This window comes from Drosophila yakuba, chromosome 2L (assembly GCF_016746365.2).
Source record: "Drosophila yakuba strain Tai18E2 chromosome 2L, Prin_Dyak_Tai18E2_2.1, whole genome shotgun sequence".
NCBI lineage: Eukaryota > Metazoa > Arthropoda > Insecta > Diptera > Drosophilidae > Drosophila > Drosophila yakuba.
Genome location: NC_052527.2, coordinates 22,590,270 through 22,873,216, shown reverse-complemented (window position 1 = coordinate 22,873,216; position 282,947 = coordinate 22,590,270). Strand labels below are relative to the sequence as shown.

Genomic DNA, 282,947 nt, shown 5'->3' with positions numbered 1-282,947 from the left:
CCTGGAATTCAAACAGGCCTCACTCTTCGCCAAGCGGGAAGTCAGTTCCTCGAACGTGTACTTCCCAGCGGCTGTGTGCTTGAAGCTCTTCACACCCACCTCCCAAAGCCCTCCCAAATGAGGTGCGCCACGAGGGTTGAAATGCTAGGACACATTCTGAAGACTGTGCTGGGATAAAACAAATGTTCTGGTAGCTTCAATGAAATCCTTTGATAAGGACGTGGAGGCTCCGACAAACGTTTTCCCGTTGTCAGAGTAGACAACCGTATGGGTGAATGGTCTGGAGAACGTGGACCTCGCACGGCACAAATTCCCCATCAACTGCGTCTGCAGTCTCTTCTTGTGGATGACACACACTCGGCACGAGTGTATTGTTCGTTTCATCAACATTTTAATCTTGGGAATCCAGAATTTGGCGCGAATCAGTCGGATCATTAATTGATTCCCCCCATGCAAGGATATGCGATGGATAAACAGGACTTGAAGTTCGGCGAACCTACACCGTGCAGGAAGGATGATCGGATGTTTCTCATCATAACTAAGCATTTCAGATGCTTGTAACCTGCCGCTTACTCTCAAGACACCATTCCCGTCGAGAAAGGGGTCTATGTTAGAAATTGCGCTTGCGGGTGGAACTGGTTGCTTGTTGCTCAAAGCCTTATATTCGGCGGGAAACTCATTCTTCTGAGTGAGAACAATTAATCGCTCTTGCATATCCGACACTTTCGCCGCAATGAGTTCTACCAATGAGGCTTTCCTCCGGCAACTTTTCACAAAACGAAACACATAAGCAAGAACCCGCAGAGCTCGGTCAAAGACTGAGAACCTCACCACAGTGCGCTGTCCTTAACTCTTAGGGTGAGACGCCACGGCTTGCCAGATCAGCTGGATTGTCTTCGGATCGTACATGTCCCCACTTGCTTCCGTCGGTACACTGTTCGATTTTTGCGACCCTGTTGGCCACGAATGTCGTCCAGGTGCACACTGGCTTACTCAGCCATGCAAGAACGATCGTAGAGTCGGTCCAGTAAAAGGTCTCATAGACATGAGGAGGCATTTCAAAAATTACTAGAGCTGCCAGCTCCGTGAGCAGCACTGCTCCGCACAATTCAAAGCGTGTTATGAGATGGATCTGACGGGAGCGACTCGGGTTTTGGATGTAAGTAGATGCGTACAGCAGCCTTTCTTCGTTTCGATTCGGACGAAAATAGCAGCCCCATAGGCGTCCTGTGACGCGTTGCAAAACGCATGGTATTAAAGTTTCGCAGCTGGTTGGAAACCTAGCCATCTCGGGATACGAATTTCCTTCAGGGCAGGATACCTTTATAGAAACTCTCTCCACTGGTTCACGAGATCCATGGGGAGTGGCTGAACATCTTGGCTCGGACTACGAAAGGTGATAGCCATCCTGCTGGGTCGAAAAGTTTGGCTATCTGAGATAAAACCTCTCGTTTTGTATAAGCATTTTGGAGGTGGATCTCCATTGGAATAAAAAAGAAACTATCAGAGTTTTCGCCGTACTAGCCTCTTCAAGCTCAAGAAAGTCTGCATTAATCAAGTGCTCCTTTGAAACCGCTTGTAGGAGTTTTCTCTCCACTTCCGTAATGTGAAACCAGCACTCTCAAGATCCAGTCGAAGCTCCTTGATGGCTAAAACTGCCGAATGCTTAGTGTGAGTGCCTGCGAGCACATCTTCGACGTACATGAAGCTCGAGATGATATCACTTGCCAAAGGATATTGGCCTCAGATATCCTAAACCAACTGTTTTAGTACGCGGATGGCTAGGAAAGGCGCACAGTTTACGCCGAAGGTGACTGTATCGAGTTCATAGTCACAGAGCTCTCCGTCCTTATTGCGGAAGAGGATTCTCTGAAAGCCCGTATGGGCAGAATTTACCCGAATTTGCCTGTACATCTTTGTGATGTCAGCATTGAAAAGGATAGTCAGATCGGACTGCAGTACGGGCCCCGCATGAAGGATATGATTGGGGCTGTTCCCGTTTGATGAAGGATTGGAAGCATTAAACACAACGCGAACCTTTGTTGTGGTGCTGTCTGGTTTGAAGACAGCGTGATGGGGCAATTAAAAATTAATAGAGTCGTTCGGAGAGACCTGGTGCATATGACCTAAATCTAAATACTTTTGAATGACTGAGTCGTACTGCTTTTTTGACGGAACGTTTTTATTCAGTCGAATCTCGTTTCGGAGGAACTGACCCAGTGCGATCGACCTGGAGTGCCCAAGATTGATATTGTTAGGCTCTTTAAAGGGCAACGAAACCACATACCTCCCATCCTCGTTCCTTTTGGTAGATTTGGTTTTCCTCGCAGAACATCCTCCACCTCCCAAAACTTTGTGAGAATGTTGTCTAGTCTGGACTCGGTGACAGCTAGTCGGGACGAAAATGAGCATATTCTGCGTGTGGGATTCATTGCGATTGGACCGCAAAGAATCCATCCGAATATGGTGTCCTGGCCAAGAAGCGTGCCACAGATATTGGAATGGGAACCGCTGAGAATGATCGATGGCAGGATATCGGCACCAACGTCGATCTGCGAGCTCCGGTAGAAATTTGGGTCTACTAGTTGCAAAGGCGGCAGATGCTTCAAAGCTCGGGTAAAGTACAGGATGGGAGATTCCCGACCAGTTGTGGTAGTACATATGCAGAAGTTTTAATTTGATGTGGGGCTTGACGGGAGAACCTATGCTGAGTTAACAGCGGTTACGGGGCCGAGCCGCAAAAGTGAGGTTGAGCCCTGAAACTTGAGCATAGATGGATTCATAGAACCCTAAGAATAACGGACATACTCGGATAGAATGGTTTTCTTGCGAACAAAGTTTACAGGATTGTGGAGTTACCGTCACTCTATTCTCAAAGGTCTGGATCGCCCGCGAGCTATTGTCAGTCCGCAGTGCTCTGGATTGAGCGTTTGGCTTAAAATCTTCAATCGCCTCGAGCGATCGATGACGATTTTGTAAGAAAGCCTGGAATTCAGCCCGGAGTGGAATATCTATCTTACTCATAAGGGATTGTTCCCATAGAGACAGCGTTAGCTTTGGCAACTTGGCAGAGCACAGAAACACGAGCAGGCAATCCCAGTTAGAGGTATCGATTTTTGCTATTTTCAAAGCTGTTAAACAACCTTGAATTGTGCTCTCTAACTGTTTGAAGGATTTCCCGCATTCAAGGGCAACAGAAGGTAAATTAAACAAAATCTTAAGCTGACTTTTGACCAGCAGCCTCTTGTTTTCGAAACGATTCGGCAGGTTTCTCCATGGTGATTCGAACCCATCATTGGTTAGGGCGATAAGGCCACACTGGATTTAGCCTCATCACTAGTTTTAGCATTGAGATGGAACAATTTCTCAACTTCTGACAGCCGAAGGTTGTGTATGTAGATGGCTGCGAAGAGGTCCCAGTGAACATAGTCCCCACTGAAAAGTCCCCTACCTGAGGAGGTGACGGAAAGGAGGCCTGAGCGGACTGTTGCGAGCGTGAACCTTCTTCAATGATCTCGTTGAGGCTCGCTGCGCACCGCTCGTAAACGGCATAACAGTAGTCATACTTGGACTGCATGACTGTTATTGTGTCTGTGGAGCTCAGACCGGACAGAACTGCGGAGCACGCCTCGTATTCCTTCTCCACCTTGTCCCATAGGGCTCTGATCTGCTCGAGTCGCACCCTACTTGTGTGGATTGACGGACTTGTGTCTGCTGGGGTGTTGACTCTAGCCTCGAACTGACCTACTCTATCGGTTATGGTCATGAAACCGTGCGGAGGCGAAACAGTCTGTCCACTTGGACAAATGCGGGGACGCTGGATAAAGCGTGCAACCAATTTGATCGATTTAACTTATTGTATTTGGGACGCTGGATAAAGCATGCAACCAAGATCGATACATCTTATATATTGGGACGCTGGATAAAGCGTGCAACCAAGATCGAAACAACTTATATATTGGGACGCTGGATATGCGTGCAACCAATTGAACGATCGAGTTAACTTATATATTTGGGACGCTGGATAAAGCGTGCCACCAATTGAAAAAAAGGAAACAACTTATATATTGGGACGCTGGATAAGCGTGCAACCAAGCTCGAAACAACTTATATATTGGGACGCTGGATAAAGCGTGCAACCAAAAAAGTATTAAAGAGAAAAAAAAAACACACATTGACACTTTCTATTGGAAACTACAAAAAAAAGTAGTGCCAGTGAGAACGGTTCCTTATTGGAAAATGCAGTGTACGGCTCTAGAGTTGCTACCTTGACGTCTAATATATATGCATACATATGCTGGTACATATATATGTGTATGCAATATTTAAATATTATATGAGCCCCGATGGTTGCTTTTAAATTTGTTTGTTTTATTTTTTCAAACCTTACTGCGCTGGAGGTTGTGTTTGTCGCTAGTGTTGGCTGCAGCCGGTTCTCATCTGCCGGTCTAGCAAATCGTCTGTGCTTTGTCGTGTGTGTGGGAGCTTTCTTGCATGTGAAAATAAACAATAATATTAATATATATATGCACATATGTTGGATGATATTAATGTCTGATCCTTTTTCACTTTGCCAATTAAATGTTTAGGCGATTAATGAAACACCCTATGACCATGCAGATGTACGACATTGCGTATATGCCATGTACGCAATGTATGCAAAAGCAATGGACATATGTATGTTCATAGATCGGCCACCATACATGAAATGTCTGTATGTTTATATGTATGTGACTGTATGGGTGGCGGATCTGAATTAGTTGTTTTTATTGGAAAGTTGAGTTGGTTGGCTGAAACATAAAAGGGAGTGGATGTATACAGCATAGGCCACTAGTTGATAGTGAGCAATAGATTTGATCGCAGCAATATATATGCGTATGTATATACATATATGGTGGGGATTCTGGCACCGTACTTATCTCGGCAAAAGCGCTGGAAGATCTCGGGTGAAGGACCAAAATGTTAACGTCGGGGGGCGGAAAGCTGCGGTTCCAAAGTATTCCCAAAAGTAATTGGAGAGAGGTGTTGGAGTCGAACGTCTTTCTGGTTTGGGGATTATTTTCATAATGTCTTTTTATACATAATTATGGCGGCTTCGTGCCCCACTTCGGAATCGTGTCACAGATACATTCCGCCAACAGCGATGCTCTGCTGGCGGAATACCTGACTCAACTGTTCGGCATGAACACTAAGTTAGATTTAAAGAATGGATTCTACCACGTTTTTATGCATGAGGAATCAGTAAAGTTAACTTCTTTTACGACACCTCTTGGCCAATTCGAATTCGTAAGGATGTCTTTCGGGCTGAAAAACGCGCCGTCTACTTTTCAGACTAGTCTGGATCGAAGAAATCATGAAGGACAACTTTCCAATGAGCCTGATAGACGATGTTCTGGATAAATTTGAAGGGTCGAAAATCTTTACCACTCTCGACATGATGAACGGATTGCCGATCGACAAAGATTCAATGAAGTTCACAGCATTCGTGACTCACAATGTTCATTTGGCATCTTAAATTCCCCGGCTGTCATTATATATTTGAGCAGACTTGCGAGAACTCATTCAAAATCAGACAATCGCAGTATAATGGACGATATGATCGTACCAAGCAAGGACGAGAACGATGGAATCAAGGCTTTGGAAATCGTATTGAGTGCAGCGTCGAAGGAAGGTTTGCGAATTAAGTGGGAGAAAGCACAGATTTTGAAAAGCAGATTACATTTCCTAGGCTATTCGATTGAGAATGAAACCATGTCTTCAACTGACGATAAAATTAAAGCTGTTCTTAACTTTCCAATCCCTCAAAGCAGGCAAGCTTTGCAGAGGTGCGTGGGTTTACTTTGGCTTTTTCAAAGACTATGCCTTGGCAGCAAAGCCTTTGAGTGACATGCTTCGAAGGGAAGGCAATCAGAAGAACGATAGGAACCTCGTGATGACTGAGTTGGGTACCGCTTCCTTCAATCACTAAAAACAACTATTGGTACCACCAGTACTCAAATTGTTTGACCCTTTAGATTTTACAGAAGTACACACATATGCGAGTAAATACGGCTTTGGTGGCGTTTTGATGCAGAAGGACCCAGATGATCAGCAATTTCACCCAATTGAATTTATAAGCCGCAAAAGAAACACTTGTGAGGAGAAATACAGTTCCTATGAGCTCAAGGCTTTTGCCATTGTGAATGCATTGAAAATATGGAGAGTGTACCTGTTGGGAAAGCCAATTGGTCACAGACTGCAACGCTTTTGCAATGACCATGGAACAAGACGATCTGCCTCCTTGAGTTGCAAGATGGGCAATGTCATTGCAGGAATTCGAGTTTGAAGTGGAGCACCGCGTCGGAACGAAGATGAGACACGTAGATGCACTTAGCCGTTTGTCGTGCTTTCTTATCGCGGATTCCACAAAATCACGCTTGATCGAAGCGCAGAACAGGGACAACTGGAAAAAAGCTGTCAAAGTTATATTGGCAAGTAATAAGGAGCAGGAAGATTTTTATATAAAACATAATATCCTTTGCAAGGATCCAGTAAATGATCTGATAGTTGTTCCCGACTCGACGGTAGATGAAATCAGCACACAAAGAGGGTCACTTCGGAATTAAAAAACCAAAGATATTTTGGAGAAGTCCCATTACATTTCAGGAATTCTGCCTAAGGTATAAAGAGTGGTTAGAGAATGTGTAGAGTGCCTTATCATTGACTCTAAGCGCGGAAAAAAGAAGGGATTACTATCGCCGATCGACAAGGCTCAAGAACCGCTCGGAACGTACAACAGACCACGTTGGCCAACTTACCGATCCAAAGAAGAAGTATAACCACATACTAGCAGTCGTGAATGGATTTTCTAAATTTGTTTGGCTTTTTATCCAACAAAATCAACAGCAACAGATGAGGTTATAGAAAAACTTCAGAAGCAGGTTGTGGGAACAATCGCAGAATAGTAGAATTTAGGATGCTTCACCGAATTGCAATATCGCGAAGGCATTGAACTATTCCACATTGCGACAGGTATGCCCAGAGGCAATGGACAAGTCGAACGAATACAACAAATTGTCATCCCGATGCTCGGCAAAATGTGTTAAGAAAACACAGTAAATTGGTATCGCCACTTAGACAGAGTTCAACAAATTATAAACAGTACTCCACCTCGAGCCACTAAGTATAGTCCATTTAGAATTTTGACAGAATTGAATATGAGACTTAAGCTGAATGATATAAAGGACCTACTAGATGACTTAGTTCTAAGAAGAATAGACCAATGAGAGGGAAGAGATTCGAAAGAGAAAGCACAGGAAAACATAGAGAAAATGCAGCAAGAGAATAGAAAAAACCTTAATAAGAAAAGCAAGGTTGAAAATGAATAAGAAAAAGAAGATTTGGTAACCATTAAGAGAACCCAGTATTGTTGGGTCATGAAGCCGCCAAAACTTGGCAGTAGACTAATCTCATACTCTTAATATTGTAAGCCGAAGTAGTCAGTGGTAGCAGTTGCGATGCCCATAGTGCAAACCGCTGTTCTCGCACGCATTTATCTGTACGGCGCTCATTCCCTGTTCTCTTTGTTATCTATCTACGTTAAGCTTGGGCGCTGCATTTCGGCTGTCTGTCCCGCCAATTGTCACTTCTTCGTTTTTCGGCAGAGACTCAACTTGTGCATTCGATATAGCTCTTTGTCAGCCCTAGCTGCCGTAAACAATTCGCAAAATAAACAGTATCGGAAAATAAACAAACTTTCTTCGGCTATTTATTATTCGCAACAGCTATTGAAAAAGCTCAATAGCTAAACATTGGTGACCCCGACGTGATAGTGTTAATTTGTATGCATTAATTAATGCACTTATCCCGTTTATAAATAAATATAAATACACAAAATCGCAATAGGTTGGACAAGTGAGTGATGATTTCGGTGATAGTGGCTGCGTTTAAGCGAGCTAGCATTACATATATACATACATACATTGCTACATATATATCTCTACGTGCATTGACTCCGCTTGCATTTTTGGCATTTATTTTGTGCTCATCTTCCCGCTGAACCGAATTAAAAGCGATTTGTTGCTATGCCCGCTGACAAAAACAGGGTGACCTTTTTAAAGCGCAAAGCCAATGCGGTGTTCAGCAGGTTGCAGAGGCTACAAACGTCGCTGTCTAATGAGACGTTAAGCGGATACGACGAACCCACTCTTACGGTGAGGCTGGAGCAGATTGATGAGCTGCAAAGTGCCTTCAATGTTCTGCATACAGAACTTGAGGAATTGGATTTCGACGAAATTGGCAGTGAAATGAGCGAGAGTGTCGATGAATTCATCGTTGAATTCAAGGCTAGTGTGCGCGCGGAAATAGCCAAACGCAATGTGCATTTCGCGCCGCACTCAACGCTTGCGGAAGGTGTTGTGCCCCACCAGTGTAGTGGTCCTCAAACGCAGGCGCGGCCGAGGCCGATGCCGTTGCCGCCTGTGCAGCTGCCAACGTTTGGCGGAGGTTACGCAAACAGGGCGGATTTTTACTCCGTGTTCACGAGCATAATCGACAGCCATCCGAACCTCTCCAACATTGAGAAATTTCAACATCTGCAGTCATGTTTGAGGGATAAAGCGCTGGAAACTATCCGATCATTGGAGATCTCAAACAGCAATTACGAAGCGGCTTTAGAGTTGCTTCAAAAAAGGTTTGATAATCGGCGTCTCGTTTTTCAGGCGCACACAACCGAGATTCTGGGTTTAAAGGTAGTATGGAATGGTTCAGTGGCATCGCTTCGGGAATTGCCGGACCAGTTTAACGCTCACATTCGTGCGTTGAAGGGTTTTGGGCACCACTGAGCAAATCGCTGGGTGCATCATAGTGCACGTGTTGCTGCAAAAGCAGGATGCGGCGAGCCAAGCTAAGTGGGAGGAGCGCTTGGAGGATCCGGTCGATCTTGGTCGATGTCGTCTGGCTCCGTCACTGGAATCGGGGATTCCAATTTCGCGACTGATGGATTCTCGGTAGCAATTGCGATGCGGTCTGTCACTTCTAATTTCTCAACGAGCATAACAGCAGTTATCGCTCCCAATATAACGGATCGCCAGCCAAGTTTTAATGTGGACATTGGGGACTGGAAGATTCCAGAAAGCCTGCAGCTCGCCGACCCGGAATTTCATAAAGCTCAGCGTGTTGACCTGTTAATAGGAGCTAGCCTGTTTTATGAGCTGCTGTGCGTAGGTCTTGCCGGGACTGCCACTGCTTAAAAAAACTCGTCTGGGCTGGGTTGTGTCTGTGTCCTTCTTCAGCCAGCAAGGAAAACAGCATTGATGTTGAACTTGATTCACTTCTGCAGCGCTTTTGGGAGGTAGAAAATTGTCCCGGCCCAACAGTTCAAGCCACTAAGGAGGAGCTAGATTGCGAGGCCCACTTTGCTAAAAATTACACCCGATTGCCAGCAGGCGATTACTCGGTACGGTTGCCGCTAAAGCTCCATTTGGACTCTTTAGGAGATTCCTATCCTCAGGCTTTGCGGAGATTCTTGTCGCTTAAAAAGAAGCTTACAAAGCACCCTGGCTTGAAGTTAAATATGCGGCGTTCATGAAGGAATATAGTGATCTGGGACATATGTCGCCTGTGCCTGCCTCCGAGATCAGCTCGTGGCAACATTTTTTACCACATCACTGCGTCATGAAGGAGGAGCACTACCACCAAGCTTCGCGTTGTCTTTGACGGATCAGCTGCCACTTTCACTGGTTACTGGCCGGCCGGTCATCCAGCACAAGCTATTTCACATCCTAATTCGATTTCGCTCACACCCAGTTGCCGTTACAGGAGACATATGTAAAATGTACCGATGTGTAAGGGTCTCGCAAGAAGATAGCTATTTGAAGTGCATTGTATGGAGGGACTCCCCGATCGATGACCTTCAAGTATACAAACTCGACACAGTTACCTACGGCACCAAACCAGCCAGGCAAGCTCAAGCTAAGGAAATGGTGCTCTAACATTCCGATTGTGCTGGAGGGTGTGCCCGCCGAGGACAAGGACTCATTCATCACCATAATGCAGCAGACGGCTGGCATTCTTGCGAAGGGCAAGCTCAAGCTAAGGAAATGGTGCTCTAACATTCCGATTGTGCTGGAGGGTGTGCCCGCCGAGAACAAGGAGTCATTCATGAAGTTTGAAGATGGTAGCGATTTTACCAAAACTTTAGGTCTCGCTTGGGATCCCGCCTCCGACCAGCTATTGTTTTCATTCTCTGCCTTTCAGTCGCCATTAAGACCCCGCAGGCACTCTGTTTTGTCTGCGATTGCTAAATTTTACGATCCTCTCGGCCTGGTCGGTCCGGTAATCACAAGGTGTAAAATCTTTTTGCAGCAGCTCTGCAAGGAAAAGCTGTCCTGGGATGAAAGCCTCCCAGAAACTCATAACACGAAATGGCTTGATATATGTCGCAGTTTTTAAATAATAAGTCATGTTAGTTTCCCTCGGTTCGTGTTTAGCGCAGAGTCTGGTCTTGAGGTGCATGGTTTTGCTGATGCAAGCATTGATGCCTATGGAGCCTGCGTTTATGTGGTTTCTAAAGGGAATCAAAGTTTTAGCTATTTGCTTTGTTCGAAGTCGCGCATAGCTCCGTTGAAGACCATAACAGTACCAAAGCTGGAGCTTTGTGGTGCGGATCTTCTGGCTAAAATCATGAGGGAAATAGTTGGCTTGAAATTATTTAAAATTAATTATTGTTGGTGCGACTTGACGGTGGCACTCTCCTGGATCCGAGATGAGCCCGCCAGGTTCAAAATATTTTTGGCAAATAGGGTTGCTGCCATTCAGGAGCTTACAGATGTCACGGCTTGGCGTTATGTTCCAACAGCGTTAAATCCGGCTGACATCTTATCCAGAGGATCCCTGCCGTCTGAGCTTAGCGAATCGTCACTCTGGGCGCATGGACCCGCCTATCTTACGGAGCGTGAAAGAGATTGGCCAACAGATGTTTGTCCTGACAAACCGGTGCTTGAGCTTCGTGGAAGTGTGTTCATCGCCGTACGTGGATGTAATTGCTAGCTCCAAATTGGCAAATTCTTACCCCTCACTGGAACGAGTGTTTGCATACATTTACAAATTTTGTAATGGAATTCGTCATCCTGGGCTCACCGTCGCACACATTCAAGAGGTTACTCAGATGATGCTGCGGTTGGTGCAGCGCGCGCAGTTATGGGAGGACATGCAGTCCCTAGAAACGCTGGGAAGAGTTTCCTCGTCTAGAGTCATATCTTCGCTTTCGTCGTTCCTGGATCAATTTGGACTTCTTAGAGTAGGCGGTCGCCTCCGGAATTCGTCATTGGACTTTGATGGCCGCCACCCGAAAATCCTTCCAAGGTCCCATACGGTGACTCTGGCAATTATTTCGCATTACCATGAAAGCAGTCTTCATGCCGGACCTCGAGCACTTCTGGGTGCAATTCGATCCCAATATTGGCCTATTGGGGGGAGGAAGACGGTTACCAAGGCCGTGAACAGATGCATCAGATATTTTTGAATTAAGCCGCGGCTGATAGAGCACATAATGGCGGACCTTCCCAAGGAGCGCTTGGAAGGATCTCACGCTTTTGAGGTTGCTGGTATAGACTTCTGTGGACCCTTCTTTTACATGTCGGATACTCACAACAAGCCAGCGGTTAAATGCTACGTCTGCGTATTTATATGCTTTGCAACCAAGGCAGTGCACTTGGAGCTGATCAAGGATCTCTCGACAGTTGCGTTTCAGTGCGGACTCAAGATGTTCATATGCACCCGGCGGAAGCCGAAGCAAATTTGGTCAGACAACGCCCCCAACTTTGTCGGCGCCAAAAATGAACTTCTGGAACTTCGAAGGTTATTTCTCAGCAGCGAGCATCAAGGCTCCGTTCAGAATTTTTGCCTTTCGGAGACGATAGACTGGCGGTTTATCCCTACACGGTCGCCCCATTTCGGTGGAAAGCAGCGGTGAAAACGGCCAAATATCATTTCTACAGCGCTGTGGGTACGGCGGTTCTGACCTTCGACGAGCTGAGGACGCTGGTGTGCCACATCTCGGCAGTTACTAACTCAAGACCTTTAGTTCCCATTTCAGAGAACCCTGCCGATCTGGACGTCCTCACTCCGGCGCATTTTCTCAATGGTGGTCCGCCTTCGTCGTTTGACGAGCCAGATATAACGGGCCTAACCTTTTATAAAGCTGAGGTGCTGTAATTGTTTTCTCCAATGTTGACAACAACTAGAAATAAAACAGTGTTGACAACAACTAGAAATAAAACGCCCGTTACTCAGCTAGTGGAAGTGCGAAGGAGAGTCTTCAACACTGACAGTTATTGGCCGTTTGTGGGCTTTAGAGTGGGCGTGGCAACATGAATCGACAAACTTGCGCTGCTTCTATGTCTCTGGAGTCTGTATCCTGAATCTCAATTTTCAATCTCAATCTCAATACGTGCCTCAGGCTTGTAAAAAAAAATGGTCGGTGCCATTGACTTCAAACGCATGAGATCCATCAAGGCCCTCTTTTGGCAGATCCGCCATTATGTGCTCAACTTGGCGAGGTTTCGTTCGAAAACACCTGACGCACTTCTTTACTGCCCTGTTTACGGTTCTCCTCCCCCCAATGGCAAATATTGGGATCGAATTAAGCTCAGGAGAGCGCGAGGACCAGTATGTAAGTTGCGCTTATGAACGTGATCCTTTGGTAGGATAATTGGGTAGCGGATTTGAGCGTCGGTAAAATGTCAAATGCGGTTGCAAAACTTATGGATGTATCCAAACGTACGCTGCAGAGCATCAAATGTTTTCGAGTTAGGATTTTCAAAGGGAAGATTGTCCCCTAGACAATACATATTCTCAGGCTTTTATGCCATATCTTGCCATTCTAAATCTTTTGTCAAACGAAGGCTTTCGTCCCAGGACAACTTTTCCTTGAACAGTAGCTGAAGAAAAATCTTGGACTTTGTGATTACTGGGCCAACCAAACCAAGAGGATCGTAGAATCGAAAGATTGCGGATCATACTGAACGTCGGCAAGGCCTTAAAGTTGATTGAAGAGTGAAAATGAAAACAAAAGCTGATCAGACACCGGATCCCAGGCGAGGCCCAGCGTCAAATGACTTCATCTTCCGAAACTCCTTCTAAAACAGCCAGTACATTTGAACACCACTTCCTTAGTTTAAAATTGCCTCTGGACAAGAACGCGGACGTCTGCTGCAATATGTTGATGGTTTCTTCTTTGGAGATGGCACCAGATATCAAATCATCAACATAGAAGTCACGGCGAAGAAGTCAGCACCCACTGGAAATGTCGCCTCCTCATCCATAGACAATGTATGCATCGACTTCACAGCTAGCTAAGAAGCAGGCTTCGTGCCATATGTAACAGTATCCAGCTTAGACACGCACAGATCATTTTGCGGCGAATCCCTCCACACAATGCACTGGAAGTAGCTATCCTCAGGCGAAACTCTGACACACCGGTATATTTTACAGATGTCTCCTGTGATTGCAACTGGATACGAGCCAAAACGAAGAAGAATCTGCAATCGTTTTGGCTAAAGTTTTGGAGTATCTTGAAGAAGTTGACGCTGATCCATCAAAAACGACGCGAAGCTTAGTGGTCCTCTTTCATGACACAATGATGAGGCAAAAAATACCGACAGGAATTGGAATCTTCTGTCGGAAAGCCTTATATTTGTCCTTGACGGCTGGACGATGCTCTAGTTCTCTCTCAAGAGATAAAAATCTTTGCATAGCTTGCTGGATGAGGCCAAATCCGCCCTCAACCGTTTCGACTATTTATTTATTTTAGATTCGGCAACAGCTGTTGGTAAACGGGTCCCAGTTAAGTTGGACAGTACTGCCAGACCGAACACATACCTTTAAAGTTTCCCGTTCCTTGGCACTCGATTTGATTTTTAAATTTATCTGGATGTTAAGGTTAAGGCTAACGGGTGTAACTTTTGTATTTTTCCTCAAAGGAAGAATTATTTGTTGTGTACCGAAGTATAACCTGAACGAAAATGAGCCTTATTTGTTTTTATCTACACATCATTGTTAAATACATTCTGTTTTCTAAGACCTTACACAAATCCTTTCTATTTTAGTATAAACTGCTATCTGCAATACATTGATCGCAGCCTAAGTGACGCATAAATTGACAGGCATAATGTACTAGTCGATAGTCAGCCGGAGTTATTTGGTGATACTGGACGACCTCGCTCTTTGCCTCCGGCATACTTCCCGATAGGTTAAGGCCGCTATTGCTCCAACTCCAGCGACCAAACAGCACCACCTCCTTACCCAGTAGAGGGCAATTTCGGTATTCGGTAATTCGGACCCTGGAACGGATCTGACATCGCCGCACAGAGCATGTGGTCCAGATTGATACCAGTGAACTGCAACGAAGGGGAGGTATTAAGGAAACACCTAAAGTTTAAAAATGAAGGGTTTTGAACCATTTTAGACTTCGAAAACTCTGTCCCAATAATTCTTCAATTTAATCTGATGTTTAGACATTGATGTAATAGAATGTCGCCTATAATGGTACGTTTAGGCGACATCTGCTAAGTTTTTTGTTCGAAATCATCTTACAATTGAAATATATTTTAAGCAATGTATCCCTCTAAATAATTAAAAATCGTTTACTTTATCTCCAATACAATTCCCCTTCCTCAAATATATAATTGTCTAGGCCGCCTGAGGGTAGCAGTACAATAATTTAATTCTACATGTATCCATGTACATGTTTCCGACCATATAAAGTATATATATTCTTGATCAGGATCAATAGCCGAGTCGATCTGGCTATGTCTGTCCGTATGAACATTGAGATCTCAGGAACTACAAAAGCTAGAAAGTTGAGACTAAGCATACAGACTCCAGGGGCATAGACGCAGTGCAAGTTTGTCAATTTATGTTTCCGCGCCCATTCTAACGCCCACAAACCGCCCTAAACTGCCACGCCCACACTTTTGAAAAATGTGTTGATATTTTTTCATTTTTGTATCCTGATCAAAAATATATATTCTAAAAGGAAATATAAATTCGAAGCGAATTCGAATTATTCGAACATGATCATCTTCTGCACGAATTATGGATTCGCCTGTAAGAAACACTTTATCAGGTATTAGTACATGCAGCAGATATAATCTATAGATAATCTAGATACATATAGTAACATATCAATTCTACACCCACACTTCCTCAACTCACACACACAACTCACACGCACACATTATTGTCTAAGTACAAAATGCCATAAAAGATCGAGAGCCCTTCGATTAGGCTTAGCGGTTACGTACGCACAGCATCATATTCCAAAATCTAGACTCTGTAGCGAGCCAGCGTGGTCCCCTAAACATTCGATCACTTGGCGAGGCCAACTGAAATAACAAATCGTATACATTTGACCACTTGGCGAGCCAACTGAAATAACAAAAACTTCCGCCCACGCAATCGTCTCAGGATTCTCCAATTACTCATATTTTTCGGGAGCTTCTCTCGCCTATTTTTCGAGAGCTTCTCTCTTCAAAATAGAATAAACATTTATAACTTAATTCTCTTAAACTTCGCTCTTAAGCTATCGCAATCTGCCTATATAAACGCAAACATGTCCTGAGTTCTGAGTAGGCTATCAATTGCGACAGCTTCGCTAAGCCCATTTCAACTTCGAAATCCATTATCCAACCTTGTGATAATCCAAAGGCTCTAGTTCTTCCTTTATTGGAATTAACAAAACGTTTGAACGTCTCGGTCTGAATTCGTAAATATATATATGTTTTATGCAGGAGTGCCACTTTATTTATATAAAATTTTTTTTATGTAAATAGACGATTAAGTGTGTTGTGTGGTATTTTTGTATCTTTTTGTTGGATGTGTTTGTTTATATACGAACGTAACTCTATAATCACGTGTTTAATTAGCTGATTTGGAGCTTTATTACTCTAGGAGCTATTATAGTAACAAAGGTTAAATCAGAATCTTCAAATATTTCTATTCAACAATTTACACTAAAACAAAATCACATTTAAACTGGAAACATGTAGCGATCGCACCTTTAATATACAAGTGTTCTAATATCAAATTTTTGACATAACATCATTTCTGCACTTGACTCACAATATATACACTATCAGGGGGGTTTTGAAATATCCTGACGTTTTACTTAAGCAATGTTCTACATGAAAAGACAGAGATTTATGCAGTTTCACAAACCACTTCATACTAAGTCAAAGTGTTTGATTAGCCAATATTTTAATTTAAAAAAATGTTTTTTATTTTGGTTATTTTATTTTTACATATTTTTAATAATGTTTCTAAGAGTTAAAACAAAAAAAAACTTGTCCGGTCTAGAGGCTGGATGTTGCTTTTGGCAACGCTTTGTTTTATTTATACACATTTTTATGCTATCGGACTCTCAGATGCTTATCTGATCCATATTTGCAAGCAGACGATACATATGTTCATTCGGTATTACAACAGAGTTTACGAGAGAACCTTCTAGAATTAGAACCTTCTTTAAATTAATTATATATAACATGAAATCTAGTTCAATTTATAACATAATGTGTTTTAATACGGTAATCACCATTACAGCAAAAAGGCTCGCAGAAATCTATGCAGAGTTTTATTAGAGATTAGTGTACAAAAACAAGTATAACATTTATATGAAAGTGTTAAAGATAATTTGACTATTTATAAAACATTAGACATAAGTAGTTGTTTAGCTATTGAGCTTTTGCGAGAAATAAGTAGCCGAAGAAATTTTTGTCTTTTGTCCGATACAGTTTTTTTTTGTAATTATACTGGCAGCTAGGGCCGACCAAGATCTATAAAAAATGCACAAGTTAAGTCTTTGCCGAAAAACGAAGAAATGACAGTTGGCGGGACAGGCAGCCGAATGCTGCGCCCAAGCTTAATGAAGGTAGCTAACAAGAGAAGAAGGAATAAGCACTGTACAGATAAATTCATGCGAGAACAGCGGTTTGCACTATGGGAATCGCAACTGCTACTACTGACTACTTCGGCTTACAATATTAAGATATTAATATTAATATTAGTCTACTGCACAGTTTTGGCGGCTGCATGACCCAACAACCTCCCCCCGTTGGAAGCTTGGTGTTCAACAGAGTCCTCAAGGGGAAGCAGATAAAGCTTGTTCACTGCCTTGTTACTCCAGACGCGGTCGTCAATTCTGCAACTCGAGCGACGTCGTCTCTGCCAGGAATCAACTGCATTACTCTCGCCAAAGGCCATCTCATTGGGGGTAAATTTTCGTCCTTAACAAGAGCCACGTTGTCCACGGCTACACCAGGCTTTGGGGTGCGCCACTTGGAGCGCTGCTGGAGCAACGTCAAGTATTCTTCCTTCCATCGCGTCCAAAAGATTTGCTCAAGAGAGGAGATGCGCTGCAAAGAGTCAAGCCGATTATAGTTAAGACCTGTTACATTTGGCTCGTCAAACGACGGCTTGTTGCGAATATCCGACTTGTATAAAAAAGGGTCCACAGAAGTCTATACCAGCAACCTCAAAAGCGTGAGATCCCTCCAAGCGCTCCTTGGGAAGGTCCGCCATTATGTGCTCTATCAGTCGCGGCCTAATCCGAAAAGATCTGATGCATCTGTTCACGGCCTTGGTAACCGTCTTCCTCCCCCCAATAGGCCAATATTGGGATCGAATTGCATCCAGAAGTGCTCGAGGTCCGGCATGAAGATTGCTTTCATAGTAATGCGAAGTAATTGCAAAAGTCACCGAATGGGACAATGGAAGGACTTTCGGGTGGCGGCCATCAAAGTCCAATGACGAATTCCGGTGGCAACCGCCTACTCTAAGAAGTCCAAATCGGTCCTAGAACGGCGAAAGCGAGGACATGGGACTAGACGAGCAAACTCTTCCCAGCGTTTTTAGGGTTTGTCTGAGCCCAGGATGACGAATTCCATTACAAAATTTGTAAATGTATGCAAACACTCGTTGCAGTGAGGGGTAAGAATTTGTAAATTTGGAGCTAGCAATTACATCCACGTACGACGACTTTACGATGAACACACTTCGACGAATTTCAAGCACCGGTTTCTCAGGACAAACAGCTGTTGGCCAATCTCTTTTAGGCTTTATAAGATAGGCGGCTCCATGCGCCCAGAGGGACGACTCGCTAAGCTCAGACGGGAGGGATCCTCTGGATAAGATTTCAGCCGGATTTAACGCTGTTGGATCATAACGCCAAGCCGTCAGCTTCTGAATGGCAGCAACCGTATTTGCCAAAAATATGTTGAACCTGGCGGGCTCATCTCGGATCCAGGAAAGTGCCACGGTCGAGTCGCGCTGTTATTTATTGAATCTTCTTGTATAAGAACTAACAATAAGTTTAAAAATCTTAACAGTTGTTTAATTTTCCAACTATTCTATGATTAGACGGCTCTGAAAATATCTTCGATGGGTTGGTAGGTCCTTTCGCCGGAGACGGGAACGCCTGCTGAGCTGGGCCCAAGAACGCTGCCTTGGGAGACTCCAGCCTCAATTTTATGATCAGTGGAAGTGGCAGTAATGCACCGTACTGCAAACTTTCTGTCATAGAGGTAAGACTTTAGAAGTTTGTGTGTGTTTTCGGGTAGGGCTGTTTTAACTTTAAACATTAGGCCGTCAAGCCAGACTCCATCGAATGCTTGGGATACGTCTAAAAATACTGTTGTACAGTATTCGTGATTTTCAAATACAGTTCTTATTTCCGTTGTTATACGATTCACCTGTTCAATGGTTCCGTGGCTTTCGCGAAATCCAAATTAAGACGGATCAGCAGGCATAGTTTAGACTATAGACTTATTGGTCTGTGGTGCTTACCAGGCTTTGGAATCATTATGATAATCGATCTCTTCCATTGTTGTGGAAAGTAACCATGTTTGGTGATGGCATTAAAGAGCTGGGTTATGTAGCGAGCTGCAGAGTGTGGCAGCTCGATGACCATTTCCGGTGTTATAAGGTCGCAACCGGGAGATTTTTTTGGGCTGAGATTGTCTTTGATTATTTTAATGACTTCTTTTGGACGAAACACAATTGAGGTCTGTTGGTGGTTGCAGTTTACGGGTGAGGACGGTAGCGCCATTGTGTTAGTAGCCTGGTTTGGCGTGAATACATTTTGTAGGTGAAAGGCAAATGTGGTGGCTCTGCCTGCATCAGCTGTCTACAGGCCCAGCCAACTGCGGAATTCCTTATCGGCGAAACGGTTTCAGTCGGTGAGCGGAGAGTTGAGTGGGCTCTCCACAGTGACTTATGTTTTGTACCTGTGATCAGACGACAGATCTGATGACAGCTTTGACCAAGCTAAATATTTCGTTGTTAAATTTTTAGGTAATGAGCTAGAAAATTGACAGCTTAATATAAACAACAACATTGTCATGACAATCCCAATCTTGGACATTCCTTATGTCCCTCTAGTCCGTCTTTTTGGCTCAGGATCAGCCTCATTTATTTTTTCGACAGAACTTATACCTTCTAAAGGAAAAATTTTTGTAATGGGTCTGGTGATAAATCCCTCCTACATTTTTACTTTAGCCCCTCGGACCTTATCATCCTTCCCTTTATGGACTTTTTCCACCATTCCTAAAGGCCATCTTGCTGGATGACAATTCTCATCCTTTAATAAAACTATTTGCCCTTCTTCTATATTAGAAATTTCTCTTTTCCATTTATTCCTTTGCAAACATTCATTCTTCCATTTTACCCAGAAATCTTTCCTCATTTTTTGGATAAGTCTCCACCTATCCAAATTTCCGATTCTTTCATCTTCCATTGGTTCGACTATTTCCTAGGGGGGGTCTTCCAATCAAAAAATGAACTGGTGTTAAAACCTTTTGTTGGTCAATCTCATTAACTATAGTGTGTAATGGTCTTGAGTTTAAACATGCTTCTATTTGACATAAAAGAGTTGACATTTCCTCGTATGTCAAAATAGTGTCGCCAATTATACGCATTAAATGGTATTTCATTGACTTAACCCCAGCTTCCCAAATACCTCCGAAGTGAGGTCCTGCCGATGGAATAAAATGCCAGTCAATTTTATCCTTCTCCATCTGCGCAGCCATTGCTAAATTTTCTTGAATTGCATAAAATAATTCTTGATCTAATTTTCTGGCAGCTCCTACAAAATTTGTTCCGTTATCTGAATAGATATTGGCACATTTCCCTCGTCTTGCAATGAACCTTCTGAGAGCAGCTGAAAATGCGTCAGACGTTAGAAAGCTTACCATTTCCAAATTAATCCATCTTTGGATTCGAATATTTTCTAAATATAATAAATTTTCCTTATATGCTTTCCAGTATTTCAAATCTTCTGCTGCTAATTCCTGATCCCATTCAATTTTGCTTATCCAAAGTTTTTGAATGAAAAGCTTTCCTAAAATAGTCACGGGAGCCAACCATCCTAAGGGATCATATATTTTAGATAATATCGATAGTACTTTCCTTTTGTTTGTAAATTTGGATGACCCGCAGCTTACTTTAAACTTGAATAAATCCTTTTGTGGTTCCCATTGAAGACCAAGTGTTTTAACACTCTCATTTTCAATAATACTAAGAACCTTGTTATCCCCAGTATCCTCTACTGTTGATATTATTTCTGAATTATTAGATATTCATTTTCTTAAATTTTGTCCTACTTTTTGTAATTCGTTTGAAACTAGTTGGACAACATTTTTGGCGTCTTCTACAGAATCGGCTCCAGTCATTAGGTCGTCCATGTAAAAATCGTTTCCTATTATTTCACTTACATTTTTATTTTGACATTTATCTGCTGTCCACCAGAACCCTAGTAGTAAAGTATGGTGCAGATGCCGTACCATAAGTGACTGTTGTTAGTTTATAATTTTTAATTTTTTCTTCTGGAGAATTTCTCCATAAAATATATTGATATTTTTGGTCATATTCATTTATTTTATTCTGACGGTACATTTTTTCAATGTCCGCAGAAACAACAAATTCCCATTTTCTACATTTAACAATAATGTCAAAAATATCCTTTTGAACTCGTGGTCCAAACCACATTATGTCGTTCAAACTTTTGTTATTAGTGGTTTTTGCTGAAGCATCAAAAACTACTCTTAATTTGGTCGTGAGGCTTGAATCTCTAATTACAGCCTAATCCGCCAGGAAATATTTGCCTTCATTATTCACCTCAACCATGTGTCCTAAATCCATGTATTCCTTCATGAATTTAGTGTAGTCAACCTTAAGTTTTTCATTTCTTTGTGGTTTTTTCTACAGATTCATGTAACGAGCTATGTATGGCTTGTCTTGTTTCATGTTTCATGTTTATGTCATGGCTTGTTTCTTTGAATCTCCTAAGGTGACATCCTCCTTGAATGGAACTGACACAATGTATCGCCCATCTGAATCCTTTTTTGTAGTTTTAATAAATTTAATTTCACAGATTTCAGACTCGATATCATTTTTCCTCTTCTTCAACTTCCCAGTAGCGATCTAAAGCTTTTAATTCTATTGTTGTAGCTACAATGGGTTCTTTTCCTTTGGATTTTTTACATCCAGAAACTATCCACCCGAAATCAGATTTTTGTCCAAGGATTTCGTCTACATTCTTAGCTCCATTTTGCAAAATGTGAGTATATACGTCTGCTCTAATGATTAGATCAATACGACCTGGTTTATTAAATTCGGGGTCGGCTTATTTAAAGCCCTTCCATTTTTTCTGATCAACATTAATTGTGTTGACTGGAAGTGCTTTCATAATCAATTTCTAAATTTTTTGAAGAATTTTTGATTGAAATAATTGCCTTGTGCCTGGAAATGCACGTTCCTGTGGAAGATACTCCACTTATTTTTGTCTGTGAACGAACTTATTTTAATTTAAGAATCTGTGCAGATTCTTCTGAAATGATTGTGCTTTTAGAACCACTATCAATCAAAGCTCTTAGTTTTTCAAAACCTCCATTCCTCGACTTCACTTGAACCAAAGCCGTATACACTTTTTCTGGATTATGACCTGCAAGGTGAAGCAACGTGTGGTGAGGTTTACGACAAGTCGAACAAAGCTGTTCGCTTGTTCATTTTTTTTTTAAAAGGATGCCTTGGATATCTCAGGCAAAACCGATTTTTTCTTACTCAGTCAGACCGTTCTGCTGGATTCATTATATTAAATTTATGGCATTGAATTAAATAATGCCCTGGTAGTCTGCAATATGCACAATTATCATTTTTATTCATGCTAGTATTACTCATTTTCTTTACAGGTTTAACTTCCTGTGAAAATGACGAAATAGAATTGAGCCTTTGCTCTAAAAAGTCCATGACATCAGAAAGTGCCTGGATTTCTTTAGTTTTTTTGACATGGCTTTCAAATAAACTGAGCGACTCCTTGTTAAATTTTCTAAGAATTATGTGAGCAAAAATTGCATCCACTTCTTCTGGCAACTGTGCCTTTAATTTGACAATGTAAATTGATTGGAAATTAATTGTGCCAATATATGTCTTAATTTGTTTATTTGATTCCAAATTTAAGCTTGGCATATCGATTAGCCTATTCATTTGCTCTGAGAAAATTTTCCTTTTATTTTCAAACCGCTTGGTCAAAAACTCCCAAGTGGCTTCGTAATTCTCTCCAGAGCCAAGCAATAAAAGAGTCACCATATTCCTGGCTTCTTCTTTTAATGCTGACTTCAGATAATTAATTGTGTCAATAAATGTCTTAATTTGTTTATTTGATTCCAAATTTAAGCTTGGCATATCGATTAGCCTATTCATGTGCTCTGAGAAAATTTTCCTTTTATTTTCAAACCGCTTGGTCAAAAACTCCCAAGTGGCTTCGTAATTCTCTCCAGAGTCAAGCAATAAATGAGTCACCATATTAAGGGCTTCTCCTTTTAATGTTGACTTCAGATAATTAAATTTGAGTGAAGGACTAAGATCCTCCCTCGTATGAATGAGCTCTGTGAAGAGCTCATTAAAAAGATCCCATTCTTTGGAATCTCCAAAGAAAGTGGGTATCTGGATTTTAGGCAGGGTTGGTAACTCCTCTGCCTTTACAACCGTCGACATTTCAGCTTTGTTGTTTGCTCCACTGAGTCGACTATTTATGGCTGTCAAAACATTCTGCCTGTCAAATTCAAGTTCGCTAATTTCTTCATCAAATAGCGAACTTTTAAAATAAGTATTAACCTGTTCTATCAGGTTATATATTTTGTTCCAAAGGAACTCTATTTTGTTTTTCCTTATTTGAAGGAAATCTGGACTACTGTCTATCATTTTTGACATACCTTCTAGGTATACCCTAAATTGACCAACGTTAGTACGAACGCCTGCTCTATTTTTAAAGTGTTTTCACTTGGCTCTTTTGTCATACCCTCTGTTTTTTGAATACCCTTCTTCTCCGGGTTTGAAATGGTGACTAGGAGCTCAACGGAACTACTACTTATTTTACTTTTTTCAGTTTTAATTTTAATTTGTGGTAAGACCATCATTATTAAGTCATACTGCTTTGAATTAAAATTTTCATGATCGACAACGCCGGTCTTTATCAAATTGCTATGATTAGCAATAAAGCATTTTTGAAGCTCCTCTAATCTTACTAAATCTAAATCTGACAATATTGGTTTTGCTTCAAACTTCCTAATTTCCAAAATAATTTCGGACTGCTTCTTTAAAAATTGTATGCTTTTTTCCTACACCATTATGAATTTTTATAAAGTTTTTTTTTTTTTAATAAGAAAAAAATTCTTAGAAGTAATAAAATAAAAATGAAAGTAATGTTGAGCTTATCTTTTTGCGTCCTTTTTGATGTTCGTGCGTTGCTCTGTTGTTGGTGCTGCCATCTTAACTGCTGCTATGGTTGTTGTTGCTGCTGTTGTTGGCGATGATCTTCTCACAGGCTCCGGGTCTTCCTTCTCGTCGATGTTTATCGATAATTTTGTTTTTGGCACTTTTTATTTTAGTAGTCCAGTCAGAAGAGGCATTTATTTAGCACTCTTTTTCTCCACTAATGCTCTAATGGCATTTACACTGCACTCAATTAATGAGCTGTTCATTTATAATGCTCTATGGCATTTATTTGGCACTTTTTCTTTTTATTTTTATGCACTTTTTATTTTCACAGTTGCCTCAAGAACGCCTTACCACAAATTATTATGGTAAACACAACAACCTTTAGTTATTAAAACACTATAAGGTGTTTGTTTTAATTTAAAACATAAAAGATTCTTTTATATTGTTTAGCTATTGGGCTTTTTCAATAGCGGTTGCTGATAACAATAAATCGAAGAAAGTCTGTTTATTTTCCGATACTGTTTATTTTGCGAATTGTTTACGGCAGCTAGGGCCGACAAAGAGCTATATCGAATGCACAAGTTGAGTCTTTCCCGAAAAACGAAGAAGTGACAATTGGCGGGACAGACAGCCAAAATGCAGCGCCCAAGCTTAACGTAGGTAGATAACAAAGAGAACAAGGAATGAGCGCCGTACAGATAAATGCGTGCGAGAACAGCGGTTTGCACTATAAGCACTGACTACTTCGGCTTACAATATTAAGAGTATGAGATTAGTCTACTGCACAGTTTTGGCGGCTGCATGACCCAACATCCTCCCCCCGTTGGAAGCTTGGCTTCCAACAGAGTCCTCAAGTGGAAGCAGACACAGCTTGTTCACTGCCCGCCTTATTAGTCCAGACAAGGTCGTCAATTCTGCAACTCGAGCGACGCCGTCTCTGCCAGGAATCAACTGCATGACTCTCGCCAAAGGCCATCTCATTGGGGGTAGATTCTCGTCCTTAACAAGAACGACGTTGTCCACGGCTACTCCAGGCTTTGGGGTGCGCCACTTGGAGCGCTGCTGATGCAACGTCAAGTACTCTTCCTTTCACCGCGACCAAAATATTTGCTGAAGAAAGGAGATGCGCTGCCAAGAGTCAAGCCGATTATAGCATAGGCCCGTTATATCTGGCTCGTCAAACGACGAAGGCGGACCACCAATGAGAAAATGCGCCGGAGTAAGGACGTCCAGATCGGCAGGGTTCTCTGAAATGGGAACTAAAGGTCTGGAGTTAATAACTGCTGAGATGTGGCACACCAGCGTCCACAGCTCGTCGAAGGAGGGATGAACCGCCAGTCAATCGTCTCCGAAAGGCAAAAATTCTGAACGGAGCCTTGATGCTCGCTGCTGAGAAATAACCTTCGAAGTTCCAGAAGTTCATTTTTGGCGCCGACAAAGTTGGTGGCGTTGTCTGACCAAATTTGCTTCGGTTCTTGAGTCCGCACAGAAACGCAACTGTCGAGAGATCCTTGATCAGCTTCAGGTGCACTGCCTTGGTTGCAAAGCATGGAAATACGCAGACGTAGCATTTAACCGCGGGCTTGTTGCGAGTATCCGACTTGTGAAAGAAGGGTCCACAGAAGTCTATACCAGAAACCTCAAAAGCGTGAGATCCTTCCAAGCGCTCCTTGGGAAGGTCCGCCATTATGTGCTCTATCAGCCGCGGCTTAATTCAAAAATATCTGATGCATCTGTTCACGGCCTTGGTAACCGTCTTCCTCCCCCCAATAGGCCAATATTGGGATCGAATTGCACCCAGAAGTGCTCGAGGTCCGGCATGAAGACTGCTTTCATGGTAATGCGAAATAATTGCCAGAGTCACCGTATGGGACCTTGGAAGGATTTTCGGGTGGCGGCCATCAAAGTCCAATGACGAATTCCGGAGGCGACCGCCTACTCTAAGAAGTCCAAATTGATCCAGGAACGACGAAAGCGAAGATATGACTCTAGACGAGGAAACTCTTCCCAGCGTTTTTAGGGACTGCATGTCCTCCCATAACTGCGCGCGCTGCACCAACCGCAGCATCATCTGAGTAACCTCTTGAATGTGTGCGACGGTGAGCCCAGGATGACGAATTCCATTACAAAATTTGTAAATGTATGCAAACACTCGTTCCAGTGAGGGGTAAGAATTTGCCAATTTGGAGCTAGCAATTACATCCACGTACGGCGATGAACACACTTCCACGAAGCTCAAGCACCGGTTTGTCAGGACAAACATCTGTTGGCCAATCTCTTTCACGCTCCGTAAGATAGGCGGGTCCATGCGCCCAGAGTGACGATTCGCTAAGCTCAGACGGCAGGGATCCTCTGGATAAGATGTCAGCCGGATTTAACGCTGTTGGAACATAACGCCAAGCCGTGACATCTGTAAGCTCCTGAATGGCAGCAACCCTATTTGCCAAAAATATTTTGAACCTGGCGGGCTCATCTCGGATCCAGGAGAGTGCCACCGTCAAGTCGCACCAACAATAATTAATTTTAAATAATTTCAAGCCAACTATTTCCCTCATGATTTTAGCCAGAAGATCCGCACCACAAAGCTCCAGCTTTGGTACTGTTATGGTCTTCAACGGAGCTATGCGCGACTTCGAACAAAGCAAATAGCTAAAACTTTGATTCCCTTTAGAAACCACATAAACGCAGGCTCCATAGGCATCAATGCTTGCATCACCAAAACCCTGCACCTCAAGACCAGACTCTGCGCTAAACACGAACCGAGGGAAACTAACATGACTTATTATTTAAAAACTGCGACATATATCAAGCCATTTCGTGTTATGAGTTTCTGGGAGGCTTTCATCCCAGGACAGCTTTTCCTTGCAGAGCTGCTGCAAAAAGATTTTACACCTTGTGATTACCGGACCGACCAGGCCGAGAGGATCGTAAAATTTAGCAATCGCAGACAAAACAGAGTGCCTGCAGGGTCTCAATGGCGACTGAAAGGCAGAGAATGAAAACAATAGCTGGTCGGAGGCGGGATCCCAAGCGAGACCTAAAGTTTTGGTAAAATCGCTACCATCTTCAAACTTCATGAATGACTCCTTGTTCTCGGCGGGCACACCCTCCAGCACAAGCGGAATGTTAGAGCACCATTTCCTTAGCTTGAGCTTGCCCTTCGCAAGAATGCCAGCCGTCTGCTGCATTATGGTGATGAATGAGTCCTTGTCCTCGGCGGGCACACCCTCCAGCACAATCGGAATGTTAGAGCACCATTTCCTTAGCTTGAGCTTGCCTGGCTGGTTTGGTGCCGTAGGTAACTGTGTCGAGTTTGTATACTTGAAGGTCATCGATCGGGGAGTCCCTCCATACAATGCACTTCAAATAGCTATCTTCTTGCGAGACCCTTACACATCGGTACATTTTACATATGTCTCCTGTAACGGCAACTGGGTGTGAGCGAAATCGAATTAGGATGTGAAATAGCTTGTGCTGGATGACCGGCCGGCCATTAACACATCGTTAAGCGAGTAACCAGGGGAAGTGGCGGCTGATCCGTCAAAGACAACGCGAAGCTTTGTGGTAGTGCTATCCTCCTTCATGACGCAGTGATGTGGTAAAAAATATAGGCACGAGCTGACCTCGGAGGCAGGCACAGGCGATAGAGCCGTGTCATCATAGAACAGTTGAAAAAATAATACAACTGTTCAAAACTTTTATATTTAAGATTTTTAAACTTATGGTTAGTTCTTATACAAGAAGATTAGGGCAAAGTATAAAAAAAAAGAATGCTAGAGTCGAGTTCCCCGATTATCTGATACTCGTTACTTAGCTAGTGGAAGTGCAAGGAGAAATTTCAGCACTGACCATATTTTGCGGTTCGTGGGTTCGTATTAGCTGTGTCAGCTAATTATACTTTAACTGAATTGGAATGCAATGCTGCCATTCTCATCATGACCGCAGGACATGGGGGGTTGGACAAATTCCTAGCCAGACTTCGGAAGTTTTATTACTGGCCTGGAATTATTACACCGTATGAGACATGCAGTGGCAACTGAAATAGTACCACAAGTTACCACAATTTATACACATTTCTTTCTAAGGTAATAAACCTTTCGACACATAAGTACTACAGTCCAACGCTTCGTCGAGAATCGATTGCAACGAATCACCGAAGTTGGGACTCTTAACTGAATACCCTTCAAAGTTGCCTAAATGACTCGATTGGCGTGGAGCGAAACTATGTGATGTTTGGAATGAGAATGACTACCCACGGGGCTGCATACCCATTTCTAACAAAACTAGGAGGCATGCAATCAGCAGAGTTACTAATTCTGCAAAAATGTAGAGAGCTTGGAGTCGAACCCAATCCCAGCAAGGAACCTTGTACATGCCGGGATTGTTCTAAAGACCCGGGCGACTGTTGCGATGTGTATACCGGGTGGCTGCCCGGAGCGTACGTGAGAACCGAAGATAAATGTTAGGGTTTTGCCCGTTGGTTGCCTGGAAGCAGCTGTTGGCGAAAACGAGGCAATCATCACCCAACGAGGGAAGGATCGGGCAGCGTACAAGTTATTCTAAGTGTACTACGACACATATTAAAAACCATTGAAACTGAAACTGCAAAGTGTTGTAAGTAACTGATAACCTGATGATAACGTTTATATACAGATCAGAAGATATGCGAAAAGCATTCCCTGAATATTACGCCAAAACGAAAATCGATCTAGGGCTCGCACAAATCTGATCATAAACTTAACGAGCCCCGAGGGCGAATTGCAAATCTGAGAATAACAGAAATGCAGGAGGGTCAACTAAGGAAATCGAGCAGAAAGAGAGAAAGCCAAGTCCAGAGAAACCCAAGCCACCCAACCGGAATGAGCAAAAACCGCCAAAAAAAATCGCAAAAGCGAAGTTTTATGCCAGAATTATTGCATGGGAGGTTAATTTTCAACAACAGACACTGGCTACAAATAACACCATGTCAAAAGCAAGGTTCGTTAGCAAAGAAACGGCGGACAAGCTGGTGAATCGAGAAACAGTTATAAAGACAAGTTTGGTTGGCAAATGGATGCTGCAGTGGGAATGCGCAGCTCAAGGTAGAAGTTGTGGATGCGTTGGTGGAATTTTCTCACGCATGTTCAAATACCGGTTAGAGCAGGCACAACGGGTACCCTTCGAAAAGTTCTCGGTCGCAGTGGTCCAAAAAGACTGCGAGAAAGACAACGTGGAAAAATGTCCGAAAACATAGGGGGTGGGCTTTTGCTCTAAGACTGGAACATCAAATGTAGCCCAGCTCAAGATATCCATGAAGGACGATAAAACGATTAAAAGAGATTTACCCCAAGAATCCCAAAATTCAAGGGGAAACCAATGTTGAAGTAAACGAACTCCTGGAAATGGGATTCACTCGAGAAGCCCATACAGCCCATACATAGTCATGTTGAAGAAGAAAACGGGCATATGAAGACTGTGTGTGGACTTCAGACAAATAAACACAAACCTATAAAGGACGCCTACCCAATGCCACGGATAAATTAAATTCTCGACCAACTATGGAAAGCGCGCTCTATCAGCAGTCTAGATCTTAGGGATGTATACTGGAAAATACTTCTAAAAAAAATGCTGCCAGAGATACTGCAACAACGGAAGACAACAGTGTGTGCCGACTTTAACGCATGGACTCCATTTGTTGTTGGTTCTGATCGACCGACTTTCTAAATGGACAGAATTGGTGCTCTTGCGAAATCGTTACAGAAAGCATTTAGAAAACGCATAGTAGCGAGGTTTAAAGTTCCAAAAGTGTTGGTTACGCGCAACGGCGAGCAGTTTCTCGTCGACATGGAAATAAAGCAGAATTTTTAACGCTGAAACGGAGAGCGATCTAAAGCTCTCAGAAAGCTTGGCAAAGTTAAAAGCAGCATGACCCGACAGTCTAGGCTTGAGCACAAATTGCATTAATTCTTATTACAAGTCTCAGCTAGGGCAGAGAGAGAAAGCCATGTCCAAGGAGACCCAAGCCCAGTCAATCGGATTACCCGAAAATGGCGACAGAGGTCAGGGAATAGTCTTTCCGCTTTGCCGGAGAAAAGTACCTTGAAATCGTGAATCAGGTGGACACCAGGGCAACAGCAAGCTCTATTATCAAATAACTGCCGGACCTACCCGAGGGTCGATTACAAGAAAAGGCTGCAAGTTTGGTTGGCAGATGGGTGCTGCAGTGAGATGTCAAACACAAAATCCGAATACCGGCTATGAACAGGCCCATCGGGTGGCTCAAGGAAGAGTTGTTAGACGCAGTGATCCAACAAGACGGCGAGAAAAACGACTTTGGAAATTCCTGAAAACGGAGTTTGCGGAATTTCGTTCTATGGCTGGAACATCAAATGCAGCCGAGCACAAAATAAGCTGTAACGAACTGATTTTGTTTGTCTGCTCGCTACGGAATACGTGCGGCTAGCTCAGTAGAGTTTGTGCGTTCGTCCCACCAAATGTATAGAATAACGTGATCACCCGGTTACCAGTAATAACACTCGCAGTTTCGTTCTCGGGTCTTTATTTGAGCTCAGTTTACAATGTACTTCAATTGTCCGGACGCCTCTGCTCTCTCGGACCTTCGCCTGGTATTGCCGCTGACGCGCGAGAAGGAAGGTCGAGGGCTTAGGGAAGCGTCACCGTTCCCAGACTAGGGTGAACAATTGGTGGGCTCTCAAAGGCATACGCCTCGCTAACCACAACCTCTTGTCCCTTGCTCTGTCCCAGCCGGCCCCGCCAGACGCTTGTTCAGTTACTTCCGACGCACCGCGCTATCTCCCGTATACGCCGCAGTCCCTGTAGCAAGGCGCCCAGTAAAAGACGAACGTTCCACCCTACCTTTACTCTTCTGCCGGTGCGGTCGGACCTGGATGTCCTGCTCGGCGGCCTAGTTCCACTGTCTTACCGCTTTCATCGTCCTGGGTGGCGCGGACCTTCGTTGTTGGGCGCTCGTCGCGTGGGCTGAGAATTGTTCACGGAAGCTCACGGCTGTGATCCCCAAGGCAAACGCCTGTGGAACAGCAACGCGTCAACCCCACGTCTGGTGCGGACTGGTGGCGCCGGTACTACGCCTCCTTGGATTGCACGGACACACCAGGCTATCGCCTGGTTCAAGCACGCGATCTCCTACACAGTCCACCGGGTCTACACCACAATCCCTGCCGCTTCCTCGGGTGCCCGCTTAGGTCTGGCCTCTCCTGTTGTTTGCCTCCTGGGGACTCGTGCTTCGTCGTTTGGACCTCAGCTACCTGCGTCTCAGTTCGGAGACCTTCTCGTCCCGAACGTCTTGACGTAGCGTTCTTGCTCCTTGGTGACTATCACGGTCGTAACTCCTCTGCTGATTTCGTTTTAACGTTGTTGACTCGTACACTTGCTTTCCTTGACTGTCGGTCTCGCTTCCAGCATTCGGCCTGTTTATATAGGCCTCCAGTCTCCGGATGCAAAGTCCATGATTTTACCGTTGGCCCGGTCCAAAGTTCGATTTGTCCCGTTATTTGCCTTTTAGCCTGCTGACTCTCCAAACTCTCTTTTCAGCAAGTCCGGAGTCTCCATCCTCTCTCTCTCCACTTCCCGAGTCTCCAAACTCTCTTCCTCTAGAGTCTCCAAACTCTCTTTCTCCGGGCTTCGCACTACCGTTACTACGCTTTGCCTTGTTGCGTAACTAGCAACGGCAGGCTCTCCTTATGCGATCACTATTCGCATTTGTGCGGAGTTTTAACTCCTCACATCTCCCCCTTTTCTTCGGGAAAATTTAAAATCCGGCCTTGCGGTTACCGCGGAACACTCTTTGGATTCCGTCGACGCTCACAGCTCCGTCTCGAGTTCCACAGCGCCGATCTCCTTTGAGTATATTCCTCGTTCTTAATTTCAAACTTTGCCGCCCATTCGTACTTCCGCGACGCTTCTTCGTTCTACGCTCTTCTTCCCGCCTTCCACATTTTGGTCTTCTCGTCATCTGGGCACACCATTCCCCGTTGATCGATTGTTACCGATAGATCCCGATAACTCCCGTTGGGGCGGCGTTGCCACTTGGTGATCCTGGTATTTCCGTAGTGTGACCCGTCATGTGCTGCTTTTTCCGATGTTTTTGCCCATCGATTGACACTATCGAGTGCCGGTCGATCGGCACTTGTGATCGAGGCGCTCCCTTCCCTAAGCTTTGATGACTATAAACAAATTTTTGGCGGTAAGTTGGAATATAAACAAAACGTTTCATCCTTGTAATCCTCGACTTTTTTTCCCTATTTGGTGTGCCTGCGCACAATCTCGAAGACCTCTCTCATCTTCTCAGCGTTTCCTTCCGGTGACTCTGGTTGCCTTCCCGTACCTAGCGTTTCTCTGTCATAGAGTGCGTTCGGTAGTCTTGGCTCGCGGCCCTGTGTCAAAAATGCCGGAGAGTATCCTGTGGAATCTGAAACACTGGAATTCACAGCCAGCATGATTTCGGGCCACCTTTCATCCCAATTCCTCTGGTTCTGTCCGGCAAACTGCGCTATCATTGTCTTCACAGTGCGGTTTGCTCTCTCTCTGTCGGATTCTCCTGTGGGGTATACGGTGCCCTAAACTGCTGCTTTATCCCCATGTCGTTGAGGAACTTCTTAAAAGCCCAGCTCGTGAACTGCACGCCGTTGTCCGTGATCACCACCTTCGGTACTCCAAATCGTAAGACTATGCGTTCCCTGAACGCCACTTCGTCCACTTCGAAAACCTGTCGATCAGTACCAACAACATACTGTTTCCGTGCTTCGATCTTGGTAGTGGTCCGACGAAATCGGCGCACACTGTCGCCCAGGGTTCCTCTGGGATCTGTGTCAACATCTTTCCCGCCGCCTGCCGCTGATTCGGTTTGAACCTTGCGCAGTCCTCGCACTTCCGAACGTAGGCCCTTGAGTCTCTCTGCATACCTGGCCAGTAGTACCGGGCTGCAAGCCGTGCAATCGTCTTCCGACTGCCTACATGACCGGCTGCTGGGGAGTCGTGGTCTTCACGCAAGACAGTTTCTCTCAGCTGCCGCGGAACACATAGCTTCCAGGTCACTAGATCTTCGTTCCCTGCTCTATACGGAATCTGCCTGTAAAGGGTGCTACCCTCCCACACGTAGTCTGGAAACTTTTGAGGCTGTGCTTTTAGTTTTTCTCGCATTTCCTTGATCCAGCTGCACTCTGATTCGGCCCGACTTGCGTGAGGAAATTCCACCCCAGCACCAACGCATCCACTATCCCTGGTAATATTAGCAGGCTCATGACGAGTCGCCTGTTGCCGAACTCCACTCCTATTTCGAGCTTTGCGTTGATTTCGCCGCACCTTCCATCTGCCAACCTAACCTGCCGTCGTATCCCTGTAATCGCTCCACGGGCAGCCAGCTTGTCCGCCATCTCTTCACTTATGAAGCTTGCTGTTGCCCCGGTGTCGATCGTGGCCTTGTACGTGTCCCCACCGATCGTTACCGCTGCGGAGAACTGCTGCTCCTCCTCGATACATTTTCCAGTTAGTTTGGAGAGGCGGCACCCTGCGAACTCTGCTCGCCTCTCTGCGGCTGAGATCGCTGCCCATTTCCCGCTCTCTGGCAGCATTCCGTACTTCGGACTCCTATTTTTCCGCACATCCAGCAGAACAGCAGCCTCTGTTGTCGGCAGCCTCTTGCCCAGTGGTCGTGTCCACCGCACCTGCGACAAGCTTCTTGTGAATTGGCCACATGGGTTGGGTGTTGACCCGAGTTGCCCGCACGAGTCGTTCCAGTGTGGGTCTGGGTGGTGACTGGCGGCCTCCATAAGGTTGTGTTATGACGCCCAGACTGACCCGGGGTATATCGTGCCCACTGTCCCTGGGACTGCGTGCCTAGCTCTCCTGCGTCCTCACACCATCTACACGTGACGTGGGCCGGGGCTTTGTTGCGGCTGTATTTGTGCTCTTCCGCAAATGCCTCCCGTTCCCTGTGCCGTTCCTCGTATTCATCTGCCAGGATCATGAGAGCCTCTAGGTCGTCCACGTGGTAGGATCTCAACGCTATTCGGAGGTCTGGCGTGCAGTTCTCCTTGATGAGCTCCAGCGTTTCTTTCTTCCCATACCCAAGGAGTCTTATCAGGGTCTGCATCTCGACCATGTAGTCCTTGAATGCCTCCCTGAACCCTTGCTTCCTTTGTCTCGCCTTGTCCGCGAGCTTCGTGAAATATCCCCTGGGCAGGAAATACGTCTGGAAACTGTCTATGAACTCGGCCCAAGTCCTCCAGTGCTTGTTGTTGGCTATGTACCACTTCAGAGCCTTTCCCTGCCTTAATTCCGGCATGGCTCGGGGGATCATGTTCAGGTCCAAACCGTACGTGTTTGCAGACCACTCCACCTGCTCCAGGAATTCGAGAGGCTTTTCTTCTCCGTCAAAACGAAAAGACCATTCTCTAACTTGTTTCGCCTCTTTTGCGTAGTCCGGCTGGCTGGGCCTGGGTCTTTCTGTACTTGGACTCCTTTCCCTGCTCGTCTCCCTCCGTTGACCTTCCCGCTGTATTTCCTCCATGCTCAGGCTTGCGATGAGGTCTTCGCCTTCGGGGTTTGTCAGCTTTACGCTTGGACCTGGTCTGTCTGGATATGCCGCCTCCAATTCTGTCCGGACTGCTGTGAGCTGTGGGTCGTTTTCCGTCTCTGCGTAGTACTCCGCTAGTTCCTTTCGCATGTCCTCTGTCCTTCCCGACAGCGATATGCGCAACCTCTGTGCGACATATGCGAAGTCTTCCTTTTTAAGACGGTAGATCCAACTTCTACCCATACTGCTTAATTTGTGTCTACTGCCGGGATAATCACGTTATTTGGGCGCCAGATGTAACGAACTGATTTTGTTTGTCTGCTCGCTACGGAATACGTGCGGCTAGCTCAGTAGAGTTTGTGCGTTCGTCCCACCAAATTTATAGAATAACGTGATCACCCGGTTACCAGTAATAACACTCGCAGTTTCGTTCTCGGGTCTTTATTTGAGCTCAATTAACAATGTACTTCAATTGTCCGGACGCCTCTGCTCTCTCGTCGTAGCGTCGGACCTTCGCCTGGTATTGCCGCTGACGCGCGAGAAGGAAGGTCGAGGGCTTAGCGTCACCGTTCCCAGACTAGGGTGAACAATTGGTGGGCTCTCAAAGGCATACGCCTCGCCACAACCTCTTGTCCCTTGCTCTGTCCAGGCCGGTCCCGCCAGACGCTTGTTCAGTTACTTCCGACGCACCGCGCTATCACCCGTATACGCCGCAGTCCCTGTAGCAAGACGCCCAGTAAAAGACGAACGTTCCACCCTACCTTTACTCTTCTGCCGGTGCGGTCGGACCTGGATGTCCTGCTCGGCGGCCTGGTTCCACTGTCTTACCGCTTTCGTCGTCCTGGGTGGCGCGGACCTTCGTTGTTGGGCGCTCGTCGTGTGGGCTGAGAATTGTTCACGGAAGCTCACGGCTGTGATCCCCAAGGCAAACGCCTGTGGAACAGCAACGCGTCAACCCCACGTCTGGTGCGGACTGGTGGCGCCGGTACTACGCCTCCTTGGATTGCACGGACACACCAGGCTATCGGCTGGTTCAAGCACGCGATCTCCTACACAGTCCACCGGGTCTACACCACAATCCCTGCCGCTTCCTCGGGTGCCCGCTTAGGTCTGGCCTCTCCTGTTGTTTGCCTCCTGGCTACTCGTGCTTCGTCGTTTGAACCTCAGCTACCTGCGTCTCAGTTCGGAGACCTTCTCGTCCCGAACGTCTTGACGTAGCGATCTTGCTCCTTGGTGACTATCACGGTCGTAGCTCCTCTGCTGACTTCGTTCTAACGTTGTTGACTCGTAAACTTGCTTTCCTTGACTGTCGGTCTCGATTACGTACGGGAAGGCCTTGTGGAACATAGTGGTTGACGCACACCAGAGAACATCCGTAGAACACAGGAGGCGGAATCGAAAACAGAATGCAGCTGGATCACAGATATGCGAGAGAAATAAAGGCACATCAACAGATATTCCCGGTAGATGTATGGGAAGGCACAACCCTGTATAAGCAGATTCCACATAAAGCAGGGAACAAACGGAGAGCAAGATGTATTGCTTATATTTCTCAATATTCCAGCACGTTGATAAGCAGTTTGTTTGCTCAAACGAGGCATTTAAACAAATTATCATTAAAAAAACTAATACTATGTATTACAAATGAAATCTATAATTCTTATATTAAAATAAGAAGCAAAAATAAAAAACCATATCAAGCAAAAGAAAACCCAGCTACAAATTTGTTACTTAACTAGCAATGCGCGCAGTAACGACAGCAGCAGGCCAAATGGCATCGACGTCAACCAAAGCAAGAACAACAATCACGACCGCAATGGAATTTTAAAATTTAATTTAAATTATGAAAATGGGTATTGAGCAGTCTAAGCTTTTCATATAAAATCACGTAAAGATTGACAAGCCCATGTTAAAAATGAGAAAAATCTTTAAAAAATCGCAGATGTTGTTATTGTCAGCTAGAGTTTTACTTAAATCTTAATAATTGAGAAAAATGGAAATTAATATCGGCTGGTGTGCACTGTGTTCTGGAATTTCCTTGTTCGCCGGACAGTCCGCAGTAGTTGCGACATTTTTTTTTCTCATTTTGGGGTGTGCCATTTTATCGCCACATCATATTTTTGTCCTTTTTCATACATTAAATACAGCCCATTTCTCGATGCTTTACTGTGCCTAATTTTCTAATTTCCGTTACGCAACGCAAGCCATTCATCCATGAGATTGGCTGTTTAAGCCAAAAGCGTCCAGGGCCTGCATCTAGTCCTGTTTAAATCTTGAACCCTTTTCTTGATTCTCAAGGGTTCATGAGAGCTTGCGGCTGGGTTACAGCCTCCGAACTTCTCCAATATGACGAAGCGCATCCGGTAATCAAACAGCTGCCAACTGTCTCGACTCCTCGTTCAATTTACTATTCGCATAACGCTGCACGGCGGTAATCAATTGCTGATCCGTCTGCTCCAAGGAAGGTAAGGAATTTGGTCGAGTCCGTTATCTATTCTATTGATCTATCTATTCACAAAAAGAAGTTGGTACTCAATTCATGGGAAGGTTACCCACGGAACGGGCGTCTTTCTCGCAGCCCTTCACCCATACCGGTATGGACTATGCCGCACCCTTCGACATTAAAAACTACACCGGACGAGCCTGCCTCATTACAAAAGGGTATGTGTTGGTAATTGTGTGCTTCTCCACCAATGGAGAGACAATGGAAAGACATTTGTGGGTACGGCTCGTGCCCATGTCCGAAGACCCCGCGGACCTGTTGGCACTTAAGGCTGGACACTATATTGTTGGAGGGCCCCTTCTTGCAATGGTTGAACCCGAGATAAAGGGGATACAAGGGTCGACTCCGCACTGCGCGGACACTCATCAAACGTCCCATAGCAAAGGTCGTCCTTCTTCCGATGACAGCAGCCAGCTGCCCTCAATAGCCAGTAGTCTGTCCACTTCAATGTTCCTCGTCACTGTGCTGTTTTGTAGCTAGTCCAAACAGTAGTTTTACCAGTACTGAGTCTTAGTCTTGAGTCTTATCAAGCACGATGTCTCCACGTCCGCGCAGCGCCACCGCACTGGAGAGCAGATATACTCGAGTTACCAACTCCTACCGTTGGCGAGTCTGCAGTGGGATCCATCCGTTACGGAAATGCCGCCGATTTCTTCGCTTGAGCGCCGAGAAGCGGCTACGGGCTGTAGGGCCAATCGGTACTGCCCCATCTGTCTGGCCCACGAGCACTCCGGTGAAGCGTGTCGGCGAGGGGACTTCTGCAAAACGTGCGGTCAGGTTTACCACACGCTGCTGCACCTCTTCGAGCGCCAGCCGCGTCAGGAGGCGCGCCGGTCGCAGAACCATAACCCGCGGAACTCTTCAGACGCTCCTCGTCCGTCACTCCACAGTGGTCCCCAGCCGCTCCTCGGCCCTCGTCCGCCGCTCCACGGCGTTCTTCAGGCGCTTGTTGGCAATCGCTCGGCGCTTCCCGACGTCTTTCAGGCGGTCGACCGCCGTCAATCTCCCGAGCCCGCTTAAGCGAAATAAAGCGAGCGGGAGCGCGGCTCTAGTTTTAAACTTAAAGTTTTAGTCTCATGTATGAATAAAGCAGAACTTTATTCCCCTATGCCCGCGCTTTTTCGTTCTTGTTCTTTGACACCTGGAAAACATAGAGATTCCTCTGTAATTGCTTGCATCCAATTTGTTACCTTTTTTATAGAGAGAGGGATAACAAAGGGCTCCTTCCCCATATTTAAGAACTGCTGAGGTTTCGGGGCCTGGCAGTGAGCTTCTGATTAGAGTGGACAAAATATAAAATTCCATTTTGACAGTTGAAGAGTAAGGCTGTTCATAATGAGGTTACGTGGAATATCTGGTTTGAAAAAACTTTGCAAATGGATCGGCTGTTGCTTGATTCCGATGTTGTAATTTCAAAAAAAAATAGCGAGGAAGGGTAAGTAATTGTTTTGCGCTTAGTGTTAACGAAATTATAAAACTGTTTCGGTTCCTGCGCGAACTGGAACTTACAACTGTTTAAGTAGGTATTGTAACATTGAGCATTAAGCACGGTAAAATTTAACCAAGTACTTAAATATTTAGAAAGGATTTACTGAAAACCGGTGTTTTTTAAATTTTATATAAAGTTCGGACTTTACATTTCTTAAGTGTATCAACTCCTTGTTAAACCAAGGAGGTTAGTTAAAGATTGATGAATAGTACATAGAAACACAAAAGTAAAAAATGATTTAATAGGGGAATAAAGCTTTTTCAATAGCTGTTGCGAATAACAAAAAGCCGAATATTTTCCGATACTGTTTATTTTGTTTATTATACTGGCAGCTAGGGCCGACCAAGAGCTATATCGAAATCACAAGTTGAGTCTCTGCCAAAAAACTAAGTGAAAATTGGCGGGAAATTGGCCGAAATGCAGCGCCCGAGCTTAAAGTAGGTAGATACCAAAGAGAGAGTAGATTACAAAGAGAGAGAGAGTGCGATGCACTATGGGCATCGCAACTGCTACTACTGACTACTTCGGCTTACAATATTACGAGTATAAGATTAGTCTACTGCACAGTTTTGGCGGCTGCATGACCCAACATTCCCCCTCCGTTGGAAGCTTGGTGTTCAACAGGGTCCTCAAGGGGAAGCAGATAAAGCTTGTTCACTGCCCGCCTTGTTACTCCAGACGCGGTCGTCAATTCTGCAACTCGAGCGACGTCGAAGAAAGGTGATGCGCTGCCAAGAGTCAAGCCGATTATAGTCTAGGCCCGTTATATCTGGCTCGTCAAATGACAATGGCGGACCACCATTGAGAAAATGCGCCGGAGTGAGGACGTCCAGATCGGCATGGTTCTCTGAAATGGGAACTAAAGGTTTGTAGTTAATAACTGCCGAGATGTGGCACACCAGCGTTCTCAGCTCGTCGAAGGTCAGAACCGCCGTACCCACAGCGCGGTAGAAATGATGCTTGGCCGTTTTCACCGCCGCTTCCCAAAATCCACCGAAATGGGGCGACCGTGGAGGGATGAACCGCCAGTCTATCGTCTTCGAAAGGCAAAAATTCTGAACGGAGCCTTGATGCTCGCTGCTGAGAAATAACCTTCGAAGTTCCAGAAGTTCATTCTTGGCGCCGACAAAATTGGTGGCGATGTCTGACCAAATTTGCTTCGGCTTCCTCCGGGTGCATATGAACCTCTTAAGTCCGCACAGAAACCCAACTGTCGAGAGATCCTTGATCAGTTCCAGGTGCACTGCCTTGGTAACAAAGCATATAAATACGCAGACGTAGCATTTAACCGCAGCCTTGTTGTGTTTATTCGACTTGTGAAAGAAGGGTACACAGAAGTGTATCCCAGCAAACTCAAAAGCGTGAGATCCTTTCAAGCGCTCCTTGGGAAGGTCCGCCATTATGTGCTCTATCAGCCGCGGCTTAATCCGAAAACATCTGATGCATCTGTTCACGGCCTTGGTTACCGTTATCCTTTCCCCATTAGGCCAATATTGGGATCGAATTGCACCCAGAAGAGCTCGAGGTCCGGCATGAAGTTTGGTTTCATGGCGAAATAATCGCCAGAGACACCGGATGGGACTTTTTCCTCGTTGGCTGAAGGAGGAACGCGTCAAGCTATTAAGGCGCTACCGCACGGGCGCGCGCAGCCTCCAGATACAACCCAGTCCAGACGAGTTTTTTGAAGCAGTGGCAGTCCTGGCAACAACTTCATCTGACCTACGCACAGCAGCTTATAAAACAGGCTAGCTCCTATTAACAGGTCAAGCTGAGCCTTATGAAATTCCGGGTCAGCGAGGTGCACGTTTTCTGGAATCTTCCAGTCTTCAATGTCCACACTTAAGCTTGGCTGGCGATCCGTGATATTGGGAGCGATAACTGCTGTTATGCTCGTTGAGAAATTAGAAGTGACAGACCGCATTGCAATTTCTACCTAGAATCCATCAGTCGCGAAATTGGAATCCCCGATTCCAGTGACGGAGCCAGACGACATCGACCTCTTAAGTTGCAGTTGATTTGCAAACCGAAAGGTGACCAAGTGCAGTTGAGAGCCGGAATCTAATAAGGCACTGCAGGGAACGAACAGTCCCGACCGATTCTGCACTAGAACTGTTGCAGTGGCTACCAGCACAAGGAGTTTAGGCAAAGTGCTAGTCTCTTTGCCTCGCGCAGACAATCTACTGGCGCTAAGTCTCTAAATTGCGGGCAATAATATATGGCATGCTCTGCACTATGGCACAGCATGCAACCAAGAGAATTTTGGGTGGTAGCAACTAGCGTCAAACGGTTTCTGCCCACCTGAACGCCTGGAGCATAGGTTGCCATGGCGCAATCCACGGCCTCCAAAGTCCTACATCGCTGCTCCAGGAATGCAGCCATCGATTCCCACGACGGAATAAGGTTGACAAGGACCGGATCCTCCAAGCGCTCCTCCCACTTAGCTTGGCTCGCCGCATCCAGCTTTTGCAGCAGCACTTGCACTATGATGCACCCAGCGATTTGCTCAGTGGTGCCCAAAACCCTTCAACGCACGAATGTGAGCGTTAAACTGGTCCGGCAATTCCCGAAGCGATGCCACTGAACCATTCCGTACTACCTTTAGACTCAGAATCTCGGTGACGTGCGCCTGAAACACGAGACGCCGATTATCAAACCTTTTTTGAAGCAACTCTAAAGCCGCTTCGTAATTACCGTTTGAGATCTCCAATGATCGGATAGTTTCCAGCGCCGAATCCCTCAAACATGACCGCAGATGAAGAAATTTTTCAATGTTGGAGAGGTCCGGATGGCTGTCGATTATGTTCGCGAACACGGAGTAAAAATCCGACCAGTTTGCGGAGCCTCCTCCAAACGTTGGCAGCTGCACAGGCGGCAACGGCATCGGCCTCGGCCGCGGCTGCGTCTGATGACCACTACACTGGTGGGACACAACAAGCGTCCAGTGCGGCGCGAAATGCACATTGCGTTTGGCTATTTCCGCGCGCACACTAGCCTTGAATTCTATGATGAATTCATCGAAAATCTCGCTGCCAATTTCGTCGAAATCTAATTTCTCTAGTTCTGTATGCAGAACATTGAAGGCACTTTGCAGCTCATCAATCTGCTGCAGCCTCACTGTAAGAGTTGGTTCGTCGTAACCGCTTAGCGTCTCATTAGAAAGCGACGTTTGTAGCCTCTGCAACCTGCTGAACAACGCATTGGCTTTGCGCTTTAAAAAGGTCAACCTGTTTTTGTCACTTTCAGCGGGCATAGCAACAAATCGCTTTAAATTCGGTTCAGCGGGAAGATGAGCACAAAATAAATGCCGAAAATGCAAGCGGAGTCAATGCACGTAACGGACCGGCTGCACTTGATATATGTAGCAATGTATGTTTATAATGCTAGCTCGCTCAAACACAGCCACTATCACATAAATCATCACTTACTTGTCCAACCGATTGCGTGTTAATACATTGATATATAATATTTATTTATAAACGGGATAAGTGCATTAATTAATGCATACAAATTAACACGATCACGTCGGGGTCACCAAATGTTTAGCTATTGAGCTTTTTCAATAGCTGTTGCGAATAACAAATAGCCGAATATTTTCCGATACTGTCTATTTTGTTTATTATACTGGCAGCTGGGGCCGGCCAAGAGCTATATCGAAATCACAAGTTGAGTCTTTGCCGAAAAACGAAGAAGTCACAATTGGCGGGACAGACAGCCGAAATGCAGCGACCGAGCTTAAAGTAGGTAGATAACAAAGAGAGAGTAGATAACAAAAAGGGAGAGAGTGCGATGCACTATGGGCATCGCAACTGCTATTAATGACTATTTCGGCTTACAATATTAAGAGTATAAAATTAGTCTACTGCACAGTTTTGGCGGCTGCATGACCCAACAGTATATATATTCTTGATCCGGATCAATAGCCGAGTCGATATGACCATGTCCGTCTGTCCGTATGAACGTCAAGATCTCAGGAACTACAAAAGCTAGAAGATTGAGATTAAGCATACAGACTCCAGAGACATAGACGCAGCGCAATTTTGTTGATTCATGTTGCCACGCCCACTCTAATGCCAATAACTGTCAGTGTTGAAGTCTCTCCTTCGCACTTCCACTTTAGCTGAGTAACGGGTATCAGACTATAGCGTTCTCAATTGTTTTTAATCTTATTTGCTAAATCCTTTACCATCATACTATCTGGCCCAAAAATCACCAGAACATATGATCAAAAATAGTTTATTATGGACAGTTATCTTGAAAGATGAAATGTCCCTAGCGCAAAAAAAGTTAAATTTTATATTTTTGACTTTTGTTTTGTCTTGTATAAAAGACAATACATCAGATGTTGTTTGATCAGGAAAAGCCAAGAAACGAAAATATGTTTCTTTAGTGGAACCACCGTGGGGATTTTGGTACATCAGATTGTATTTCTCAAGGGTCAACTTGTGCCGGTAGTCTGGCATCCTACCACCAACGGATTTTTTGCGCTTTGAAGGTTCTTTTAATAGCTTAAGGCTGTTAAACTGTTAATCTAGCGCAGAAAGGAGATCATCAGCTCTTCGAAAACTATATCTAGCGACTCCAAAACTGCTGGTCAGTCCTTTTAAGCCACTTTTAGTATGGCGCATAAACGATTTCATCTCGTTTGCAACCTCTAGACAAGCATAACAACGGTATTTTAGATTTGGTCCCTTTGCCAAGTTATCAATTGTTCGGCCGCTAAGACCGGCGCACTTAATGGTGCACCATTTTATCACACAGCCAACAAGTCAATTTTAACTGCTCAGCCTTTATTACCTGAGGGCATTTGTTTTGGAAGCAGACAACATTTATTTTTATGTTTTTAAGATAAAGACCGCTGTACAAAGACACAAAATTTAAACCCGTAAGCAAGCTGTTCAATCTACGGCAAGAGCGCACACTTAGAACTTTCGCATTTTGTGTGGGAGAGCATACATACAATAACAACACCAAACTGCACTGCAAACAAACGCACGAAAGAGAGAGTAAAGAAAAGAATAGAATAATGAGGTTTACAAAATAGAATTATAAGAATTAATTTAAAACCGCCGCTGGTTTTGATAAACGCATAATATATTCGGAGTGCAGAAAAAAATGACGACCGTTCGCCTTAAAGCTTGGACAAATTACGCATTAATGACGATAGAGCTAGAAAACTCTGGGTACCCTACGAACTACGATCTGAGCTATCTTGAAGAGCACACCATGCCATGACTGCAGGGCGGAGGGTTTACTCAAAGCCCTTACAAAATTAAATAAGTTATATTACTTGCCAGGAACGTCAGTGGATGTGTAAATGATGGTGAAATAATGCAAAGTAAGTGTCTAAAGATGTGTTTAGACATGATAAGTAGACAAACTATAAATATGTTCTATTTATGGGCTGCATGGCATGGGACAACATAAGTGGCAACTACAGATAAGTACGATTGCAGGGGTCTATTGCCGAAGTGTTAAGAGATATGATCACGCGGGAGGTGATTAGCGCGGTCATAGGTCACAAATATAGATTTAAGATAAACCTCAGCTGCATTGACCAACGCAGACTGCAGCGTCTTATAAGCGCTGCATTATATAATTAGATGATTAGAACCTATGTAAGAATGAATAAAAGGCGATGCCCTCGCAGTAGCGAGTCAGTTAGATTCAAACACCCGAATTGAACTCATTAAGTGTACGCATTAGTTTATAGTGTGAACATTTTGGTCCTTCGAGAAATTCTGTTGTTTTCCCCCACCAGTGGTAAGAAACACAGAAGAAAAAACCAGCGCCTTAAAGTAAAAATAGCAAGGTTATTCGAGTGATTCTGTTGTTTCCCCCACCAGTGGTAAGAAACACAGAATAAAAGACCACGCCTTAAAGTACTAGGACTATAAGGTGAAACATTGTGTTCTTGCTTTTCTTTGGCTGATCAATCAGCTGTGAGTCGAGGCACAGCTAGGTCAACTGGGCGACCAATCAAAAAATCCTCCAACGGATCACGCCAAAGAATACAAGCAGAAAGTACAAGTCACAGTGATTGTTTTCCCAACATGTTGTCGGAAAGATCTGTGAAATTGATGCAAGACCAAGGAGTGCTGCAGAACAAAATACTGCAAACCATCAAGGACAAGGCATCTATACCAGCAATTGAAGCATTGGTAGACCAATTTACTACTAACAACAATGCGCTGGTAAAATTGGGAGTTGGCGATCATCAATATTTTAATGACAAAATATTTATTAAAACTATGGATGCTGTCAAGGCCTACAAGGAGTCGCAATTAAAGGTAGAAACACTTGAAGAGGTAAATATACCAAGTGGATCAAAATTATCTGATTCCGCATCAGCTCGGAGCTCCAGTCCAGTTGATAATCTGGTTCAACTGGTGGACAGAAGAGCGGACAGGGTGAGGCAACAGATAAGCCTAATATACGAAACCCTGGATAGTTCAAGTGAGATTGAACTAGTCAAGCAGCTGGCAATGATGAAAAGTCATTGGTCCAACGTGACGGACACACTGAAACTGCTTGAAAACAAGTATGACAGAACTGCCTTTGATCAAGATGAGGCAGACATTCTGCAATCTGATGTTGCCGCACTAGAGATGGTACTTCAGAGGAAGTTGGAACAGTTCAAAAGTTCCAACTACGACGTGCCAGAACTCCCAAAAGTGGACCTTCCAACGTTCAATGGAAATGCGAAGGAATGGCCAACATTTTACGAGCTGTTCTCTGAACTAATAGACAGCAGGAAGGATCTCAGCAACACAAGGAAGCTGGGATATTTAAGAGCCTGCTTAAAAGGAGAAGCTCAAATGGTGGTTAGCCATTTGATAACGGGATCAGCGGCTAGCTATGCAGCAGCGTGGGAGCTTATCTGCAAACGCTATGAGAATAGCAGAAAAATATTCTCCCAACACTTCAACAAATTAATGGAACTGGAGTGCTTGCTGCCCCACGATGAGAAAAATTTAGGGAAGTTTTTGGATACTGCGACCGAGAGCATATTCATCATAAAGCAAAAAGGAAAAATAGGAAGCTCTGCTGACGTAATTTTAGCTGAAATTCTGCTGCGGAAATTTTCGCCAGAAGCCTTGCAGCTGTATGAACAGCATGTAAAAAAGGCAAGAGCTATACAGTCCTTACAAGATGTACTAGAGTTTATTGAGCAACAATACAACTCAGTAAATGCCATTACCAAAAATACCGCTCAGCTTGCTACAAGAAAAGTGCAAGTTAGAGATTTTGCTCTAAGGATGGCCACGATATGATAAAGTGTCTCAAATTCAGAGCACAATCAATCAAAAAAAGAAAAAAATTCGTTCAAAAGAACAGCATGTGCTTTAGATGCTTTGGAAAGCATAATGCTATCGATTGCAGAAAGGAAATTACATGCAATCGATGCTCCAAAAGACACAACAGCCTTCTTCATGAAGAGACAAAACGCAGTATCAACAGCAATAGCCTTAAGCAAGGGCAAGACACACTATTGGCTACAGCTGTTGTTTTAGTGAAAAACAAAGCTGGAGGTTACAACGAGTTGAGGGCGCTTATTGACGGTGGATCCCAGAAGACGCTGATTTCAAAAGAAGCAGCACAAATATTAAGGATTCCCAGAGTAAGAAGTACTATAGAGGTCGAAGGTATCTCCCAGACTACTCAATTATCAAAAAATAGTGTCCACCTGACGATCAAACCAAAAATTCCAAGCAGCTTCAAAGCATCAACGGAAGCATTGGTTTTACCAACACTCCATAGAGCCCTTCCCAGCAAAAAGTTTGATATTGATATCAACAAAGAGTGGAAGGGCTACAGGCTAGCAGATCCACGATTCAACGAGCCAAGCAGAATTGACATGGCGATAGGTGTGGATCTATTTCCCCTGATTATGATGGAAAAAATAAAAACCGTGAATGGAATCTTGGGACAAAAAACCAAATTTGGATGGATTGTGTCTGGAAATATAACTCGAGCAGCAAAGCACAAAATTATAAGTGCCACTACCACAATAAATCTAAAGGACCTGGATCGCTTTTGGGAATTGGAAGATGAAGCCGATGAGACGATTACAGACAATGCAGAATGCGAAAGAAAATTCCAAGAAACAACTGTCATCAACGAGGAAGGCAGATTTGTGGTGTCAATTCCATTCCGCCAAGAGGCAAAGCTGGGGGACTCTCGCAAACAGGCAATGGCAAGGCTCATGCAAATGGAAAAGAAGTTTCAAAGAAACCCAAAGAACTGGGCTGCATACAACGAATTCATGAAAGAATACCTTAAGATGGGACATATGGAATCTGTAAAGACAACGGGTCAAGGTAAATACTATTTACCCCATCAAGCAATCATCAGGCCTGGAAGCTTAACTACGAAGCTACGAGTAGTTTTTGACGCATCCGCAAAAACGACAAATGGACTAAGCCTTAATGACGTTATTATAGCTGGTCCTAAGATTCAAAAGGATATATTCGATATTCTAATTAAATGGCGCAAGTGGCAATATGTTATGGTAGCTGACATTGAAAAAATGTATCGCCAAATAAAGGTTGCTGAGAAAGACCAAGAATACCAATATATCCTATGGAGAGATGATCCAAAACTGCCGATCAGTGAGTTTAAGTTAACAACCGTAACGTATGGCACCTCGGCAGCACCTTTCTTAGCAGTCCGATGTCTACGAGACCTGGCAGATCGGTTTTGCCAAGAGGATAGCGTCTTAGCAGAAACAATAAGAGACGACTTTTATATGGATGACCTCATAACTGGTGGAGACACAGTCAACGAGTGCTATGAACGTCAAAGGAAATTGAGACAAGTGATGGAGAAGTCCGGCATGCATCTGCGAAAATGGGTTGCAAATGACGAACGTATTTTAGCCGACATTCAGGACGACGGAGCTACGGGGAAAATCTGCATTGAGGAGAATGAATCGATCAAAACCTTAGGACTTCAATGGGATCCGAAGAAGGATACATTTACGTTTTCGGCAGAAAGCCCAATGCTAACACGCATAACAAAGCGGTTAGTGTTATCACAGTTGTCCAGAATTTTCGACCCACTAGGATGGTTGGCACCGGTAACAATTCAAGGCAAATGTTTTATTCAGGAACTGTGGAAGTTACCGATGACTTGGGACGTTGAATTGGAATCCAACTTAGCAAACTGGTGGATGGAATATGCTAAAGGTCTATCAAATTTAGAAGAAATTAGCATTTCACGCTGGACTGGATGCTCCAAAGGTATTATGGAGCTACATGGATTCTGCGATGCATCAGAGAAAGCATATGCAGCGGCTGTGTATACAAAAGTAGGCGGCAGAGTTACCTTGCTACCAGCAAAAAGCAAAGTAAATCCTATAAAAAACAGGAAAACAATTCCAAAGTTGGAATTATGTGCTGCGCATTTACTAGCAAAGTTATTAGCGAAAGTGCAGGCTATATGGAGCAACAAGATTACAAAGCATGCATGGAGTGATTCGCAAATTACTATTGCTTGGATACAGAACAAGCGCAAAGATAAGTTTGTCAGAACTAGAGTGGAAGATATCAATAAACTAATTCCCAATGTCAAATGGAATTACGTTAAATCGGAAGAAAATCCAGCAGACGTGGCTTCAAGAGGGATATCACCGCAAGCTCTTAAAATCTGTGAAATTTGGTGGAGAGGGCCTAATTGGCTATCTATAGATGCACAACACTGGCCCACTCAAAAGGAATCAGAAATGGTTGTGGTATCCACATTGATAAAATCCGAATATCTGCAAAACCATCTTTTATCAAAGTATTCATCGATCGACAAACTTCTTAGAGTAATGGCGTATGTATTACGCTTCATAACAAAGCTGAGAGGAAAATCGCAACAGCCGTCACATCTTACGGTGGAGGAATTAAAGCTAGCGAAGATTGCTGTGGTAAAGATACAACAACAGCTAGATTTTGGACACGAAGTCAGACTACTCAAAAACAAAAGACCTTTAGAACCAAAGAGTAAGTTGCAGGCGCTAAATCCGTTTTTGGATAGTGATGGCGTACTTCGAGTTGGTGGACGACTACAAAACGCAATGATACCGTATAATGTAAAACATCCAATTATACTGGATAAGTCACATTTGACTTGGTTAATTGTAAAGGATTCTCACAAAGAAACTCTGCATGGCGGAATTAACATTATGAGAACTTATATTCAGAGGGAGTTCTGGATATTTGGCATACAAAATTCCTTAAAGAAATATTTAAGGGAATGTATTGTATGCATACAATACAAGCAAGAGATGTCCAGTCAACTGATGGGAAATCTACCAGTTTATCGAGTAACGGCTGATTACTCGTTTCAAAATACTGGAATAGACTACGCCGGACCGTTCCAGATTCGCTGCTCAAAGGGAAGAGGTCAAAAAACGTATAAAGGATACATTTGTGTATTTGTTTGTATGGCAACAAAAGCAATACATTTGGAAGCTGTTAGCGACCTTTCGTCAGACAAATTCCTGGAGGCTCTTCGACGGTTCTTTGCAAGACGAGGCAAGAGTGAGAACATATACTCAGATAATGGAACAAACTTCGTAGGAGCTTCAAGAATATTGGACAAAGAATTTGTAGCTGCCATTAAAAACAATAATGAGTTAGCACCTACACTAGAAAAAGAAGGCATCAAGTGGCACTTTATCCCCCCGGGAAGCCCCCACATGGGAGGTTTATGGGAAGCCGGTGTAAAATCAGTGAAGTATCACCTTAAACGAGTTATTGGTGAAAACAGCTTTACATATGAAGAATTTGCATCACTGCTATGTCAAATCGAAGCAGTACTAAACTCGCGCCCATTAGTCACTGTAAGGAGCGAAAACGATGGTGAGGAAATATTAACGCCGGGTCATTTTCTGGTGGGAAGACCTCTAATTGGAGCTCCTGAACATTTTGACGAAAGTAAGACAATCAGCTCTTTGGATAGATGGAAGCTTATTCAACGCATCAGAGGTGATTTTTGGAAGAAATGGAAAGATGAGTATCTGGTGTCATTGCAGCAGCGAACCAAATGGCGCCAGGTAAAGCCAAATCTGAAGGAGGGACAGTTGGTTCTTATAAAACATGAGAACACTCACCCTGCAAGATGGCCAATGGGAAGAATCATTAGTACGACTAAAGGACAAGATGATAAAGTCCAGGTAGTCACGGTTAAAACAAGCGATGGGGAAGTAAAAAAATCGATAAACAAGATCTGTCAACTTCCTGTTAGCAAAGCAAAACCAGCTGGAGCTGCAACGCCATCTATAACGGAGTCAATGCAGCTACGCAAGGACAAGAAGCAGCGAGTTCCAAAAGGCAAAAGGAATGGCACTGGAAGCATAGCTACTGTGCTATGCTGTTTATTGATGTTGCAAGCTACAACTGCGACAAAAAATTCGGAAGAAATTCCCAAAGAACTTGGAAAAATTTACGACATCGACGCAAAAGCTGCAGTTATGGTAAACAAAATTGGTAAAATTGAAGTCGCTACATCCAGTTGGCAATTACTGTTTTATTATGACATGCAAGCCTATTTTGATGTCATAAAACAATCAGAGGACTTCCTGGAAAAATCCCGCCTGGTTTGCAAAAAAATGGGAGACTTCAAGGACTACTGCGATTTCTTCGGCACGACAATACGGACAAAAATTGACAACATAAAAGAAAAAGACAAAATACTACGGCACTGTACCAACCGAAAGAAAAGGTTTATACTGTTCTTTGATATCGGAAATGCAAATAGAATACAGGAAAATATGCAAACGATCATAAAAAACGAAGAACATCTAATGGAATATGTTGACAATCAGACCTCGGTCATCAATGCCACGGAAGAATTAGTAGGAACAACTACGATAGAAGCAAACCGGAATTTGGGAAAACTGACCCAACAAGTCAATATTTTTGCAGAAACCATGAAGGAGCACTTTATGGTATATAAGGAGTCAATTAAATTCCTTATGTTATCAAATCAAGTGCGAAACTGGATTGAAGAGGCAGAAAGCCTACAAGCAACAGCGATCTCAATGGTAACGGACATTAGTGAAGGAAGAATTCATCCTACACTAATTGCGCCTAACAAAATGCTGGAGGAGCTCGAAAACGTTAAGCAAAAATTAGGACGAAAACAAATGCTACCGGGTGGAAATTCAGTTATACAATTACCACTGATCTATAAACTGATGAAGGCACAAGCTATGTTGAAGGATAATGTCCTGTTCATTGAAGCAAAATTGCCGATATACAACAATCAGGAAACGGATCTCTTTGAAGTAATCCCAATACCACTGTGGACAAACGGAACAAAGCTTATTCCGAAATTGAATTCTAAATATTTTGCGTTCAATACCGACATAAACGCATATCACCTAATGTCTGAAATGGAAATTAACCAATGCAGACAAGAGGATTCGACAACATGGCTTTGCGAAAATAATTGGGCATGGAAAAACGCGGATGATCACTCTTGCGAAATATCTCCATTGAAACCAAGCAAGGCACACTCATGCGAAATGATGGAATTCCAAGGCAATTCGTTCATCAAAGAGATAAGTGGATCCAACCGTTGGCTATTTAGACTGTTTCGGAATACAACAGCTAATATAAGATGCAACGAACAGCATCAAGTTATAAGACTGCCCAATCAAGGCATTATACAACTACCTGCAGGATGCACAGCAATATTAGGGGATACAACAATAATTACTCCTCAAAAAGTAATTTCGACAGCGTCTGAAATGTCTATCTTTCCCAGTTTACGAATTATAGATGACAAGGAGACATGGAACGTGGTCCCGCTGAAGCACTTGATTGTCAACAACACTAATGAACTACAAAATCTTCAAATGCGCATCAATACTCTGAAAAATAACAAACTACACATTGATGACTTGATTTTTCACACGGCAAGCGGACACTCGGCTCTAGCGTTGACAGCGATTATCATAATTATAATGGTCATTTATATCCGGAGGCAACGCATAAATGAGAGACAACTACTGGCCGTACACTTTTCCCCCCCGGAGAATGTCTAAAGATGTGTTTAGACATGATAAGTAGACAAACTATAAATATGTTCTATTTATGGGCTGCAATAAACATGGCATGGGATAACATAAGTGGCAACTACAGATAAGTACGATTGCAGGGGTCTATTGCCGAAGTGTTAAGAGATATGATCACGCGGGAGGTGATAAGCGCGGTCATAGGTCACAAATATAGATTTAAGATAAACCTCAGCTGCATTGACCAACGCAGACTGCAGCGTCTTACAAGCGCTGCATTATATAATTAGATGATAAGAACCTATGTAAGAATGAATAAAAGGCGATGCCCTCGCAGTAGCGAGTCAGTTAGATTCAAACACCCGAATTGAACTCATTAAGTGTACGCATTAGTTTATAGTGTGAACAGTAAGCAAGGTCAGCAAAACCACCAGCAAGAATAACCGTCCAGCTATGGCAGAACAGCGAGCCCGTATTCCCTGTCGCCTGGCCTGATGATATGGGCATATATATGGCACATGATATAGGCAAAAGTGTCGGGGTGTTCCATGCAAAAGGTTTTTATGTCATGTAATACATGTTTTAAACAAACCTTTTCCTGATGGCTCCTTATTGACAGAAGCTCAACATCCAGCATCCAACATACCAGTATAGAGGTATGGTAGGAATGTATGTTTCCGTCTTCAGACAAGTTTTGACCCGCATTACCTGCGATATCAATGCACAATAATACCCCCATCAATAGCCCGGCTAACTCAGTATATAGCACATGAGGCTCAAGACTGCAGAAGTAGGTCAAAGCCACACGTTAATCGGACGCTTGTTACAAAAGAAAGGAGGAAAAAAAAAACAAGATCAGGTGATAGATAGTCCGAATGGGGTACGCATGTTCTTTTACGAAGTCATTCCATGATAACTGCGAGCCTGTTACATGCGCCTTGTTTTAAGATCGTAAGAATTTAAAGATCCACATATCAAACAGTCAGATTCTGAAGCAGGGGAAGGGGTCAGTTTAACTATAAACGAGTGTCAAATGGCTCGTCTGCTAATTGGTAAAGTTCAACATTGACTTCCAAAATAGGGGTCATCGTGAAATATTACTCCTAGGTGGGAACAATCAACCACTGGGGTCGCCTACAAGCTCTAGTTTGGAAGAATACCTCGACTTGCTTTGAAAAAAGGATTCTATCTGGATTCCGGGAGAGAATAAGCTGGACCACTAGTCAGTCAAAAGCTAGGCCAAAGGTAGGTAGCATATAATGTATTTGGGGAAGTGCCCATTCTCAGGACAAGTAGTAAACCTACACCCCAAAGGAACAAGGCAAACCTAGCCTTAGTTTCCAAGCCGTCCCCAAGGACACCCTGCAGAGCGTCCAGTTGTTTTAAAAGGTAGTTTGCTAATTGACAAAGTTCAACTTTGACTTCCAAAATAGGGGTCATCGTGGGGGGTCGACTAAAAGCTCCAGTTCGGAAAAATACCTCGACTTGCTTTGAAACAATGATTCTTTCTGGATTCCGGGATAGGATAAGCTGGACCACTAGTCAGTCAGAAGCCAGGCCAAAGGTAGGTAGCATATTCTGTATTTGGGGAAGTGCGCATTTTTAGGACCAGTAGTAAACCTATACCCCAAAGGAACGAGGCTAACCTAGCCTTATTTTCCAAGCCGTCCCCAAGGACAACCTGCAGAGCGTCCTGTTGTTTTAAAAGGTAGTTCCCAGTAGGACTTATAACCAAGGGAGACCAATTTTCACTCATAGGTAGAATAATCCTAAAGGAAGACTTGCACCTAGAAACCAGCTTAGATAATATAAATAAATATAAGTATTTTACATGATTCAAGGTGGTTTTTACATGATAAAAAGGCACACGTAAAGTTTAAAGTTTAAATGTGGCTGAAACCCTATTGATTTACGAACAAGCAACAGATAAGATGGGGGACAGTGAGGACGGATGATCACTACATTTATAAAATTTATTCTCGTTTTATTGGAGAAGTAAGAGATCCAACGACCAAGATCACACGACTTAGCATCGGATGACTCTCCCTGGGTTCATGTCCTTTTCCAGGACAAGCAGCATTTTAAAATTAGAAAATGAAATTTCTGCCTCATGAATTAAATTATGTATTTTTTTTAAATTAACTCAATATTTTTGTCAAAGAATAACTAGTCGACCTTTCGTATTTTTGGTCGCCCCTTTTGAAAAATATTAAATACCCTTTGCAACAGTTAGTCGATTAATTAAATTATTTGCATTCAAGTGTAATCATTTATTATCATTTAATGGCTTTCAATACAAAATATCTTTTTATTTGGTGTTAATTGTAACATATGACTAATTAAATAGGATATTATAGCCAGGGATGCCATGCAGGATCCATACGACACAGATTATCAATGTTAGTTGCTGATTGAACGAGCATGGAAATCTTCTTATTTTCAATGCTATCAAAATAAGATATTTTATTAAATCGCGTCATTATGATATCCACCGCTGAATTCACAATGTTTACTGTATGCTCCATACAATTTCCTTCGGAATAGCGGTCTTCAGATGCTTCGTTTAATTTACATTCCCTGAACCCTTTTTTTTGCAGAGCTATTATTTCATCTCTTAAAATAGTTTGTAATATTGAGCATAATTTATAATTTGGTTGAATAAAACACCGAGCTGTTGCCACAATTGCTGCAGATAATGGTCCAGTTATTCCAAAGTGTGTTATAAATTCCCCAATATTCGGAGTCAGGCGAAATGGGACAGGTCTGTGATGATTAAGCTGGCACTTATCATCATTAACATCAAACTTGAAATAAGATATATTCATAAGTCCAGAGTCTTGATGAAGGTACATCATATCCGCATTCAGACGAGTAAGATTTAAAGCGTGTTCGCATAGGAATGCCAAAGCTAATTGCAAGGTAAGCTGAAAAATAATTACAACATATTATTAGTTTTTGTTGAAAAAAAAGTTTTGTTTTTTAAAAATGTATAAAAAAATTAAGTTTTTACCATAAAATTGACATACCGACGAATAAAATGTGCTAAGATAATCAAGTCAACTGGAACCGCCAGGTCGACAGAGTTTAGAAAATGATTAACAGTACTAAACATGGTACTACCAAGTATATTCACAAAGTTTGACTGGATTGAAAATATCGAAAAAGAAACGACGAGTTTTCGAAACTTTTAGAATATTTGGAGATAGAAGAGCTGAACGATAAACGTGAGAAGGTACGACAGAACGCTTAGGAATTTGTACAGTGACGAACAGAGGGGTAGAAACAGAGAAAACTATAGGGAAATTGGTTGTCACAATGGAACTGCAATCAAGCTCGTCCCTTATAAAGTAACCAAAAAACTTAAATACGGGCATTGTAGTATAAAGGAAGACGGTTATTAGAATGGAAAACAGCGGCAAAGTAAATAAAAATTCATTTGTTAATTATTCCTACGAAATTGGAGGTTATTCAGGGTAATTGAATATTCAGGATGGTCGATTGCGGAATAGGAATATTTTGAGTAATTGCCTACAATCGAATTTTGTATGGTGACACCTTGATAAGTGCAGCACAAATCTAGATCAACTTTTATCAGATATTTGTTCTTATTCCTTAATATAAAACGTGATCTTCAGCACCCCGGTAATTTGCTTAAGCCACAAAAGCCGGGTAAAGCACTGTGTTCCAAGTTCATAAGTTTAATAGTGGCATAAGCGACGTTACATAGTTTACTTTTTTATACCCGTTAAGCGTAGAGTAAAAGGCTATACTAGATTATTTGAAATGTAGGCAACAGGTAGAAGCAAATGTATTTGACCCCATAAGGTATATATATTCTTCATCAGGATCACTAGCCGACTCAATTTGGTAATGTCAGGCTATCTGTCCGTTTGTCCGTTATTATCAAACTAAATTTCAACTTACAACTTATAATTAATATAAAGTGTTTGGAACGATAACCGAGGCAATAGGTGTGAGAATTAATACCGAATATCAGTTGTAACGAGGTGGATATATAATTGGTTAAATAATTTGTTAAATAATGGTATATAAATGGGATTACTAAATCAGATTTGTATGGGTCCGAGATATACAAATACTACCTGCAATAATAAAAATTTAGGAAAAAACTAAAAGACCACTGTCTGTTAACTTTTGGAAAAAGCTCTAATTATCTTTTATACAAAAATAAAATAGCAACAGGTATAGAATAACTGACTTTGATTAAAGACTATTACCTTAACATTGCAGTCATGACAAAAATCTATTCTGAACCGAAAATATCACAAAATCCCAGAACTAACACGCCTCGATCTATCGATGCTGAACCATGAATAAATATTTTTTAATTTGCTGGTCGATGGTTTCCCTGCAGCAACAGCACTGCCGCTAGGCATGACCCAAGAGTCTCTTAACTACTCTTAGCTAATCTCTCTAACAATCTAACAATTCCAAATGTTCCGAAGTTATGCAATCCATTACATTCTAATTTCTTAACTACTACGACTCTTAATATTATTTTCTTAAGCTATACATCTTTATACTAAGTCGATGATCTATTTATCTGTCTTGCGCGGCGTTACATCCTCGGTCATCTCGAGCTTGAGCCGTTCTAGCCGTTCGAGCCGTTCTTTAAGCTAAGCTTACACTAACATAATCGACTGGACATATACTAAAATCTTTTCAAAAACATGTATTAGCAAAAATCACCAGCTGGTATAATTATATAAGTTTATATCCTTTGAGTTCTCGAAAAAGTCTTCAAATGATTAAGATTCCTGTTTTACAAATTTTTCGAACTTCGTATATACAAATAAAAAAAAGTCTTATTACCTAATATGAGACTTACAAAACAAATAGAAAGAAAGAACGCAAAAATATAGCTTAGTAACATTTCTATTAACCTTGGTAAACTTTTTGTATAGGTCTTACGAAAGACCCTTTGTATTCGAGACTTGTAAAAGTCTCATTACCTAATACGAGACTTACGAAACAAATAGAAAGAGAATACACAAAAATCTATCTTAGTAACATTACTATTTAGGTTGGTAAACTTTTTGAATACGTGCTCAGCAAATATTAAAAAATAAGGATTTCAAAGTTTGTGGTCATTATAAAAGGGTGATAGATATATAGATTTATATAAAAATTTAATATTGCTTACCATTTTTCGGAAATGCCAAAAGTCAGTAGCCACCGGAAATGTTTTCAAAGCCCAATGCTTTAGTAATGTCCTTGGGACCATAGTCCATTGTATTTCAGAAAATATTTCTCTTAATATGGTATGTGTGGTTGGAGTTCCTCTGGCCTGGACTTCAGAAAGGCGGTCATAATACTTAACTATTGCCATGTCGTAGTCAACCTGCATACTCTGACAACATTTTTTAAATATTTTTAACAATGAAATACTGTTTGGATTATCTTCTGCTAAGCGCATTTGTGGCGATATTGGGACAACCCTTGGTACCGTTATGTTTAGAAATCTTCGACTTGTCTCTTTTTGCTTTTCCAAATAGTAATTCAACATGCGTTTTAATTGCAAAACTCTTTCCTCTCGGCGAGCATCTCCTAAACCTGAATCAAGAACTACAAGGTACGGATATATTTTCCCGTTAGTTCCTCTTATATATAGCCTACGCGCTGCAGTGTTATTTTTTTGTACTATTTCCACACGCGGCATGAATCTTGCGATTCTTACATAATAATGTGATGATAAGGGAATTAACAATTCTCCAGGAAGTTCAACCTCAGCTGTCTTCTGACTAAAGTTTGATAAAAACCTACACTTGTCTTCTATCAAAAATGATGTGGGTAACTTTTTAACTTTTGTCTCCAGAACTTTTATCCATGTTTTTAATTTCGATATCAAATTGTGCAATTTCATGGCACCTGGTTTTGAAAAATCGAAGTCATTAGTGAATTGCTCCTTCATTTTTTGAAATACTGGATCTTGAAAAGTAACTTGGGCGCGTCGAGCAAGAGACTCCGAAGCTGCAGAATTCGAAATTGAGGAGGTTACTGATCCCGGAACATTTTCTATTCCAATGCCAAACGTAGAACCAAGCTTTTTAACAAAATGCAACGTGTGAGGGGTTATAGTTGAATGGATAACAGTATCCCTTTTTTCGAACGCTATGGCATAGCATTTTATTAAGCCTTGGCGTAGTTGTCGAAGAACTTCCTCTGTCCAGCTTTCTCTAAACCAAACCATTTGGTCTACAATTCCTTCCAAGGAACTTAATATTGTGGGATGTACTTCTCTCTGTAATTGCATCACCTTAGAGCAGCGCCACATGGGTGGAGTTGCTTTAATTGGATTTATTGATGAAATGTTTCCGTGACTTGATCCCTTTCCAAAACTTAACGTAGTTCCATCCATATTCTAAAAAAAAAAGTAACATTTATATAATAAATATTTAATTATCGTACGACCTAAAAAAGATCGAAAATGCGAGTTTTTAAAACATATACATATTTAACTGCTGTTAGTGAGGTCTTACAAATTTTAGTCATAATTAAATATCTGACGGTTTCCCTTTACTCAATCCCGTCTTTCTACTTGAAAATTACCCAACGATCTTCTTATACGCGTTGGTATATAAAGTAGTTGAGTCGATCTGGCCATGTCCGTCCGAATAAACGACAAGATCACAGAAATTAGAAAGCTGAGATTAAACATGCAGATTCCAGACGTTGCCAGGACCACTTACCGCCCATTATTCACTCAAAATTGTCAAGCCTACACACATTCGAAAACGGGTTTTGATATTTATCATTCTTGTAAATTTCTAAAAATTACCCAATGACTTTTTGCCACGCTCACTCTAACGACCATAAATCAGCCAAAACCGCAACCCCCTCACTTTTGAACAATATTTTCATATTTTTCAATTTTGTATTGATCATTCATATTACAATTGGTATACCAAAAATATTTTGACCACTCCCTTTTTAAACCCCACAAACCGTCCACAACTGCTACGCACACACTTTAAAAATTTGTTTGAGTTTTTTTCATTTTATTTTATTTTTATGTACTAGATTCATTGACAAGTATATAACAGGCAAGAGGAAGCGTTTCCGACCATATAAAGTATATATGTTCTTGATCAGGATATGTTTTGATATTTTTTCACTTTTTATATTAATATAGTAAATTTTTTAACGATTTGCCAAAAAAGTTTTTGTCTCGCCCACTCCAACGCACACTAGCCTCCCAAAACTGTCAAGCCCACACTTTTAAAACATTTTTAAACACTTGTCCGTCCGTAAGAACGACGAGATCTCAGAAACTATAAAAGCTAGAAAGAGATTAAGCATGTTGCCACGACCACTTTAACGCCCGCAAACCGCCCAAAATAGCCACGCGCACACTTTGGAAAAATGTTTTGTTATTTTTTCATTTATTTGTTAGACTTGTAAATTCGATCTGCAGAAAAACTAACTGTCCCTAATGAACTATTTTCGATAATGATTTTTGGCCAGATAGTATGGTGGTAAAGAAGTTAGAAGATAAGATAAAGACAAGAGAGAACGCTATAGGAGCGGTTGAATCAAGCGCTTCAAATGGACCTGCCAATCACGCCGTTCGAACCCTGCGAGGTAGCCGAAGTCATTGTGCGCCAGAGTAACAACAAAGCACCAGGACATGACGTCATCTGCAACGCCACATTGAAGGCCCTGCCCAGTCAAGCGATCCTCTACATAACGTTGGTTTTCAACGCTATTGTGAGGTTGCAATACTTCCCCTATCAGTGGAAGCTCGGGATAATCTCCATGATCCACAAACCTGGCAAGCCGGAAAGGGAGCCCGCCTCCTACCGGCCGATCAGTCTCCTCCCTTCAATTTCGAAGGTGTTTGAGAGAATGATTGCTGTCCGGATTGTAAGGATTATGGAAGCCCAGGGGATTACCCCTGAGCACCAGTTCGGTTTTCGTGCTGGCCACTGTACTGTCGAGCAGCTCCATCGGGTCGTCGAGCAAATTCTGACAGCCTACGACAGCAAGGAATATTGCAACAGCCTCTTCTTGGACATTCGAGAAGCGTTTGATCGAGTGTGGCACATTGGACTTCAGCTAAAAATCAAGAAGACGCTGCCTGCTCCATATTACGGGTTGCTAAAATCGTACCTGGAAGGTAGGAGGTTCGCTGTGCGCTTCAATTCAGCAATTTCCACCGAGCACAATGTGGCAGCTGGTGTTCCACAAGGAAGTGTCCTCGGCCCCCTGCTCTACTGCCTATATAGCCACGACATGCCGCAGCCGGATGTAAGCCTCTACGGGAATTCAATGTTGGCCACATTTGCCGATGACGTGTGCGTCACCTACAGGTCCCGATGCGAGCACGACGCAGCGGATGGTATACAGGACTTTGCAGATCGATTCTCGGAATGGGCAAGACGTTGGAACATTGGCATAAATAGCAGTAAATCCAACAACGTCTGCTATACTTTAAAGCGGAGAACGCCACCGCCCGTCTACATCGAGGCAGCCCCTGTACCACAGCCGAATGCAGCCAAATACCTTGGAGTGCTTCTGGATCGCAGACTCACATTTGCCAAGCATGTGACCGACATTAGAACGCGCCTACGTGCTAAGGTGGCGAAGCACTACTGGCTACTTTGTCCGCGCAGTAAATTGTCGCTTTCCAACAAGCTGACAATCTACAAGCAGATTTTAGCTCCAAACTGGAAGTACGGGTGCCAAATCTGGGGCTTGGCATGCGACAGCCAAATCAAAAGGATCCAGGCTATACAAAATAAGGTCGCAAGACTCATCACCGGATGCGAGTGGTTTGTGCGAAACACCACCCTGCACAGAGACCTGAAACTCGCAACGGTATTTGACGAGATAAACCAGCACTCGAGCAGATACCATGACAGGTTGGAGCGCCACAGAAATCGGCTGGCCAGTGCTCTAAATAGATCTCGCCCACTAAGAAGGCTGAATAGAAGACAACCGAGGGATCTCATATCCCGATCTCCTGTGACAAGGGTCAGCAGAAGTTGACACTTATATTAATTCCTATATATGTTATCTGTGATTGTTATGTGTAAAATAGAAAAAGGTAACTGTAGTTAGCAGGCGCGCCCAAATGGGCTGAATTAATAGAAAATAAGGACACAAAGGGGATCCAAGTTTCCCCGTATGCCTTAATAAACAAAATATAAAAAAAAAAAAAAAAAAAAAAAAATAGTCGATTTCCCCGACTATCAGATAAGCGTTACTCAGCTAGTGGAAGTGCAAAGAAAAATTTCAACACTGACCGTTTTTTGCGATTTGTAGGCGTTAAAGTGAGCGTGGCAAAAAGGCTTTTGGCAAATCGGGAGAAATTTATAAGACCAACAAATATTTGAAAAATTATCAAAATATTTTACAAATGTGGAAAATCGAGGAAAATTTATAAGATTATTTATAATAACATATATACTTTATATGGTCGGAAACTCTTCCTTCTGCTGTAATAGGCAAGGAATCTAGTATACCCCTTTACATAGAATAAAAATCTAGCTAAATAACAAAGCCATCAAATTTCTCAGTTAAATTTAGTCAAAATTCAGTTCTTCGAGCTCGTTGAGAACTTTTCTACTTGTTTACTAAAGTTCATCAATCAGCTAAAACCTCATATGGAGAACGGACTTGTCAAATTAATTAATGCAGCGCTTGATAAGGAGTCCATTAAACGTTTCACTATAAATGTCAGTCGCCCTAAAAATATCACCCTGTGCATCAGCGGTAACGTGTTCATTTTCAGCAGCCATGGCAAAAGCTTCAATAGCAAAGCGAAAGAATCAGCCGCTCTAAATTCAATTCAAGCGGTAGGATGAGCGCAAGAAGAATTAGCGCCAGCTTCAGTTCCTTGGCTATGTACGCGCAAAATATACCTCCATATGTATATGCACTTACGCAACCAACGGAATTACTTTCTAATGTTCACTGCCTTTTATCGTTTCTGGATATTGCCGACATAAATTGTTGTTCAGCCAACACACACACCAGCAACGGCAATTTAATTAAAGCTAAGGCTTTAAACAGCTTTGTATAATTTGCACTATGTATTGTTTATGCACCGGAGTCACCAATTATTGAGCTAAAAAATTTATTTTTTACGTATTTTCCAAAAAAAAAGAAGGACGAAAACAAAAACATAAAGTTAGTAACGGCTGGCGGCTGCGAAACTCGACACGCATTTTATCCAATCTTTCTTCAACGATAATACTTTGCCACTGCTCGTAAAAAAGTGCAGAAGCTGTCTTCAAGCTTCAGTTTGGGCAAAGACGCCAGTCGCCGTTGCAAGTATACGGTTAAATTCAAATTAGTTCAACGGTTTGCTACGTATTTCTATCTGGCTTCCTTTTCCTTACAGACTTTTTATTTGACGCAAAAATTGTATTTTTCACTGACTACACGGCGACGTCAATATATGGCAGACTTTTGTCTCGAATGGGGTTAAATGGCTGAATTACAAACCCATGCTATTTATGGACCACCCCTAAATATGTATGTTTTTATTATAAATAATACATACACCTAAAAATGATTCGGAGCTATCCGATTAATGTGTTATGGAGAGAGCCCATTTGGGATTTGCCTGCACTGGTTTCTCAACTAGTGATTCCACCTGTCCCGATTAGTTTACCGCCACAAATAAATATTGACTCCGAACCACCGGCACAATTTGGCTCTACAAATACACAATCTGCAGTGCAAAAACCCCTCACGGTGGTTCCACTAAATAAACAAATTTTCGTTTCTCGGCTTTCCCATGATCAAACATCATCTGATGTGCCTTATATATAAGACAAAACAAAAGCCGATATCATAAAAGTGGAAAAATGTAACTTTTCTTACGTTAGGTACATTTCATCTTTCAAGTAACTGTCCCTATTGAACTGTGTTCTTGTGGTATTTGGCCGGACAGTATTGTGGTAAAGGAGTTCGAAGCTTATATTATAAATAAGAAGTTTTTCCAAGTATGTACACAATGTACAGGTATGATCGCTCTCTAGGCGGGGAGGTGGAGTCTAAATTGCGGTTAGGTCTACCCTCACGACAGAAGAGATACTTTTTTACGAGTCCCGTTGGCCGTCAGTCGGGTAATTGGCAAGGGGAATAACATGTAGTTTCAAGCTTGCTAGAAGAACGCGCCGTAATTGTCCATACACCCGGAAGTGCGACTATACTCTCCACGCGAGGGCGGCTGGAAACAGGTCCCCTGGCAAGGTTATAGCCCTGCCAGAGGATGCTGGCAAATGGAAGTCGGGCGTCCCGGGCCGGACTAAGGTGTCATTTGACCCGTGCCGAGAGTCAGCCTGACTGAGGGCCCGGGTCACAAAATAGCTCAGTCTCAAACGGAGAGCTCAGGGTACCTGAGCCCACCTGCCTGGCTAACACCGTAGGATCGGGTTCGGGTGAACTCCGCCTCAAATCTGAGGCGACTGAGTGCAAGCCGCCCAAAGCCGTCGCCATGGGAACATCTCCAGGCCCTAGTGCCATGATGCCCCCTTCAGGCGCAGCCAAGGACGGCAAGCACTCAGTGGAAACCGGTAAAGGCAAACACATCTACGCAGAGAAACGATCTGCAGGTCAAATCCTACGCAGCCAGGAGAGATCGAAAACAGCTCCATCGGCTGAATGGATGAAGAAGGTGGAATGGGCTAGATCCGTTTTGCCAAACTTCGGCAAGGAAGCCCCTAATCACCTAAGCCCACAGAGGTCAAGTAGCGACCTCCGCCTAAGAGGGAGCGCTCCCAGGACGTTCCCTTCGACGCCTCGGCAAAGCGGCAACGCGTACAGCCAGGGCGATCCTTTGCGGAGATCGCGAAAAACCGCATTCTCCTGGGCGTGGTCGATAAAAACGACCCGAGTGGCAGGATTCCACGAAACAAATGGAAGTGGGTGGAAGCAGCCCTAGCCACACAATGCTTTGAAATTCTAGCCAAAGAACCTGGCCCCCTCCTGTCTGCAAAGACGTGGGATGGTTCCAAGGCGGCGTCAAGGTGATCGCCTGTGACGATGAACGCTCTGCGGAGCTGTACAAAGCCGCAGTAAAGGCGCTGGGGGAGGTGTATGAGGGCGCCGGACTTGTTGCGCTGAGCTGGTCCGACGTACCTTGCCCCGTACAAGAATCTGGATCCCGGCATCCATCAAGACCAAATTCTCACCATGCTGCAGCGTTGCAACCCGCACCTTCCCACCTCGGACTGGCGAGTGGTGAAGATCGACGAAATGGAAGAGCCAACAAACCAGGCCATCCTCATCCTAAACAAGGAGTCCCTAGCTCCCATTGAGGCCGCTCACGGGGAGCTAAATTCGGCTTTTCGGACCATAAAGGTCTATAAGTCGGACTCCGCCACGGAGGATCAGGACGGCAGTGGAGGAGTGATCGAGGAGATTGCCTCCGAGATCGAGGCATCGGAAACCGAGGACGGCTACTCGACCGATGCCTCAATCCTCCGCAGCCGAACATGGGTCCAATGAAGGACCTAGACACATCGGACGAGGAGGGAGCCGATACAACCGTTGTGAAGATGCCCACAGCAGATGTCCGTGGGGCTTCTGCAGATAAACTCCACCACAGTAAGGCAGCTTCCGCTGCTCTTCGAGTCCATCTGGCTGAACATGGAGTCGACAGGTTTCAGGATTAGGGACTAAGGAATATAAGCTTCTAACAGCTACCAGCGAAGGTAAAGTAAGGGCCTGCATTTTAGCCAAAAAGCACCTTAGCATTTTTCTGCTCCATAATTACAGCGATGCAGATAACGCGGCAGCCACCGTGGAGTCAGCCATCTCCGTTCCGAGTGCTGTCATCGTACATGGATTACGAAAGGCAAGAGCCGCCGGATGAGCTGGTAAGGAGACTGGTAGAAGACAGCGAAAAGCAAAACATAGGCCTACTAATAGGCTGTGATGCTAACGCCCACCATAAACAATGGGAAAGTACAGACACAAACGACCGCGATGAGTCTCTTTTTAACTTTATCTTTAGTTCAAATCTCTTCATATGTAATAAAGGTATTGACCCCACCTTTATCATTAAGAGCCGAAAAGAGGTAATAGACCTAACTCTCGTCTCTCGTCTAGTCTGATTTCACAGAAACCTGCAACTATGCACTAAAAAAGACCTGCCCCAATAGCAAACCCAAAAGAAAAAGAAAACCTCCCTGGTGGTCAGAGGAACTGTCCCCCCTCCGAATAGTCTGCAGAACCCTTTTTAACAGGGCCAAGGCAGGAAATGAGAAGGCCCTGTGGACCGCCTACAAGAGAGCCCTTGCAAACTACAAAAAAGGCATCAGGAAAGCAAAGCGATGCTCGTGGCATTGCTTCTGCTCAGAAATTGAAAAAACCACTGAAGCAGCCAGACTTAGAAAAATCCTATCCAAATCGGCCACAACCCTAGGCTACCTTTAAAGAGCAAATGGCTCCTGGATCAGCACGAGTAAGGAATCTCTGGAGATACTTCTAGATACTCACTTTTCAGGAAACAGCCAAAACGCTCTCAACCCCAAACAAACAAACGCCACACTGGCAAGTATCGAACTGTGCATAGACCCAAAGGGGACTTGCTCCACTTGAGGTAGTCGCATGTTAATTATATTTATACCCGTTACTCGTAGAGTAAAAGGGTATACTAGATTCATTGAAAAGTATGTAACAGGCAGAAGGAACCGTTTCCGGCCATATGAAGTATATATATTCTTGATCAGGATCAATTGCCGAGTCGATCTGGCCATATTCGTCTGTCCGTCCGTCTGTCTGTCCGCCTTTCCGTCTGTCTGACCGTCCGTATGAACGCTGAGATCTCAGTAACTACAAAAGCTACAAAGTTGAGATTAAGCATACAGACTCTAGAGACATGAAAGCAGCGCCAGTTTGTCGAGTCATGTTGCCACGCCCACAAACCGCCAACAACTGCCACGCCCACACTTTTGAAAAATGTGTTGATATTTTTTCATTTTTGTATTGGTTTTGTAAATTTCTATCGATTTGCCAAAAAACTTTTTGCCAGGCCCACTCTAACGCCCACAAACCGCCCAAAGCTGCCACGCCCACACTTTTGAAAAATGTTTAGATATTTTTTCATTTTTGTATTAGTTTTGCAAATTTTCATTGATTTGCAAAACACTTTTTGCCACGCCCACCCTAACACCTACAAACCGCCAAAAACTGTCAGTGTTGAAGACTCTCCTTCGCACTTCCACTAGCTGAGTAACGGGTATCAGATAGTCGGGGAACTTCTATCTTGTTTATTATATTTATTTCGGCATTTATTTTTTTTTATTAGTTTTCAAGCTGCATCAAAAACCCACTGGTGACACCGGATGTGACTCGGAGAATACAAGAAAGAGGACCAATTTAGGTGATCAACAGGGAAACCTAATAAATCAAATTTTTTTAATAAAAGTGAATGATTAACATCTAAGCACACAGCCAGAAATTCCGTCGGGACCTGGCGAATAGACAGGCTTGACTCGCTGAAGATCATAAAGCAATAAGCTTTCGTTTGGAGTGCGACAGAATTCGACTTTTATACCGCGTAAGAGTAAGGCCGTTCGGAATGAGGTAACGTAGAATATGTGGTTTGAAAAAACTTGGAAAATAGATCGGCTATTGCCTGATCCGATGTTACCGTAGTATTTTCAAAAAATAGCGAGGAAGGGGAACTGGTTGTTTTGCGCTAACGAAATTATAAAACTGTTTGGGATCCTGTGCGAACTGGAACATACAACGGTTTAAATAATTCTTATAACACTGAGCATTGGGAACAGTAAAATTTAACCGAGCATTTACATATTTAGAAAATACAGATTGAGAACAGGTATTTTTAAATTATATATAAAGTCTGGACTTAACATTTCTTAGATGTGTCAACAACCAAGGGTTTGTTAGAGATAGACGGGTAGAACATCGGAACACAAGAGTTAAAAATGAATTGCAGAAATTTTGCAAATTGCAAAAATATTTATGGCATCAGCCATTATGTTGCAAGAATAAGGATCGAACCAATTAAAGCCAGAAAGCCTTACGAAAACAAGGCACGGATCAGGAAAACCTCTAGGCTTCCGACTCAGAGGATTTGGTTGACCGATTCTTATGTATATAGATACATACATATATACATATGCCGGCTAGCCCGCGAGAACAACATGCGCTCGTTATACCAGCAGATTGCACGGATTGCCCACCACAGACGGAAGCAGCCATTCAGAGACCTAGAAGGCAACCACTTATCCAATGATGATGCACAGATCCGGAGGTGGCGCCAACACTTCATGGGAATAAGCCACACCACATCACCAAATGTGGCTACGGAGTATAGAAGCATTGCGCCACCAAGTGGGAATACCAGTATACCCTCTACACCCCCGCATATAAGAGAGATTGTTAATGCAATAAAAAAGCTAAAGCGCAACAGGGCAGCCGGCGAGGACAACATACCAGCCGAACTGCTTCAAGTTGACACTCAGCTGATGGCTGATACGCTGCATCCACATTTCGCACGCATATGGGAAGGCGAGACTGTGCCTGACTCCTGGAAAAGCGGAATCATCGTGAAGCTCCCCAAGATAGGCAGTCAGCGACTGCAACTACTGGAGAGGGATAACACTGCTCAACACCAGCTATAAAATCCTAGCTACACTGCTTAACGGACGAATCCAAGAAAAATTCGAGCCAACAATCCGAGACGAACAGGCAGGCTTCAGACCACACAGGAGTTGCGAAGATACGCATAATTACCGAGCAAGCTGTGGAATAGAGAGCCCCGCTTTACCTCCTGTTTATTGACCAGGATACTCTCTACACCCCCGCATATAAGAGAGATTGTGAATGCAATAAAAAAGCTAAAGAAGGCGTTCGACTCAGTTGAAAGGGCAGCAATGTGGCGATCACTTGCTAGGAAAGGAGTACCTGCGAACCTCATCGCTATCATCAAATCGATGTAGGACGATGCCAACTTGGCGGTACTGCACAACGGGAAAACAAGTGAACCTTACCAGACGAGCACCGGAATTCGAAAAGGATGCCCGCTATCACCTCTACTCTTCAACATCGTGGTCGACGAGTTAATGAGCGAAGCATGCTCGTCCAAGCGCGGAATTACGTGAAGCCTCACCAGACACCTTGAGGACTTGGACTATGCTGACGACATTTGTCCCGGCATAGACTCGGCGACATACAGAGGAAAAGTGATAACCTCGTCAGGATAGGCAGCAGCGTCGGACTCGAGATAAACGTAGCAAAAACAAAAGCTATGCGATTCAACCACTTCAACCAAGGAAACAGCATCATACATGGGAACCTAATCGAGTTCGTCAACAGTTTCCCATACCTTGGCACCATCATATCCAACAGTGGAGGATTGGATGATGATGTCTCGAGTTGTCTTGGCAAAGCCCGCTCAGCATTTGGGAGACTATACCGCATTTGCAGAAACAGACAAATAAGCCGACGAACAAATCTCCGGATCTACAATGCGTGTGTGAAATCCATACTGCTATATGGAAGTGAGACATGGCTCGCAACGAAAAAAATAACGCAGAAACTGCAGGTTTTCAGCAACAAATGCCTGAGAATCAAATTGGGGATATTCTGGCCAAACAGAATAGCCAACACAGAGATGTGGCGCGTTACAAGCGAGCCCCCGATACACACCCAAATAAGGAAGAAGAACTGGATGTGGATAGGGCACGCTCTCAGGAGAAACTCTAGTAGCATAGTAAGAATGGCACTGGACTGGAACCCCCAAGGAAGGTAGGAAGGCCAAGAGCAACATGGAGAAGAACCGCTCACCAAGAACTTGCCCAAATAAACATCACATGGGAAAATGCTAAACAGACAGCACAAAACAGAGTTAGATGGAAGGCTCTCGTAGAAGCCCTAAGTTTTCGAAAGAAATAAGAAGGAATTAAAAAAAAAAAATATATATATATATAGCATTAAGAATGCATTATGTGCATTTTATATAGCATTAAAAATTATACGTATCTTAAATATGAGTTCAATAAAATAAGTAAAATTATGACAGAGGTGATAAGTTAAGTGTAATGTTCTTTTCGGAAATCATTACAATTATTTTGACTCCAAGACTCCAGCGACAAGTTTGTTGACCTACGTTGCCACGCCCACTCTAACGCCAAAAACTGTCAGTGTAGAAATGTCTGCTTCGCACGGCCACTAGCTAAGTAACGGGTATCAGATAGTCGGAGAACTCGACTATAGCATTTTTCTTTTGTTGTTCTTTCGTTTTCTGAATTGTGTTTTGTAGTAGTGAGTAACTATATTTCTATTAGTCATTGGTCAGAGTCTGTCAGCTCCATATTTTTGGTTAGTTTAAATGGATTTTCTAATTTGACTTTATCTAGTGGGCCTTTTTTGTATCTAGTGTCGACTTCATATTCCGTTCTGCCGTTATTTATTTGGTTTATTATGTTTTCTATTTGGAAACAACCAGCTCAGTGTCTGATGGTCACTAGATATTTCAAAGTGTCTTCCAAGTAAGTAGTGTTGAAAAGTCTTTGTCGCCCAAACAATTGCTAAGAGATCCTTTTCAATTGTGCTGTAGTTTGTTTCATGTTCATGTTCGAGTGTCCCTCTTGTGAGAGTACTGCTTTAGGTGCATCCCTTGCGTTGGCGGTTAATGTAAATTTTTTTTGTAAAGTCAGGTACTTTAAGAATTGGATCCTCTGATATTACTTATTTTAATTTTTTGAATGGCGAGTCATATTCTGGGTAGCTGGTGTCAATTTTTTGTTCTTTTTTTAAAAAACACTTTGTCATGGGTCTGCAAAGTTTGGAATGAACTTACGGGAAAAGCCCGAGAAAAGCCTTTTTTTAGTTTAGTGGGAATCGGATATCAGTTTTTCGAAAACTAGTCCAAGCGATTGTAGGTTCTCTTCCATGAATGCCGAAAACACAATTATGACGCCCAAGTACAGGAGACAATGCTAATTTAAAAAAAAAGTCGCCAAATATGATTCATGCACCGTTGAAAGGTAGCTGGTGTGTTTTTAATCCAAATGGCATACGCAAGTAATCATATTGACCGTGCTTGGTGTAAAAGGCTGTTTTTAAAACTAAATCTGCATCCATTTCATACTGGTGGACATCCTTGGCCAGGCCTATATTTGTAAAGTAGTTGCATCTGCCTAGTTTTCCTAAAATTTCGTCAATGTTTGGGATTGGGTGTCTGTCTGTGATAAAATGTCAACTTATCACCCTCGTGGTCCTATATGTCATTGATTTTCTTTTTTATTTAGATGTTCCAATCTGTATAGGTGAGATCCTAATATGGGTGAATTATTTCTTGGTTGTCTGAGCATAGTGTCAGGTGCCATGCCTACATCTTGAAAGTAACTCAATTCTTGTGCTGTTTTGCCCTCAATTTATTTGTATTTGTTTTTGTAAAGAGTCACCAGATGATCGTGGTAGCTTATTGTTGTTTCCCTCTCCCAACATATTTCTTCTTGGTTTTCGTAGAATGGGTGCAATTAAAATTCCGTTGGTGTTGGGAACATAATCTTTGAAGGTATGGTTATACTTTTATTGACAATAAGCGGTCCATTTCTGGTATGGTATTCTGAATTGGTAGGTCAAAAATCTTTTGGTATATTAAGTTAACTGTGAGTTTTATATCAATAAGACATTTTCAATTATTTTCTTTGTATTTACCATAGTTGTTATATATTGGGTTTTTTCAAAGCTGGTGAAAGCAAGGCACGTGAGCTAGACGGCTGTACTAATCCTTTAGTGTAGGGAGGTTTTTCAAGCAAGACTGTTTGACAAAATTCTATTAATAGCTTCCCTGTTAATGTCATAGGTGGCTAATCAATTATGGGGTCCGTGACATCTGAGCAAATGCAACCTCCAGAAACAATCCAGCCTAACCGAGTCTCTTGCATTATCGCCAATCCTGGCAGACGCTTGACTTGACCGACGCACAGCAGTTCGTAAAAGAGACTTGCGCCAATCAATAAATCTATGCCTTGAGAACTATGAAAATCTGGGTCCGAAAGCTTAAGATTTTAGGGGTATATTCAAGGTGCAAATATCAATGTTAAAGTAGGGCTTACTCTGCTCAGTCCGTCTCAAACCTAGAATTGCCTATTCCGGTAACACGAGCTGATGATTTTGCAATCTTAAGTTTAAGCTGATTTGCGATCCAGAGTCAAAGATCCATGGCAACGAAAAACAATGATTCCTGAAGGAATTCTTAAAACTCTTGCAGTAATGAATTGAGTGCCCAGACGCTTTGAAAAGGTCGCAGGGTTGTGACTTGTGGCAAGAAGGGCGGACCTACCACGTATGCCACGTTGGAATTAAATTCTTTAAGACCGACACCTCCCATTCCGCCTGATTTGTCGAATCCAGCTTTTGAAGAAGTACTTGCATTCAGCGATCTGTTCCACTGAGCCCATTCCACGAAGAGCGCGAGTATGAGCGTTAAATTTATCGGACAGTTCACTAAGCATTGAAATTGAACCACTCTGCACTACCCTTAGCCACAGAATTTTTATAATGTGTGCCAGAAATCCCAAGCGACGATTAGAAAATCTGTTTTGTAATAAATCGAATGCTAAAGCATAGTTGCCATCCGATATTTCCAGTGAGCGAATGTCTTCTAGCGCAGTTTACCTTAAACGTGAACGAAGAAGCTGTAGCTTTTCTATGTTTGAGAGGCGAGGATGGCTATCTATTATCGTTGTAAACGTAGAATAAAAATCTAGCCAAATAACAAAGCCTCCATAGAATTTTAGAAGCTCAAGAGGCGGCAGCGACGGTGTCCTATGCCGGGTTGGACGCTGCTGTTGAGCGCAATCACATGGAGAAACTCCGTCAGCAAATGTTGAGCACGGATGCATTTGCGACGCGCATTTTGGGTCACTAGAATGTCATCAAACTTCTTTGATAAATTTAGTTAAAATTCAGTTATTCGAGCTCGTTGAGAACTTTTCTACTTGTTTACTGAAGCTCATCGATCAGCTAAAACCTCATATGGAGAACGGACTTGTCAAATTAATTAATGCAGCGCTTGATAAGGAGTCCATTAAACGTTTCACTATAAATGTCAGTCGCCCTAAAAATATCACCCTGTGCATCAGCGGTAACGTTTCCATTTTCAGCAGCCATGGCAAAAGCTTCAATAGCAAAGCGAAAGAATCAGCCGCTCTAAATTCAATTCAAGCGGTAGGATGAGCGCAAGAAGAATTAGCGGCAGCTTCAGTTCCTTGGCTATGTGCGCGCAAAATATACCTCCATATGTATATGCACTTACGCAACCAACGGAATTACTTTCTAATGTTCACTGCCTTTAATCGTTTCTGGATATTGCCGACATAAATTGTTGCTCAGCCAACACACACACCAGCAACGGCAATTTAATTAAAGCTAAGGCTTTAAACAGCTTTGTATAATTTGAACTATGTATTGTTTATGCACCGGAGTCACCAATTATTGAGCTAATAAATTTATTTTTTACGTATTTTCCAAAAAAAAGAAGGACGAAAACAAAAACATAAATTTAGTAACGGCTGGCGGCTGCGAAACTCGACACGCATTTTATCCAACCATTCTTCAACGATAATACTTTGCCACTGCTCGTAAAAAAGTGCAGAAGCTGTCTTCAAGCTGGCATGAATGCATACATCAATAAAGGATCGAAGACAACCATCATATCCGAGCACGTCGTACATGGCAGACTTTTGTCTCGAATGGGGTTGAATGGCTGAATTACAAACCCATGCTATTTATGAACCATCCCTAAATATGTATGTTTTTATTATAAATAAAAAAAAAACAAGAGAGAACGCTATAGTCGAGTTCCCCGACTATCTGATACCCGTTACTCAGCTAGTGAAAGTGCGAAGGACAGTTTTTGGCGGTTTGTGGGCGTTAGAGTGGGCGTGGCCAAAAGTTTTTTGGCGAATAGATAGAAATTTACAAGACTAATACAAAAATGAAAAAATATCAAAACATTTTTCAAAAGTGTGGGCGTGGCAGCTTTGGGCGGTTTGTGGGCGTTAGAGTGGGCGTGGCAAAAAGTTTTTTTGCAAATCGATAGAAATTTTCAAGACCAATACAAAAATGAAAAAATATTAAAACATTTTTCAAAAGTGTGGGCGTGGCAGTTTTGGTCGGTTTGTGGGCGTTAGAGTGGGCGTGGCAAAAAGTTTTTTTGCAAATCGATAGAAAATTACAAGACCAATACAAAAATGAAAAAATATTAAAACATTTTTCAAAAGTGTGGGCGTCGCAGCTTTGGGCGGTTTGTGGGCGTTAGAGTGGGCGTGGCAGCATGATTCGACAAACTTGCGCTGCGTCTATGTCCCTGGAGTCTGTATGCCGAATCTCAACTTTCTAGCTTTTGTAGTTCCTGAGATCTCGACGTTCATACGGACGGACAGACGGACAGACGGACAGACGGACGGACAGACGGACATGGCCAAATCGACTCGGCTATTGATCCTGATCAAGAATATATATACTTTATATGGTCGGAAACGTTTCCTTCTGCCTGTTACATACTTTTCAACGAATCTAGTATACCCTTTTACTCTACGAGTAACGGGTATAATTATTCGGAGCTATCCGATTAATGTGTTTTGGAGAGAGTCCACTTCGGGATTTGCCTGCACTGGTTTATCAAGTAGTGATTCCACCTGTCCCTATTAGTTTACCGCCACAAATAAATATTGAGTCCGGACCACCGGCACAATTTGGCTCTACAAATACACAATCTGCAGTGCAAAAACCCCTCACGGTGGTTCCACTAAATAAACAAATTTTCGTTTCTCGGCTTTCCCATGATCAAACATCATCTGATGTGCCTTATATATAAGACAAAACAAAAGCCGATATCATAAAAGTGGAAAATGTAACTTTTCTTACGCTAGGTACATTTCATCTTTCAAGTAACTGTCCCTATTGAACTATGTTCTTGTGGTATTTGGCCGGATAGTATTGTGGTAAAGGAGTTCGAAGCTTATATTATAAATAAGAAAAAGGGGCACGTGGGAATTAAACTTCCCTCACGTGTCCAGACCTCTGCACCACCCACCTTTTCTTCTTCTTTAAGAAACGAACATCTAGTCCCACTAATTCCTATCAAAATGAAACAGGCTTGCGTAACAAGATAACTTAATTATATTCTTACATTTTCTTCTTTGCAACCCTTATCATTGTGTTTACAGAGACTTGGTTAAAGCCGAAATTACTTAACTTTCCCAGGTATGTAAACAATATTCAGGCTTGATCGCCTCTCCAGACGGAAAGGTGGATTCTCAGAGTATAAAACATTTGTCTGATCAGTTTCAAATAGACTGTCCGATAGGTACCAATTGGTAGTTCTAGGTGATTTTAATATACCAGGCACTATGTGTTCCCCAGAAGAAAAATCTAATATCCTTTTCCCTATAGACACAACTTGAGTTTATTGACGGCTTGCTCGACTTATCGTTGGCGCAAGCTAATTATATTTGAAATTCTCTGGGTCGATTATTAGATCTATGTCTTGTGGCAGGTCCTGAAAGTGTTTCTGTCCAGAGTAACACCTCCTCTTACTGAACCTGAAGATCCACATCATCCTACTTTCGGGGTGACAATGGACATCGGTACCGTAATAAAAGAAAAATCAGAAGTCAACCAAGCAAATTCATTGTTTTTGGAAGTCAAACTTTCTAAGGCTCATTAATGTTCTATCTGGCTTTAATTGGTCCGGTCTTTACTCCTGCAACAAAATGACGAATGACAAAAATATTTTTTCTACCGGTATTAAATCATTTTTTTACTTTTGTTTTCCGATCATATCCTATCATCATTCAAACAAACCTTTAACAAAGAGTTGATACACTTAAGAAATGTATAGTCCAAACTTTATACAAAATTTAAAAATGCCGGTTCTCAGTCTATCCTTTCTAAATATTTTAGTGCACTAAGCGCCAAATAATTACTTACCCATCCTCGCTATTTTTTTTTTTAAATTACAACGGTAACATCGGATCAGGCAATAGGCGTTTTTTTTTGCCAAATTTTTTCAAATAACATATTTCACGTTACCTCATTCGGATCAGCCTTATTCTTAAGCGGTATCAAAATCGAATTTAATATTTTGTCTCACTCTAAGCGAAAGCTCACTGCTCTACAATCTTCAGTCTGTTCGCCAGGCCCCGAAATCTTAGCAGTTCTCCAATATATGGAAGAAGTCCTTTGTTATCCCTCTCCATAAAAAATTGGATGCAAGCAATTACAGAGGAATCTCTAAATTGTCGGCTGTCGCTACTCTTTTTAAAATCGTTAACAGTCCCCATTTGCAGCAACTTTGTAGGTCAATTATATCACCATGTCAGCATGGTCTTATAAAACGCAGATTAACAACCAGTAACCTTTTGAAGTTAACTTCCCTAAAAATCTTTAAACGTATGTCATCTACGCTGACTTCAGTAAAGCATTTGACTCGTAATCATTCTCTACTAGTATGGAAACTTGATTTATTCGGTTTCCCTGTTGATCTTCTAACATGGATTTTTAGTTATCTGAATTACAGGACGCAACGGTTTATATGTAAAAATTGTTTTCTTGTATTCTCCGAGTTATATTCAGTGTCCCACATTGGAGCCCCCTTGGTCCGCTTCATTTTAACTTAACGACCTTCCCTTAGTAATAAAACATTATCGTGTATAAGGACATTTCTTGTCATTTGGATTTGCACTCCGATCTAGATAGCTTTCAAATATGCTGCAGTGATAACGTACTAGACTAAAATGGCTTGAAATGTAAAGTTATGACCTTCTGTTGTGTCAACTCAAACACACAACTTACACTCTAATTGGGTGCTTTTTAGACAGAATAACACGGTTTAATGGTCTTGGTGTTTTTCTGAACCCCAATCTAAAATTTTCTGTCCATATTTCGTCTATAGTTAATAAGGCCAGGAGTTTTATAAAAAGGTGGTCAAAGGAATTTGATGATCCTTACATGAACAAAACCTTAGAACGATGCTTAGAACAGTCTTCATTTGTAAGCTTATTCGTGGTGAATTTGATAGTCCCGACTTGGGTAGTCGGCTGAACTTCTCTGTTTCAAGCAGATACACTAGAAACCCCCTAACCCTAAATTTGAGTTTCATGACCCCTACAGAGTATTATGACTATAATAGACTTTATCCTTAGATCTCTAATCTGGATTCTCTGCCGCTTTTAAAGCAATATATTTTTTAAAACATAATAAGATCTTACTAATAAAATTGCTAATATTTATAAATTTCCTCGTTTCTGTACTCGTTTCTATATTGCGTCAATACTCTTCCGAACCGAGCGGTGCGAAACACGGCAACGCCGGTTGGGCAGGAGTTGTGGCCGTGGGAAACAAAAAAAATACCACTACTGTGTAACGGGTATCGATAGTAAAGAATTACAGCTAGCTAATTATTACTTATTTCGTTTAAACTGCCTCCCATCTATCTTATTTCCGTTAGTTGTCAGTCTAAAAGAATTCTTTAGTAGCATAACAGCCTAAGAATAAAATAGAAAAAATTAAGCAAAATAAAAAAAAACTCCGAAGTTTGGAAATAACAGTTTTGTCTGGTTTGTAGGCGTTAAAGTAAGCGTGACATTCTGGCGTCTCTAGAATCTGCATTCTTAATCTTAAAGGTCAAGGTAGGTGCTGGTGATTTGTGCTGGTCATTCATTAAAAAAAACACATTGATCGGTCACAGGATGTCTTATGTGCAATAAAAATGGCAATGTCCTCAATGTCAATGTGCTTGGTTTCTACATTTCAAAGTGCATAAACTTTTAACATGCATATAAATAAATGAGCAAATATTAAATAATATACTTACCGAGCATGATAGTTTTCCGGCCTGTTCAGCAGTTTTATGTTTTTCGCGTTGTTCGATTTTTAAAGTTAAATATAAAGTCCGAATCGGGAAATAAACCGCTTGAGGATAAAGTCGTCCAATCTAAATTAATTACAACAATATTAAGATTATTTGTAGATATTAACAATGTATGCAGTATAAAAGAAATTTTTATTGATCCGTATTACAATTACAAGACTAATAAAATTATTTAAAAAAATACAAACAAAATCATTACGTTTTCCTAGCTGCAAAGCGAACTGTCGTGTTTTTTTCTGCGCTCCGATATCACCATATCAGCAAGGTTTTATGAACCGCAGATTAACAACCTTTTGGAGCTAACTTCCCTGATAATACAAGGCTTCAAAACCAATCTTCAAACAGATGTCATCTACACTGACTTTAGTAAAGCATTTGACTCTGGTAATCAATTTCTGCTAGTAGGTGGGTGCTCTTTTGAAAAAATAACACGGGTAAATGATTTTGGTGTTCTTCTGGACCCTAAAACAAAATTTTTAGATCATCTCTTTCTTCTATAGTTAATAAGGACAGGAGTGTGCTTGCTTTTATAAAAAGGTGGTTAAAAGAATAAGATGATCCTTACATGACCTAAACCTTATTAATTTTCATATTTATATTTATAGTCCTTCCGATCTAGTCTTAAATCATGGTAGATACATGGTACATGTTAGGGAGGTGTGGGACTCGCTCGTAAAAATAAAATTAATAGTGTGGGCGTAGCAATATTTGTCCACAATATTGCGGCGAAAAATAAAACCATTTAAGCATTGATTTTCACACGGTTATATTCATTAAGCAAATTTTAAAACAGTTTACCACTGCACATTTTACATGCAAAAAATCTCAGCAGCAAGAAAATAATAAATAACATTACCCGATTACATATAAAGAATAAAGCAAGAGAAACGGTACAGTGCGAACCAGGAGTGGTCGTGATAAAGTGGTTTTGCATATCAATAGAAACGACATGACTAAAATATCAAAACATATTCCAAAAGTGTAGCCGTGTCAGTTTTTAAGCGTTAAAGTGCGCTGCGTCTATGTCTCTGGAATTGAAAGCCTTATTTGAACTTTTTAACTTTTAAAGTTCATGAGATCTCGACGTTCATACGGACGGACAGACAGGCGGACGGACATGGCCAGACCGATCAAGATCAAGAATATATATACTTTATATGGTCGGAATTCGCTTTCTTTTACATGTTATATACTTTTTAACGAATCTAGTATATCCTTTTACTCAACGAGTAACACTCCTACTAAATTATTTTAATCTAAAATACATACATCTCTTACAAAATATAGCCTTCATAGTACATAAATCTATCTCCGACATCCGAATTTCGATCACTTCCCAAACCAACTTTACCAAAATATCCCAAAGAGCCAATACCATCAAATTTATAGATCGCTATAGAGTTCAGTCGGCGCCGAGATCTCAAGCGTGCATTCTGGCTATAATGGACTTTATCCTTTTATCTCAAATTCTGACTCTCCCCTATTAAGACGATCATTATGTCAAAAAACTGTTTTGCACACACTCTCTAACGCCTACAAACCGTCCAACTTTTATCGATATGCACAAAAACATGTTGCCACGTCTCTTCCAATGACCACAAGCCGCCCAAGACCCGCACGCTTACACATTAAACATTTACTTTTATTATTTTTTTTTTGCCATTTTCTATTGATATGCAAAAAATATTGTTGAACTTTCTCGTTCGCACGGGTAACGGGTTTCTGAGTTGCAACTCACAAACTTTTGTGGGAAAATCAATTTGAAGAGTTATTTGGAAATGCTGTTTGATAACGCTATTGTCGCTTCGTAAAAGCGCCGAACTTTTTTATCAAACAAAAGCCGACAATGTAGTTTATATTGAGATGGCTGGCGTTCCATCTGTGCAGGGACTTACAAATGTTATTTTTTATACTTACTTGGCTTAAGAGATTTAATATAACATCGCCTTCGAACTGCTCTAAGCAACAAAGCAACTGAGGAATCCATGGTAACCAATAAGAGGGTGGAATGCCGGGAACATACTTTTCTAAAGTACTTATTAGAATTTTAGTATTATTATCATAAGACATAAACCACAAGACTTTTGCAATATATTTGCGGGTTTTGCTTTCAATTTGATTTCTGCTTGCATGTAAATAACAAATTAAAGCATTGGCGGCTAATGCAATTTGCCTTTCTTTTAAAAATATTTGTTCCATATAGTCGCCCCACATCGCCCAAGCTTTGGTTAGGCCATCATGAAGCTGTGCAGCAGCACTAAACGATTTTCCAGCCTCCTCTGATCTTCCAATTTGAGCTAATAATAGCCCCTTTAGAGCATAAAATTCAGCATTCATTTCACCAGTAAAGTATTTTAAATTGGTAGACTCAATGACCTCCAGGGCTTCATTAATTTCATTTTTTCCAGATGTTGAGGGCATTTGCAGGTAGCATTTTACCTGTTGCCGAATTTTCTGCAAATTTGAGAAAAGAGTAATCCTATTAGTAAGGTATAACAAGTTGTAAAATTACTATAATCGGGTGATTCTATTACAGGATAACCGATCCTAACTTTATTAATACTAAGCCACGATAATAGGCAAGAAAAATTAAAAAAAAAAAAAACAATTTTTCTGATTTTATATATTTATGTATATATAATATATATACATATAATGTTTTTTCAAAAAGAATAGAAAAACATTCACTTCACTAAATAAAAAATTCCCTTCTAAAAAAAATATAGTAAATTACCACGGTATACACTTAAAAAACAGAACAAAACGTTATCGGAAATCAGCAAGCTTTCACACTCTGGCTCTCTCTTCGCAGTAATATTTTAGGGTTCTGATTAATAACTCATGTTTAAAAAAACACCTGCTCAAAGGAATACATCATTCTTGTTTTTTAAGGAACGATGCACTTATTCCTTAAGTGTGTCTTAATAATTATCATATAATATGTCTTAATAGTTTTAGAAAAACAAAAAACGTTTTGAAAAATTTCCAACTATTACAAAAACAAGAGACAGTCGAGTTTCCCAAATATCAGATATCCGTTACACAGCTAGTGGATGTGCAAACGAGAAATTTTTTAATTTTTCTGGTATATTAATAAAAAAATATGTTTAAGAAAGAGAATTAAGTGAAAAAAAATAAAAAGAATGGGCGTGAATATATTGGGCGGCTTGTGGGCGTGGCAAAAAGATTTTTGGCAAATCGGTAGAAATTTAAAAATATAATAAAAAACTGAAAAAATACCGAAATATTTTTTAAACGTGTAGACGTGGCAGTATTGGGCGGTTTGTCGGCATTAGAGTGGGCGTGGCAAAAAGTTTTTCGGCAAATCTATAGAAATTTACAAGACTAATTATAAAAGGATAAGAAATAAACACATTTTCCTAAAGTGTGGGTGTGGCAGTTTTGGGTGGTTTGTGTTGAAGTGGGCATGGCAACATGGGTCACAAACTTGCGCTGCGTCTCTGTAGTTTGCATGCTTAATCTGAACTTTCTAGCTTTTATAGTTCCTAAGATCTTGACATTCATACAGACGGACAGACGGAAATGGCCAGAGCGACTCCGCTTTGATCCTAAGGAATTGATATACTTTACATGGTAGGAAACGCTTCCTTCTGCCTGTTACATACTTTTCAAGGAATATAGAATACCCTTTTATTCTACGATCTTGACATTCATACGGACGGTCAGACGGACGGATAGACGGACGGACAGACGAACATGGCCAGATCGACTCGGCTATTGATCATGATCAAGAATATATATATTTTATATGGTCGGAAACGCTTCCTTCTGCCTGTTACATACTTTTCAAGGAATATTGAATACGCTATTACTCTGCGAGTAACAGTTATAATTAACTTCTTATGATAACTCTAAATCTTAATTAATACATAAGTCCCATATTGCTCGATTAAATTACCTGAAAACAATCCACAATCGGAACAGAGGGAATTGTATATATCCTCGACAATGTCTCTTGACAAACACCAGTCAAGTTGTGTTTCCGAGCTATTTTTCCAAAAGAAATTATAGCTTGTGCTGATGCGTGCACTCCTAACATTGTACTTCCTTGATCCGATTGTTGTTCTAGGTGTTGTGTTATAATTTGATAATGATGTTGTCGCCATGTAAATATGTCACTCCAATGCGATAAGTCATCAGAAATAATAGGTAAACGATTACGCCAAGTTTTTACGATTGCTTTCATATCGTGAAGTGAATTATTGCGCGATTGAGCTAGTCCCTGGTGGATTTGACTTGCTTCATGAAGCTCCATAATTTGTTGTGAGGCTTGAAGATACGGCAAATGAATATGTGAAACTATGCTAGGCAATCGACGCCACTCACGAATGCATAAGCTGGATGCAATTTCTACATAGCGTTCAATATTGCCTATTTGTCTTTCTTCTTGGTGAAGAATACTCAAATATCCTTTGTAAAGATTGATTTTAAAGCCGTAGTGTTTTAAATAGCATTGTTCTGTTTTAGCTAGCGCGGTTTTCATTAAATTCCAATCGGGTACACGCCATGAACTTTCAAGAATTAAAAACATATTTTTGTCCTTATTAGTTTGGGCGTAGTCCAGTAAAATGTCCCATTGATTCAATTCTTTAGCACACCGCATCCAGTGATTTTCCCACAACAGTAATTCACAATTAACATATGTATTAACAGCTCCATTACCTAAATCTTGTTTAAATTTGGTCATAGCTAGATCATAGGCACCTTGGGCTTCTTCAAAAAATCCCATTTGCTCATATGAAACAGCTATATTTGTTTCTGGATAGTGTGCAAATTTAAGCCATAGGCCAGCCCAAAGATCTTCCTCATGCATTGAAGAATACATTTTTGAGAGTGACTCAAATATATTATTAGACTGTTGTACATCTGAGTCAGATAAGTGAATTTCACCTCCATCAATATCCTTGGATTGCATTGATTGATTAACGACCATGTCTTCTAAAACAAGTATAGCTCTATGCCATAGGTTATGAGATTTGCCTAGGTAAGCTAATAAATTAGGTGGAATATATATGGGTGGCGCACATTTAGTTAAACTCTCTACAAAAGTATTTAATGTACTTGGATAACAGTCTTTTTGATTAACGTTAGTTCCTGATGATAAAAAAGGAACCAGTTCTTTTGTAATATTATACCTTTGATCTTCAGTGAATATACTCCAAATACGTGGAAACATAGATAGCCAAACGCTTTGCGCTAACTGTGTGTCAATATGACATAGCTGAGATGTGGCGACGAGCATCTGGTCAGTCCTAATATTTCGGTTTGCTTCTAAAAATTCAGATTGCTTGTAAACTAGTTCAATCAGATTAACACGTCGATTTGGTAGGATTTGTTGGCAATCTTCTTTGCGATCAGCATTGAACTCAAGTGTTAAATCTATATCAAACACGTCGTCCTTATCATCAACAGATTGTATATTATCAAAAGATTCCGACTGAGATGATAAAAAGGATACAAACGAATTTTCCTGTGTATCTGATGAGTGTACTGGAATGACTGAAGTAATGCTGGGTATTTTGAATTCTTCATTTGAACATTGAATTTGCATCATTGTATTGGCTGTTAAAATAAGCAATTCAATGCATTGTTTTATCCAATAATGGGAACCAATTGTGTCCCAAGCCTGGGAACAAATTATATATAACAATCGATCGTGAAGTCTGCGCCGCATTGATGAGTCTAAAATCTCAAAAAATTTCGAACGTACATTTGGATTTTGAAAACGTAATCCATTTAAAAATGCTCCCTCCAGTTTGTTTGTTAACTCTGTTTGCTTAAGGATTTCATCTCTATATATAAAATTTATGATTTCCAAGAATTGAATATTAAGTTCAATTTCATCAGTGAATTTCTTTTCAACGTTTTGCATTAACTTCACCAGCAAAGCCGACTTTTCGCGAATAGAAGGAACTTGGATCATAGCATTTGGTTCTTTCGTTTTAATCCATTCATCCAGCATTTTAATTATACATTTTATAATTTTTACATCTGAGCTCTTTTCTATTAGACTAACCAAAATTGTGCCTAAGAAAAGTTTTCTGATTTCCACACTCATTACAAAGATCCTATTTTTGATTAATTCCAAGGAGAGAACTAGGAGCTCTAGAGGTAAAGTATTTGAATCAGCAGATTGGCTTGTAACAGTATTACCGCCAATGGTGTTTATGTGATCCTTTGTAAGACGATTCAGAACCCTTATAAACTGGACTAAAATTCGATCAATATAACTTGCATTATTAGTAGTGCACGCTTTTAATATCATTAAGGTACCAAATAGCGACGAAGCATTCGGTTGCGGACTCATATCGTATAATTTTAGGTTCTCAGCAATCATTTTACTAACAGAGCTATATAATAAATCGAGATCGTCATGCTTATGTTGCGTGTCAGGTGGAAAAATTCCCATTATTCGAGTTAAAAACATATGCATCAGCCGCACAATTCTTGTATTCTGATGAATTATACATAAGGAGAGGCCTCGTTGGACCGGTCGTATAATTGACACCAACTGATCTGGATTCAGTATAGTAGTTAAAAATGTTAAGAAATCTATTCCAGTACATATGTTGTTTAAGTTGTGATGAGGAGTTTCCACTGTAGCAAGTACTTTATCAAGCCAATTAAGTTTAATATCAAATGGTTGAGGCCAGATCTCCGGACGCATCGCCATTTTTAATAGCATAACGCACCTGAAAATAAAGTTATTGGTTTTAATATTAAAACAAGTGAGAACGCTATAGTCGAGTTCCCCGACTATCTGATACCCGTTACTCAGCTAGTGAAAGTGCGAAGGAGAGTTTTTGGCGGTTTGTGGGCGTTAGAGTGGGCGTGGCAAAAAGTTGTTTGGCAAATCGATAGAAATTTACAAGACCAATACAAACATGAAAAAAATTTAAAATTATTTTTCAAAAGTGTGGGCGCGGCAGCTTCGAGCGGTTTGTGGGCGTTAGAATGGGCGTGGCAAAAATTTTTCTTGCAAATCGATAGAAATTTACAAGACCAATACAAAAATGAAAAAATATCAAATTATTTTTCAAAAGTGTGGGCGTGGCAACATGAATCGACAAACTTGCGCTGCTTCTATGTCTCTGGAGTCTGTATGCTTAATCTCAACTTTTTAGCTTTTGTAGTTCCTGAGATCTCGACGTTCATACGGACAGACAGACGGACAGACGGACAGACGGACGGACAGACGGACATGGTCATATCGACTCGGCTATTGGTCCTCTTCAAGAATATATGTATATACTTTATATGGTCGGAAACGCTTCCTTCTCCCTGTTACATACTCTTAAACTTTACTCTACGAGTAACGAGTATAATTATAAACAAAAATTGTGTGATTCAAATTCAATTAAATGAGAAATTCCGACGTACATTTTGGTTGCCCAGAGAGTTTGTATGCTTGTCAGGGCTGTTATAAGTATATATTATTATCTACATAATCTCAATTAGTTACAAAAAAAATTCAGTTCGAGTTTGACTTGACAGTGTTTATTCTCGCGTTATCTCTAATCACAGAAAAATCACTAGAAAAAATTCTCATACAGTTACGCTAACGAACCAAGGTTTCTAATTATAAAACGTAGAGACAATCAATCTATGGCAAATGTTTCACCGTTTTTTATAAAAAAAAAAAACAAATAGACTATACCTGTAATGAAAGTTATATTTTCTTAAAAAAAAACGTTGCGCAATTAGGGTCTCGGAACACTTAACGCTCAATACCACAGAAGGCGTTAAGAAGAAATCAAAAAGGAAATAAAAGCACAAAACATATGTGACGTCAAAAAAAAGGCAGAATGAAGTTCTAGTCGATACTGTATTAGTCATTCTTACTTTGGCATCTGTCTCAACTCCGGAGAATATAAAAATCGGCTACAAATCAGTTAAGGTCCGTGCCTTCCGGTTCGAACACATCTCCAACGTATGCCCCACCATCAACTGCGAATTCCACACCAATCCAGCAAATTATTAAACTTGTTTTATGTCAATATCTGCGTTAAGTGCAAAGACGCCAAGTTACCCGACAGCATCCACTCTTCAATTTACAGAGTATGCCCGAACTTTGTTAAGCAGCTAAAAATCCAAGCCATAAAAACTCTAGAAAAAGTCGACGTTAAAAAGGCTATTTTTATCTACAGCTCCAGGCACACCCTCGACCGATCAATGTACTCCAGTGTAGTTAAGATCAACCTAACAAGTAATTATAATACAAAAAGATAATCCCACTAACCACGATATGAAGCAACAATATGATTTAAGCCTATCCACATCCAAAAATGCGACAATTATTGCTGCTCGAAAACTTATCACATATTATGATATTACACCACTAAATACCACTAGCGAAATCAAGCACTCTTCCACCTTACCCTCAACTACCCCTCTCAACTCCCCCATTAAAATATTTCCCAAAAACTTATCTTAATCGTTCGAAGACCCTACTGAACGAAAGAAAAAAAACAATTAAACACTTTAAAAAAGACTTTACCTTCTGATGCACTCACAAGCTATGACAAGACGAACGATGTCAACTTCTCGGACGGTGACATGTCACCCGACCGAGGGGGAGCGTTTCTAAGGTACAGCGGTACTCACTGTAGTTGATGTCGGACAGTATAGTCCTTCAGACATCTGTATATCATCTTAACTTCATCTCTTTTAGTATTTATATAATTCCCTACCAATCTTATGTATTTAAAAATTTTACAATGGGACGTACATGGCTACGTCAATAACTACAGTGAGCTGCAAAAATTTATAAAAGAACACCCCCTACATATTTTAACTTTGCTAGACTCATCTTAGATTCAACCCAATATACCCTATCCCCACAAACTATCAGTTTCCCACTCTCAACTCATTACCTTCTTATAGCAGTGTTTGAATACTTATTCACAATACACTACAAAGAAGTTTCTCTCGCCACTGATTTCTATCAAATCTGCGGCGAGATATGCTCTCCAAAAAAAAATTAATATAATATCCTCTTATCTCCAACCAAAATCCATCTTTTATATCAAAAATTAGCAAGCAGTACTGCTCCCTGCAAACAACAAGTCAACGCTAGTTACTGAAGACTTCAACTGGTGGCATAGAAGCTGCCAACAACTAAAAAGTAGTCATCCTATAAAAAATCACCCAAAACCACTCAATGATAAATAGATAACCCAAGGGAATTCACAAACCTAACCAATACCAATAACCCATCAAATCATGGCGGACTTGTTCTGCGAAAATTTGTCATCTGAATCACTCGATCGAAATTTCTCCCAATCATTTATTGCAAACAAAAGAGCTCTCCCCATAGAGATTGACATCGAATTTATTTAATTCTTCTCTGCTCTAAACACACTGAAAGGAAAAACTCCAGGCTTTGAAAGAATTAATGTATTGCTGACAACTCTTGCTCTGTTGTTGACTTGTTGCTCTCACCCTTAGTGAAGCTACGGGATGCATAAGCTACTGGCAAATTGATACCATTATAGTTCTGGGTCAATACCGCTCCGCATGCCTCTTTGCTAGCATCAGTTATGATACAGAACTCTTTGCTGAAGTCGGGGTATTTCAGCAAAGTTGGATTCATTAGCTCTTTTTTAAGGTGTTCGAAGGCATGCTGGCAATCAGCTGTCCATTCGAACTTTACATTTTTCTTACATAATATTGTTATGTGACGGAAATAATCTGCAAAATTTTGTATAAAACGTCTATAATAGTTACCAAATGCTACGAATCTTCTGGCACTGTCTGCGTCAGTAGGAACTGGATATCTCTGTATAGCATCATATTTAGTATCGTCAGGCAATATGCCTTTATCAGTACATTTGTGTCCAAGAAAAGTGACTTCACTCATGAAAAATGAGCACTTATCTGGATGCAGTTTGAGGTTGTTTTTCCTGCATAGTTCAAAAACATTTGTAAGATTCTTGGTCATGTGTTTTTCAGAACAGCCTATGACAATTAAGTCATCCATGTACAGAAACGCTTGAGATGGTTCCAGACCTGTAAATGCCATTGTCATCATTCGTTGAAAGGAATTTGGAGCTATTTTTAATCCGTATGGTAGTCGCGTGAAGCGATAAGAGCCACTGCTCGTAGAAAAGGATGTTTTATTTCGAGAATCGTCTTCTAACTATATTTGATGGAATCCCGACATAAGATCCAGGCACGAGAAATATTTTGCTCGGCCTAATTGATCAAGTATGTCATCTATTCTTGGCAAGGGGAACTTGTCAGCTAACAACTTTTTATTTATTTGGCGATAGTCTATCACTAAACGCCATTTTTATTCTTTTGAATCCGGTAAGGATTTCTTTGGGACTAGCAATAATAGGCTATTATATTCGGATACAGCTGGTTCTACTATCTTGTCTTCTATTAATTTAGTTACCTGTCTCGATATTTCGGCTTGTTGTGAATGGGTTGTTCTATAGTTCTTAATATAGCTTGGTTCATCATCTCTAAATCTTATATTTTGTTTGTAAAAATTATTTGTAGTGATTGGCTCTGTCTCCAATCCAAAAATATCAGTATATTGTGAACACAGTTCAGTCAACATTTTCTTATGTGCAGATGGAAAGTTTTTCTTTAATCTGCTTAAAATTGATTCGGCTCTTATGGAGTCGTTTAGATCTGCTATTTTGTAGTAAGTTAATGGTTCAAAATTGATTTTGCTTCCTTTTAAAGTTTTATTGCTGTTAGTTGTGTTTAGTATTCGACGTGTTTTTTTGAATCTGATATCGAATTTCCGACAAATACACCATCTTCTATTTCTTGATTGGGTATTAGTATTAATTTGCCTGATAACCTCACAACGAGATGGTATGGTTATCTCAGTGTTATCTCTATTATGAAAAATTGGTATTTGTATTGCTTGTTTAATATTGTTTGGTCTTAGAATGAAAAAATCACTTTCTGCACTAAAATCTAATTGGCAATTAAATGTTTTTATAAAGTCGATTCCAGCTATTCCGTCACCAGGGATCGGAAAATTGTCGTCCACAACATGAAAATTGTTCGGTACTATATAGTTAGCGGTTCTCATCTCGAGAAAAGTTAAACCTATTGAATTTATTGAACCCTTTCCAGGTCCTGTAATTTGTGTTATATTATTATGATCAAGATTCAAAAGTTCATCTGAATTTTCTTTAATGACTGATATATCGGCGCCTGTGCCTACAAAAAATGTAAGTATCTTATCTGTGTGTCCATTTTGTACTTTAATGAAAATATTTAGATTAAGATTGATAGTATGATTGTTATTGTTATATTTATTGTTATAATTATTATAGTTTTTGTATTGGCCGGTGTTGTGGTTATAATTATTTCTATTATTACCACCTCGACCATTTTCTCGTCCTCGGTAGTTACCTCTGTTGTAACTTCCTTGTTCTCTCTTGTAAAACAAAACGGAACTTACACTTCCTGTCATCTCAGTGCTGCAATGGATGTATTTACTTATAGCTTCGTCCATTGTCTTAAATGTTCCTGCCTCTAGGATTGTTTTTAGTTTTCCGTGATCGCAATTCTTTGTCATTGTGTTGATTGCTTCCTTTGTGCTAAATTTGATAGCAAGTTTTGGTTGCAATCCTTCATCTATATATGAAGATTCAAGAGACCTGCGTAGGTTTTCGATTTCATTTGTAAATTGTGTGGCTGTTTTACCTTTTTGGTAAACATTTGCCATTTTTGCTCTTACTATGTCCGTTGTTTCTCCTACGACCACTTCTTCTAATTTCCTGATAATGGCATCAATTGTAACTTCATTCTGTACCCTATAGAGTGCTTTTCCGATTATTTTAGATTTAATCACTTCAATGGCAATAGCTTCATGTGATCAGGTTAGTCAGGTTAACCAACTTGATTGCCGTGATAAATCTACGCAAATTGATCTTTTTACCGTCAAATTCCGGAATCGCTGTTGAAATGTCTTTTATGTATGCCCTCTGGGCAGTTGCTTCGTCCACCATGATGACAGATTTTGTTTCTGTTTCTTCTATGTCTGACTCAGCCAATTCTTCCTCCGTCAATTCTGCTAGTGTTAATATAGCTGGAATTGTTAAGTTGTTCAAGTCTTCGTCTTCTTTTTCTGTTTCTGGTTGTTCGTCCGATTCTATTTTTATTGGCGAATTTAAAATGGTTGGTATTGATATATCCAAACCAAGTTTCAATTTTACAGATAACAAGTTCGATCCAAGTTTTATGAGAACTTTCGATACCTGAGACCAATGATCTGGATTTAGTCTTTCCTTGTTATCATACACTAGTATTCGTGCTTCGTTGAAGGAATTTACCAGAATATTTGCATGTTTCTTTATTGTCGGTCCTAGAATAGGTCTATTTTGTGACAAACATTTATGCGATTTTTTAAATTCGTTTCTTATTCTTGTTTACATAACTCGTTCCATTCCATACTATTTTAAATATTCATACTTGTTAGTTAGTATATATTTATATATTCATTCTTTTTTTTTATATATTTTTTTTTGTTAGATTTTTTTTTCAGTTTCTTTTTTTTGATAATATATATATTTTTTTTTATAGCTTATTTTTTTTTTTGTCTAGATTGATCGCCCTACTCATATATCTTCTTTTTTTTTGATAATATATATATTTTTTTTTATATTTTTTTTTTTGTCTAAACCATGTCTAGATTGTTCGCCCTACTCATATATCTTCTTTTAATATTTTGTTATGTTTTATGTACAACGTCAGAAGGAACTGGGCCACACTGGTAATTGTCAAAATTAGGAGTAAAACCCACAGTGCTTGAATATCTTCTGTGTGATCTACTATTTTGACGTTGTTCACGACTTTAGCCGTGTTGTCTTTGGTCTGACTATCGTCAGATCCGAACCAACCCATAGTTGTTAATTATTGCTATTATTTCTTCCTACACGTATGCCTGTCCAAGAAAAAGTTAGTTAGAGGGCATGTGTACGGTTTACAATGTTTTGCCCTATATAATTCAATACCGTACACATGTTTTTAGTAAAAGCCTAACAGAGATTAGTATTTTTCAAGCAGCGTTTTCACGCATCGACTTCAGGTTTTATTTTTAATATTAAGGCAGATTGGGGCATTGGTATTAAATACAGCCTCAACTGCGTTATTGCGCACCACTGCACAATTTGGCTTCAATCGCTTCCAGATTTTTGTTTTGTTTGGTTTTTTCTTCCTCCGTAGTTGCCGTCTTTATAAGGTCCTTTATTAACCTCCTTTGTTGAAGCAGCTTGCCGCTTCTATTCTTCTTTATTTTCGGTTTTGGCTGTCTTCTTGCCCTATACTCAGCTATTGTGAGTGGGCGTGGTCCATCGTTTGGGCACACCTCTAGTGCCTCTTGTAGAGTAGCTCGATAGGAGCAGACTCCTGCAGTTTGCTGCTGCTGTTGTCGTCCGGGTTTGATCAATTATGGTATTATATTTCTTCTGGTATGGTCATCGCACAAGTTTGTGTTTGTATTTTTATTATCAAACACTTCAACATTCAAAATATTTGCCGTGTATTTAACTCTTTGATAGCATTTAATGTCACAATTTTTTTTATATATTTCTTTTAAGTGTTGTTTTACAGGTTTAAGTGACCATGTCACGGTCGCCATATAATAATAGTAATGCATTTTTATGTTTTTAATATAACTTTTATTAAAAGAGAGATTCAGTTGGATATCCAGTATATTTGTAACTTCTGTTAAGACTGATTAAGATTCAATTAAGACATGTTGAAGACTCTTTGACGACTGCTTGTACTTGGTCTTGAAGAGTCCAAGCTAGCCAAATGCAATCCGTCTGCGCCGGCAGAGAGGCCGTCGGCAGAGACATTGCTTTGCTCTTATGTACTTAACTTTGGCAGCGAGAGCGCCGCTGTCTAAGAGAGTCATGTGCACATAAAGATCGAGCAGTCGCGCATGCTAATTATGCCGACTCTGCACTTCTGGTCTGAATAGCATTCTTGTGTGGTCAGATTGCTGAGCACTCAAGATATGCCTGGGAACTGAAAAGTCTTACATAAACATTGTTACAAAAGTGCTACAATGTGATTGTTCCCAATGTTGTAATTTGATACAGTGCTTATTCGATATGTGTGCACATTACAGTAGCACATTAACACTAATTTCTGTAGTGAAAACTTTAATAGTATCAAAAATTATTTTCGCTTTGCTCCTCTCTCCATAAGACAAAAGCTCGTTACCACTAATCTATTCACATGCATCAATCAAGAGAAAGGACACAGATGCGCCCATTTGTAATATTATAAAAAAAATTATGAAGCCATTAAGACGCTGAAAACTAATCGTGGTAAATTCATAATTTCTTCATCCCTGAATGATATTAAAACACCTCAAATCATTTGTATTATGTCACCGAAATTCGAAACTGACTAATTAGACACTTTCCAAAATGTACACTATTATGGATTCCCAGCCATGTTAATAACATATACGCCATCCACTCGTATACACAATTAACTCCGATTGCGAAGATACCATATTACGAAATATGTCTCTAAATATTTAAACTCCCTTTCTAATGACACCTTTTTTGGTATCTCCAAATTGGTACCAAAACATCAATAAAAATAAATTAAACATTTCCCATTTTCTAATAAAAACACAACGAATAGCTCAACAGGACGAAATAAAATTTGTTCTTAACAATATCGAGCCCGAAGCATTAAAGTGTCACCGTTCAAACTATAAACCAGTGTTGACATGCTGTGAACTGTCAACAGACCGACATTTCAGAGCTTAAGGAACAGGTTAAGCAGTCTATGATACAGGAGTTGGACGCGGAGCGTAAACAGATGCGTCAGGAGGCTACAAATAATAAAGAACCATTGCAGGTAGAGAACAGGCGAACTTTTAATCAGAAGAGAAAGGACGGAAAGCAGTACAAGGTCAATGATCTAGTTGCGATCTAGTTTTGGTCTTTATAAAGTAGTACACAAGCATGGCAGGAATCGAAAACAAGCGAGAAGAGCACGAGGCCGAGACGCAGAGTCGAAGTTTGGCAAAAAGTTTTTTGGCAAATCGTGAGATATTTACAAAGACTAACAAATAGTTGAAAAAATATGAAAACATTGTGGGCGTTAGAGTGGGCGTGGCAAAAAGTTTTTTGGCCAAATCGATAGAAATTTGTAAGACTGTAGAGCAGAATAAACCCTTTCTACATGTCCGTTGGAGGTCTTATGATATAGACAGTTGTCCCACATTTTGTGTTCAAAAAATGTAAAGTATTGATTATTGAAAGTTGCTATAAAGTTCCTTAAATTCGGGTTTTTAAATTGATTATTGAAAGTTGATATAAAGTTCGGGTTTTTAAATTCTGTTGGTTTGGTATAAATAAAAATACAAGTAATAGTGTATGAGTGTATGAATATTTGACTTTAAGTATAAAATATGTCGTTGTGTACATTTCCATAACACTAGGAGTGAGATATTTGTTTGGAATGAAACTGGTGCTCAACAATATTTATGAATAATTTTCGTTTAGTCGTCTGTAACCCTTATGGCAGCCTGAAACTTGACAGTGTTGGTCGGTATTGTTGTTACAGTAGGATCTGGCAAAAATGTTGCCGACGTATCGACGATTTGAAGCAAGCTTGCGCTTGTTTGTTTATTTGCGCATACTAGCTTCTATAGTCCCCGATGAACAATAATTGATTTATGTTTTAATATTTGCTAATAATTTTTCGACTATTCGAAAAATAAAACAAAAATAAAATTTGAACAGTGTAATGCCATAAAATTAAATTCAGGCACTTAAAGACATCATAAGCAGCCGGCAAACAAAGAATAACACAGAAAAGCAAACAATATTAAACAAAATTCAGTGATCAAGTAATTACAAAAGCAGACGGCGGTACAACAGTGCGGTGCTTCAGTAGAAAATACATACATTCCGAAAAACATATTTATACAATTTATTATATGTGTTTAATATTTATGTATATATGCATACATCCAACTTAATATCTCCCAGCACCCAGGACCCATAGCGCCAAGATCGGATGCTTCTCTCTTGGCTTAAGTCCTTTTCAGGCAATAAAATTTTAAAATTAGACTATTAGATTCTGCCTTTAAAATTAAAAGAAGTAATTTTAGTTTTTATTCACTCAATCTGTCAAAGAATTACTAATTGACCTTTCGTATTTAATACTCCACTTTTTTTGAAAAATATTAATACCTGCAACCTCAACACAAGGGGATCGTATTGCGCGGCACGCGACGAGTAACGGGTATCCGATAGTTGGGAATCTCGATTATAGCATTCCCTCTTTTTTTTGCGCTAGATAAAGTTTAGGCATTATTTATTATCTCTACATTACGGTACATCATCTTAAAGACTATATAAGCATTCCCGTTTCATAATAGTTGTTTATAGTTTATAGTTTTAGCATTGTCGCTGTTGGTGTCATTCCTAATATAAAAGTAAGAAATGCGTATAACATCAAAACATACCTTCGAGATAGACTTTCTCCGGGCGAAATAATTGGGGCTTGCGGATCATTAACCTGGCATGCTAAACGTATTAAGAAATTTAAAACCGTATCACAGTAGGATTTATCTATTGAGCGCAATATGTCATCCGGCTTAGTGTAAGATCCCACTCCTGTAAAAACAAAAAAGTATAAAAGAAAATTGTATTTTTTATTAGTAAAAGTTAAATTGTTTTGTTCTTTATTCTTTTTCATTTAGAGCCTTCTTATGTACATTTAATGGTCACCTCAAGCTTTTCTTAAATATATAATGAAATTAATATGTTTGGTAAAAACCCAATGTAAGATATTTTTATACCCGTTACTCGTAGAGTAAAAGGGTATACTAGATTCGTTGAAAAGTATGTAACAGGCAAAAGGAAGGCTTTCCGACCATATAAAGTATATATATTCTTGATCAGGATCAATAGCCGAGTCGATCTGGCCATGTCCGTCTGTCTGTCCGTCCGTATGAACGCTGTGATCTCAGGAACTTCAAAAGCTAGAAAGTTGAGATTAAGCATACAGACTCCAGAGACATAGACGCAGCGCAAGTTTGTCGATTCGTGTTGCCACGCCCACTCTAACGCCCACAAACCGCTCAAAACTGCCACGCCCACACTTTTGAAAAATGTTTTGATATTTTTTCATTTTTGTATTGGTCTTGTAAATTTCTATCGATTTGCCAAAAAGCTTTCTGCCACGCCCACTATAACGCCTACAAACCGCCAAAAACTGTGTTTAAGACTCTCCTTCTCCCTTCCACTAACTAAGTAACGGGTAACGGGTATCAGATAGTCGGGGAACTCGACTATAGCGTTCTCTCTTGTTGTATATGTATGTATGTAGGTAGGCAATTCTCTAGAGCAGTGGTGCCCAGACAAGTACAATAACAGTGACATATAAGGCTTGCGTAAAAAAAAAACAGTAAACTTCAATCTAAACTAAGTTATATATAGCCTTCTTGCGAAATATATTAATACTAATACAACTAGTTCATAAATATTATGTACATAAAAACAAAAAAGGCATTCCGCAGTTCCATCCATATTCAATGAATATTCATCCAATGAACAAAATGTATGCCCGCCAGTGCTAAGGATAAATTAATGAAAAGATATCTAAAACAAAAAATTGGCTTGACATGAATTTATAAAAATGGCAAAAATTTATCCAAATTTGTTGTTTAACATAATAATTAATGCTACGAAACTGCTTGCCGCCTACCATTAGTAGAATACCATTAACCATAATACCATAATGCGCCCCCAAACGAAGTTTCAATGATTTTTTATGTCACATGCAATGATGTTTCGCAACATAAGCGCTCCTTTATGCTCGAAAAAGTCGTTGCACAAAATTGCTTGGCATACGTAGCATAAATAGGCAAGACAAATCATTAAACGAAAACAATCCAAACACTTTCTTTTAAGGGAGGACATGGCAGTTCTGTGCGTTATGTAGACGTTCTCTAGAATCTGTGCATGTAGGAACTCCCCAGGAAGGCAATCAGTAGTTACATAAGGTAGTTGGGCATTAAAGGTACAATGATTGATTTTTTAGTTTAAGAATAGATTGTGATCATTTTTACTTTCCTTGGACCGCCGTTTCCCTTATAATATCTAATGACTTCTTTCGAGTTTCAACAAAATCGATCCCTGCTCGTTTTATTGAGCTTTCCTGTATTAGCTCCTCCTCGGCTCCATCTGTTTTAGTTTCACGATCATCCTTAATACGATGAAGCTCCCATTTAATAATAACTTCTGCTAAGTCCACAGCAAGTTTCTTATGTTCAATAGATGCAGTAGGAGGAAACCCTAGGCGCTGCATATAGTTAATCAGGTGTTGCACTAGTTGATGTCGAACCGGAAAATACACCTGAAATATAAATCATATTAAAAGATTGTTGTAATACAAATTGTTGTTCTTACTTTATAATGACGAATAATGAGTTGCAAAATATGGAACAACTGCTGCATAGCGTGACCTTCTTCAACTATAATTTTTTTTGTCCAGTGTGTTAGCATAGTATTTCCATCCTCCATTCGCAACGGCATAGCTGGTGTTAGAACATCTAGTGCTTGCTTAACAATAGATCTGGCCTCTAATGCATGTCCTTTCAGCAAAGAATGAAATACTTGTAGGACTATTTTCTTGTGAATTGCCAATCTTGCGATTATATGCGAAAGCAATAAATGACCGTGATATCGTGCAGTAGGATCCACTGAACTCTTACTAAGCAAACAAGGCCAAGCAAAGGTCATGAGACGTCTAAGCTTATTCCCTTGGCGCTTATTATTAGCATCTCCGTCATGTATGTGCTGAGATGCACGTTCTACTAATAAGCATGCTAGTTGTAACAGAGCAATTCGTACTGCATCATCATATTGTTTATCTGGGTCAAACACTTTATTAATAAAAACGGATACAATATTTTTTTCATCTTCTTGATATGGGGTCGGAGGAGCCCCGATTAGTTTATTTCCTTCACCTTTATCGAAACTTACAGCAAAACAAGGTATTATGACAGCTGTAATTATTTTCGCTTTTAGCTCTTCTGAAAGAAAGCTGTTATTAAAATTTTCAACAAAGTAAAAAAATGCGTTTCGTTTCCAATTAACTGTAAAACTTTGAGCTACTGTGTGTTGCAAGAAGTCTCGCAGAAAATAGACATCCGGTATAAATCGAAAGCATAAAGCCCTTAGTAATTGAAAAAGCAGTTCAATGTCATTTGTATTGTTAGAAAAATAATGCAAGAGTATTTTTCCTATCAAATGCCATAAATCACATAGAACGTCTTCAGAGCCTAATGTACTTAAATAATTTTGCCAACAATTTTTAAGGGCGTCAACAATATCTTGTCGTGTTGGTATCCATTGATCGTCTGATTCCATTAATGTATAAATTATTAAAACGGCTTGGTGCTGAATTTCGTATTTGGGCGCTTGTGGAAATTCTGTGTTAGAAGTCAAATAAAGTATTAAATTATTATACCGACTACTTTTAATAACTGCACGAAATGAAAGTCCCGATACATGTTTCAACAAGTATATAAAAAGCCGATTCCATTGCGGATCTATCATAAGAGATTCCGTTAAAAATAAATCCACTGTTTCTGTTGGAAATCGTTGAAGAAACTTAATTAGGGCTTCTCGGTATGGACTCGATGCCTCAATCATTAAGTTTTTTTCTGTTTTTAAGACAAGTAGGCATAACTTTTCAATGTATTTTACTGATGCTGAGATATAGAAAAACATTTCGATTAGTGTGACAATTTTTTGTTCATATTCTCCACCTTTTGAGGATGCAAAAAAATTAACGTTCGGACTTGTAGATTTAAATTCACCAACAAATATTTCCATAATTTTAGAGCAGTGCTGCAATATTTGCTCACTTAATTTCTCATTGAACATTTGAGGAAAGAGCTGAGTAAAGTAAGATAACCGTTTTATAGCTGGTATAGATAAATTTCTGTGGTCGCCCAATTTTAAAAGCAGTGGGCGCATTGCGGATTGTACCTATAAAAAACAGAAATTTATGTGAATAATTACATATAATGAATGGCTAGAAGCAAAAAAAATAAATGTTTTAGGGATTAGTGGTAATATTGTTTTATTTTTTGTAAGGCGTGACAATGAGCGCCATTAAGCGATCTGACGTTATGGACTTCATTTATTTACAATTTCTAAACTAGTGAAGTGAAATGATTTTGTTTAAAACTGAGGGCGTGGCAGTATTGTGCGGGTTGTGGGCGTTAGAGTGGGCGTGGCAATACGCGAGCTGTGTACCTTTGGTTAGACAAACATGTCAAATAATAATTTAAAGATTTTAGGTTGAAAACTCAGATGTACACTGCTCATAAAAGATCGTCCCAGATCGTAAAATATACACACATGTAAATCGTTTCCTTAAGAATCAATGCTAGTGCTCGTAATATGATAAAAACAAGTTGCTTGCGGGACGCAAGCCACTTAAGGGATAAATCCACTTATTTCACCTAGAGATATCTCAAGATGTAACGCTTGTGCTTACGCGGTAGAACAAGTTTTAAAATTCACACGTTAGCTAGAACTTAGAAAAATATTTAAACAATATATATTAATATCATGTAGTTTAGAATGCAAATAGGTATGGTAATTTACCAATGCGAAACACTAATTACCGGTTTTATATATTTCACGTTGAAAATTTTACAAACACCACTTGTCCAGTTCTACAATAGAATGCAAATGCAAAAGCAAAGGGGTGACAGAAAACGAAACCGTCTAACAGGCAAGCAGGGAATACTCGACCGTAATGATCCCGTGTAATTAGAATTACATAGGCAAATATGAGACAGCTTAATTTCTAACAAAATTTAAAATCCTTAAATCAACATATAAATATTAAATATACACTTAAGAAGAGAGAACGCTATAGTCGAGTTGCCCGACTATCTGATACCCGTTACTCAGCTAGTGGACGTGCGAAGGAGAGTCTTCCACACTGACAGTTTTTGGCGGTTTGTGAATGTTAGAGTGGGCGGTTTAAAAAGTTTTTTGGCAAATCGATAGAAATTTACAAGACTAATACAAAAATGAAAAAATGTCAAAACATTTTTCAAAAGTGTGGGCGCGGCAGCTTCAAGCGGTTTGTGGGCGATAGAGTGGGCGTGGCAAACTGTTTTTTGCAAATCGATAGAAATTTACAAGACCAATACAAAAATGAAAAAATATCAAATTATTTTTCAAAAGTGTGGGCGTGGCAACATGAATCGACAAACTTGCGCTGCTTCTATGTCTCTGGAGTCGTTATGCTTAATCTCAACTTTCTAGCTATTGTAGTTCCTGAGATCTCGACGTTCATACGGACGGACAGATGGACGGACAGGCGAACGGACGGACGGACAGACGGACGGACAGACAGACATGGCCAGATCGACTCGGCTTTTGATCCTGATTAAGAATATATATACTTTATATGGTCGGAAACGCTTCCTTCTGCCTGTTACATACTTTTCAACGAATCTAGTATACCCTTTTACTCTACGACTAACGGGAATAAAAATATAAAAAATATCCCAACATTAGAACGGTATTCAGAAGTCTATACATATCGTTTTTTCTCTACTCTGATTTTGTCTCATCTCATCTCTCATTCTCATTTTTGGTCACTGCTCTGAACTACTTCGAAAAAAAACAACAAATATGAGCTTCGAACATAGGCAGCAGCAGAGACACGACAAAATTCGGCTTAACTTTGGTGTTTGAAACTTTGCTAAAAAAGGCCTGTGAGATTTGTTTTTGTTTTACAAACTCTCGAGAGTAAAAATACGGCCGAGGAACTGAAGGGCATATTTTAAAATGATTATGTATTATTATGTACATAGATTGCGCTATTATTATTTCTATGTTGAATTTGAATAATTGTTATGTTAAGGCCATGAAATACTAGAGTTTTTACGAGGTAAAAGTTTATAAAAAATAATAAAGATTTGAAGTCTAACAACTTCTAAAATGAAGGGCATATTTTGTCATTTTTACAATGCATGTGCACAAGAGAGCTGCTGGCTCTAGAGCTCTTCGTTCTCTGTTATTCTAATGTCATTGGTAAAACCATGGACCTGAGCAGTGGAGTTGCTACGGATTAACGGAAATATCTCTACAACGATACGTTCAGCGCAAAGGAAGTCACCGAATTGAGACACATCTAGCTGATGTCCCAATAGGCAGAACGCGGTTAAGAAGAGACGCCTAAGACGCAAGCAATAATCGAAATCAGCACCTAGCGTTAACCTAGGGAGTCTAATAGTATTTAAGTAGGCGAACCCAGTTTCAACCGTGTGTGGGATGCTTAAGACCCGGGCGCCTGTCTGAGGGACTGCGGAGCCGCTCAACAAGCAATTTCGCAAGGACTCAAAATGGGTATGGCCACAGGGACACAATCAAGCCCAGAAACTATGAAATAGGTGCGATTCTAACAAAGGAAACTAAAGATGACATAAGGTTATCTAGTAGTAGTGAAGGATCACATAGCACTGAAGTGACTAAACAATATAAAAATCCCCTCAGGGAGAATTTCTAAATGAGCAATAGAACTGTAGTAGTACGACTTTGAGATTGCGTGCAGGAAGGGACAACTAAACGAGATGGCACTTTTGAGACACGCTGTCAAGGAAGATTCCACATAGACCAGAGATGTTGTGTCCTGGCAGCCGTGCGAACAAAACAACTAAGTGAAACCATCATGCGAAATAACCATGACATTGGCTGACCATTTGGGCAGCCAAAAAACGGTAATGCGTCCCAAAGCCCCAATAGTACAACTCCACGCCATCAGTTAAAAGTGGCAGTGGAGTAACTGGTATAGCTGACGTCACCAAGCAGAGGAGGACCACGCACCGAAAGTGAATCCGCCAACGCAAAAATTCATTTTTTTGTAAGTACTGTGCGTTAACTTTTCAGGCATATTAAATTTGTATCCAATTTCTTGACGTTTAAAGTTCATCATTAATGTTAATCATCATACAGATATTTAAATAAAACAAGAGAGAACGCTATAGTCGAGTTCCCCGACTATCTGATACCCGTTACTCAGCTAGTGGAAATGCGAAGGAGAGTCTTCAACACACAGTTTTTGGCGGTTTGTGGGCGTTAGAGTGGGCGTGGCAAAAAGTTGTTTGGCAAATCGATAGAAATTTACAAGACCAATACAAACATGAAAAAATATAAAATTATTTTTCAAAAGTGTGGGCGTGGCAGCTTTGGGAGGTTTGTGGGCGTTAGAGTGGGCGTGGCAAAAATTTTTCTTGCAAATCGATAGAAATTTACAAGACCAATACAAAAATGAAAAAATTTTAAAACATTTTTCAAAAGTGTGGGCGTGGCAGATTTTGGCGGTTTGTGGGCGATAGAGTGGGCGTGGCAAACTGTTTTTTGCAAATCGATAGAAATTTACAAGACCAATACAAAAATGAAAAAATATCAAATTATTTTTCAAAAGTGTGGGCGTGGCAACATGAATCGACAAACTTGCGCTGCTTCTATGTCTCTGGAGTCTGTATGCTTAATCGCTGCTTTTTAGCTTTTGTAGTTCCTGAGATCTCGACGTTCATACGGACAGACAGACGGACGGACAGACGGACATGATCATATCGACTCGGCTATTGGTCCTCTTCAAGAATATATGTATATACTTTATATGGTCGGAAACGCTTCCTTCTGCCTGTTACATACTCTTATACTTTACTCTACGAGTAACGAGTATAATTATAAACAAAAATTGTGTGATTCAAATTCAATTAAATGAGAAATTCCGACGTACATTTTGGTTGCCCAGAGAGTTTGTATGCTTGTCAGGGCTGTTATAAGTATATATTATTATCTACATAATCTCAATTAGTTACAAAAAAAATTCAGTTCGAGTTTGACTTGACAGTGTTTATTCTCGCGTTATCTCTAATCACAGAAAAATCACTAGAAAAAATTCTCATACAGTTACGCTAACGAACCAAGGTTTCTAATTATAAAACGTAGAGACAATCAATCTATGGCAAATGTTTCACCGTTTTTTATAAAAAAAAAAACAAATAGACTATACCTGTAATGAAAGTTATATTTTCTTAAAAAAAAACGTTGCGCAATTAGGGTCTCGGAACACTTAACGCTCAATACCACAGAAGGCGTTAAGAAGAAATCAAAAAGGAAATAAAAGCACAAAACATATGTGACGTCAAAAAAAAAAAAAAAAAGGCAGAATGAAGTTCTAGTCGATACTGTATTAGTCATTCTTACTTTGGCATCTGTCTCAACTCCGGAGAATATAAAAATCGGCTACAAATCAGTTAAGGTCCGTGCCTTCCGGTTCGAACACATCTCCAACGTATGCCCCACCATCAACTGCGAATTCCACACCAATCCAGAAAATTATTAAACTTGTTTTATGTCAATATCTGCGTTAAGTGCAAAGACGCCAAGTTACCCGACAGCATCCACTCTTCAATTTACAGAGTATGCCCGAACTTTGTTAAGCAGCTAAAAATCCAAGCCATAAAAACTCTAGAAAAAGTCGACGTTAAAAAGGCTATTTTTATCTACAGCTCCAGGCACACCCTCGACCGATCAATGTACTCCAGTGTAGTTAAGATCAACCTAACAAGTAATTATAATACAAAAAGATAATCCCACTAACCACGATATGAAGCAACAATATGATTTAAGCCTATCCACATCCAAAAATGCGACAATTATTGCTGCTCGAAAACTTATCACATATTATGATATTACACCACTAAATACCACTAGCGAAATCAAGCACTCTTCCACCTTACCCTCAACTACCCCTCTCAACTCCCCCATTAAAATATTTCCCAAAAACTTATCTTAATCGTTCGAAGACCCTACTGAACGAAAGAAAAAAAACAATTAAACACTTTAAAAAAGACTTTACCTTCTGATGCACTCACAAGCTATGACAAGACGAACGATGTCAACTTCTCGGACGGTGACATGTCACCCGACCGAGGGGGAGCGTTTCTAAGGTACAGCGGTACTCACTGTAGTTGATGTCGGACAGTATAGTCCTTCAGACATCTGTATATCATCTTAACTTCATCTCTTTTAGTATTTATATAATTCCCTACCAATCTTATGTATTTAAAAATTTTACAATGGGACGTACATGGCTACGTCAATAACTACAGTGAGCTGCAAAAATTTATAAAAGAACACCACCTACATATTTTAACTTTGCTAGACTCATCTTAGATTCAACCCAATATACCCTATCCCCACAAACTATCAGTTTCCCACTCTCAACTCATTACCTTCTTATAGCAGTGTTTGAATACTTATTCACAATACACTACAAAGAAGTTTCTCTCGCCACTGATTTCTATCAAATCTGCGGCGAGATATGCTCTCCAAAAAAAAATTAATATAATATCCTCTTATCTCCAACCAAAATCCATCTTTTATATCAAAAATTAGCAAGCAGTACTGCTCCCTGCAAACAACAAGTCAACGCTAGTTACTGAAGACTTCAACTGGTGGCATAGAAGCTGCCAACAACTAAAAAGTAGTCATCCTATAAAAAATCACCCAAAACCACTCAATGATAAATAGATAACCCAAGGGAATTCACAAACCTAACCAATACCAATAACCCATCTCAATCTTCGAGCTTTAGTAGTTCCTAAGATCTCAGCGTTCATACGGACGGACAGACAGACAGACGGACAGACGGACGGACAGACGGACATGGCCAGATCGACTCGGCTATTGATCCTGATCAAGAATATATATACTTTATATGGTCGGAAACGCTTCCCTCTGCCTGTTACATACTTTTTAACGCATCTAGTATACCCTTTTAATCTACGAGTAACGGGTATAAATATATTTGATTTATAAATATTTATTTTATAAAGGGATCTTAAAATTTTGTCATTTTGTCATTGAAAAATTGAACAAATATTCTGCCCGTGTTCCAAATACAGCTAGAGTTTAAATTTGCCGAGATTGGTCATAATAAATGTTGGAACTTATATTAAGCAACTCTGATTTTAAAACTTTTGCTTTAGTACGACTAACTAAATAAATAAATTCTTCCTATTAACGAAATATTTGTTTTTGTTCGCAGTAGCATTATCCAACCTTTTGAAAAAGGTATCTATTGGAATTACCTATTTCGTTGCTTAACATATTTACAAAAAAAAAACATGCCCGCGCGTTTCTTTCTCGAGAAAGATTAGTTTTACTTATTGGCTCCAGCTCCAGCTGCTTTGGGTACACGCGATGCCATCCGCAAGCGTACACCCTACTAGACGCAAATTTATTTTTTTCTGTGAAGACTTTTTGATCGTATTGTATCTCGATCCTAAATAACCAATATTTTACGCAATCTTTCCTGTCACTGAGATTGCGTACTCAGTATACCAAGTTAAGTGTTTTTAATTGGACTAATTTTGACAGGGCTGTATTTCGAAATCGGAAATATCTCGGACGAACCAATCTAGACTTAAGGCTCAACTTAGCAATAATTATTAGAAGCATACCATTTTTGCGTGAATATTTAATTACAATAAAACAAATGCACCTTTTAAAGAAATAACGAAACCTGCCTATTTGGTAAATACCATCCTTCGCTTTTATTTGAAATTTGATATGTAAATGTTAATGTAAACAGTTATACTGTTGATTGTGAAATTGGAAATAATTTGCGTGTCCTAGAAATCATACCTTCTCTTTTTCTAGAGTAACTCCAGTTATAAAATGCTTCATGCATAGGAACGCAGTTGTCTGAAGTTCTGATTTATCACTTTCCATTACTTTAAAAATTATATTTAATATTTTTTCCTTGTATCCGATATCACTTATATAGTGGCATGCTGCTAAAGCTCGCAACGCACTAGTCCTAAGTGGTATAAGATTCGGAACGTTTTTGTAACAATCCAACTTCGCTAATGTGGCATCTTCGGCTTCACTTAGTGTAAGTAACTCGTGAAAAAATAATTTGTGGTAGGTATTCGTCAAATCTGAAAGGTATAAAATAAAATAGGTGATTAGTCTGATTTTTAAACTTGGTCCCCGTATAATAAAAATAAAAATTGCAAATCTTAGTTCTGCAAACAAATAATAAAATATTGTCATGCATAATAAAAAGATGTTAAGTCAATACGATTTTTAATTAGATATTTAAAAAAAGACGACAATTGAAATTTAAGATTTTCGTAAGAATGTAGTTTATTTTAGTTGGTTAAAGCGATAATTGGCCTCAATGCGCATATGCATGGGTTAAGGATGGCAAATGAAAAGTTATACATCTTGGCGTAGCGAACAGCAGAACGCTAATCAAATAAGAACGTTTACTCCGCAGATGGCATGCAGAATGGAATTAAGTTCTTTATTGTTTATTGTTTTCACCTTAATCAGAAGCCTATACTTGGACTGGGACGGATGGACGTAGTAGGGGTAATGGAGCTTCTACCATTTCGATTTGTTGTGATGTGTTTTGATTTGGATTCTTGCTTAATTTTAATGTTGCATATAGCATTGGGGGCCTCGTTGTGTAGTAGATAGCGCAATTACCTGTTAAACACGAGGTCGTGGGTTTAAACCCCACCCATGACCCATGACGAGATCATGACCACACAAACTTTCCTCTCAAAAAGATACTTTTCTAGCTTTTAGAAAGTAATCTTCCATCCATAATGCCTAATCCAACAATCTTCGGCAGCTTACTCTTGCCCAACCGCCTCACCACCTCTCCACGCTATATCAGATGTTGAGCTAGACATATAAACATCATATAATGCTATGCCCTGACGGAAGACGCCAAGGATGACACCAAGGACGACTTCTACACTGCCCTCCCAGCAGCCCTCAGCAAGACGCGGCAAGGTGACATTAACATCCTCATGGCTGACTTTAATGCGAAAGTAGACCCTAACAACACGGGACTAAGATCTGTCATGGGCCAACATGGAAATGGGACTCGCTATGACAACGGAGAGAGATTAGTGGAACTCTGCCAGCTATTCCAACTGGTCATTCCCACACAAAGATGTCCACAAATACTCCTCGACATCTGCTAGTGGTAACACGCGCAACCAGATCGAACACATTTGCATTAGCAGGAAATGGAGACACTCACTACTGGACGTACGGAGCAAAAGAGGAGCATCTATAGACAGTGATCATGAGTTGGTCATTGGAGAACTTGAAATAAAGTTGAACCGCAACTACTCAAGGAACACTGATAACACGCGTTAACACTAACTGTAAATGATTAACTAGATACAACGGCGGAAAAATCATAAAAGATACAGCCAACAAACTTTTAAAGAATCGGAGGACAAAAACCATTGAAAAGTGTACACGAAAAATCATTTTCTAACTGAAAAAATGTTTTCCCTGTACGCGTGAGAATTCGAGAGAACGAAGGAAAAGAGGATCTTTTCTCGACAAAAAAAATTCCCCTTTGAAAGGAAATTCAAGTGACGGGTGCCACGACGACGCTAGAGCAACGGTGAGACGAGTAGAAAGCCTTTCACGTGAAAGTTCTTGAGCATTTTGAAGACGTGTCGAAACAAGAATTGTTTCGTGGTGAAACTCCGTATTAAAGAACGGATAAAGCTTGTAGAATATCACTGTTAGTATTATTCGGACCAGCTGATGGACATACGAGGTAATACCGCACGCGTTGCTTCCGGCCTTGCTCAGATTCGGGACGATGGGTGGGTTTTTCTAAGTGTATTACTCGCAGTGCTGGCGTCGTATGCAAAAAGAATTATTAAATTTCGCGTGCTTCGGGAATTATAGGAAAAGGGCACTCAGATCCGAAAAGAACAAAAAAACAAAAGGAAACATTGGGGCGATAGACAGAAAAGAATTTAGGAAACAAGGCGACTTGAAAAATTGTTGCTATGGCTGTTTTTATAGCAAATGGTATTAGCCCACCCAACCTTGACCATTTTATTCCGTACAAGAAAAAAATAAATAATTTCAAATGGTCCCTATTTTCAAGTTTACGTTTTAACATCCTATCCTCATTTCAGAGGAATGTCCTAGCTATGACCGCACCCGCGCAAAGTATTTGTACATTATTATGCGACTTTTTTTTTTTAAATCTGGGGACGGACCTTGATTACCTTTGCGCTTGCCTTTGCTTACAGTTGGGACATCCTCCAAAACCATTGCCTACTTTTAGGCCTACATTTATTTTCGCTCTTTGTATCTTTTTATCTTTGTGTATCTTTTCATCGACCAGCGCTTCTACAAGCTGGCGAAAGAAACGACGAATTTCAAAGCAGCGACAACTTGAGAGAAGCAATCGACGTAAAAGAAGTCGTGTCGAAAGAAGAATTTTTCGTGATGAAATTCCGTATTGAAGAGCGGGTAGAGCTGGCTAAAGAAACGACGAATTTAACAGCAACGACAACGACAAACCAAATATAGGAGGAAACAGTAAAAAAATAGAGGAGATCATACGACGCTAAAACAACAGAGGCATCGACGATGTGAGCAGGATCAAGCGTGCACTTGAGGACGACGAAATAAGTACAGCAGCAGTAACAAAAAGCAGGCAACGTTAGTACGACCGAGAGAGCACTCAACGTAACCAAAAAGAGACAAGACTTGGAGCTGGCAATATTGCAACAAATAATTTTGTACAGCGACAAGTATTTTGAACGAAGAGCAACAGCAGCGAAGGCTGTACCCGACGTAAGAGCAATCAAAGACGTGATCCGGATACGGAGCGAGGTTACGGCAAAAACGAATTTCGAAACGCAGAAGAACTTTAATACGACGACGTTGAAGAGACGAAAAGAGCGGTGGAAGAGTGTCGTAACCACTGATTGGGTGAGCGAGAGGTGGCTTTTTTAACAAATTGGTTTTTAAAAATTGTTTAACATTGTTTAATATTGTTTAGCTATTGAGCTTTTTCAATTGTTGTTGCAAATAATAAAAAGCCGAATATTTTCCGATACTGTTTATTTTGTTTAATTTACTGGCAGCTAGGGCCGACCAAGAGCTATATCGAATTCACAAGTTGAGTCTTTGCCGAAAAACGAAAAAGTGACAATTGGTGGGACAGACAGCCGAATGCTGCGCCCAAGCCTAATGTAGGTAGATAACAAAGAGAAGAAGGAATGAGCGCCGTACAGATAAATTCGTGCGAGAACAGCGGTTTGCACTATTAGCACTGACTACTTCGGCTTACAATATTAAGAGTATGAGATTAGTCTACTGCATAGTTTTGGCGGCTGCATGACCCAACAAATATTTTTGAGTTCATAGTTTAACATTAAAATATATGTTTAAACGGCTTACGCACTAACATGGATGCTAGACAAATTCTCGAATTGACCGTGCCTTTTTAAAAGCAAAACAAGAGAGAACGCTATAGTCGAGTTCCCCGAATATCTGATACCCGTTACTCAGCTAGTGAAAGGGAGAAGGAGAGTCTTAAACACAGTTTTTGGCGGTTTGTAGGCGTTATAGTGGGCGTGGCAGAACGTTTTTTTTGCAAATCGATAGAAATTTACAAGACCAATATAAAAATGAAAAAATATCACAACATTTTTCAAAAGTGTGGGCGTATCAGCTTTGGGCGGTTTGAGGGCGTTAGAGGGGGTGTGGCAAAAAGTGTTTTGGTAAATCGATAGAAAATTACAAGACTAATACAAAAATGAAAAAATTTCAAAACATTTTTCAAAAGTGTGGGCGTGGCAGTTTTGGGCGGTTTGTGGGCGTTAGAGTGGGCGTGGCAAAAAGTTTTTTTCTAAATAGATAGAAAATTACAGGACTAATACAAGCATGAAAAAATTTCAAAACATTTTTTAAAAGTGTGGGCGTGGCAGTTTTGGGCGGTTTGTGGGCGTGTTTGTGGGCGTGTTTGTGGGCGTGGCAACATGAACCGACAAACTTGCGCTGCTTCTATGTCCCTGGAGTTTGTATGCTTAATCTCAACTTTCTAGCTTTTGTAGTTCCTCAGATCTCGACGTTCATACGGACGGACAGACGGACAGACGGACAGACGGACGGAGAGACGGACGGACAGACGGACGGAGAGACGGACGGACAGACGGACATGGCCAGATCGACTCGGCTATTGATCCTGATCAAGAATATATATACTTTATATGGTCGGAAACGCTTCCTTCTGCCTGTTACATACTTTTCAACGAATCTAGTATACCCTTTTACTCTACGAGTAACGGGTATAATTAACGGAATTTTGTTTGGATACCAATGGGCGAAAGAGCGCTTTGCACGACAGATCATTTGAACACTCTAGCATAGATGCGGACGGTGAGGATGACGATGCAGTAAGTGTTTCGGGTTCATCTAATTATCAAAATATTAGTTAGCACGTAGGCTAGCGATTTACTCTACGCGATGTCCAAGACAGCGATTCATAATTTTCTGGCTCAGACCACGAAGACGTCAATCGTTGCAATAACCGTCTATAGTTTTCTTTTTTTTTTAATACCTTGCTATTCCTCTCGGGAACTTAGGGCTTCTACGAGAGCCTTACACCTAGTCTCACCATTTCCTATTAAAATGAAAGAGGCTTGCGTCCAAGCTAAGTAAATTGTATTCTTAAATTTTTTCCTTTGCAACCCTTATCACTGTGTTTACAGAGACTTGGTTAAAGCCGTAAGTACTAAACTCTGAAGTTGTACCAAGTATGTACACAATGTACAGGTATGATCGCTCTCTAGGCGTCTAAATTGCGGTTAGGTTTACCCTCACGTCAGAAGAGATACTTTTTTACGAGTCCCGTTCATCATGCAGGGAAGAAGCCAAGGCTGCCGAACGCGTTGTTTGCCGAACAGGACGGGCAGGATTACAGCAGCGAACGCGGTATCCTAATTGCGGTTAGGTCTACCCTCACGTCAGAAGAGGTACTTTTTAACGAGTCCCGAAACGTTGAATTCATAAAGCTAAAATTTTCCGATAGCTCTGTTTATATTACGTGCTCTTATATTCGTGCTGCTCTTATATTCAGTGCCCTGGCACTGAAGAAAAATCGAATATGCTTTTCCCTATAGCACAACATGACTTTATTGACGACTTGCTCCACTTGAGGTAGTCGCATGTTAATTATATTTATACCCGTTACTCGTAGAGTAAAAGGGTATACTAGATTCGTTGAAAAGTATGTAACAGGCAGAAGGAAGCGTTTCCGGCCATATGAAGTATATATATTCTTGATCAGGATCAATTGCCGAGTCGATCTGGCCATATCCGTCTGTCCGTCAGTCTGTCTGTCCGCCTTTCCGTCTGTCTGTCCGTCCGTATGAACGCTGAGATCTCAGTAACTACAAAAGCTACAAAGTTGAGATTAAGCATACAGACTCTAGAGACATGAAAGCAGCGCCAGTTTGTCGAGTCATGTTGCCACGCCCAAAAACCGCCCAAAGCTGCCACGCCCACACTTTTGAAAAATGTTTAGATATTTTTGTTCATTTTTGTATTAGTTTTGCAAATTTCCATCGATTTGCAAAACACTTTTTGCCACGCCCACCCTAACACCTACAAACCGCCAAAAACTGTTTAAGACTCTCCTTCTCCCTTCCACTAACTGAGTAACGGGTATCAGATAGTCGGGGAACTCGACTATAGCGTTCTCTCTTGTTTATACTGCAATTCATTTTTAACTGGGCGTGGCAACATGAATCGACAAACTTGCGCTGCGTCTATGTCTCTGGAGTCTGTATGCTTAATCTCAACTTTGTAGCTTTTGTAGTTCCTGAGATCACAGCGTTCATACGGACGGACAGACAGACGGACAGACGGACATGGACATATCGACTCGGCTATTGGTCCTGATCAAGAATATATATACTTTATATGGTCGGAAACCCTTCCTTCTGCCTGTTACATACTTTTCAACGAATCTAGTATACCCTTTTACTCTACGAGTAACGGGTATAAAAATATTTATGGCATCGGCCATTATGTTGCAAGAATAAGGATCGAACCAATTAAAGCCAGAAAGCCTTACGAAAACAAGGCACGGATCAGGAAAACCTCTAGGCTTCCGACTCAGAGGATTTGGTTGACCGATTCTTATGTATATAGATACATACATATATACATATGCCGGCTAGCCCGCGAGAACAACATGCGCTCGTTATACCAGCAGATTGCACGGATTGCCCACCACAGACGGAACCAGCCAGTCAGAGACCTAGAAGGCAACCACTTATCTAATGATGATGCACAGATCCGGAGGTGGCGCCAACACTTCATGGGAATAAGCCACACCACATCACCAAATGTGGCTACGGAGTATAGAAGCATTGCGCCACCAAGTGGGAATACCAGGATACCCTCTACACCCCCGCATATAAGAGAGATTGTGAATGCAATAAAAAAGCTAAAGCGCAACAGGGCAGCCGGCGAGGACAACATACCAGCCGAACTGCTTCAAGTTGACACTCAGCTGATGGCTGATACGCTGCATCCACATTTCGCACGCATATGGGAAGGCGAGACTATGCCTGACTCCTGGAAAAGCGGAATCATCGTGAAGCTCCCCAAGATAGGCAGTCAGCGACTGCAACCACTGGAGAGGGATAACACTGCTCAACACCAGCTATAAAATCCTAGCTACACTGCTTAACGGACGAATCCAAGAAAAATTCGAGCCAACAATCCGAGACGAACAGGCAGGCTTCAGACCACACAGGAGTTGCGAAGATACGCATAATTACCGAGCAAGCTGTGGAATAGAGAGCCCCGCTTTACCTCCTGTTTATTGACCAGGATACTCTCTACACCCCCGCATATAAGAGAGATTGTGAATGCAATAAAAAAGCTAAAGAAGGCGTTCGACTCAGTTGAAAGGGCAGCAATGTGGCGATCACTTGCTAGGAAAGGAGTACCTGCGAACCTCATCGCTATCATCAAATCGATGTAGGACGATGCCAACTTGGCGGTACTGCACAACGGGAAAACAAGTGAACCTTACCAGACGAGCACCGGAATTCGAAAAGGATGCCCGCTATCACCTCTACTCTTCAACATCGTGGTCGACGAGTTAATGAGCGAAGCATGCTCGTCCAAGCGCGGAATTACGTGAAGCCTCACCAGACACCTTGAGGACTTGGACTATGCTGACGACATTTGTCCCGGCATAGACTCGGCGACATACGGACATACATACATACATGCAGCAGCGTCTGACTCGAGATAAACGTAGCAAAAACAAAAGCTATGCGATTCAACCACTCCAACCAAGGAAACATCATCATACATGGGAACCTAATCGAGTTCGTCAACAGTTTCCCATACCTTGGCACCATCATATCCAACAGTGGAGGATTGGATGATGATGTCTCGAGTTGTCTTGGCAAAGCCCGCTCAGCATTTGGGAGACTATACCGCATTTGGAGAAACAGACAAATAAGCCGACGAACAAATCTCCGGATCTACAATGCGTGTGTGAAATCCATACTGCTATACGGAAGTGAGACATGGCTCGCAACGAAAAAAATAACGCAGAAACTGCAGGTTTTCAGCAACAAATGCCTGAGAATCAAATTGGGGATATTCTGGCCAAACAGAATAGCCAACACAGAGCTGTGGCGCGTTACAAGCGAGCCCCCGATACACACCCAAATAAGGAAGAAGAACTGGATGTGGATAGGGCACGCTCTCAGGAGAAACCCTAGTAGCATAGTAAGAATGGCACTGGACTGGAACCCCCAAGGAAGCAGGAGGGTAGGAAGGCCAAGAGCAACATGGAGAAGAACCGCTCACCAAGAACTTGCCCAAATAAACATCACATGGGAAAATGCCAAACAGACAGCACAAAACAGAGTTAGATGGAAGGCTCTCGTAGAAGCCCTAAGTTTTCGAAAGAAATAAGAAGGAATTAAAAAAAAAAATATATATATATATAGCATTAAGAATCCATTATGTGCATTTTATATAGCATTAAAAATTATACGTATCTTAAATATGAGTTCAATAAAATAAGTAAAATTATGACAGCGGTGATAAGTTAAGTGTAATGTTCTTTTCGGAAATCATTACAATTATTTTGACTCCAAGACTCCAGCGACAAGTTTGTTGACCTACGTTGCCACGCCCACTCTAACGCCAAAAACTGTCAGTGTAGAAATGTCTGCTTCGCACGGCCACTAGCTAAGTAACGGGTATCAGATAGTCGGAGAACTCGACTATAGCATTTTTCTTTTGTTGTTCTTTCGTTTTCTGAATTGTGTTTTGTAGTAGTGAGTAACTATATTTCTATTAGTCATTGGTCAGAGTCTGTCAGCTCCATATTTTTGGTTAGTTTAAATGGATTTTCTAATTTGACTTTATCTAGTGGGCCTTTTTTGTATCTAGTGTCGACTTCATATTCCGTTCTGCCGTTATTTATTTGGTTTATTATGTTTTCTATTTGGAAACAACCAGCTCAGTGTCTGATGGTCACTAGATATTTCAAAGTGTCTTCCAAGTAAGTAGTGTTGAAAAGTCTTTGTCGCCCAAACAATTGCTAAGAGATCCTTTTCAATTGTGCTGTAGTTTGTTTCATGTTCATGTTCGAGTGTCCCTCTTGTGAGAGTACTGCACCTAAAGCAACATCCCTTGCGTTGGCGGTTAATGTAATTTTTTTTTTTAAAGTCAGGTACTTTAAGAATTGGATCCTCTGATATTACTTATTTTAATTTTTTGAATGGCGAGTCATATTCTGGGTAGCTGGTGTCAATTTTTTGTTCTTTTTTAAACACTTTGTCATGGGTCTGCAAAGTTTGGAATGAACTTACGGTACTTTCCCGAGAAAAGCCTTTTTTTAGTTTAGTGGGAATCGGATATCAGTTTTTCGAAAACTAGTCCAAGCGATTGTAGGTTCTCTTCCATGAATGCCGAAAACACAATTATGACGCCCAAGTACAGGAGACAATGCTAATTTAAAAAAAAAGTCGCCAAATATGATTCATGCACCGTTGAAAGGTAGCTGGTGTGTTTTTAATCCAAATGGCATACGCAAGTAATCATATTGACCGTGCTTGGTGTAAAAGGCTGTTTTTAAAACTAAATCTGCATCCATTTCATACTGGTGGACATCCTTGGCCAGGCCTATATTTGTAAAGTACTTGCATCTGCCTAGTTTTCCTAAAATTTCGTCAATGTTTGGGATTGGGTGTCTGTCTGTGATGAAATGTCAACTTATCACCCTCGTGGTCCTATATGTCATTGATTTTCTTTTTTATTTAGATGTTCCAATCTGTATAGGTGAGATCCTAATATGGGTGAATTATTTCTTGGTTGTCTGAGCATAGTGTCAGGTGCCATGCCTACATCTTGAAAGTAACTCAATTCTTGTGCTGCTTTGCCCTCAATTTATTTGTATTTGTTTTTGTAAAGAGTCACCAGATGATCGTGGTAGCTTATTGTTGTTTCCCTCTCCCAACAAATTTCTTCTTGGTTTTCGTAGAATGGGTGCAATTAAAATTCCGTTGGTGTTGGGAACATAATCTTTGAAGGTATGGTTATACTTTTATTGACAATAAGCGGTCCATTTCTGGTATGGTATTCTGAATTGGTAGGTCAAAAATCTTTTGGTATATTAAGTTAACTGTGAGTTTTATATCAATAAGACATTTTCAATTATTTTCTTTGTATTTAGTTGTTATATATTGGGTTTTTTCAAAGCTGGTGAAAGCAAGGCACGTGAGCTAGACGGCTGTACTAATCCTTTAGTGTAGGGAGGTTTTTCAAGCAAGACTGTTTGACAAAATTCTATTAATAGCTTCCCTGTTAATGTCATAGGTGGCTAATCAATTATGGGGTCCGTGACATCTGAGCAAATGCAACCTCCAGAAACAATCCAGCCTAACCGAGTCTCTTGCATTATCGCCAATCCTGGCAGACGCTTGACTTGACCGAAGCACAGCAGTTCGTAAAAGAGACTGGCGCCAATCAATAAATCTATGCGTTGAGGACTATGAAAATCTGGGTCCGAAAGCTTAAGATTTTAGGGGTATATTCAAGGTGCAAATATCAATGTTAAAGTAGGGCTTACTCTGCTCAGTCCGTCTCAAACCTAGAATTGCCTATTCCGGTAACACGAGCTGATGATTTTGCAATCTTAAGTGATGATTTGTGATCCAGAGTCAAAGATCCATGGCAACGAAAAACAATGATTCCTGAAGGAATTCTTAAAACTCTTGCAGTAATGAATTGAGTGCCCAGACGCTTTGAAAAGGTCGCAGGGTTGTGACTTGTGGCAAGAAGGGCGGACCTACCACGTATGCCACGTTGGAATTAAATTCTTTAAGACCGACACCTCCCATTCCGCCTGATTTGTCGAATCCAGCTTTTGAAGAAGTACTTGCATTCAGCGATCTGTTCCACTGAGCCCATTCCACGAAGAGCGCGAGTATGAGCGTTAAATTTATCGGACAGTTCACTAAGCATTGAAATTGAACCACTCTGCACTACCCTTAGCCACAGAATTTTTATAATGTGTGCCAGAAAAACCAAGCGACGATTAGAAAATCTGTTTTGTAATAAATCGAATGCTAAAGCATAGTTGCCATCCGATATTTCCAGTGAGCGAATGTCTTCTAGCGCAGTTTACCTTAAACGTGAACGAAGAAGCTGTAGCTTTTCTATGTTTGAGAGGCGAGGATGGCTATCTATTATCGTTGTAAACATAGAATAAAAATCTAGCCAAATAACAAAGCCTCCATAGAATTTTAGAAGCTCAAGAGGCGGCAGCGACGGTGTCCTATGCCGGGTTGGACGCTGCTGTTGAGCGCAATCACATGGAGAAACTCCGTCAGCAAATGTTGAGCACGGATGCATTTGCGACGCGCATTTTGGGTCACGAGAATGTCATCAAACTTCTTTGATAAATTTAGTTAAAATTCAGTTATTCGAGCTCGTTGAGAACTTTTCTACTTGTTTACTGAAGCTCATCGATCAGCTAAAACCTCATATGGAGGACGGACTTGTCAAATTAATTAATGCAGCGCTTGATAAGGAGTCCATTAAACGTTTCACTATAAATGTCAGTCGCCCTAAAAATATCACCCTGTGCATCAGCGGTAACGTTTCCATTTTCAGCAGCCATGGCAAAAGCTTCACTAGCAAAGCGAAAGAATCAGCCGCTCTAAATTCAATTCAAGCGGTAGGATGAGCGCAAGAAGAATTAGCGGCAGCTTCAGTTCCTTGGCTATGTGCGCGCAAAATATACCTCCATATGTATATGCACTTACGCAACCAACGGAATTACTTTCTAATGCTCACTGCCTTTAATCTTGTCTGGATATTGCCGACATAAATTGTTGTTCAGCCAGCACACACACCAGCAACGGCAATTTTATTAAAGCTAAAGCTTTAAACAGCTTTGTATAATTTGAACTATTTGAACTGTATTGTTTATGCACCGGAGTCACCAATTATTGAGCTAATAAATTTATTTTTTACGTATTTTCCAAAAAAAAGAAGGACGAATAAAAACATAAATTTAGTAACGGCTGGTGGCTGCGAAACTCGACACGCATTTTATCCAATCTTTCTTCAACGATAATACTTTGCCACTGCTCGTAAAAAAGTGCAGAAGCTGTCTTCAAGCTTCAGTTTGGGCAAAGACGCCAGTCGCCGTTGCAAGTATACGGTTAATTTCAAATTAGTTCAACGGTTTGCTACGTATTTATATCTGGCTTCCTTTTCCTTACAGACTTTTTATTTGACGCAAAAATTGTATTTTTCACTGACTACACGGCGACGTCAGTATATGGCAGACTTTTGTCTCGAATGGGGTTAAATGGCTGAATTACAAAACCATGCCATTTATGGACCACCCCTAAATATGTATGTTTTTATTATAAATAATACATACACCTAAAAATGATTCGGAGCTATCAGATTATTGTGTTATGGAGAGAGTCCACTTCGGGATTTGCCTGCACTGGTTTCTCAACTAGTGATTCCACCTGTCCCGATTAGTATACCGCCACAAATAAATATTGAGTCCGGACCACCGGCACAATTTGGCTCTACAAATACACAATCTGCAGTGCAAAAACCTCTCACGGGGGTTCCACTAAATAAACAAATTTTCGTTTCTCGGCTTTCCCATGATCAAACATCATCTGATGTCCCTTATATATAAGACAAAACAAAAGCCGATATCATAAAAGTGGAAAAATGTAACTTTTCTTACGTTAGGTACATTTCATCTTTCAAGTAACTGTCCCTATTGTGGTAAAGGAGTTCGAAGCTTATATTATAAATAAGAAAAAGGGGGCACGTGGGAATTAAATTTCCCTCACGTGGCCAGACCACTGCACCACCCACCTTTTCTTCTTCTTCAAAAAACGAACATCTAGTCTCACCATTTCTATCAAAATGAAAGAGGCTTGCCATGCTAACTAAATAGTATTCTTAAATTTTTTCTTTGCAACCCATATCATTGTGTTTACAGAGACTTGGTTAAAGCCGTAAGTACTAAACTCTGAAGTTTTTCCAAGTGTGTACACAATGTACAGGTATGATCGCTCTCTAGGCGGGAAGGTGGAGTCTAAATTGCGGTTAGGTCTACCCTCACAACAGAAGAGATACTTTTTTACGAGTCCCGTTGGCCGTCAGTCGGGTTATTAGCAAGGGGAATAAAATGTAGTTTCAAGCTTGCTAGAAGAACGCGCCGTAATTGTCCATACACCCGGAAGTGCGACTATACTCTCCACGCGAGGGCGGCTGGAAACAGGTCCCCTGGCAAGGTTATGTCCCTGCCAGAGGATGCTGGCAAATGGTAGTCGGCCGTCCCGGGCCGGACTAAGGTGTCATTCGACCTGTGCCGAGAGTCAGCCTGACTGAGGGCCCGGGTCACAAAATAGCTCAGTCTCAAACGGAGAGCTCAGGGTACCTGAGCCCACCTGCCTGGCCAACACCGTAGGTTCGGGTTCGGGTGAACTCCGCCTTAAATCTGAGGCGACTGAGTGCAAGCCGCCCAAAGCCGTCGCCATGGGAACATCTCCAGGCCCTAGTGCCATGATGCCCCCTTCAGGCGCAGCCAAGGACGGCAAGCACTCAGTGGAAACCGGTAAAGGCAAACACATCTACGCAGAGAAACGATCTGCAGGTCAAATCCTACGCAGCCAGGAGAGATCGAAAACAGCTCCATCGGCTGAATGGATGAAGAAGGTGGAATGGGCTAGATCCGTTTTGCCAAACTTCGGCAAGGAAGCCCCTAACCACCTAAGCCCACAGAGGTCAAGTAGCGACCTCCGCCTAAGAGCGAGCGCTCCCAGGACGTTCCCTTCGACGCCTCGGCAAAGCGGCAACGCGTACAGCCAGGGCGATCCTTTGCGGAGATCGCGAAAAACCGCATTCTCCTGGGCGTGGTCGATAAAAACGACCCGAGTGGCAGGATTCCACGAAACAAGTGGAAGTGGGTTGAAGCAGCCCTAGCCACAAAATGCTTTAAAATTCCAGCCAAAGAACCTGGCCCCCTCCTGTCTGCAAAGACGTGGGATAGTTCCAAGGCGGCGTCAAGGTGATCGCCTGTGACGATGAACGCTCTGCGGAGCTGTACAAAGCCGCAGTAAAGGCGCTGGGGGAGGTGTATGAGGGCGCCGGACTTGTTGCGCTGAGCTGGTCCGACGTACCTTGCCCCGAACAAGGATCTGGATCCCGGCATCCATCAAGACCAGATTCTCACCATGCTGCAGCGTTGCCACCCGCATCTTCCCACCTCGGACTGGCGAGTGGTGAAGATCGACGAAATGGAAGAGCCAACAAACCAGGCCATCCTCATCCTAAGCAAGGAGTCCCTAGCTCCCATTGAGGCCGCTCACGGGGAGCTAAATTCGGGTTTAGCTCAGTGACCATAAAGGTCTATAAGTCGGACTCCGCCAAGGAGGATCAGGAAGGAAGTGGAGGAGTGATCGAGGAGATTGCCGCCGAGATCGAGGCATCGGAAACCGAGGACGGCTACTCGACCGATGCCTCAAATCTCCGCAGCCTTGCGAACATGGGTCCAATGAAGGACCTAGACACATCGGACGAGGAGGGAGCCGATACAACCGTTGTGAAGATGCCCACAGCAGATGTCCGTGGGGCTTCTGCAGATAAACTCCACCACAGTAAGGCAGCTTCCGCTGCTCTTCGAGTCCATCTGGCTGAACATGGAGTCGACAGGTTTCAGGATTAGGGACTAAGGAATATAAGCTTCTAACAGCTACCAGCGAAGGTAAAGTAAGGGCCTGCATTTTAGCCAAAAAGCACCTTAGCATTTTTCTGCTCCATAATTACAGCGATGCAGATAACGCGGCAGCCACCGTGAAGTCAGCCATCTCCGTTCCGAGTGCTGTCATCGTACATGGCCTACGAAAGGCAAGAGCCGCCGGATGAGCTGGTAAGGAGACTGGTAGAAGACAGCGAAAAGCAAAACATAGGCCTACTAATAGGCTGTGATGCTAACGCCCACCATAAACAATGGGAAAGGACAGACACAAACGACCGCGGTGAGTCTCTTTTTAAGTTTATCTTTAGTTCAAATCTCTTCATATGTAATAAAGGTATTGACCCCACCTTTATCATTAAGAGCCGAAAAGAGGTAATAGACCTAACTCTCGTCTCTCGTCTAGTCTGATTTCACAGAAACCTGCAACTATGCACTAAAAAAGACCTGCCCCAATAGCAAACCCAAAAGAAAAAGAAAACCTCCCTGGTGGTCAGAGGAACTGTCCCCCCTCCGAATAGTCTGCAGAACCCTTTTTAACAGGGCCAAGGGAGGAAATGAAAAGGCCCTGTGGACCGCCTACAAGAGAGCCCTTGCAAACTACAAAAAAGCCATTAGGAAAGCAAAGCGATCCTCGTGGCATTCCTTCTGCTCAGAAATTGAAAATACAACTGAAGCAGCCAGAATTAGAAAAATCCTATCCAAATCGGCCACAACCCTAGGCTACCTTTAAAGAGCAGATGACTCCTGGATCAGCACGAGAAAGGAATCTCTGGAGATACTTCTATATACTCACTTTTCAGGAAACAGCCAAAATGCTCGCAACCACCAAACAAACAAACGCCACACTGGCAAGTATCGAACTGTGCATAGACCCAAAGGTCCATTGGGCCATACACAGCTTTACACCGTACAAATCTGCAGGTACAGACAAAATCATACCGGACAAATCCAACATGCGGGAAATATAGCCATAAACTGGCTTCGTGACATTTTTAAAAGATCCCTACTTCTTGGACACCTACCACAATCGTGGCTAGAGTCCCGAATTGTCTTCATCCCCAAAGCTGGGAAACCATCACACGACCCGCAAGGACTTCAGACCAATCAGTCTGTCATCCTTCCTACCAAAGACCCTTAAAAGAATCTTCGGCCTGCATCTGAGATCAACTCTCAACCCTAGTCTGATCACAGACACGCAACACGCCTACAAGAGAGGGAAATCGACAGAGACAGCACTACACTCTCTCGTCTCCAAGATACAAAAATCAATGTTCCAAAAGGAATATGCACTGGTAGCTTTCCTGGACATAGGAGCTTTTAACAACGTCATCCCAACGGCGATTACCGGAGCCTTGACAGACCTTGGGGTGGCCACTTGGTTTTACTCATAAACCAACTGCTCACCTGCAGGAAGGTTATGTCTTCACTAGGCGCGTCAACCCTCATTAGGCACGTCAGCAGAGGCACTCCGCAAGGAGGCGTCCTCTGCCCACTTCTATGGAACATAGCAGTCAACTCGATACTATGCGACATGGAGGGGGGGGCTGCAGGATAATAGCCTATGCGGATGACGTTGCTATTATCTTCACAGACAAATACCCCCAAACGCTATGCGATCTCATGAGCAAAAAACTCAGTGTTTTGTCCAGCTGGACCAAATATAACGGATTAGGAATTAAAGACCTCAAAGACAGAGCTGGTTCTCTTCACTAGGAAGTATAACATACCAGACCTAGTCTGGTCTAGACCTTTTCTTTCCTTCAGTAACAGCGCAAGATACCTGGGCGTAATACTTGACAGGTAACTAAATTGGAACTTGAACCTCACAGACAGAAATAAAAAAAGCTTCAATTTCACTTTTCACGTGCAAGAAAGCAAAAGGGCTCAAATGGGGCATGACACCCTATATAGTAAACTGGATATATACGGCCATTGTCAGACCAATACTACAGTACGGAGTCGTGGTATAGTGGCCGGCTCTGAAAAAGAAATCCAGCATAAAAATGCTAGCAAAAATGCAAAGAGCTGCGGCACTCTGCATCAGCAGTGCTTTACGCACCACCCCAAACGAAGCCCTAAATGCCATACTCAACCTCCCAAGCCCAGAACTAGCTGGCATGGAACAGGCCACAGTAGCGGCAATCAGGTTTAGAGATACCAAACAGTGTAGAAAAAACATTAAAATAGTCCACTCCAGAACAGACTACTGCACCCCAACAGAGTACATACAAACACCTTTCAACACAATCATCCCAGAGAGGGATGATTGGAACTCACAAATACCTGGCCCCCAGAATGCTATATGATTCTTTACGGATGGGTCAAAACTACAGAACAGGGTAGGAGGAGAAGTTTACTCCGAACAGCTAGGCCTACGCACCTCTTTCAGACTCCCCGATCATTGCAGCTTCTTCCAGGCTGAAGTGGCAGCAATATGGGAGGCCCTAAAACACTTAAAATCACTAAAGCCGAAAGGCTTACATGTAAACATTTTCAGTGACAGCCAAGCAGCTATCAAATCGATTGGCTCAATCTCTAGTCACTCGAAAACAGTAACGAATTGCCGATCATATTTACACGAGATGACACAACAATTAATCAGCCTTATATGGGTACCCGGACACAGGGACATAGAAGGCAACTGCATCGCAGATGAACTAGCTCGAGAGGGCTTGGAGGGCATGAGTATGCCTTTAGCCACTTGTAAACTACTACTTAGGGACCACCTGAACCGTAACAAACAGACAATATGGGAAAACACCACACACTGTCGCCTAACAAGCCAAATATGGCCAAAAATAAGCTCAAAGAGAAGGTCAAAACTTTAAAGATTGACCAGAGCAAACCTCATCACAGGGAATTGGATGATAGGCACCCATGCCAGAAGACTAAATGCCCCGTATAATGATTTCTGCCGAAACATACACGGTATCACAACGGACCTCTAATGGTCTAAGTGCGTCGGATAACCGACGGCCGGTAAAACCTAACCTAACCTAACGAGTCCCGTTCATCATGCAGGGAAGAAGCCAAGGCTGCCGAACGCGTTGTTTGACGAACAGGACGGGCAGGATTACAGCAGCGAACGCGGAATCCTAATTGCGGTTAGGTCTACCCTCACGTCAGAAGAGGTACTTTTTAACGAGTTCCGAAACGTTGAATTCATAAAGCTGTAATTTTCCGATAGCTCTGTTTATATAACGTGCTCTTATATTTGTGCTGCTCTTATATTCAGTGCCCTGGCACTGAAGAAAAATCGAATATACTTTTCCCTATAGCACAACATGACTTTATTGACGGCTTTCTCCACTTAAGGTAGTCGCATGCTAATTATATTTATACCCTTACTCGTAGAGTAAATGGGTATACTAGATTCGTTGAAAAGTATGTAACAGGCAGAAGGAAATGTTTCCGACCATATGAAGTATATATATTCTTGATCAGGATCAATAGTCGAGTCGATCTGGCCATGTCCGTCTGTCCGTCCGTCTGTCCGTCTGTCTGTCCGCCTGTCCGTCTATCTGTCCGTCCGTATGAACGCTGAGATCCTAGGAACTACATAAGCTACAAAGTTGAGATTGAGCATACAGACTCCAGGGACATAGACGAGGCGCAAGTTTGTCGATTCATGTTGCAACGTTGTAAATGTTGTCAATTTCTATCGATTTGCCAAAAAAACTTTTTGCCACGCCCACTCTAACGCCCACAAACCACCCAAAGCTGCCACGCTACTCAGCTAGTGAAAGTGCGAGTCTTCAACACTGACAGTTTTTTGCAGTTTGTGGGCGTGGCAACATGAATCGACAGACAAAAGTTTTTTGGCAAATCGATAAAAATTTACAAGACTAATACAAAAATGAAAAATATCAAAACATTTTTCAAAAGTGTGGGCGTGGCAGCTTTGGGCGGTTTGTGGGCGTTAGAGTGGGCGTGGCAACATGAATCGACAAACTTGAGCTGCTTCTATGTCTCCGGAGTCCGTATGCTTAATCTCAACTTTCTAGCTTTTGTAGTTTCTTAGATCTCGACGTTCATACGGGCGGACGGACAGACGGACATGGCCAGATCGACTCGGCTATAAATCCTGATCAAGAATATATATACTTTATATGGTCGGAAACGCTTCCTTCTGCCTGTTACATACTTTTCAACGAATCTAGTATACCCTTTTACTCTACGAGCAACGGGTATAAAAATTAAAAAAATATCAAAACATTTTTCAAAAGTGTGGGGGTGACAGTTTTCGCCGGTCTGTAGGCGTTAGAGTGGACGTGGCAACATGGGTCATCAAACTGGAGCTGCATCTATGTCTGGAAACTGTATGCTTAATCTCAACTCTCTAGCTTTTATAGTTCCTTAGATCTTTACGTTTATACGGACAGACAGATGGATGGACAGACAGACTTGGCGAGATCGACTCGGCTATTGATCCTGATCAAGAATATATATATACATTATATATGTATATATACATTATACATTATATGGTCGAAGACACATCCTTCTGCCTGTTACATACTTTTTAATGAAGCTAATATACCCTTTTAACTTAGTTGCCTCCTATAAAACTGGTCAGTAGAATTTGATCCCAAGGCCCTAAAGGCGGACTTAATCGCCTCATCAACAGGAAAATCGATTGGTGTTTCGTATTTAGTAACGGATGTATTCACTGTAGATCTAACTATTAGTTGCATACCCCTTCTAAGTATTATGATCAGACTAAAATAGACTTTATCCTATTATCTCTGATACTACCTCTCGGCCGCTCTTTAAGCGATCAATACTAACTTTTTTAACACATTTATAGATCTTACTAATATTTATAAATTTTCTCGTTCGTTTACCATTTCCTATATAGCGTTGAACACTAGAATACACGGCAGCGCCTCTCGGTCAGTTGGGCGGGAGGTGTGGCCGTGGGATAAAATCAAATTAATTATTATAAGTGAGGGCGTGGCAGTTTTGGGTGGTTTGCGGGCATTAGAGCGGGCAATTAGAAGAAACAAACTTGCGCTGCCTATATGTATGTAACTCGAACTCGCATGCACGGTCAGACAGACATGGCCAGATCACCTCGGTTAGTGATTTTGGTCAATACTATATATATACTATACGGTCGACAACTCACAAGTAACGCCTATAATTGTTATATAGGATATTTGTTGTATAGGATAATTGTTAAGTGTTATTCCTATTCGTTATACACAATTTTTTCGATAATGTAAATTTCGAGCTATAAAAAAAAATATCATAAAGCTGCCATAGGAATGGGCACTTAAGTCACTTACAAAAGCAAGTGCTTGATGAGTATAAACAGCCAATATAGCCGCTCGTAAAGCGCTTCGCCCTTTAATTAAATTGTAGCTATTTTAAAACAAAGTTATAAACATTCGGAAAATAAATATTTCTAGTATTTTCCTTTTAAGAATGAAGACCTATAATAATTTTTGCAACTATCTATTATCTATCAATTGCGCAATAGTAATAGTACTAATAATAGTAATAGTAGTTGGAACTAAAGATTTGCGTAATGCTAGTTAAGATATTGAAAACTTTTCTTGGAATAGAGAGAGAATATGGCAAGGAAAAACAGTAACAATACTTTTAGAAAAATTTTAGCTTACCAATTGTAAAAAGTCGTGGTTCCAAAGTTGTGCAGAATGTATTGCCATCCATTAGTCCAATTTGCGCATTTGCCGGCTGATGTCTCAATAAATGCTTTTTTGGGGGTATTATATCAGCGAGAACGTCTTTATGCGGATCCATAACTTCAGAAACGGTTTTGGATTGTATTGTACCAATATGCTTAAGTAGTATCATAGATTCTTCTCTAACAATGGTATTAGGGCTTGTGATGTGACGCACAAGTTCGTGAATAACTTCATAAGTGGCTTTAACTTGTAAATCTTTTAGATCCATATTTTTATAACAGTCGCTTATTGGCGTTAAACAAATTTCCAACATGCTCTTCATATAATTTTTTGTTATTTCAATAGCCCCATTAGATACATCCCCCTCAAGGTCCATTAATACAAACATGAACGCTTTTATAAAATTAAAGAGATTTTGAAAAAGGGATCGCAAAGACATATGTTTGCATAAAAACTGAATAGCTTGGCAGCCGCCTACTTTTGAGTACCATGGCCGATCATAGCATAGGGATACCATTTTTTCAGCTAGATACTGGATTATAGGCAATTTACATGCTCTTTCTTTATTACCCATAATATTTGTTGCAGTGTCAAGTATAATACCCATACAAGCTATTCCTGGTTTGCATAACTCCTTTTCTTCATGACCCATGCAAGATGCTAAAGCATCTATTAATATCATGGGGTCAATTCCATGCGTGGCTTGGTATCCTTTTTGTGGAAAAGGACCTGACTGTTGTGAAATAGCTACCATAGTATAATGTCTGACAACAGCTGCCATTACTGGACACACAGAATCGCGCAAGTCCTTTGTTGCTGATGCAACCAACATTCCTATGAGGGCTGTTTGATGGATTTCTCGCACAGTTTCATTTCCGACTTTATGTTGAAATGTAGACCAATTCATTATTTTATTTTCAACAAAGTCTGCATGTGTAAAAAGTTTTAGCATCATATGTTTTTCATCATCCAAACTAATAAATGCAGCTAAGAAGCACCGGATTACTTCCCAGCTTTGCCTCCTATAAAACTGGTCAGTAGAATTCGATCCCAAGGCCCTAAAGGCGGACTTAATCGCCTCATCAACAGGAAAATCGATTGGTGTTTCGTATTCCTGAAAATAAGTTACAATCGAAATGGTTGGTTGGTCGTTTCGAATATACGACAAAGCTTGTGGCTCCACCATCATTTTTCGATTTCCACCACCAAATTTTCCAAGAACGCGAAAGGCAACCAAAGCGGCGTTGTCCTGGTTTCTTAAAGTTTTCCACAAGGCTTGCATCAAAGCAGCTCTTACTGGTTGTATATGATCATACAAAAAGTCAGGCTGTAAATTATCAACGCAAAGCTCTAAGGTTCGTAGGCCCTAAAAAAAGAAAAAAAAGTGGTTTAAATTAAACTTTTTTGTTGTAATTCGAAGACTTTTCTTTCTTTGCTGATTTTTAAAATTTATTTTTTTTTTTTTTTTTTTTTTAATCAAGCATATACATAGAAAACACAAAATAAAATAAACTTATACAAAACAGTAACCAAACAAAAAAAAAATTGATTTTGCACTCTTGTAATTTTTATACCCGTTACTCGTAGAGCAAAAGAGAATACTAGATTCGTTGAAAAGTATGTAACAGGCAGAAGGAAGCGTTTCCGACCATATAAAGTATATATATTCTTGATCAGGATCAATAGCCGAGTCGATCTGTCCGTATGAACGTCGAGATCTCAGAATCTAAAAGCTACAAAGTTGAGATTCAGCATGCGGACTCCAGAGACATAGACGCAGCGCAAGTTTGTTGATTCATTTTGCCACGCCTACTTTAGCGCTCACAAACCAACCATAACTGCCACGCCAACACCTATGAGAAATGGTTTAATATTTGTTTATTTTAATATTAGTCTTGTGAATTTCTATCGATTTGCAGAACAACTATTTGCCATGCCCACAAACTACCCCACACTGCCACGCCCACACTTTTGAATATTTTTTTGATATTTTTTTATTGTTTTATTAGTATGTTAAAAATCTATTGATTTGCAAAAAAAATATTTGCCACGCCCACTCAAAAGCCCACAAACTGCCAAAAACTGTCAGTGTTGAAATTTCTCCTTCGTACTTTCACTAGCTGAGTAACGGGTATCAGATATTCGGGGAACTCGACTATAGTGTTTTCTCTTGTTATTGATGCATTTGCCCAAGTTCAAGTATCTCAAAAATTTGAAGCTAAGAACTTTTAAGATCGTTGACTGAAAAGGTGCTTAACCTTTGCACCTTTTCCGGTAAACTTATTGACATTTGATATTTTGTTGATTGGGCATAAATATATTTGAGTGTCACGGGAATGGTTTGAACAAATTTAGCTCTTGCAGGTGATCAAAAATTCTCCGAAGACTTTTAAACGAGGCTTCACTTGCACCGGAATTATAATTTTCTTTCATAACGAAATTCGACAAGAGAGAACGCTATAGTCGAGTTCCCCGACTATCTGATACCCGTTACTCAGCACGTGGATGTGCGAAAAAGAAATTTCAACACTGACAGTTTTGGGCCACGCCCACACTTTTGAAAAATGTTTTGATATTTTTTCATTTTTGTATTGTGATTTGTCTTGTCTTGTATTGAGTATTTTGTCTTGTAAATTTCTATCGATTTGGCAAAAAACTTTTTGCCACCTCCCACAAACCGTCAAAAACTGTGTTTAAGACATTCTTTCTCCTTTCCACTAGCTGAGTAACGGGTATCAGATAGACGGGGAACTCGACTATAGTGTTCTCTTTTGTTTTAATTTGTGTAGTTTGTGGAATGGTGTACTGTGCACTATGTAGAATAACTTTATTGAGACTTGCAGTTTCTTTGTTTATGTTATTCATACGGACGGACAGACGGACGGACGGACAGACAACTATGAGAAATTTAACCACTTTTTCTGGCCTAAATTAATAACTCTAGAGCGGAAAGAGATATTTAGTTTGTGTTTTTTGTATAGTGTTACACTAGTCCATATCTTTAACGGTTCCGAAAATTGTGGGCGTGGCACCGCCATTCTATTGTTATACCCTTTACTCGTAGAGTAAAAGGGTATACTAGATTCGTTGAAAAGTATGTAACAGGCAGTAGGGAGCGTTTCCGACCATATAAAGTCTATTTTCGTGAGACTGAAGTTAAATTTAAAAGAGAACTCAAAATAGCCAAAAAAGAATCTGTGAAACAATTTACCTCAACCATTAATCTGCAATAAACGTATAAGAAATTTTGGGCCAATATTAGGACATTTTGTGGTCTGCACAATAGAAAATACATCCGTGTTATAAATTGCCCTGAATCATCCTCTCCTATCTGCTACGACAATACAATAGCCAACACATTCGCAAATTTCTGGTCCAACCAATCCAATGATCTAAATTTCTCTCCTACATTTATTAATAACAAATACAGCAAAACATATCCATACATAACATGTCCTTCCCGCTCAGTACAACAAATCGAATCTGACATCTCCCAAACTGAATTAGACTCCGCACTATCTAGCCTAAAAGGTCACACACCTGGAATCGACCGAATTTATTATCCAATGATAGCTAATGCCTCGGTAGCTGTGAAAACACGACTACTTAAACATTTCAACAACATTTTTCTTAGTCATATTCCACAACAATATAAAACTAACTTAGTAATTCCTATTGTCAAACCAAACACAGACATAACCTCAATCACCTCTTATAGACCATTCAGTCTAAACCCTTGTGTCGCCGAAATACTGGACAAAATTATAGCCAAAAGGGTTTGGTGGTTTGTATCAACAAACTAACTTATACAAACAAACCAAGTAGGTTTTAAGAGAGAGAGGTCCGTTGTAGATAATCTAGCTTGCATAGATCATCTCATAACGGAATCACTATCACACAAGCAACACATTTTTTTTTTTTTGGACAAACAAACGACATAAAAAGAGAAACAAAAAAAGAGACAAAGCAAAAAGGGCTAGTGCCCAATAAACAACAACAACAATGCCTCCCGATATAAATAGATTATTTAAATCATCCGACACTGGACTCAAATTCATAATCATAAAAAGAACAGACAATGAAACTTTTAAAAACGTAAGCCCATTCTTAAGGAAAAAAGTTATTGACTACGCATGCAACGGTGAAGTGGAAACAGCGAAGGTCACAAAAGAAGGATCGATGCTAATCATAAACTAAAGATACCCTACAAGCACAAAAACTTCTAAAAATGGTCAACTTTCACAACTTCCCCGTAGAAGCAAGTGAGCACAAAACCATCAACTTCTCCAAAGGAGTTATATACACCAATTATCTCCGTAACATCGACGACGAAACAATTGTAAATGAACTAAAACCCCAAAACGTGACAGAAATACGGAAAATTAAAAAAATTTAAAACAACGAACCTAAAGAAACTGGCCTCATCATTATGACCTTTGCATCACTAACGCTTCCAGAGACACTGATGATTGGATACGAGAGAGTGAATGTACGCCCATATATTCCTCTTCCCCTCAGATGCCGAAACTGCCTAAGATTTGGACATGCCCAGCATTTATAAAACAAAAGGAACTAACATCTATAAAAACCCTCAAAAAATTCGACCACAAAAAGGCCCTAATGATTTACTACTCACGACATACCCACCAACCTACTCTATACTCAACCATAACAACCGAAAAAACAATAAAAGAAGCCACGCCAATCTCCAAACTACCCATCGTCTTACCCAACTCACTTCAAAACGGTAAAAATACTGCCGCTAAGCCCCCATCTAGAAAAACAACAGCATATGATGACCTCGACACACTCATGGACACCACCCCGATCACTGCATCTACATCAACACTGAACTCCTCCATGCAAGAAGACCTAAAACTAAGAATCTACACCAACAAACAAAACACTCTCGCCAAACCCCTTAAATCTAAAGAAAAAACTGAACAAAAACAACAAAAAAACAATAGGAACAAAAACCCACTTCCTAACAGCGACAGCGACAGTATCTATTACAAACAAAAGCAAAATAAATACAAAAAAAAAATATAATGCAATTATACAATAAATCAGGTAAATTGTCTCTATTTCCCTAATTAATTAAAATCCCAATTTAAAAAAATGCTAAAAGTAATACAGTGGAACATGAACGGTTACATTAACCACTACAACCAATTGCAAATTATTATAAAAAAACACAACCCAAAGCTAATATTCATACAAGAAACACACTTACACTCTACTCAAAACATACCTATTCCAATAAACTACACTATCTATCACGAAAACACCGCCACAAACAGTTTTGGAGGAGTTGCTCTCCTCGTCCATAACTCATTACAACATCAATATATACAAGTCAGCGCCTTTGACTTTGACACAATAACAGTAACAATTCATTCCAAATTCAAGTTCACCATAGCATCATCTTACATCCCACCCAACAAACCTTTTACAATACATCACCTCAGAAATATATACAACTTACAACGACCCCTACTAATAACTGGAGATTTTAATAGGCACAGGAGCTGGGGCTCACAAACCAACAACCAAAGAGGAAACACATTATTTAAATTTATCAACCAAAACTCACTCGTTACACTTAACAACGGCTCAGAAACCCACTTTACCACACATCATACATTCACACACATAGACCTTTCCATTCCATCACCCCCTATTAACCTGAACTCAAAATGGTATACGGACAGCTCGCTTTCAGGCAGCGACCATTACCCAATTCACATAGACCTATTCAAAGAACATAACATGAACAACCCAATCGAAAGACCAAGATTTAACCTTAAGAAAGCAAACTGTCTACTGAAAAGCCCCCAAGCGCCAATGTTAATAAAGAACTCGCTATTATTACAAGAATAATAATTCAATCCGCCAATGAATCCATCCCCCAATCACACCAGTCTAAAAGACAGCGGAACGTTCCATGGTGGGACCAAACCCTCCAACAATTAAGAAATGAAAAGCAAATAGCATGGAAAAATCTCAACAGAAACACTAATATGACAACCGTATTAGCCTACAAAAAAGCCAACGCCAAACTCAAACGAGAAATAAAAACAAGAGAGAACGCTATAGTCGAGTTCCCCGACTATCTGATACCCGTTACTCAGCTAGTGTAAGTGCGAAGGACAGTTTTTGGCGGTTTGTGGGCGTTAGAGTGGGCGTGGCCAAAAGTTTTTTGGCGAATAGATAGAAATTTACAAGACTAATACAAAAATGAAAAATATCAAAACATTTTTCAAAAGTGTGGGCGTGGCAGTTTTGGGCGGTTTGTGGGCGTTAGAGTGGGCGTGGCAAAAAGTTTTTTGGCAAATCGATAGAAATTTACAAGACCAATACAAAAATGAAAAAATATCAAAACATTTTTCAAAAATGTGGGCGTCGCAGTTTTGGGCGGTTTGTGGGCGTTAGAGTGGGCGTGGCAACATGAATCGACAAACTTGGGCTGCGTCTATGTCCCTGGAGTCTGTATGCCTAATCTCAACTTTCTAGCTTTTGTAGTTCCTGAGATCTCGACGTTCATACGGACAGACAGACGGACAGACGGACAGACGGACAGACAGACGGACGGACAGACGGACGGACAGACGGACATTGCCAAATCGACTCCGCTATTGATCCTGATCAAGAATATATATACTTTATATGGTCGGAAACGCTTCCTTCTGCCTGTTATATACTTTTCAACGAATCTAGTATACCCTTTTACTCTACGAGTAACGGGTATAACAAATAAAAAATCAGCAATGGAAAGCTTTACAACCGATATTAGCCCAAGTTCACCAATCGGAAAAATATGGACTAAAATAAACCATTTCTGCGGCCTGAAAACTAGGCACCACATCCACTGCCTTACCGATCCCAATGACACAACACAAAGCATTATGGACAAAAATGAAATAGCCAACAACCTCTGCACCCACTGGTCTAAAGCATCGCTTGACAACAACTTCAACACAACATTCATACAAAGGAAATCACACCCAATCCCTCACACACACGTCCCATCCCCTACAGCGCTAAGCATCGAACAGGACATATATCTTACAGAACTGATTGCTGCACTTAACCAACTCAAAGGAAAAACTTCAGGCCGAGACCGTATAAGCTATCCTATGCTTTAAAACCTATCCACAAACCTACATAAAAGACTGCTTAAACTTTTGAACAACATCCTAAGCTCATACATACCTCAGCAACTTAAAGTAAGCAGCGTCATACCTATACCCAAACCGAACACGGACAAAACCAACATTAACTCCTACCAACCCATTTCACTCAATCCATGCATATCCAAAGTCCTTGATGAAATAATAGCAAAACGGCTATGGTGGCTAGCTTCAAATAGCAAGCTTCTAGATAACCGGCAAATGGGATTCAAAAAGGGAAAATCGGTTTCTGATTCTCTAGCTATGCTAGATTATCAGATAACTGCATCCCTATCAAAGAAAAGCCACGCGTCTATCATCTCACTAGATTTCGCCAAAGCGTTTGACAGAGTAGGCATCCACAGCATCATTGACGAACTCATAGCCTGGAAAATAGGCCCAAGGATCTCCAACTACATAACAAACTTCCTCACCAATAGAAAAATAACAGTCCTTTCCAACAAATCCTACTCAAACCCCCAACCACTACACAATGGAATACCGCAAGGATCCCCCTTATCTGTGATATTATTCGCAATAGCATTCAACAAATTAAACAAAATACTAGCTGCGCACAAACAAATGGATTTCACTGCGTACGCCGACGACTTCACAATAATTTACAATCTTGGGAAAAAACAAAACAACCTGAATCTAGACGCACTTCTCAACGACATAAATCAATGGTGCAACTACTCGGGTGCATGGTTGCGTGGTTGGAGAGGTGGAGAATAGTGGTCAACGCACAGAAGTCAGTTCAAGTCCCATTTTCCCTGAGATCTCGGAATTGTCCTCCTGTAATGCTCAATGGGACCTACATACCCGTTAGTGAAACGGTGAAATACCTTGGAGTACACCTGGACAGACGACTAATCTGGAAGCAGCACATCAAAGCGAAGCAAATGCAGCTCAAGGCAAAAACAAGAAAGATGTACTGGCTGTTAGGTCCACGTTCCCAGCTCAGCTTAGAGAACAAAATTCGTTTATACAAGGCATTCCTTAAGCCAGTGTGGACATATGCGATGCAATTGTGGGGAACAGCAAGTAACTCAAATATCGAAATATTGCAAAGGTTTCAGTCCATGACACTTAGAACAATAACAGGTGCTCCTTGGTATATGTCCAATTATGACATTCACAAAGACCTAAACTTACTTACAGTTAAAGAAGAAATAAAAAGAAATGCTATGAGGTATATAAACAGACTACACAACCACGAAAACATAATGGCAATAGGTCTATTACACAATACTAGCAGTCTTAGACGATTAAAAAGATTTCACACGCTAGACTTGTCACATAGATTCGAAAGTTAAGTTTAAGTGGAAAATGTAAATAAATGTAAATATGTATATAGTGACATATCCATAAGTCCCTAAGACTTAAGCACATGCCTACACACTAATACACATACAACATGTACACCCAAACACACCCACACACCCAACACAACTCTGGATGTACCCAACAGATACCAGATACCTGATAAGTCACCCACTGGTAGACTAAACATCCGTTGCCTAATGTAAACAATCTATGCTTAAGCCCTCGCATCATCGTTGCGTTCCCACGTTCAAAGCTCGGACTCGCAATCCCGAAAACAGAAGTATTAGATTTCAATAAGCAAAATTATAAGAATCTAAGAGCACTTGTATCCAAGAGCGAATGCACTTGAATCCAAGAGAAATGCGAAGACTATTAAAGTCAGCAACTCCAAAGCTTTCTCTCTTCATTTGATCAAAACCCTAAAGTCTAAAGTCCATATTAGAAAAGCTCGAAACCGAGGCTTGAACGTCAATCAAATCAGAGTAATTATCAGAGTTCAGTTTGAGACCTAATTATAATCGGTCGGTGTTTTTCTCAACTAAAAATATTGTAATCATTCAGTAAAATAAAATTAAAAAATAAATATTGCGATTATTTAATTGGCGCAGTCGGTAGGATCTGTTAAATAAAGAGTCCTTTTAGTACGGTACTGATCCATTGAAGGATACGCTATACAACTAGCTATCCAGGATCGGCGAATTAAAACAGTGATTCTAAAATTATTTTGAGATCCGCAAAAGAATCTACATGAAAGTAGTATTCAAGAAAAAATCCCGTGTGGTCAGTAACATCTGCAAAACAATTTAAAATCCCGTGTGGTCAGTAACATCTGCAAGACAATTTAAAATCCCGTGCGGTCGGAAACAAAATTAATTAAAATTTTTAATTCCGTAACTTAAAACAAAGAATTTAAATAAACAACGTGTATCCAAATACTTATACAAATGCACCATGGCAGTTCCGCAACTTTCGGAAACCCACCTAAATCAATTATTAAATCAAATTAAAGAACTGAACTACTACGATGGCACACCTGGCAAGCTGTCTGTGTTTGTTAACCAGGTCGAGCATCTACTCAACTTATACCCTACCCAAGATGCCAGACAAGCACACGTTATCTACAGAGCAGTGAAACGGTTACTAGTGGATGCAGCATTGGAGGTCGTGACCCAAGAAAGAGTAAACACATGGCTGGATACAAAGACGGTCCTGGCGATGGCATTCAAGGATCACAGGCCTTACATACAACTTATAAGATAACTGGAGGATACATCATACCCCGGAAGCATCTGTAAGTTCATCGAGAAGCTCGAATCACAATATTGGATTATGTTTGACAAGTTAGAATTAGAAAGCGACCCTGTAGATAAATCAAATTACACTGAAATGTTAAAAAGAACTGTTAAATCTGTAATAGATCGAAAACTGCCGGATAGAATTTATATGTCTTTGGCACGCAAAGATATTGATACTATTTATAAATTAAAACAAGCTTCAATGGAGGTAGGCCTCTATGACGCCAGTCCAGAAAATCAGCGTTTTAATGGATCAGAAGGGAACAGACGCAGGAACAGGGGAAATCATAGTCAAAGCAATAATCAAAGATATTACAATAATAGAAATTACAATCACAGCAATTATTATCCTGGAACGAATCAGAATAACAATACGCAACATCAAAATTCGAATCAACCTACAATAAATCAAAATCAGTACTCCACTCGTCCCATACCGGTCAATCAAAGGGGAAATTATTGCACGTTTAGAAGGGAGTTAACACAAGGCCAACAAAACAATCCTCTTAACAATTCCCTTAATTTCCAACCTTCAACTTCAAATAATAATAACGGTCAGATGCCGGTAAAAAGACAACGCGAGAGTCAAAGTGGCCAAAGCAGAATGGATGTAAATTTTCATCAAACTGCCTCGGACACTCAAGTGACACAGGAGGACGTACCAGTCCCCATGTAAGAATAGGTTATCATAACAAAATTTACAAGGGAATGATCGACACAGGTTCATCCATCAATATCATAAGGGAAAATTTTGAAAATTTAGAAGAAAAAGAAGAAGATCTAACAGTGTATACCATTAAAGGGGCAATAAAATTAAAGAAAAGCATAATAATGAAACCCACTTCAGTATGTCCGTCTGTTCAGAAATTCTACATCCACAAATTTTCCGACAATTATGATTTCCTGTTAGGTCGAAAGTATCTAGAAGATACGAAAGCTAAGATAGATTATGATAACGAGACGGTAACTTTAGGTTCAAGAACCTTTAAGTTTGTGTATGGAGAAAAGAAGGGCGAGACCGCATCTAAATGCCTCGACCCACAACAAAAGGATGATTCCACTCCAGTGGAGGAAATCAATCCAAAGATGCAAAAGGTTAAGACCGCACCTAAGTGCCTTAAACCAAAGCATCAACAACAGAAGAAGGAGACCGCATTACCAAAATGCCTCACTTCAAAAGTTGTTAGTGACACAGTGGACAATGATGTAACACATCTCGATCCCATGTCCGTTGACAACGATATAGTCAACTTCGCGATCAACAATGAGTTACGCGAATGTAACGAGTACAGACTCGAACATCTAAATGTAGAGGAAATTGAATGTTTAAAGAAAGTTCTATACGAATATAGACACATTCAGTACAAGGAAGGCGAAAATTTGACCTTCACCAGTACAATTAAACATGTCATCCAGACTCAGCATGAGGATCCAGTATACCGTAAACCCTATAAGTACCCCCAAAGTGTTGACCAAGAAGTCAACAAACAAATCAAAGAAATGATAGAGCAAGGGATCGTTCGCAAATCAAAGTCCCCTTATTGTTCTCCTATTTGGGTGGTCCCCAAGAAGGCAGACGCCTCTGGGAAACAAAAATTTAGGTTGGTAGTTGATTACAGGAATCTAAACGAGATAACTGTTAATGACAAATTCCCCATCCCTCGAATGGATGAGATATTGGATAAATTGGGTAGATGCCAATATTTTACCAACATTGATCTAGCTAAGGGTTTTCACCAAATCCAGATGGACGAAAATTCTATTGCAAAAACAGCTTTTTCAACTAAGCATGGGCATTACGAATATACACGTATGCCTTTTGGCCTAAAGAATGCTCCAGCTACATTTCAGAGATGTATGAATAATCTTTTGGAAGATTTGATTTACAAAGATTGTTTAGTCTATTTGGACGATATTATTGTTTACTCCACTTCATTGGAGGAACATATTTTATCTCTAAAGAAAGTCTTTGAGAAACTGAGAGACGCCAACTTGAAGTTGCAGCTAGACAAATGTGAATTCATGAAAAAAGAAACTGAATTCCTGGGACATATTGTCACAACAAATGGCATTAAACCAAACCCAAACAAAACCATTGCAATCACAAATTTTCCGTTACCTAAGACACCTAAACAGATAAAATCATTTTTGGGATTATGTGGGTTCGCAGTTCATCGCAAGTTCATTCCTAACTTTGCCAAGATAGTTAAACCCATGACCCTCAAACTTAAGAAAGGTGCTGTAATAGATATTAAATGTAAAGACTACATCGAATCATTTGAAAAACTAAAGGTTTTGATAACTTCAGATCCGATATTAATCTACCCCGATTTTTCGAAGCCTTTTTCTCTAACAACTGACGCGAGTAATGTAGCTATTGGTGCAGTGCTCTCACAGAATCATAAGCCCGTTTGTTATGCCAGCAGAACGCTGAACGAACACGAAATCAACTATGCTACCATTGAAAAAGAATTGCTAGCTATAGTTTGGGCGACAAAATATTTCAGGTCATACTTATTCGGCAGGCCATTTGAAATAATGAGTGATCACAAGCCATTGGTATGGCTGAATAATATCAAAGAGCCGAACATGAAATTACAAAGGTGGAAAATCAAACTTAATGAATTCGATTATAAAATAAAATATCTTCCAGGCAAAGAAAACTATGTCGCGGATGCTCTTTCCCGCACAAAAATAGAAGAAGTCATGGTTGGCGAAGTCGCAAACAGCGCAGACGCAACTATACATAGTGCTAATGAAGATAATTTAAATTATATATCCATAACGGAGAGACCAATCAATTTCTTTTCTAGAGAAATAGAGATAGAAAAAGGCGACAATGACACAACAAGTGTAATCCACTACTTTCAAAAACTAAAGATTAAAATAATCTATAAAGAAATGACACTTGAACTCGCCAAAACCCTCATTAAGGAATATGTGTGCACCAAGAAAAGCGCAATTTACTTCCCTAATGATGAGGATTTTCTGATCTTCCAGAGAGCATTTACCGAAATCATAAGCCCTAACAATTTCACAAAACTATTGAGATGTACCACGAAGCTAATTGACATACTAACTTATGCAGAATTTAAGGATTTAATCCTAAAGAGACATAAGGAAGTTTTACACCCAGGTATAGAAAAAACCATTAATTGGTTTAAAGAAAAATACTATTACCCAGATAGTCAAAAGCTAATTCAAAATATTATCAACGAATGTGAAATCTGTAATCTGGCAAAAACAGAACATCGAGACACAAAATTGACATTTGAAACAACACCAGAAATATTTAACACAAGGGAAAAATACGTGATAGATTTTTATGTCACGGGTAACCAGATCTTCTTATCTTGTATTGATATTTATTCAAAATTTGCCTCCCTAGTTGAAGTAAAAAGTAGAGATTGGCTAGAAGCGAAAAGAGCCATTACTAAAATATTCAATGATATGGGAAAGCCACAAGAAATTAAAGCAGACAAAGATTCAGCTTTTATGTGCATAGCTTTGCAAAATTGGTTAAGATCCGAAGGCGTACAAATTTCTGTAACAACCAGCAAAAATGGTGTATCCGATATAGAAAGATTTCACAAGACCGTAAACGAAAAGCTAAGAATCATCGGTAGTGAACAAAATATCGAAGATAGGTTTACAAGGTTCGAAACAATCTTATACGTCTATAATCATAAAACTAAACATAATAGTACAAAACGATCTCCGGCAGACATTTTTCTATATGCAGGCAGCCCAGACTTTAACGTACAACAAAACAAAATTGATAAGATCGAATATCTTAATAAGAATAGGCATGATTTTGAAGTTGATATAAAATATAGACAGGCTCCACTCGTGAAGAGTAAAATCACCAATCCATTTAAAAAGACAGGAAGAATTGAACAAGTAGACAGTAAACATTTTGAGGAAACAAGCCGCGGCAGGAAAATCGTTCATTATAAATCAAAATTCAAGAAACAAAAAAAGGTTAATAAGAGCAAATACGATAATTCCAGACCAGCCAGAGAAGCGCAAAGTACGCAATATATTTCTAATAATGCTTAGTTGCATGTTATCACTTATCACTATGGTCAAATGCAGCAACATCGAAGTAAACCCAATAAGTGCGAGAAATGGATACCTTATATTCCAAACCGGAACGATGGAAATTCCAACCAGCTACGAATACCACTATTTGAGTATAAACATAACAAAGACAATGCTTATGTTCGAAAATCTAGTAACTGAAGCAAATGACTATCCCAATGTACCTCAGATACAATATTTAGTCGATAAACTAAAACGGGAAATAAATGGATTAAGAATTATTAACAGAAGCAAAAGAGGTCTCTTGAACGTAGTAGGGAAGGCATATAAATACTTATTTGGTACATTAGATGAAGACGACAGGGAGGAGTTAGAGGAAAAAACAAGAGAGAACGCTATAGTCGAGTTCCCCGACTATCTGATACCCGTTACTCAGCTAGTGGAAGGGAGAAGGAGAGTCTTAAAGACAGTTTTTGGCGGTTTGTAGGCGTTATAGTGGGCGTGGCAGATTTTGGCAAATCGATAGAAATTTACAAGACTAATACAAAAATGAAAAAATATCAAAACATTTTTCAAAAGTGTGGGAGTAGCAGCTTTGGGCGGCTTGTGGGCGTTAGAGTGGGCGTGGCAAAAAGTTCTTTGGCAAATCGATAGAAATTTACAAGACCAATACAAAAATGAAAAAATATCAAAACATTTTTCAAAAGTGTGGGCGTGGCAGTTTTGGGCGGTTTGTGGGCGTTAGAGTGGGCGTGGCAACATGAATCGACAAACTTGCGCTGCGTCTATGTCCCTGGAGTCTGTATACTTAATCTCAACTTTCTAGCTTTTGTAGTTCCTGAGATCTCGACGTTCATACGGACAGACGGACAGACAGACGGACGGACCGACGGACATGGCCAGATCGACTCGGCTGATCCTGATCAAGAATATATATACTTTATATGGTCGGAAACGCTTCCTTCTGCCTGTTACATACTTTTCAACGAATCTAGTATACCCTTTTACTCTACGAGTAACGGGTATAATTTTTTTTTTTTTTTTTTTTTTTTTTTTATCTTTTATATTTTGTTTATTAAGGCATACGGGGAAACTTGGATCCCCTTTGTGTCCTTATTTTCTATTAATTCAGCCCATTTGGGCGCGCCTGCTAACTACAGTTAGCTTTTTCTATTTAACACATAACAATCACAGATAACATATAGGAATTAATATAAGTGTCAACTTCTGCTGACCCTTGTCACAGGAGATCGGGATATGAGATCCCTCGGTTGTCTTCTATTCAGCCTTCTTAGTGGGCGAGATCTATTTAGAGCACTGGCCAGCCGATTTCTGTGGCGCTCCAACCTGTCATGGTATCTGCTCGAGTGCTGGTTTATCTCGTCAAATACCGTTGCGAGTTTCAGGTCTCTGTGCATGTCAGAAGACTCCGTTAAAACCCATGATCTAAACATGGTTATCGACATAATCAACAGCGGTATAGACATAATTAATAGGCTCAAGGTGGAAAAAGAACAGAACCAACAAATTGCGATACTGATATTCAACCTACAGCAGTTTACAGAATACATAGAAGACATCGAGTTAGGTATGCAATTAACCAGATTAGGGATCTTTAACCCAAAATTACTAAAACATGATTATTTGAAACACATAAATTCGGAGAAATTGCTAAAGATAAAAACATCAACTTGGCTCAAGACAGACACGAACGAAATTTTGATTATATCCCACGTTCCTAGCGAGGTTACTAAAGTTCCGATATTTCAAATAGTTCCATACCCAGATGAACATAACTTTATTATAACCGAGCAAAATTTGATAAGTTTTATGTACTCAATAATCAAGTATTTCATAAAGATACAGATAAATTAATATTCGACAAATGTATTGTTGTACTTATTAAACAAGAGCAAACTCAATGCAAATACATTAAAACCCAAAGAAATTTCCAAATAAATTATATAGAACCAAATATACTTTTAACATGGAATATTCCTGAAACAGTTGTCAACCAAGATTGTATCAACAACAAAATATTAATATCAGGAAACAACATCATTAAAATTAAAAATTGTACCATGCAAATAGATGAATTCCTAATTTCTAATAATGTAGCAGATTTTACACAAACGATTTATATCACCAACAATGTTACACGCTTAGAACCAATAAATCACTTAGAAACAAAAGAAATGATTAAATTGCATGTAAAACACTACAACTTTTTCCAAATTATATGCATTACAACTTTTGTCATCATGATAATTAGTTTGACTCTGTATTTAGCATATAAGTTTAAAAATATACCTAAGAAAATTATTGTCAAATATTGTAAACAAAAAGAAGAACATCCGCACCTTGAAACTAATGTAAAGGAAAATATTCAACCAGAAAACAATGTTATGATATATCCAAATTTAACGACCTGAGGACAGGGCAAATTCAATGATTGGGGGAGTGACATATCCATAAGTCCCTAAGACTTAAGCACATGCCTACACACTACTACACATACAACATGTACACCCAAACACACCCACACACCCACACACAACACAACTCTGGATGTACCCAACAGATACCAGATACCTGATAAGTCACCCACTGGTAGAGTAAACATCCGTTGCCTAATTTAAACAATCTATGCTTAAGCCCTCGCATCATCGTTGCGTTCCCACGTTCAAAGCTCGGACTCGCAATCCCGAAAACAGAAGTATTAGATTTCAATAAGCAAAATTATAAGAATCTAAGAGCACTTGTATCCAAGAGCGAATGCACTTGAATCCAAGAGAAATGCGAAGACTATTAAAGTCAGCAACTCCAAAGCTTTCTCTCTTCATTTGATCAAAACCCTAAAGTCTAAAGTTCATATTAGAAAAGCTCGAAACCGAGGCTTGAACGTCAATCAAATCAGAGTAATTATCAGAGTTCAGTTTGAGACCTAATTATAATCGGTCGGTGTTCTTCTCAACTAAAAATATTGTAATCATTCAGTAAAATAAAATTATATTTTTTTACATATGAGTATTGCGATTATTTAATTATATATATTGTATGTGCTCATTGGAGCTCAAGCAATCCTGTCAAGTATTTTTTAGGTGCTATATAATTTGCTTATTGTCATAGTTCTAAGACAGATTGCAAAATAAATAATAAAAAAAAAAAAAAACTTCACACTGCAAACCAACGATACCCCCATACAAAATGTAACGTCCCTCAAAATACTAGGAATAACAATAGCCAGAAACTACAGATGGAACAAACACATAGAAAATCTTACTTTAGAACTAGCTAAAAGACTAGACGTCATTAAATGTCTAGCCAACAAAAAATTCTGCTGCAACACAAACACAATAATATATGTGGTCAAATCAATTATTATTTCAAAAATAGACTACGGCGTACAAATTTATGGAAATGTCCCAAAATCAACCCTGAGCAAACTAAGAACGATTTACCACTCAGCAATAAGAATCGCCTTCAATGCCTTTCGCACCGCCCCAATAAACAACCTATTGCATAAAGCTAACATACTGCCAATAGAACATAGAACAACATATGCAACACAAAAAAACATCAAAATCATAATCAACTCAAAGTTCTCACCAATTGAAATTTACAACAAAATTAAAAATTCCAAAAGAATACCAAAAGTCCCGTCTTCACTACACAACACAATAGAACAATTAACAAAAATAAATATTTATGTATCACCCGAAACAAGCAGAAAAGAAAAAACCACACACTGGCTGTGCAGTAATACAACACTAACACCGCACTACACACCTCATCCAAAGCAGAAACGGCACCATTAATATACCAACAAAATTTCAATGAATTAAAAAACACACTAGCAGGCAGACACTTTCTTTACACAGATGGATCCAAGTCAGCTAGCGGAGTCTCATATAGAGTAACAACGGAAACAGAAATTATTTACTCCCACAATACTCCTCCATATATACAGCCGAATTGGCAGCAATTCTGACAACATGCAACCACGCCAGCAAATAACAAGGAAAATTTGCAATCTGCACAGATTCCCTATCAACCCTAAAAGAAATTGAAAACATAAAAAGCCAAAACTACTACACCACCTCCATCAGAAATATCCTAAGCAAATATAAGAGAAATAAAATCTTAATTCTATGGGTCCCGGGACACTGCGGGATTTCAGGAAACGAGCTCGCGGACTCATCAAACTAAACACTGAAACCTTTAAAACTTCAATATTTAACAACTCCTCAATCCACTACAAAAATATTAGCCACGACAGCATCCCGACGAAAAACATCTCACGATCAGACTCAATAAAATTTACAAGAATAAGAGGACACACCAATCTAACCCACAGCCACATACTCAATAAAACTCCGCCACCAATCTGCACAACTTGCAACACCAACATAACATTACAACATATATTACTCGACTGCCCTGACCTTTAGCAAAACAGATCGAACCTCTTGAAACAAACAATTAGAGAAATCACCTGATTTGAAAACATTCACCAAACAATACAATTCCTAAAAAATACAAAACTTTACCATACAATATAAGCAAAAATAAAAATAAACAAGAGAGAACGCTATAGTCGAGTTACCCGACTATCTGATACCCGTTACTCAGCTAGTGTAAGTGCGAAGGACAGTTTTTGGCGGTTTGTGGGCGTTAGAGTGGGCGTGGCCAAAAGTTTTTTGGCAAATAGATAGAAATTTACAAGACTAATACAAAAATGAAAAAATATCAAAACATTTTTCAAAAGTGTGGGCGTGGCAGCTTTGGGCGGTTTGTGGGCGTTAGAGTGGGCGTGGCAAAAAGTTTTTTTGCAAATCGATAGAAATTTACAAGACCAATGCAAAAATGAAAAAAGATTAAAACATTTTTCAAAAATGTGGGCGTGGCAGTTTTGGGCGGTTTGTGGGCGTTAGAGTGGGCGTTAGAGTGGGCGTGGCAACCTGAATCGACAAACTTGCGCTGCGTCTATGTCCCTGGAGTCTGTATGCCTAATCTCAACTTTCTAGCTTTTGTAGTTCCTGAGATCTCGACGTTCATACGGACGGACAGACGGACATGGCCCGATCGACTCGGCTACTGATCCTGATCAAGAATATATATACTTTATATGGTCGGAAACGCTTCCTTCTGCCTGTTACATACTTTTCAACGAATCTAGTATACCCTTTTACTCTACGAGTAACGGGTATAAATACTGTACCCCCTTTAATTATTATTCATTTGTCCTAATGGATGCATTTATACAGATGTCTAGTTCACAACAGTACGATTGTGGATAATATATATATAAAGATATAGATAAATCGAAATGATATATTTATATCGTGATATTAAATGTGGCTAAATATGGAAAATTAAATTTGGTGTTTTATTTGGATTAGAAACTTGTAATTCTACAACGCGGGCTATCAGACGAACGTATGTATGTGTAAAAATTAATGAATTTATTGATCTATGGTTATACTATTAACGTTGCCCACAACTTAAAAAATAAATAAATATATACAAAAATATATAATATAATAAATATATACTCTAAAAATATATACAACATATTCCAAGCAAAAAGTGAATAATAATCAACAAATTACAAAAAAAAATTTTTTTAAATCGTTTATAAAAATAGTTGTGCAATTCTCCTAGAAAGTAAACTAATATAATGAGTCAAAACGACATTCGAGCTTAACGTCAATGAGAGCGCGTGGCGAGAGAGCGCGTTCTAGCTCAGCGGCAATATTAACGATAAGCCAAAGAGAACTAACCCACTATAACCAACACGTCGACCTCGATACCCACTCCATTCGCCACAAGAACAAATACTACAACGGGTTGTGGGCGTTAGAGTGGGCGTGGCAACATGGGTTAACAAACTTTCGATGCGCCTATTTCTCTGGAGTCTACATGCTGAATCTAAACTTTCTAGCTTTTATGGTTCCTGAGATCTCGACGTTCATACGGACGGACAGACGGACATGGCCAGATCGACTCGGCTATCGATTCTGATCAAGAATATATATACTTTATATGGTCGGAAACGCTTCCTTCTGACTGTTACCTACTTTTCAACAAATCTAGTAGACTCTTTTACTCTTCGAGGAACGAGTATATGCCACTAAGTTTTTCTTCTTTAAAATGCACAGTTGTCGGTTTAAAATTTGTAAAAGTAATACTCATTAAAAAGAAGAAAATATTAATTGTAAATTACAAGACAACTATAATTACCTGACTTATTAATGTTGGAGATCCGTTTAACGCAGAAACTAAAGGGTCCATTAACATTGGTAAATAAGGTAGTAAAGATGACAAGCGGACGGGAACTGTAAGACAGAGTTCCACGAAAAGATCTCTCATGTGCTGTTTATGAAATCCACTCTGCAGCCGATTTAATCCTTCCAAAAGGTTTGGTAAAAGCGGTAGAAACTCTTGGTACAAAAGGTCATGGCTTCCTCCTCCAATTGACCGAAACAATGCTCTCAGAAGTAAAAAATAGTTATACGGCTCCTCCGATATTAAAGCCAATTCCATGGATCGATTCACTATTTTGTGGAGATGCGGACGCAACATTTGTTCATTTTCGACTGGAAAAAGACTTACGCTTCCAAAAACCAACTTAAATAATCGTAGATACAAGTTGGAGCGTTCCACGTTGGATCCCATTTCCTCCATTTTATTCAAAAGATATTCAACCAGCACAGTAGCAAACAAAGGTGAAGTAGTAGGGTTTGCTAAAAATGAGTTCGCTATTACTTGTAAGGATTGATTTTTGTAGATCCTTTCCACCAAAAAATTAATTGTAGTTGAAAATATTTCTTGAAAGTTTTGGGAGTGCATCATTAAAAACTGTTAAATAAATAAGAACAAGCAATTTTTAATTATAATTAAAATCATGTAAAATTTACTTCGGATACCGAAGAATAAGTACCCTTGCTAAGAACTTCTCTTATTTAATTTATTGGGGCTTAAGATTTTTACAAGTATAATCAAATGTTTTACTTGTCAAGTTCTTGGCGCTTGAAATACCAAATACAAAGTATGCACCGCAAATCACTTCAGCATCAAAAACCGGGCAAAACCATTTAGCGGTGCTCCGAACAAATAGCTGACTTGTTTTAGGCTCTAAAGGTTTTACGGCTTTACCGTTTGCCTGGTCCAAAGTCCAGCGTGGTACCTTGGCTTCCTTTAGATTTGCACGCAGACACTCGGTTCTACGTGTCCTGCTTCAACACGTGCCGTTTCTCTTGCTCTTCACTTTCTCTCTATCAAAACACTATTTCTCCAGACTCTCGTTCTTTAATTGATTGCAGTTTTCACTCCTTTAAATAATTCCTCAATTGGCTTCAATTAAATTTGGCAATACCTTTTTAGTTTAAAATTTTAAAGCTTAATTGGATAATGAAGTACCCTACACTGAGGAGCAAAACTGTAACACGAGTTGCATATTCTAACTTCAACGGTCAGTATCTCTCCAATTTTATGTACGATAATAATATAGCTCTTGTTTTGTTGCTACTATATTTGACTATCGCTTGTGAAAATATGAAGCGATTTGATTATTTGGAATAAATATGCCAAAGCCAAATGTGTAATCCTTTGTTCTTTCCCACAGCTCCATCATTCCACTTGGAGGGACTGCATATTTTTCCAGTTGGGATTTTATATGGCCCCACAAAATTTTCTATGGGATTCATATCAGGAGATTGCGTTGGCCACTTCAGCGACTGAAAATTTTGCTTTTCCATCCAATTTTTTACCAAAATCGAAGTGTGTTTGGGATCATGGTCTTGCTGAAATATGCATTTTTAGCAGCAATACCCAAATTTTGATTTACTTTTGAAATATTTTGTTGTAAAATGTTTAAATACTGTTCCTTACGCATTATTCCTTCAATTATGACCAAGGGACCAGCTCCGTTTTTGTATAAACAGCCCCAAAAAATTATTGATCCGCCACCGTGCTTCACGGTTTGCTTCACGTTACTTGGTGACGGGACTGTGGGATCTCTAGTCCAATACCAAGAGCGTCCATCTGACTCGTAATGATTAATTTTTGTTTCATCTGACCATATAACTACATAGGAGAGTAGATACTGACCGTTGAAGTTAGAATATGCAACTCGTGTTACAGTTTTGCTTTTCAGTGAATATTATCATAAAAACCTTTGGTATATATCGTAGCTACACCTGCTATTTTCTCTTGAATTATATAACAAATAGCTTTGACTTGACTGTTATTCATCATATTCCATCAACATTTTTGTACCCGTTACTCGTAGAGTAAAAGGGTATACTAGATTCGTTGAAAAGTATGTAACAGGTAGAAGGAAGCGTTTCCGACAAAATAAAGTATAAATATTCTTGATCAGGATCAATAGCCGGAAACGCTTCCTAGTATACTTTCTTACTCTACGAGTGACGGATATAACAACGATCACGAAGGCCCTACCCGCGATATGAATTTTATGCTGTCCTGTCTGGGTAATCGCAAATTGTCTTCAGGTTTACGTAAGATCTTAACATTTAACACAAAAAATCAGGAACTCAAGTGCCTGTATGAATGTTGTTGCAGTTGTTGTTGTATGTTTGTAAATACTTGCATTGTTTGTCGAAGTGTTTATTATATTTAGCGTGTTTATCATATATAGCTTTCTGTAGTGTTGTTCTTGTGTAAGTATATTAGAATACTATGATTATGCTATGATACTAGTATCCTCGAAATTGGGATTTTGTCCCTCTTTTGCACAGTTGGACTTTCTCAAAAGTTTTTAGTGCGGTAAAATTACAAATGCTGTTGGCATGTGAATATAAATAGGAAAGATAAATATTAAAATTACTAATGAATTAGACCATTTAGAGTGGGCGTAAATCAATACAAATTAGTTACAAATTAAAATAATAAAAAATTTGAAAAAAATGAAAACATTTTTTTTAGTTTTCACTTGGCGTTTGCAACTTGGCAATGTTCTAAAAAAAACTTGCGTTGCGTCTGCGTCACTACAGAACGCAGTTCTTCATGGCATATTTCCTTTTAGATTTTATAGTTACCGATTTTGCTATATTTGTTCGGACGGATAAAGCTAGATCGACTGGGCTCGATAAGGAACACGTACATATATATCAGGATAGGGTAGGAAACGCTTGTTTTTACCGGTTACATGCTTTTTATCAGGCAGTGGCCACAATACCGCAGTCATACCTTTTTTATAAATCATTTATATCGTGAAGAAAATTGTTCAGTTGTTTTATTAAAAAAAATTATTTCAGTATCCAAACCAAACTACTGATTACTTACTATGCCACTGAAATGCTCCAATACTTCTTTTTCTTCTTTACTTCTAGAAATCAACCCAGACGTTCTCTGTTGATTTGGATTCACATTTATAGTGTATATATCTAAAGCCTCCATCGCATAGTGAACCAAGTCGATGTAGGAACATACGATTTCAGGTCCGAAAATTTTTTCATGATTGGCAAGAATTGTATCAGTTAGCTGAAACTTTAAACAAAAAATAGTAAGAAAAAAAATAGGAAAACAAAAAAAATATTTACTTACCTTTGAGTTAAAAAAACCCCATGTTATTGTTTTTACTCCTCCCACAAGAGTTTTAACTAAGCTTCGAAATTCAGCTACATTTACGGAATAAACCCATTGTGATCCAGATGCAGTGGCTTGGATATTGGATATGTCCTAAAATAATATAGTTTGGTTAGCATATGTTTTGTATAAATTTTTTTGAATACGTACGTCTTTTACATCTGGCGCATTAATGTGTGATAGGGAAGCGTTTCCAGAAGAATTCATTAATGTTCCAGAAAAAGAGTGCCCTTTGCTTTAACGAGACAAAAAGAACAGTATATGAACATTGAACGTTAGTACATTATACAAAAAGGATCCCCAGCCGACTCTAGTCGGCCATATCCGCATGTTGTTCATATGAACGTGAGACATAAGAAAATAAAACCTTTATTCCCCCTATTAAGCACGTAGATGTTTGTAAAGCTTTGTAGGTTTTTACTAAAAAAAATTTCCAGGTAGACCAATCGTCCAACAATGTCCCACTTACAATTTGAAAACTCCGCATTTACCATGCGTATAGGAAGGGCAACAAACCGTAGAATGATGTGGCCAAAAATTTTAAACAAGATTTTCATTTTTTTTTATTTTAATATTTATACACGTTTCTTGTAAAGTACAAGGGTATACTAGATTCGTTAAAAAGTATGTAACAGACAGAAGGAAGCGTTTCCGACCACATAAAGTATATTCTTGATCAGGATCAATAGTCGAGTCGAACTGGCCATGTCCGTCCGTCCGTCTGTCTGTACGTCTGCCTGTCTGTCTGTCCGTCTGTCTGTCCGTATGAACGTTGAGATCTCAGGAACTACAAAAGCTAGAAAGTTGAGATTAAGCATACAGACTCCCAAGACATAGAAGCAGCGCAAGTTTGTCGATTCATGTTGCCACGCCCACTCTAACGCCCAGAAACCGCCCACACTTTTGAAAAATGTTTTAATATTTTTTAATTTTTGTATTGGTCTTGTAAATTTCTATCGATTTGCCAAAAAACTTTTTGCCACGCCCACTCTAACGCCCACAAACAGCCCAAAGCTGCTACGCCCACACTTTTGAAAAATGTTTTGATATTTTTTCATTTTTGTATTGGTCTTGTAAATTTCTATCGTTTTGACAAAAAAAATTTTTCCACGCCCACTCTAACGCCCACAAACCGCCCAATACTGCCACGCCCACACTTTTGAAAAATGTTTTGATATTTTTTCATTTTTGTATTGGTCTTGTAAATTTCTATCGTTTTGACAAAAAAAATTTTTCCACGCCCACTCTAACGCCCACAAACCGCCCAATACTGCCACGCCCACACTTTTGAAAAATGTTTTGAAATTTTTTTATTTTTGTTTTAGTCTTGTAAATTTCTATCGATTTGCCAAGAACCTTTTTGCCACGCCCACAAACCGCCAAAAACTGTCAGTGTTGAAGACTCTCTTTCACACTTCCACTAGCTGAGTAACGGGTATCAGATAGTCGGGGAACTCGACAATAGCGTTCTCTCTTTTTTTTTGTCAATTTCCTTTTTTTCTAAGCAATCTCAAAAAAAAACTTATTTTTTTGGTATAAAAATATTTTCTTACCGCACTACTACTAATAGCGAACCGGGTATTTGCTACTCAGAGTAACGTTCTCTCTTGTTTTATATTGCCCAGATAACCTGCTAAACTATTTCACCGATTGAGGAAGGATTTACACATGCCAATTTAGGCATCTACTAGCCAAAGCTGTTTTAATCAGCGCCATGTATCATCATCAAGCAACACAGCGGATGTCAAAAAATTAGCGGAACAATCTCTCGGAACACAGTTCCCGTGACAAGTGCGCCGTTCCGTTCGATTTTAAATGGCGGTCAAAACAAGTGAAGATTAAATAAAGATTAAATAGTAGCAACTGCAACTATTTTAACATATTTCATACACATAGTACTGTAGCATATATGATGAAGTTTTGCTACAAAAGGAACGGTACAAGTACAACCACACTAATTGTCAAAGCATTGGCTCATCAACCTATCGTAAAATATTAAGGATGCACGTAATGAGAAACTTTATTTGATTATGTGTGACTATCTACACCGAAGGACATGATCATCGAATTGGGACTCTTCCCAGGATATTCATCCTGCTCAAGAATATATATACTTTATCGGGTGGAAATGCTTTAATATACCTGTATTTTATAGATATTTAATATTCCCTTGCTTTGTTTTGACGCTACAACATGCAACTAACGAGATTTACGGTTTCTGAAACACATTCACACTTGCGTCTACATCGGATATGAAAAACGAGAACTATATTCCTCCCATTTATTATTTTCCAAGTCAACCAAAGCTAAATCTGGAACTTTAGGCATCGGTTTAACTATCGGTCCTTTTACAATTACATGTATATATTAATAATAAAGTGATTCAACGTTAACTTTGAAAATAAAATAATCCTGTTCTTAAACCCTTTACTCGTAGAGAAAATGATTTAAAATGTACCACCTACCCGACACTATGAAGTATTTACATTCTTGATCAATAGCCTAATCAAATTAGCCACGTCCGTCCATATGAACGTTAAGATTTTGGGAACTATAAAAGCTAGGAGTTGAAATGAAAATTCACTAATGGGCTAAAAAAAATGATTTTAATATCAGATATGCGCAACTCAAAAATTTACCCAACGAATCTCTTGAAGTAACTGAATTTTAAGGAAATTCACGTGACAGCTGAATTTTCTTTTAAGGTTTGGTACGAGTGTAATCAGTGAGCAGACTAAAAGTCAAAAAACCCACATGCAATTTAGGTACTGGACTTAAACTATATGCACTTATGTATTATGATTTATGGTATTTCTGAACTATCTATTTATTTCTACTGAAAATAAAATAAAATAAGTCTTATTAATACAGTGTTCCTAACGTTAGAGAACAATGATCAAACAACTTAGCTAAGCTAAAAATATGTGTACTACTTACCACTTTTGAATTATTAATGGAAGCTGAATTTTAGCTATAGTTTCAAATTTTTGCACAAACACTTTTAACAGTTTTGAGAGTAAAGCTTTTGATCTTTGTGGTTCGATTTCACTGTGATGACGTAGACAATCCACCAGATTTAACAAAAGCTTGCAAGACATGGTTTGTATTCCCACTGCTAGTGATTCATCATGAACATTTTTTGAAAACAGATTTACTGCTTTTATTAAAACGTCTATACTTAGGCTTTGGCGAACGTGGTGAGCAAGGTCAGCTAATGTTGAATACGCCAATGGACGAATAGAATCCAATGTAACTCCTTTTCCAATAAGCAAATCCTCATCAAACAGTTGTTCAATTGATGGAATAAATTCTAAAAAATAGAAAAAAAAATAGTCAGATATTAATTTAGTTAAAATGTTTAAAAATCATTAAAATTTGTAAAACTGTATGTGTAAATTTAATTATACCCGTTACTCGTATAGTAAAAAGGTATAGTGCATTCATTGAAAAGTATGTAACAGGCAGAAGGAAGCGTTTCCGACCATATAAAGTATATATATTATTGATCAGAACAACAACAGTCGAGTCGATAAGGCCATGTCCGTTTGTCCGTCCGTCTGTCCGTCGGTCTGTCTGTCCGTCCGTATGAACGTCGAGATCTCAGGATCTACAAAAGCTCGAAAGTTCAGATAAAGCATACAGACTCCAGAGACATAGACGCAGCTCAAGTTTGTTAATTCATGTTGCCCCGCCCACTCGAATGCTCACAAACCGCCCTAAGCTGCCACGCCCTCATTTTTGAAAAATGTTTTGATATTTTTTCAGTTTTGTATTTCTTGTATTGTATTCTTTTGTATTGGTCTTGTAAATTTCTATCGATTTGCCAAAAAACATTTTGACACGCCCACTCTAACCGCCAAAATCTGGAAGTGTTGAAGACTCTCCTTCGCACTTCCACTAGCTCAGTAATGGGTATTAGATAGACGGGGAACTCGACTATAGCGTTCTCTCTTGTTTGTTTCTGTGATTATAGAATAATAGAAGATAACTAAAGCTTCCTTAAGCTACATATTAAGAGCATATTAAAGAAATCGAGTACGTCTGCCCTGTCTTAATTTGGGGTTGTCCCCGAGGACATTAGTGATGTGAAATTGTTTTCTTTGAGCTTGGTGTAATTTGTTTTCTGCGCTCTAATTTCCCTCTAATGAGAATTGAATGGGAAGCGAAAAGATTTATAATGTTTTAGTCTTGTTTATGTTGTTTTGTTACTATAAGAAAAGTATTTTGGCCAAAAACGAGGGGAATAGCATGTTTATTGGTTATGTTCGATCGGAGGAACAAAAGAAATCTCACGAACGAGAGATTTGGTATAGATATTTACCATTAAGATGGGTACCACCCATTCGAATGGCTTTCGAATTTGAATGCATTCATTGGTTTTGAACTATGCAGATAATTTTTTAGTGGCGAAAAAATTTCTCTCTCTCCTCTCCTGTAAAAATAAGAGCGCAAAAATCTAAAAATAGTATGCACTTGATTGTGTGAGTAAAAATAATAAACCAGAAAGCGCTTGTGTGTACGTACGTGTGCGAGAAAACTATTAAAGCTGAAATCAATTTTGATCTAAGAAACGAATTCATTTAAAGTTTGGAGTTATATTGTTGTAAAATGATATATTAAAATATTTTTACATATAAATAAAAATGGCACACAAAAAACAACAGGTGGGGATTTAAAATTTCAGCTTATCCCCAACAAATACGAGTGCTTTTTACTATTACATTTTTAAACATGTACGTCATCAAATTCACGTGAAGTTTGGAAAGAATATAAAGATTATATGGCACAAAAAATTATGATTCGTATGAGTCATCATGCAAGAAATCCTGATTTGTTGATTATCTTTTAATTGTAAAATGTATTTTAGTATGAAACAATTTGGTATGCCCGCGAGTTGCATGATTTGTTTGATTCTGAAATGCTATGTGAACAGGATTTCAATTCTAATGATTTGCGGTTATACATATGTTAAATCGAATATAATCATGATATTCAGCAAACACATATATTTAACACAATCTTATGTTGCATTTTTAAATTTTTGCATTGAGAGGGCCACGTATTTTCTCTGGCGGAGATCAATTTTGATCTTTAGTCCTAACATATGACTGGATGACTGCCTCACTATTGAATTATGAGAATTTCACGATAATCCAACATCACTGAAATTCCTGCTGTTGTCCTGACACATTATTGTTCTTCAATGTTAGGCGATCTATAAATTAATTGCACTTTCTAATTTATTGTTGTACCTCAACATACCTCACGTTTGGCATACGTCTGTTTGTTGTATGCTTCTGATTGAGTTCCATTTTATTGAAGACGTCTAACTGTGGGTTCGCTCTTCTAGTTCACTAGAGACCTTAGGTGTCGTCTGACGAAACCCTACCTTGGCAAATGCTTGAGATACAAATTGTTTTCCAATATCAGAGTGTATGAATTCTTGTACTCCGTACTAATGGCAAATTTGTATTTCGATGGATTTAACTATCTCTGTTGCATGTCTCATAGGTTGTAACCAAAAGAATTCTGGGAAGTGATAAAGTCATACACCGCGTTTAAGGACCAAAACGCGGATACAGTTCTATAAAATCTGCAACCCTCCGCTCTTGGTCTGGCCTGTTCCGTGACTCGCTGTTCCCCACAGGTGGTCTATCTAATCTTACAGACCTCAGAGTCCCTCACTATCTTTTGCAGTCACTGGCCAATATAAAAAATTCAGTAACCTTTAAAGGGGCTTATGTAATCCGACATGTCATGGGATGCTCACCAAACTAAATCGAATCGCAACACGAAGGAAACTCAAATTCATGCTCGGACGTCGTCTATAGCATCCATTAAGCTCAAACACTTTCTTTTTTGACGTACTGTAATAACTAAACATAACAAGTAAGTTTTTAGAGTCTCAAACGCCAAAACCTTTTCAGACAACTAACATTTCTTGATGCTATCTTTTTTCAGCCAATCGTGAAGAGGGTCTTCAATACGACCTAGGTATGTCCGATCGCAACATTTTAGTCAGCATGTAGAAAAAGTTTACCCTTGCCCACATTTATTGCCAGTTTTTCACTGTAGTCATCACACTGAACATTCTTTATTTTTTCGTTTATTTGTTAAGCAATGTCAATTTTTATGATGACTTACTGAATAACATCTGTGCTATGTGGGGTTCCATTTTCTATTTAATTATGATAGGTGTTTCATGTCTATCTGGGAAGGGCTCTGTCCATGTAGTGGGCACTAGTGAGAGGTTAGTGTGCGCAAGCCTGTGTCTGTTAACAAGTATGAGTTTTCTGTTTGTGTGTTGTGCTATTGTAGGAGAAGTTTAGTGCGCGTTACAGTTGGCGTTGCAAAAAGATTTTTGGCAAATCAAGAGAAATTTACAAGAGTAAAAATTATTTAAAACATATGAAAACATTTTTAAAAAGTGTGGGCGTGGTAGTTAAGTTGCACAATTATTGAGGCACGAAGTGCCTTACATTATTTAATGTAATATAATGAATGATATTTATTATTTATTATACCCGTTACTCGTAGAGTAAAAGGGTATACTAGATTCGTTGAAAAGTATGTAACAGGCAGAAGGAAGCGTTTCCGACCATATAAAGTATATATATTTTTGATCAGGATCAGTAGCCGAGTCGATCTGGCCATGTCCGTCTGTCCGTCCGTCTGTCTGTCCGTCTGTCCGTATGAACGTCGAGATCTCAGGAACTACAAAAGCTAGAAAGTTGAGATTAAGTATACAGACTCCAGGGACATAGACGCAGCGCAAGTTTGTCGATTCAGGTTGCCACGCCCACTCTAACGCCCACAAACCGCCCAAAACTGCCACGCCCACACTTTTGAAAAATGTTTTGATATTTTTTCATTTTTGTATTAGTCTTGTAAATTTCTATCGATTTGCAAAAAAACTTTTTGCCACGCCCACTCTAACGCTCACAAACCGCCCAAAGCTGCCACGCCCACACTTTTGAAAAATGTTTTGATATTTTTTCATTTTTGTACTTGTTTTGTAAATTTTTATCTATTTGCCAAAAAACTTTTGGCCACGCCCACTCTAACGCCCACAAGCCGCCAAAAACTGTCCTTCGCACTTACACTAGCTGAGTAACGGGTATCAGATAGTCGGGGAACTCGACTATAGCGTTCTCTCTTGTTTTTATATGCATTATGCACTATAAAGTGTGCTATATTTAACAATTTTTCATATAAGGGCAATGCAAAATACTAGGTCAATTGATAATCCCCCGGCCTACAATATTAAACAATATTTGTAAAGGAAATCCATGTAAGCAGGCGATATATCGATCAGTTGGCAGCATTGGTTGGAGAGACTAGAGTTGATAGAGTTACTTGGTTTTAGGTAAGAGATAATAATTTTGTGTGGCGCAGTTTTACATTTCATATAATAGTAAAATATGTAAATGAAAACTAAAACAGATGTCTAAACATGTGTTTAGACATGATAAGTAGACAAAGTATAAATATGTCTAATTATGGGCTGCAATAAACATGTCACGGGACAGCATAAGTGGCAACTACAGATAAGTACGATTGCAGAAGTGTCAAGAGATAGATTTAAGAATAAATCTTAGCTGCATTGACCAACGCAGTCTGCAGCGTCTTACAAGCGCTGCATTATATAATTAGATGATAAGAACCTATGTAAGAAGTCAGTTAGACTCAAGCACCCGAATTGAACTGATTAAGAGTTATAGTGTGAACAACATATATGAATATTATTAGTATGTTTCTGTAAATTGTTATTGTTTAACAAAATCATTTCCTTAATTTCTATGTGTGACGTTCGATTTTTATTACATTGGACTCAGTAAATATTACATTTGTATATTGTTGAATACTATTAGATATTTTAATTTGTTTTAATTCTGCTGCGCAGTTGGATATTTTACAATTTTATTATTTTCAATATAAATCTCTTGACCGTTACAATTTTGATAAAGTTTTTCTCTTGTCATATTCCAGGTTATAAGAATATTTGGTTTAATGTATTAATATAGGATTGTTTACGATATTTTTGAAAAGTATAAGTTGGTGTTTTATTATGTTATGGTCTTTGACGATATTCTTTTTTAGTGTATTTAAAACATAGTTGTTATGTGAGTAGAATTTGCCTTCAATATTTTCCTTAATAATTTGGCCATTATTGTCGGGGTAAGGTGCAATTATGAAAGTTGGTCGTTCCATTGAATTCATAGGAATGTGGGACATTAAGAATATTTCATTAGTAGCTACGTTATACCAAGCGGAAGTTTTTATGTTTATCAGATTTTTGTAATTAACGTTGCCAATATTGTCATGTTTTAGTAGATTTGGATTAAATATTCCTAGTCGTGTTAGTTGTGCACCGATTTCAATGTCCTCGATATATTCGGTAAAATGTTCAATATTAAATATTAATAGATTCAATTTTTGTTCCTTTTTCAAAGAATTGGACTGGTTATTAATTATTTCTATGCCATTATTGAGACTGTCAATAACGTGGTTTAGAGTGCTGACCTGTACTGTGTCTTGTGAAAGAGTCGAAATTTGTTGTTCAATATGTTGTCTGTCGTCTTCGTCTAGTGTGCCAAAAAGATATCTTAATGTGGAACCTACAAAGTTAGCCAGTCCTCGTTTGTTTCGTTTTGAAATGCGTATGCCATTTATTTCTCTTTCCATTTTCTCGGTTAAATATTTAATTTGTGTGACATTTTTAAATTCTTGACATTGTTTAATTATACTATTAAATGTTTCTTCAACTTCTGTAATATTTATGGTGAGACAGTGATGCATAAAGGTGATGGGGATTTGTATTGTTCCAGATTCAAACAAGATAAATCCTTGATTGTTTTCTATTGGGTTGATTTCGATTGTTCCTGCTGTAGTTTGTGTCGCAATACAAGTTATTATGGTGATTATGAGTCCGATGATTGGGAGGAGTCGGTTTGCTGCAAGTATTTGCTGTCGTTAACTTTCTTTTTCTTTTTAAATTTGCTTTTGTAATGAATAACGTTTTGACCTCTATTATTTTCGTTATAATGTTTTTCGTCTAATTGTTCTATTCTGCCTGTTTTTCTAAAGGGATTCTTTGATTTTGCGCGTGTTAAGGGTGCTTGTCTAAATTTTGTGTCGATTTCGAAATCCTGTCGTTTTTTGTTAAGATTTTTGATTTTCATTTCTTTAATCATCTGGGTATCATAAGTAGGTGTGTCTGCGTAATAAAGGATGTTAGCCGGTATCTGTCCGGTTGTGTTATGTTTAGTCTTGTGGTTGTATATGTATAAAATTGTTTTTATTCGTGTTTCTTTATTTTCTCTATTGTTTTCAGTATTGATAATTCCAATTTTTTTTAATTTATGGTTTTATGAAGGCGTTCTATGTCTGCTATTCCTGTTTTACTTGTGGTAATATCTATTTGTATGTCTTCGTTGTTTAGCCAAATTTTTAAAGAAGTGCTTATAAACGCGGAGTCTTTGTCTGCTTTAATTTTCTGTGGTTTTCCCATGTCGTTAAAAATTCTAGTAAGGGCTCGTTTTGCCTCTAACCAATCTTTACTGTTTGTTTTAATAAGTGAAGCAAATTTTGAATAAACGTCTATACAAGATAAATACTGTTCGTTGTCAATAGCATAAAAGTCAATAACATAAATTTCGCGTGGGTTATTTGTCTCTGGAGTTATTTCGAAAACTAGTTTTGTTGGTCTATGTTCAGTCTTTGCAAGGTTACAAATTTCACAGATATTATACCCGTTACTAGTAGAGTAAAAGGGTATACTAGATTCGTTGAAAAGTGTGTAACAGGCAGAAGGAAGCGTTTCCGACCATATAAAGTATATATATTCTTGATCAGGACCAATAGCGGAGTCGATATGACCATGTCCGTCTGCCCGTCTGTCTGTCTGTCTGTCTGTCTGTCTGTCCGTCCGTATGAACGCTGTGATCTCAGGAACTACAAAAGCTAGAAAGTTTAGATTAGGCATACAGACTCCAAAGACATAGACGCAGCGCAAGTTTGTCGATTCATGTTGCCACGCCCATTCTACGCCCACAAACCGCCCAAAACTGCCACGCCCACACTTTTGAAAAATGTTTTGATATTAGTCTTGTCTTTTTATTTTTGTATTAGTCTTGTAAATTTCTTTCGATTTACTAAAAAACTTTTTGCCACGCCCACTCTAACGCCCACAAACCGCCCAAAGCTGCTACCCCCACACTTTTGAAAAATGTTTTGATATTTTTTCATTTTTGTATTGGTCTTGTAAATTTCGATTTGCCAAAAAACTTTTTGCCACGCCCACTCTAACGCCTACAAACCGCCAAAAACGTTGTTTAAGACTCTCCTTCTCCCTTCCACTAGCTGAGTAACGGGTATCAGATAGTCGGGGAACTCGACTATAGCGTTCTCTCTTGCTGATAATGTTTTGAATTAATTTATTATAATCGGGAAAATAGTGAGTTTTTATAAATAATCGTATAATTTTTTCAATACCAGGGTGTAACAATTTAAAATGTTGATTTATAATATAATAAATTCTTTAAATTCAGGATAAGATTTGATGTCTTTTAACATTATGATACTTCTTAAAATTTTCACGTTACTATGTGGGCTAATGGTTTCTCGATATGCTTTTTGAAAAACTAAAAAGTCTTTATCGTTGTCTTTATGTAAATAACACGTTTATTATTTAAATAGTATTTAATAAGGAAATTTTTGCCTTTCTCAGGGTCATGTCAGTGTATTTGATGGTCAGTTTTATTTTGGAAAAGTATTTCGTTGTCTCTACTTGGTCTACGGTATCTTTTATAAATTCAATTTGTCTTGCAAAATAGTTTTTCTGTAATTTTAATGTAGGTTTCGTTGCTTTCTGATGAACTGTGTATTGTTGCTGCTGTTAAAATATTTTCTTCTTCGCCTACCATGTTTTCTTCAATTTTGACACAAGATAAAGCGACTGCTACATGATTAAGTTTACCTTCTAAATATTTGATTTTGAAATTGTATTCACTAAGTCTAATTCGCCAACGTTGTAGTTTTATGTTAGGTTCTTTTATATTATTTAGCCAAACAAGGAGTTTGTAATCGCTCAAAATCTCAAAGGGGACTCCATATAGATATGAGCGGAAATATTTGGTTGCCCAAACGATTTCTAGTAGTTCTTTTTCAATAGTGCTATAATTTTGTTCATGATCATTTAATGTTCTGCTTGCAAAGCTTACTGGTTTATTGTCTTACGATAACACGGCTCCTATGGCGAAATTGCTAGCGTCCGTAGTGACTTGAAATGTTTTTGTGAAATCAGGGCAAATCAAAATTGGGTCGTTCATTATGAGTGTTTTCAATTTTTCAAATGATTTATTTTATTCTTCGTTTCTTGTGCCTATTTTTGCTCCTTTTTTTTTAGAAATATTGTCAGAAGGTTTGCAATCTTTGCAAAGTCTGGTAATATCCGCATAAGCCTAAGAAAGATTTGATTTCTTTTGGTGTTTTTGGGAGAGGACATTTTTCGATTGCTTTAACTTTCTCTTTATTAGGTTGTATGCCTTCTGGACTAAGAAATTTGTTTGCTCTTTTAAAATTCGCATTTGTGAAAATGGAGTTTAAGATTGGCCTCTTTAAGTTTCTCAAAAACCTTTCTCAGTGAGTCTAGGTGTTCGTTCAGAGATGTTGAATAGATGATCACAACATCTAAATAAACAAGGCAATGCTTATTTATGAGGTTTTTTAGGTCGTAATTCATGCACCGTTGGAAGGTTGCAGGAGCATTTTTCAAGCCAAATGGCATGGCATACTCATAGTGACCATGTTTGGTCGAAAACGCCGTTTTTGGTCTATACTTAGGGTCCACTTCGATTTTGTGAAAGCCTTTTGCTAAGTCGATTGTAGTAAAATACTGACAATTTCCTAATTTGCCTAGTATTTCGTCCATATTAGGAATCGGAAATTTATCTTTTATTGTTATTTCAGTTTGCCAAAGGCATCCATCTTTTTGGGGACAATCCATAATGGATTGCAGTAAGGGGAGTCGCTTTCGCGTATAATACCTTGTTTTAACATTTCCTCAATTTGCTTATTTGCTTCTGTTTTGTAGGCAAGGGATACGAGTATGGTCCTTTGTAAACTGGGTTTTCGTGAGCGGTTTTTATATCATGACGTATTATACTTGTAAATGTAAGGTTTTCATTTTTGCAATATTGAATGTCACGAACTCTTTTAATAAATTTATAAGTCTGTATTTTTCCTCACTATTTAAATGTTCTACTCTGTATGTGTGTTCTGAGTCTAAGTTGTTGTCCATGGCATAGTTATGCCCGTTACTCGTAGAGTAAAAGGGTATACTAGATTCGTTGAAAAGTATGTAACAGGCAGAAGGAAGCGTTTCCGACCATATAAAGTATATATATTCTTGATCAGGATCAATAGCCGAGTCGATCTGGCTATGTCCGTCTGTCCGTCCGTCTGTCCGTCCGTCTGTCCGTCCGTATGAACGTCGAGATCTACAAAAGGAACTACAAAAGCTAGAAAGTTGAGATTAACCGTACAGACTCCAGGGACATAGAAGCAGCGCAAGGTTGTCGATTCATGTTGCCACGCCCACTCTAACGCCCACAAACCGCCCAAAACTGCCACGCCCACGCTTTTGAAAAATGTTTTGAAATTTTTTCATTTATTTATTAGTCTTGTAATTTTCTATCGATTTACCAAAAAACTTTTTGCCACGCCCACTCTAACGCCCTCAAACCGCCCAAAGCTGCTACGCCCACACTTTTGAAAAATGTTTTGATATTTTGTCATTATACCCGTTACTCGTAGAGTAAAAGGGTATACTAAATTCGTTGAAAAGTATGTAACAGGCAGAAGGAAGGGTTTCCGACCATATAAAGTATATATATTCTTGATCAGGACCAATAGCCGAGTCGATATGACCATGTCCGTCTGTCCGTCTGTCTGTCCGTCCGTATGAACGCTGTGATCTCAGGAACTACAAAAGCTAGAAAGTTGAGATTAAGCATACAGACTCCAGAGACATAGACGCAGCGCAAGTTTGTCGATTCATGTTGCCACGCCCACTCTAACGCCCACAAACCGCCTAAAACTGCCACGCCCACACTTTTAAAAAATGTTTTGATATTTTTTCATTTTTGTATTGGTCTTGTAAATTTCTATCGACTTGTCAAAAAACTTTTTGCCACGCCCACTCTAACGCCCACAAACCGCCCAAAGCTGCTACGCCCACACTTTTGAAAAATGTTTTGAAATTTTTTCATTTTTGTATTGGTCTTGTAAATTTCTATCGATTTGCCAAAAAACTTTTTGCCACGCCCACTCTAACGCCCACAAACCGCCCAAAGCTGCTACTCCCACACTTTTAAAAAATGTTTTGATATGTTTTCATTTTTTTATTAGTCTTGTAAAATTCTATCGATTTGCCAAAAAACATTCTGCCACGCCCACTATAACGCCTACAAACCGCCAAAAACTGTGAGACTCTCCTTCTCCCTTCCACTAGCTGAGTAACGGGTATCAGATAGTCGGGGAACTCGACTATAGCGTTCTCTCTTGTTGTAAATCAACTTGTGCTTTATTCTCAAAATATTCGATGCCATTTGGTCTAAGCTTTAGTTTAGCATTAAGAACATCAGGATATGATGGGGTAATATCAAATTTAAATTGATGTACTGGCTTTTTGTAAACCCGTTTTCAAATAAAAATGCTAATGCATTGTCGACGGACATTTGTGTGGGCTCAAAAGAGAAAATTTTTCTTTTTATATTATTAATATTATCGCTGTTACCAGCCGCTTTCAATACAACTGCCATGTCCTTTTCATTTCTTTTTTTACCCGAAACTGTAGCAGCATGCAAGAGTAATGGTACTGAATTATTATTTTCTTCCGCAAGGTCCGAAGCTAATTTCCTTTTAAGTCGGGCTCTAGACATTTCATAAGCTATGTTTGGACGACCAACTTTGTTTGGAGTTTTGCAATCAGCGATTATGGAGCCAGCCATTTGAAGTGTTTCTTCTTCAACCTGTCCAACGATCTATTGCAACCTGCGAATGTTTCCTTATGTAATCAAAGAAGGACTTAACTTTTTTATTTATGAAATACAACATTCATTTAAATTATTCTGACGAATTGTTTTAAATATATGCTGCCTAACTGCATCCTCAGAGCGACTATTGTTTCCCCAAATGTCTAGCAGCTCTGCATGCCCAAACGAATATTCAACTACAAAAACGTGATTTTTTCAAAAAGGAACAAAAAGGAGCATATTAGTTAATAACTTGCCATTAAAATTCTTTTGAAGTGGTTTGCCATACAAAAGTTATATTCCACGAAACACAGCTACATTTGTTAAGTTGACTGTAAAAACGGCATAAACAAAACACGATAAAACTACAGAAAAACATATAACATACACAAAAATGTTAGTGAACTACAAATCTACATACCTGTGCTGCTGTTTTCCATTACAACACTTTAAACTTTTCGAATTCTCTGAGGAAATATAAATCACAAATGTTGCAAAATTATTTGCCGCCAATTTTGTCTTACGCATGTTATCGACAATCAGCTGTGGGCAGAGAGGTGGGCGATAAGCCTGTGTTTCATATAAAAGTAAAAATAGACTTTTTTTTATCTAATTGGACTATCCTAAATGTAAAAAAACCATAAATTGTTTTATTCCGTTAAAATTTTTTTTTTACTTTCTGCCAAAAAAAAACCAGTGTGCCGTGGCCCACTCAATGAAAATTTAGAGCACCCAATCACCGCTAAATTTCTTTGAAATCAAGCAATGATTTTAACATTGGCATGTCCTAGGAAAGCATCACTATAAAAAATATCACAAAAACACCGCTCAAAGCGCGCAAAATCATCACATAATCATCAATTTAAGCATTTCAACGGGTAAATCATCGCTCTATTAATCCCTTTTTCTCCACTGTTTTTAAAACAAATTTCCATCACCCTTTCATCGATTCTTTAGGGAATGTTCTTGTCCTATTTTCATCAATCGGGAGGCAATGAAACATCAAACTTATCTCATCCACTCTTTTAATAATAAAGATTTTTTTTTAATTTGACTTATTATTCAAATTATGGATAGGATTTAAATGTAAGCAAGAATACATATAAAATATCTATAAAATTGTGGAGATTTGTTCTTCTTATTGTCCTACAGGGTTTGATCCAACTTCGTTTCAGTTGCGTTGGGAAATTGGACTACATGTTCAATTAACCTTAAAATAAAAAATTTGTTTAAAATGTATACGGAAATGTCTTAAGCAATTTTACGTACACCCTTTTTGTAAGATCATAAGACTTTGAAGATTCACAACCAGAATCTAAAGTAGGGGAAGGGGTATTATCATCGCGTTGTATCAGACGAATTTGGACAAAGAAAATGCAAGTCGACAATAAACGAGTGTCCGATGACTAGTTTAGCGGCCGCAATTCGAAATACGACTCCTAGGTGGGACCACTTGGCATAGAAGACCGATACCCGGAGTAGCTCAAAAAAGCTTTAAGCCGGTATAAAAACACCGTGGCCATAACATAACGTTTGACGGACACTCTTGACAAAAGGGGATCGTATTGCGCGGCCCGCGACGATCCATTAGGCATGCGATCCATGAAGGGAAGGGGATGTGGCCGAAGCATTGCGCGATCGTTTTTTAATCAAGCTTCAGTTATTTTTTTTTGCATCTCTATTTTTTTAGAAGAGAGCTCGCTCTTGAGAGAGTCGGGAGAGCGTCGGCTGTGCAGCCGAAGCAATTGGCTCTGGTGGCGTAGCCGATGGTTTTGTATTTTTTTTGGAACTGCAGGAATGATACCACTGGACAGACCCCTGCACACATATTTGGAGCAGACAGGATCTGACTATTAAAAAATCAATAAAAGAAATAAATTACTTACTACTACAAAACACAATTCAAAAAACGAAAGAAAAACAAGAAGAAACGTCCAGTTCCCCGACTATGTGATACCCGTTGCTCAGCTAGTGGAAGTGCGAGGGAGAAATTTCCACAGTGACAGTTTTGGGCGGTTTGTTGGCTTTAGAGCAGGCGTGGAAAAAACATTTTTGGCAAATCGAGAGAAATTTACAAGAGTAACAAATTTAAGAAAAAGTAACAAAACATTTATCAGGCGTGACAGTTTTGGGCGGTTTGCGGAAAATCAAAAAAAAAAAATTTCTAAAACTTATAAAAATATGAAAAAATATTAAAACATTTTAAAAAGTGTGGGCGTGTCAGTTTTGGGCGGTTTATGGGCGTTAGATTGGGCGTGACCAAAGTTTTTTTTCACATCGATAGAATCATTCATTCTTGATCCTGATCAAAAACATTTATTAAGTTAAGCGAGTTAGTTTCTTGCAGTGTAGCTGCGACTCGTAGCCGCATAGCTCACCTAGTAACGATGAACAGCATTTGTGTGTGTGTTGAGTTGAAGATAGACCCTCGATTTGATTCCCCCAGTATTGAGAAGAGTTCAGTAGTTCAATTATCAAGAACGTTATAATTTCAATAAATTGAACAACTTAGGTTTTCAAATTAAAAGAAGAAATATTTGGATTTAAATTGGGTTTGCGGAGTTTTTCCACTAGCAAGATCGGGTGTTTGTCGAAGACTGATTTTTAGAGTTGGCGCTGGTTCTCATCAGGGTGAGGGGCAACCCCGCGTAGCCGTTGGGCAGCGGCCGAAATGTGAGCCAAGCTATGTCACCGGTTGCTTACCCAACGTCCGGCGGTTGTCCCAGCACACGCTACGATGGATGTTCGGCACGAGCAAATTATGGACATGGTCATTGTTGGGTCAAAACCCAATTAGAATAATCTTGTATATTTGAATTCCGCGCTTTTTGAATGATGTTAACATAACAGCTGTTGCGCTAGGCTGCCAACTCGTACTAGCGAACGAGTGGCAGATAGGAATTCGAAAAAAGAGAGAATAGAACAAAAACAGATGAAAAATTGAAGTTGAAGATATAGCCACGAGGAGTTTAAGTGAGGAGAAATAATCAAGAATTGTCATTAAAATTTAACTATTAAACTAGCACCATCCGACTTATAATTTATACTCAAGAAAAAGCTCTTGTTTTTACATTTTGGCGACCGTGACAGGACTTGTGCTACGTTTTAGTTAATTTTGGTGATGATTGTGGTTACGTTTGCCCCCATTTTTACTTTGCTCTAAGTCTCGCACGCGCATTTACGACTTTTGCCCTGCCAAACTCTCGTACATTCGCACATCGCGTTCGCTGCCGGTCTACCCAGCGTCCGCATAGGATTTTCGCTAGTGCATTTGCGCACAATTACATGCAGCGCAGCTGCCGGCTATGCTCAAGGGGCTTCCGCCGCATCATTGGACATCGTTGGACATCCTCCAAGTGTCATCGCCATAGTTGGAGTCGACATCTCGGTCCTCCATCTATACATATTGCCCCCAGGAGCACCCCCATACATAACCTCATTCTGTCGCAACACTCTAGGTTGCACTCTAGGCTTGGCGAGCGAAAATTTTCCACTACATCTCGTCGTCTCGCTCGCTCTCACAGACCTTGTCAAGCAAGGAATTGCCAGATCGAAATTAAATAAAGTAAACAAACATCTGCAAAAATGTCTTCGCTGGAGCAACTTAAAGCTCAACGAACGAGTGCTCGAAAAAACCTTACACGTATGAGCAAATCAGTGGAACCTGGTTTGAATTTATCTCCGTTGGAATTATCTTGCCTTTTGTCGATTTTGGAATCGCATTTTAAACTTGCTTTATCTACCCAGGAAGCCATAGAGCAGATGGAGCCAGCTGAGGCGCAGCGCAATACTCGCTTCGAAATAGAGAAACTGTTTATCCACGCCAAGGTTTGCGTTCAGGAGCAACTTGGACCAGACGCTAACAGCACCGGCATTCATGAATCTACGGTTAATTTTGGGCACACATCTGCAGTTAAGCTCCCGCGCTTATCATTGCCGACATTTTACGGCAAATACTGCGAGTACCAAAACTTTATCTTGTCGTTTAACCAAGTTATTGGCCACCAGCCATCCATGTCTAAGATCGAGAAGTTCAACCAGTTGTTAAACTGTCTTCGAGGACCAGCCCTTGAAACGGTTCGAGCTTTCCAGGTGACCGCAGACAACTACACAAAGGCTCTGGACCGCTTAAAGCAGCGCTATGACAACCCGACTCTCGTATTTTTGGATAACATATCGTCACTCTTCGCATTGCCAACTGTCGCCAAGTCAAATGGTCAGCAGTTGCGCAGCCTAATCGATAATGCATCCGCATTATACAACTCGTTGCGTTCGTAGAGCTCCGAGCCACAGATTTGCGAGGCCATGCTCATCTCCATAGTTATGGGCAAAGTGGACCAGGAGACTAAGAGGAAGTGGAATGAGTCGCTGGACTACACTACGTTGCCTTCGTGGGACAAATGTGTTGGAGTCGTTGCAGACAGACCACAAAACCTTTAGATGCCCAGAACTAATCAATCTCGCCCTAGATAATCGCCTCAATGCGTTAAAGCGCCACAAGCTATGCATTAATTGCCTTGGCAGGGGTCATCTTGTAGCCAACTGCCCGTCGACGCGGAGGTGCCACTCATGTGCACTACCGCATCACTCGCTGCTTCATCGGCCATCGCCAGGATCGGCCGCAGCTCCCTTGCCACTCCCTCAAGCGGAGCCTGTACAAGTTTCGGACGCAGTCGCGCATACTCACACGGAGTCTCGTTCCGACTGTGTCATTCTGGCCACGGCACTGATTCTGGTCAAGGATGCATCTGGAAGCTACAAAATAGGAAGAGCGCTTCTGGATTCATGTTCTCAGGTGAATTTCATATCCGAGGAGTTTGCCCAAAGACTTCGACTGCCACGGAGCAAGCTCAACCTCGAGATTCGTAGCATTGGAGAGACACAAACGCGAATTAAACACCATGCAACCACCAATATCAAGTCGAGGCACAATGGATTCGAGTTGCTCCTTGATTTTTGCGTGACATCCCACATCGCCTATCATCCAGAACAGGAAATTGATATTTCTGCGTGGAACCTTCCGCAGCACTCATCTCTTGCTGACGAGAGCTTCAACAAGTCTCGTCGGATCGATCTGCTTTTGGGGACGGAAACCTTCTTCTATATATTGGCAGTCGGCCAAGTTAAATTAGGAAAGGATCTGCCCGTACTACAAAAAACACTACTTGGATGGATAGTGTCTGGTCGATGTCGAGCTCATCCCAGAACACTCCATCAGTACTCATCTATCGCATTAACAGAAATGGACCAAAAAATGGAACGGCTATGGCGCATTGATCATGTGGAGCCTCCTGAGATCACACTTACGCCAGAGCAGCGAAACTGTGAGGAGTTCTACACCAAAACGGTACGACGTAATTCAGATGGTTGATTGGAAGTACGACTTCCATTTAAAGATGAACCTACCGTTCTCGGAGCCTCATTCGACATTGCCATAAGGAGATTCCTCTCCCTCGAACGCAGCCTATGCAAAAGGCCTGAGATAGGGGCCAAATATGTTGAATTTATGCAGGAGTTTCAAAATCTGGGACACATGAGTCCCGTGAGCCATCCACAGTTAAACACTCCGCATTATTATATTCCGCACCACTGCGTGCTCAAGCCTAATAGCACATCAACAAAGCTCAGAGTGGTTTTCGACGCATCTTGCAAGACGACGTCCCAGACATCGCTCAACGACATTCTGATGGTCGGACCGACCATTCAGCCAGATCTTTATACACTACTCCTGCGTTTTCGGATACATCGCTATGCCATCACTGCTGATGTGGTCGAGATGTTCCGCCAAGTCAACATGTTTGCCGAGGATCGCAGATTCCAATACATTCTTTGGAGAACGTCGCCATCGCAACCATTGAGCACCTTCGAATTGAATACTGTAACTTATGGCACAGCGGCTGCACCGTATCTAGCCATACGCAGTTTGTCATATCTAGCCGACAAATTCATGGACAAATTGGAGATTGGAGCTAAAGCCATCAAATCGTCTTTCTATGTGGATGACTTCCTAGGTGGAGCGGATACGGTAGAGGAGCTACATCAAATCAAAAGGGAAGTTACAGCGATTCTACAGGATGGCCAATTAGAACTCGCAAAATGGCATTCAAATCACTGCAAGTTTGTCGATGACGCTACAGTCAAACATTTGCAGTTGGACGACGAAATGCTAACCAGCACGCTTGGCCTAAAATGGGACCAAGTACGGGACACATTCATGTTCTCGTTCTCGCCAAGATTTGATTCGGACCACGTCACCAAGCGCTCGATTTTGCCCATAGCCTCTTCGCTGTTTGATCCGTTGGGATTAGTTACTCCCATCATCATAGTGGCAAAAATTATCCTCCAGGAGCTGTGGCTCCTAAAACTACATTGGGACGAGTCAGTACCCCAAGGCATTCATACAGCTTGGATGTCCCTGCTTGCATCGCTTTCGTCGTTGGAGTCTCTAGCAATACCACGATATTGCCTCCAATCAGCGATACATACCTTTCAAATAAACGGCTTTTGTGACGCCTCCATTCGAGCGTATGGATGCTGCACCTACGCTCGCACAATCGGATCAGATGGGCTGACCAAGGTACAGCTAATCACATCGAAGTCCAGAGTTGCTCCCACCAAGAAGCTATCTCTGCCGAAATTAGAACTGTGTGGAGCTTCGCTGACAGAAAGCCGACTGCGTTCTTATGGTGCGATTCTCAAATTGTTCTACATTGGAATCGCCAACACTCGGCCACCTTATCAACCTTTGTCGGCAATCGAATTGCCGAAATTCAAGAATTCACGTCAGATTGCCACTGGAGACATGTTCCTACTCACTGCAACCCGGCTGATATCTTGTCCAGGGGCTGCACTATCACCGAGTTGGAACAATCGATATGGTTCGAGGGACCTGAGTTTCTAGGCCAAGATCATCAACATTGGCCAAAGGACAGTCGAGACAACAGTGACATTGATATGGAAACTGTCCAACTGGAGAAGAGAAAATCAATCATGAAGGAATCTACAAGATCAGTTCGCATCATCGCTGCCTACTAGTTATCGCTTGGATGTACAGATTTACTCAGCGCTGCCGTAAACTAACGCCATTCCAATCACCTTCGCCGACGCCAGCAGAACTGATGCGGGCGCTACATTGCATCGTCTGGAATATTCAAACTATTCACTTCGCTCAAGAGATGTCCTCGGTCCTGAAGGGCCATCCGATTCGCACTAACCTTAAAAATCTTAGTCTCTTCCTCCAGGTTACAGATGGCTTTAAATGCTAAAGGTCGGAGGGCGCCTGGAGCTAGCAGACTACCCAGAAACCCAAAAGCATCCTCTGCTGCTCCCAGCTAAGGATCCATTTGTGTCACAGTTCGCTTGCCATCTTCATCTACAGAACTATCACGCCGGGCCACGGACGCTCGTCGCTTTAATTAGAAAACAGTTCTGGATAGTGAATGCAAGGGACTTGGCGCGACAAGTCGTTCGCTCATGTATACATAGTCGCCACTATCGACCAACTCTCGAAAGGCAGCTAATGGGCCAACTGCCTAAAGAGCGGATCACACCATCTAGACCATTTTCAAGATGCGGAATAGACTTTTGCGGACCAATCAACGTCTATTTGCGCATCCGGGGTAAGCCGCCTACCAAGGCCTTCCTAGCCGTCTTCGTTTGCTTTGCCACGAAGGCGATACATGTCGAAGTGGTATCGTATCTCACGACGGATAGCTTCATTGCATCACTAAAGCGTTTTATGGCCCGACGCGGACTTCCCTCGGACATATTCTGTGACAGCGCTACAAATTTCGCAGGAGCTAACAACAAGCTCGAATCGTTGAAGCAGTTTCTGTTTAAAGACGAAACAACAAAAACAATCCACTATTTCTGTCGCTCAGAGTTCATTAACTTCCACTTTATTCCACCCAGGGCTCCACACTTTGGGGGCATATGAGAAGCTGCAGTAAAAAGTGTCAAGGGACTACTCAATCGCACTCTTCGAGACACCAGGTTAACCTTCGAGGAGTTAGCCACTGCAGCTGCTGGGCGCATAGTCAGCACGATCGCAGGAGCGGACAACATCGTGCGTGTAGCCGACGTACGCACTGCCAAGGGAATCATCCACCGCCATATACGGAAACTGGCCTTATTACCAGTCTCTTGAAAGTCAATCGCATACTTTCAAGGGGGCCGGTATGTTGGGTCAAAACCCAATTAGAATAATCTTGTATATTTGAATTCCGCGCTTTTTGAATGATGTTAACATAACAGCTGTTGCGCTAGGCTGCCAACTCGTACTAGCGAACGAGTGGCAGATAGGAATTCGAAAAAAGAGAGAATAGAACAAAAACAGATGAAAAATTGAAGTTGAAGATATAGCCACGAGAAGTTTAAATGAGGAGAAATAATCAAGAATTGTCATTAAAATTTAACTATTAAACTAGCACCATCCGACTTATCATTTATACTCAAGAAAAAGCTCTTGTTTTTACAATCATCTCGCGCGGAGGCGCAACTGAGATTGTGCGATTTGACCCCGCTGGACTTTTTCTTGTGGGGTTTTCTTAAGTCGCAGGGTTATGCCAACAACCCTGCAAACTAGCGATGCCCTCAAAGTCAACATACGCCACGCCATCGATCAAATACAACCCGATTTGTGTGCAAGAGTCATCGAAAATTTCACCTCGCGTTTGCGCACCACCAACCAAAACCGTGGCGGTCATTGAAATAATGTCATATTCCATACATAATGGGGTCGATCGACCTTTCAAATAAAAAAAAAAATCGCAAATATCTCTCCTACATGTATATTTTTTTCAATTCAAAGTTCAGGCGCCTCTAATGAAAAATAGTTATATTTAAGATACGTATCATTCATGACGCCATTCGCAAAATTAAAATTTAAGAAGCTCCTTTACTATATCCCTATAGTCTCTACTATATCCATCAATCCCAGCCCAAGTATAGGCTTATCTTTAGGAGTAGTAACGTATTTGCGCCACCCAAACTGACAAATTCAATTATTTCCAAGAAGAATAAACAATAAAACAATAAAGCACTAAGCCATCTCCTTAATGTTATTTACATTTAATTTTTAGTCTGAAGCTGAATGACTAAAAATCAAATCCAGTTTATATTATTTGTCAAAAATTCAATTTCAGCGTTGATGAAAGACGGTCCAGTAAATAGACTCAAAAGTAAACAAGAGAGAACGCTATAGTCGGGTTCCCCGACTATCTGATACCCGTTACTCAGCTAGTGGAAGCGTGAAGGAGAGTCTTCAACACTGACAGTTTTTGGCGGGTTGTGGGCGTGAGAGTGGGCGTGGCAAAAAGTTTTTTGGCAAATCGATAGAAATTTGCAAGACTAATACAAAAATAAAAAAATATCAAAACATTTTTTAAAAGTGTGGGAGTGGCAGTTTTGGGCGGTTTACGCTGCGTCTATGTCTCTGGAGTCTGTATGCTTAGTCTCAACTTTCTAGCTTTTGTAGTTCCTGAGATCTCGACGTTCATACGGACAGACGGACGGACATGGCCAGATCGACTCGGCTATTAATCCTGATCAAGAATATATATACTTTATATGATCGAAAACGCTTCCTTTTGCCTGTTACATACTTTTCAACGAATCTAGTATACCCTTTTACTCTACGAGTAACGGGTATAATAAACGTAACTATATATCCCCATTTTCCACAACCATTCCATCCATCTTAAAGGCGCCGATAATGCCGAGGGTGACGTTTTATAGAGGTTGTCGACTACCTTAATGCAGCTATCTGATATTTAATCGAAGAAGACTTTAGACTTTAGAATTCACACCATGGCCTATGGTCTGTGTTTATGTGCAACAGTGGTACTCTCTGGCCGCGACTACTACCAGCTGCACTTTTAGGAATACGTACAAGTTTCAAGGAAAACCTGAAGTCATCTGCCGCAGAAATGTTATATGGAGTTCCATTACGCCTTCCTAACGAATTCTTTAATGACTTGGACACAAGGGCGGATTCTTCAACATTCTTATCTACATTCAGAAAGGAGGATTGATTAGTGCTCCCATGTATTTATCCGGACGTACGTAGTTGAGGAACCTTTGGGGTCACTATACACAGGTCCATATAAAGTTAGATGTCGATGTCATATTTAAAGTGAATAACAAGGAGATGACGGTGTCAGTTGATAGACCATTTAATGCTGCGGAGAGCAAACAAAACAAACATATCCTATTGTGACGCCTTCACTGGAGAGCACTGTGGCAACCCATATGATTCCGCCAGTGGCGCGGTCAGGAACTAAAATCTGTAAGCATGGGCTGTACAATCTTACGATATTAAAAACACTAGTCTATACGGCAGTATAGATAAAAAAAATTCAAATCATTCTGAGAATGACAATTTCAATATGATTTTTAATGACAATTTCCAATAAATCTGGACAAACTTTCGGCTTTCAAAGACAGCTACCTTTCACTCCAAACAGAATTTGAAAACAGAGTCTTCTAGTACGATATTTTACGAAGAGACTGCAGAATCGACGAATATCAAATCGTCGAAATTCAAATTTAACAGATCTGTTTTACAAAGGAATGGAAACCCAAATATTATCAATTTAAGCTGGAGCGTTCCTCTTCCACGAGAAGTCAAATTTAAGCGTGCAAACGAATATTTAGGTCCTGAATGAAAGGATAGGGAAGAATACATAGTCGAGTTCCTCGACTATCAGGTAAAAAAGTTAAAAAAAATTGTTTACATGACGTGGAAGTGCAAACAAGAAATGTACACAGTTTTCGGGCATATCAATAGCAATTGTAAAAACAAATAAAAATTAAAAAAAAAATGTTTTAAGTGTAGTCATGATGGTTACAAGACAAATAAACAAATTAAAACATATCAACACACTGTAGGCGTTAAAAGTTGCGTGACAAAAAGTTTTTAACAAATTGATAGAAATTTACAACAAATTTACAAAGCAAACTGCGTTTACGTTTCTGGATTCTGCCTGCTTAATCTCATAGCGTTTACAGTTCCTGAGATCTCGAACTTCATACGGACGGACCCTATTACTCTACGAGTATAGGGTATGAAGAGGATAACCAGCGTTTGATAGAGTTTGGCACAATCGCCCATTTTTCTTTACGCGCGAGTCCCACCACACCTCGCGCTCAACCGTCCGAGCTGCGGTGCCGTGTATCGTACGGCTCAATTCGCGAGAAGATAGACGATAGACGGAAATAGTAAAGGAACAAGGAATTACATAAATATTAGTAAGTTCTAATTATGTGTAAAAGGTTAGTATGGATATTGAGCGACAAAAAGTCAGAATCAAAGATAATAATCAGAACATAATACTATGTAGGGGTCATGCCTCTCATAGTTAGATCTAAAACAAGAGAGAATTTTATAGTGGAGGTCCCGGCTATCATATACCCTTTACTTAGGTAGTGGAAGTGCGAACGAGAAATTTTAACATGCAGTAACGTCTAAAAGCTCCGTGCTATAACTGAAGATAACAAAAAGTCAAACCAAATTAGTATACATATTTCCATTTACCATATTGGTTAGACAGAAAACTATATAGCCGGATAATTGTTTGCTTATACTTCATATTCCTAGAGTATAATATTATTTTTATAATAATATTCATATTTTAACACCCTTCTCAATACATGCATGTTTACAAATATTATTAAAACAGATTTAACATTTTTGTAAAATCTTCATGCTTCTTCTTTGTGCGGTTCGTGGTCAAGATATCTGCCAACATCTCATTCGGGCTTTTAAACTTCAACAAAACTAGACCATTCTTTACAACGTCTCTTACAAAATGATATCGTATATGAATATGTTTTGTTTTGGAATGGTAGACAGTTTAATGCCTGTGTGCTCAGATTGTCACCATACACGATGATCGGAGTATCGTTGTCTCCACAGCCTATTTCCAAAATCAGCCTTTGCATGTCCATAGCCTCTTTAAATGGTGCAGATAGTGCCATGTACTTTGTTACGCTCACCTGCTCTTCCGAACGCCAAAAAATCGGACCGCCAGCGAGAAAGACGTCCGGTCAATCCTATCACCTGCCCAATCCGCGTCCACAAATCCACAAAAGTTTATAGTGTATCTTCATGCCAACTGTTGAAGCAAGGTATCTGAACACAGGATTTATGGCAGTCATGTTCAGCATGCACATTTTTTTCTGTTGTAATAAGTTTACCAACAACGTATTGGTAAATAGCTGGTTCAACTTTCTTGCACTGATCGCTTGTGCAGTCAATTTGAAATCCCCCATCCAGAGGTGCTTTTGCCATCTTGCAATCATCGCTGCCATGGGTACGCAATAAATGCTCAATAAATTGTGAATGGCCCAACGTAATTTCTTCAAGATCGCCATCTCGCTATTTCCATTCCCAACAAATGGGTTAGTGGACCCTTCTCAATGCACTTGAAAGCCTTTGAGATTCCGGTCTCTACCTTAGTTAAATACTCTTGAGTCTGACAGGCTATGAGAATATCGTCAACAACATATACAAGGGTTAGTGAAAAATTACTCTTTCTTCTTTGCAATTAGGTATCCTTCCGGCTAGATGTAATTTCAGCTCCGCCGCTGGTACAATCATAAGCCGCACACCCTCAATTCGACAAAGCGGCGAAAAAGTTTCCAGAATATTAACACTTAACTGCTGGGAGGACCCCTTTGCCACCAGTCGCGCCTTGAGGCGGTCTATGCGACCGTTCTTATCGCGCTTTACATTAAAAACCCACTTGCATCCAATGGCTTGCTGACCCTTTGGCAAGTCCGCGACCGGCAAGTGTGATTGGCAACTTGTGAATTGTACTCTCTCTCCATGGCCACTCTGGCGCATGTGTACTGCTCAAAGTCTCTTTGCAATTGATGAAATTAGAACGTATCCGAAACCAGAGCGCTCAGGATATTAAATGGTTTTTTTGGACAACCAAGTTTTCCGGCCCGGTCCTCTGGTACATCCAGTACTTCCATATCTTTGGCTTAGGCACTTTCGTAGTGATTGGTGCTCTCAAAACGTTTTCTGCAGTATCAGGCTCATCCGGCTAGCCAGGTTCCTCTAAATCAATTGGCACTGAATCGGCTTTTGATGGCACATGATGTTCGTCAAACAGGACACCACTTGTGGAGCCGCTGCATCATACAAACGGTATCCTTTGGCTGATGCCGAGTAACCAACAATGGTGTTAATGCTGTTAACCCGCTTGGGTAATGAAAATTTCCATATATCTTAGTTTTAAAATTAATTAATTGACTGCACAATGTGTGTATGTCTGTCTCGTAAGGTGGTTGATTTCCTACTGCTCATCAGCGTGATCGGTCCGAGAGAGAGAACCGCTGCCTCTCTCGTTGCTTGGCTGACCGCTCTCTCGCACCGGTTCCCATATCCCTCCTTTTTTTATTAGCTTCAACCCAGGTCCAGAAAATGTGCTGTTTTGTGGGGTAGTCTCTGCCTTATGGTGTTGATGGTAGTTCCCGACTACTTCATATGTTGTTGTGTCATAGTTGAGCGTCAACTTGTTTTGGAAAACTACATTTTTCATTAGGGCTTGGTCGCCCACCTCAATATCTATCACCTTTGCCCCTCTTCATTTATCTGCCTCTACTTGTAGTGCTACCTGTAGTGCTATGTGTTGTGACATTGTGTATTAATATGAAGTCTTGAATTTCTTGTCGATAATTGGCTTTCTAAGATGAGCAATTTTAAGTCTCTTTACTAGGGATCGACGTTCGCTTGAGGCCAATATGGAGAGGTCCTTATTAATGTTATGCCATTAGTGTCACAGTATTTTTCAAAAATGGTACTTATGTATTGTCTTCCATTATCTGTTCTTAGATATTTTGGGAAACCCAGTCGGAAAAATATTTCCTTCATTGCCCAGATAATCGATTCGGACGATATGGACTGTAAGAATTTTAATTCCACATACCTGGAAAAATAGCCGATAAACACCAGGACGTATTTCCCGTTAGGAAGTGTGGCTAATAAAAACCCGAAATATATTAATTTCACTTTCCCGCCAACCAGAATTTGTAGATGAAAATTCGCATAGTCGGGACAGGGCATCCGAAATATTTTCTTTACCCGCTTTGTATAAGACTTTGAATTTGAATGCTTATAGACGTAAGAGCAATCGGAGGTTTTGGAGTTGGCTAAAAATGGTTTCGATCGGCTTATAAAAAGTCCGGCTAAAAAAAAATATAATTTTTCGACTGCCCAAACTAACGCCAGACTTTCTTTCCAGTCTGTAAGTATCGTTTTTCTACATCTTATAAATACTCAGGATAGTTGTATACTTATACATGAGTGCATTGTTCATTTTTTATCAACACATGGTTAATTTTTTACGGTTTGACCTGGCTGGCCTTTACTCCTCCGGCATTCTAGCCTTCTTTGCTGATACTAGGCTCTCTACGGGCGCGAGTGGCGCAGTCGACGCGGACGTGCGGCTCGACAGTAGGAACAGAAAAGAATCATAGTGAGTTCAGTCAGTGATTATCGAGGCGGACATACAAGGACGTCCAAAGCAGTGCAGTCTCCGTTCTGCAGGGATCGCAGGGAACGCAGGGATCAACGGGACAGGAGGAGATTGCGGAGTCAGTGGTTGGTGCCCTGTGACAGGAGTCATAACAGGTCCTGACAGACGAGCGCTTTCGAGAGTTGCAACGGTGGTTCTTGGAGAAACTTTGGTTCGATCTAACGGACGACACAGCTTGCGGCCCGCCAGCATAACATCCCAGATCTCATTTAAACCGGCACGCGTTCCGCTGTCGAGGACGAAGGAAAACGAAGAAGCGTCGCCGCGCAGCAGACGGCAAGGACTGCAGTAGTCCATTGCTTGGTCCATTGGTTAGCTTATTAATCTGGAACCCTGTCTTCCCTTTGGTCGGGCATCCACACACATAATAAATTTGGTGGGACGAACAAACCAACTATCTGAGCAAGCCGTTAAAATTTAAAAAGTCATCTTTTCCATTTTCTCGACCCTGCTTCTTCAAGATATAAACGATGATTTTATCAAAGCAAATACAAGATCTAAAATTTTTTTATTCGGAATAAGTAAATTTCAGATATTGCATTTTTTTAGTTCAATGTATAATAACTTTTAGTTAATAAAGTTTATATAAATACTATCCAATCTTGTTTTGATTATACAACTTTAAATTTAAAACTTACTTTGACGTAAATCTGTAGCAAATATATGTCGAGCAGCAATTAAAAGTTCTTTTCGGAGATGAGCGGCTTCCTTGGGACAATTTCTCATCAGATTGAGCATTCCGCTTGTTACAGATAAAGAACTAGCTATTACCACTTCCTATAATAAGACCAAAATAGGAAGATATAAATAATTAAATTAAACTACCGTAATAAAAAACGCTGGGGGTCACAGTCTACTTAGATACGAAACACAAAGCATGAATGGAAGTTAGTCGAAGCCTATATACCCTTGTAGTACAAGATTATTTACTTAAATTATTTTCAATTAAGTTTTCAAATTTTTTATGAGATATAGTCCACAAGTTTTAATAAAATTACAATAGAAATTTCATATTTTCAAAAAACGTGTATTCCAACTTAGAACACTTTTAATTTATTTTTATACCCATTACTCGTTGAGTAAAAGGGTATACTAGATTCGTTGAAAAGTATGTAACAGGCAGAAGGAAGCGTTTCCGACCATATAAAGTATGTATATTCTTGATCAGGATCAATAGCCGAGTCGATCTGGCCATGTCCGCCTGTCCGTCCGTCTGTCCGTCTGTCTGTCCGTATGAACGTCGAGATCTCAGGAATTACAAAAGCTAGAAAGTTGAGATTAAGCATACAGACTTCCAAGACATAGAAGCAGCGCAAGTTTGTCGATTGATGTTGCCACGCCCACTCTAACGCCCACAAACCGCCCAAAACTGCCACGCCCACACTTTTGAAAAATGTTTTGATATTTTTTCATTTTTGTTTTAGTCTTGTAAATTTCTATCGATTTGTCAAGAAAACTTTTTGCCACGCCCACTCTAACGCCCAGGAATTAACCAGGAATTAACAGCCATTAAAACCACACAAAAAGTAGACCATAAAACTGCTCAACGTATTTATTTTGAACGACACGGCTTCCAATTGCGAGACTCCTATGCCAAAACACTCAGAAACGGCACAACACAGATGAAAACAAACACTCAAGCACCTAATATCGACACAAATACACACACAATCCAATCGCAAAATTCGTACATCACACCCACATCAACAGCGCATACCACTTCATCGAAGACAACAACAACTGGACCAGCCAAAACAACTCCTCTGTCAAACCAACCGCTTCAACACCACCACCATCACTGCTACGACAAACCAGAAGACATGGATACTTACCACCCCACTGACCACCCCACATCTACGCCATACTCATCACAACACACAGAGAACCTAAAAATAAAAATTTTCTCAAAAGATAAGTCTAATAACCTATCTACTAACCTCAAAGCATCCAAAATAAAGGCCAAAACTCTAAACAAAAAGAAACACACTAACAACAGCGATAGCGAATCCATATAGAATCTTAAGCCCTATACAGAACTTAAACTAAACCGTCAACACCACCCTTAAACTAAGTTATAAACTTTTATCTCCTCCCAAATGTCCCTTACTGTAATCCAATGGAACTTAAAAGGATATGTAAACAACTACAGCCAACTCCTTATTCTCATTAAGAAATACTCCTCACACATAATTTCCCTCCAAGAAACCCACATACAACACATTAATATCATTCCAACTCCAATAAACTATAAGCTATTAACCAATATAGCCACCAATAGATTTGGGGGCGTAGCACTACTAGTTCATAAGTCAATCCAATACACTATCCTCAATATCACAAGCGATCCAGAAGCAATAGCCATAAACATACAATCTAAAATAAAACTAAACATATTTTCCACATACATCTCCCCTACCAAAAACATTTCTGACCAGACACTCCTAAACACATTTAACATTCAGCAAATACCATCTCTAATTACGGGAGATTTCAATGGTCGGCACCCGTCTTGTGGCTACCCAACAACAAATACACGAGGGAAAATAACTCAAAGATTCATCGACAATACACACCTTATTCTACTAAACGACAAATCTCCCACACACTTTTCAACACACAATACTTACTCACATATCGACCTCACACTCTGCTCTCCAATCCTAGCCCCTCACGCAAACTGGAAAATTCTAAACGATCTCCATGGCAGCGACCATTCTCCTATCATCACGACCCTATTCCCAACGACTAATACACAAAAATTCAACAGACCCTTTTTTAAACTGAAAGAAGCCAACTGGGACCAGTACAGCGCACATACACAACAAATAAACGAGAAATACCCTACCTCCCAAAACGTAAACAAAGAAGCCGCCCAAATCAATAGAATTATTTTATATAGCGCAAACCTCTCAATCCCACAAACCTCACCAAACGCACATCCCTACAGGGTTCCATGGTGGAACAAGCACCTCGACCAACTGCGAAAGCAAAAACAACTTGCTTGGAAAAAATTAAACCGTACAATCACCCTAGAAAACATTATTGACTAGAGACGTAAAAACGCAAAATTTAGGCACGAATTAAAAAAAAGAAAAAAAGAAGCTTCCAGCTCTTTTACCTCAACCATCAATCCCACTACCCTCCTTATCCAAAATATGGACCAATATAAGACGTTTCTGCGGACTTAACCCAATAAAACAAATTCATGCCATATCCAGCCCAGAAAACAACGAAACGACACTAGCTAGCAACGAAATTGCTAACATATTCGCACAACACTTTTCTGAACTCTCCGGCGACTGGAACTTTTCAGAGGAGTTCCGAAACAATAAATACAGAAACAACCTACACAACTATACCCCCTCTCCAATAGCACAAACCATTGAAAAAAACATATCTCGAACTCATCTCAGCGCTACAAACATTAAAAGGATCAGCTCCAGGACTCAATAGAATTTCATATCAAATGATAAAAAATAGCTCCCCCACAACAAAACACAGAATAACAATACTATTTAATGAAATATTTAATAGCCACCTACCTCAAGCCTACAAAACAAGCCTAACACCGACAAAACTAAAACTACGTCTTACCGACCCATTTCTCTCAACTGCTGTATAGGAAAACCACTAGATAAAATTATAGCTAAAAGACTCTGGTGGTTGGTGACACATAGCAACCTCCTTAACGAAAACCAATTTGGATTTAAAAAAGGCAAATCGACTTCGGACTGTCTACTCTATGTAGACTATCTCATAACGAAGTCAAAAATGCACACCTCCCTCGTCACTCTTGACTTTTCAAGAGCTTTCGATCGAGTAGGTGTGCACTCCATAATCCACCAGCTGCAGGAATGGAAAACAGGCCCAAAAATTATAAACTACATAAAAAACTTTATGATTAACAGAAAAATAATTGTCCGTGTCGGTCCGCATACAACAAGCCCACTACCCCTATCCAATGGAATCCCCCAAGGTTCACCCATATCCGTAATACTCTTTCTCATAGCTTTTAATAAATTATCTAATATCATATCCCTATACAAAGAAATAAAATTTAACGCATACCCCGACGACTTCTTCCTTATAATAAATTTAAAAAAAACACAAACATCAGCCTAGACAACCTCTTAAATGATATAGGGAATTGGGGCTCCTACTCAGGGGCATCGCTATCCCTATCAAAATGCCAACACCTCCACATAAGTAAAAAACATCACTGTAGTTGCAAGGTAAGCTGCAACAACATCCAAATTCCTACCGTTACTTCCCTAAAAATTCTAGGTATAACTATAAACAACAAATATAAATGGAACACACACATATATTCACTCTTACCCAAACTCTACAATAAGCTAAACATAATAAAATGTCTATCCAGTCTCAAATTCAATTGCAACACGTATACACTACTTAATGTAGCAAAAGCAACGGTCATCGCCAAATTAGAATATGGCCTGTTTCTATACGGCCACGCTCCCAAAAGCATTCTAAACAAATTAAAAACACCATTTAACTCCGCAATCCGCCTAGCCCTCGGAGCCTATCGGTCTACCCCAATAAATAATTTACTCTACGAGTCAAATGTTCCCTCTTTAGAAATGAAACGAGACCTTCAAATAGCCAAGCTACCCCAAAACCTAATCTTTTCGAAAAAACACGCCAATTCACAAATTTGTTAAGCACAAAAAATCTAAAAAGAAAACACTATCAATAATAGACCACACAATCAAACTCAGCCTAGAACTTAACCTACCCTACAAACCAATAAAACTCCATAAATACAAGCCATCATGGGACCTCCCCAACCTAATAGACACATCACTCAGAGGCCACAAGAAACAAGAAACATCCCCAGAATCATACAGAAAATTATTCAAACACACAAAAAATAAACTAAAGCCACATAGTTTCATATTCACCGACGGTTCAAAAATTAACTGCATTATATCATTCGCCATAACAACTGACACAAACATCTTGAAACAGGGCATACTGCCTCCATACTCATCCGTCCTCACCTCCGAAACAATTTCCATACTAGAAGCAATAGAACTAATTAAAACCCGAAGAGGTAAATTTGTTATCTGTTCCGACTCCCTATCAGCAATAGACTCAATCAAAAACCCCAATAACAACAGCTTTTACCCAAACCGAATCAGATCCCTAATAACACAACATGCCCCTAAAATTAAAATAATGTGGATTCCTGGCCATTCAGGAATAATAGGAAATGAACTTGCCGATCAAGCTGCAAAATCAGCAAGCAATATGCCACTAATTGTCACCCCAAACATAAACAACACAGATATAAAAAGACATCTTAAAGCTGAACTTGCGACAAAACAAAAAGAAAATATTATAAACTGCAATTAATGGTACCAATCACTTAACATAAATAACACACACACCTGCGATTACCTTAAACAAACTCGCCAAAATTGGACCAGACTCGACCAAATAAAAATAATACGACTTCGACTAGGACACACAAACATAACCCACCAACACTACCTAAATCCAAATCCTATAACAGTTTGCCCTTTTTGCCAAGGAGATCTTTTAATATTACCTTAGCATGGATTAACAGTGGTCAAAGTAAGATCAAATTTATAAGAAGAAGAACGGATGACATTCGGAAATTAAAAAATACTGAATGGAATCATGTTAAGTCAGAGGATAATCCAGCAGATTTAGCATCCAGGGGAATGGATTCTAACCAGTTGATCAACTGTGATCTTTGGTGGAAAGGTCCGAAATGGCTAGCCGACCCAAAAGAACTTTGGCCTCGGCAGCAGTCTGTAGCAGAACCTGTCTTAATAAATACGGTATTAAATGACGAAATAGATGATCCGATTTACGAATTAATAGAAAGGTATTCCAGTATAGAAAAACTTATACGTATAATAGCATACATAAATAGATTCGTGCAGATGAAAACAAAAAATAAAGCCTATTCATCAATTATTTCAGTAAAGGAGATAAAAATAGCGGAAACAGTTGTTATTAAGAAACAACAAGAATACCAGTTTAGGCAAGAGATAAAGTGCCTTAAAATCAAAACGGAAATCAAGACAAATAATAAAATATTGTCATTGAATCCATTTTTGGACAAGGATGGGGTTCTAAGAGTTGGAGGAAGATTGCAAAACTCCAATGCAGAATTTAATGTTAAACATCCAATCATTTTAGAAAAATGCCACCTAACAAGCTTATTAATAAAAAATGCTCATACGGAAACATTGCATGGAGGGATAAACCTTATGCGAAACTATATCCAAAGAAAGTATTGGATTTTCGTGTTGAAAAATTCGTTGAAAAAGTATTTAAGAGAATGTGTAAAGTGTGCAAGGTATAAACAAAATACAGCTCAGCAAATAATGGGTAACTTGCCAAAATATAGAGTGACGATGACATTCCCGTTTCTTAATACTGGAATAGATTACGCAGGTCCTTATTATGTTAAATGTTCAAAAAATCGTGGCCAAAAAACATTTAAAGGATACGTTGCCTTATTCGATTGCATGGCCACCAAAGCCATACACTTAGAAATGGTAAGCGATCTAACTTCTGACGCATTTTTAGCAGCACTCATAAGATTTATTGCTAGACGGGGATAATGTTCCAATATCTATTCAGACAGCGGAACAAATTTTGTAAAGGCTGCAAGAAAATTAGATCAAGAGTTATTTAATGTAATACAAGAAAATATAACGATTGCAGCGCAGCTTGAAAAGGACAGGATTGATTGGCATTTTATTCCCCCGGCAGGACCTCACTTCGGAGGTATTTGGGAAGCTGGGGTTAAGTCAATGAAATACCATTTAAAGCGTATAATCGGCGACACTATTTTGACTTACGAAGAAATGTCAACTCTTTTATGTCAAATAGAAGCATGCTTAAATTCAAGGCCATTATACACTATAGTTAGTGAGATAGACCAACAAGAGGTTTTAACACCAGGTCATTTTTTAATTGGAAGACCGCCTTTAGAAATAGTCGAACCTATGGATGATGAAAAAATCGGAAATTTGGATAGGTGGAGACTTATCTAAAAAATGAGGAAAGATTTCTGGGTTAAGTGAAAAAGTGAATATTTGCATACGCTCCAGCAAAGGAATAAATAGAAAAAGGAAATTCCTAATATAGAAGAAGGGCAAATAGTTTTATTAAAGGATGAGAATTGTCATCCTGCAAGATGGCCTTTAGGAAAGGTGGAAAAAGTCCATAAAGGGAATGATGATAAGGTCCGGGTGGCTAAAGTAAAGATGCAGGAAGGATATATCCCATTACAAAAATTTGTCCCTTGGAAGGAATAAAGTCTGTTGACAAAAATGAGGCTGACTAGGAGCCAAAAAGTCGAACTAGAGCGACATCGGGAATGTCCAAGATCGGAATCATCATGGCAATGTTGTTGTTTGTGTTAAGCTGTCAAGTTTCTAGCGCATTACCTAAAGATATTGCACCAAGATATTCAATAGACAAAATAAATAAAACCTCAGCAATATATCTAGACCCGCTAGGAGATGTTGAGATTGTGAGTACTTCTTGGAATTTGGTTATCTATTATAAAATGGATCCATATTTTAAAATGATAACAAAGGGTAATGCCCTTATACGAAGTATGAGGAAAGTTTGCGAAAGACTTCATAGCTTTGAAGAGCAATGTAGTCTAGTTTTAGATAATATGCAAAGTCAGTTATCGGAACTTGAAGAAAACAATAAATTGTTTATGATGCAGTCTAGATCTAGAAGCAAGCCTTTCGAATTTATGGGTTCCTTGTATCATATTTTATTTGGTATAATGGATGAAGATGATAGAGAGCAATTAGAAGAAAATATGAAGAATTTGTTAGATAACCAGAACAACCTTGATAAACTAATTCAAAAACAAACGTCTGTGGTTGATTCAACTTCTAATCTATTAAAGAGAACAACAGAAGATGTTAACTCAAATTTTAAACGTATGCAAATAAGAATTGAGAACATGACAGAAGTTCTTAAGGAAAAATATTATGTTTATAAGGAATCAATAAAATTCTTTATGGTTACGAAACAGCTATACTCATTAATTGAAGAAGGCGAAAAAATTCAAACAGGTATTATAAGCCTATTGATTGATATTAATCACGGTAGGCTAAATACAAATATTCTCAGGCCAAATCAGCTTAAAAAAGAAATTGCCAAAATTCAACAGAGTCTTTCGGAGAATCTAGTAATTCCAGGAAAACAGTCAGGTACGGAACTTAAGGAGGTGTATACACTGTTAACAGCCAGGGGTTTATTCATCGACGATAAATTGATTATTAGTGCAAAAGTGCATCTGTTTAGCAGGCATCCATCCAAATTGTTCAGGCTTATTCCGGTGCCGACTCTAAAAGTTACTGGGTAGAGTTAGAAAAGAAAAGTAGTTGGATGTTTAAGGTTCCTGTGAATTCAATGCAATGTACTGGCTCTCAAATCGAATTGTTTGCTTTGCCTCAGATTAATGTTTTAAGCATTGCGCCATATTGTACGGCAAGAACCGACGATAAAATTCTAGTTGCCAATTATTATCATCACCTTATATAGGAGAAGTTAGTGAAGTAATGAAATTAAATTTATGAAAGAGAATCATCAAAAATTGAAAGATTTCGATTTCCATCATATTTCCGGACATGCTGGATTATTTATTGCTTTAATAATAATGGTAGTATTAATAATATATTTCATACGGAAATGTGCTGTTCAACAAAAAATGCAAGCAATAACCTGTGCAGGTCCGTTGCCAGTACTATAAAGATTACTATTGATAATATATATTGATAAAAAATAAAATTATACATATATAAAAAAAAAAAAATATGCAGTCCACTATATTGTTGTTCAAGAATAAATGTACTTCTACATAGAAAAAGCGAAATGTTTAAAATAAGTTAATTGAGTACAAATTGTTGAATTAAAAATAATAAAAACCATAATTGTAATTCAATAAAATTAAAAGCCATGAAAACTAGGGCCATTGAAATCTTAGTTGTAAAATAAATGAACGTGTATCAAATAAATACAGTCCACTACTGTTATAAATGCAACTAATATACAAATGTACATCTCAGCTTTGCTGGACCTTTGGCAGAATGTTCACACATGAACACGAATATATTTAAAGACTTACAGTTTTGGTCTCCGTTCATATCTTATGTAAATGAATCGAGAGCGATAATTTATATTTAGGATTTTGGTATTTAAGGCGACATGGGTGCAGTGCTCTAAAACATGTAATCTACTACTTGAGATCGTTCCCCGCCTCCTAAAATAGTCCCTTAGTGGGAGACCACAGATAAGGTTCTCGCCGCTCAAGATAGGCAGATGTGGCGGAGCGTGAGACCTCGATAAGGCGAGGACTATTTACTTAGGCCTCTGCTTAGGCCATTTACTTTAAGATCCGATTCTCATGACACCTATTTAAACCGAAGATATTTCCAAATAAAATCAGTTTCTTACAAAAATTCAACGAGTAAAGTCTTCTCATTTGGGATTTTACAATGTGGGAATCTTCTTCTTAGAATGGCGTTGGTTTGATACATAGAATAAGTGTTACCACAACCCGATACGGATACCAAAACATATGTATATACACAAGTTGCCATATGCGGGGCAAAATGCTCTTAAGGTGGACCTAGAGACGCTGTATTTGCGCACTTTTTTTCTCTGATGACAAAGCTATCTTCACTACCATCATTAGTAATAGGTTTTCAATTACCCCGATGGAAGAGTGTTTGTCTAATTGTCAAACGAATGAATAATAACACAAGAAACATTAAAATATAAGAAACTAACTTGGTGAAAAAAGAAAAAAGCGAAGCGCGAACAAATAAACAGCTCCGAAAACTGAATGGGCATGTCAATAACAGCTTCTTACTACGGTTTGCCCATCAACACTAATAAACAGATCTATGAACTAGTAGCATACAGGTGCATTCTCAACGAAGACATCCAAAGGTCTAAACATTGTTGGATATTATGCCCTATGCGAAGTCGTCGTAGAATTCACTGCTATCCACCAAAACACACGATTTCTCGACGGGACTGGGTTAGCATTTTCAAACACCATCGAATTTGCCGGGTCAACGTCAGGATTTATATCAATAGGCATTGAAGGAAGCACCTTAACACTACCGCGTTGTCCGCAGCTACCTTCATCTAAGTGCGGAGACTTGTCCTGTCCCGAAGATCCTGCTCACGGTTGTACCTCCTTGACTTATATACTTACATAGAAGAACATCTTGTATAGTTAACCCAGGAATTCACCATGGTCCTCAATCAACCTCACTTAGCTGCAAAGTGCGTCGCGTTACACATTTTATGTAGGAGTTCTTTCCTGCAGGAGTCTCGGTCTGACTACATCTCTCTGCAAACCCTATTTTTAGCATATCTGACAAGAGACATGCTATTCCTGTTTTGATTTTTGGCAAATCAATAGAAATTTACAAGACTAAAACAAAAATGAAAAAATATCAATACATTTTTCAAAAGTGTGGGCGTGGCAGCTTTGGGCGGTTTCTGGGCTTTAGAGTGGGCGTGGCAAAAAGTGGTTTGGCTAATCGAAAAAATTTACAAGACCAATACAAAAATATCAAAACATTTTTCAAAAGTGTGGGCGTAGCAGTTTTGGGCGATTTGTGGGCGTGGCAACATGAATCGACAAACTTGCGCTGCGTCTATGTCTCTGGAGTGTGTATGCTTTATTTCAACTTTGTAGTTCCTGAGATCTCGGCGTTCATACGGACGGACATGGCCAGATTGATCCTGATCAAGAATATATATACATTATATGGTAGGAAAAGCTTCCTTCTGCCTGTTACATACTTTTCAACAAATCTAGTATACCCTTTTACTCTACGAGTAACAGGTATAAAAATGTTAGATGGCGGACGCTGTACATACCTTTTGCACTAATATACATATGTCGGGTTTCGTAACCGCCAGCAGTTACAAATTAAACTTATGTTTTTCTTCATTGCCAACATTGGAAGCACAATTTATTTCTACGGCACCTCAGCTGTGCGATTATCTTTTCTTATCTAAGCTCGTCTCTATGTTGTACCGTCGTCCTAGCACCTTTGGTTAGCAATCTGCCGTTCGATCTGCATTTAAGATGCCCATATCAATAGCTTTTGTAACTTATGCAAATGCGCATTGATGCAACATCTCGTTCGAAAAAACAAATAAACCATAGTAGTTCGAAATCGCTACACACTTACTCGTCTTTCATTTTTCGAAAAATAGCTAATAAAGAAGCTTATTAGATCAACAATATAAAAGTTTACTTTTTTATATTTAAAATTAAAATTCATTTATCATTCTGTTTAACAATATCAAAAATAATATTATATTACCTGAAATATTCGAACAATGTACGCCAAAAATGACAGGGTTTTTATTTGTGCACCCATAAATTCTACATAAATTTCTTTCTGTGGAGAATTTCTGAAAAGAAAATTAGCAAAAGCCAATTAAAGTAAAGGCGAAAAAGATTTGTATCTTATTTTTATCATTAATATATCTAGCTTAAATATTTTACCTTATGTGCATAATTGCTTATATCATGGCAAGTACTCGGTAATTGGCGCTAGCTGTATTATCGATACAGCCAGCTTAAATAGGCATCAATGAAGTCGGATAACTTATCCGACATAACTTTAAAAATCGAGACTTTTAAAACGGTCTATCCTGCTATCCAATGCCAATAGCTAAACGATTAACTGTAGAAATAACTAGAGAGAACGCTATAGTCGAGTTCCCCGACTATCTGATACCCGTTACTCAGCTGGTGGAAGTGCGAAGGAGAGACTTAAACACTAGCTGTTTTTGGCAGACGGACGGACATGGCCAGATCGACTCGGCTATTGATCCTGATCAAGAACATATATATACTTTATATGGTCTGAAACGCTTCCTTCTGCCTTTTACATACTTTTCAGCGAATACATACTTTACATACTTTCCTCATAGAGTAAAATGATATAATTAATCGAAGAGGAGCACCTGTCCGCAGCGGGGACTTGGGGGACACATACAAGGCCACGATCGACACCGGGGCAATAACAAGCTTTGTAAGCGAAGACCTGGAGGACAGCCAGCAACATTAAGTATAACCAAGCACATGCCTTTGATGATAAACCGATTGAGCAGAGATATTACCTCAAGAATCCGAAAATTCAAGGGGAGATTAATGCATAGGTAGACGAACTTCTGGAAGTGTGACTTATAGAGCCGTTATAGAGCACCTTTAGAAGAATCTAGTCGGCGGTTCACGGCTTTCACGGTCCCAAGGGCGAGTGATGCCGTTTGGATTACACTCCGCGTCGGCCACATTTCAACGGGCACCGGATCAGATGATTGGACCGGAAATGTCTCCACATGCCTTTGGGTACCAAGATGACAATATCGTGATTGATCGCAGCCTAGACGAACACAAAAGAAACCTCAAGGAAGTGTTCCGCCGCTTTAAGAATGCAAACCTAAGGACCTTTTTCCCCAACTTCGGAAAATGGTCATCCTGCAAACGGACGCCAGCGACTACGGGATTGGCGCGATCCTCACGCAGGATACAGAAGATGGCGAGAAAGTTATTTCGTACTCCAGCCTGACACTAAACGGAGCTGAGAAAATTTACTTAACAGGGAAGTAGTGCTTGGCAATTGTGTAGGCCATTCGGAAATTAAAGCCATATCTGGAGGGCTACCATTTTAGGGTAGTGACGGATTACATGGCACTGAAGTGAGTGAACAAGATAGAAAGCCCTTTGAGAAGAATTGTCAGATGGGCGTTGGAGCTACAGCAATATGACATTGTAGTCGAGTACAGAAAGGGTCAATTAAACGTGGTGGCAGCCGGCAATTTGGGAAGTCGCAACACAATAGCGCGACTGGCAGCCCGGTACTACTGGCCAGAAATGCAGAGAGACGCAAGGGCGTTAGGCAGCGGGAAAAATGTTGATGCAAATCCCGAAAGAGCCCTGGGCAGTCATGGCGTAAATGTTGCAGAAAAACATTAGGGAACGCATAGTCGCGAAATTGGTGACAACGGCGTGCAGTTTACGAGCAGGGCTTTCAAAATTTTTCTCAACGACATGAGAATTAAGCAGCAGTTTGCGGCACCATACACCCCGCAGGAGAACCTGGCGGAGAGGCCAAGCCGCACAGTGGGGACAATGATAGCACAGTTCGCCGGACTGAACCAGAGGAATTTGGATAAAAGATGACCCGAATTCCTGGCTAATTCACGGTTTGTGGGCGTGGCAAAAAGTTTTTTGGCAAATCGAGAAAAATTTACAAGAAAATTAAAAAAATAAACAATAGAGAACGCTATAGTCAAGTTCCCCGTTACTCAGCTAGTGGAAGTGCGAGGAGAAATTTCCACACTGACAGTTTTTGGCGGGCTTGTGGGAGTGACAACATGAATCGGCAAACTTGCGCTGCGTCTGTCTCTGGAGTCTGTATGTTTAATCTCAACTTTCTATCTTTTGTAGTTCCTGAGATCTCAGCGTTCATACGGACGGACAGACGGACGGACAGGCGGACGGACAGGCGAACGGACAGGCGGACGGACAGACGGACATGTCCAGTCGTCTCGGCTATTGATCCTGATCAAGAATATATATACTTTATATGGTCGGAATCGCTTCCTTCTGCCTGTTACATACTTTTCAACGAATCTAGTATACCCTTTTACATTACGAGTAACGGGTATAAATATTTGTAAATGAAATCCATGTGATTTTTAGTAATCCCAATCCTTTAAAAATCATGTCTTCATTAGCTTGTAAGTTTTAAAGTTTTGAGTGAAGCTACTTTGGGTCTTGTGAAAAAAATGAATAAAAAGAATTTCGCGTGTTGATACAATATTGCTATTTGAGGGGAAAAAATACAGTTGATTCTAAAAATTGGCTTGATACTGAGTTTTCGGACACTGCCCTAGGAAAACAACCATCAAAAAGGAGGTTGTTATTGACGAAAATATCAAAAAAATCCACAAAATGAATTATCGTAAACTGAAATTAAATAAATACTCTTAAGATATTAACTGAACATGTACTTTATATGATTCATGAATTTTTTGGTATGGAAAGCTCTGTTCAAAGTGGGTGCCGCCCGAGCTTACTTTTGGCCAAAAACAACGACGAGCTGATGATTCAGAGCAGTGCACTATCGGCTGAATTGTACATCTTTGAAAGAGATTACGGGAAGAATGACCAGATGGGCATACTTTACATGATATATAGCTTGTAAAAAAAATATAGAAATATTTGTAAGCTTAGGATTATGGAATGCCAATGCTCTTTCCAATAATGTTTGTAAATAAAATAAATTCACTTTTAATAAAAAATTACTATGCTCACGAAGGAGCAGGGCTCCTTGTCAAGCAAGCCCTTAACCTAAAAATCTTAAACAATTGATATTAAATGTATTCACTTGAGTGTATCAATAACAGCCAAGAAACCAAGAATCTTCATAAAAAAGCTTTATTTTATTAAAATTTGTGAAGGTCTGGGAACAAAATTTATTGTTGGATGGCAAACACACATAATGGGGTTCACGATTGACTAATCCGAAGGGATCCGGATTGTTTACGAAACAACAAAATAAGAACTGATCAACTGGTTAGGCTCCATATTGGCCAACAGGTAGTCAAAAGATAACAGTTGACTGAGCTCGTGGCATTCCCTGGAATCCCATAATGACACATGCGAATAACGGGAAACGTTGATGTTACCTAAGACAATTTTTCAATATTAGGGACCATATGTGGGAAAAACCGCATAAAATACCACTGTTAGCCTTGTTAAAAACAGGAGAGGAGGTAGACTACGCTGTAGAGAATTTAACAAATACAATATATTGGCTGTGCTGCACAAATACGAATAGCGCTCCCAAATATTAACACCCAAAACAACTGTACCTCTTGAAATAAATTCGACAAAAATTGAAATTAAAAGGAATCTACGAAACCTCACTGCTCGCAATAAACTCACCACCCTGATGCTTTTGAGCTTAGACAACTGCTATCAAACTTACGTAATGAATCTTCAGCAGTATACCTTAGACATTTAGATCCCAATTCATCCAATTCCTAAGTCGTTGCGACTGCGTCGTTTTGCTTTTAATTTTGAAAATGCTTTTGGCGGTGAATCCCTTCTCCTGTAGCGTATCAGTTACCTCTTCGGGCGTTACACCAGGGTTAATTAACTTCATCCCTTGCTGATTTTAAGTTTGTAGGCAATGTAGCGTATCTAGTTTTCGGAATGAACTTTGTAACCTTTCTGTAGCTGTCTTCCGTTTTCGTTAGGAGTTTAATTTAACGAAAATTCCCTCTTTCGAGGGGAATTATATGAAAGATACCCTTTCTGATAATGCCAATCAGTGTATTTACCAGACCGTTTGTGCTCTTCATAGGTTTTTTAGTGGTCTTTTCTGCTTCGCATATGACTATTATCTCGCGTGAAAGGACAGTGAAGTAGGGGAGAAGAGACCTAATTTGATTTTTCTGGTTTCGCTTGTTACGCTATAGCTTGCTATTCTGTTGGCCACCGAGCTAACTGTGCAAAGAAATGGATGGTTGGGAAGGAAATTTTATTAGGGATTGGTAAAGTTAATTGATAGTTATGGCGGGTGTGCATGTTGTGTTGTATTTTGATTGTGATGTGTTTGTTGCTGTAGTTGTATTTATTGTTTAATGTTAGTGTCGACACAATAAAGCTCTACGGCACCTCAGCTGTGCGATTATCTTTCGTTATCTAAGCTCTGCTCTCTTGCGCGCTCTCTATTTGGTATTTGGTTCGCGCTTGCACCTTTGGCTTAGCGTTCTGCTTTCGCTTTACAATTAAGTAGTTATTTCGACTCATAAAAAATAGCTGATATTAAAACTATTAGGATTTTTGTGTTATTGGTTTCTATTTTATTCCTTTACTAGTAAAGTAAAAGGGTATACTAGATTCGTTAAAAAGTATGTAAAAGATAGAGGGAAGCGTTTCCGACCATATACATATATATTCTTAATCAGGATCAATGGCCGAGTCGAACTGGTCATGTCCGTCCGTCCGCCCGCCTGTCTGATATGCCTTAGGCATATACGTTCTAGAGACAGAGGCTGCGCAAGTTCATTTGTTCTTTTTCCATTTTTTTTAGTGTTGTAAATTTCTATCGATTTGCAAGACATTTTTTTGCCACACCCACCCTAACGCCACAAAACGCCAAAAACTGTTCTTGGCACTTCCACTAGCTGAATATCGGGTATCTGTCCGTATAACTACAAAAGCTATAAAGTTGAGATTAAACATACAGACTCCAGAGCAAGTATGTCGTTTCATGTTGCCACGCCCGCTCTAACGACCACAAACAGCCAAAAACTGGCACGCCCACACTTCTAAAAAATAATTTGATATTTTTTCATTTTTGTGTTGGTCTTGTATATTTGTATCGATTAGCCAAAAAACTTTTTGCCACGCCCACAAGCCGCAAAAAACTGTCAGTGTTGAAGACTCTCCTTTGCACTTCCACTAGCTGAGTAACGGGTATCAGAGTGTCGGCTATAGCGTTCTCTCTTATTTAGGTTTGCATTTGTATTTACAACATATGTAAAGAATTTGGTATTTATCTATTGAAAGGGAGTACCTTTAGCTATGATTTCCTGTTTGTCATAAAATGTAAAACGTATTTAATAATAAAAATAATAATAATAATAAAAAATGGGACCCCCCATTTTTTCAAAGGCTTTGTAAAAGTTCAATGATATTATAAAGAGATTTTGCAGGTAATTAGTATTTTTGACATTCAAGTGCTTCAGCGGGACCACGTTCCATGTCTCCTTGTCATCTATAATTCGTATACTGGGGAAGATAGACATTTCAGACGCTGTCGAAATTACTTTTTGAGGAGTAATTATTGTTGTATCCCCTAATATTGCTGTGCATCTTGCAAGTAGTTGTATAATGCAGTCTTATAACCTGATGCTGTTCGTTGCATATTATATTAGCTGTTGCATTCCGAAACAGTCTAAATAGCCAACGGTTGGATCCACTTATCTCTTTGATGAACGAATTGCCTTGGAATTCCATCATTTCGCATGAGTGTGCCTTGCTTGGTTTCAATGGAGATATTTCGCAAGAGTGATCATCCGCGTTTTTCCATGCCCAATTACTTTCGCAAAGCCATGTTGTCGAATCCTCTTGTTGGTATTGGTTAATTTTTATTTCAGACATTAGTTGATATGCGTTTATGTCTGTATTGAACGCAAAATATTTAGAATTCAATTTCGGAAAAAGCTTTGTTCCGTTTGTCCACAGTGGTATTGGGATTACTTCAAAGAGATCCGTTTCCTGATTGTTGTATATCAGCATTTTTGCTTTAATGAATAGGACATTATCCTTCAACATAGCTTGTGCCTTCATCAGTTTATAGATCAGTGGTAATTGTATAACTGAATTTCCACCCGGTAGCATTTGTTTTCGTCCTAATTTTTGCTTAACTTTTTCGAGCTCCTCCAGCATTTTGTTAGGCGCAATTAGTGTAGGATGAATTCTTCCTTCACTAATGTCCGTTACCATTGAGATCGCTGTTGCTTGTAGGCTTTCTGCCCCTTCAATCCAGTTTCGCACTTGATTTGATAACATAAGGAATTTAATTGACTCCTTATATACCATAAAGTGCTCCTTCATGGTTTCTGCAAAAATATTGACTTGTTGGGTCAGTTTTCCCAAATTCCGGTTTGCTTCTATCGTAGTTGTTCCTACTAATTCTTCCGTGGCATTGATGACCGAGGTCTGATTGTCAACATATTCCATTAGATGTTCTTCGTTTTTTATGATCGTTTGCATATTTTCCTGTATTCTATTTGCATTTCCGATATCAAAGAACAGTATAAACCTTTTCTTTCGGTTGGTACAGTGCCGTAGTATTTTGTCTTTTTCTTTTATGTTGTCAATTTTTGTCCGTATTGTCGTGCCGAAGAAATCGCAGTAGTCCTTGAAGTCTCCCATTTTTTTGCAAACCAGGCGGGATTTTTCCAGGAAGTCCTCTGATTGTTTTATGACATCAAAATAGGCTTGCATGTCATAATAAAACAGTAATTGCCAACTGGATGTAGCGACTTCAATTTTACCAATTTTGTTTACCATAACTGCAGCTTTTGCGTCGATGTCGTAAATTTTTCCAAGTTCTTTGGGAATTTCTTCCGAATTTTTTGTCGCAGTTGTAGCTTGCAACATCAATAAACAGCATAGCACAGTAGCTATGCTTCCAGTGCCATTCCTTTTGCCTTTTGGAACTCGCTGCTTCTTGTCCTTGCGTAGCTGCATTGACTCCGTTATAGATGGCGTTGCAGCTCCAGCTGGTTTTGCTTTGCTAACAGGAAGTTGACAGATCTTGTTTATCGATTTTTTTACTTCCCCATCGCTTGTTTTAACCGTGACTACCCGGACTTTATCATCTTGTCCTTTAGTCGTACTAATGATTCTTCCCATTGGCCATCGTGCAGGGTGGGTGTTTTCATGTTTTATAAGAACCAGCTGTCCCTCCTTCAGATTTGGCTTTACCTGGCGCCATTTGGTTTGCTGTTGCAATGACACCAGATACTCCTCTTTCCATTTCTTCCAAAAATCACCGCTGATGCTTTGAATAAGCTTCCATCTATCCAAAGAGCTGATTGTCTTACTTTCTTCAAAATGGTCAGGAGCTCCAATTAGAGGTCTTCCCACCAGAAAATGACCCGGCGTTAATATGTCCTCACCATTGTTTTCGCTCCTTACAGTGACTAATGGCGCGAGTTTAGCACTGCTTCGATTTGACATAGCAGCGATGCAAATTCTTTATATGTAAAGCTGTTTTCACCAATAACTCGTTTAAGGTGATGCTTCACTGATTTTACACCGGCTTCCCATAAACCTCCCATGTGGGGGCTTCCCGGGGGAATAAAGTGCCACTTGATGCCTTCTTTTTCTAGTGTAGGTGCTAACTCATTATTGTTTTTAATGGCAGTTACAAATTCTTTGTTCAATACTTTTGAAGCTCCTACGAAGTTTGTTCCATTATCTGAGTATATGTTCTCACTCTTGCCTCGTCTTGCAAAGAACCGTCGAAGAGCCTCCAGGAATTTGTCTGACGAAAGGTCGCTAACAGCTTCCAGATGTATCGCTTTTGTTGCCATACAAACAAGTACACAAATGTATCCTTTATACGTTTTTTCCCTTTGAGCAGCGAATCTGGAACGGTCCGGCGTAGTCGATTCCAGTATTTTGAAACGAGCAATCAGCCGTTACTCGATAAACTGGTAAATTTCCCATCAGTTGACTGGGCATCTCTTGCTTGTATCGTATGCATACAATACATTCCCTTAAATATCCAGAACTTCCTCTAATTATAAGTTCTCATAATGTTAATTCCGCCCTGCAGAGTTTCTTTTTGAGCATCCTTTACAATTAACCAAGTCAAATGTGACTTATCCAGTATAATTGGATGTTTTACATTATACGGAATCACTGCGTTTTGTAGTCCACCAACTCGAAGTATGCCATCACTATCCAAAAACGATTTAGCGCCTATAACTTACTCTTTGGTTTTAATGGTCTTTTGTTTTTGAGTAGTCTGACTTTAATTCCTCCACCGTAAGATGTGACGGCTGTTGCGATTTTCCTCTCAGCCATTACTCTAAGAAGTTTGTCGATCGATGAATACTTCGATAAAAGATGGTTTTGCAGATATTCGGATTTTATCAATGTGGATACCACAACAATTTCCGATTCCTTTTGAGTGGGCCAGTGTTGTGCATCTATAGATAGCCAATTCAGCCCTCTCTATCAAATTTCACAGATTTTAAGAGCTTGCGGTGATATCCCTGTTGAAGCCACGTCTACTGGATTTTGTTCTGATTTAACGTAATTCCATTTGACATTGGGAATTAGTTTATTGATATCTTCCACTCTAGTTCTGACGAACTTATCTTTGCTGCGCTTGTTCTGTATCCAAGCAATAGTAATTGCGAATCACTCCATGCATGCGTTGTAATCTTGTTGCTCCATATAGCCTGCACTTTCGCTAATAACTTTGCTAATAAAAGCGCAACACATAATTCCAACTATGGAATTGTTTTCCTGTTTTTTATAGGATTTACTTTGCTTTTTGCTGCTAGGAAAGTAACTCTGTCGCCTACTTTTGTATACACAGCCGCTGCATATGCTTTCTCTGATGCATCGCAGAATCCATGTAGCTCCATAATACCTTTGGAGGATCCAGTCCAGCGTGAAATGCTAATTTCTTCTAAATATGATAGACCTTTAGCATATTCCATCCACCAGTTAGCTAAGTTGGACTCCAATTCAACGTCCCAAGTCATCGGTAACTTCCACAGTTCCTGAATGAAACATTTACCTTGAATCGTTACAGGTGCCAACCATCCTAGTGGGTCGAAAATTCTGGACAACTGTGATAACACTAACCGCTTTGTTATGCGTGTTAGCATTGGGTTTTCTGCCGAAAACGTAAATGTATCCTTCTTCGGATCCCATTGAAGTCCTAAGGTTTTGATCGATTCATTCTCCTCAATGCAGATTTTCTCCGTAGCACCGTCGTCCTAAATGTCGGCTAAAATACGTTTGTCATTTGCAACCCATTTTCGCAAATGCATGCCGGCCTTCTCCATTACTTGTCTCAATTTCCTTTGAAGTTCATAGCACTCGTTGACTGTGTCTCCACCAGTTATGAGGTCATCCATATAAAAGTCGTCTCTAATTGTTTCTGCTAAGACGCTATCCTCTTGGCAAAAGCGATCTGCCAACTCTCGTAGACATCGGAATGCTAAGAAAGGTGCTGCCGAGGTGCCATAAGTTACGGTTGTTAACTTAAACTCACTGATCGGCAATTTTGAATCATCTCTCCATAGGATATATTGGTATTTTCGGTCTTTCTCAGCAACCTTTATTTGGCGATACATTTTTTCAATGTCAGCTACCATAACATATTGCCACTGGTGCCATTTAATTAGAATATCGAATACATCCTTTTGAATCTTAGGACCAGCTATAATAACGTCATTTAGGCTTAGTCCATTTGTCGTCTTTGCGGATGCGTCAAAAACTACTCGTAGCTTCGTAGTCAAGCTTTCAGGCCTGATGATTGCTTGATGGGGTAAATAGTATTTATCTTGACCCGTTGTCTTTACAAATTCCATATGTCCCATCTTAAGGTATTCTTTGAAACTTCTTTTCCATTTGCATAAGCCTTGCCATTGCCTGTTTGCGAGAGTCTCCCAGCTCTCTCTCTCTCCCATACAACTGCAAGGCTTCTGGCGAAAATTTCCGCAGCAGAATTTCAACTAAAATTACGTCGGCAGAGCTTCCTATTTTTCGTTTTTGCTTTATGATGAATATGCTCTCGGTCGCAGTATCCGAAAACTACCCTAAATTTTTCTCATCATGGGGCAACAAACACTCCAGTTCCATTAATTTGTTGAAGTGTTGGGAGAATATTTTTCTGCTATTCCTCATAGCGTTTGCAGAAAAGCTCCCACGCGGCTGCATAGCTAGCCGCTGATCCCGTTATCAAATAGCTAACCACCATTTGAGCTTCTCCTTTTGCACAGGCTCCTAAATATCCCAGCTTCCTTGTGTTGCTGAGATCCTTCCTGCTGTCTATTAGTTCAGAGAAAAGCTCGTAAAATGTTGGCCATTCCTTCGCAATTCCATTGAACGTTGGAAGGTCCACTTTTGGGAGTTCTGGCCCGTCGTAGTTGGAACTTTTGAACTATTCCAACTTCCTCTGAAGTACCATCTCTAGTGCGGCAACATCAGATTGCAGAATGTCTGCCTCATCTTGATCAATGGCAGTTCTCTCATACTTGTTTTCAAGCAGTTTCAGTGTGTCCGTCACGTTGGACCAATGACTTTTCATCATTGCCAGCTGATTGACTAGTTCAATCTCACTTGAACTATCCAGGGTTTCGTATATTAGGCTTATCTGTTGCCTCACCCTGTCCGCACTCGACTCACAGCTGATTGATTAGCCAAGGAAAAGCAAGAACACAATGTTTCACCTTATAGTCCTAGTACTTTAAGGCGTGGTCTTTTATTCTGTGTTTCTTACCACTGGTGGGGGAAACAACAGAATCACTCGAATAAACCTATCATTAAAATTTTCCTTATTTTTTATCTTTAGCTAATATTTTCTTGTTTAGATAATTGTAATTACAAATTAAATTTTTTCTAAGTAATCTTATGATATAAGGGAGACGGTTGCTTACTTTTTACAATTTCAATGGTTATTAATATTGTTAATTTTTGGAAAATAATTTAATATACAAACACTATCACAAAATCAGCTTTTTTTTGTTTAGATTAGAAGTATCCGAAATTAATGTTGGCCAAAAATGTGATCAAATATTCCATAGTGCTAAGGTGTTGCTTTTTGTGTTGGCTCTGCGGGAACCCCAGAAAGGATGGCAAGGGTATATCCCCTCGAGGATTGTGGTATTGTAGCCATTCATTACATATTCAAAGAAAAGGTCAATATAACATGGCCGTTTTATTTTTCAAAATCTTTTTTATTTCAGTTACATGTTAATGTGCAAGTTCTTTTATTATAATACTTTCTGGGGAGACTTACGGGAACGTTGATGCTAAGAGCGATTTTTTCATTAGAAATTAAAAATGAAGAAACGATTGCAAGATCGGTAACTGGGTGGGGTCATGTATTAGGGGGGGATTTTGGTTGTACGGCATTAATGGTGGTAAAAACACACAGAAAACTATAGAACAAATAATTTGAAAACAACCGTTCTTAAAAAATTTAATTTACTTAAAAATTTTAAGTTTTAATTTACTCGAATTTCACATTTTCAAGGCAAAACAATGGATACTCATGGAAAACAAAGGTTTATCTTTTCTCATTTATGTATATTGGTTGATCATGTTATGCGACCAATTTTAAAATAATATATAATATAATAATAATAATATACAATAATTTGGCTAGGGAATCCGAAGCAAGCATGGAGCGCACCGCCTTCGCGGCCACGTATGCAAGGGCTGTGGAAGAAAAGACATACACCTATGGGCAGCGAAAAAACCAAAACCGTTCGCACGAAGGTCAGGGAAAAAATAGCAGGACAGAGGATGGGCAAGGAAGAAACCCCCATTATTATAAAAAACAAAATAAGTTCCCACAAAATAATGCGGCCCATAACAATAACGATGGTCCTAACGAGTCACCAGAACCCATGGAGTTATTCTCCACTATGACACAGCGCAGGCAAGCCGCCGCCTTCGGAAGCGGTCAGTCTGCCAATGCTAAGGGAGATAATATTCGAGGGCAGAAAAGACATGGATCTACACGAGTGACGGATCAAAGACGTCAAAGAGTGCAGAATACCATGCAACACGTCGACGACGAAAGTGGCAGTGAATATGATAGAGCGGCAGCAGCGGCTGTCGCCGAAGTAAATGACGAATCCGACGGTTGTGACCAAGTAAATATTTTAGGGAACGCTTCCGACTGCCGTTCATTGAACGCCAGTTGCATGGGAGGAAATTAAAAATTTTAATAGACACAGGGGCGGCGAAAAACTACATCAAGCCCGTAAAGGAGCTAAAAAATGTGGTGCCGGTCAAATCCCCTTTCACGGTTAGTTCCATCCACGGTTCTAACAGAGTTAAACAGAAATGTTTAATGAACGTTTTCGGGAAAACATTTTTCCTTTTGGACACCTTAACACTTTTTGATGGCATTATTGGTGTTTGGGAACCAGACACCGCGCGAACAAGTCACCCTTTATCTTTGTTTACATTTACATTTGCATTTGTCTGCAGCTGCAGCGGAGCTTATCAGCGGAATCAATGTAATTGTCCGCGAGCTTGCCCAGTACTTTTCCAAACTTCTAACTTCTTCTAACTGTAACTTGTTTACGTCTTGTGCTAGTTTAATCGTATGGCGTGAGTAAAGCCAAAGCTTAAGTCAGTCACATTTTTGATCTACAAGCAAACGTACGCATCGGTGTCAAACGAATTAATATTAAGTGTCGGAAATTAACCAATAAATCAAAATACTGGCGGTTTATTTATGAACATAAAAAATTGGTCCTTCGAGAGCCGGATTACCGGAACTGCGTTTCTTTCGGGCATTTGAGTTTGATTATTGGCCTTTTGGCAAACGGTGATCTAAAGATCCCTACATCGTATAGAATCGTTCCCTACTTTCGACCACCATGCGGAGTGTGATTCAGCAACGGGGCTTCTGCAAAAGCCAAATTACTCGTGCGCATAATAATGCCTTAAAATTTGTTGATGACATTCATTCAGTGCAAACAATAGTTGTCCGCCTGGCGCAACTACAGGAAAATTATTTGCGGTTCGTACGGCTCTCGGAAGAGCTGTATGCATTTAAATCGGAAGCCGATTGGGAGGACCCTGACGAGGATTTTGACGCATATGAGGACAAACATTATGCTACACACGCTATTCTCAGCAATACTTTGGAGGAGTTGAGACGGGATGTCACCTCAAACAGTGTTGATGCCACAGTTCAAGCCGCTGGCACATCCCAGAGAAGTCATGTCGATTTTCAGTTCGAGCGAATTAAACTTCCGACTTTTTCTGGAAATTATGAGGACTGGAAACATTTTTCGGACATGTTTATTGGATCGATTGCTTCCAATTCGAGCCTGACGGATTGCCAACGATTTCATTATTTAAAATCGTACCTTGCCGGAGACGCGCTTGCATTAGTTAAACATATTCCAGTTACTAATGACAACTATCGGGAAGCATGGGATCGGCTGGAACAGCGATATAACAAAAAATCGCTAATTATTCGATCGTTCTTAAACATAAATGCTATAAACATAAGTGCTATAAATTCAAATATCGGCACAGTGCGGAAAATTGCCGATGGTGCAGACGAAGTTATTCGTGGTCTACGAGCTCTTAATTGCGAAGAGAGGGATCCCTGGCTAATCTTCATTTTACTTTCAAAATTGGATAGCGATACCCGCTAAGCCTGGGCTCAGTGCGCAGAATCCGAGGAAAAAGGTGTGACCATCAACCGATTCCTGAAATTTCTCACATCACGCTGCGATACGTTGGAGGCTTTTAACTTAACTCAATCAACCCAAGCTCGACACGCATCCAAGACGGGAAGAGCCGAAGTGCACATCGTGCCAGCAGAATCACCAACTGTTTAAGTGTCCTCAATTCATCGCACTCGACATTGCATCTCGCCGAGACTTCCTCAAATCAAGAAAGCTCTGTTTCAATTGCCTCAGCCTGGCTCATATGGTGGGCAACTGTACATCGAGGCATACTTGTCGGATCTGCCGCCGCAAGCATCATACTTTGGTTCATGGCTCGTCGCAGCCAATTCAAAATGGCAACAACATTGATACGGCAAGTGTTGGCAGCCGCGATCGACCAGCAGTCTCACATGCGGGATCTACAATTGGCCACAATCAACCGCTAGCACAATCGGGCTAAACTGTCGAATTGGTCTCGTTCATTCTCAACTCGCTGACGTCATCACTTCCTGCCCAAGTTATTGACACCTCATCCTCTACGTGGAGGCAAATCTGCGAGCTTCCTTTGGCAGACCCAACGTTCTGCACACCTGGAGCAATCGATGTCATTGTTGGATCGGATCAACTTTGGTCTCTATACACAGGAGATCGGAAACACTTTGGTAACGGCTTTCCTATCGCTCTCAATACTATATTTGGTTGGACTCTTGCAGGCTCTTACTCTGCATTCAATGATTACCCTACTTCTGCGGTTACTTATCACGCGGACCTAGACACGATGGTCCGTTCATTCGTGGAGATGGACAGCATTCAGCCTAACCAGGCTCTCCTGGACGCCAGCGATCCCACAGAGCGTCATTTCGCTGCCACACACAAGCGCTCGACGGACGGGGTGTACGTTGTCGAGTATCCCTTCAAGGAGAAGGCACCGCCTATTGATTCGACCTTGCCACATGCCATCCATCGCTTCTTCTCGCTGGAACGCAAATTTCGTCGGTATCCAGAATTGAAGCAGCAGTACGAAGCCTTCCTGGACGACTACTTGCAACGTGGACATATGGAACAACTGACCTCGGCTCAGGTTGAGGAGTCCCCAGACACCTGCTTCTATTTGCCGCACCACGCTGTCATCAAACTGGACAGTCTGACTACCAAATGTCGTGTAGTTTTTGATGGATCAGGAAAGGACAGCTCTGGAGTATCGCTCAATGACAGACTATCGTTCCCTTCTTTCGACCACCATGCGGAGTGTGATTCAGCAACGGGGCTTCTGCAAAAGCCAAATTACTCGTGCGCATAATAATGCCTTAAAATTTGTTGATGACATTCATTCAGTGCAAACAATAGTTGTCCGCCTGGCGCAACTACAGGAAAATTATTTGCGGTTCGTACGGCTCTCGGAAGAGCTGTATGCATTTAAATCGGAAGCCGATTGGGAGGACCCTGACGAGGATTTTGACGCATATGAGGACAAACATTATGCTACACACGCTATTCTCAGCAATACTTTGGAGGAGTTGAGACGGGATGTCACCTCAAACAGTGTTGATGCCACAGTTCAAGCCGCAGGCACATCCCAGAGAAGTCATGTCGATTTTCAGTTCGAGCGAATTAAACTTCCGACTTTTTCTGGAAATTATGAGGACTGGAAACATTTTTCGGACATGTTTATTGGATCGATTGCTTCCAATTCGAGCCTGACGGATTGCCAACGATTTCATTATTTAAAATCGTACCTTGCCGGAGACGCGCTTGCATTAGTTAAACATATTCCAGTTACTAATGACAACTATCGGGAAGCATGGGATCGGCTGGAACAGCGATATAACAAAAAATCGCTAATTATTCGATCGTTCTTAAACATAAATGCTATAAACATAAGTGCTATAAATTCAAATATCGGCACAGTGCGGAAAATTGCCGATGGTGCAGACGAAGTTATTCGTGGTCTACGAGCTCTTAATTGCGAAGAGAGGGATCCCTGGCTAATCTTCATTTTACTTTCAAAATTGGATAGCGATACCCGCTAAGCCTGGGCTCAGTGCGCAGAATCCGAGGAAAAAGGTGTGACCATCAACCGATTCCTGAAATTTCTCACATCACGCTGCGATACGTTGGAGGCTTTTAACTTAACTCAATCAACCCAAGCTCGACACGCATCCAAGACGGGAAGAGCCGAAGTGCACATCGTGCCAGCAGAATCACCAACTGTTTAAGTGTCCTCAATTCATCGCACCCGACATTGCATCTCGCCGAGACTTCCTCAAATCAAGAAAGCTCTGTTTCAATTGCCTCAGCCTGGCTCATATGGTGGGCAACTGTACATCGAGGCATACTTGTCGGATCTGCCGCCGCAAGCATCATACTTTGGTTCATGGCTCGTCGCAGCCAATTCAAAATGGCAACAACATTGATACGGCAAGTGTTGGCAGCCGCGATCGACCAGCAGTCTCACATGCGGGATCTACAATTGGCCACAATCAACCGCTAGCACAATCGGGCTAAACTGTCGAATTGGTCTCGTTCATTCTCAACTCGCTGACGTCATCACTTCCTGCCCAAGTTATTGACACCTCATCCTCTACGTGGAGGCAAATCTGCGAGCTTCCTTTGGCAGACCCAACGTTCTGCACACCTGGAGCAATCGATGTCATTGTTGGATCGGATCAACTTTGGTCTCTATACACAGGAGATCGGAAACACTTTGGTAACGGCTTTCCTATCGCTCTCAATACTATATTTGGTTGGACTCTTGCAGGCTCTTACTCTGCATTCAATGATTACCCTACTTCTGCGGTTACTTATCACGCGGACCTAGACACGATGGTCCGTTCATTCATGGAGATGGACAGCATTCAGCCTAACCAGGCTCTCCTGGACGCCAGCGATCCCACAGAGCGTCATTTCGCTGCCACACACAAGCGCTCGACGGACGGGGTGTACGTTGTCGAGTATCCCTTCAAGGAGAAGGCACCGCCTATTGATTCGACCTTGCCACATGCCATCAATCGCTTCTTCTCGCTGGAACGCAAATTTCGTCGGTATCCAGAATTGAAGCAGCAGTACGAAGCCTTCCTGGACGACTACTTGCAACGTGGACATATGGAACAACTGACCTCGGCTCAGGTTGAGGAGTCCCCAGACACCTGCTTCTATTTGCCGCACCACGCTGTCATCAAACTGGACAGTCTGACTACCAAATGTCGTGTAGTTTTTGATGGATCAGGAAAGAACAGCTCTGGAGTATCGCTCAATGACAGACTACATATTGGTCCACCGATTCAACGCGATCTTCTTGGCGTTTGTCTACGCTTCCGGCAGCACCAATATGTTTTATGCGCAGATGTCGAAAAGATGTTTCGAGGCATTAAAATCTTTAAGCCACACACCAGTTATCAGCGCATTGTTTGGCGCAAGACTGAGAATGAACCTCTGCTTCATTTTCGCCTGCTGACGGTTACCTACGGATTGGCACCGTCACCATTTCTGGCTGTTCGAGTTCTAAAGCAACTTGCCGACGATCATGGCCATGAATACCCTGCAGCAGCTCACGCTCTTCTGCACGATGCCTATGTGGACGATATCCCTACAGGCGCCAATACATTCAAGGAGCTTATGATTCTCAAGGATGAACTTATAGCCCTCTTGGATAAGGGAAAATTCAAGCTACGCAAATGGAGTTCTAATAGTTGGCGTCTTCTGAAATCATTACCAGAGGAAGATAGATGTTTTGAACCTATCCAGCTCCTCAACAAATCAGCTGCGGATTCACCTGTCAAAGTTCTTGGTATCCAATGGAACCCTGGGAAGGACGTTCTGTATCTCAACCTAAAGGGATGCAATGCGACCATTTCTCCGACGAAAAGAGAACTCTTGTCTCAGCTATCAAGAATTTATGATCCGCTTGGACTGGTAGCGCCGGTCACAGTTCTACTCAAGCTAATCTTCCAAGAAAGCTGGACAAGTGTCCTGCAGTGGGACGACCCCATTCCTGAAAGTCTACGTACGCGCTGGAGAGCCTTAGTAGAGGATTTGCCAGCACTTTCGCAATGCCAAGTACCACGGTATATTGGGTCACCATTTCGAGATGTTCAACTACACGGATTCGCAGACGCATCCTCGCACGCCTACGGTGCGGTAGTTTACGCTCGAGTTGCAGTTGGATGCAGCTTTCAAGTAACTCTAGTTGCCGCCAAAACACGGGTGGCCCCGATCAAGCCCGTATCAATTTGGAGCTAAACGCTGCGTTACTTCTATCTCGATTGCTGTCTATTGTCAAAGCATCACTAACAATTCCTCTTTTCAGCACGAGCTGCTGGACAGATTCAGAAATTGTGCTACACTGGCTTTCAGCTCCCCCTCGACGGTGGAACACCTACGTCTGCAACCGAACTTCTGAGATATTGAGCGACTTTCCCCGTAGCTGCTGGAACCATGTTCGCACGGAAGACAATCCTGCTGATTGTGCTTCCCGAGGACTTCATCCGTCAAAGCTTCTGGAGCATCGACTGTGGTGGAAAGGTCCGTCCTGGCTGGCCACACCCACCTCTGAGTGGCCACCTTCTACAAGCAAGTTCAGCGAATCTTCAAGTTTCGATGTCAACACCGAAGAACGAGCCAAAAAGCCCACGACTCTACATAACTTTCCTGATGAAAGTATACACGAGTTACTCATCCACAAATTCTCAACCTGGACGCGTCTTATAAGGGTATCTAGCTACTGTCATCGCTTTATTCACACTCTTCGATCTCATCATAGGAATTCGGCAACATTCCTTACGTCTGAAGAGTTACTGGACGCACAGCGCCGACTTATTCGACATGTGCAACAAAAATCCTTTGCCAGAGAATATGCGCAGCTAGAGAATCGATGCCAGCTTAACGCTAAATCGCATCTTATCCGGTTTTCTCCGTTTCTGGATGATTATGGAGTAATGCGAGTCGGTGGGAGAATCGAGCAATCTACACTCAACTACAACGCCAAGCACCCGATTTTGATACCTAAAGATACACCACTAGCTGGACTGCTGGTTCGACATTTTCATGTCTCCTATCTGCACACTGGAGTTGATGCAACGTTCACCAATCTTCGTCAGCAGTACTGGATTCTGGGAGCCCGCAATCTCGTCAGAAAGGCAGTCTTCCAATGCAAATCCTGTTTTCTTCAACGAAAGGGCACAAGCAACCAGATCATGGGAGAGCTACCAATTCCTCGAGTTCAAGCTAGCCGCTGCTGCAGGGCTGGACTAGGCTGGACCGATCGCAATCAAGGAATCAAACGGAAGAACTCCACGCATCGGAAAGGCATGGTTTTCTATTTTCGTGTGCCTCACTACAAAGGCACTTCACATCGAGGTTGTTAGTGAGCTAACTACACAGGCTTTCATCGCAGCCTTTCAACGATTCATTGCCCGCCGAGCGAAGCCTACTGACCTGTATTCGGACAACGGAACTACAATTCATGGAGGCAAGCGAACTTTGGATGACATGAGACGTCTGGCCATTCAACAAGCCAAAGATGAGGAACTAGCAGGATTCTTTGCCAATGAAGGGATTTTGTGGCACTTTATACCCCCGTCTGCTCCCCATTTTGGAGGGATGTGGGAAGCTGGAGTTCGCTCAATTAAACTCCATATGAAACGGATACTTGGATCAAAGGCTTTAACGTTTGAGGAGCTCTCTACTGTCCTGACCCAAATTGAAGCTATCCTGAACTCACGCCCGCTGTGCCCAACTGGGGATAATTCTTTGGATCCACTGACGCCTGCTCATTTTTTGACTGGATCTCCGTATACTGCATTGCCTGAACCCTGTCGTCTGGATATGCAAGTCAATCGATTGGAGAGGTGGAACCAGCTGCAAGCCATGGTTCAAGGCTTTTGGAAAAGGTGGCATATGGAATACCTGACATCTCTTCATGAGCGGACAAAGTGGCATCTGGAAACCGAGAATCTGAAGATCGACACACTGGTAGTACTCAAGGAGCCCAATCTACCGCCCTCTAAATGGATTCTTGGCCGCATCACCGCAGTGCACGCAGGAATCGACAACAAGGTCCGAGTCGTTACAGTAAAGACTGCTCACGGATTATACAAACGCCCAATTGCCAAAATCGCTGTACTGCCTCTCTGCTGAACAACCGTTCAGGGGGGCCGGTATGTTTGGGAACGAGACACCGCGCGAAGTGCGCGTCACTTTTATCTTTGTTTACATTTACATTTGCATTTGTCTGCAGCTGCAGCGGAGCTTATCAGCGGAATCAATGTAATTGTTCGCGAGCTTGCCCAGTACTTTTCCAAACTTCTAACTTCTTCTAACTGTAACTTGTTTACGTCTTGTGCTAGTTTAATCGTATGGCGTGAGTACAGCCAAAGCTTAAGTCAGTACATTTTTGATCTACAAGCAAACGTACGCATCGGTGTCGAACGAATTAATATTAAGTGACGGAAATTAACCAATAAATCAAAATAAACAGTACCACTGGTGGTTTATTCATGAACAATTGGTTTTGATTTTCTAGCAAAACTAGACACAGAGAAAGGCACAATCAACTATGGTTCTGTTGTTGAAGAGCTACAGCATCATAGGTGCGACGATGTTAATTTCACTAACGTGAATGACATCTGTAAAAAACGAATTTAGAACCATGATCGCAAACAGATCTAAGCCATTTTCAGGCTCTAACGAGGCACTTCCGTTTAATACTTCTGTTGTTGAAACAATTCGCACAAGCGATGATAAGCCGGTATATTTCAAATAATACCCGCACCCCATAAGTGTATCTGAGTTTGTTAAGCGAGAAATCGCAGACTTACTGCAGAAACGCATTTTTAGAACCTCAAGGTCACCGTACAACAATCCAACATGGGTTGTTGACAAAAAAGGCCATGATGAACTGGGGAACAAAAATAAGAGTTTGGTCATAGACTTTAGGAAACTTTACGAAAAAACCATCGCTGATAAGTAACCAATGCCAAACATCCCCATGATACTGGCAAACTTAGTACTTCACAATGTTAGATTTGAAGTCCGGCTACCATCAGATATACTTGGCCGAACATGACCGTGAAAAGACCTCCTTTTCAGTGATCGGCGGAAAGTATGAATTTTGTCGATTACCGTTTGGGTTGAAGACTGCGGGAAGCATCTTCCGAAGAGCGATCGACGACGTCTTACGGGAACAGATTGGCAAATCATGCTATGTTTACGTAGATGACGTCATTATTTTTTCTGAAAATGAAAACGACCATGTCAAGCACATAGATTGGGTCTTAAAAAGCCTGTGTGATGCCAAGATGAAAGTATCCAACGAGAAGACGCACTTTTTTAAGCAAAGCGTTGAGTATCTTGGATTTATTGTCACCGATGGAGGTGCAAAAACCGACCCAGAAAAGGTAAAGGCCATAAAGGAATACTCAGAGCCTACAAATTTGTATGAGCTAAAGTCATTTTTGGGTCTAGCCAGTTATTACCGTTGCTTCGTTAAAAACTTTTCGGTGATCGCGAGGCCAAGCTTGATGAAAGGAGAAAATGGCTCCATCAGCAAGGACATGTCCAGGAAGACTCCCATCGAGTTCGGTGATTTGCAGAGAGATGCATTCGAGAGGCTGAGAAATGTCTTGGCTTCTGAGGATGTAATTCTCAGATACCCTAATTTCAGGAAGCCATTCGATCTAACGACGGATGCTTCCGCGAACGTTTCGGTGCAGTCCTATCGCAAGATAAAAGACCCATCACTATGATCTCTAGGACCCATAAAGAAAGTGCGTTACACTAAGCCACGAATGAAAGAGAATTGTTGGCCATAGTGTTGGCCCTAGGCAAGTTACAACACTACCTGTATGGCACACGCGATATTAACATTTATACGGACCATCAACCGTTGACATTCGCGGTATCCGATCGAAATCCAAATCCGAAAATAAAAGATGGAAAGCGTATATTGATGATCGTAACGCAAAAATCCACTACAAACCGGGAAAAGACGGACGCTCTTTCCAGGCAGAACATTAATGCCTTACAAAGTGAGCCTCCGTCAGACGCTGCGACTTTTTTTTTTTAATTTCTTTTATTCCTCTCGGGAACTTAGGGCTGTCTGTTTTGCACTTGTCCATGTGGTGTTTATTTGGCAAGTTCTTGTTGAGCGGTTCTTCTTCTTCATGTTGCTCTTGGCCTTCATACCGTCCTGCTTCCTTGGGGGTTCCAGTCCAGTGCCATCCTTACTATGCTACTAGGGTTTCTCCTGAGAGCGTACCCTATCCACATCCATTTCATTTTCCTTATTTGGGTGTGTATCGGGGGCTCGCTCGTAACGCGCCACAGCTCTGTGTTGGCTATTTTGTTTGGCCAGAATACGCCACATATGATTCTCAGGCATATGTTGCTGAAAACCTGCAGTTTCTGCGTTATTTTTTTCGTTGCGAGCCATGTCTCACTTCCGTATAGCAGTATGGATTTTACACACGCATTGTTGATCCTGAGTTTGTTCGTCGGCCGATTTGTCGGTCTCTCCATATGCGGTATAATCTCCCAAATGCTGAGCGGGCTTTGCCAAGACGGCTGGAGACATCATCATCCACTCCACCACTGTTGGATATGATGGTGCCTTGGCTGGAGTGGTTGAATCGCATAGCTTTTGTTTTCGCTATGTTTATCTCGAGCCCTACGCTGCTGGCTATCCTGACGAGGTCGTCACTTTTGCGAACTGTCACTGACCTACACGGTCGAAGCGACAGACCAACCAGTGAACTGCTTCAGAAATCAAATTGTTGTAGAAGAAGCACGTTTCCGACTAAAGCGAAGCTTGGTATTGTTACGTAGTTAAACTCGCCACTTAATCAATTTCGCAGACAAAAGCACCATTTTGGAAATGCTAAAGGAGGTCTTGAGCCCCGATGTCGTGAATGCGATACACTGGGTAGATACCCACCCTTGCTCATTTCCCGGCTACGCAGTTTCGATACTGTAAAAATATTGTAATAGATGTTACCAATCGAAGTGAGCAGTTGGAGAACGACAGAACACAATCATGCACACAGGGCAGCTCAGGAGGATACAAAGCAAATCCTCCGCGATTACTATTTCCCCTAAATGAGCAGCCTAGCAAAGGAAGTGGTTGCAAATTGCAAAATATGCACCAAAGCCAAATATGACAGGCACCCTAAGTAACAGGAGCTCGGGGAAACACCCATACCTAGCTAACCCGGGGAAATGTTGCACATTGATATCTTCTCCACCGATAAGAAGCAATTCTTAACGTGCGTTGACAAGTTCTCAAAGTTTGCAATAGTGCAACCAGTGCTGTCCAGAACAATAGTGGACATCACAGGGCCCCTACTTCAACTCGTAAATTTCCTCCCCAAAATCAAGACAATATATTGCGACAACGAGGCCGCCTTCAATTCGGAAACTATTACCTCGTTACTTAAGAACAGCTACCACATTGACATTGTCAACGCGGCCCGCTTCATAGCTCGTCAAACGGTCAGGTGGAACGATTCCACAGCACCTTGTCAGAAATCGCCAGGTGCCTTAAACTAGACATGAAAATCAGCGATACGACAGAATTAATCTTGAGGGCAACGATAGAATATAATAAGACCCTACATTCTGTCATTCAGGAGAAACCGGTCGAGATCCTCCACTCGGGTTCCGATGATCGCTGCCTACGCATTAAAGACAAGCTGATAAAGGCCCAGAAAAACAATATCGAAAGATACAACCCAGCTAGGCAAAACCGTGTTTTTGAGGTAGGAGATGAGGTTTTTGTCAAAAACAATAAAAGGCTAGGAAACAAACTTACCCCATTGTGCACAGAAGAAACAGTGCAGGCAGACCTGGGAACGTCTGTTCTCATTAAGGGGAGGGTGGTCCATAAGGACAACCTCAAATAAATATTCCCACTTTTATTTGCTTACACCATATTTCTAGATAGTAAGCCAGATTTTAGAAAATACGCCGTGGCTTCATTCTACGTTTGGATTGTAGGTTCGCCTTCATAACGCTCATCACCCTGGCAGTGACAAATGCACGGATTACCGACTTCTCTCACGCCAAATACATTCCCGTCATAGATGGTGATGTATTGGTGTTTGAACAACGTGACTGCTTGAGGCACTCGAGCAACATATCCGACTTTATTAGCATGGTAGATGAGACAGCGAAATTGTCCGAGTCTTTTCCACAGTCGCATATGCGCTAATTGTTAGATGTTGATATAGATCATCTCAGAAACTTGTCCGTTCTAAAAATACACTACCGAATTGCGAGAAGTTTAGACTTCTTGGGTACAGCTCTAGAGGTAGTCGCAGGTACCCCGGACGCCTCAGATTTCCTAAAATTCGGAATGACAGAAGCCCAGCTAGTGGACTCAAACTCCAGGCAGATTAACATAAACTCCGAAACTCAGAAGCAGATAAACAGACTGACCGACACCATTAACAAAATTATTAAAGCCCGAAATAACGATTTGGCTGACACCCCGCACCTGTACGAGGCACTACTAGCGAGGAATAGAATGCTGACAACACAGATATAAAATGTAATTCTCACTGTAACATTGGCTAAGGCTAACATAATAAATTCCACTATCCTTGATCATGCCGATCTGAAATCACTAATTGAACAAGACACCCCAATAGTTAGTTTATTGAATCCTCTTAAGCCTCTAAAATTAGGGTTCTTCAGTCCGATAACATTATCCATATACTAATAGCCTATCCTAGAGTCAGGGTCAGATGTAAAAAAGTCCTCGTTTACCCAGTATCACATCATCAAGTAATCCTACGACTCGACGAAGACACCTTGGCAGAATGTGAAGAAGACACCTTTTCGGTCACCGAGTGCCTGGAGACCACGCACAACACCTTCTGCGAACGATCTCGACGCGAAACTTGGGCTCGCTCGCTCCATGCGGGAAACACAGCCCAGTGCCACACTTAACCCAGCCACCTGAGGGCAGTAATGCCTATAGATGACGGCATCGTTATTATTAACGAGGCGACAACCCGCATCAGCACAGAAGGCGGCCCAGAGGTGCTCGTCAAAGAAACGCAGCTGATAACCTTCGAACGGTCAGCTACCATCAACGGAACGGAGTTCGTAAATCTCCGAAAATCAATAGACAAGCAGCCTTGTGTAGTAAGATCACCACTACTTAACATCGTCGGCCACGACCCGGTACTGAGCATGCCCAGGCTACACCGCATGAACAACGACAATCTGCGCTTTATCCAAGGGTTTAAGGGCGAGGTTGACGCCGCGGGCTCCCCTAAACTTTGGTTCGTGGCTGGAGTAATCCTGAACGTTGGTCTGATTAGTTCACTCATCCTTTTTTTGGCATTAAATCCGTCGAAATACAACAAACCATCGATAAGCTTCATATAACCGAGGACGGTCATGATTTGAGGGGGGGAGTAGTTAACAACTGATAGAGCTACCAAATATTTATGTCAGCAGCTATATAGTTTACATTTATAAATACCCTAGCAACTAAGTAGCTTCAGATAAAAAATGCTGATGCGCCCCAACTGAGTTCAGGGCTCCGCGCTAAGAACCGAAATGTGCTGCATAAATGCTGAGTCGGCTTGCCGGCCATAAGCTTATGGCGTGATGCATTGGAGCTAGGGTAAATTCCTATTTTCCATATTCTTTGTATTTAGTTCTAAGCGAGCACTTTAGAAATAAAGACACAGCTACTCCGGCGACTTGCCGGAGTTTGATATAATTTATCCACGCTGAGCCCGAAGGCCAGTGTCCAGCAAAGGGGGCAAAGTCACGCCCTCCACCGTAATCTACGTAAGAAGACATTCCGCCTGGGTAACACCAGGACCAGGGAATCAACCATCTTCGTGAAATCTATCTACCGGGACCATCCGTAAAGGAGGAATACTGGAGCATAGGATCAAAATAATTTACATACATGCATTAGCGAATTTCTTAGACGTATAAAACGAAAAAGGGTTTTTAAATAGAACAATCAAATGTGACAAATGTACATATGTATGTATGTACATATACAAACACGTGAGAAAACATTTTTAACTAAGAAAGTGCATCACAAAAGCAAGAAAATACCCGCCAAGATTAAGAGTCGGTGGCCTACGCACGTGTTTGCTTGCACACATACCCTTCAGTACCAAAATTCCTCGCCCGTATTTTTCCTCGCGAGATTTCGAACAAACAAAAACAATTCTAACAGGCCTTTTATAGCAAAGTTTCAAACAACGAAGTCAAGCCAAATTATGTCGTGGCTCTGCCGCTGCCTATGTTCGAAGTTCATATTTGTTGTTTTTTTTTCGAGGTAGTTCAGAGCAGTGACCGAAAATGAGAGTAGGAGGAGACAAATTCAGAGTAAAGAAAAAAACGCCATGTATAGACTTCTGAATACCGTTCTAATAATTTTTAGGATATTTTTTTTTATTTTTATGTGTATGTTTAATTTAAATAAGTTGATTTAAGGATTTTAAATTATGTATTTCGCCCATGTTTTGCCCATATAAAACCGGTAAGTAGTGTTTCGCATTGATAAATTAGCAAAGCTAATTATAACTAATAACAACATTTCTATTAACTTATTGTTATATATGTCTTTCTTCTTTTTGTAGATGCCCAGGATCTTTTATTTGTAATTTGGTTCGACTGTGCGTTTCGTGATGCGATTAACTTGCGTAAACAACTATAAGCGCCAAATTAACCAGAAGGTGTCTTCATTACTCCGAGAGATCAACTCTTTAACCCTTCATCATCGTTCATGGATCTTCAGATACGAAACTAGGCGGTTTTTATGTATCAAAGTAATTAATTAAAATAAACAATTTAAAAATTGAGTTAATTCGACACCGAACCCTTACATATTCTTTAAAAAAAAACACTCGTTCGCATTAAATATGATTAGCTGTAAGAACTTTAGAAAAAAGTAACAAATTAATTTTTAAGAAAAAGTTATGGAAGTTTTTATGTATATATGTACTGTTCAGACGAACATGAATAAAAGGATTTACATAAAAAATGTATGTACAGTTAGTGAAACGCTGCAGCAATGCCTTATCTAAAAATAAACAACGCCTGAGCGTTAGGATATAGATATCTGGGATAAACAACGAACTCCTGCGTGGGTTTCATCCCTTAAATAAAGATGCAAGCGGTCAGGAAGCATTTCCTTGAAGATAAGGAATTTCGTGCAGTGGAAAATTCCTGCACTTAAGACAGTTTCTCACATCTGGGGAACAGATGGCCACTGCGTTGGACTAGTTAGAGATAAGATTAGAATATTGAAATATTATGTTAGCTATCTAAGCTAGGACTTAGAAAATAAAGATTCAGTTTAAAATTATCAACTCACAAGTAAAGTCTTCTTATTTGGATCTTTACATGTACTATATATATATATATAAAACAAGAGAGAACGCTATAGTCGAGTTCCCCGACTATCTGATACTCGTTAGTGAGCTAGTGGAAGTGCGAAGGAGAGTCTTCGACACTGACAGTTTTTGGCGGTTTGTGGGCGTTGGAGTGGGCGTGGCAACAAGTTGTTTGGGAAATCGATAGAAATATAAAAAACTAATACAAAAGTGAAAAATCTATAGAAAGAAAGACTAGTACAAAAGTGAAAAATCGATAGAAGTATAAAAGACAAATATAAAAATGAAAAAATATGAAGCTCAAAGAAGCTGGGTCCGCCAAAATCGAATTTTTGAAATTTGAAAGGTGGAATCGTTTGACCATCGTTTGACCATGTTTGACCACCAATTACTTTTTTTTGACCACGTGCAGTTTTGAAGATATGGAATTTCGAAAATTTTCGAAAATTTTCGAACTTCAAATAGTTGACTTTTTTGAACTTTTTTTTTTTAAATCGCAATAACTTCGTTTGACCACGTTTGACCACCCTTTAGAATTTTGAAAAAACTTTTAGTTTGGAAAATATAAGCACTTAAGCAATTAAGCATTTTTCATACCTCAAAACTAAATATTTTCAAACAAAATCGTTTGACCATCCTTTAAAAATGCTTTTTATCGTTTGACCACCCTTTAAAAATTTTTTTTTTCATTTGCTTACCCTTAAAAAAAAATATTTGCTGAGTGATTTTTGCCTAAACAATAATTGTGTACAAGAATCAAAAACTGAAGGCAGTGAACATTAAAGCCAAATAACGGAAGCTTCCGCTAATTGTTCTTTGCGTTCATCTTCCTGCTTGAAGCGAATTTGGTGTTGTTGCTGTTGCCATGGCTGCTGAAAATTCTAGAAAAGTTACCGCTGATGCAGACAGGCTACATTTTTAAAGCACATGGCGACTGCAATATATAATAGAGTGAAACGATTATCAGATTCTTAATCAAGTTCTACGTTAACTTCTTTTGACGATTACGCTCTTCATGTGCGGTTCGAGCTGATCGATGAGTTGCAAAAAACATTTCGGAAAAAAAAAAATTGAAAGCGATTTGAGTGAGAAATTAAATGATGTTCTCGTAACGCTTAAATCCTCAGTTCGTAGGGAGATTTCAAAGCGCGCTTCACAAATCCATTCCCACTCAACCTTTGTTTTCCGCATTTCTCCTTGTGATCGTGGCCATCGGCAGCGTTCACTCCGGAGTAGGGTACCATCGCTGCCCCCTCTTAAGCTTCCAAAATTCGCTGGAGGCTATTCTAACTGGCCGCACTTTTATTTTGTGTTTACGACGATAATAGATAGTGACCTTGACCTTACAACCACTGAGAAGCTATAGCATCTACGATCCTGTCTGAGGGACAAGGCTTTGGAAACCATCGCTGATTGGAAATTGAAGAGGGCAACTATGCTATTGCTTTGGAATTGTTACAAACATATGTGCTAATCGGCGTTTGACAGGCGCATGACACTAAGATTTTTCGGCTAAGGGCAGTACAGACTGGTTCGGTTTCAATGCTTCGTGAGCTTTCGAATTAATTTAACGTTCATACTCGTGCGCAACATAAAATGCATCGATGGATGCATTATTGCCCAAGTACTTGTCCAGAAGCTGGATCCGGCGAGTCAGGCGAAAAGGGAGGAGCATTTAGAGGATCCAGTCTTCAAAAACGTAGTTACTACGTGGGAATCAATGGCATCGTTTCTGGAGCAGCGATGCAGGACGCAGGAAAACATTGAGTTCGCCATGGCAAGCTATGCGCCAGGCAATCAGGTGGGAAGCAACAGAGCATCTGACTTGCTTGGGCAGTTCTCTTGCTAAAAGTGTCAGCCCTTCGACCTGTTTGTTCTGCAATGATTCTGGCCACTCAATAAATTGTTGCCAGAGCTTTAAAAACCTGACCCCAGCTAATTGATTCAAAGAAGAAAAAAATACTTCCACTTTGCATAAAATGCCTCAAGACTGGGCATCAACTGAAGCAGTGCCTGCTTCACCTGATAATTTCGGCCTCGCCTTCACCCCATAAAAGATCACAGCCGGAAGAAACGCTTGCTTCTGACTCACATTATGCCGTAGAACCCTCTGCATGACCTGGAACGCCTGCTGCTCTTTATGCACAGGATTTTGCTAAAGATGCTGTGCTCCTAGCCACCGCCGTTCGGGAAGCTTTGTTCCTTCCGTTTTCTGCCTGAATCTGGATCTCAACTTACCTCCCGATTCGCAAATCAGCTTAATCTTGAGAAAAAAAATCTGGCAAAATCGCCAGATTGTGATACTGGAATAGGCTATTCTAGTTTTGGTACAGATGGTTTGTCAGTAAACATTTCAATTTCTAACTACTCGGCTTACATCACAGCTGTTATAGCCTTCAATATTATTGAATGACATTGACATTTGCAACTGGTACATTCTCAAAAATCTTAATCTCTTGGACACAGAGTTTCATCGTTGTCAACTTTTTCACGCTGAATTTAGCTTTCACCCTTAGCTTCACCCTCTGTTGACCAAGATTGTCTTCGTCGAGAAGTCTTCGGTGGAGTCAGTGACTAAAATCCAAAACCCCTAAATTTGTTATTTGTAAACATGTCAACTTTGGGGACACAGTTTAACAGCATTCTTTGTTATACATGTAGTTCAGCTGCAAAAGCATAGAAGCTCTCCCCTCTTGAGCTCACTCTCTTTTTTATTACTCTCTCACCTACACCTTTGGCTTAGCGTTCTACTGTTCGCTCTGTAATTAAGTCGTTCTGCAATCAATTCTCTCGTTTCGTACCCTGAGCATGCAATTTCTCGAAGAAAAATAAGTTAAATCGCAATTTGCAAAAAAGACTAATATTATTATACCGACGAAGTCGCAATCTTAGGTACGGATAAGAATGGCATAGGTGAACGCGAGGGATAAACTTGCACTTTTCGAAGCGGTTAGTCGACTGGGTTGGATGAACAGACAAACATGGACCAAGCTACTCAGCTATTTAATATGACGGAATATATTCCTTTTACTTGACAATAAGTTTTCAACGATTATAACAGTACATCTTTCTGCTGTACGAGTTCGAGCTATAATTAAGTGGAAATTAAATAAAAATTAAAAATAAAATAAACGACAAACGTCGCATATTTAAATTTACCTTCGAGTTACTGTTGGTTGCAAATTAATAGTTGTCAATATAAGAGGAATGAATTCGGAAACTTCTTGATGTACTGCATTTTTATATATTTGGTACATTAGTACAACAATTATTGGGAGCTCTTGTAAAACTTTTAAGGATAATATTCCACGAGGAAGGAGATTATACTGAAACGAAAAACAGATGATTAGTAAATATTGCGTGTAAAAAAATCGTCTACGTTAAATAGTTGGAACCCAACAACCACATAATAAGGTTAAATTTATACTTTAAAACTAAAATTTTTTGGTAAAATAAAAATGTCAAAAAACACACTTAATTTTTTGAACAAACCTGATCTGCCAAGCTTTTTAAATTAAAAATTTAAGCGGTTGTTAGCATTGTGAAAAAATTGGAAGGATTGTGGCCTTGTTTTGGCATCTTGATACAAAGTTGAAAAAAAATTACATTTTACAAAAGAAAGGCGTTAGAGGATTGGCAATCTTCCTGTTAAACACCGGTCAGATACTATCACTTACAATAGCTGAGCAACGGATATCTGGTAGTCAAGGAACCCTACTAGCACTTACCCTAGCTGATATTTAATAAACGAAGAACCATATTATAACATTTTTGCTCTACAAAATATAATGAAGTGGCTGCAATGACCCTTTTTATAATATATATTGTTTATTCAGTTATTAGCTAAGAATACTTACAAGTTGTTGTTGAGAATTTGAATCAAGTGCCTTTTCGACATGTATAGTTCTAACAGAATATGCTTCGGATAAAAGCAGTTCCAAATTTAAGTCCTTTAAATCTTTAACCCAAACATCATTAGATGTTTCAAATATAGATGTAAGATGGTTAGGAAGATTTGTATAGATATCCTTAACAAATCCCAAAAACAGTTGAATCTAAAAAATAAATAAGAAGTTATCAAATAATTACTATAATACAGTAAACAAGCTTTTGCAAGCTGAAGTTAATATTGCAGTCGAAATAATCATAATTATATACGGTTGAATAGTAAATGAATCGATCGGTAGCCAGGGAATTCAGATGACTGAATTCAGATTTAGACGCCATCTTCTTTAGATAGAAATCATTTTTAGAGGAAACGGTACTTCTACCATCTAGGCAGCTTAATATAATGAGACATTTTTTATACAATTATTTACAGCTATTTACATATTTATATAGATTTATATTGTGTTGGGGCTGTCGATAACATGAATAACATCAATGGGAACTTTGTTCATACATGTTAAGTCAAAACCCGGTCTGGCAGATCTTGAGGGTGGTGACGTTTGAGTCTTCTGTCCGGAAATCTGCAATTCGCGGTGCTGCGTTGCCCAGTCGCCTGATTTTTTTGGTCACCTTATGGATTTTATCTCCTATTTTTGTGACCTTGAGATCACGTTCGATATCATAACTGCTTCCGCAGTAGGTGTATTTAAGAATTAAAGACCGAGAAACCATGCACTTCAGCGCTGCGAGGAATGCTTTGTTCGGCAGATCAGAAACCACTTCGATTTGAATTGCTTTGGTTGCCATGCAAATAATGACGGCTAAATATGACTTTTAAGGACACTATCCTCTGATGCGTAAGTATAGGGCCGCACCTTTAAATAGGTTGTCGCTCTAGAGCATTATGTCCTGTATGATGCAAATGCCAGCGTATATTCATGCGGAATGTGATTTACTGGATATGATGTTTTTCGGATTTAGGAATGTTAGCATTATCTAGTCGTCCTCCAACCCAGATAAGCAAGATATCCTGACGAACTGTTAGCTAATGGATCGTAAATATCGTAGATGTATACGATTGGTGCTGCACATTTCAAATAAGGCACAATATATGCGCCGAAGCTCTTTAGGCGACAAAAGTGTGCCAAGAGTAGTACGAAACAGAAGACCTAAGCGATGTTCCTTAATTTTTAAAAAACATAGTATTCGACAACTGTTGTGTTTCTGTGTTCCAATTTGACGACGCACAGTGGCGCATTAGGTACTTTTGCTTTAATAAAATCATAACTCTTGAACCAGTTGAGAGTTCATAATTTTTTTTTTAAATGAAAGGTTGTTTTAATACCTTACGATTAAGTGGTCCTACAATATGGTGTGATAAATAGTAGATTTTATACTCGAAAATTAATGTTTTTGGAGACAGTTTTCTCAATTTGTATCTAATTTCGAAAAATACTTTTCATTTGCTTTCTCTGAAAATGTTAATATGGTACATATTAAGTGTTTTAAAAACAAAAAATACATAAATTTTAAAGAAAACATTTTTTTTTGTATTTTGTCAATTTTTATCTATTTAAACCTTTTTTTTTACAAACAAATAAAAATAATCATTCAATTTTACTTAATTTAATATTTTTGAAGAAAAGTTAATCATTATACATTCATTTAAAATCATTACAGAGTCAGAGATTGAAAAACAAGCCGCCAATACAGGAAAAAATGTATGCCATACAATTTCGTACTGCGCAGCAACTGCGCTTGTAGCAGAATTTGCACTAAGCCGCGCGTTTTTTACCCTGAGTTGAAAGTATATTTTGCCTGGAAAATTCGGGGTGGGACGTGGGGGAGCCGATCTCTTTTGATTCTGATAAAGAACAGGGAATGTTAGAGAATCAATACTCCATCAAAGTTGAAAAATATGTGAAAATTAATACTTCGGCAAACAGGTATTCCTGCACTTGCAAAGAATATTATACATTTATTCTACCTTTGTTTTACCATGATTTGATGACCCTTTTCATAGAGACCATAACCAAACCGGTCGGTTACATATTTTACCTAAAAATCCACCGCAGTCAGAATTTTCTTCAAAATATACCTGCTTTGTTTGGAACCCTTTCGGGACTATTGAACTATTACCTGAATGCAACGATCCGTTGTCATTAAAATTTGAATTTAATTAAGCAAATGTATCTAATGTGCGACGTCCGCATTAAATGATTCATGATCACAGATTTGGGATAAAGTAAGCCAAGTTGCAGATGACTGCCTCAAGAGCGATGGCCCTAGTAGCCACATATATGCTTTGAGTTCCGATGTAGTTGCATATAGAATATGTATATGTGACTTAAATAGATATTGGCATTACCGGTGTTGATTACCAATAAACACGCGAGACAATCGAAATACTTTTTTATACGATGTTGGTTTTGTGTGCTGCTTGACGGACTCTATTAACGTCTGACTTTATTATTTATTCACGCCAATGGATAGATAGATCCTTAATTGCATATACATTAAACTTAAACATTATATAAATGTTGTTAAGATCTCTTTTAAGACTTAAGGCTAACGGCCACCCAACTAAAGCTTATGCTTGCAGGAAGAGAGTTAAATAAGCGCAAGGCCTTCAAGATGGGTTTATTTCGCGCATAAAGATTTCTGACAGTGGCGTCATTTAATGGGACCAAGGTACAAAGACTTCTTACTGAAATATTTATATTAACATCAACAAATTCTTCTTGCTTCAAAGCGAACGGTCGTGCTCCGAATTTAATTTTGTTTTTGCCAAATCCACCGTTGGTTTTTAATAAATTCTTGAATAAATTTCGTACTCAGTACTAGTTATCTCTTGTGATTTGTGCATTATTTAAATAAATTAATTCTATCTGTTATCTGTGTTGTTGTTTTGTTTACTTTCTCATTCTTAACTGTACTTAACATGTACTTAACTGTACCGTGTACCCGCTCTCTCGCTCTCCCACACAAAATCCTAAAGTTCTAGCGTGCAGACTGCGCTCTTGCGGTAGATTTTTGATTTTGTTTTTTGGTGCAGTGGTAAAAATCCAATTATATATGGAAACCAATGTTGTCTGCTTCCAAAACAAATGCCGTCAGGTAATAAAGCCTGAGCAGTCAAAAATTACCTGTTGGCTATGTGATAGAATTGTACACACCAAGTACGGTTTTTACGGCCGAACAAGTGATCACCTATCTAAAGGATCAAATCTAAAATACTGTTTTGTTACTTGCCTAGAAGTTGCGAATGAAATGAAACTATTTATGAGCCAAACTATAGGTGGCTTAAGAGAATTGATCAGTAGTTTTAATTGCTGCAGATTCCGTTTTGTCCCCTCTGGTTTCTCAACCGGTGATTCCACCTGTCCCGAAAAGTTTACCACCACAAATGAATATTGAGTGCGGACTACCGGAACAAGTTGGCACTTCAGAAATACAACCTGCAGTGCGAAGTTTCTACTAACAAAGTGACAATCGACACAGGTACCGTAATAAATAGGAGGCCAGCTAGGTCAACCAAACGAATTCATTGTTTTCGTAAGGCAAACTTTCGGAGGCAATTGGTCCGATCTTTATTCTTGGAAGCATATTGCACCCTAAAACGGACGAAAGCATTGTATACAGATAGACGTGAGTACGGATCTCTAAACTGCAAGGTATTTCGCCTAACAAACCCAAAAATTGCATACGCCGTGGGAAGAATGAGGAAGTCCAGAAGTTGCTTCATACGGGTCGGATACAAGTCCACTGCACTCGACATAAGTCCTTCTTCCCATATATGTTATCCAATTTAAAAAGGAAGAGTGAATACAAAGCTTAGAAAGTTTATCCCGTAAAGCGAAATGACAAACTTTGCTTTTGCGAAATCTGTGTACACCGAATAAAAAGGAAAAAAGAAAATAATAAAAGCTGTGCATAGAGATACATAACCCATAGAGAGGCATTGGCCCAAGCTAATTGGTATCGATGTAAGCATGAACTAGGAAGGATAATTTTGTTACAAACTTTAGTTGGAGACAACAGTTTCACTAATATTTTTGTGAATCGGCATGCTCGTGGCAATTTTCCATCTAAAAAAGACAAGTTTTGTTTTAAGAAAGGGGGAGACTTTACCATGTAGACGCCACTCGGTACAAATAAGTTATTGGAGTCCTAGTCCTCATAAGGGAGGAGATGCTATCCAAATGGGCATGATAAACAACAGCGTCGCTTCCAGGGGGTATATAAGAAGTCACAATGAACAATTTCCCATTCGTGTAAGATACAGATACAGCCAACTGATCCAAAATATTATCCTGAAGGAGTTCGATGAGTGTACTACAAGAAATACGGCGAACAGCCACAATAACACCACCACCCCTCGCGTAAAGCATTGTGCTTTAGTTTCGATATTTACGAAAGAATTTGAAAAGATTCAGAGCAAAAAATTCTGCCAAGTTGATGTAAAACCATGTTTCAACCAATAAAAGAACATCGTAATTGAAATTAGAGCTGCGCATACGCATGCGATCCAGAAAGCGACAGAAGCGCAGATCCACACAGAGCGGTAAGAGCATTCCTATTAGCTTTGTGCACATAAGACGAAGGCGACGAAAGAGGCGATGGCCAAACTGCTGATCGTTTAAATTGTTGTTGGTAAAGGAGCGGTAATCCGAACGGAAGAAAACTTTGATCCAAAAGAAGGCGAAAGGTGACGTCAAGGCCAGTGAATCCGGTTACTGGGGGTTTTTTTGGTGGCCTTGTTGGGAGTAGAAGTCCGTAATGGATCTCCTTCAGGCATGTTTTTGAGTAATTTTATTTTTAGAAGGCGCTATTCTGACATCCCAACACAAGCCGTATAAAAAGTGTGAGCCGATACGATTGTTTAAACAAACAAGACAGACCGCTATAATCGACTTCCCCGACTATCTGATACCTGTTACTCAGCTAGTGGAAGTGCGAAGGAGAAATTTCCACACTGACAGTTTTTGGCGTTTTGTGGGCGTGGCAAATCGAGAGAAATTTACAAGACTAACAAAAATGTGCAAAAGTATCAACAAGTAAAAGTTGAAAAGTATGTAACCTGCAGAAGGTAACGTATCCGACCATATAAAGTATATATATTCTTGATCAGGATCAATAGCCAAGTCGATCTGGCCATGGTCCGTTTGAGCGTCGAAATCTTATAGACTATAAGAGCTTGAAATTTGAGATTAAGCATGCAGACTCCAGAGACATAGACGCAGCGCAAGTTTGTCGATTCATGTTGCAACGCCCACTCTAACGCCCATAAACCGGAAAAAACTGCCATTGTGAACATTTCTCCTTCGCACTTCCACTAGCTGAGTATCGGGAAACTCGACTTTAGCGTTCTGTCTGTTTCTTCTAAAAGAAGGTCGGCTGGGTTAAACGCAAATACAACCTGTATATACCGAGATACCTATAATTTCATTTGTCAAGAGCAAACTATTGGAGTTATTTAGAACTCCTTAGATGACATAAAATTTTGTTTTAAACATTTCACACACGTTTACCGTCGATAGCAGAAATAAACAATTTTCAAACTTTTAAACAAAGGGTCCAGACCGTGAACCCATTCGCCTTCATAATAGCTTTGACCTACTTAAATTTAAGAAAGTTGCACCCTGGCGACGTAAGTACAAGGCCGCAGCTTTAACCAACCGAATCCTTCTGATCAAACACATTTTCCGCTGCCCTAGACGCGGTCACCGATAAAATCAATAGTTATAATGAATTTCTAAAATTAGCTTCACATTGGAAGCTAGGTTTCCAATTGGAAACCTAACTTAAATAACCTTACCAATAAATCGCTAATACAATAAATAATATCGTTTTTTTTAAATAAATTTTTTCTTTTTTCAAATTTTTGATTTCGAATCGAAAACCAACCTTATCTATATTTTCGTATAAAGAGTACTATGACATCATTTTACTTACCTCAGGATTAAACGATGGTCGAAAATGCTTATGCAGTTCAATTATAATGCGAAGACTTACAAGAACATTTTCTTCGTTATCAGTTTTAAGTATTTTAAGCATCATTGTTATTATTGTTTTTACATGTTGCCTTAAGCTTTCTGTTATAGGCAATCGATGAATCATTTCTAAAATCAGCTTACGAATCTGAAAATAAAAAGAGAAGGTTATGAAATTACTTTTTTGTCACTATACCCATTACTCGTAGAGTAAAAGGGTATACTAGATTCAATGAAAAGTATGTAAAAGGCAAAAGGAAGCGTTTCCGACCATATAAAGTATATATATTCATGACGGGCGATTCGATCTGGTCTTTCCGTCCGTTCGTATGAACGTCGAGATCTCAGGAACTATAAAAGCTAGAAAGTTGATGTTAAGCATGCACACTGCAGAGACATAGACGCAACGCAAGTTTATCGATTCATGTTGCCACGCCCACACACCGCCCTAAACTGCCACGCCCACACATTTGAAAAATGTTTTGATATTTTTTAATTTTTTATTGGTATTGTAAATTTCTATCGATCTGCAGAAACATTTTTTGCCACGCCCACCCTAACGCCCATACTTTTGAAAAATGTTATGAAACTTATTCACACTTTTGTTCGTCTTGTAAATTGAACTCTAAACATCTTTTTGCCACGTCCACTCTCACGACCACAAACCGCCAAAAACGGTCAGTTTTTAAATTTCTCTTCGCACTTTTAGTAACGGGTATCATATAGTCGAAGGAACTCGACTATAGAGTTGTTTTTAAATTAAATTATTTGGGAAGCTTGATGCGAAGCAACCCATTAATAGAGCGTGGCACTGCTGTTTAAACATTTTCCACAACTACTCCAACAGAAGGCAGTTTTAGCTTATTGGCCACAAAAAGATCATTAAGATCATTAAGATCATTAAGAAAAGGCAAGGGAAAGTGACAAAAAAAATTAAAGACACTGTACAGGATACATTTATTATCATGCATCAATACATAATTGTCAACCTACCAAACTATTTTAGTTACATTTCCGTGCTTTTACTTTTGATACTGGTGAGGAGGGTAAATCTCTACACAATTGCAAATGCCAACTGCGGAAGGACGGCCTCCCCATTGCCAGTTACGCAATAAATCAGACCGTAGTAACGTCAGTGCGAAACAGGGAGCTCGGAGAAAGAGAGTTTGGAGAAAATCTGTAGAAAGAGCGTTTGAAGAAAAAAGGTTTAAAAGGAGAGAATATGGAGAGCGAGAGTGAGAGTAAGACGGGACGAATTGGAGCGGGACAGCAGTAGAACAGTAAGCGTCGGCGTACCAGGTTAAAGAAAGCAACGGTACCATGCTGGAATTTCGACCAGCAAACAGTAAAACCGTCGACTTTTGATCTGGAGACAGCAGACATCAAGGAATAACGGTTAAAGCAGGTCCAGTAAGACGAAGCACGGTCAGGTTGAGAGGCCGGGCCGGGATTGTGGAGTAAAGATTGGGATTGTCGGAGATTGCGTACGTAAACCAGGCGGTTGCGTTCGTAAGAACCGAGGAGGAGTGGTACCGGAGCGACCTGTCAGAGCAGACGTAGGGTTGAGGTGTTGTTGTTTTACCAGGCGATTGTCTGGAGGACCCAGCCGTCAGCTACCGAGTCCGCATACGACAGCAATTCCTAGCCCAAGTGTCGAGCACCCAGCAGCGCCGTCCGCAACATCCAGGACTACGAGAGTGGCAGAACTGCAGAAACGTTGCCGTCCAGGTCTGTCCGCACCAGCTTGAGGAGAGGTTAGGGTGGAACGATTGTCTTTCACTAGGCTTTTTGCTACAGGAACTGGTATTGGAACCCAATACCACATGCAATTATTCCGTACCGTTTAGGCGCTTAGGTGCAGTGGTGGAAGAGCGTCCACCTTCGTTTACTGGGCAGCATTAGTTGTTTCCAAATAGTCTTAAATACGAACGGATGATATGAAATACTGCATTAGTGATGTGACAAGCAAGCACAAAAGTACAAAAACCACCAAGACATATGGAGGGACAAACCTTCAACCACTAGCAAATACCTAGTCATAAACAAAACGGATTAGGAATCTCCAGCAGAAGTTTTAGCATTAACATTAGTAATCAATCTGAAGGGCGAATGCGAATAATCAGCTGAAAGAAAAACGCGGCTCGGAAACCGTCTCACACAAACAAAAGATTTAGTAGACCCGAAATAGAACATAGTTCTTTAAATCCCAAATAGTATCTGAATCAAAATAAGTCATGAATACTGTAATGAGTAAACAAGTTGAAACTGAACATATGAACTATGAGGAGTGTCTGCGGCTTGGACACTGTAACATACGTCCCCTCGTAAGACTTTGAAGATTCACACAACAGCCAATAATCTAAAGCAGAGGGAGGGGTAAAACCAGCTACTAGTGTAGAGGGAAATTCCACATTTCGAACCAGTAGATACAAAGTTCTAAGATGGGCGGCAAGCAATCTAAGGCCTTAGACAACACAGGACCACAAGGACCAGATCTTAGGCGTGCAGTAATCTCCAAATTGGTTATTCTAGAGATACCGAAACTGGTCCAGACATACAAGAGATCAGTACACAGCCGTCGTGACTATCATCATGCGATAGAGACGATCGTGCCCAGCATCACACATTCGCGATATATGTAAAACAAGAAAGCACAACAAACGAAATGAAATATTGAATCTATGCATTTCTAAATGCTTTTGCTGGCATACATAACAAAAAGAACAACAACACCCAAACATGTGTTGTGACCAGGTAATTGGAGAAACAAATGCCGCAGAGAAGCATACATACCATACCACACAGACCATACATATATTTATATATTTAATAAGTTGGACCACTTTAATATTTATGTATAATTTCAACATAATATCATTTAATATCAATTCCTAGGAATATCCTAAGGATAATAGCAGGGTATTTTCTCCAGGTATATTAAAGGAGAACCGGAGGAATTTATTTTTCATTTGCATTATTTTTTAAACATGCCAGTAAGTACGCCAGGGCCGTATGTGGACCGTATGAACGCAATGAACCATAAAATCTAGAATGTTGAGATTAATGTTAGATTTGTCACCCTAACGCCTAAAAACTGCCCAAAACTGTCACGCCCACTCTCATAAAAAATTTGATATTTTTTCATTTTTTAATACTTTTCATTTCTATAGTTTTGCCAAAAAAAACTTTTTGCCACGCCCACCCAAACGCCCAAAACACGTCCAAATTTAAATTAAATAAATAATATACCCGCAACTGAACTGGTAAAAAGCTCTTTACCATGCACACATAATTCCCAAAAAAGGGTGTACTGTTTTGTATATTTTTGTAAGTTTCTATAGATTTGCACAAAACTTTTTACCAAGCCCACAAACCGCCCAACGACGGCATAATTTTTAATTTAATTTCATTTTATTATCTTTTCCCCAATTTCAACCAATATTCCAGACCATGTAGCTACTTCTACTTCGCAATTCCACTACCTGAGTAACGGGTATCTGATAGTGGTAAAACTCAACTATACAACTCAGATCACACATCACCCTATATATATAATATATATATATAATATATAAATATATTGTGAATGCAAAAAAAAATAAAATGTTAGGGAAATTTCAAGGTCACGCTGACGTGAGGTCAGCGCGACCTGCGAAGATCTATTTGGCAAACGAACGTGTGAAGGGGAGGGAGTATGAGCGAAACATTACCCGATCGTTTTACGATCTTAGCTTGTGTGGCAGTGAGGACTGACAAGCTGTACGAATCTAATTATTTTCCAGGCACTTATAATATTTATTCTCGATTTGTTGGCGAGGTGCGAGGCTTACCAGCTTACGCTATCAAGCTCCCTCGGCCCAAGACCTTTTCCAGATCAAGGGCACTAATATCCCTACATAAACGCGCTTATAAGAAAAATTTTTTAGAGTTCTAGGTCAAAACAGCCCAAATTAACAGGTGAAAAATCAAGAAGGAAAACCATAGAGAACGATTTTCTTGAGTATTTTACTAGTTACTCACCTAATGGGAGTGCTAAGTGGTAATTTCATCTTTTGTTGAAAAGGCGATAGAAATTGGGAAGAAACGTAAAACATAAAGAATAACTCAGGGGCGCGTCAAAGTAAAAATTTGTCAATTCGTCTAAAAATTCAGCCTCACAATTTTTTGTGGCATATAGACAACACAAAAAATTTAAGGAGTTAAATGGGAGCCTGAATATTTAACGAATCTAAAAATTTTTACTTAACGCGTAAGGGGTATATATATGTATATAATATTTCGTCCCCTAAGTCTTTAATGCAAAAAAAAAACCAAATTCTCGATTTGAAAAAAACATTCGGAAATGTAGGCCTAAACACAATAAAAAATGGAAAACAGATAATATGGGGCCCAATGTTACTGAATTATGTTGTCTTTAACTAAGAGATCTAGGCAGTTCTCACAAATAGTTCCGTAATAGCTAATATAATAAGTATATGCATATTATTATGATATTTTCAGTTTATTCATTTATTAATTACTCATCCAAATACAGCTGTCAAACAGTAACTCCACAAACACGAATTAGTTTTGGCAATATACCATTATACCCGTTACTAGATTCGTTGAAAATTGACTATGGTAGTTTCCCCTTAATGGGCGGACGGACGAACGAACATGACTAGATAGACACTTGAGAAAAGCACGGAAATGTCAAATGGTCACCTGGGCGTCGCCGGTCCACTAACATTCAATATTGAAATGCTTTTCTCCATTTAAGCAACTCCATATTGTGGGTTCGGACACATTCAACATAACAAACACATACCAGGTTATGCTTATTCTCGACAGAATTTATGTCAACAGACATCGTAAATTGTTTGTTGGGTCTAAAGGAATAGGTATACATGGTGGGTGCCCTATGACTGTTAATACTTGATTAAGATTGCAGTATTATTAACTCTTAATTTTTTTCAACTTTTCTGTGCCGATCCCTTGGTAGGGAATTGGCACCACTGCCCCCCAATTAAAATATAAAGTTTCGTTACGACACCCTATTTATTGCGCTGAAACTTTGTAGCAGGCTACTGAAACTTTTATTGAGAACCAGAGAGAGGTTGTTGCCGAAAGCAACAACAAAACAGCAATTTATATTAAATAAGAGAGGAAAAGGGCATTTAGGTCCATTCATTCTTGGCGCCACATTGCATCCTGAAAATATCATTGGTCCTCGCTAAAATGCTTTAAGCTCTATACACCATAGACTTTTTTATACGATCCTAATTCTTCTTTATTGTATCAGTTTGTTGGTGAAAACGTTCCATTAAGCTGCTGAAAGCAACAAAACAGAGCAATTTATATTAAATAAGAAAGGAAAAGGGCTTTTGTGAAAAGAACTGACTTGATGAACGAATGGCTCTTAGCGTGCAAAACTTCATTCAAAACTGTGTTTTTTAGTTTTAACCGATTGTTCCTGGAGCAGCTTTGGGTCACAAGCAATTCTAGCCTAGGTGCTATATAAAAAACGTCAATACCTATATCCATGCATATGTATTAAGCTATACACAAATATAAATGCATATGTAGAAAAGTTATAATTATTAGGAAAGTAAACATTTTTAAAAAAAACTTTAAAATTGAATTTTATAGTGAAATATTTTAAGCAGGAAGTCATATTTTATCATTACAAACATACGAGTGTTTCTTCACTTGAGTATATAGAACTTACGTGCTGCATTGTATTTTCTTGAATAAACTGAGGCTCACCATCCTGAAGTATACGCAAAAATATTTTTAACGAATTTTCTAAGAATGATGGATATGCTGGACTTTGCATTATCATTTCAAAGTGTTCACTTAGCTCTTGAGTAGCTTTCAGCTTAAGTTCGTCTTTGGAAGAGGAATCATTTAGAATATTTAAATAATTGCGAAAGGTATTCACCGGTACATTTTCGATAAGCGACATCGTAAACCGTAAACTTTTTCAACGACTAACCGCTCTAAACAATAATAAACCGGCGGAATTTATGTCAATGGATTTAATGTTAGTAGCGTTTTCTAGCAGTTTAGAAATTTTGAAAAACGAACTCAAATAAATGATACGCGAACAAATATGTTGCGTTTCCACGGATCAGCATCTGCATTAAATACATCACATTTAACCAATGGTCCCAATACTTAATCATTATAATGCAGGATATAGGTTTAACAATCTTTATGTTTAAAATAAATTTGTAAATATGATTACCAAAGGGTACCCAATTAGCAAGTAGAATTATCCTAAAACATGTTTTTAAAATTTTTTCTCGAAGGAAATTTTGTTATTCCAATTTGGGCCAGAGATTGTGAAAAATATATTCTTTGCAATCACTTACGATTTAGGTGCTTCTCTAAAAAGGCAATCTAGAATATATTAAAAAAAATTTTTTAGACAGAAATCACATATTCCGTTGTTTATGGTCATTAACTGTTCTTACTCGCTATAACCAATTTATATTATATATAACAATGCTGCAATAGTATACAGAGTTTCAATAGACAAGGGACCTTAGGTTTTTTTTAGTTCCGTTTACATTCTTAAAAGAAGAAAAAAGTATTTTATGGTGTAATGCATAAAGTCAAATATTTTGTTGGTTGAAAAATATATATGTATATATGGATAATACATAACAAATTTACTGTGTACGCGAAACTTTTAATAAAAAATGTTTCTAATTTGAATTTTGGTCACAGACATATTCGGCATCTTTAATAATATCTTCAAATTGTACAATGTGAAAAAGGTACGTATACTTTTCAGTAACATTTAATAGTGCATTCCATATTGAGATTAGTGGAAACCTACAAGCGATCAGTGCAGCGGCGTCGCTACGATCATCAAACATTGGAAGGGATTGTATCCAGCATCCCGCAGCCTCAATAATTTACATCGTGAAAGGAGTCCGTTTAGCATATATGGCCAGAGCAGTGACAATGGTAATCAAGAATTTAAACTCGCATAATTACGGCCGAGCATAAAGCAGCTGGCAAAACGAGCAATCAATAATAGTGGACCAATGCTTTTTTTTCCAAATGCCAGCAAAAACAAAATAACAAATATAACATCTAAACAATTTGCGGGATTCAAAATATGTATGTGCATTACGTTTTGTTTAATATACAATTCGTTGGCGCACGCATATACATATATGTATGCATGTATTACTCCAAAAGCATGTCTAATAACACTCAGGATGCAACGCGTCGGAATCTAATCGCTCTTTTTATAAAAAAACACTGACAGTCTTTGGCGGTTTGTTGGCGTTAGAGTGCGCGTGGCAATAAGTCTTTTGGCAAATAGAGAAATTTACAAGTCTTACAAAAATTTGCAAAAATATCAAAACATTTTTCATAAGTGTGGTCGTGGCAGTTTTAGTCGGTTTGTGGGCAATAAAGTGGGTGTGACAACATGCTGGAGTCTACATGCTGAATCTCAACTTTCTAACTTTCTTTATATGGTCGGAAATGCTTCCTTTTGCCTGTTACGTGCTTTTCAACGAAGCTGTTATACCCTTTTACTCTACAAGAAACGGATATAAAAATATATTTTTTAGAAAAAAACTTTTGTTGTCGTGTGCACCGTTGCCCGGTGGTGAATTCGATACTCTCCCCTAAACCAATTATTGTCAACTTATAGTTTTTGTATACTTGTATTATACATGACACTAGCCAACAAAATATTAATCCATAAAAATATGATATTATATTAACACAACAATTGAAAAATGCTGTCGAAAGAAGGTGAAAAATGATGGCATAACGTTTGAATGACCACCTTGATGAAGGATATCGTATTGCGCGGCCTTTTTACTATCAACATACAGCTAAGCTTGTGAGGCAGTGTGGACTAATGACTGACGAACGGTACGAATGTAATTATTTTTACAAACACTTCTAGTATTTATTTTCGTTATGTTAAAGAGGTGAAAGGCTTACCAAGATCCCTCGATCCAAATACGATGAGCTTACGCTGACAAGCTGGTCCAGGACACGCCGACGGAGCACGCTATGTTACTTAAATTTATATGGCGTTCTATTTAAAACTTAAAAAACAAAACAAATGAAGAAGACTAAGTTCTTAAACAATAAAATATACGTAAATTTCGTTTTTAAATTTTGGATATATAATAATAATATCAATTATAGTTATGTATATATATAAAAAAAAAAACTTTAAAAATGTAGTCCAAGCATCGCTGTATATACTGAGTAACTCACTATTTCATTTGTCCATAATATCCCCAGGTGTGCTTTTCCTTATATCAGTGTCGATAGCTTAGGCTTTCCCCAGGGCGGAGATTCCCCGTTCCACACAGCTCGCAGCATAAACATTGATAGCTATCGACGTCTCAGAACAATTAATACCTACGAGATCTAATAACCAAAAATGAAAAAAGGTTAAGAAAAGAATGAATTGCAAACAATCGGCAAAAAATATAAGTTGTAGAAGTTCAAGCGACGTTGTGACCATGCGTACTCACCCAACCTAGTATGCCCGAGGAATTTTACACGTCGCTCCAGGCTATTATGACAGCTTCATCTCCAATACCGCGAAATCTCTGTTTCGTTTAATAAGCGTTACTATAGTTAATAATTAATCCTAACATTTATATACAGTTCTGTCAATCCCTTCATCAGCCGTTGAGATCACCCTTCATGGTTTACTGCATGTGGAAAAGGTCAAAGCGGTAGTTATAGAAAGCCTGGGAGAATTGTAAGACACCGCGGAAACTTGGCCCGCACGTGGAAAAGGTCAAAACTTTAATTATTGAAAGCCTGGGGGAGTTGTAAGACAATTTGCGGTGTTTATCAGTACGGCACAAAAGTGGACGTATGTAAATACGTGTCGGGTCACCCAATTCTAAGAGGCTTCAAGTTATATGACGGTACGTGCGAACAAGACGTCAGTATGTGTTGTATTTCCCTGTCAGACCAATTAACTTAGGGCCCCCAAGTGGGTCACTAGGGGCGGCTCGACGACGACAATTCGGATTCGCGATTCTGACTAAAGAAATATATCTTATATATCTGTTCAAAGAAATATATCTTCGCCGACCTCCATTGTAAATTTTCCCGGGGCCTTTATGTTGAGACCCCGATTACTCTAAGGATAAATGCATAAGTAAACATCTTTATGTGACACTAAATTTTTTAACTCAGTTTTTAATTTAACGCCCATATTGATAAATTTAAAAGATCGTCGGTATGGCTACGATTGTTGGCCTGGATCAAGTCAAATGACCCAAATCCATTAACTCCAAAAAATTGACGAGAACTTTAAGTTTTGGGGGCCGCAGTGACCATGCGCACCCACCCAACCTAGGATGCCCGGATTTAACGGACATAACCCACTATCGATACTTCGGCGTCGCCTCAGACGACTACGACCATCTCCATCTACCCCACAGTGAACACTCACTCAGACATTCTGGTAAGCTCTCCCTTTTTTATGAGCATAAATATAATTTTAGTCTTATGCTAACATCATTCAAATTTTCTTATCAATCCATCAGGCTGCAATCACCCTTATCGTCGACTGCTTTTAAAACGGTCAAAGTGACCGAACTTGGCTTCTACAACGATCTGTGTACTGATCTCGTTGCACCTTCCATCTGTGAACCTAACTTGCCGTCTTATCCTCGTAATTGTTACTCGGGCAGCCAGCTGGTCCGCCAGTTTTTCGCTGTCGATCGTGGCCTTGTATGAGTCCCCAACAATCGTCACCGTTGCCGACAACTGCTGCTCCTTTTCGATTAATTAGAGAGGTGGCACCTGCTTGCCTCTGCGCCTAAGATCGCTGTCAATTTCCCGCAAATAAACAAAGAATTAGTGATTATGTATTTTTCGAGATTCGAGATTTCATCGCTCAGAATTAAAGTGGGGCAAGTTTGACGGAAAATTGTTCCCGTATTTTCTTTATATGTATACCCGTTACTCGTAGATTCGTTGAAAAGTAGAAAAAAGCGTTTCCGACTATATAAAGTCGTTCTATCTGGCCATGTCCGTCTGTCCGTCCGTATGAACGTCGAGATCTCAGGAACTACAAAAGCTAGAAAGTTGAGATTTAACAAACAGACTCCAGAGACATAGACGCAGCGCAAGTTTGTCGATTCATGTTGCCACGCCCACTCTAACGCCCACAAAACGCCTAAAACTGCCATGCCCACACTTTTGAAAATGTTATTGATATTTTTTTATTTTTGTATTAGTCTTGTAAATTTGTATCGATTTGCCAAAAAACTTATTGCCACGCCCACTCTAACGCCTTAACGCTCTAACGCTCCTTCTGAAAAATGTTTGATATTTTTTCATTTTTGTATTAGTCTTGTAAATTTCTATCGATTTCGAAGCGCGACTCTTGGAATTCTGGAAAACTGTTTCTTTGAGTTCACATTCTGATAAAATTGAAGCATTGTGGTGAAGTTCTGAGAAGCACAGCAGCGGAGGCACAGACAACCGCTGCAGCTGAGTGATGACCGATCTGGATGTCATAAATAGTGTGTTAGAGAGAGATGACAATATAGTGAGAAATATTATATAAGGAAGTATGGTAAAGAGAAAAAATCACTTCACACTGCCTGAAGTTCTTAATTAGTTTATTAAAAAATATTAACCGAACTTTGGTGGCAAGAATAATTAATTTTTACTTTCTCAACGACGTGAACGAAAAAGAAATGCGTGTGCTCGGGGTGAATTCAATTTTCGACATGATCTTCTATTTTACATATATGTTCCTAGGCCTAGCTTAACAGAGGTTGGCGAAGGCGGGGCGAATTCGCAAAGAGCGAGAGAGAGCTTTATTATGCTTCAGCCTTCGCCCTAAACTAAACACTAGACTTCAAGTTTTTTCCTTCATCATATGCCAACAATAAACAACAAACAATAAAAAATGACCGACAATATGGGTTCAGCCAACACCGGCCCCGTTGAACGCCTCCGCGGCTTCAACAAATCGGCAGCGGCTTCAACAAATCGGCAGCGGCTTGTGGATCGCCCCCCGGAAGATGGCTCCATCACTCCTCCTAAGGTTGACGACCCTGACCTTGCCGTCCTCTCCTGCGTGCGTCGCGACGATCCTTCCCAGGAGCCACTGTTGAGGCAGCAGATTATCCTCTGCCACGACGACGAGTTGGCCCTCCTCGACGTTGGCCTTCTCCTCGTGCCACTTGCCCCGAACCTGAAGGCCCAGGACATATTCCCGGGACCATCGCCGCCAGAACGTTTGCGTGACTGACGAGACAAGCCACCATTGCCGCAAGCAACTGAGACCCGCCTGGTCCGGGGTTCGGAGTGCTGGTGCTGCGATGAGCGGCCCGCCTGTCAGCAGGCGCCTATCCGTCGCTTGGGTCCTGGCTGAGCGCTCCGAGGGGCCGCTAGTTCATTGCGGCCTCGATCCCGACGAGGAATGTTGCCAGCTCTTCGGCGTTGAGGAGTGCGCTGCCAAACGCTCGTAGGAGTAGGTGCTTTGCAGTTTTCAGACCTGCCTCCCAAGTCCGCCCATGTGCGGAACCCGAGGGGGTGTGAACACAAATTCGCATTCGCTTTTTGATGCGAACTCGCGAATTGCGTCCGCCTGCTCCTCGATCCGATCGCGAAGAGCCAGGAAGTGGCGACTCGCTCCGACGAAGTTCGTCGCGTTGTCGCAATGCATCGTCTGCGGACATCCTCGTCGGAGCGTTAGGAGCGTTAGCTAGTCGCCCCCCAATTCGCAACAACGAAAAGTTGCACCAAGCTCCTGTATGCTCATGGATGAATGGGTTCAATCGCTGAAGACTTCTGCAACCCTCCATTATATTCAGTCGGTGACAGAGTTTCTTCAAAAACTAAACTCTTGTCTTTGCAATTTCTTATAAAGCGGAATATATAAGCGAACACTCTAAGCAGTTTGAGGTGTGACGAGAATCCCTTGATGACATCCAGCAAATCGTAAGTTTGCACAGCAGCAGTCAGTCTGACCACAGTCTTCCTAGCTTCCTGACGCAAGACTTCCTCATCCGGCTCGAAATGCGCATTTTTGGGCCAGTTTTCTTCTTAGTCCTTTAGAAATGGTGGGCCAGTGAACCAGATCGACTGCCCTATCTCGTCGTCACAACCTCTCGAAACGATATCTGCTGGGTTCTGCTTTGTTGTTCAAAACGAATGTCGACAACGAAGATGGATGAGATCGAATCCCGTGAAGAGTAACTTCAGAGTCCGACCAGTATACAATTTGTTCGATAGGGACTTTTAATAAGGATTTGATTCTATGGCAAAGATCTGCGAAAAGGTGAGCGGCACATAACTCAAGCTTTGGGAGCGTTTTGGTCTTAAGCGGCGCTTTTTTTGACTTTGAAGTCGACAACGATAATTTAAAACCTTCGGCAGTTTTGCTACGAATAGAGACGCAAGCTCCATAAGCTCTCATGGAGGCGTCGGCAAAGGAATGTAGCTGTACCGGAGACAATGGGTCGGTATGCACGAACCGAGGAACCGATATTTCATCCAGTTGAGACGGAGTGCTTTTAAGCATATCCCAAGCTGTTTCTTAATGCATCGGAAGTGACTCATCCCAATCTAACTTATTAAGCCAGAGTTCCTGCAATATTTTCTTTTCTTTAATCACAATGGGACTTAACAAGCCGAGGGGGTCAAACATCTTTGATGTCACCGATAGTATGTTCCGTTTTGTCGCTCGGAGACCCATGACAGAAGTGTCAATTTTGAACTTAAAGGCATCTTCGCTAGGCAACCACGATATTCCTAACGCCTTAGTTGACTCTGAATCCGAGATAGGTATCGACTTAACTGTGCTCTCAGATGCAGTGACCTCAGGTGAGTTTGAAAACCACTTTGTCAATTCAAAACCTGCTGTTTGAAGAAACTGAGACACTTCAGACTTAATTGTCTTTAGCTCCTCCACGCATGCAGCACCAGTTAACATGTCATCGACTTATCCAATCGGATTTAATTACGTCGGCAGCTCTAGGGAATGCAAATTTAGCAGATTCACTCAACCTCTTTAAACACCGAATAGCCAGATATGGGGCTGGTCCAGTACCATAAGTATCTGTGTTGAGCTTGTATAATCTCAAGGATTCAGAGGGGTCGCACCTCCACACTATGAGTTGAAACTTCTTATTCGCTTGGCATTACTTGGCGATAGATCTTTTTTACATCGGCAGTCAGGGCATACCTGTGCAGCCGGAAGCGGAGTAGAGTGAAGTAAAACTCTTCTTGAATGATCGGCCCCACCATCAGGATGTCGTTTAAGGCCACCTGGGACGATGTTTTGCAGGACGCATCGAAAACGACGCGCAACTTTGTTGACGTACTCTGGGGCCTTAACCACTTTGATGGGGAATGACATAATGTGGAGTGGAAGGGATTTTGTTGTCTGTAGGCGACATATAACCTAGGGCGAGATATTCTTCCATGAATTCCAAGTACATGGTCTTCATGTTAGGATCTCGAAACAACCTTCGCTCAAGCGGCAAAAACCGCCGTTTTGCAACCTCGAAGGAGTTGCCCAATCCATTTGGATCAGATTTAAACGGCAGCCTAACTTCAAACCGACGTGATGGCATTACCTGAGTAGTCTTCCTATAATGGTCTTCACATAACTTGTGCTCAGGCGACAGAATTTTCTTTGGATTTGGCATTTCTTCCAGCGACCAAAATTCAATCGATACTAAAGGTGCTTCACTACAACTGAAACTATTCACAACTTGTTTCGGGACTGCAGACTTGTATCTGCCCGAAACAAACCAACCAAGAAGGGTCTTTCGTAGAGTTGAATAGTCAGAACCTTGTCTAATTTGACCAACAGCTAGCAATGCGAAAAATGATTCTGCTCCTATCAACATATCAATTTTTTGTGACTTGTATAAATATGGGTCTGCTAATGGTAGGTTCTTCGGGATCTTCCAATCACTGACGTTCACCGACTGATCAGGTTGGTAACCGGAGATCGATTTTAAGATCCAGAAACCGAACGAGAACTCACTACCATTTATTCGCGACTTCACCACTGTGTGTACCTTTTTCTTGACTTGAGAATTGGACTCGCCAATACCAAGTAAGTTGATACACGACCTTTCTCTACGTTTGAGACCCGGAGTCCAGCAGAGCTCGGGCTAAAACGTATACTCCGTTTTTCGTACGGACGCTTACGATTACGATCCAAAATCACCCTGTCCAAGGACGTGACATGCGTAACATGTGACGTGGAAGGCTGATCTTGGTTAAAAGGAGGAGATATGGTCTCTGGCGGGGGTGGCAACGCTATACTGTTCTCAGGCACTGTATATCTGTGAAGCTCGACACTTTTTGCCTTTGCATTTCGAAACAGTATTGCCTTTTCGCAGACAATTAATACATAAAGAGGCAGACTTAACAAACTCGAACCTTTGCATTACAGAGAGACGCCCAAACGCGCTACAATTCTGTAGCAAATGATCTGCTGCATGGCAATAGCTACAAGTTTGCTGAGGCTTGCTGTTGGTGGAGGAACACGAGAATGAGCTACGATTATGTGGCTTGCTCGACACAATTTTATCTTGCTTCGGCTTTGTCGATTCTTCAGCTGATAAATGCTGATATCGGCGATTTAACATTTTTTCAAAATCGGCCCAAAGCGGCAAAGTATCATAATCGAGCTTTACCTCCCATTTTTGTTTGGTCACTGGGTCGACTCTATTCAATACGAAATATATCAACATTGCATTCGAAATTTTTGTATCATCTCCTATCGATAACAGAGAACCATTAATCGACGAAACAGTATCGATAAGGTTTCTCAAGGAGGAAGCGGACTGATGCGATATTTTAGGAAGACTAAACAATGTTTATATATTATTCATAAATATGAGGCGTTCGTTATCGTAAACCTTTTTTAAACTGGCTAGTGCCTTTTCGTAATTGCTCTCGGTGACTTGGTAAGCTTTAATTGTTCCTAAAGCTTAACCAGAGAGACATGAAATTAAATAATTAAATTTTTCGATAACTGGAATGCTGGCGTCTTTATGAACCAAAGTTTCGAAAAGGCTGATAACATTTTTGAACTCAAAATAATCTCCACTGAATTTTGGCAATGCCAAATTCGGAAGTCACGCACGAGTTGGAGCTACAGCAGCTGGTCCCGGAGCTTCGCTGACGCTTGCTACCTTCAAGGCAGACAACAGGGACATTATTTTTGCCTTGGTCACCATACAAAGTTCTTCCAACTCGTCGCCAAATAAATCGCCACAATCTATGTCTTCTATCTGTTTTTGTAATTGATTTGCCTTATTAATTGAAGCATTTAAGTTTTCTAGTCGACCATTCAATTCTTCCTCTAATATCGGAATCGATCCCGTTTCTAATCGCTCATTTAATCGGCGAATTGTTCTGACCCGACTTTGGAGCTTGCTTTTCAGCTCTTCCAGAATCGATTTATTTTTGGTTTCTAGGCTAATTTTAAATTAAATATTTAAATTAATCAAATTTAATTAATTAAATATTATTTCCAAATTAAATAAATAAATGGCCGAAACAAATTATCTCAAATCAGACCGACAATATAATTTAATAACCTTCGAATCAATAATTAAAATTATAAAACCAAAAAAATAGGTTATTTTTAATTTAATAAATTATTCATTTATTGTTCGAAATGTATATAAAATATTTTTTCTGATGAGAACAACGAAAACAAATTATTTAAATTGAAATTCAAGTCACGCAGTATCAATTAATAGTGGGTGCAAAATGACGCCTAAAAGGGTATACCCCTAGAATACAGGGTAGCGCGTCACTTGGCGGTCCGCTAATCTAAGCGCGCCAACGAAAAGGGCCAACCAACAACAACGCAGGTAGCGGTGCAAAAGCAAAGCGAAAACGAAAAGTTCACCGCTGCAGCTGCTAGTATATAAGGCTGTCTGTGTATTAGTGCGCAAGCTTGGATTAACTTCCCAACTATTAATGCGAGTTTCAACGAACGAGAGGGGGAAGGGGGCGACAGTGATTGCAATAATACAGTACAAAATAATAAATAAATGTTGCGTCCAAAAGCGGTTCAATATATGTATGTGTATGTATTTTATCAACAAATAAATTGGATAATTTGCATGCAATCTAGCATTACTATATTGATACGTACATATGTGCCAAGAAGTGAAAGCGAGGTGCTATTTTCCAGCACAAGACAATAAACATTAAATTTGTCTATAACTCTAGCTTTTAATTTTTTGCACAAATACCTCTAATTTCCGAATGCTAATTTTAGCGGCCACTTTCCTTAAAAGTTCCCTTGGTGGTGGTGGTAATACCGGAAGCAGGGTATTTCGCGACCGACACGGAATATGTTTAATATATATTTATTATTTAAACACAATAGCGCGTCGCGGGCAACAATATATTTATTTATTTGTACTCAATAAAACAAAGAACAATTTTTTATATTGCACTTTTATGGTATGTTGTATGGAATGTATAAATATATGTGTCACTGTCACTTTTATTGAATGTTGCCTTTTGTTTAAACTAATTATCTTGTCCACCCGGGGGCGCCATGAAGTTTCTAATTAGTTTATTAAAAAATATTAACCGAACGAACTTTGGTGGCAAGAATAATTAATTTTTATTTTCGCAACGACGAGAACAGAAAAGAAATGCGTGTGCTCGGGGTGAATTCAATTTTCGACATGATCTTCTACTTTACATATATGTTCTTGGGCCTAGCTTAACAGAAGTTGGCGAAGGCGGGGCGAGAGCTTTATTATGCTCCCGCCTTCGCCCTAAACTAACTTACACTAGACTTCAAGTTTTTTCCTTCTTCATATGCCAACAATAAACAACAAACAATAAACAATGACCGACAATATGGGTTCAGCCAACACTGCCCAAACTCTGCGCTAACAGCGCTGGATTGGTGCATCTGCATGGTGCACCACGGTGGATTTAATCTTTGCAGATAATGCGCTTTTAGGCAGGGCGCTCGTAAGCGCGTGAAGGCAGGGCATCGCAATGGAACTGTTTATACAGCGACTCGTGGGGATTGAGATGACGGCTGCCATTCTCATAAACGTTTTAAACGGACGTCCAAAACGAGGAGAGAACTTTGCCCAGTATGAAAGTCGCATTGTCACCTTGTTGCTGTCTAAGTAGAAGGGCAAGCATTTGGAGGAGATTGCGGTATCGGTAGCGTTGGCGCACATACTAATATGTTGCTTCGGGTGTTTACGACATATATGGCTACGCGCAATAAGCTTCAGCAACAGCTGCAAGCTTACGCCTTTAAGAAACGTAACAACGAAGATGACTCTGGCCCAGGAAAGAAGAAGTTAAGAATGCAGTCGCAGACCAAGTGCCGGAAAGTTGGCCACAGGTTTGTCTAATGCCGCGCTCGAAAGGAATGTACATCAAACACAAAAGGAAGAAGCTAAAACGGAAACAATAAGCCTGGGTCAAAAGATCGTTCGAATTGTTTTAAATTCGATGAAATGGGACTTCTAACTTCTGTACGTCCCAAAGTCAACAACAAATACTTCGAAAAGCGAGTAAACGTATGCAAATTAACTGAGCCAAGCGGATTATCCTTTCAATTGGGTACGCCCTTTCCATTCTTTGACCCCAATAGTACACCGCTTGTGGGCGTACTTACTGGCATTTGACTTTAGTGTAGAATATCGCAAGGGTATCCAAATGGCTCACGTCGATTTTTTATCGCGAAATCCGATTCCCACAGTTTCAAGTGCCACAAGCAAAGCAAGTTCGTGTTGATCTGGCGACAATAACAGATAATTGGCTAGTAGCCGAACAGCAACGAGATGAGGGCATATACAGAATATTGGCTCAATTGAATAACGAAGACATAGAGGCAAATGTCAATAAAACATATGAGGTCCAAACTGGACTACTATATAGCAAAATACTGCTTAATGGAAACCCTTGTTGCCTACCAGTAATCCCTAAAGCATTTAGGTGGTCTGTTATAAATCATGTACACGCATTTGGGGTCTACATGAAATATTGGTTTGAGCACATGACCAAATATGTAAGAAATTTTGTGGAAAATGACATGCAAATTGTCCAAGCCTTCATCAGGCAAAACATAAATTAAAGCGCACCCAATTCCCATGATTGATTTTATCTAAGGTCGTTCCCGATCCAATCTCGAAACAGACTCACTCCTCGATTCTAATTCCTGATCCAATCAACCTCGGCCAGAAGCATTTCTTTTGAAAATTCTTGAACTTTCAATTATGTTTAGAATAAAAGCTTGATGCCGAAATTATTTCTCTGCGTTGTGAAATTCAATTATGCTGCAATTATGATGCAGTTTTATTGAAGCGCAAAAAGTTGACCCTGGTTTGGTCTACAAGCGGCAGCTGTGTTTCTTAGAGTTTTATTATTTATCTTAGCCGGTAGCTAAGCGCTGGCAAAGGCAATAACAAAAACAAAGGAAATGCCTCCTAGATTGAAATTTAGAATTTGTTTATAAAATGGAATACAGTGCTATGTTTACGGGCTGGATAACTTTCATATGTCGGGAATAGGGGAGTCTTATCCATTTTTATTAAACTTGTAATTTTGGTGCAGCAGCACAGCAAGTTCCGATCAACTCCACCTGTCAAACTCTACTGAAGACATTTTCTCACTTTACATTCTTTCATTCTTCCTTATATTTCTTACTATATTGTCATCTCTCTCTAACACACTATTTATGACAACCAGATTGGACCTCACTCAGCTGCAGAGGCTGTCTATGCTTTTGCTGCAGTGCTTCCCAGAACATCACCACCATTCCATGAGTCGCGCTCCGACACGGCCTTCCTGACTTTTTACACGTCCTCGTGTGTCTAATCCACCATTCAAGTCCAATTCACAAAATTGCATCAACTTGAATCCAATTTATTTGACAAACTTTAATATCTTTCTCTCTTACATTTATCAACTTATAGAACCGCTTACACAAACATTAATTGACCATTCTTCTTATGATTCATTTCTTCTTTACAGACTTAATTAAAAAGACATCTCCAATTCACATATCATAACTTTAAACCATTCACATTTAATTTTACGTATCAACATTGGCGTCCCCATCTCTCACACCCAATCTCTTGATCCCCGCCATAACACGTCTCGCCCCTGCGAGATAGCAGTTATAGTGGAGTTATCACTCTATTTTTGGAACACACACCATTTCATTCGTGCCGTTTAACAAATCTTTCCCCTCTTGGGACACAGATACACGATCTCTAGTGCCAGCTTTCAACTCTTTTTCCTGTTGGAATTCACCATTACATTCTTCTGTCAATCGTCTCTCTGGTAGCGCTCCTACCCATTCATGCGAATATTTATATTTTCGCTTATTAACTGACGACTTCAACTCGCATCGATCACCATCTAGTACCTTAATTACCTTAAATGGGCCCCTGATGACGCTCCTCGCTATTCAGTAACCTACCTTATGCCAGACTACTTTTGCTTTGTTTTTATCAAACCATTGTTTATCGTACTGTGCCTTCTTTTGCATGCTCTCTTTGGCTTTACCCTCATTTTTTCTCTATCAACAACCCAAAAGGCCTATCTTCTCTTCCTATCAGCAATTCTTAAGCACTTGCTTTAGTGACTCGATTTGTTGTGCAATTCATGGCTAGTTGGATTTCTGTCAACGCATCTTGCCATGATCGCTGACTCGTTTCCACAGCAGTAAGCATAGTCTTAAGAGTTTGCTCTGCTTGAACAAAACTCACGGAACTTGTTGCTCGAAAAAACTTCAGCTTGATCCGCAATAATACGACTGGGAACTCTAAAAGAAGACATACTTGACTTTATAGCTTTTATACAATTTTCCGAGTCAAGATTTAGAGTATGATAGAAGTGAAAATACTTAGTAAATGCATCTATCTGAACTATGACATATCGTATGATAATATGTAATATTGTATAAGTTTAACAAGAGAGAATGCTATAGTCGAGTTCCCCGACTATCTGATACCCGTTACTCAGCTAGTGGAAGGGAGAAGGAGAGTCTTAAACACAGTTTTTGCCGGTTTGTAGGCGTTATAGTGGGCGTGGCAGAAAGTTTTTTGGCAAATCGATAGAAGTTTACAAGACCAATACAAAAATGAAAAAATATCAAAACATTTTTCAAAAGTGTGGGCGTAGCAGCTTTGGGCGGCTTGTGGGCGTTAGAGTGGGCGTGGCAGAACGTTTTTTGGCAAATCGATAGAAGTTTACAAGACCAATACAAAAATGAAAAAATATCAAAACATTTTTCAAAAGTGTGGGCGTGGCAGCTTTGGGCGGTTTGTGGGCGTTAGAGTGGGCGTGGCAAAAAGTTTTTTTGCATATCGATAGAAATTTACAAGACCAATACAAAAATGAAAAAATATTAAAACATTTTTCAAAAGTGTGGGCGTCGCAGTTTTGGGCGGTTTGTGGGCGTTAGAGTGGGCGTGGCAGCATGATTCGACAAACTTGCGCTGCGTCTATGTCCCTGGAGTCTGTATGCCTAATCTCAACTTTCTAGCTTTTGTAGTTCCTGAGATCTCGACGTTCATACGGACAGACAGACGGACAGACGGACGGACAGACGGACATGGCCAAATCGACTTGGCTATTGATCCTGATCAAGAATATATATACTTTATATGGTCGGAAACGCTTCCTTCTGCCTGTTACATACTTTTCAACGAATCTAGTATACCCTTTTACTCTACGAGTAACGGGTATAACAATGTCAACCGGAGGTTCAGCACCAATCCTTTCTGTGGGTGGGATATCCAACGCTAGCAATCTGACAATGGAATTAATAAACCGATTAATAAGTGTACAATTGAGTGAAGTGACCAATAAATTGAAGGGATAGAAGGGCAGAAAATGTAGAAAATAGAGGCCCTGTATATTTTCCATATTATACAATGCACGCTTGTATTCGCTACCGATCCATAGCCTATCGATTTGTCCCTCTTTAACGAATAAGGAACAAGAAAATATGTATAACCGTTTTGTCACTTCTTTCATTCCTTACTCAGTCGCAAATAAAATTCCGCAGCGAATACACGGTGTTTTCACAGGTTATGGGCCCAGGCATTGGTGAATTTTATAAAGTTTTGGTTAAGCGGTGTGTGACTCACGATCAAGAACAATGAGTGCTCTTTATCAAATTGAAAAGTTGGAGGAGAAAAACTATGACACGTGGAAAATACAGATGCGATCTGTATTGGTGCATTCCGGGTTATGGAGTGTGACGTCAGGAGAGGTAACAGAAACGAACGTTCCAGAGGGACATAGCTTCGTGGTCTTGGACAATAAGGCGTTAGCAACCATAACACTGAGTGTAAAGACATCTCACTTGGCCTACATCAAGAATTGCTCGACTGCTGTAAAGGCATGGAACAAATTGAGGGACGTACATCAGCCAAGCGGGCCTGTACGAAAGGTACAGTTGTACATGAAGCTGCTTAACAAACGTATTTTAGGTGCGTTGAACAAGGGCACAGGTATAGGTGACGTCAAGATTCTGACAGACCTGTGCATGTTGACTCTCAAGAATGTTCTCTACGTCCCGAAGATGACAGGAAACTTCATGTCCGTGAGCAAAAAGATTGGACATTTGTATTTGTTCGAAGTTGGTCGAAGCAGGTGTTTCGCCATGTCAGCAGTTAATGAGATTTTACTGCACAAAAGATATGCACACATTAATTTCTCCAGCATAAAAGAAATTGTATCCAAAGGGATGGTGCGCGGCATAGAAAATATTGGTTTGTCGGAAAATATTAATTGCAAAACGTGTATGGTTAGCAAGATTCATGTTCAGCCATTTCCAAGGGCAACGTGTAATCGGGCTAAGGAGCTTTTGGAGCTGATACACGCGGATGTGTGTGGACCTTTCGCAACACTGTCTCTGGGAGGTTCAAAGTATTTTCTTACTTTTATTGACGACAAATCCAGGAGGATTTTTGTTTATTTTCTGCGTGGGAAAAACGAGGTGATGTCAAACAGGCAAAGAACTGAAATGCCTGCGGAGTGACAACGGCGGATAGTTTGTAAATAAGCATTTTGACGAATACCTCAGGAAATATGGAATTGCCAGACAGCTAACAATACCGCATACGCCGCAGCAAAATGGCGTGGCGGAAAGGGGACGCTAGTGGAAATGGCGAGATGTCTTCTGGTCCAGGCGGAGCTAGGAGATAGTTTTTGGGCAGAAGCTGTCAACACTTCGGTTTATCTGCGTAACCGATCTCCTACAAGCGCGGCTAAGAGTATGACCCCTATGGAAGCGTGGACTGGTAAGAAGCCTTGCGTGAAACATTTAAAAGTATTTGGATCTCTTGCAATTGCTCTAGACAAGGGTCCGAGGAAGGGCAGCAAGTTTCAACCCAAGGGCAAAAAGTATATTATGGTTGGGTACTCTGTGGCAGCCAAAGGTTATCGGCTGTATGACCCAGCAGCTCGACAACTGGTCGAGAAACGAGATGTTTTGTTTGATGAACATCATGTTGTGGCATCCAAAAAAGATGTTGTGTTGATCAACCTGGAGGAACACGAAGAGCCCTACAAGCGAGATGGGGCCAAAGACGATGAAACCGTATCTGACATATCCGTCGATACAAGCAGCTCGGATGAGAGCATAGATCAGTTTAAGAGTGCTGACGATATGGAGGAGCAGATCGAAGAAGAGGCACGCAGAGGTCCTGGTCGCCCCAAGATTGTCCGGACTGGAAAACCTGGACGTCCAAAGAAACAATATAGCATCGTGGGCGCTCTTGTTTCGGAAAATTTTCCAAACCCCTTTGACTTGCAAAGAGGCGGTGGAAAGTTCGCATGCTATGGAATGGCGCGAAGCTATGGCTAAGGTTGCCAATCAAACTTGGCAGATTACCGATTTACCGAAGAATCAGAGAGCAATTGGTTGCAAATGGGATGGGAAAATGGAACGTTTCAAAGCTCGTCTGGTAGCAAAGGGATGTTCCCAGCAGTTTGGCGTAGATTACCTGGAAACTTTTTCGCCGGTATGCCGACTGGAGAGTGTGCGTATGATGATAGCACTGGCGGCGGAGCTTAAGCTATATCTTCATCAGATGGATGTATGCACGGCGTATTTGAACGGTGATCTAAGAGAGACGGTTTACATGAAGCAGCCGGAGGGATATATTGACGAGAAAAATCCTGACAAGGTATTGGTGCTGAGGAATGCAATATACGGCTTAAAGCAGTCAGGAAGGGCCTGGAACGAAAAGCTAAATGGCGTTTTGGTGGATATGGGATTTATTTCCTGCAAAAACGAGCAATGTTTATACAAACAGAGCGGTAACCTTTCACTAATTCTTGTATATGTTGACGATATACTTATAGATTGTCAATCGCACGAGGATTTGTTGGAAATTAAAAACGGCATTTCACAATCGTTTGAGTGCGTTCACAAGGGTCCGTTTAGCCATTTCCTGGGAATGGAAATCGAACGCGAAGGCGATCTTGGAGCCATTGCTTCGGGAGCCACACCTGTTCAAAAACAAAAAGGATGTTCTTGCTTATGAATCCTTTAGCGATTTATTCCACGTAAACAATTTATGTATTTATAAAGAAATAATCAATCATTAAAAAGAAATGAATCAAAAAACATAAAGAGAGACACTAACAAATGGGAAATCGCATACGACTTAGAAGTTATCGAGCTTATTTTATCACAGCTAATATCATCTAGATCCAAAAGGGGAATTAATAAATTAGGCACCGTGTGGAAGTGGTTAGCTGGGACTCCGGCTTAATGGAAAATAACAAATAATTTATTATCAATTCCAAATTGTTTAAAGAAATATAATCTCTTTTTGATAATTTTAAACATGTATTTATTGACCAAGATTTACCATTAAAAAACATCGCCTAAAACTTTTGACCTGCAAAATTTAATCGAGCGTTTAAACGAAGTTTGTAATGAAGCGGGACGCGTCATTTAAGAAGGGGGAGAGTTATCCAACCCGTAAACATAGCACTCGATCCCATTTTATAAACAGATTTTAAATTTCAATCTAGGACACATTTCCTTTGTCTTTGTTTTTGTCCTTGCCTGTGCCAGCGCGTAGCTACCCGCTAAGATAAATAATCAAACTCTAAGAAACACAGCTTCCGCTTGGAGACCAAACCATGGTCAACTTATTGCGCTTTAATCGGATCGAGAACGATCTAAGATAAAATCCAATAATAGTGTCATGTAATACGAGTATTGTATGAGTTTAAAAAGTTTATAATCAATACCTTTTGACTAAAATATTAAAATAAAATATTTTTTAAAATAATTTTTTAACAACAATTTTAATTTGCATATATTGTCGTGCCAATTTTAATTTCATACGATTAGTAAATGCATGTATATTTTTGTAATAATGGTAACCGAAGTGTATCATGTATAAAATATAATTTATTGTTAGCCTCTACCTGGCAATGTATTTCATTAATAGATTGTGAGGAGTTGGAACTCCGCACAAATGCGGATGGTGATCGCATGAGGAGGGCCTGCCGTTGCCAGTTACGCAACAAGGCAAAGCGTAGTAACGGCAGTGCGAAGCCCGGAGAAAGAGAGTTTGGAGACTCTGGGCTGGAGAAAGAGAGTTTGGAGACTGTAGAGGAAAAGAGTTTGGAGACTCGGGAAATGGAGAGAGAGAGGGTGGAGACTCCAGACTTACTGAGAAGAGAGTTTGGAGAGTCAGCAGGCTCAAAGGCAAATAACGGGACACATCGAACTTTGGACCGGGCCAACGGTAAAATCGTGGACTTTGGATCCGGAGACTGGAGACCAAAGGGGTGAACCGTTAGAGGAGACCTATATAAACAGGCCGAACGCTGGAAGCGGGACAGTCAGTCGAGGAGAACAAGTGTACGAGTAGCAACGTGAAATCGAAGTCAGCAGAGGAGATACAGCCGTGGTAGTCAGCAAGGAGCAAGATCGCTACGTCAAGACTTTCGGGACGAGAAGGTCTCCGAATCGAGACGCAGGTAGCTGGGGTCCAGTACGACGAAGCACGAGTAGTCCAGAAGCGCCCAACAGGCGAAGCCAAACCAAGGAGGGCACAGGATAAGCGGCAGGGATTGTGGTGTAGACCCGAAGAACTCTGAAGGAGACCGCGAACTTGAACCAGGCGATCGCCTAGGTGTGTCCGTGCGATCCAAACAGGCGTGATACCGGCGCCACCAGTCCGAACCAGACGTGGGGTTGACGTGTTGCTGTTCCACAGGCGTTTGCCTTGGGGATCACAGCCGTTAACTGCCGTGAGTCTGCGTAAGACAACAACTCTCAGCCCAAGCGACGAGCGCCCAACAACGAAGGTCCGCCACATTCAGGACGACAGGCCGGTGGACAATCCATCCAGCACCAAGGCCGGATAATCAGATTCCTTTGTAAGTCTCAGCACAAATAAAGATCCAAGAACGAAACTGCGAGTGTTATTACTGGTAACCGGGTGATCACGTTATTCTATAAATTTGGTGGGACGAACGCACAAACTCTACTGAGCTAGCCGCACGTATTCCGTAGCGAGCAGACAAACAAAATCAGTTCGTTACATCTGGCGCCCAAATAGTAAACGCCCAGTAAACACAAATTAAGCAGTATGGGTCTTAAGAAGGAAGACTTCGCATATGTCGCACAGAGGTTGCGCATATCGCTGTCAGGAAGGACAGAAGACATGCGAAAGGCCCTAGCGGAGTACTACGCGGAGACAGAGAACGACCCACAGCTCACAGCAGTCTGGACAGAATTGGAGGCGGCATATCCAGGCAGACCAGGTCCAAGCGTAAAGGTGACAAACCCCGAAGGCGAAAAACTCATCGCGAGTCTGAGCATGGAGGAGATGCAGCGAGAATGTCAGCGGAGGGAGACGAGCAGGGAAAGGAGGCCAAGTATAGAAAGACCCAGGCCCAGCCAGCCGGACTACGCAAAGGTGGCAAAGCAAGTTAGAGAAAGGTCGTTTCGTTTCGACGGAGAAGAAAAGCCTCTCGAATTCCTGGAGCAGGTGGAGTGGTCTGCAGACACGTACGGTTTGGACCTGAACATGATTCCCCGAGCCATGCCGATATTAATGCAAGGAAAGGCTCTGAAATGGTACATAGCCAACAACAAGCACTGGAGGACTTGGGCCGAGTTCATAGACAGTTTCCAGACGTACTTCCTGCCCTGGGGATACTTCACGAAGCTCGCGGACAAGGTGAGGCAAAGGAAGCAATTCTTTAGGGAGGCATTCAAGAACTACATGGTCGAGATGCAGGCCCTGATAAGACCCCTTGGGTATGGGAAGAAGGAAACGCTGGAGCTCATCAAGGAGAACTGCACGCCAGACCTCCGAATAGCGTTGAGATCCTACCACGTGGACGACCTAGAGGCCCTCATGATCCTGACGGACTGCACAGGGAACGGGAAGCCTTCGCGGAAGAGCACAAGTACAGCCGCACCACTCAGGTGTAGAAGGTGTGAGGACTCTGGAGAGCTAGGCACGCAGTCCCAGGAGCAGTGGGCACGATATACCCCGATTACAAGGATACGACGGCAGGTTAGGTTGGCAGATGGAAGGAGCGGCGAAATCAACGCAAAGCTCGAAATAAAATTGGAGTTCGGCAACAGGCGACTCGTCATGAGCCTGCTCATATTACCAGGGATAGTGGATGCGTTGGTGCTGGCGTGGAATTTCCTCACGCAAGTCGGGGCCGAGATCAAGTGCGCCGGGCATGAAATCCGAATACCGGCCAGAGGCAGACGCAACGGGTGGCTCGAGGAAAAGTTGTCGGTCGCAGTAGTCCAAAAGGACGGCGAAGAGGACGACATGAACGAATTCCTGGAAACAGAGCTCGCGGAGTTTCACGCCATGACCGGAACATCGAGTATAGCCGAGCACACGATAACCATGAAGGACGATAAACCAATTAAGCAGAGATACTACCCCAAGAATCCAAAGACTCAAGGCGAGATCAACGCGAAGGTGGACGAACTGCTGAAGAGGGGGATGATAGAGCATTCAAGGAGCCCGTACAGCTCGCCCATAGTCATGGTAAAGAAGTAAACGGGAAAATGGAGACTATGCGTGGCCTTCAGACAGATAAACGCGAAATCCATGAAGGATGCCTACCCGATGCCACGGATTAACTACATCCTCGACCAACTAAGGGAGGCGCGCTTCATAAGCAGTCTGGACCTAAACGGTGGGTATTGGCAAATACCGCTGGAAGAGTCAAGCCGAGGCTTCACGGCCTTCACGGTCCCAGGGAAAGGGCTTTTCCAATGGAAAGTGATGCCATTTGGGTTACACTCCGCGTCGGCCACTGGATCAGGTGATTGGACCGGAAATGTCGCCGCATGCGTTTGCGTATCAAGACGACATCATCGTGATTGGCTGCACCCTAGAGGAACACATGAGAAACCTCAGGGAGGTATTCCGTCGCTTGAAGAAAGCGAACCTGAAGATAGACCCGGAGAAATGCCAGTTCTTCAAACAAGAACTTCTGTACCTAGGGCACCGCGTCACGAGCCAAGGGATAGGCACGGACCCAGAAAAGGTAGCAGCCATAGCCCAGTCCGAGAGCTGAGGCAATACCTTGGAGTCGCATCATGGTACCGACGTTTCGTGCCTGACTTCGCGCGCATTGTAAGGCGACTCAACGACCTCCTCCGCAAGGGTACCAAGTGGACATGGTCACAGGACCACCAGCAAGCCTTCGAGGAGGTAAAAACCAGATTGGTTACCGACCCAGTCTTGGCGTGCCCCGACTTCGGGAAAACGTTAATCTTGCAAACGGACGCCAGTGACTACGGGATTGGCGCACACACAGGACACAGAAGAGGGCGAAAGGGTCATTTCATACTCCAGCCGGACCCTAAACGGAGCCGAGAAGAACTACTCGACAACAGAAAAGGAGTGCTTGGCAATTGTGTGGGCCATTCGGAAGCTAAAGCCATACCTTGAGGGCTACCACTTTAAGGTAGTGACGGATCACATGGCGCTGAAGTGGCTGAACAGCATAGAAGGCCCTACGGGAAGAATTGCCAGATGGGCGTTGGAGCTGCAGCAGTACGACTTCGAGGTAGCATACAGGAAAGGCCAGTTGAACGTGGTAGCAGACGCGCTGTCGAGGCAGCCACTGCCGGAGTCGGTCTCAGTAGAACCCGATGTGCTAAGAAGAACGCAGGACAAGGGGGCCGAATCAGAGTGCAGCTGGATCAAGAAAATGAGAAAAAAGATCAAAGCGCAGCTTCAAAAGTTCCCAGGCTACGTGTGGAAGGGTAGCACCCTTTACAGGTAGATTCCGCATAGAGCAGGGAATGAAGATGTAGTGACCTGGAAGCTATGTGTTCCGCGGCAGCTGAGAGAAACTGTCTTGCGCGAAAACCACGACTCCCCAGCAGCCGGTCATTTGGGAAGTCAGAAGACGATTGCACGCCTTGCAGCCCGGTACTACTGGCCAGGAATGCAGAGAGACGCAAGGGCCTACGTTCGGAAATGCAAGGACTGCGCAAGGTTCAAACCGAATCAGCGGCAGGCGGCGGGAAAGATGTTGACACAGATCCCGGAGGAACCCTGGGCGACAGTGTGCGCCGATTTCGTCGGACCACTACCAAGATCGAAGCACGGAAACAGTATGTTGTTGGTACTGATCGACAGATTTTCAAAGTGGACGGAGTTGGTGCCTTTGCGAACAGCCACGGCGGAAACGTTGCAGAAAGCGTTCAGGGAACGCATAGTCTCACGATTTGGAGTACCGAAGGTGGTGATCACGGACAACGGTGTGCAGTTCACGAGCCGGGCTTTTAAGAAGTTCCTCAACGACATGGGGATAAAGCAGTAATTTACGGCACCGTATACCCCACAGGCGAATCCAACGGAGAGAGTCAACCGCACTGTGAAGACAATGATAGCTACTTACCGGCATTTCTGACACAAGGCTGCGGGCCGAGGCTACCGAACGCACTCTATGACAGAGAAACTATAGATACGGGAAGGCAACCAGAGTCACCAGAAGGAAACGCTGAAAAGATGAGAGAGGTCTTCGAGATTGTGCGGAGGAACCTAGAGAGGGAGTCCCAAGACCAAGCAAGGCATTACAACCTGCGGAGAAGGCAGTGGAAGCTGAGGATTGGTGAAATGGTGTGGGCCAAGGAGTACCATCTGTCAAAGGCGGCTGAAGGGTTCGCGGCCAAACTAGCTCCGAGGTTCGATGGGCCGTACCAAATTGTGGATTTCATATCGCCAGTGATATGTAAGATTCGCCACCTGAGGAGTAAAAAGGAACGCTCGGTACACGTCAGCGACCTGAAACAGCAGGGTCAAGAGGAGAAGGTGGACGAGAACGTGGATGCAGAGCCCTCGGAAGAAAGCAGGGAAGGCATGCAGGAAGGAAAAGGAAACGACAGCACCTGAGAGCGGACGGGGTTCGCCAGCCGTTCTAGCGTCAGGCCAAGGCGAGAGTCAACAGATGCAGACAGCGAGTCCGACAACCATTACAGCGTCAGGCCAAGGTGAGAGTCAACGGGTGCGGACCGCGAGCGAATCGGAGTATTGCCTCAACAACCACCGGACCAAGGAACCCACATACTCCCGAGGAAAGGGGAGGGGCGGTACAGCAGTACCGCAAGGCATGCCAAATAATTCTGCAGGGGAAAAAATCGAGGATTACAAGGATGAAACGTTTTGTTTATATTCCAACTTACCGCCAAAATTTTGTTTATAGTCATCAAAGCTTAGGGAAGGGGGCGCCTCGATCACAAGGCGGTCGATCGGCACTCTATAGTGTCAATCGATGGGCAGAAACATCGGAAAAAGCAGCACATGACGGGTCACACTATGGAAACACTATGGTCATCGAGTGGCAACGCCGCGCCAACAAAAGTTATCGGAAACAATCGATCGACGGATAGTAGTGTGACCAGATGGCGAGAAGACGAAAACGCGGAATGCGGGAAGAAGAGTGGTGGACGAAATAGCGTCACGGGAATTCGAATGGGCGGCAAATTTGAAAAAAAAAGGAACGAGGAACGCACTGAAAGTAGATCGGCGCGGTGGAACTCGAGATGGAGCTGGAAGCGTCAACGAGATCTCAGGAGTGTTCCGCGGTAAATGCAAAGCCGGATTCTACATTTTCCCGAAGAAAGGGGGAGATGTGAGGAGTTGAATCTCCACACAAATGCGGATGGTGATCGCATGAGGAAGGCCTGCCGTTGCCAGTTACGCAACAAGGCAAAGCGTAGTAACGGCAGTGCGAAGCCCGGAGAAAGAGAGTTTGGAGACTCTGGGCTGGAGAAAGAGAGTTTGGAGACTGTAGAGGAAGAGAGTTTGGAGACTCGGGAAATGAAGAGAGAGAGGGTGGAGACTCCAGACTTACTGAGAAGAGAGTTTGGAGAGTCAGCAGGCTCAAAGGCAAATAACGGGACACATCGAACTTTGGACCGGGCCAACGGTAAAATCGTGGACTTTGGATCCGGAGACTGGAGACCAAAGGGGTGAACCATTAGAGGAGACCTATATAAAAAGGCCGAACGCTGGAAGCGGGACAGTCAGTCGAGGAGAACAAGTGTACGAGTAACAACGTGAAATCGAAGTCAGCAGAGGAGATACAGCCGTGGTAGTCAGCAAGGAGCAAGATCGCTACGTCAAGACTTTCGGGACGAAAAGTACGACGAAGCACGAGTAGTCCAGAAGCGCCCAACAGGCGAAGCCAAACCAAGGAGGGCACAGGATAAGCGGCAGGGATTGTGGTGTAGACCCGAAGAACTCTGAAGGAGACCGCGAACTTGAACCAGGCGATCGCCTAGGTGTGGCCGTGCGATCCAAACAGGCGTGATACCGGCGCCACCAGTCCGAACCAGACGTGGGGTTGACGTGTTGCTGTTCCACAGGCGTTTGCCTTGGGGATCACAGCCGTTAACTGCCGTGAGTCTGCTCGTGGAGTGATTACAAGGATACGACGGCAGGTTAGGTTGGCAGATGGAAGGAGCGGCGAAATCAACGCAAAGCTCGAAATAAAAGTGGAGTTCGGCAACAGGCGACTCGTCATGAGCCTGCTCATATTAACAAGGATAGTGGATGCGTTGGTGCTGGGGTGGAATTTCCTCACGCAAGTCGGGGCCGAGATCAAGTGCGCCGGGCCTGAAATCCGAATACCGGCCAGAGGCAGACGCGACGGGTGGCTCGAGGAAAAGTTGTCGGTCGCAGTAGTCCAAAAGGACGGCGAAGAGGACGACATGAACGAATTCCTGGAAACAGAGCTCGCGGAGTTTCACGCCATGACCGGAACATCGAGTATAGCCGAGCACACGATAACCATGAAGGACGATAAACCAATTAAGCAGAGATACTACCCCAAGAATCCAAAGACTCAAGGGGAGATCAACGCGAAGGTGGACGAACTGCTGAAGAGGGGGATGATAGAGCATTCAAGGAGCCCGTACAGCTCGCCCATAGTCATGGTAAAGAAGTAAACGGGAAAATGGAGACTATGCGTGGCCTTCAGACAGATAAACGCGAAATCCATAAAGGATGCCTACCCGATGCCACGGATTAACTACATCCTCGACCAACTAAGGGAGGCGCGCTTCATAAGCAGTCTGGACCTAAAGGGTGGGTATTGGCAAATACCGCTGGAAGAGTCAAGCCGAGGCTTCACGGCCTTCACGGTCCCAGGGAAAGGGCTTTTCCAATGGAAAGTGATGCCATTTGGGTTACACTCCGCGTCGGCCACTGGATCAGGTGATTGGACCGGAAATGTCGCCGCATGCATTTGCGTATCAAGACGACATCATCGTGATTGGCCGCACCCTAGAGGAACACATGAGAAACCTCAGGGAGGTATTCCGCCGCTTGAAGAAAGCGAACCTGAAGATAAACCCGGAGAAATGCCAGTTCTTCAAACAAGAACTTCTGTACCTAGGGCACCGCGTCACGAGCCAAGGGATAGGCACGGACCCAGAAAAGGTAGCAGCCATAGCCCAGTCCGAGAGCTGAGGCAATACCTTGGAGTCGCATCATGGTACCGACGTTTCGTGCCTGACTTCGCGCGCATTGTAAGGCGACTCAACGACCTCCTCCGCAAGGGTACCAAGTGGACATGGTCACAGGACCACCAGCAAGCCTTCGAGGAGGTAAAAACCAGATTGGTTACCGACCCAGTCTTGGCGTGCCCCGACTTCGGGAAAACGTTAATCTTGCAAACGGACGCCAGTGACTACGGGATTGGCGCAATCCTCACACAGGACACAGAAGAGGGCGAAAGGGTCATTTCATACTCCAGCCGGACCCTAAACGGAGCCGAGAAGAACTACTCGACAACAGAAAAGGAGTGCTTGGCAATTGTGTGGGCCATTCGGAAGCTAAAGCCATACCTTGAGGGCTACCACTTTAAGGTAGTGACGGATCACATGGCGCTGAAGTGGCTGAACAGCATAGAAGGCCCTACGGGAAGAATTGCCAGATGGGCGTTGGAGCTGCAGCAGTACGACTTCGAGGTAGCATACAGGAAAGGCCAGTTGAACGTGGTAGCAGACGCGCTGTCGAGGCAGCCACTGCCGGAGTCGGTCTCAGTAGAACCCGATGTGCTAAGAAGAACGCAGGACAAGGGGGCCGAATCAGAGTGCAGCTGGATCAAGAAAATGAGAAAAAAGATCAAAGCGCAGCTTCAAAAGTTCCCAGGCTACGTGTGGAAGGGTAGCACCCTTTACAGGCAGATTCCGCATAGAGCAGGGAATGAAGATGTAGTGACCTGGAAGCTATGTGTTCCGCGGCAGCTGAGAGAAACTGTCTTGCGCGAAAACCACGACTCCCCAGCAGCCGGTCATTTGGGAAGTCAGAAGACGATTGCACGCCTTGCAGCCCGGTACTACTGGCCAGGAATGCAGAGAGACGCAAGGGCCTACGTTCGGAAATGCAAGGACTGCGCAAGGTTCAAACCGAATCAGCGGCAGGCGGCGGGAAAGATGTTGACACAGATCCCGGAGGAACCCTGGGCGACAGTGTGCGCCGATTTCGTCGGACCACTAACAAGATCGAAGCACGGAAACAGTATGTTGTTGGTACTGATCGACAGATTTTCAAAGTGGACGGAGTTGGTGCCTTTGCGAACAGCCACGGCGGAAACGTTGCAGAAAGCGTTCAGAGAACGCATAGTCTCACGATTTGGAGTACCGAAGGTGGTGATCACGGACAACGGTGTGCAGTTCACGAGCCGGGCTTTTAAGAAGTTCCTCAACGACATGGGGATAAAGCAGTAATTTACGGCACCGTATACCCCACAGGAGAATCCAACGGAGAGAGTCAACCGCACTGTGAAGACAATGATAGCGCAGTTTGCCGGACAGAACCAGAGGAATTGGGATGAAAGATGGCCCGAGGTCATGCTGGCGGTGAATTCCAGTATTTCAGATTCCACAGGCTACTTACCGGCATTTCTGACACAAGGCTGCGGGCCGAGGCTACCGAACGCACTCTATGACAGAGAAACGGTAGATACGGGAAGGCAACCAGAGTCACCAGAAGGAAACGCTGAAAAGATGAGAGAGGTCTTCGAGATTGTGCGGAGGAACCTAGAGAGGGAGTCCCAAGACCAAGCAAGGCATTACAACCTGCGGAGAAGGCAGTGGAAGCCGAGGATTGGTGAAATGGTGTGGGCCAAGGAGTACCATCTGTCAAAGGCGGCTGAAGGGTTCGCGGCCAAACTAGCTCCGAGGTTCGATGGGCCGTACCAAATTGTGGATTTCATATCGCCAGTGATATGTAAGATTCGCCACCTGAGGAGTAAAAAGGAACGCTCGGTACACGTCAGCGACCTGAAACAGCAGGGTCAAGAGGAGAAGGAGGACGAGAACGTGGATGCAGAGCCCTCGGAAGAAAGCAGGGAAGGCATGCAGGAAGGAAAAGGAAACGACAGCACCTGAGAGCGGACGGGGTTCGCCAGCCGTTCTAGCGTCAGGCCAAGGCGAGAGTCAACGGATGCAGACAGCGAGTCCGACAACCATTACAGCGTCAGGCCAAGGTGAGAGTCAACGGGTGCGGACCGCGAGCGAATCGGAGTATTGCCTCAACAACCACCGGACCAAGGAACCCACATACTCCCGAGGAAAGGGGAGGGGCGGTACAGCAGTACCGCAAGGCATGCCAAATAATTCTGCAGGGGAAAAAATCGAGGATTACAAGGATGAAACGTTTTGTTTATACACACTTACCGCCAAAATTTTGTTTATAGTCATCAAAGCTTAGGGAAGGGGGCGCCTCGATCACAAGGCGGTCGATCGGCACTCTATAGTGTCAATCGATGGGCAGAAACATCGGAAAAAGCAGCACATGACGGGTCACACTATGGAAACACTATGGTCATCGAGTGGCAACGCCGCGCCAACAAAAGTTATCGGAAACAATCGATCGACGGATAGTAGTGTGACCAGATGGCGAGAAGACGAAAACGCGGAATGCGGGAAGAAGAGTGGTGGACGAAATAGCGTCACGGGAATTCGAATGGGCGGCAAATTTGAAAAAAAAAGGAACGAGGAACGCACTGAAAGTAGATCGGCGCGGTGGAACTCGAGATGGAGCTGGAAGCGTCAACGAGATCTCAGGAGTGTTCCGCGGTAAATGCAAAGCCGGATTCTACATTTTCCCGAAGAAAGGGGGAGATGTGAGGAGTTGAATCTCCACACAAATGCGGATGGTGATCGCATGAGGAAGGCCTGCCGTTGCCAGTTACGCAACAAGGCAAAGCGTAGTAACGGCAGTGCGAAGCCCGGAGAAAGAGAGTTTGGAGACTCTGGGCTGGAGAAAGAGAGTTTGGAGACTGTAGAGGAAGAGAGTTTGGAGACTCGGGAAATGAAGAGAGAGAGGGTGGAGACTCCAGACTTACTGAGAAGAGAGTTTGGAGAGTCAGCAGGCTCAAAGGCAAATAACGGGACACATCGAACTTTGGACCGGGCCAACGGTAAAATCGTGGACTTTGGATCCGGAGACTGGAGACCAAAGGGGTGAACCATTAGAGGAGACCTATATAAAAAGGCCGAACGCTGGAAGCGGGACAGTCAGTCGAGGAGAACAAGTGTACGAGTAACAACGTGAAATCGAAGTCAGCAGAGGAGATACAGCCGTGGTAGTCAGCAAGGAGCAAGATCGCTACGTCAAGACTTTCGGGACGAGAAGGTCTCCGAATCGAGACGCAGGTAGCTGGGGTCCAGTACGACGAAGCACGAGTAGTCCAGAAGCGCCCAACAGGCGAAGCCAAACCAAGGAGGGCACAGGATAAGCGGCAGGGATTGTGGTGTAGACCCGGAGAACTCTGTAGGAGACCGCGAACTTAAACCAGGCGATCGCCTAGGTGGACGTGGGGTTGACGTGTTGCTGTTCCACAGGCGTTTGCCTTGGGGATCACAGCCGTTAACTGCCGTGAGTTTGCGTAAGACAACAACTCTCAGCCCAAGTGACGAGCGCCCAACAACGAAGGTCCGCCACATTCAGAAAGACAGGAGCGGCGAGACAGCGGAACGAGGCCGGTGGACAATCCATCCAGCACCAAGGCCGGATAATCAGATTCCTTTGTAAGTCTCAGCACAAATAAAGATCCAAGAACGAAACTGCGAGTGTTATTACTGGTAACCGAGTGATCACGTTATTCTATAAATTTGGTGGGACGAACGCACAAACTCTACTGAGCTAGCCGCACGTATTCCGTAGCGAGCAGACAAAGAAAATCAGTTCGTTACAAGATGTTAAATGTTTAAGGTTTAATATTCCTTAATTAAAAATTACTTTTCAGCGGCGAGTGTCCGCCTTGTTTTTGATATACAAGGACAAGAGCTCTCAGAGCGACGTTTGTGGTCGTGAACAGCCAACAATCTTTGTGGCCGTGTGCAAAATCGACGAGCTTACGCTGGTAACCTGGTCTTGAACATTGGATGCCCCTCCCTCGGCCTTTGTCTTTACCCAGGACATCGGCACTAATACGCCGACGTTACATTATATCATTAGAAAAACCAAATAAAACCATGTTAAGGTAATGGATTGGGTCTTAGGCATGAGAGTATCCCAAAATAAATATAAGTTCTTCAAAAGAGTGTTGAGCACTTGGGGTTTATAGTGTCAAAAGAGTAGTTTTTCCAACCCAGATGCTTTCTGGGACTACAAAGTTACTATAAGTAATTTATAAAATACTTCGCAACAATCGCAAGATTCACATAATATTTCCCCATAACCACTTATTGGTTAAATCTTTGACCTCAGCTCCAATCTTCACGTCAAACTTGTACGTAACAACTTTCCATACAGCTTATATCAATAAACAGTAGTAACTGCTCTTTGGGTGTTAAGCTCCTTTCCTAATGCAATGCTACTATTTTTTACTTTTTACTCGAAGAGTAAAAGGATATGCAATATTGGTTGAAAAGTTTGTTACAGGAAGCGTTTCCGACCCTTTAACGTATAAAATTCTTGATCAGGATCACTAGCCGAGTTGATCGAGTGATGTCCGTCTATCCGTATGAACGCCTTAATTAAATGAAATTTAGTATGTAGGTTCAAGTGTCATAGACGAACTGCAAGGTTGAATGTTTTAATATATTTTCAATTTTATATCTGTCTTGCCAATTTTTATCAGTATGCCAAAAAATTTCTTGCCACGCTCACTTTTAAAAAAGGTGTTAACTTTTTTATTTTTTTTATCATTAGTTTTTAAAGTTTCTAATGAAATGACGAAAACATTTTGAGCCTTCCACTTTAACGCCTAAAAATGCATGGCATAATTTTTTAGTTCTACAACAACGCACAAAATTATATTCATTCTACATTTACGTAATCTAAAAAGGTTTTGCTGAGAAGGAATTATATTTATAATATATCACTACCGGAATTTAACTGGCCATGACTGTCTGTTTGACCTATTGGTTGTTATACCCGTTACTCGTAGAGTAAAAGGGTATACTAGATTCGTTGAAAAGTATGTAACAGGCAGAAGGAAGCGTTTCCGACCATATAAAGTATATATAGTCTTGATCAGGGTCAATATTCGAGTCGATCTGGCCATGTCCGTCTGTCGTCCGTCTGTCTGTCCGTCCGTATGAACGCTGAGATCTCAGGAATTACAAAAGCTAGAAAGTTGAGATTAAGCATACAGACTCCAGAGACATAGACGCAGCGCAATTTGATTCATTTCATGATTCACGCCCTCTATAACGCCCACAAACCTCCCAGAACTGCCATGCCCACACTTTTGAAAATGTTGTTGATATTTTTTTATTTTTGTATTAGTCTTGTAAATTTGTATCGATTTGCCAAAAAACTTATTGCCACGCCCACTCTAACGCTCTAACGCTCCTTCTGAAAAATGTTTGATATTTTTTCATTTTTGTATTAGTCTTGTAAATTTCCATCGATTTCGGAGCGCGACTCTTGCAATTCTGGAAAACTGTTTCTTTGAGTTCACATTGTGATGAAATTGTAGCAATGTGGTGAAGTTCTGAGAAGCACTGCAGCGGAGGCACAGACAACCGCTGCAGCTGAGTGAGGACCGCTCTGGATGTCATAAATAGTGTGTTAGAGAGAGATGACAATATAGTGAGAAATATGAGGAAGAATGGTAAAGAGAGAAAATCACTTTACACTGCCTGAAGTTTTTAATTAGTTTATTAAAAAATATTAACCGAACTTTGGTGGCAAGAATAATTAATTTTTACTTTCTCAACGACGTGAACGAAAAAGAAATGCGTGTGCTCGGGGTGAATTCAATTTCCGACATGATCTTCTATTTTACATAGCTTAACAGAGGTTGGCGAAGGCGAGGCGAATTCGCAAAGAGCGAGAGAGAGCTTTATTATGCTTCCGCCTTCGCCCTAAACTAAACACTAGACTTCAAGTTTTTTCCTTCATCATATGCCAACAATAAACAACAAACAATAAAAAATGACCGACAATATGGGTTCAGCCAACACCGGCCCCGTTGAACGCCTCCGCGGCTTCAACAAATCGGCAGCGGCGCCAGCTTGTGGATCGCCCCCCGGAAGATGGCTCCATCACTCCTCCTAAGGTTGACGACCCTGACCTTGCCGTCCTCTCCTTCGTGCGTCGCGACGATCCTTCCCAGGAGCCACTGTTGAGGCAGCAGGTTATCCTCTGCCACGACGACGAGTTGGCCCTCCTCGACGTTGGCCTTCCCCTCGTGCCACTTGCCCCGAACCTGAAGGCCCAGGACATATTCCCGGGACCATCGCCGCCTGAACGTTTGCGTGACTGACGAGACAAGCCACCATTGCCGCAAGCAACTGAGACCCGCCTGGTCCGTGGTTCGGAGTGCTGGTGCTGCGATGAGCGGCCCGCCTGTCAGCAGGCGCCTATCCGTCGCTTGGGTCCTGGCTGAGCGCTCCGAAGGGCCGCGAGTTCATTGCGGCCTCGATCCCGACGAGGACTGTTGCCAGCTCTTCGGCGTTGAGGAGTGCGCTGCCCAACGCTCGTAGGAGTAGGTGCTTTGCAGTTTTCAGACCTGCCTCCCAAGTCCGCCCATGTGCGGAACCCGAGGGGGTGTGAACGCAAATTCGCATTCGCTTTTTGATGCGAACTCGCGAATTGCGTCCGCCTGCTCCTCGATCCGATCGCGAAGAGCCAGGAAGTGGCGACTCGCTCCGACGAAGTTCGTCGCGTTGTCGCAATGCATCGTCTGCGGACATTCTCGTCGACCAATGAATCTTTGAGAAGCCAATAGAAAAGAATCAGTACTTAGATCTGAGATGGGCGGAGAGCACGGAGGCTATCTGCGGGTAGATTTCCCATAATTTGTGTCATCAGTCGAGGCTTGCATTTGAAGCAGCGAACACATGATCGAACTGTCTGACTACAGAGGTTCTGAGCGCTTACGGTCCAAATACGCTGTCGTAGGATGCTTACAAGTACTCGAGGGCCGACATGAAAATTGAAATGGTGTAAATGCCGGACGTAGCTCTGCACAAACTGCGAGCGTTTCGTAAACAGCAAGGTAAACTTGGCATCATATGATACAGGAGCGTTAGATAGTCGCCCCCCAATTCGCAACAACGAAAAGTTGCACCAAGCTCCTGTATCCTCATGGATGAATGGGTTCAATCGCTGAAGACTTGGGCCGACCTTGGAGCCTTTACAAACCTTTTCAATTTCTATTCTTCTGCAACCCTCCATTATATTCAGTCGGTGACAGAGTTTCTTCATAAACTAAACTCTTGTCTTTGCAATTTCTTATAAAGCGGAATATATAAGCGAACACTCTAAGCAGTTTGAGGTGTGACGAGAATCCCTTGATGACATTCAGCAAATCGTAAGTTTGCACAGCAGCAGTCAGTCCGACCACAGTCTTCCTAGCTTCCTGACGCAAGACTTCCTCATCCGGCTTGAAATGCGCATTTTTGGGCCAGCTTTCTTCTTAGTCCTTTAGAAATGGTGGGCCAGTGAACCAGATCGACTGCCCTATCTCGTCGACGTCACAACCTCTCGAAACGATATCTGCTGGGTTCTGCTTTGTGGTTCAAAACGAATGTCGACAACGAAGATGGATGAGATCGAATCCCGTGAAGAGTAACTTCAGAGTCCGACCAGTATACAATTTGTTCGATAGGGACTTTTAATAGGGATTTGATTCTATGACAAAGATCTGCGAGAAGGTGAACGGCACATAACTCAAGCCTTGGGAGCGTTTTGGTCTTGAGCGGCGCTTCTTTTGACTTTGAAGTCGACAACGATAATTTAAAACCTTCGGCAGTTTTGCTACGAATAGAGACGCAAGCTCCATAAGCTCTCATGGAGGCGTCGGCAAAGGAATGTAGCTGTACCGGAGACAATGGGTCGGTATGCACGAACCGAGGAACCGATATCTCATCTAGTTGAGACGGAGTGCTTTTAAGCATATCCCAAGCTGTTTCAAAATGCATCGGAAGTGACTCATCCCAATCTAACTTATTAAGCCAGAGTTCCTGCAATATTTTCATTTCTTTAATCACAATGGGACTTAACAAGCCGAGGGGGTCAAACATCTTTGATGTCACCGATAGTATGTTCCGTTTTGTCGCTCGGAGACCCATGACAGAAGTGTCAATTTTGAACTTAAAGGCATCTTCGCTAGGCAACCACGATATTCCTAACGCCTTAGTTGACTCTGAATCCGAGATAGGTATCGACTTAACTGTGCTCTCAGATGCAGTGACCTCAGGTGAGTTTGAAAACCACTTTGTCAATTCAAAACCTGCTGTTTGAAGAACCTGAGACACTTCAGACTTAATTGTCTTTAGCTCCTCCACGCATGCAGCACCAGTTAAAATGTCATCGACTTATCCAATCGGATTTAATTACGTCGGCAGCTCTAGGGAATGCAAATTTAGCAGATTCACTCAACCTCTTTAAACACCGAATAGCCAGATATGGGGCTGGTCCAGTACCATAAGTATCTGTGTTGAGCTTGTATAATCTCAAGGATTCAGAGGGGTCGCACCTCCACACTATGAGTTGAAACTTCTTATTCGCTTGGCATTACTTGGCGATAGATCTTTTTTACATCGGCAGTCAGGGCATACCTGTGCAGCCGGAAGCGGAGTAGAGTGAAGTAAAACTCTTCTTGAATGATCGGCCCCACCATCAGGATGTCGTTTAAGGCCACCTGGGACGATGTTTTGCAGGACGCATCGAAAACGACGCGCAACTTTGTTGACGTACTCTGGGGCCTTAACCACTTTGATGGGGAATGACATAATGTGGAGTGGAAGGGATTTTGTTGTCTGTAGGCGACATATAACCTAGGGCGAGATATTCTTCCATGAATTCCAAGTACATGGTCTTCATGTTAGGATCTCGAAACAACCTTCGCTCAAGCGACAAAAACCGCCGTTTTGCAACCTCGAAGGAGTTGCCCAATCCATTTGGATCAGATTTAAACGGCAGCCTAACTTCAAACCGACGTGATGGCATTACCTGAGTAGTCTTCCTATAATGGTCTTCACATAACTTGTGCTCAGGCGACAGAATTTTCTTTGGATTTGGCATTTCCTCCAGCGACCAAAATTCAATCGATACTAAACGTTCTTCACTACAACTGAAACTATTCACAACTTGTTTCGGGACTGCAGACTTGTATCTGCCCGAAACAAACCAACCAAGAAGAGTTGGATAGTCAGAACCTTGTCTAATTTGACCAACAGCTAGCAATTCAAAAAATGATTCTGCTCCTATCAACATATCAATTTTTTGTGACTTGTATAAATATGGGTCTGCTAATGGTAGGTTCTTCGGGATCTTCCAATCACTGACGTTCACCGACTGATCAGGATGGTAACGTATCCAAAATCACCCTGTCCAAGGACGTGGCATGCATAACATGTGACGTGGAAGGCTGATCTTGGTTAAAAGGAGGAGACATGGTCTCTGGCGGGGGTGGCAACGCTAAACTGTTCTCAGGCACTGTATATCTGTGAAGCAGAATATGGTGTGAGCGGTCACAAGCTCGACACTTTTTGCCTTTGCATTTCGAAACAGTATGGCCTTTTCGCAGACAATTAATACATAAGGAGGCAGACTTAACAAACTCGAACCTTTGCATTACAGAGAGAGGCCCAAACGCGCTACAATTCTGTAGCAAATGATCTGCTGCATTGCAATAGCTACAAGTTTGCTGAGGCTTGCTGTTGGAGGAGGAACACGAGAATGAGCTACGATTATGTGGCTTGCTCGACACAATTTTATTTTGCTTCGGCTTTGTCGATTCTTCAGCTGATAAATGCTGATATCGGCGATTTAACATTTTTTCAAAATCGGCCCAAAGCGGCAAAGTATCATAATCGAGCTATTCCTTCTATTTTTGTTTGGTCACTGGGTCGACTCTATTCAATACCAAATATATCAACATTGCATTCGAAATTTTTGTATCATCTCCTATCGATAACAGAGAACCATAAATCGACGAAACAGTATCGATAAGGTTTCTCAAGGAGGAAGCGGACTGATGCGATATTTTAGGAAGACTAAACAATGTTGATATGTTATTCATAAAGATGAGGCGTTCGTTATCGTAAACCTTTTTTAAACTGGCTAGTGCCTTTTCGTAATTGCTCTCGGTGACTTGGTAAGCTTTAATTGTTCCTAAAGCTTAACCAGAGAGACATGAAATTAAATGATTAAATTTTTCGATAACTGGAATGCTGGCGTCTTTATGAACCATAGTTTCGAAAAGGCTAATAAAATTTTTGAACTCAGAATAATCTCCACTGAATTTTGGCAATGCCAAATTTGGAAGTCACGCACGAGTTGGAGCTACAGCAGCTGGTCCCGGAGCTTCGCTGACGCTTGATACCTTCAAGGCAGACAACAGGGACATTATTTTTGCCTTGGTCACTATACAAAGTTCTTCCAACTCGTCGCCAAATTCATCGCCACAATCTATGTCTTCTATCTGTTCTTGTAATTGATTTGCCTTATTAATTGAAGCATTTAAGTTTTCTAGTCGACTATTCAATTCTTCCTCTAATATCGGAATCGATCCCGTTTCTAATCGCTCATTTAATCGGCGAATTGTTCTGACCCGACTTTGGAGCTTGCTTTTCAGCTCTTCCAGAATCGATTTATTTTTGGTTTCTAGGCTAATTTTAAATTAAATATTTAAATTAATTAAATTTAATTAATTAAATATTATTTCCAAATTAAATAAAAAAATGGCCGAAACAATTTATCTCAAATCAGACCGACAATATAATTTAATAACCTTCGAATCAAAAATTAGAAATTTATTAAACCAAAAAAATAGGTTATTTTTAATTTAATAAATTTTTCATTTATTGTTCGAAATGTATATAAAATATTTTTCTGATGAGAACAACGAAAACAAATTATTTAAATTGAAATTCAAGTCACGCAGTATCAATTAATAGTGGGTGCGAAATGACGCCTAAAAGGGTATACCCCCAGAATACAGGGTAGCGCGTCACTTGGCGGTCCGCTAATCTAAGCGCGCCAACGAAAAGGGCCAAACAACAACAACGCAGGTAGCGAAGCGAAAACGAAAAGTTCACCGCTGCAGCTGCTAGTATATAAGGCTGTCTGTGTATTAGTGCGCAAGCTTGGATTAACTTCCCAACTATTAATGCGAGTTTCATCGAACGAGAGGGGGAAGGGGGCGACAGTGATTGCAATAATACAGTACAAAATAATAAATAAATGTTGCGTCCAAAAGCGGTTCAATGTGTATGTATTTTATCAACAAATAAATTGGATAATTTGCATGCAATCTAGCTTTACTATATTGATACGTACATATGTGCCAAGAAGTGAATGCGAGGTGCTATTTTCCAGCACAAGACAATAAACATTAAATTTGTCTATAACTCTAGCTTTTAATTTTTAATGCACAAATACCTCTGATTTCCGAATGCTAATTTTAGCGGCCACTTTCCTTAAAAGTTCCCTTGGTGGTGGTGGTAATACCGGAAGCAGGGTATTTCGCGACCGACACGGAATATGTTTAATATATATTTATTATTTAAACACAATAGCGCGTCGCGGGCAACAATATATTTATTTATTTGTACTCAATAAAACAAAGAACAATTTTTTATATTGCACTTTTATGGTATGTTGTATGGAATGTATAAATATATGTGTCACTGTCACTTTAATTGAATGTTGCCTTTTGTTTAAACTAATTATCTTGTCCACCCGGGGGCGCCATGAAGTTTCTAATTAGTTTATTAAAAAATATTAACCGAACGAACTTTGGTGGCAAGAATAATTAATTTTTATTTTCGCAACGACGAGAACAGAAAAGAAATGCGTGTGCTCGGGGTGAATTCAATTTTCGACATGATCTTCTACTTTACATATATGTTCTTGGGCCTAGCTTAACAGAAGTTGGCGAAGGCGGGGCGAGGAGCGGGAGAGAGCTTTATTATGCTCCCGCCTTCGCCCTAAACTAACTTACACTAGACTTCAAGTTTTTTCCTTCTTCATATGCCAACAATAAACAACAAACAATAAACAATGACCGACAATATGGGTTCAGCCAACACTGCCCAAACTCTGCGCTAACAGCGCTGGATTGGTGCATCTGCATGGTGCACCACGGTGGATTTAATCTTTGCAGATAATGCGCTTTTAGGCAGGGCGCTCGTAAGCGCGTGAAGGCAGGGCATCGCAATGGAACTGTTTATACAGCGACTCGTGGGGATTGAGATGACGGCTGCCATTCTCATAAACGTTTTAAACGGACGTCCAAAACGAGGAGAGAACTTTGCCCAGTATGAAAGTCGCATTGTCACCTTGTTGCTGTCTAAGTAGAAGGCCAAGCATTTGGAGGAGATTGCGGTATCGGTTGCGTTGGCGCACATACTAATATGTTGCTTCGGGTGTTTACGACATATATGGCTACGCGCAATAAGCTTCAGCAACAGCTGCAAGCTTACGCCTTTAAGAAACGTAACAACGAAGATGACTCTGGCCCAGGAAAGAAGAAGTTAAGAATGCAGTCGCAGACCAAGTGCCGGAAAGTTGGCCACAGGTTTGGCCACATCAAACACAAAAGGAAGAAGCTAAAACGGAAACAATAAGCCTGGGTCAAAAGATCGTTCGAATTGTTTTAAATTCGATGAAATGGGACTTCTAATTTCTGTATGTCCCAAAGTCAACAACAAACGAGTAAACGTATGCAAATTAACTGAGCCAAGTGGATTATCCTTTCAATTGGGTACGCCCTTTCCATTCCTTACCCCAATAGCACACCGCTGGTGGGCGTACTTACTGGCATTTAACTTTAGTGTAGAATATCGCAAGGGTAGCCAAATGGCTCACGTCGATTTTTTATCGCGAAATCCGATTCCCACAGTTTCAAGTGCCACAAGCAAAGCAAGTTCGTGTTGATCTGGCGACAATAACAGATAATTGGCTAGTAGCCGAACAGCAACGAGATGAGGGCATATACAGAATATTGGCTCAATTGAATAACGAAGACATAAAGGCAAATGTCAATAAAACATATGAGGTCCAAACTGGACTACTATATCGCAAAATACTGCTTAATGGAAACCCTTGTTGCCTACCAGTAATCCCTAAAGCATTTAGGTGGTCTGTTATAAATCATGTACACGAGGCTGTAACGCATTTGGGGTCTACATGAAATATTGGTTTGAGCATATGACCAAATATGTAAGAAATTTTGTGGAAAATTGCATGACATGCAAATTGTCCAAGCCTTCATCAGGCAAAACATAAATTAAAATGCACCCAATTCCCATGATTGATATACCTGATTGATATACACGTGCATATATGTGGGAAGCTTAGTGGAAAGAACGATCTAAATATGTCATACGATATGTCATAGTTCAGATAGATGCATCTACTATGTTTGTTCACTTCTATCATACTCTAAATCTTGACTCGGAAAATTGTATAAAAGCTATAAAGTCAAGTATGTCTTCTTTTAGAGTTCCCAGTCGTATTATTGCGGATCAAGCTGAAGTTTTTTCGAGCAACAAGTTCCGTGAGTTTTGTTCAAACAGGATTGAGTTGCATTTAATAGCTACAGAAGCAAGCAGAGCAAACTCTTAAGACTATGCTTACTGCTGTGGAAACGAGTCAGCGATCATGGCAAGATGCGTTGACAGAAATCCAACTAGCCATGAATTGCACAACAAATCGAGTCACTAAAGCAAGTGCTTAAGAATTGCTGATAGGAAGAGAAGATAGGCCTTTTGGGTTGTTGATAGAGAATAAATGAGGGTACAAGCCAAAGAGAACATTCAAAAGAAGGCACAGTACGATAAACAATGGTTTGATAAAAACAAAGCAAAAGTAGTCTGGCATAAGGTAGGTGATCATGTGTTACTGAATAGCGAGGAGCGTCATCAGGGGCCCATTTAAGGTAATTAAGGTACTAGATGGTGATCGATGCGAGTTGAAGTCGTCAGTTTATAAGCGAAAATATAAATATTCGCATGAATGGGTAGGAGCGCTACCAGAGAGACGATTGACAGCAGAATGTAATGGTGAATTCCAACAGGAAAAAGAGTTGAAAGCTGGCACTAGAGATCGTGTATCTGTGTCCCAAGAGGGGAAAGATTTGTTAAACGGCACGAATGAAATGGTGTGTGTTCCAAAAATAGAGTGATAACTCCACTATAACTGCTATCTCGCAGGGGCGAGACGTGTTATGGCGGGGATCAAGAGATTGGGTGTGAGAGATGGGGACGCCAATGTTGATACGTAAAATTAAATGTGAATGGTTTAAAGTTATGATATGTGAATTGGAGATGTCTTTTTAATTAAGTCTGTAAAGAAGAAATGAATCATAAGAAGAATGGTCAATTAATGTTTGTGTAAGCGGTTCTATAAGTTGATAAATGTAAGAGAGAAAGATATTAAAGTTTGTCAAATAAATTGGATTCAAGTTGATGCAATTTTGTGACTTGGACTTGAATGGTGGATTAGACACACGAGGACGTGTAAAAAGTCAGGAAGGCCGTGTCGGAGCGCGACTCATGGAATGGTGGTGATGTTCTGGGAAGCACTGCAGCAGAAGCATAGACAGCCTCTGCAGCTGAGTGAGCGCCCCGCCTGTCAGCAGGTGCCCGGGAGTTAGCGCCTCTCCGTCGCTTGGGTACTGGCTGAGCGCTCCGAGGGGCCGCGAGTTCATTGCGGGCTCGATCCCGACGAGGACTGTTGCCAGCTCTTCGGCGTTGAGGAGTGCGCTGCCCACCGCTCGTAGGAGTAGGTTCTTTGCAGTTTTCACACCTGCCTCCCATAGTCCGCCCATGTGCGGAACCCGAGGGGGTGTGAACGCAAATTCGCACTCGCTTTTTAATGCTCCTCGATCCGATCGCGAAGAGCCAGGAAGTGGCGACTCGCTTCGACGAAGTTCGTCGGGTTGTCGCAATGCACCGTCTGCGGACATCCTCGTCGACCAATGAATCTTTGAAAAGCCAATAGAAATGAATCAGTACTTAGATCTGAGACAATCTTTAAGTGAGCCGCCTTGGACTTAAAACAAACAAATAAGGCCACAAAAATAAACGCCGCATATCGCGAATAGGCGGAGAGCACGGAGGCTATCTGCGGGTAGATTTCCCGTAATTTGTGTCATTAGTCGAGGTTTGCATTTTAAGCAGCGAACACATGATCAAACTTTCTGACTACAGAGGTTCTGAGCGTTTACGGTCCAAATACGCTGTCGTAGGATGCTCACAAGTACTCGAGGGCCGACATGAAAATTGAAATGGTGCAAATGCCGGACGTAGCTCTGCACAAACTGCGAGCGTTTCGTAAACAGCAAGGGAAACTTGGTTGGCATCATATGATATAGGAGCGTTAGCTAGTCGCCCCCCAACTCGCAACAACGAAAAGTTGCACCAAGTGCCTGTTTCCTCATGGATGAACGGGTTCAGTCGCTGAAGACTTGGGCTGACCTTGGAGCCCTTACGAACCTTTTCAATTTCTACTTGATACTCGTGCTTTTGTACTATTTCGATAATCTTCTGAAACGCTTCATTATATTCAGTCGGTGACAGAGTTTCTTCAAAAACTAAACAAAATAAGAACTGATCAACTGGTTAGCCTCCATATTGGCCAACAGGTAGTCAAAAGATAACAGTTGACTGAGCTCGTGGCATTCCCTGGAATCCCATAATGACACATGCGAATAACGGGAAACGTTGATGTTACCTAAGACAATTTTTCAATATTAGGGACCATATGTGGGAAAAACCGCATAAAATACCACTGTTAGCCTTGTTAAAAACAGGAGAGGAGGTAGACTACGCTGTAGAGAATTTAACAAATACAATATATTGGCTGTGCTGCACAAATACGAATAGCGCTCCCAAATATTAACACCCAAAACAACTGTACCTCTTGAAATAAATTCGACAAAAATTCAAATTAAAAGGAATCTACGAAACCTCACTGCTCGCAATAAACTCACCACCCTGATGCTTTTGAGCTTAGACAACTGCTATCAAACTTACGTAATGAATCTTCAGCTGTATACCTTAGACATTTAGATCCCAATTCATCCAATTCCTAAGTCGTTGCGACTGCGTCGTTTTGCTTTTAATTTTGAAAATGCTTTTGGCGGTGAATCCCTTCTCCTGTAGCGTATCAGTTACCTCTTCGGGCGTTACACCAGGGTTAATTAACTTCATCCCTTGCTGATTTTAAGTTTGTAGGCAATGAGCGTATCTAGTTTTCGGAATGAACTTTGTAACCTTTCTGTAGCTGTCTTCCGTTTTCGTTAGGAGTTTAATTTAACGAAAATTCCCTCTTTCGAGGGGAATTATATGAAAGATGGTTGGGAAGAAAATTTTATTAGGGATCGGAAAAGTTAATTGATAGTTATGGCGAGTTATGCATGTTGTGTTGTATTTTGATTGTGATGTGTTTGTAGCTGTAGTTGTATTTATTGTTTAATGTTAGTGTCGACACAATAAAGCTCTACGGCACCTCAGCTGTGCGATTATCTTTCGTTATCTAAGCTCTGCTCTCTTGCGCGCTCTCTATTTGGTATTTGGTTTGCGCTTGCACCTTTGGCTTAGCGTTCTGCTTTCGCTTTACAATTAAGTAGTTATTTCGACTCATAAAAAATAGCTGATAATAAAACTATTAGGATTTTTGTGTTATTGGTTTCTGTTCTATTCCTTTACTAGTAAAGTAAAAGGGTATACTAGATTCGTTAAAAAGTATGTAAAAGATAGAGGGAAGCGTTTCCGACCATATATATATTCTTAATCAGGATCAATGGCCGTGTCGAACTGGTCATGTCCGTCCGTCCGCCCGCCTGTCTGACCGTCCGTATGAATGTCGAGATCTAAGCATCTATAAAAGCTACAAGATTGAGATTAGGCATATACGTTCTAGAGACAGAGGCAGCGCAAGTTCATTGACCGTATAAAACTGTCACGCGCATCCTTTAGAAAAATGTTTTGTTCTTTCTCCAGTTTTTTAGTGTTGTAAATTTCTATCGATTTGCAAGACAAATTTTTGCCACACCCACCCTAACGCCCACAAAACGCCAAAAACTGTTCTTGGCACTTGCACTAGCTGAGTATCGGGTATCTATCCGTATAACTACAAAAGCTAGAAAGTTGAGATTAAACATACAGACTTCAGAGCAAGTATGTCGTTTCATGTTGTCACGCCCGCTCTAACGACCACAAACCTCCTAAAACTGCCACGCCCACACTTCTAAAAATTAATTTGATATTTTTTCATTTTTGTGTTGGTCTTGTAAATTTCTATCGATTAGCCAAAAAACTTTTTGCCACGCCCACAAACCCCCAAAACTGCCAGTGTGGAAATATCTCCTTTGGACTGCCACCAGCTGAGTAACGGGTAGAACCGAAAATAAATATACTTTTACTTATTCTTGAAGGTTGCAGATCTTCAGCAGAAGGTTGTATTTATTTTAACAACTCGTTACAAGGGAACACGGGGACACGACTTTACTGGCGCAGTGATATGGATGCCACAAGGAGCTTCATCAACTTTTAAATGTAAAAAGGGGTAAGCGGCCAATTGCCCAAGTGCCAGAGTCAAAAAGAATTAATAAAAAGCATTACAACTAATGTGCAAGGGAAAATAAATCCAACTAAAGTAAAATAATTTATATAGTACAAAATATAAATATGCGGAAAGTAATAATAATAATTAATAAATAGTAATTCAGAACTGTTACGTACACCCTTTTCGTGAGATCATAAAACTTTGAAGATTCTGAGTCAGACGGATTGCGACAAAGAAAATGCAAGTCGACAATAAACGCGTGTCCGATGACCAGTTCAGCGGTGGCAATAGGTTGGAGAAAAAAAACCTGCTCCAGTTACGGGCACAGTTCACCGAGGGGGTATTGACATCAAAAATAGGGGATATCTAGAAATATGACTCCTAGGTGGAAACACTTGGCATAGAAGACCGATAGATCAGAAAAGCTCTATGCCGGTATAAAAAGACCGTGGCCCACCGATAAAATAGTCAACTCCCGGGTGAATACCCGCGGGTCAATACCCGGATCAATACCCGGATAAATACCCGGATCAATACCCAGATCAATACCCGTACGTCAACACCCGGATCAATACCCGGGTGAATACCCGGAGGCAAATACGTTAGTTTATAGCCGGGAAGACTCAAAGTGAACACACAAAAGTAATAATCCGGGAAGACTCGAACTGACTACCCGAAAGCCAATACTCGGAATAACTTTAGTCCAAGGAAAAGTGTCGAGGAGCGAGGACGCTATTAACCCTTAGAGTAACAGGACGTATTTTGGAAGGATCCACTTGGTCTATCTAATTTAAAAATTCGGGTATTGGACTTCGTGGATAGATTTACATTTAGGATTATGACTATGAAATTATAAAAATGAGATTAAGCAAGATTTGTGGGGACCCTGCATCAGGGTCGACACATTCCCTCCTTACTTTCGCTTGAGGAACGAGACGCTTCCACTCCCGTTAGTCTTTATGGTGATCTGGTAGGATCCTTGGGGTGTCGGCGCTAACGTCGGTGGGTGGTTGCCAAAGTGCCATTGCTGGTGGCCGCTCTGCCCGCCGAAATAGCTGTCGGGGTCCGTCTTCTTCTCCGCTGGTCTCGGACTCCCACCCCATGGCCTTTCCCCCGGAGTACATTAGGGCGAGCGTGGGCTTTGGGCTGTGGCTTCCCTCCCCACCTCGGGGTTCAATTCTATAATATTCTTCCTCCCTTGCTCTGCGTTCCTCGCGTGTCTCAGTCCGCTCCCGACCTTTGCCTGGCTCGTGTTCGTCATCGGAGAAGTCCGATATTTCCTGCTCAGGGTCTATCTCTGCGCTTTGGCTGTGTCGGCTTAATGTGCTGTTGTCTGACTCGTTGTCGGACGCGTCCTCGACATATGCTGACTGGTCTTCGTAATCCGACCCGTCGGCGCAGCGGAACTCCATGTCCGAGTCTGTGCCCTCGTGGTGCCTCTCCGGGGCTCGTGAGGGGATGCGTCGTCCATGGGCGTCTGTGTAGAACGGGGACACGCCTCTAGGGCCGGAGTGCGGTGGCGAATTACCATAGTGCATCTCCGGGTGGCTGATAGGTGGACAGTGCGACGCTACCTGGGGGTCCTGTGGACGAGTCGAGGAGGGCTCTGACGAGGATCGGGTTGCTCGACCAGAGTCTCCTCGCTGGCTCCCACCCCCGGACATGGCCAAGTGGACCGCCAAGAATACGTCGTTCATGGACGCAGCCGGGGGTCTCGAGTGGCCGTCGACTGCTCGGAGCGCGAGGTATTGTCCTCGCTGTCGCTGCTGCTGTCTATCACGATGATATGGTGCGAGACTTCCTTTAGATGCGCAGCTCTCTCGGACGGTCTTTGGGGTGAGGTGGCCGTTCCAGGCGTCACCAGGATCCACGTAGTCTCGGTTCTCGAGCTTGTTGAAGGAAAGCGGGACTATATACGGTCGAATCGCCTTGATTGTGAACTGGGTATCATTATCACACTAAGGCTAAGTATCCTCTCGCAAAAGGCCTGTATTAGCGTGGCGGTGGTCGACCTGCGTAATTCGACCCACTTTGTAAAACTTTCTTTGATCTGGGCAAGGGCCCTATGAAGTCGGCGCATAAGATTCCGAACTTACTTGTCGGGTGAGCATCTTCCCAGCTTGTTGTCGTTGTTCCGACTTGTGCTTTTGGCACAGCGTACATTGGCGAACGTATCGTCGTACATTTCGGAACATTCCGGGCCAGTATTACTTTTGCCAGGCGGAGTATCGTCTTCCGAATCGTCTTAAGATTTACTATACACACCTTTTTTTCTGGGTCCATAAAAATACTTCCACTACCAATAATTGATAATTATACCCGTAGATACTAGATTCGTTGAAAAGTATGTAACAGGCAGAAGGAAGCGTTTCCGACTATATAAAGTATATATATTCTTGATCAGGATCAATAGCCGAGTCGATCTGGCCATGTCCGTCTGTCCGTCCGTCTGTCCCTCTGTCCGTCTGTCTGTCCGTATGAACGTCGAGATCTCAGGAACTACAAAAGCTAGAAAGTTGAGATTAGGCATACAGACTCCAGGGACATAGACGCAGCGCAAGTTTGTCGAATCATGCTGCCACGCCCACTCTAACGCCCACAAACCGCCCAAAACTGCGACGCCCACACTTTTGAAAAATGTTTTAATATTTTTTCATTTTTGTATTGGTCTTGTAAATTTCTATCGATTTGCAAAAAAACTTTTTGCCACGCCCACAAACCGCCCAAAACTGCCACGCCCACACTTTTGAAAAATGTTTTAATATTTTTTCATTTTTGTATTAGTCTTGTAAATTTCTATCTATTCGCCAAAAAACTTTTGGCCACGCCCACTCTAACGCCCACAAACCGCAAAAAACTGTCCTTCGCACTTCCACTAGCTGAGTAACGGGTATCAGATAGTCGGGGAACTCGACTATAGCGTTCTCTCTTGTTGGTAATAATTTTTGGTAGCCTCGTTAACCCTGCGTGCATACAGGCGAAGTCGAATTTTATGAGGTTATACGACTAGACGCACTGGAGATCTCCATGGGCTTACGGAAGTCTTAATAAGATCTAGTTACAACAAGCTTTGAACTTTCGACATCGATTAAATGTTCAATAAGTGAAGTGCGTCCTAATCTCTATAATGCTTTTCGAAATATATGCTTCACTACTGCTAATCGCTAAGTTTGGAACGACGTTAAGGATAACATGTTTTCCCCGGTTAATTTATTTATTTCGGTTGGTTTAAGTACGGACGATATAATATTCGGAGCAATTTACAAAGTTCTCCAAAAGGCGTGCTCGAGAATTAGTTTAGATAGTTTTATATCCAGAAAACCGGTTATGGTTTGGTTCTCACAACTTTCTTTATTAGCTCACGATTTTATAGGTTTATATTGAGGGCAATTTGAAAATTCTGTTGTGCCAGCGAACTAATGTTCGCTTCTGTGTCCAACAGACCAAGTTCTGTATACCCCAAGAATAGCATATTTTCCCCAATCACTTGTCTTGTTTTAAATAGTGTAAATTTGTTATTGTTTTTTTCTCTTAGCCTCGGCATAATATGACTTTATTCTCATCCTGCGCCTATTCCGCGGTGGCTTTATATGCCGAAGTATACGATTTCTTTATTCCGCATAGTGTTTCATAGGTCGCAGTTAGTTAGCCATTGTCGGCTTATTTAATGTCATCTTTTGAGTTACATTTTCGGTGCATTCAGTTCTTGGTGAATGCACCCGTAAGTCGGTTTTCCGATTAGTTTTGATGGCCTTCCACAGCACTCGACGATCAGCGTTTTCACTCATCTGAACAAGGCGACGTAAGTGTCCCACAGAATGCACGGACTGATAAAGCAACTTTAGCCTAGTCTCAGGTAGCAGATAGTTCTTTAATATTTAATTAAATTCGTCGACGTTTATACTCCCCGGAGATAACACGTACTTTTCCAAAACCATCGCAAACCAAGTTATCACATATACCTATCTTCTTTACAAAATCAAATCGGAAACAAAACAATCTTCAGAAAAAAACAATACCAAATTGTGCACGAAACCGATAGAAAAGTAGACCACCGAAGGCCGCAGCCAGCCTGAGACCAGTGCAATAAATCGACCGCCAGACTTGAACTACCAAGCACAGTGCAACCATCCGACCATTTACGAGCGAAGTGGTTTCTTGCCAAAAAACTAGATCTGGTAGGATGTTCGCAAGGATCCCAAAGAAGGTTCAGTGATTTAGAGTCAGAGCATCTGCTCAGTTAGAGTTACTTTATTCGTATGTTTCTTATGCGCTCAACTTGGGCTGAGCTGACCCGTATATATAGTACTCATTATTATATACATATAGTTCCATATACATAAACATATGTATGCAGAAGGCATGCATATGTCTTGTATGGTCTGACCACTTGAGCTGCAAAGTGCATGCTCAGCATTCCCACGCTCCGCGATCGGCTGAGCGCTGGAACACTTGTGTAATTGTTGGTGGTCTTTTGGGTACTTGAACGTTATGTTTATTATGACAAAGTGTCACAATGTTTTAAAGATAAGTAGTACCCATTAATTTAGTATATTTATAGGGTAGATATGCTACACCTCCCTTTTTAAAGAAATGACGTAATATATGTAGTCATTTAGTTTTCAATATAAATATTTTTTAAAAATTATTAAATTTTTTTTTCAATGATATTGATTTTTCTTATTAATGATTAGCAATGTTTTGTCTCAAAGCATTTTTGTGTAATGACAGAATAATAAAAAAATGTATGTTGAAATACGTTATTTTTTGTTTTATGTTTAACTTTCTTAGAAAGAAAAAGACTTTTTTTGTTTTGCTTTTTTTTTTTTGTATTTTTTTTTTTTGTGGTTGATCAGACCTTTTCTTAAGTGAAATGAAACGTTTCATTGATTATATATTTTTAGTCTATCCTTATGTACTTTATGTTTCTTTTGCTTTGTATCTCTAATTACTATGTTATCTCTGTCTTCTATGCTTTCTACAGTATAAGGACCTAAATATACTGGATCTAACTTATGACCCGTTTCGTTCCTTAGTATAACTTTATCACCTATTTTTAATTGAAAATCTGAAGTTTTCTTATCATAAAGTTGTTTTCTATAAGACTTCACTTTTTCTAACACAAGTCTAGCTCTTTTATATGCTATTTCTAATCTAAATTTTATTTCCTTAGAGTAATCTTCTACATTATACTGTGGTTCTATTTTATCTGTTTTATTAAAATATGCGAACTGCGTTGTTCATCTTCCAAAGACTAATTCATATGGACAGTAATCATGCATGACAATATGTAAAATATTGTATCCAAAAGTCCCAATCAGTTTTATTTGCAGAGATGTATGAACGAATGTATTCATTGAATGTTCTATGACTTCGTTCTATTGTCCCTAAAGTTTGGTGATGATATGCTGTAGATGTTAGGTTTTCTATCATCATGTATTTGCACATATCTAAAATAACTTTATTTTTATACTCGGTACTCATGTCCGAAATGGACGTCTTCATTCCACCGTACTTTAGTATACAATTTTCAAATAAATCGTTCGCGACAGCCTACTATCACTATATCAAAAGCATTTGTTGGGGTTTCTGTGTGAGTCATTGGGGTCTTTGTATGTGTCGTTGTTTTCGACATTTGACGTTTATGACATCTACGTATGTACTCTTTTATATGACGAGTCATAATTTTCCAATAATAGTGTCTTTTTATTTTCGCTAACGTTCTTGTAATGCCTGCATGACCTCCTTGAATTGTGTCTTCATGATATGTAGACAGTATTAATTGTATCTCTTTTTCAGTTTTTATAATGGTCACCGGCTGGAGTAGCGCTACTCTTAATGATTTTAATTTTATATTGCCCGTATTTTTGAAATTATCTATTGGAATGGTTTCAAAGATTTTTTCACTCGGTGCCAATTTGACTTGGCTGATTTTTACTATACCGGCTTGCATTTCAAGCCTTTGGAGGAACTGACCTAAATCAAAAATTCCATTGGTATATAAATCGTCAACATCAATTCTTGCAATAACTTTATTTCCTCGTTTTAGTAAACAAATAGATTCAGTTATTCACAAGGTCACTACTTTTCGTACTTCATCATTTGTTATGTCTTCGAGTACGTTGGGCTTAGATACATTTTGGATACTATGCCTAGGCAATAGTTCCTTATTTGTTACTGTACAGTTTTTATCTTGTCTACTTTGTTGCCTGGTAGTGACTTTCAGGACTTTATGTTACATGTCTTTGAGTTCTGTTATATTTATACGCGAGAGTGCGTCTGCTACAAAATTATCTTTCCCCTTTAGGTATTCTACTGTGAAGTCGTATTCTTCAAGCTCCAACCGCATGCGAGTTAATTTAGAACTGGGATTAGTCATAGAAAATAGGTACGTTAAAGGTCTGTGGTCCGTTTTAATGGTGAAATGTTTGCCATAAAGGTATGGTCTAAAATGGGTAATTGCCCAATGAATTGCCGCTAGTTCTTGTTCCGTTGTACTCTTATTGCTTTCTCCTTTTGTAAATGAACGTGATGCATAAGCTATTGGGAGCTGAATCCCGTTACGTTTCTGAGTTAGAACCGCTCCGCAAGCTTGTTTACTATCATCCGTTATAATGCAAAAGTCTTTGCGAAAATCAGGATATTGTAATAATGTGGGGTGCATAAGATTTTCTTTAAGGTATTCGAATGCGTTCTGGCATTCGCTTGACCATTCAAAAGGGACATTTTTTTTACATAATCTAGTTATGTGCCGTGAATAGTCGGAGAAGTTCCTTATAAATCGACGATAATAGTTGCAGAATGCTACAAATCGTCTTGCGCTGTCCGCATCATGAGGGACAGAATAATTTTTGATGACGTATTATTTCTTGTCATCTGGCAATACTCCTTTGTCTGTGCATTTGTGACCTAGGAATGTCACTTCGTGCATGAAAAATGAACATTTTTCTGGATGCAACTTTAGGTTATATTTCCTACATACATTAAAAACGTCATTTAAGTTTTTAGTCATATGTAAAGGAATGCCTGGTTCTAAGCCCGTGCATGATATAGTCACCATCTTCTGAAATGAATTTGGTGCTATTTAAGACCAAATGGTAATCGCGTGAAGCGATATGAGCCATTGCTCGTTCAAAAAGAAGTTATATTCCTTGAGTTTTCGTCAAGATATATTTGGTGGAAACCTGACATCAAGTCAAGGCATGAAAAGTATTTGAATTTCTTCAATATGGCTAATGCGGGCTTCTGTAGTTTTTTATATAAATGGGTTCATCATCTTTAAGTCTTAATGTTTGTTTATAAAAGTTGTTTGTTGATATTGGTTCGGTTTCCAGTCCGAACACATCACTATACTGTGTGCATAATTCAGTTAATTGATTTTTGAATTGGTCTGGAAAATTTTTCGTTAGTTTTAAAAGTACTTGTTCGCTTTTTATAATGGTCACCGGCTGGAGTAGCGCTACTCTTAATGATTTTAATTTTATATTGCCCGTATTTTTGAAATTATCTATTGGAATGGTCTACCAAATGAAATTCATGTGGAATAATATATTTTGTTGATAGGAGTTCTATTGGGGTTGTTTCTCGAGACTTTATCACACCTTGGCCTATGCCTTCGATGTTTATAATTTTTTCATTTGAATCTGAAAATTACTTTCAAAAGTGAGATATCTGCACCAGTATCTATGAGAAATATTAGTCTATTTTCAGTTGAATGATTATAGAAAGTTATTAAGAGTATAATTGATGGAATGAACTTTTACATTTATTGGTTGTTTCCTAAAGGGTTCTGTGAGTTTTCCGACGTATTTTGCGCTGATTCTCACACTGCTATTATTATTGTTATTACCCTGGTTGTAGTTTCCGCGGCCTCTCCCTTGGTTTTGGCCTCGTCTACCTCCACGGTTATTATAGTTATTATTATTGTTGTTATTGCTGCCTCGGTTGTAATTGTTGTGGTAGTTATTTCTTCCACGATTATAACATCGGCATCCGCTATTATTATTATTTGCACCTCGTCGATAATAGAGTACAGTGTTACTTTGACCTGTTATCTCTGTGCAACTGTTTACAAATTTGGAGATGGCATCATTCATGTTTGTGAATGTGCCTGCTTACATGATAAGTTTTACTTTATCAATGGAGCAATTCTGTGTCATTGCTTTTACAGCTTTTGTAGTGCTGTATTTATTTGCTAAGGACTGGCTGACCCCTTCACTGATATAGGCACTTTCAAGGGCCTTTGTCAGTTTCTCCACCTCATGGGTGTATTGGTTAGCCGTTTTATTTCTCTGTTGTAGATTGAGAAGCTTGGCAGATATCACTTCTACCGATTCTCCTTTTACTGCACTTGACAGTTGGGTAATGATTGCAGCAATTGTCTGCTCATTACTTATAAGGTTTCTTAAATGGCCTTTAAGTTTAGTTTTTATAAGGCTTATCGCAATCGTTTCATGTGTACTCTTTAAGCTGTCTAGTAGACCTAGAGCATCCAAAAAATGTTGTAGATTTTCTGGTTTACCATCAAACTCTGGTATCAGATGTTATTATGTTCAGATGTGAGTCTATTTGCATATTTATTTACTATTGTAACTATATTATTATATTCTCCTACAACTATCTCTATATGATTTTTCAAAGATTCGGATTTTATTACTGCATCTCTATTAATATATTTATGACTTATCAAACCTGTAGCGAAATTCGTCTATTTGTATCGCTATTTCGATCCACTCCATTCTTGTCGTAAAAAAAAAAGTTTTTTATCAAGCTTTCTTCTGCTCTGTTTTTTTTTAAATCTGGTCTAAACGATTTGCCCTATTCATATAACGTTTTTTGATGATTTTGTTATGCTTAACATAAATTGTAAGCAGAAATTGTAGAATTATCACTATTGTAATGATCAGCAATAAGATCCACAACGCATTTATATCGTCTGTGTGATCTATAATTTTTACGTTATTAACTACGTTGGCAGTATTGTCTTTTGCCTCACTAGAATCGCTAAACCATCCCATTTTTTAGTTTATATTCAATGAAACGTTTTTTGAAGGAAAAAGTGAGATTTTCTATAAATGAGTTTTTCTCATAATTATTATATTATTTTCTTCTTCAGAAAATCAAAAATAATAATTTTTACGTTTAAGAATTAAGAATTGTTATATTTTGTCATTTTTTAAAAAAAATTTTGCAGACGTGGAAATATTAGTTGTTAATAAATGTGGTTGGCTCACATATTTGTTTACAATAATAAAAAAAATTGTCCAACCGCATTGTTAGTAAAAAGCCTAACAGATATTAGTGTTTTTTAAGCAGCGGTTTCACGCATCGGCTTGGAATTAGAAATTAAAACTAAGGCGAATTGGGTCATTGGCATTTATTTATGCAGCCCCTTTGCGTTGTTTCGCACCATGCGAAAGCTTGTTTTCAATGTCTTCCAGACGCTCTTTGTAGCGTTGCCGGGACGTCTCGTCTCTGGTTAACTGGGTCATTTCCTTGTCCAGTCGGCGTTGTTGTAGTAGATTCACCCTTTTTCCGGAGCGTTTGTGCTTCTTTGGTTCCTTCCTTTCCTGCCTTTCCCGGTACTCAGCTTTTGTGAGGGGGTGTGGTCCATCTGCAGGGTTTTGCTGCAGAGCTTCTTCTAACGTTGGCAAGTCCCTTTGTATCGTGGGCTGCACGTTTAAAAATTGTGCCTCCTCTGCCATCATTTGTTGCGTATTGTTGTTATTATTTTTGCACAAATTTTATCGGTGATTTGGTTGGCAAAGTGGCAAGGAATTTGTTGTCAGGTGGAGGCGAGACTTAGTCTCATGTCCTGATGTCCTGACGCCCTGAGGCCCAAAATCCTGAGGTCCTGACGTCCTGAGGTCCTGTCACGGTCGCCATATGATGTTCGCAAAGATCCCAAAGAAGGTTCAGTATTTTAGAGTCAGAGCATCTGCTCAGTTAGAGTTACTTTATTCGAATTTTTCTTATGCGCTCAACTTGGGCTGAGCTGAGCTGACCCGTATATATAGTACTTATAATTATTTACATATAGTTCCATATACATATACATATGTATGCAGAAGGCATGCATATGTCATGTATGGTCTGACCACTTGAGCTGCAATGTGCATGCTCAGCATTCCCACGCTCCGCAATCG

The 282,947-nt window shown here is 40.7% G+C and overlaps 1 protein-coding gene and 3 long non-coding RNA genes across 14 annotated transcripts; 3 read left to right on the top strand and 1 right to left on the bottom strand.

Annotated features, from left to right (window-relative positions):
* Positions 1 to 53,591: 53,591 nt before the first annotated feature.
* LOC6539180 (transcription-associated protein 1) lies at positions 53,592 to 229,350 on the bottom strand. Of its 11 annotated transcripts, XM_039371062.2 has the most exons (22): positions 229,026 to 229,329; positions 223,281 to 223,466; positions 217,295 to 217,492; positions 216,597 to 216,763; positions 186,420 to 186,510; positions 175,680 to 175,818; positions 149,641 to 149,772; positions 149,400 to 149,577; positions 146,613 to 146,697; positions 146,421 to 146,555; positions 146,160 to 146,363; positions 143,094 to 143,711; positions 122,993 to 124,385; positions 102,893 to 103,188; positions 94,607 to 96,193; positions 94,271 to 94,553; positions 92,659 to 92,809; positions 80,092 to 82,885; positions 78,090 to 78,626; positions 76,116 to 76,235; positions 56,445 to 57,662; positions 53,592 to 54,204 (listed from the first exon to the last, which is right to left on the bottom strand). In XM_039371062.2, exons 1-22 carry the CDS (start codon positions 229,260 to 229,262, stop codon positions 53,632 to 53,634), a joined length of 11,322 nt encoding a protein of 3,773 aa, XP_039226996.1. In that variant the 5' UTR covers positions 229,263 to 229,329; the 3' UTR covers positions 53,592 to 53,631. The 11 variants fall into 11 exon arrangements, 8 of the variants coding, with proteins under 8 accessions (XP_039226996.1, XP_039226995.1, XP_039226998.1 ...); XM_039371061.2 differs by having other exon boundaries at positions 149,400 to 149,772; positions 229,026 to 229,330; XM_015189784.3 differs by lacking the exons at positions 53,592 to 54,204; positions 56,445 to 57,662; positions 76,116 to 76,235; positions 80,092 to 82,885 and having other exon boundaries at positions 78,458 to 78,626; positions 149,400 to 149,772; positions 229,026 to 229,334.
* LOC120320689 lies at positions 66,054 to 70,875 on the top strand. The gene is made up of 2 exons (XR_005560213.2): positions 66,054 to 70,029; positions 70,098 to 70,875. It is a non-coding gene; the product is annotated as an uncharacterized LOC120320689 (long non-coding RNA).
* Positions 111,084 to 113,719, top strand: LOC120320688. The gene is made up of 2 exons (XR_005560212.1): positions 111,084 to 112,877; positions 112,946 to 113,719. It is a non-coding gene; the product is annotated as an uncharacterized LOC120320688 (long non-coding RNA).
* Positions 229,351 to 229,633: 283 nt separating the features above from the next.
* On the top strand, positions 229,634 to 233,299 carry LOC120320687. Its single transcript, XR_005560211.2, has 3 exons — positions 229,634 to 230,272; positions 232,532 to 232,766; positions 232,849 to 233,299. It is a non-coding gene; the product is annotated as an uncharacterized LOC120320687 (long non-coding RNA).
* The last annotated feature ends 49,648 nt before the right edge of the window (positions 233,300 to 282,947 follow it).

What these genes read in the sequence shown, in the direction of transcription:
- LOC6539180 (XM_039371061.2), bottom strand. Translation starts at nt 229,262, where the DNA reads ATGTCGCTTATCGAAAATGTACCGGTGAATACCTTTCGCAATTATTTA. An exon ending in CCATTAATAATTCAAAAGTG is followed by an intron (nt 146,698 to 149,399) that starts GTAAGTAGTACA and finishes GTCTCGTTAAAG; the next exon opens with CAAAGGGCACTCTTTTTCTG. An exon ending in CTCCAACATTAATAAGTCAG is followed by an intron (nt 124,386 to 143,093) that starts GTAATTATAGTT and finishes TTCTTTTTTTAG; the next exon opens with GGCCTACGAACCTTAGAGCT.